At 31.6% G+C, this 288,358-nt stretch overlaps 27 protein-coding genes and 4 long non-coding RNA genes across 65 annotated transcripts in view; 17 read left to right on the forward strand and 14 right to left on the reverse strand.

The window, feature by feature from the left end:
• Positions 1-68,286: 68,286 nt before the first annotated feature.
• On the forward strand, positions 68,287-86,692 carry LOC122535165 (elongation of very long chain fatty acids protein 4-like). 3 transcript variants are annotated; one of them, XM_043666434.1, is made up of 7 exons: positions 68,287-68,623; positions 83,853-83,934; positions 84,057-84,244; positions 84,330-84,410; positions 84,491-84,662; positions 85,530-85,807; positions 85,933-86,692. In XM_043666434.1, exons 2-7 carry the CDS (start codon positions 83,856-83,858, stop codon positions 86,083-86,085), a joined length of 951 nt encoding a protein of 316 aa, XP_043522369.1. In that variant the 5' UTR covers positions 68,287-68,623; positions 83,853-83,855; the 3' UTR covers positions 86,086-86,692. The 3 variants fall into 3 exon arrangements, with proteins under 3 accessions (XP_043522369.1, XP_043522370.1, XP_043522368.1); XM_043666435.1 differs by lacking the exon at positions 68,287-68,623 and adding an exon at positions 80,618-81,079; XM_043666433.1 differs by lacking the exon at positions 68,287-68,623 and adding an exon at positions 83,018-83,315.
• A 1,764-nt stretch (positions 86,693-88,456) lies between these two features.
• On the reverse strand, positions 88,457-91,048 carry LOC122535188 (coiled-coil and C2 domain-containing protein 2A-like). Its single transcript, XM_043666489.1, has 3 exons — positions 89,318-91,048; positions 89,077-89,231; positions 88,457-88,996 (listed from the first exon to the last, which is right to left on the reverse strand). Exons 1-3 carry the CDS (start codon positions 90,957-90,959, stop codon positions 88,457-88,459), a joined length of 2,337 nt encoding a protein of 778 aa, XP_043522424.1. The 5' UTR covers positions 90,960-91,048.
• A 20-nt stretch (positions 91,049-91,068) lies between these two features.
• On the reverse strand, positions 91,069-92,975 carry LOC122535193. The gene is made up of 2 exons (XR_006308111.1): positions 92,653-92,975; positions 91,069-91,176 (listed from the first exon to the last, which is right to left on the reverse strand). It is a non-coding gene; the product is annotated as an uncharacterized LOC122535193 (long non-coding RNA).
• Positions 92,976-93,101: 126 nt separating this feature from the next.
• Positions 93,102-95,444, forward strand: LOC122535190 (tubulin alpha-1 chain-like). The gene is made up of 3 exons (XM_043666496.1): positions 93,102-93,263; positions 93,728-93,950; positions 94,032-95,444. The coding sequence occupies exons 1-3, from the start codon at positions 93,261-93,263 to the stop codon at positions 95,156-95,158; spliced, it is 1,353 nt and encodes a 450-aa protein (XP_043522431.1). The 5' UTR covers positions 93,102-93,260; the 3' UTR covers positions 95,159-95,444.
• Positions 95,445-95,602: 158 nt separating this feature from the next.
• LOC122535189 (E3 ubiquitin-protein ligase RNF14-like) lies at positions 95,603-98,325 on the reverse strand. 5 transcript variants are annotated; one of them, XM_043666495.1, is made up of 7 exons: positions 97,868-98,011; positions 96,967-97,546; positions 96,903-96,924; positions 96,605-96,863; positions 96,307-96,535; positions 96,029-96,201; positions 95,603-95,888 (listed from the first exon to the last, which is right to left on the reverse strand). In XM_043666495.1, the coding sequence occupies exons 2-7, from the start codon at positions 97,487-97,489 to the stop codon at positions 95,637-95,639; spliced, it is 1,458 nt and encodes a 485-aa protein (XP_043522430.1). In that variant the 5' UTR covers positions 97,490-97,546; positions 97,868-98,011; the 3' UTR covers positions 95,603-95,636. The 5 variants fall into 5 exon arrangements, with proteins under 5 accessions (XP_043522430.1, XP_043522429.1, XP_043522428.1 ...); XM_043666494.1 differs by having other exon boundaries at positions 96,605-96,924; positions 97,868-98,012; XM_043666493.1 differs by having other exon boundaries at positions 96,903-97,546; positions 97,868-98,012.
• A 57-nt stretch (positions 98,326-98,382) lies between these two features.
• On the forward strand, positions 98,383-103,237 carry LOC122535192 (UDP-N-acetylglucosamine--dolichyl-phosphate N-acetylglucosaminephosphotransferase). Its single transcript, XM_043666498.1, has 7 exons — positions 98,383-98,576; positions 98,683-98,797; positions 98,922-99,367; positions 102,082-102,270; positions 102,345-102,415; positions 102,478-102,641; positions 102,749-103,237. Exons 1-7 carry the CDS (start codon positions 98,398-98,400, stop codon positions 102,812-102,814), a joined length of 1,230 nt encoding a protein of 409 aa, XP_043522433.1. The 5' UTR covers positions 98,383-98,397; the 3' UTR covers positions 102,815-103,237.
• LOC122535191 (beta-1,4-mannosyl-glycoprotein 4-beta-N-acetylglucosaminyltransferase) lies at positions 99,450-101,684 on the reverse strand. The gene is made up of 3 exons (XM_043666497.1): positions 101,317-101,684; positions 100,802-101,086; positions 99,450-100,731 (listed from the first exon to the last, which is right to left on the reverse strand). Exons 2-3 carry the CDS (start codon positions 100,958-100,960, stop codon positions 99,604-99,606), a joined length of 1,287 nt encoding a protein of 428 aa, XP_043522432.1. The 5' UTR covers positions 100,961-101,086; positions 101,317-101,684; the 3' UTR covers positions 99,450-99,603.
• Positions 103,238-103,800: 563 nt separating the features above from the next.
• On the reverse strand, positions 103,801-107,061 carry LOC122535151 (mitochondrial import receptor subunit TOM70). Its single transcript, XM_043666407.1, has 8 exons — positions 106,629-107,061; positions 106,080-106,253; positions 105,782-105,989; positions 105,566-105,707; positions 105,118-105,469; positions 104,762-104,986; positions 104,460-104,680; positions 103,801-104,328 (listed from the first exon to the last, which is right to left on the reverse strand). Exons 1-8 carry the CDS (start codon positions 106,869-106,871, stop codon positions 104,157-104,159), a joined length of 1,737 nt encoding a protein of 578 aa, XP_043522342.1. The 5' UTR covers positions 106,872-107,061; the 3' UTR covers positions 103,801-104,156.
• A 639-nt stretch (positions 107,062-107,700) lies between these two features.
• Positions 107,701-111,683, forward strand: LOC122535150 (TBC1 domain family member 23). 2 transcript variants are annotated; one of them, XM_043666404.1, is made up of 9 exons: positions 107,708-108,011; positions 108,461-108,681; positions 108,750-108,954; positions 109,032-109,268; positions 109,339-109,714; positions 109,782-109,995; positions 110,068-110,379; positions 110,628-110,760; positions 110,845-111,683. In XM_043666404.1, exons 1-9 carry the CDS (start codon positions 107,983-107,985, stop codon positions 111,116-111,118), a joined length of 2,001 nt encoding a protein of 666 aa, XP_043522339.1. In that variant the 5' UTR covers positions 107,708-107,982; the 3' UTR covers positions 111,119-111,683. The 2 variants fall into 2 exon arrangements, with proteins under 2 accessions (XP_043522340.1, XP_043522339.1); XM_043666405.1 differs by lacking the exon at positions 110,068-110,379 and having other exon boundaries at positions 107,701-108,011.
• Positions 111,684-113,093: 1,410 nt separating this feature from the next.
• LOC122535169 (UDP-galactose transporter senju) lies at positions 113,094-115,457 on the forward strand. Of its 3 annotated transcripts, XM_043666446.1 has the most exons (7): positions 113,095-113,418; positions 113,773-113,887; positions 113,960-114,006; positions 114,355-114,494; positions 114,569-114,724; positions 114,805-115,290; positions 115,322-115,457. In XM_043666446.1, exons 1-6 carry the CDS (start codon positions 113,328-113,330, stop codon positions 115,276-115,278), a joined length of 1,023 nt encoding a protein of 340 aa, XP_043522381.1. In that variant the 5' UTR covers positions 113,095-113,327; the 3' UTR covers positions 115,279-115,290; positions 115,322-115,457. The 3 variants fall into 3 exon arrangements, with proteins under 3 accessions (XP_043522382.1, XP_043522381.1, XP_043522380.1); XM_043666447.1 differs by having other exon boundaries at positions 113,094-113,618; positions 114,805-115,457; XM_043666445.1 differs by having other exon boundaries at positions 113,096-113,418; positions 114,805-115,457.
• A 393-nt stretch (positions 115,458-115,850) lies between these two features.
• Positions 115,851-151,354, forward strand: LOC122535154. 3 transcript variants are annotated; one of them, XM_043666411.1, is made up of 27 exons: positions 115,851-116,387; positions 119,998-120,334; positions 120,747-121,034; positions 122,382-124,103; positions 133,228-133,392; positions 134,852-135,037; positions 135,369-135,545; positions 136,032-136,197; positions 136,367-136,475; positions 136,627-136,747; positions 137,650-137,716; positions 137,803-137,909; positions 138,000-138,187; positions 138,458-138,575; positions 138,661-138,845; positions 138,940-139,066; positions 139,160-139,380; positions 144,847-144,956; positions 146,457-146,644; positions 147,411-147,860; positions 148,123-148,359; positions 148,459-148,557; positions 148,663-148,817; positions 149,181-149,376; positions 149,497-149,645; positions 150,021-150,179; positions 150,249-151,354. In XM_043666411.1, the coding sequence occupies exons 2-27, from the start codon at positions 120,104-120,106 to the stop codon at positions 150,367-150,369; spliced, it is 6,042 nt and encodes a 2,013-aa protein (XP_043522346.1). In that variant the 5' UTR covers positions 115,851-116,387; positions 119,998-120,103; the 3' UTR covers positions 150,370-151,354. The 3 variants fall into 3 exon arrangements, with proteins under 3 accessions (XP_043522346.1, XP_043522349.1, XP_043522347.1); XM_043666414.1 differs by lacking the exon at positions 133,228-133,392 and having other exon boundaries at positions 115,852-116,387; XM_043666412.1 differs by lacking the exon at positions 115,851-116,387 and having other exon boundaries at positions 119,880-120,334.
• LOC122535155 (carbohydrate sulfotransferase 8-like) lies at positions 126,118-129,481 on the reverse strand. 2 transcript variants are annotated; one of them, XM_043666416.1, is made up of 6 exons: positions 128,846-129,481; positions 128,510-128,658; positions 127,856-128,027; positions 126,730-126,886; positions 126,435-126,634; positions 126,118-126,369 (listed from the first exon to the last, which is right to left on the reverse strand). In XM_043666416.1, exons 1-6 carry the CDS (start codon positions 128,987-128,989, stop codon positions 126,142-126,144), a joined length of 1,050 nt encoding a protein of 349 aa, XP_043522351.1. In that variant the 5' UTR covers positions 128,990-129,481; the 3' UTR covers positions 126,118-126,141. The 2 variants fall into 2 exon arrangements, with proteins under 2 accessions (XP_043522351.1, XP_043522350.1); XM_043666415.1 differs by having other exon boundaries at positions 126,727-126,886; positions 128,846-129,477.
• A 718-nt stretch (positions 151,355-152,072) lies between the features above and the next one.
• On the forward strand, positions 152,073-158,983 carry LOC122535171 (cilia- and flagella-associated protein 70-like). Its single transcript, XM_043666448.1, has 21 exons — positions 152,073-152,162; positions 152,297-152,489; positions 152,571-152,723; positions 152,882-153,129; positions 153,564-153,740; positions 154,050-154,150; positions 154,231-154,364; positions 154,441-154,574; positions 154,922-155,073; positions 155,174-155,297; positions 155,594-155,671; positions 155,734-155,877; positions 156,044-156,226; positions 156,336-156,469; positions 156,864-157,012; positions 157,107-157,267; positions 157,380-157,526; positions 157,654-157,784; positions 157,903-158,023; positions 158,168-158,317; positions 158,851-158,983. Exons 1-21 carry the CDS (start codon positions 152,091-152,093, stop codon positions 158,938-158,940), a joined length of 2,976 nt encoding a protein of 991 aa, XP_043522383.1. The 5' UTR covers positions 152,073-152,090; the 3' UTR covers positions 158,941-158,983.
• LOC122535173 (myb-like protein I) lies at positions 158,808-171,305 on the reverse strand. Of its 5 annotated transcripts, none has more exons than XM_043666454.1 (9): positions 164,248-164,467; positions 163,305-163,379; positions 163,031-163,231; positions 162,781-162,942; positions 162,559-162,708; positions 162,367-162,469; positions 162,046-162,297; positions 160,768-161,959; positions 158,808-160,731 (listed from the first exon to the last, which is right to left on the reverse strand). In XM_043666454.1, exons 2-9 carry the CDS (start codon positions 163,377-163,379, stop codon positions 160,593-160,595), a joined length of 2,274 nt encoding a protein of 757 aa, XP_043522389.1. In that variant the 5' UTR covers positions 164,248-164,467; the 3' UTR covers positions 158,808-160,592. The 5 variants fall into 5 exon arrangements, with proteins under 5 accessions (XP_043522389.1, XP_043522390.1, XP_043522387.1 ...); XM_043666455.1 differs by having other exon boundaries at positions 158,808-160,694; positions 160,737-161,959; positions 164,248-164,466; XM_043666452.1 differs by lacking the exon at positions 164,248-164,467 and adding an exon at positions 171,222-171,305 and having other exon boundaries at positions 158,808-161,959.
• On the forward strand, positions 165,256-170,765 carry LOC122535174 (transmembrane protein 62-like). 5 transcript variants are annotated; one of them, XM_043666457.1, is made up of 14 exons: positions 165,256-165,773; positions 165,842-165,953; positions 166,029-166,166; positions 166,290-166,616; positions 166,852-166,984; positions 167,072-167,227; positions 167,295-167,442; positions 167,610-167,732; positions 167,979-168,060; positions 168,241-168,267; positions 168,337-168,511; positions 168,638-168,862; positions 168,993-169,023; positions 170,202-170,765. In XM_043666457.1, the coding sequence occupies exons 1-14, from the start codon at positions 165,570-165,572 to the stop codon at positions 170,310-170,312; spliced, it is 1,992 nt and encodes a 663-aa protein (XP_043522392.1). In that variant the 5' UTR covers positions 165,256-165,569; the 3' UTR covers positions 170,313-170,765. The 5 variants fall into 5 exon arrangements, with proteins under 5 accessions (XP_043522392.1, XP_043522394.1, XP_043522391.1 ...); XM_043666456.1 differs by having other exon boundaries at positions 165,257-165,773; positions 168,139-168,267; positions 170,202-170,763; XM_043666459.1 differs by lacking the exon at positions 168,241-168,267.
• Positions 171,306-171,392: 87 nt separating the features above from the next.
• On the forward strand, positions 171,393-175,335 carry LOC122535177 (protein king tubby). Of its 3 annotated transcripts, none has more exons than XM_043666463.1 (8): positions 171,393-171,635; positions 172,141-172,276; positions 172,341-172,433; positions 172,506-172,678; positions 172,750-172,917; positions 172,986-173,331; positions 173,399-173,551; positions 173,659-175,335. In XM_043666463.1, the coding sequence occupies exons 1-8, from the start codon at positions 171,594-171,596 to the stop codon at positions 173,790-173,792; spliced, it is 1,245 nt and encodes a 414-aa protein (XP_043522398.1). In that variant the 5' UTR covers positions 171,393-171,593; the 3' UTR covers positions 173,793-175,335. The 3 variants fall into 3 exon arrangements, with proteins under 3 accessions (XP_043522398.1, XP_043522397.1, XP_043522400.1); XM_043666462.1 differs by having other exon boundaries at positions 172,503-172,678; positions 173,659-175,096; XM_043666465.1 differs by lacking the exon at positions 172,341-172,433 and having other exon boundaries at positions 172,503-172,678.
• Positions 175,336-178,668: 3,333 nt separating this feature from the next.
• Positions 178,669-182,594, reverse strand: LOC122535172. Its single transcript, XM_043666449.1, has 7 exons — positions 182,146-182,594; positions 181,712-181,800; positions 181,495-181,640; positions 179,615-181,406; positions 179,301-179,504; positions 179,134-179,195; positions 178,669-179,052 (listed from the first exon to the last, which is right to left on the reverse strand). Exons 1-7 carry the CDS (start codon positions 182,265-182,267, stop codon positions 178,861-178,863), a joined length of 2,607 nt encoding a protein of 868 aa, XP_043522384.1. The 5' UTR covers positions 182,268-182,594; the 3' UTR covers positions 178,669-178,860.
• Positions 182,595-182,814: 220 nt separating this feature from the next.
• On the forward strand, positions 182,815-184,817 carry LOC122535178 (protein Abitram). Of its 3 annotated transcripts, none has more exons than XM_043666467.1 (3): positions 182,815-183,033; positions 183,129-183,334; positions 183,424-184,817. In XM_043666467.1, the coding sequence occupies exon 3, from the start codon at positions 183,581-183,583 to the stop codon at positions 184,487-184,489; it is 909 nt and encodes a 302-aa protein (XP_043522402.1). In that variant the 5' UTR covers positions 182,815-183,033; positions 183,129-183,334; positions 183,424-183,580; the 3' UTR covers positions 184,490-184,817. The 3 variants fall into 3 exon arrangements, with proteins under 3 accessions (XP_043522402.1, XP_043522403.1, XP_043522401.1); XM_043666468.1 differs by lacking the exon at positions 182,815-183,033 and having other exon boundaries at positions 183,048-183,334; positions 183,424-183,754; positions 183,788-184,817; XM_043666466.1 differs by lacking the exon at positions 182,815-183,033 and having other exon boundaries at positions 183,050-183,334.
• A 28-nt stretch (positions 184,818-184,845) lies between these two features.
• Positions 184,846-186,834, reverse strand: LOC122535176 (4-hydroxybenzoate polyprenyltransferase, mitochondrial). The gene is made up of 6 exons (XM_043666461.1): positions 186,423-186,834; positions 186,163-186,329; positions 185,956-186,103; positions 185,484-185,677; positions 185,206-185,394; positions 184,846-185,114 (listed from the first exon to the last, which is right to left on the reverse strand). The coding sequence occupies exons 1-6, from the start codon at positions 186,772-186,774 to the stop codon at positions 184,905-184,907; spliced, it is 1,260 nt and encodes a 419-aa protein (XP_043522396.1). The 5' UTR covers positions 186,775-186,834; the 3' UTR covers positions 184,846-184,904.
• A 257-nt stretch (positions 186,835-187,091) lies between these two features.
• Positions 187,092-188,691, forward strand: LOC122535179 (UMP-CMP kinase). 2 transcript variants are annotated; one of them, XM_043666470.1, is made up of 3 exons: positions 187,092-187,262; positions 187,886-188,236; positions 188,336-188,691. In XM_043666470.1, the coding sequence occupies exons 2-3, from the start codon at positions 187,916-187,918 to the stop codon at positions 188,612-188,614; spliced, it is 600 nt and encodes a 199-aa protein (XP_043522405.1). In that variant the 5' UTR covers positions 187,092-187,262; positions 187,886-187,915; the 3' UTR covers positions 188,615-188,691. The 2 variants fall into 2 exon arrangements, with proteins under 2 accessions (XP_043522405.1, XP_043522404.1); XM_043666469.1 differs by lacking the exon at positions 187,092-187,262 and having other exon boundaries at positions 187,799-188,236.
• A 5,154-nt stretch (positions 188,692-193,845) lies between these two features.
• On the forward strand, positions 193,846-213,359 carry LOC122535152 (O-acyltransferase like protein-like). Of its 3 annotated transcripts, none has more exons than XM_043666410.1 (12): positions 194,183-194,244; positions 199,183-199,486; positions 204,273-204,484; positions 206,958-207,169; positions 207,854-207,945; positions 208,320-208,513; positions 208,671-209,009; positions 209,248-209,447; positions 209,994-210,126; positions 210,533-210,722; positions 210,968-211,110; positions 211,357-213,359. In XM_043666410.1, exons 2-12 carry the CDS (start codon positions 199,369-199,371, stop codon positions 211,879-211,881), a joined length of 2,358 nt encoding a protein of 785 aa, XP_043522345.1. In that variant the 5' UTR covers positions 194,183-194,244; positions 199,183-199,368; the 3' UTR covers positions 211,882-213,359. The 3 variants fall into 3 exon arrangements, with proteins under 3 accessions (XP_043522343.1, XP_043522345.1, XP_043522344.1); XM_043666409.1 differs by lacking the exon at positions 194,183-194,244 and adding an exon at positions 198,709-199,102; XM_043666408.1 differs by lacking the exon at positions 199,183-199,486 and having other exon boundaries at positions 193,846-194,244.
• Positions 196,151-197,584, reverse strand: LOC122535153. The gene is made up of 3 exons (XR_006308108.1): positions 196,834-197,584; positions 196,534-196,743; positions 196,151-196,426 (listed from the first exon to the last, which is right to left on the reverse strand). It is a non-coding gene; the product is annotated as an uncharacterized LOC122535153 (long non-coding RNA).
• A 19,209-nt stretch (positions 213,360-232,568) lies between the features above and the next one.
• Positions 232,569-238,427, forward strand: LOC122535158 (heart- and neural crest derivatives-expressed protein 1). Of its 2 annotated transcripts, XM_043666419.1 has the most exons (4): positions 232,569-232,994; positions 233,368-233,483; positions 234,444-235,087; positions 237,687-238,427. In XM_043666419.1, the coding sequence occupies exons 2-4, from the start codon at positions 233,399-233,401 to the stop codon at positions 237,819-237,821; spliced, it is 864 nt and encodes a 287-aa protein (XP_043522354.1). In that variant the 5' UTR covers positions 232,569-232,994; positions 233,368-233,398; the 3' UTR covers positions 237,822-238,427. The 2 variants fall into 2 exon arrangements, with proteins under 2 accessions (XP_043522354.1, XP_043522353.1); XM_043666418.1 differs by having other exon boundaries at positions 232,570-233,483.
• Positions 238,428-245,458: 7,031 nt separating this feature from the next.
• On the forward strand, positions 245,459-247,910 carry LOC122535159 (PBAN-type neuropeptides-like). The gene is made up of 3 exons (XM_043666420.1): positions 245,459-245,800; positions 246,722-246,958; positions 247,575-247,910. The coding sequence occupies exons 1-3, from the start codon at positions 245,695-245,697 to the stop codon at positions 247,817-247,819; spliced, it is 588 nt and encodes a 195-aa protein (XP_043522355.1). The 5' UTR covers positions 245,459-245,694; the 3' UTR covers positions 247,820-247,910.
• LOC122535160 lies at positions 246,765-247,623 on the reverse strand. Its single transcript, XR_006308110.1, has 3 exons — positions 247,542-247,623; positions 246,967-247,054; positions 246,765-246,882 (listed from the first exon to the last, which is right to left on the reverse strand). It is a non-coding gene; the product is annotated as an uncharacterized LOC122535160 (long non-coding RNA).
• Positions 247,911-250,917: 3,007 nt separating the features above from the next.
• LOC122535144 (la-related protein 1) lies at positions 250,918-277,331 on the reverse strand. Of its 5 annotated transcripts, XM_043666395.1 has the most exons (19): positions 275,475-277,331; positions 264,112-264,185; positions 263,889-263,942; positions 263,377-263,545; positions 263,184-263,288; positions 262,963-263,120; positions 262,626-262,750; positions 262,361-262,550; positions 261,485-262,015; positions 261,009-261,166; positions 260,461-260,686; positions 260,213-260,380; positions 259,861-260,120; positions 259,617-259,777; positions 259,116-259,370; positions 258,743-258,876; positions 258,374-258,666; positions 258,016-258,243; positions 250,918-255,603 (listed from the first exon to the last, which is right to left on the reverse strand). In XM_043666395.1, the coding sequence occupies exons 1-18, from the start codon at positions 276,298-276,300 to the stop codon at positions 258,240-258,242; spliced, it is 3,891 nt and encodes a 1,296-aa protein (XP_043522330.1). In that variant the 5' UTR covers positions 276,301-277,331; the 3' UTR covers positions 250,918-255,603; positions 258,016-258,239. The 5 variants fall into 5 exon arrangements, with proteins under 5 accessions (XP_043522330.1, XP_043522329.1, XP_043522327.1 ...); XM_043666394.1 differs by lacking the exons at positions 250,918-255,603; positions 258,016-258,243 and having other exon boundaries at positions 258,254-258,666; positions 263,377-263,542; XM_043666392.1 differs by lacking the exons at positions 250,918-255,603; positions 258,016-258,243 and having other exon boundaries at positions 258,254-258,666.
• LOC122535146 lies at positions 268,166-274,787 on the forward strand. Its single transcript, XR_006308107.1, has 3 exons — positions 268,166-268,279; positions 273,201-273,460; positions 274,263-274,787. It is a non-coding gene; the product is annotated as an uncharacterized LOC122535146 (long non-coding RNA).
• Positions 277,332-277,748: 417 nt separating the features above from the next.
• LOC122535184 (protein ABHD18) lies at positions 277,749-281,725 on the reverse strand. 3 transcript variants are annotated; one of them, XM_043666484.1, is made up of 9 exons: positions 281,167-281,724; positions 280,657-280,741; positions 280,385-280,567; positions 280,189-280,301; positions 279,955-280,093; positions 279,647-279,844; positions 279,302-279,578; positions 278,633-278,900; positions 277,749-278,078 (listed from the first exon to the last, which is right to left on the reverse strand). In XM_043666484.1, the coding sequence occupies exons 1-9, from the start codon at positions 281,256-281,258 to the stop codon at positions 278,018-278,020; spliced, it is 1,416 nt and encodes a 471-aa protein (XP_043522419.1). In that variant the 5' UTR covers positions 281,259-281,724; the 3' UTR covers positions 277,749-278,017. The 3 variants fall into 3 exon arrangements, with proteins under 3 accessions (XP_043522419.1, XP_043522417.1, XP_043522420.1); XM_043666482.1 differs by having other exon boundaries at positions 278,633-278,918; XM_043666485.1 differs by lacking the exon at positions 277,749-278,078 and having other exon boundaries at positions 278,680-278,918; positions 279,289-279,578; positions 281,167-281,725.
• Positions 281,726-282,491: 766 nt separating this feature from the next.
• Positions 282,492-284,010, forward strand: LOC122535185 (THO complex subunit 3). Its single transcript, XM_043666486.1, has 2 exons — positions 282,492-282,821; positions 283,023-284,010. Exons 1-2 carry the CDS (start codon positions 282,642-282,644, stop codon positions 283,803-283,805), a joined length of 963 nt encoding a protein of 320 aa, XP_043522421.1. The 5' UTR covers positions 282,492-282,641; the 3' UTR covers positions 283,806-284,010.
• An 81-nt stretch (positions 284,011-284,091) lies between these two features.
• LOC122535186 (cilia- and flagella-associated protein 97-like) lies at positions 284,092-285,182 on the forward strand. The gene is made up of 2 exons (XM_043666487.1): positions 284,092-284,960; positions 285,037-285,182. Exons 1-2 carry the CDS (start codon positions 284,268-284,270, stop codon positions 285,118-285,120), a joined length of 777 nt encoding a protein of 258 aa, XP_043522422.1. The 5' UTR covers positions 284,092-284,267; the 3' UTR covers positions 285,121-285,182.
• Positions 285,183-285,448: 266 nt separating this feature from the next.
• The window catches only part of LOC122535180 (transmembrane protein 131), a 9,488-nt gene continuing 6,578 nt past the window's right edge, over positions 285,449-288,358 (reverse strand). Inside the window, exons 18-23 of the mRNA XM_043666471.1 lie at positions 287,737-288,358; positions 287,327-287,651; positions 286,819-287,249; positions 286,538-286,745; positions 286,263-286,444; positions 285,449-286,191 (exon numbers count right to left, since the gene is read on the reverse strand). The exon at positions 287,737-288,358 is cut by the window's right edge and continues 622 nt beyond it. Coding sequence (XP_043522406.1) covers positions 286,102-286,191; positions 286,263-286,444; positions 286,538-286,745; positions 286,819-287,249; positions 287,327-287,651; positions 287,737-288,358 — 1,858 coding nt within the window. The 3' untranslated portion in view covers positions 285,449-286,101. The remainder of the gene's footprint in view (positions 286,192-286,262; positions 286,445-286,537; positions 286,746-286,818; positions 287,250-287,326; positions 287,652-287,736) is intronic.

Consider the following 288,358-nt stretch of genomic DNA (forward strand, 5'->3'; position numbering starts at 1 on the left):
GATGTCCATTATACAACGGAAATATTATTTCAAATTATACTTAATAAAGCATAAACTTCTTAAATTCATCAAACAATCAAGAAAATCTCCATATTTAGTAAATTTAACCAGTATTTATATCTAATAAATTTCTTACCCCTGTAGATAGTTTATATCTTACTGTGATATGAAAAGAAGTTAAAACCTCTCAAAGCAGCTTAGCCAGCGTAAGATCGACGAACGATCAATTTCCTTGTCGTCGTTCTTTTCGCTTCAACATCCTCCTCGTTTTAATCTTCCACCAAATCCTTCAGAACATGTGTATCCTCTCTAATACAATTCTCAACAAAACACTAACAAGTTCGTGCAACAGATATCTATCCCATAAATTCGGAACCGCAAAAAACATCGACGTGTTTAGAAACCAGTTTATCCAATTCCCCATAAACTTCCGAGCTTCTATACCGAAGTTGCCATTAGGGTGTCTTGAAGGAATTACGGACCACGCGAAATGGGAAATGAAACACTTGCGACTGAATTTAAGCAACTTAAAAATATAGTACAATTAGACACGAAGCTCATAATTTTTAATAGTTGAAATAAATTTAATATAAATAAATAAATAAATTTAATATATATTTAAATTTCATTTTTTTGAAATGGAAAAACAGCAGTATAGTAATGAAGATACTTTAGAACAGACGATTGTTGATTAATATAGTAGAAAATATTTGTTGTAGAAGTTATTAATACTCTAGATGGATAAAATATTCATAGAATTTCTAGAAAAAAAAAAAAAAATACATATATATTTATAAATACCAGGTAGAAATTTTAATTGTTGGTATGACAATTTAATTTAATTTCCTATTTTACACTTCAAATTTTCGATACAATATTTTTCAAAATGAGTTTATCTAATGCTCTTTCAATAATCACATTCACTCGTCAAATTTCCTTTTTTCTCTTTTTCTTTTTATATCTAATATCGTAATTTCTGTTATATCTAATTTCGTAACTTCATTTTCATTCTCTCATAGAATTTTTATACATTTTTATACACGGCTAGACACTTTTGAACGATTAATTCGATCGACGTCTAAAGATCACCCTGTATGTAGGAGTCCCGTAAAATGGAGTTCGCCTAACGATGAACCTCTATGGTCGAAAATAGGATAAAGAATCGTTAAATTGGCTATCGTGGTGGCTGGACGAAAGATCATTAGAGATTCAGCGGACGAAGAGGTTAGAGATGAGTCTGGTAGATACGACAAATCCGGGCCAACCTATACATCACCGTTGTGACCAATTAGAAGCGGCGTTTCTTCGTTTCGTGGACGACAAAGGTTTTAGAAGAAGAAAAAAAAAAAAAAAAAAAAAAGAAAAAAAACTAGCGAAAACGAGGAAGAAGTCTCGGGGGTAGAAGAAACCGAGATGAATTCTATTGTTGCAATAGAATAAAGGAAATCGAAGGATGCTGATCGAAGAAGGCGATCTCGTCTCGATCAAAGTCTCGGTTAGGGAGCTCCGATACCAACACTGATGGAAAAATATTTAGCTTCGAAGAAGTTTTAAAGTTTAATTTTTTTAATTTTAATTTGTTACTAATCAATAATTAGTAATTTGTTATTTTATAACTAATTTAGATTATATATTTCAACAGTAATTAATTTTTCACCTTAATGATTTTATTTCTGATGTCAATCTTATGATCAACCGGATATAACGAAGATACGTAAAATATTTTAATTCGTTCTAATAACATTCTAAAAGATTTTAACTCGAACGATTTAACGTCTCGATAAATTAAATTTTAACGGACGAAGTATCAATTTTACACCACAGACAGTTCTGCAATTAAAAAAAGTTGGAAAATTCGAGTGTAGACGAGTGATGGTAACCGCAAGTATCAGGTTGTTGGAAATAAATCTTATCACCGTTTGAGTCAATTACACAAATCAGGCTACTCGGATCGGATCGGATTTTACAAAGAACAATTAGGATCTAATATTCCGGTATACGATATCAAGGGGGAAACAATAATTGAATCCACCTACTCGATAACACGGAAGACAATAACACATTATAACGACGGTAAATCGACACCTGACACTTGTTACGTTGGTGGTAAGGAACAATGGAGTTAGTCCACCTTTGCGAAGGACAAGTATCAATGCCCACTCGCGTCTATCAATCTGTCTGTGATCAAAGATGGCGACAAGAGGGTGAAAACGAAATTAACGTGAAACTATCTATTGGGTTGGCCAAATAGTAATGTGTTTTTGCGCTTTTTTTTTCCTAATAGATATACGTCTTAAAATGTAACTTCATTTTGAACAAAGCAAATTCATTATGTAATCTAATACCCGACTGTTCAAATACCTGATCGTTCAAACTCGATCGAATTCTGATACTCGATTCGTTCAAACTTGAAGAAAACGCACGATGTCGTTTGTTTCGCGTCGATTTCAAAATAGAATTAATCACTTCTAACCCGAGAATTAAACTATCTCACAATTTATCAACATTTTTCATATGAAATTTCTTCACTTATTTTATATTAATCAACATTTTAATATAAAATATTTGATTTTTGCAACTCTCCTCAGTATATAAACTGAATAACTCTTGCAAGACACTTGTAGGTTGTCTCGAAACAAACCGTCTTGTTTATTCGAAGTCGGTTTCTCGATTCGCCCTCGCGCGGAATAGGAATTCTCGCGGCGGAGTGAAACGTCCAGCCGATTCCGTGACGTTTCACGTTCGACCACAAAAACGCGCGACCCAGAGCAGCATCTGTAAGAGCGAATTCACCTGCGGGGCCAGACCTGTTGGCAGCGCGAGTTTTCCCTGACGCGGCGACGACAACGCTTCGCGTCTAGCTAGCTAGCTCGTGCCCGTGACGAAGCGCGTGCACACACGGCGCGCGTAAAACGTCCGCGTCGCCAGTATGCGGTCTACGCGTGGCCTTGGCTCAATGTCGCATACTTTACTGGTAGAGATGGGATCGAGCACCTCACAAACACCTACGAAACCTTCAGACGTTCAATTCGAATTTTCGTACTTCCAAGCATATCATTGGAATGCCGAGCTACAGAGTTTGGAACACCTATAAATATTTCACGAGCATTCCCGAAAAAGTGAGAACACGATGCTTTCAATGTTGGTGGATTGGAAATGGGACGGAATACTTCCCTTTTCACACGTAGACTGCTGAAATTTCTGTGTTTTAGTGTAGGTAATGTAAATAATTAGAATATCTAGTTACTTTTTAGAAAATTATGTTACTATACAAACAGTGTATTTTTTTTTTATTTCATTTTATTCTTGTCGATATTTTATTTTTATTTATTTTATTTTATTTTTATTTTATTTTTATTTTATTTTATTTATATTTATATTTATATTTATATTTATTTTTATTTTTATTTTTATTTATTTATATTATTTTTATTTTTATTTATATTTATTTATATTATTTTTATTTTTATTTTTATTTTTACTTTTATTTTTATTTTATTTTATTTTAATTATTTGAAAATATGTTAAGACGGGATTTTCTAGAAGGATCAGCGTTGACGAGTATGACAAACAATTTTGGCTGAAGCTCCTGTTTCTCTATCTATTTTTAAATGATATGTTCATGTTAGGTGAACCGGATTCAAACGAATCATACATATATTATATAGATTACTATGGGAAGATAAAATAAATAATTATATAGATAGTGTATTACTTTGCTGCTGCTTTGGATTCTGTAATAGATCACTTTATAAAAATCGAGTACTATTGACGAAGTATCATTATTTTCGAATATCCTTGCGAATTTTCGAAATCAATTTCTACAAAATAAGCGTGTTTATTTCATTATATTCATATACTCATTTCTTGCACATACAAACGAATACATTCGTACAAAGTGGACATAGCAATTCAGACACTGAGGATCACATTGCGGAACTCTGATTTCCAAAGTTTCACGTATTATTTGTAAAAGTTTCCAATTTTACAAGCAAACAGACCTGTAAGTGCTCGTTCTAGGATTCGTAAGTAGATCACATTGCAATATTTCCACTTTCAAGTAGTATTCGAAACTTAGACATCGAACTTGGCTCAAACTCGTAAATACATATTGAACTTGATCCCATCCCTATTTACTACGGCTAGATCGCGACGCAGCGTGCCTGCGTTGCATTTTGTCACGTGCGTAACAGCCACGTGTTCAGATGCCATGCTGATACGCGAGGGTCACGAGATTGGTGAACATCGAGCAACAAAGTAGACTTCGGTGTAAGGTGGATTGTAAACATTAATCATACTTGTTGCGAAAGCGCGCCAGGAAGATTCCATTTTAATTAAGGTAGAATAGATCAAGTTTAGAATTAGATTTTTGGTGCATCTTTATACATTTTCCATTTCTGTATTAACACACTTATGTTTTCGCACATGCACATCTATATAGAACATGTCAAGAAATGCAAGTTCGTATGTTCAATTTTATTTTGACGCATTGATCGATTGGCACGTAAAAAGATTGTAGAAGTTTAATTGTTTTATTAGTCTTTGGATCTTTAATATGTTACAATACTTTCATTTGATATTTAATCTAATATATATATATATATATATATATTTATTTATTTATTTATTTAATATATAGAAGATATTAAAAGACACGTATTTTCACAAAATCATTTCAGATTATTATAGAAACAGTTTAATTTTACTCGTACATAAGCATAAATAAAGTTCAAGTTACGCTACGATTAATTTCCAACATTAATTTCTATTAAAATTAAAGAAGGAGAAAAAATATCGACTGAGTTTATAACTGATCGTCGACGACGTTCGATAATTTTGATTCATTACTTTACACCCTAGTATAAAGAGTCGTCTATTGTTGTTTCTAGCTGGAAAACTCGATCTTTCAGCCATGATATATGTCCCGTAGCTTTTGTTCTGTCACGCCTTTTACGGCGAGGAAATATTCGGCATTTTTCTGTCGCGCCGATCGATCCAGATATAAATCACCTCGAGATGATTGCGATCTCGCCCCGTATGTACACCAAATGATACACCTGGAAACCAGGCGTACGCGTGAAACGTTGACTTGCAATTGCAGGTGAATGGAAAAGAAGCCAGGCGGTAGGGATATTCTCGCACCTCGTGAATGCAGACCTGAGGATTTTTTTCCCCTTAGCGGTAGCAGACACGGTAGCATGTAAAGTATATTTCAAAAATAATTTCGTAGCCATTCAGTCGGTGTGATGCTGATTTCGAATCGATATAATGTCAAGATTCGTTGGATAATTATTTTTTATTATTCAATGATAAGTGTCTCATTAGTTAGAATATTTTTACATTTGTTCGAAGTTTACTATTTTAGGTGTAGTATTTCTTAGACGAAGGATTGTACTATGAAGTTGATGAAAGAATATGTACTCAAGAAAAAATATCGATCGATTAGTGAAGACAAGTTCGAGTTTCAAATAGAAATCTTTCTTTTCTGGGAAATTTGTTTTTTTTTTGTTAATTGGAGTCGTATTTACAAATCTTATTCGAAAATCTTAGATCGTTCCCGTATTTGTTAAAAGTTTGGCATTTTTTTTACGTGGATTGAAAAAATATATATACAAAACTCAGAAAAATATACTAGTGATTATTGTGATTCTAGCAGACAAGTTGACAGTTAATTTTTATCGAAAATCGATTCAAACTAGGTCCTTAGAGAAATAGAAATTTCCTTCATCTATCAATGTAAGAATTGATATTGCGATAAGACTTTTAGCTGCAAAAAATAGAACTTGTCAGCCCTTGAGAAAAGTTACTATTGGAAGATTATTTTTAAATAAATAGTAAGAGTTTCTTCTTCATTAAAAGATATATAGGAGCACACTGTTATTAACTCTATTGTAGTCTTCGAATTTCCATGTTATCTAAACAAAAGCTACTAATATTTAATTTATTATTTAATTAACTTTAATTAATTTTAATTTATTATTTATTAATATATTCTAATTTATTATTATTTAATTATTACTTGAATTTTCATTCAAACTTAAGAAATTTTTTAACCAAAAAACCCACACATTTCTATTGAAATTGACTCAAAAGAACTTAACAAGAGTTAATTGAGTGTTAACTTTCTTATCGTAAAAATCTCAGACATTAGAATGCATTTTACAATTTTATGAATAAAATTTTAGTTACGTTGCTACGCACGTGAGACGTGAATCATATTATTTGTTAAACGACACATCGCTCATCGTTTTTCATACTTGTATCATTCCTTCTCGTCGTCGACGCAGTGACGACTATCGATTTGCAAAAGGCAGAACAGAAAGCAGTTGACTATTTTCGATCGTGAAACACTCTCAGCATTATCCTCACTCGTGACAAGCTGCGAATGTGGCAATAATTCCGGCTAAACCTCAACTTCCCTCCTGACGAACGAACTGGTTCACTTGTCTTCGAGACGTTGGGTGTTGTAACCGCTTCTCACGATCGTGGATCCGAAGCTCGAGGAATTTTAGTCGGTTATGTTGGAAAGGAAAAGTGCCAGCGAAGAGAAGGGACATGGATTTAGCAACAATTTTGATGATATTGATTTCGAGATTGCTAAGTTTTAGTTCACTTAAATTTATATCTCACGATAATTTCGATTACCCATGTATAGTTCAAGTTTCGTCGAGATCTGGTTTTATTCATTATTTTTAAAAAGACAAAGACTTGAAAAGGGAGTATACGTAAAGAGACTTCAAGTGTTGATTGATTTCGATTATTTCGATTATATTGATTTCGAGATTGCTAGGTTTTAGTTCACTTAAATTTATATCTCACGATAATTTCGATTACCCATGTATAGTTCAAGCTTCGTCGAGATCTGATTTTATTCACTATTTTGAAAGACAAAGACTTGAAAAGGGAGTGTACGTAAAGAGACTTCAAGTGTTGATTGATTTCGATTATTTTGATTGTATTTGATTTCGAGGTTGCTGCTTGGTTTTAGTTTGCTAAATCGAGTATTCGTTCGAGAACGAGGGATAATCGTGGAAAAACGATCAGAATCCTGCGGAAGTTACGCAACCGAGCGCTGATTATCGAGAAGTTGAACGATGACGAGCGTGTACACTGCGTCGATCGGCGCCAGCCAAGTGAAAGTCGGTTGCCATCCTTCTCTCGATTCCTCAGCTACCCCGTTTCTTTTTCTGCGTGCGAAAGAACGGTGTCCCGACAATAGTTTACAGCGAGAGAGAGAGAGAGAGAGAGAGAGAGAGAGAGAGAGAGAGAGAAACGATCTTTCGATCGTACGGAAAACCTCTGGAAAGTGAAACAGGTAGAAACGTTGTAAGGAAGTCCGGTGACAAGTATCATGCTGTGCGAAAATTGGAGTATGGTTTCGTTCGATGATGTCGGCAGATACGTAGGTTATGTGGTAGGTAGAAGCACTGTTGGACGTATAATAGGAAAGTGTTTTAGGTTACAAGTTAGGCTCTGATAGTGAATGTTCTGCATTAGAAAGAAATGATCATGGTCAGATTAATTTTTTAAATTAGTTTTTTTACTGTATTTTTTGATGGCACGTGTTTTATATTTATCGTGAAAGGTAGACGCACGTGGTAAATGGTTCTGGTCTTTCTAATCATTTATATGCTAAATTTCGTGATAGTGGATATTTTACGAGCAAGAACTGGTTAGGTTGATTTTTTTTTCTTTTTTTTAGTTATTTACATATTATATTTTATGACAGTGTTTCATATCTGAGGAATTAAGTCACGTAATAAGTGGCAATGGGCAGGTTGAATTTTTTCAACTATTTTTATATTCTACTTACACATGTTATATTTTATGATAGTGTTTCATATTTGCGAGGAATTGAGTTATATAATAAATTGGACAGGTTGAATTTTTTAATTTTATGTTCTTTATAATTTTATGTTGCATCCTGTGGTAGTGAATTATTAATAAAAAAAAATTCATTAACAGCGGTGTGAAACGAAATACATGTATAGTACATTAAACTCCTGCATATTGTGGATGATGTATGCTATACTTAAAATCATATTAAGAAACAATTTACCTTTTCTCGATCCGAGTGATAGATTATATTCACCGAGGAAAAATGAAAAAGATAGAAGCTTTATTCTTGCTTTATGACTGCGGAATCAGCTGTTGTGAAAAAATAAATTTCATTAACCTGATATATCGTAATTATGTTTGGATTCTAAAAACATATGTGGAAATTACAAGATATTTAATACAAATATATGTCATGAAATTAGTATTTAAACAGTCGATCGTATTATATAAATCATACTGTATAATTTAATCGAATCATATTTAATACTTATTGTATGCTCCAGACTATTCACGTTTATACTAATTTTTGATTAAACAAGGCTCTTGCAACTTTTACACGCATACACATCCTCCAAATTGATTTCAAATTTTTACCAACATCATCTCTCACCACTTGGAAACGTTTTAAGTAACAGCACATATAACGAAAGTATCCAATCTATACAAAAATAGGACACGCTGACGTCCTAAAGTCTGAATTAAAAAGAAGCAATAAAACCCGTTGTTCTGACTGCTATTAACGATTCTTCAACGTTATCTCCGCTAATCCCTTCAATCAAAAATGTACGTTTCCACTTACATTGGAGCGAACCAAGTACCAGCGACAGGTCCCCGAGCGAAAAACCGATAAAGAATTACCTTCCTACGTCCATTAGCCTTCTCGTTATCTCGACAAATTTATTGCCGGCTACAGACCATCCGAGTTCGCTGATTAATTCATAGAACAGAGTCCAGAGGGGCGAATTTCAATTTTCCCAGCATCCAGTTGGAACGCTTCAGCTCCGGTCGATTTCGAGACTAAAATTCCCAGACTAAATCTAAACTCTCTGCCTCTTGCTGCCTCTCGTCTTAGTTCAAGCTTTTCCTCGCCTCGGATCGTCGCGAAGCAGCGGAACGAAGGAGGCAAAGACAAAGAAGAGGAAGAAGAAGATGCTACGAGAACACAAGCTGCACTGCCGTCTAATGAATAGCTGGGTCAGACTGCCGGCTCGGTAAACGCTGAGAATTAACCGCCTCCTTCTTGACATTTCGCTCGGAAGAGAATCTCCTCGAGAAGCTTTGGCTACGGCCACGTAGGGCCCACGGAGAACGAGAGGAGACGCGGGACTGTCTTCGTCTCTCGCTCCTCTGTCACCAGCCATTAGATGGTGGGCGATACCGGAGACAAAGTGTGCAGTCCTGGCAAGAAAATGGACGAAGGATTAGTTCTGGGACACGGCTAATTGCCCGAAACTCTCTTTCCGCTATAATGGATGAAATTCGTGGCTATATGGACACGCGATACGCGGACTGGTTCTCGACTTAAGGCCCGTTGCACACTGTCGGCCAGTCGCCAGAAATCCGGCTCCTCGAAATTTTGCACAATCATAGACGATTTTTTGCTTTTCGAGTTGGACTCAAATCTCAACCCAAATCCTTTTCTTTTTTTTTTTTTTTTTTTTTTTGGAGGATTTCTGCCAAGCAAATTGTGTTTGTCTGTAGTGTGAGGAGACTCGATGGCTCGACAAATTGGTAATTACTCTGATTCACGGTTATAGCACGGATTACAATTTTTTTTTTTACGACGACTCTTATCGGTCTTTTTAAGGGAAGCAAGCAATAGTTGTCGTTTGTAATTGTGCAAAATTTCGGCGAGCGACTGAAATATAAAATAATCAAAATTTGACTCTAATATTTTTTTTTAAAATCGATGAACAAAGTGTCGGTCATGCTTGTGTCTTGCAATGTATCAAAAAATTATCGAAAATATTCGAAGATATTCGAAATTTTTCAATTTTTTCTTTCGCTTTTTCGTTTCCTTGGTTTTTTAAAAGAATTGTTTCTTCTAAGCAAATGACAATTGTTGTCATATTAGGAGTTATTAAAAAAAAAAGTTATGGGAAGAATTGGTGACTATTATCATGCATCGTGTATGTTTCGTGAATGTCACAAGTCAGTTCTTTAAGATGAACTTGAAAGTTTCTGAAGTAGAGACCAAAAATTCGACGATCAAACCCGACGATTTGAAAGTTGGAAGAGGATAAAATTAAAGGTCCTAAATCTTGCAACAAAATTATGATAAAAATGTTCAATATACATATATACTGTGGAACAACTTTGTTACACAACAGAGTCACTTCAATAGTTACAGTAATGAATGAATTGTCCACATTTTCGTGGTTATTATTAATACTAGAATTACCAATACGGTCAAAATGACCAACTTATAATTCGTAGAAATTTTGTAGATTCATAAGAATGTATTTTCGCAGATTTGAATGATTTTTCATAAAATATATTAACAAAAGTTTATGCTCTGTATCGCGTTGAAAAATTTTCCCTATTCCTTGCACTTGAATTTCACTGATGCAAGTCTTATAGTTTTGTCATTGGTAATTCTAGCGTAAAGAATTTCTAATTACTTCATGATTAAAAAATGATTGCAAGTTAAGCTATTCATGCTTCGTTCCATGTTATTCACGATATTATTACCGATTTACTTTAACAGCTTGTTTAATTGATCAACGATTACAATGACTGTGATTATAAATCGATTACAGAGATGATTAAAAACGAAATCGACTATTGTTCGAACTCGGCCTCGCGACTGATCCCGACAGTGCGTATCGAGCCTAAAAAGGGATGTGTGCACTTTGGGCGATCGCGGCTGCGCCTCTAATTCGGGGAATTCTCGTTTGGAGAAAAGAGAGAACGTCGACCGGGTTAGCAGGCTGTTAGCTCTACACGGCGAGAAACATTATCTTCCCCTCTTTCGTTCGCTCTTTCGGCGATTTTCGTTTCACTGGCCTGGATGATCGTCGCGAGCTTAACTTAGCCAGCGCGGCGTGATTTAACGCCATATTGAGACTTTGAATTAGCATAGTCGGCCAAAGCGCAAGGAGAAGAAAAAGAAACGAGAGAGCAGAGGCCAAACGCGGTCGTGATCTAACGTGCCTGGCATTTCGCGATCATTTTTCGAGACGAAGAAAAGTCGCAGATGCGACGTAGTTGATTTTAAGCAATCTTTTTCTTTCTATTTTTTTCTCTTGTTTTTTCGAGCATTTGGTGGAAACGTAGGAGAACGAACGTTGGATTTATAGCAGTGTTGAGAGATCTTTCTTTCTTTCTTCCTTTTTTTTTTTTTTTGCTGATGAAGGCGCCTAATGGACAGAGTCGTAGAAAACGTTTAACTTGGCAATATTGATCGTTTAGGAGTTTGAGTTTCTTGGAATCTAAGACTTGGGAAATTAATTGCTAATGGATTTTGTTGAAATTGATGTAACTGTGGATCTTCGAGCTTGCTGATACATATTTGATGATCAAATAACGTTGATTGAATATGTAAGATCTCCGACTGTGAGTGAAAAATTTGGTTTCTTAAATACAAATGTATAGCCATATTTTAATCATCTTTAATAGGTTTGACCATGTCTAATATTTCTTAATTATATATGGCAATCTAATAACAATTATAAAATGTATCAATAACACATTTTTCTTACTTTTGTTTCAGGTATGTTGAACAAAGTGACGTGGAGGGGAGACAGGTATTCGATATATAGTTCAAAATAAATTATTAATATTCATTTGATGTAAAACTTCATAAAAATATAAGAAACTTGATAACGTATAATTCCAAATCTATGGGTCGCTATAAGAGAGAAAAGATTATTCCTTGATTCTTGTTATTTATACCATTTTAAATTCTCGGAACTAGTAATTATTCCAAGCAATTCGTTTGATATTTTTCTAATGATGTATCAATGAAATACAACACGAAAACGATATAGAAATCTCTCTCAAGAAATAAAACTTGCAAAAATTTACACAACATTGTAAAGAGTTAATTTGTCATTAAGAAATGCTTCTGCATGTTCTTCGATTTTCGAACGATAAGTTAACTAACATTATAAAAATTCAAATCCAGATATGATTACATTAAAGAAAATTACATTAAAACCCTTCGTAATCGACGCAGCAAATTTTGCGTGCGTATAATTCCTCGCATGCACAAAAATATTAATTTATTTATTATTATTATTATTATTAATTTATTGTTAAAAAATATTATTTATTATTAAAATAATACAAACTTATGAATGAGAAAAGGAGCTACATCTTTTCGACACAGTTTCTCGAGAGGTGAAACGATCGTTGGTACAAGAGCGAAAAAAAAGAGACATTCCCTAAAGCGTCATGCACACCGTTAAATACCTCTGTACCGTATAAATATCCGCAGTAACCATTCCGCGCACGTTAATTATCCGTGTCGTATGCAAAGTTGCCACACCGCGCGGAAGATAAGAGAATAGGCTGTGTGCGAGCCGCGTATCGGAAGCAATAACTCGGACAGCATAGCCAGTCATAATGTTTCGGCACGCAGCTGCGGCGAATTCCCCGGGCCGAGGAGAGATAGTGTCGTGAAAGCACGCGGATAATTCGTGCGTTGGACGATCGATAAAAACGTGAAAATGTCGATCGTGGCGGGTATTTCCAAGTGGGGAAAAGGCGGTCGTTACGATCGAATCCCTCGATCGATCGGTCGAACGAACAACAACAAGCTGAACGAAAAGGAACCACGTCCCACACATGCCGCGTACCATTAACCTTTCTTTCCTTTTTTTTTCTTTTCTTTTCTTTTTTTGTTTTTTTTCTCATTTAAAAAGAAACACTTTGTTACGTCGAGTCCTCGTTACACGTTTTGCAATCGCAGCCGATTCCTCGTGGTCCGGTCGATTCGGTGAAAGCGCTGGATAATTCGATCGGTGGATCGTTCATTACGGAGTTAACGATCAGACGAGTACACCAGAACTTCGTTTATTTTGAATCAGATTTTATTTGCTCGATTTACTTGAGGTAGACTTAAACTTTATTTGCTCGATTTACTTGAGATAGACTCGGAATTGAACTTTATATTTTATTATATTTTTATGATTTTATATACTGTTATATACTATTACTTTTATTATATTTTTATTATTTTATGTACTATTACTTTTATTATATTTTTATTATTTTATATACATATATGATGGAAAGAAAATACATTTCACTTGATGCGAAAATTTTTTATATAATTATTAGTCAGATATTACTCTTTGATGTAGTAAGATATTAGTTTGTGAGAAAAATAGTTTCACCATTTTTTACGTACTATGTACGATGCCATTATACAATTTTGAATAAATTTCATCAATTTCCCATGGTTTTAACATAACAGCAAGTATTCAGTTCAATTGACAACTAAATCTTGGATATATGTGCTACTTTTGTACTTTTATGAAGATAATCAAAAGAATGGAATCTAGGTAGAAATATATTTAGATACAAATATAATTATAATAAATACTCCATTTTTGATATTTTTGTTTCTTTCAGCGAATTTGTTGAAAATTTAAATTTACCAAATCTACTTATAGTATTATATAATGACATATGTACATATTTATATATTAATATTAATGATGTATTCTATATTAATGAGTTTAAGATACAAATATGAGATATTAATAACGTAGGATTAGATTTAATTCAGTTTTTTAGCATCAATGAACCAAATTTCGTAATATTATGAAATTTCTTCTTTTTTTAAATAGCAATCTTATTGAAGGTTCACAGCGATCTTATGAAAAATGTGACAAGCATAAATACTTTAATTTAATTATTATCGTTTATTTCGTCATTACTCGTTCAGAGATATCGCCTCGTAGAAATTGACAAAAGTTGCACAACTCTGCAACTCTGTGAAAAATCTTTCTTCCAATCTTCCTGCATACGTACAAGTTTTGCTTTCTTATTACTCAAGATTTAACCCTTCTCTGCCCTTTCGCTTATTAAAATATTCATTACGCCGAGTCCAATTATTAATTCATCTGATCGATATTTGCTCTGTATTTCATTATCGCGAAATTCCTTCTTTCTTTCTTCTTTCATTCACACTTGAACGAGAGGAAAGAAACGTATCAAGAAATATAAAGAACGAATACACGGCGTACGGCGACTCGCGTACACGAACGACATACCGAGCGACGTAGGAACGAGAGTGGCAAACGAGTCGCGAGTCGAAGCAGGATAAAGGGATGAAAGATAGCGTTGAAGGAGAAACTGAAGGAAGGCCCTCCGGTGGCGCGGCAACGCTAATTAAAACGTCTATGCAAATTTCTCTAATTGATGAGTCCACCGCTATAAATCCCCGCAGTCGGCTGCAATTAATGCCTTATAAAATTCCTGGCGATGCGACGCGACGATCCACCGTGGCTGGTCCAGCCGCGAAGTCGCGTGTGTGGACGTGCCATCTTCGTAACGAGATTAACTCTGCGTTAGTATCGCGGACTCTCCCTTGTCGTTTTCACTTTTGTCTCGTGTAGCCAATAATTTTTCCTTCTTGTGACTTTAATTCTAGATGCTAATTCATTACGTACTGTCGATAATGACTGGCCATTATTAGTTTTCCGTATTCTTTAAGAAAGCGTAGTTTTTAAACAAAAGTTTGTATACATGTATCTGAAATATTTAAAACTATTAAGTTTCAAAAATTTAAGAGCAATTAGTAGATAAGTTAGTAAGAGCAATTGTTAGATAGTTTAATTAGGAATTAAAATTTATATTTGAAAGTATATTTATTTTATATTATATTCGGAGTATATTTTATTGCTTATGATGTATAAAATATGCAATCTCCTTGGTGCTAGTTAGCTCACGAACAGCTTGGATTTAATTTCTTGAAAACGAAGAGACGAATTATTTTTGAAATCGTTCGAAATTTAGAATTGCAATTATTCTCACACATGCTGCAATCTCTGTGTTTTGTAGTGGATAATTATACAAGCAGGATACACAACGTGTCCAAGGATGGTAATTTCTTTCAATGAGTTCTTAATGTATATAATTTTTCGATCGACGCGTGTGTCGTCTATCTTCGATGTTAATCCTTCGAATTTTGTTAATTCTGTAATCGATCTCCTCATCTCCACTGCTGTAATTCTCCGTTAAAGTAGAACAAATCAACATCGTATAATAACAAATTATGCTTCCATGTCATTCGAATTGCTCGTATTTTTCTGGGAGAAACGATCGCGATGTATGCTCATAAATAAAATAAAAATCCACAATAATTCGATCGTCTTAAAGAAACTACGCTACGAGACGTTGTATTAAGAAATTATCCGAACGAACGGAGATTATTAATTAATCTCTCGTGTTTTAAATACAAAGAACGCAGGTGAAAAGGCATGACAATGGTACGAGTCACTTGGCTTTAAATTTCTCCTTGCAAGTGCAAAAAAAAAAAAAAAAAAAAGAAAAAATCCGCGATCTGATCGCAAAAACGTTTGAGAACAGACAGTTTGTTCGCGAGAGCGATAGGAGGATGGAAGAGAAGCGATCGAGAGTATTTCGCTATTAATGGCGCCAACGTATTCAGTGTGCCGCCGCGGATATAATACATTATCTTCGACGAGTCGTACGGCAATTATTATTTAACGATAAGCCGTAAACACGGCGAATGGAAACGCCCTGCTCGTCTTCGATCCACCGCGATAAAACATAGTTGCTCTCGTAATAAAAGGCGTGCGCAACACGCGGCCGAGGATCCGCGCCGCGTGTACCGCATAAAATCGCGCGCATGAAATATCTGTCGGCGTTCACGTACGTTCAGCGAATAATATACTGTACAAATAGGCCGCTATTAAATCTTTATTACTTGCATATCGAATCGAGGCTACGCGCCGCTGGATAATCTAGTCCGTTCGCAATCCGTCGGCAAAATGGCGGCCGGGCGAGGCGAAATGGACGGGCTTGCCCCTCGTTCAAATTATTCAAAGACGCCCCGGATCCGAAGCGGCTCGAATTCAATTTCACTTCAGTTTGAAATATCATTGCGAGCCACCGCGCCGATCTTTCTCATTTGTCAAGCCACTTTGCTCCGAGTTATTCCTACTCGAAGTTGCTCGACGCGCCAGCTTGTTACTAATATCTCTTATCGGGCCTCGAATGAAGTTGCTGTTGTTTTTCTCACTTTCTGTTGGGGCCGTTCCGAGAAGAAGTTGCTGCCTTTGGTCGCCATCGTAGCTTTACACGATCAGAGGCGTTGCAGGGGCAAAATGAAACGAAGTCGATGACTTTAAATTCTCAGTAGTCAGAGTCAACGATGATGTTCTTGTTTCTATCGTTGTCCTCGAAGTTTTAACAAAGTTGCCAGAAGGCAACTCTCGTCGTATTTGTTTTCGAACTTACGACGACAAAGTTGGGATTTCGTTATTGTCAGTGTCATTTCGCAGGGAATTTGCGACGTTGCACTTCGTTTTCTGACGAAAGAAGCTTTTCTTTCGAGAAAGAAAAAGTCGCGGGATAAATTCGAGCTCCACTGCGAAACAAATTTCAGAAAGAAGCTGGAGTTACGAAATGTTAGGAACGTTCGACGTCTTTCAAAGAATTTAGCGAACATTCGAAACAACGAAAATTGCAACAGAAACCTTGGTTAAAGCAACAGCATGAGCCGTACCGTTCGCAGTTTACAGAGAAACACGTTTATATGAATAAGAGACGGCGAAGAGTCATATTTACCGATGAAAAGAGGTTCAATTTAGAAGGACTTGATGGCCTCCACTGCTATTATCGTGATTTACGAAAGGAGCAACAACTTCCGAGTCGTCGACGCTACGAGAGGCGGCAGTGTAATGACTTGGAGAGGCATTGATTACTACGGTAAGATGGAAATAAAATTTACTACAAGAAAATTAAATAACGAAAAGTATATATATATATAATTATATTAAAACGATTGACGAACAAATTGAGTACATTTTTTCAATAATATAATAATATAACGCTGCCATGCACAAAAAAAGTGATAAAACAATACTTTACGAGCAAGAAAGTTTGTGTTTTAAAATGGCCAGCCATGTCTTCGGACTTGATTATAATAGAAAATTATTGGAGGAATTTGTTGAGGGTTATATACCAGAATGGAAGATAATTCGCAAAATATCAATGAATTAAAAACATGTATTGTTTAATGAATTTAAATTAAAAAATTATATAATAAATCTCTGCCTCAAAGAATCTCTGGCTGACAATTATCAAACTTCACGAAATGCGACATCATTTTGCTAAATAACCCGCCAAATATTATCATTTCATCAAGATCTCTATCTTCTTTTTAACAACACAAAATTTTAATTTTATTGAACCAAATCAAACCTTTCTGACCGAAACTAAAATCAAAACTAATTCTAAGTTGAACCTTTCAACCAAAGAGAGAGAGAGAGAGAGAGAGAGAGAGCGAAAGTTGAATTAAATAAGCAAGTCAGATGGGGACGAGGGTCCAAGAACAGAGGAAAGCGACAACGAATGGTGATAAAGAACGACGGAACGCAGGCGCTATCATCATCATCGGCCGGTGGTCGGGAATCGATGGTTAGCGGTGCGTTGGTCGTTGGCTCGAGTTGATTTAAGAGGGTTGGTCGTGGTGCTCGGTTTATTGCGATCGTTAATCGATGTTTCGTAGGTTAGCGCAATTAAGTTAGACGCGCGCACCAATCAGACCGGCAGCGGGTCGCATTAACGCACGCGATCCACCGGCCGCGCATAATCGTCATAATTATCGGTGATGACGGATCGTTCCGTCACACGCGCTAATTATTGCCGGCGAGGAGAAGACGGCCGTCGGCGTCCACCATCGCCGTAGGCGTAAATCGTTTGCTCGCGCCAGCTCTTTGCGCTTGTAATGAATTTTTGTCACGTCGGGGCCTCCACTTGTAACGTAGCATTTATGTACATACATATAAAGGGTGGGCCGGAATTCGCAGTGCAACCGAGCAGGTGGTGATTCTACGTCGAAGAATAAGAAACAAATTTGGTATAACATTTTTTTATCTGGGGCTCGGTCTTCGATAAGATCGAAGTTTCAAAGTTTGTTCATCTTTGTGAACGATTTAGTTGTCTATTCTTCTACCGCGGTTGTCTCCGTCTGAGATATTGTTTACAGACATTATTTATCGTGTGGTTAAAGCAGTACAAAGTGTTCCATTCTGATAATTAATTTTTTTATTCCTTATTGCCACTTTCTATTGCAATACTACACAGTACAGTACACTATTGCAAGGATTGTTGAAAATGTCCTCCTCGTTGCTGCATACATAAGTTTGCTCGACGAATTAACGATATCTGAACAGAGTGTAAGCTGATATATCGTTTTTTAATTTCTCGAATTCCTCCATAATCGTTTGCTTCAAAAATGTGTAACATTTGAAATGTTGTCTTTATAAACTTGTTCTTTGATATGCCACCATAAAGAAAAGTATCTGGAGGCGTGAGGTCCGAAGACCTTGGCCAACGTACCTTACCATCGTGGCCGATCCAACACGAATACGTTTGATTTAAAAAATTTTTAACCTCCCTCGTGTAATGCACCGTCATGTTGGAAAATTATACTCTTTATAATAGCTAAGAGTATATCTTCTAACAATAAAGGCAATTCATTGCGTAGAAACTCAAAGATGAACAAACTTTAAAGTCAATCTTCTCGAAGATCGAGCCCCAGATAAAAAAAATGTTATACCAGATTTTTTTTCTTATTTTTCGACGTAGAATCACCCTCTGCTCGGTTGTACTACGAATTCCAGGCCCACCCTGTATATCCCTGCAGCCGATTTCGCGTCGCGTCGTGTGGCTGTTGCTTGTTGCTTGTTCCGTTGCCTTCGTCGTACATTTTTCCCATTACGAATACGTTACCCGGGCACCGAACGGGTTAATTGGTCTGGGAAAGTTGAGCAACCGTTGAAGAATCGATCGGGACATCGCTTCGGGGTTATTGTTACGTAATTTCGTACACGTTACCACGAGATAATTGGTTTTACGTCCTGGTACAAGTGTTTATAAGTACAAGTAAGCGACAAGTGTTGTATAATTTCAAGAGAGTAGTTTCATTGCGAAGAAAGAAATTGACTAAATGGTTTCGCGGAAGTGAAAATCGTCTGAGAAAAATTGAAATTCCATTATTTTTTGATTTTCATCTAAATGAAATTTTTATTTTTCTTTTTTCTCTTTGGCATTGAACATGGTCATCGATTCATATATAATTCGCTTAATTCAATTCAATGAATTATCAATTCAAACCGAATTAATATTTAAAAAGACTAGACCCGGAATTTCCAACAAGTTATTCATTTCTTTTTTTTCACAAGTCCATTCAACGAATATTATAAATGCAAATATTATACAAAATTATTTCGCGATATAACAAATTGAATTCCATGGACAACTTTTGAACAACGATTGATTTGAAAATTATTCAGACCGAAGGACGTCTAGGAATAATAAAATTGTCGGCCCGATACTCGAATCGTAGTTGTATGTCATTATTTCGTTAGTTCAGCCGCGATTAGTGTGATTTATTCGGATATTTTCACTTTATAACATTGCTCGAGCGACGATGGAATAGCCGATGAAAGCGACGATTTGGCTCATCGATGCTGAGAAATTAAAAGATGACGGGGTTGTTTGTGCAAGGTGACACGTAATCATTGTAATCATGGTCCGATGATGGACCATTTCAAGCGACAAGGTGATCGTCAAGATTATTTCTGTAACATTGCTGCCAGATTGCTGCATTATAAGCGTGTGCAAGCACAATTGCTTGAAATTACTATCATATTTCAACATCCCTGCAATCTTATCATTTCGAGTCTGACTATTTTTAGGAAACTCTACTTACCCAATTTTTATCCAGGTTTTTAAAATATACCTCAATTCGTTACCGTCGGGTCATAAATATGTAACAGGCGATCTCGAGCATGTTTTTAAGAGAGATGATGAAAAATTTAGTCTTGAGATAGTATTGTAAAGTCTATTGTTGCATAAACTAAGAGTGTACGAGTACTTAGACACTCGAATAGAAAGACACTTTTGCTGCACTTTTCAAGTCACAATTCATAGAGATTAATAAAAGATTCCAACAATAATTTATTTAAGAGAAACAGTTTGATTTTAAATATTATTTGAGATTTACAATAACCGCATCTGCTTATAACAATTGAACGAAAATTCAGGGAAATCAATTGTTATTCAAGAAGAAGAAAAAGAAGAAGAATAAATCACATACAAATATTAATAAATATACATACAGTATAAATATAATCACGCAGTGGGATTGAAAAATCCTCGAAAACTGGATTTCTGACATCCTTTGCAATAATATAGAAACACTTGCGATATGTATGTACAGTATATCTTTTAACTAAACTGTTTTCTATCGAATGTGGGCGTGCGTGATTTTCACGAAACGAGGAAGGGGGAAGGGACTGAGTCGCCGAATCGCCCCCCTCCAGATTATATTTAGGTGCTTTGGAACCGATTTCGAGGTCTTTCACCTTCTGTAGAGATTGTCGCGTGACGTCATCGGGAAATATAAGAAGATGACGCGATCGGTCGTTCGTGTGGGTTAACCTGCTGTGTTAGCGCCGCATTTCGATCGGTCATTCTGTTATACTTACGTATGTACATACATGTCACTTCCTACCGGGCGTACCTAACACGTTACGTTCGTACAGGGAAAGAGCGTGTCTTAAGAGGCACGTATGAAAAAACAGAAAGCAAAGTCAGCAAAGCTTTGCGATAAATGTAAGAAATTATTACATCGGAGAGGCTGATTATTATATCCGAAGCTACCAGGCTTGTAACAAATTGTAACAAATAAAGAAATTGTTCTGCCCGAGAGAGGATATTAATTGATTATTGTATCCGAGTTGATGGATCAACGTGTTAAGTGTTGTGCTGATTTTTATTATTTTCTGCTTATGCAAGCTGACGTGACCAATAAAGCGGCGCCGCGGTTGTTTACAGGTACGCTGGCTATAAATAGTTTGCTATAAAATTAAAACAAACAGACCACTTTGTTGGATAAAAGTAATTAATCGGAAGCATTTGCTCGATCCGATAAAAAAGAGCGGATTAATATTGAACAAAGAATCAATTATCAATCGATAATCAATTGTTCAATTAACATTAAGAAACGTAAAGAAACGTATATTAATTTCTGGCAAATTGTTCATGATGTAGAAAATAACACTAAAGAATTATATTTTTTACAAATGCGACAGATTAGAAAATTGAAAATGCAATAATAAATGATTTTTGTCAATTATAGTTTCTTGATTATCGACACAGCAGTCATCGTGATAAATCATCTTCTCTCGTTACAATGGCTGACTAGATCAAACGTCGCTACGCTACATCAAACACTAGATCATTTATTATTGATCTACTAAAATCAAACGTGCACTTAACCTGACATTTACTGAAATGTAATATAATCTCTTTCCCCATTTTTCCAATCACGACTCTAAGCGACACTATACTACAAATCACTGCGCTACGTCGAAATACCAGATCAAACATCTGTCATTGATTTTATTAAAACCAATGCTCTGCAACTTAACCTACCAATTAACGAAGAAGGCAACATTGAAACAATGTATATCGTTTAATTCGGGGAATATCGCAAAGAATATGGACGATTTTTTTTTAGTGTGACAGAGCATGAGTCTGACGCTCATAGAAAATCCCACCTTAAAGCAACCTCCGATAGGACTAAGTAGGTATCGGCGAATGAAGGATGCGTGGGAAGCCGGTCTGGCGATGGTGGTGGTGGTGGGCGATCTGCCTACGTCCTGCTGGATAATAAATCTGGACTGGGGGCCTAGGTTAGACGATCTAAATACACACGCAGAGGACGTCAGTTTACACACGTATGCTCAGAGCCTCGCGTTAACTCTCCCGCTCAAAGAGCGGATCTCCCTCTTCCTGGTGCCTTAATTGGACACTTCTTCGCCACGGTTCTCTGTCTCTGCCCCTTCCACTTCTATCCTGCCCCTGTTTTTTCCTTCAGCGAACCTTTATGAATATTGATCGCGGGTTACGGCCCCGTTTCTTCCGTTTTCTTTTTTTCTGCCCGCGTTCCGGAAGATCGTGTCGCCAGTGGATTCTTCCTCTTGCCGCGGTCTTCGTCCTACATTCGAGCATGCGTGCACGCAACAATGGATAGTGCTCCGCCAGTCTTTTGAACTGACGTCGATACTTGAACGTTGACGTTCCAAGAGGCTTGAATTTTGGACAAGTCGACAAGTTGACGGACGAGTATATTTTCGATTGCCGAACATAGACTTTGGCTTCTCGATTTTAGGAGTGAAAGTAGTTTAGATAGGTACATCGATCAGTGTACGCAACGAGATACTTAAATCGTACGCGTAAAATTATAAATTATTTCTTACTACTTGACTTCCCAACTTTCTACTGATATGCATATGTTAGCTTTTTACTGTTTTTGTTTCGTCTACAATCGTTCACGAAAGTAATCGAATTCACATTGCGTTATATGAAACATTTCGAAATTTCATTAACTGTTAATGACAGACCAATTTAAAAATGTATGTTATAGGATATTACACAACGATCATATCTCAAACATTATAATAATCGATAAAAATGGTCTCATTTAATATTGTAGTTTTTAAATAATCTTTGTATGAAAAATCTTGTAGTTTCTGTGTATTTTATATTGTTATATACTCTTGTATTATATTTATAAAAATATTTACAACGTGCTAGCGTATTGTCAAAACTTTTCAATATGAAATCATGACAATCGTGTGTAAATTTCAAAATATTTATAACGACATATCTGATATAAATTCCTATAAGATCAGTTGCTCTTGCGAGCAAGATAGACATTCTAGAGAAAAAGAAACTAGCCTGTTCCCGTTTGACAGTCATCGAAATCCAAACGGAAATTCCAGATAAGATTACGCTAGATAAGATAGAATTTACACTTGCTTTTACGCGTTCTCTTCCTTGGAAAACGTTTAGGCCGTAAGAATGAGACTGATTCCTCTGTAACTATTATTTTCTTCTTCATATTTGTCTTTGAGCAGTTTACCGACGTAGATTTCCTGCGTGTGACGTTGATTCGCTACGAGCACACAGCCAATTACGCGCAATTACTACCTGGAATTCTGCGTATCAAAAATTTATTTATAGCAGCTCCGTGAGAAGACACCGCGTGGAAATTGTAGGAAGCGAACGTGATTGCTGAATAGCTAATTGCACTCAATTACGCACCAACGAGTTTTCTAATATCGTCGAGCTATGAGCGGACAAAAAAAGGTTCACTATTTTTTTTTTTTTTTTTTTGACAAATTCGAAAAAAACCCACGCGACGTTCGTTTTAATGCGATTCGTAAAATCGCATTATAACTCGTTCACGTTTTCTATACTCTTTTATAATATTTAAGGTTCTGGAAAAGTGATTCAGTAGTGAATATGTTAACGATTCGACGAAGTAAAGAATTTAAAATCGATTCAAGCTAGATCCCCATTAATAACTCTAACTATGTTGTTTGCCAGATATAATTTACAGCGCCTGCTAAATTGTACGTTCTGAGAATCGATCGGTAAATCAATGAGAATTCAACGTTCGTAGGTGACTTCGTTAGAATTTTTAACGATTATTATTATTGGATCGCCGAGCTTATGCAAATTCGTATTTTCGAGGATTTAACTGAAAGTAAAATGGAGTCTCGGTCAGAAGAATATTTTACGCGTCGAAAGTATTTTAGATATTTTAGGTATTTGAAAAACAAGTCTATCTTTGCGTTTTTACTTTCCAATTACATTGTCGAATTATTTTGTTTATATCTATAATTAATAATTACTATATATATATTAATAATTATATTCAATAATTATATTCAATATATATATTCATATTTTTATTCTTACAAGTCAGTAGAAAATGTTAGAAACAAATACTTTCAAGAAATTAACTGCAGCACGTTCATTCTCATTTGAATTTGTTTAATATAATCTTAATTTCATCGAAGTAGGTGATCATTTGTCTTCATAGTTACGTTAACGACGATCACGCGCATACATAAACGGCCCCGTACGTGAGAACAAGAGTTACGTGATGGAACAGGATATGCTCATTAACGTCGAGCTAGAAACATTTCCACCTGGCTATAATATTCGCGTATCCGTCACACGTATCGGTGTTTGGTCTTAATCACAGAGTCTTGCTCTCCCCCGGGTACCACCTCTCATTTCCTCCTCAATTTTCACTGCACGTGGTCCTGTATATTCATCCTCGAGTCTCCGCCATAAGACATAGTAATTAATTATACCAGATGAATTATATATCTCGATACATCGGTGCTTCTTTCCTTGCCAAAGCTGTTCCCTTTCCCCGAGTGTCGTAACAGTTCGAGATGTGGGAACGTTTCGAAATTGTCCACGTTGGTCTAGTGGTGATTTGTCTAATGGCTGAAAAGTCACTTTGCGTCAGGAGAAAATATCGATGTGACAACTTTCGATTAACACCAAAGATCGAGAAATTTTATCTTTGGTAGATCTTTCAAACTTTATCGAGAAATTTTATCTTTAGTAATTAAAGTAATTTTAGTAATTTTATCTTTAGTAATTGAAGAATTAAGCAAACACATTTCTCGAATCAAAAGTAATTCGTGTCTAACAGTGAGATATAGATTAGGTTAGGTCACCTCGCGTTAGGAGGAAAAGCCAATACTAAAATCGGAAAACGTAATTATATCTTTAGTAATTAATACGATTGTCAAAGCTGGAATCGGATTTCTCGATTTTAGAATTAAAAGTAATTCATCAGATGTCTAACAATGGAACATAGGTTAGGTTAGGTAATTTTGAGCAAAGAAAATTGTCTATTATATACACAAAGAAAATATGCCCTGTTTATTCTATTATTCTGTAAAAAAAAACTCTATTTATAGTGTTTCATTTTATAAAGTGGTTACAATTGTCAATGTCCCCGAGCAACCCAAAAATTTACCATTTCCTGTCATCCTCCTTTCTCCTGTCGTTACGAGCCGTTCCACGATGCGATATCGTTCGCCAGAGAATATTGTAATGGAATGTCCATTAATTCTAGATAAGTGGGTTAATTGCGCATAAGTTTCGAGCTTTAAAATCGTCTTTACGCTTGCTAGCTACTTAATGGAAAAGTTAATCGTTGTACAACTTGAACAGGCTAACAGTGAATTCTATATAACGAGGTTCAGAATAAGATAGGCGTTATCGTCTGAATGACACCTAATTAACAATCTATCGAAAGTGACCAGGGACTGGATTTTCGATATTCCGCAAGATCATCGAATTTTGTGGAGTTGCCTCTCGGTTCACACGATAGCTCGCTCGCGGATAAACGTTCGGGGCAATATTGATTGGCACGCGAGGCTTCATCGCAGATGATTTATGAACGCCGGTTCTCTTTGCCATGATTTTTCCACGTTGTGTTCTTGTTGTTTCGAAGTTGTTAAGTACGAGTAATCTCGTTGCGAGTTTGGAAGCAAGTTCAACGAGAGAGGAAAGTAACGACCGAATAAACTATCTATTTAAATATTTAGTTCTGTTTCACGCGAGATGTAAGGTTTTATACTCGAAAACATTCTTTATTTTTAAATTTTTGTGATATTAATATAATATATAAAATATACAAAATTTAAATAACACAAATAGATAATGAAAAATCCGCTTTCCATAGATTTTTACTGCAGTATGTAATATTTTCGAAAAATTAAATATTTCGTTCCGTAGAATAGGAAAAATTTAAATTTAAAGAATAGAAGAGAAAACTTATTACAAACACTTCTGTCGTTCACGAGCGTTCATTCATTTGGTAAATCTATCAAAAACTGCGAAATGATGCAAAATATCAGCGAAACGAGCTGAATGCCGTCTCATAATCCAGAAACGGAAGTGCGTTGCGTTTGTCAGACGTTTATCATACATCTTGCGAGTCTCGGACGTCGCGGGAACTTTCACGTGCCTCACCTGAAGAGGTACTCGCGAGGCGACGTTGAGTTTCCTGAGCGCAGTTCACCGCGCGAACTATGACATTACGCTTAATTGTCGGCGACTGCATAAACATCGATGAATGCCTGGACGTCAGGCTGTGACCAACCTGTGGAAGTGCTTTCCAAGAGATCCGTTCGACGACTTGGAGGACTTTCACGGCGACCAGCGAGCCCCTCCGCAGTGAAAACTGAAAGTCACATCGTGTCAACATTGTAAAGTAATGATTATTCGTGTTACGTCGCGCCACGACGAGTCTTTCGACGATCGAGGTACATACGTACCGACGTACATACGTACAAACGTGAACATTCTCGTTCGTGAACAAACATTTGTCCACAACGAGTTTCCTTATGGAATTAATCTCTGAATCAAAAGAAAGAAAAGAACGAGACGATCAGTTCCCTGTTCAAAACCCACTCGTTCTTTTCAAAATACTACATATCGCATAAAGAAGAAAAAGTTCGTCTCGGAGGAACGACGATTTGACCCCGTTTATTGGTCAAGGTAAGGGAGGAAAAGGATGAAGAAAGAAGAAAGAAAGCGAAAGACGAAGAGTGAAAGGAAGAGAAGTGGGACGAAAAATGAAAAAAAAAGGAGAATAGGATGGTTTAGGGTAAAAATGAAAGTGATGAAAAAAGAGAGAGAGAGAGAGAGAGAAAGGAATAGAAAGGAGAGAAGTATTTACAGTGGCTTATGAAAGCGTTTGAGTACTTGCCGAAGGAAATTTTTATCAATAAAGATACAATAAATACAATACAATAAATATAAAAATAAAAATAAAAAGCTTTGCTTTTTGTTTATTTCTAGTTTACTTTGGTACACTGTTCTGGGATCGATCTTTTTTTGGTTGATTCATGAATTATTTAACTTCTTGCGCACGTCGAGAACTTTCGTCCCAATTTCCATTTTCTCAGTTTTAAATATATTTAAATGTGTGAAAAAGTATATTTAAACTCAGGCAAAACAAATGATGAGTTTACTACTTCTGAATAATTTCTAAAATCCAGTGATATCATACCGACGAGTTCAAAAGGAAAAGAAAGCGACGAATTATTGTGTAGGGTTTGGTCACTCGTTATGGTCCGCAAATCAGTTGCCAGCGCGAAGGAGTGGTTAATGAAAATTTGCAGAAAAAATACAAAAATTAATTATATTTATGAAAACGTGAATTTGCAATCTAACAATAATTTTATGCATTATCTCACAGTGTAATATTACGTCCTTCTTCATGCTTTCGTAGAAAAAACAGGTATATTTGTTATTTGATGGGATGGTAATTTATTGGATATAGACAATTGTAAGAAATAATTTATATTTAGAGAATTTAATATCGTCCCTGTTTTCCGTTGAACATAAATTAATTTCTAGATAAAAAAAAAAAAAAAAAGAAAGAAAGAAAGGAAAACCGAGAAAATCAGTTCTCTGTTTAAAAACTCCACTCGTTCTTTTAAAAATATTATCACACAAGAAAGAAATAATCGAAAGAACATCGACATATGTATCTTTCGAACGAAAGTTAACCACGAAATGAATTTCCACACACAGACAGAGTCCTCAAAATAATACAAAGTCCAGTTTAATTGCAAACAATCTCTGTGCTCAGTGACTCGTTTCGTATCAAGGGAAAGCCACGCTCGATCGAATCGTTCGGCGTAATCAGATTTTTCCCCGGGGAACAATGATTTACCACGAGCAACGATAACGCAGGCAACGGGCAACAGAGGCTTGTAGCAGGAAGAAAAGTCAGCGCGGTGCCCGTTATGTTCCGAGATCGCGGCCAGGAAGAATGTAAATCACTGTCGTTGATTAAACGATTTATTCCGTCCACCTCTTAATTGGACCGGCGCGTTTATAACATAGTCCAATTAAAAGGGAAACGTTGCGCTAAAACGCGATCATACGTAACAAACGCCTGATAGCCGCGTCCTCTCGACCTGTCACGGACATTTAAAGAACGCTCGGTCGAAAGGATGCTTCGCGTATCCGCTCTGAGCTTCTCATCGTTTTGTTTCGCTGCCACGTGTTTCCGAGTGGACCGGTTTCCACCGGCCGTATCGACGATTGTCGAATCGATTCCCGGTATTAGGAAAGAGGAAGAAAAGAAAGAACGAGAAGAAATAAGACTGTATTTATTTATTTATTTATTTATTGATATTTGATAAAGTAAATTTCGTAATAAATTTTATTAACTGTCGTAGTACACGTATTGTGTCAGTGTAGAGTATACATGATATACATACATGATTTTTCTTTCACAAGGGCAATAACACGGGTTTTTAAAGATCAACGAAAAATCAAATTCTGGGCCTTTATTTTCAATGATCCAAATAAAGCGTACTCTCAGTTTTCTTTGGAATGAACCACAACCGGTGTTCAAACGATTGTAATTCTATCACTCGTGTACGTACCAGCAAGAAAATCTTGCGAATAATCTAGCTGCGATTCGAACGAAACTTAGCGAGTTTGAAGAGCAACCAAAAATAATAGATTTAGTAGGCGACGCGGATCGAAGAATAAAACGAACAAACGTTCAAAAACTTTTCATCGAAATGTCTAAAGAAATTAGCAACATGGATCTTTCCACGATTTTCACCCTACCATAATTATAAATCGCTGGCGGAATGATTCCAAGGTTGAAGACCAACCAACTATTGAAGATAACGGAAAAGACCAACCATTCGCCGAGACTAGAAAAGACCAGAATCTCGGGAAGAAGCGACAAGCGGTGTGGCAGGCTTGCTTATCTCGCCAGGCAGAGCTCGTTGCGTTCGCCCGAGACACTCGGGTCTGGGCCCTAGCGAGATATAACGTACGGCTTATGGCGTCTGGATGTAAGTTGGCGCTTGCCAAGCGGATACGGATAAGTGCATAGATTAAGAGAAAGAGAAGCAAGCAGAGCCCAACAAGAAGACCATTTCTTCCACTTCTTCCTCGCCGCCTTTTCCTTTCTTCCTCCCTCTCTTCCACCCCCATTCCCATTCTCATTCGTTCCTCCTATCTGTCTCGACTTCCTTGTCCCCCTAGCGTTCAGCTCTATCGAGGAAGCGGTCAAGAGGCACCGCCGCGGGAAATTAATGGGCATCTCCGTTGCGCGCGTGAATTGAGTGGAGACTCGTGTTAATTGGGATAAAGCCTCGTGTTTTTCATGAATGAATCAAAGCCCGTGTCGCGTCTAGGCGACGCTCGGTACCGGTGGAGCTGCACAGCGCCAGTGGTGGTTCCGCTTCGATCGTTCGCGTCCTCCAGCTAAATTCTGCCTCTTGAGGATCGCCATCGTTGATCGCGACTAGGTTTGTTGATTAACTTGTCTGATAAAAATTTCTTCAAGTACTATTTGGTGACTGAAAAGAAAAAAATTCATTCTATTATTTAATTTTTAATACCAAGTGATTTCAATAATAATTTGATCGACACGTGCCTTCTGAGTTTTAATTATAAATGATTGAAATTTATCCCTCTTTATCGACACGTTACAGCAGAAACTTTTTGTATTATTTATGATATTACTTATTACTGTTTTGATATTTAATAATATATATTATTTATATTATTTTGCGAGACAAATAGGTTAATAAGAGTTCACTGAGAGTCCTCTCTCCTAGTGAGGCTCCAACAAATGTCTACCTTGATAAAATCGGCCATTCATTGAAACTGAATCACTGTGTTGGATGCAAGAAAAGTCTCAAAAGTGACAAAAGATGAAAAATTTCTTATCTCTAGGAAAATCTCGATATCTCAAACATTTTACAGTTTCACAACCCGATGAGAATCTTTCGAGATTCGAATGACTTTTCACAAAATACTCGAACAGAAAGTTCTTCACTGTAAACTTTTCCTCCGACACGAGTTTCGTATATAATCAATGCTGAGCTACGTGTAAGATACATGAGTGTTCAATTTGATTTGAAAAAGAAACGGTGTCCACGCGAGTTCTTCACTGTACTTGCCTTCGGTTCTCTTCTCGGCTCTTTCGATTCGAACGAAGATCCCGCCAGGGTTGAGAGCTGCTGCTCGCCCACGCTCCGCTACATTCATTCACTTCTGCGTCGATCTCCCCTCGTCGCCCCACGTCGCGTCCACGAGGAGGAATCGCGCGATCCCTTCGAGGTTCGAGCGTGTTCACCGTTCCTCGCGTGCGCGGTTCACCACGTAGCACCATCGGCCACGTACCCGCCCGTGTACGTACTTACGCGTCCGCACTCGCCTCGACCTCGCGCCAGCTGACGTCATCTGATTCGTACACGTTTATCGGCGCGCGCGTCCTCTCGCCTCCCCCTGCCACCCCCCCCCCCCCCCCCCCTGTCACGCGAGCCGGCCATTAATAAACTTTATTACGCGGCCGAATCCGCGTGGCCAAAGGTCTTTCGACGCGGGAGACACGAGAGACGCGCGTGGCTACTCGCTCCACACCGACACACCGGCCAGCTTGCTTTCCATTCCGTATATACAAGGTGTCTCCGACTGGCTACCTAGCTGGATAATTGGTTACTTTACAAAACCACTGGCTGAGAAGGAAGAGCAAAGTTTTCATCGTGCAACGTCTTCTTCTTTTTCTTTTCTTTTATTTTTTTTTTTTTTTTTGAGAGAAGATTGAAATTGTAGGTTGTAGTTTAGTGGGCAATATCAATAGATTAATGTATAGTATATATACATTATTAATACAATGATAATATATACATAATAATAATATTAATAACAATATATACATAATAATAATAATAATAATATTAATAATAACATATACATTAATAACACAATAATATATTAATGTACAGTATATTAATGGAAGGATTGTCATTGGTAGCGACCTCCAGATTGTGAATTTTTGTAGAAAGTTTAAAATTGCGCAAGATGCACACAAAAATGGGGAAATGTGTAAAATATCTAGAACATGTTATTCTCACAATATCGGACTTTTATGACATAGTTACACGTGACATTGTGTCACGTCAAATGAAATGAAATTTGACATACTTAGACTCAGTCAAATACTACAATACTACAATACTACAATACTACAATAATACAATAATACAATTGCGTACAAATAATTTTTCTAATCATCATGCGAATAAGTTGAAATAAGTTTCCACGAGTTTGCACGTTTTCTAAGAATCCAGCTGTGTGCAACCTGTCTCAGGACACCCTGTATATTATCGATTCCATCGTTCCATCGTTCGAACCTTTTATTTTTTTCGCCTCTTTCGCCGTTTCTGTTCTGGTGTTTTTTGGTCGGCCACGGTATCCTTTTTCGGTTTCGGTGTTTCTGCACGTGTAAGGGAACTTTATTTGATGCCTGAGGTTGTGAGTTATCGGGATGGGCGTGGGTTCGGCGAGTAAAATAATTAGAATTTAATGATATCGAGTTGCATGCGTTTAGCAGGTAAAATATAGTACTGCGTAAACGTGTGTTGGACTATCTCTGTTATGGGTCTTATGGCGCCAACCAAACATATTTTCATGGGAACGCTTCCAGTTGCTGTTACATGCAGATGGCTCTTTAAATATTCGCGATTCTTTTTCGTTTTATTCGTTGGTTTGTGGTTACTTCTGATTCACAAATTTTTGGAAAATATTATCGTAAACAGAATCGTAAGTTAAACATCGTGGAAGATTTTAGAGTGGGGAAAGAATGTTTCAAAATTGTTTAGAAAGAAGTACCTTGGGTAAAAAGAAAAATGGCACTTTTTAGAAAACAACGGTGGAATTAATATTACCTTAATATTTGTTCCAGTGATAAGGAATACAAGAAATTGTTTGAATGAAAGAACTTTCAAAGAAGCTAATACTAATTATACGTAAAAATTACTAATCTCCAAGACAAATATTTTTCGAGAAATAACAATTAAATAATAGTAAAAGCAGAACCATAATATTTACGTATTTATTTAAAAAACTTTCGTTCAATAAACAATGTAATCATTTCACATGCTAGAGCTATAATTATAATTCGCCGATAATGTTGCCATTATATGACAAGATCTTGGCCATCATTTTAAAGTATCTTTTTAAAATCTTTCATCTTAACCGCGTACACTTGCAAATTAATTATTCGACTTTTTAACCACTTTTCCCACGCTTGCATATTTCTTTCGTGACATCGGTTGTTATGAATCATCGGCGAAGTTTACCTACTTTGACCAACGTCGCAGCGACCGAATACCTGTCGGGTGTTCAATTTGAATTGCAAAGTGAAATGACTGCGTTCAAAGAACAGCTAGTTTATGGGCTACTTTTTACTTGTTGTTTATTGAGTCACGTGGACATAATGATTGGTACTGATTGGTTATGTAAAAAGAGTATGGCCGACATCTCTACGACGTCTCGATTGGAATCTCGCGTACAAATTATTTTAATAAATAACTGGAACAAACGAAATCATCACCGACTCGATCGCTATACATTTCTTTATCTTTATCTTTGATAGCTGTATTTCTGTGAAATCTCGTTCTCTTGTGAGAAGAGAAGAAATTAGAAACAATTGGAGAATGAAGGATGATTAATTCTCCACGATCAAAATTTTGTGTGCTTGTGGTTAAAAGATTGTAATTTATTGCAGTCGTTTGTATTTGTAATTTCGAATCTGAATTAATTAACAAATGGAACAAAACAGTCGCGATTTAATTATCTTATTATTAGTTAATTTAGTTAAATTTAATTATTTTTAATAGTTCGAAAACTGAATAAATTATTTTTAACAATTTAGAAACCTTATAGAACATAAAAACACGTTTCTTGTGCCATGAATTTACGTACAATTAGTTTACCAATGCAATCGCATTAATGAAATTTTACATGTAACACGTAACAGCGAATTTCCACGCGCAAACCGCGAGAATTAGACGAACGAGAAAGCACGATTCGTGTGAAATCGATGCGTGCACATCCGTTGGATGTCACGTTTTCCGGGATTAATCGCGAGATCGTGCTATCGCGATTAGGAAACTGACGCCCTCGACACTTTCCACGATTCAGCGGGAGAGTTCAATGAACGCACAAGCCAGACGATTTTCCGTAAGCAGCGGATCGTACGCGCGCGTACTTATAGAAAGTTTCGCGCATTAAGACGTCTCGCGGACTGTGTGAGATGTTAATTGTACAAAGATCCTGTTCCCACGCGTTTTCAGAGCAACGTTCAAACGAATGTGTCTTAATTTAACGAGCCGCTGTAGAAACAAGACGAAAGATATAAATTACACAACCCGCGACTGATATCGTTGAACATTGGCACTCGTAATAATCTTGGGCCTTTGCGTTCAATTTCAGCATTTTCTTAATTTATTTAATTTTATTGTTTAAAAAGAATCCAGCATTTTTAGTTTATTTAATTTCGTTGCTAAAAGAAATTTTTTATCACGTGAATTATAAAATTAAGTGTAAAAAAAATACACGTAATTACAAAATTAAGTATAAAGTATAGAAAATAAAGTTAAGTATACAAGTTACTACAACGATGTAATATAAGTTTAATAAAATTATAGGGATAATAATTATTGTGGTATAATATAGTTAATATGCATATAGTTAGTAGGTAATATAGTTAATAGCATGTATGTCATTTATAATTGTCGATTAAAAATTATGATTTAACGGTTAAAGAATTTACTATTGCTCTGATGAAAAAAAAAAAAAAAAAAAAAATGAAATAGTACTAGATCGCCGTACATGAAATGGACAATGAAACGTGTGATATCATTTGGAATTTGTTCACTGAACAATATCCATTATAGCTAAATTCGAATGTTACGAACGAATCTCTTGAGCTGGGTTTCATATTATATAAAACACTAACAATATTTACAACAAACATACAAAATTTTATTACTTTAATTTGTCAAGCTCGTAATCACGTCAGATTACGGGAAAATAATAAAAATATACGGAAGAAATAAGGGAGAATTAATCTACAAAAAGACAAGTGAAGAGAACAAACGAAGAGAGCGGGAGAGAGAGAGAGAGAAAGAGAGAGAGAGAAGAGACGATGCTGGCCAATAACCTTCTTCTTCAGGGCTTGGCAACGTTGCACGCACGTAGGTAGCCGGTTGGTTAATGATGCCCGCGCGAATCGATGATTCGTCAATGTCCGGTGCGGAATTGGAATTATCCGACAGAAAGAAAAAAAAAAAAAAAAAAAAAGAAGGAAAGAAGGAAAAAGGAGCAGGGCGTACGCGGGTCCTTGGTCGTGCATCGCATCCCTCTTCGGTTCAAGAGAAATCGCGAGTGTATTAAGCAATCGAGCACGTTGCCTTGGGGAGAGGACCCAACGACGTTCTCCGGAAGTGCGCGTGACAAAAGGATTAATAGCATTCCTGTGCTCGCCGCGTTTCCTGGTCATTTAACCGGGTTTGAACGGATGCGTTTTGAAGAAAGCGGAGAATCGAACGCGCGCAAGAAGCACGAATGGCCTAACTGTCGAACGGCGGAGGAATTGCGAAACAGGACGTTTGTCTAACTTTCGTTTAGCGGGAACATTGATACAGAAAAGTTTGCGTAACGCTAAGTAATTACACGGGAACGGTCTTGATTTTTAATGGACATTCGAGCAGGTACTTCTGTTTAATTGATATTTGAGAGAAATTAGGTAATTGAGTAGAGAAGTTGGGTAATTGCTCTCTTTGCGTCAGAGTGGATAGTATGAAAGTAATGCGAGTCCTCGTCTGAAGAGAATTTAAATTAATTCAGTCATCGATCAGCATTTGAGACAAACTTTCACATCGAACATTTTCTGTGATTAACTGTGAAGCTACGTCCTCTAACTATGAAACCTACCTATTTAATTCTTATAGGTGTCTATGTAGTGGTAGAAGCTGGCAACGAAGCTTCGATAAGATTTTGGATGAGAATTAGAAGAACGTCAGGATGATTTTGTGTGATTTAAATGACAAGTAATATATAAAGAAAATAAAACGATGTCAAAATTTCCTTCATTTAATACAGTCCATTTGAATCGTATAATTTGGCCATTATGTATCACCATACGTGACGAAATATGTATAAATATGTACCAAGAGGTTTCTATAACACCATCAATTAACATTTGCATTTTCTGTGATTAAAAAAGTGCTCTCGCTACTGTAACAAATTTTATTCGCCATCGCCAAGAAAACGAGTGTCCACGATTTCAACTTGCAAAAAATGGTTTATATATTAGAACAAATTCTGCAGAAAACATGCAGAAAGCAAGATGAGAAGACGTTCTTTAGAATTCAATGTTCAAATCAAGGTAAAGTAAAGTTAACAATAATTGTAACAATAATTCATCAGACAAATTACATATTGTAATTGAAACAATTCTCTATCTAATGATGTTAGAATCCAATATTCGAGAGTAGAATCGAATCGCGAGCATAGTGGATCGGCGAACCAAGAAGGCCCCTTCGCGATCTTGATCACGATATGCGAACATTATTCCCCCGGAGGAGGAAGCGCGAGCGACGCGGAAACCGCGGAGGGCCGTTCCGTTGCACACACGTGGCTGAATGCCGCGCAAGCCCGGAATCGTGACTTTTTCGCGAACACCTGTCTATCTTCCGCCGAATCGTGCACGTATCGGTCGCACGACCTGTCCCGGCACGTAGGAGGAGATCATCTCCATGATCAATGGTCCGCCATGGGGGCATGTGTCCCCGGGGCCATAACTGTATTCGCGGATAGCACGTAAGATTATGGATGAACCGTTGCACAGTTGCGGAACAATGGCAACTTAATGGCAATGCGCGCGGCATCCCTGGGCTGCTGCCACGGTTCCACGACGAGCGTTCGCGGTTCTCTGCCCTGAGCATAGAGCGCCAAAGCCACGTTCACGTTGCCGCGACGATTTTCCATTCGCTGCCCCGCGAATTCGTAGACACTATTTTTTAAATTTATTGTCGGCGTTTGGACACGCATTGGTCCTACCAACGTGAATTTTCTCCAAGTTGCTCGCCATTGTTTTCATCATTCTTCTCTTAAACAATCTGCTGTCTTTTTATCGCCTTCGAGTGTAGTTTACAGTAAATGGATACGTGAAACTGTGTTATTGATTTAAAAGAAATGGACACGGTAATGCTAAACTGGTTCAGTAAGAAAAGACTGAGTAATCTCTTCGGTGAAAAATGGTACCGCAATTTTCAATATGTTTCATTAATTTCATCGTTTTTCGAAAGTACATACATTCAGTATAGAGTTTTTAACAAATGAACAGCCAATTCACTGGAAAGAAGATTAAAGGATTTAGAAGAAAGGAAAAAATTAAAAAATTTCTTCCAATTACGTAGCTTCGAATCGTGTAATCTGCTATGAATATATAAATTATATAAAACATGTTCCGCAAATATTAATATATATTAAAAATATATGTAATTATATATATTTTATATAGATTAAAATATATATTAAACATTTTATATATTTTTTGTATATATATAAAATATATATAATTTTATATATATATATATTATAAATTATATAAAACATGTTATTTCGCAAATATTTCAGTGAAGTTTTATACTGTTTCGAAGCTAAGATCTTCCTCTCTGTAATACTTACAAAATTTTGATTGAAAATCACCGGGAAGTGTAAGAAAATTCTTTCCAATTGCACGCGTTCCAGCGGCGCGACTTTTGGTCAGCCGGAACGTCCCATTATACTTTGCGTAGACGTGCGTGCACGCATCCCATTGTCGTAATAATGCACGTTCCTATTCTTCACGCCCGGTTGCCGGAGGCGTGTCGCGTTCCTAGGAATGTTGCCCATCGATTTCGCTACGATCGGCAATTTTCTAGCGGTTTGCGTCGCCTGCTCGTGAGAGGAGATCGCTACGCCGAAACTGATTGTTCGTCGATACAGTTAACAGAGACGCGGTCGTCTGTATATCGATTAATTCTATTCGAATTTTTTTTTTTTTTGGACACGCTTGTTTACTCTACACGCTTGAGTACTCTACAGGTAAAAAATTATAATTTATTTATTACTGTACACATAAATGTATGATGTTTAATTCTTTCAGTGTTTGTTAAAATTAGAGATCTAAAAATGTAATATGAAATAAATAAGAAATGCATTCATTTTCTTGTAATAATATTTTCTTTCAAACTCTAGTAAGTATAAGCAAACTAATAATTTTTATTAGGGAAAAGGATTAATCATCCTTGTCCTCTCAATCGTTTTTCAACTTCTAAATTTTGTACTTTTCTTTCTTTTTTTTTTTGGAATATTTTTATTTTCTTTTTACGCTTCGTACCATTTCACATTGAAAATGCTTTCAAATATTATTCGAAGATGTATCATCTTTTGTCATTGCCTCCTTGAAGATGTCTTTTTCTAGATCAAAGTAAATAATTACAATTAATTTAATTAATTAAATAATATAAACCATAGTTTTTTCCTTACAAGAAAACAAATTCAACGATGAAAGAGTTAACGATCAGACTTTGAATACTTATGCTAGATTTGACAACAAAGTGACACGATATATTAGACACTCTTTCGCTCAGAATGATTCTATGTCAACAAACGTAACTTCTGTAAGTAAGAAAGCAATAGAAAACGATACCTTTGACAACTTACCTTTTACCAGCGTCGCCATCGAATCTTCTACAATCTCACAAATCCCGTTCATCATAAATTAAAAAGCACATCTTCGTTTCATTCTTCGTTTATTGCCTCTATAAAGTAATAACGTAGGAATCTTCCGCAAAAAAGCCACAGAAGGGTGAATAAGTTCGTGACGATTTATCGCGAGACGTTGTGGATTATCGTAGACGTTAGATAATTGCGGTAATTATGCTCGACGTAAACAAAGTAAATGCGTTTGTACGTTTGCCGAGAGGGGCGATATTGTCGCATGAATCATCCGTATAACCAGTTGTAGCATATCCAGGCCGATCTGGAATAAACTCATTTGAGAATGCCTGATCGAGATGTACCGCGGACCATTTATTTCACTATGGAAAACTTCTTTCTTTTCATACGTCTAGCCAACATAGGTAAATGCGGCCAATTATCTTCGTCCGTCTCGCACACGAGATACGTGCCAGCTAGAAATTCAATTCATTATGATCCGAATGGAATTAGTTACGTCGATGTTGGGGAATTAATACTTGCGCGTGTGAATCAAACGAGAAAGGACACGATTTTTGAACTTGATCAAACATGTTCGAGGATAAAACGAAACTTTGCTCGATCAATATCCTTGATAGAATAGCTACGTTCAATTTTATTTGAATTATTTTTCACCTCCGATTCGTTCCAATACTCTTCAAAGAATACTCGGTCTGAATTTTTATTCGACCCACTCGATTCGATAACAAGGTAGGATCGGCTGACGCACAACTAGTCAGCCGATCGATTATCGACCACGATCGAACCGAATTTATTCCAGCCCCGATGTTAGCAGTCGCGTCACGTACGATCAGAGCAGGCAGAAAAATAAAATACTGCGATTGAATTGTAATGGAGTCCGTGTTCGTGCACGCTGCCAGATATTATCGTGATTCGATCGGGGATAAAATTAATAAAGCAATTTGTCCGGTGAGTTAATACCGCAATCGGTCTAATTCACTGTGACTTCTGTCCTATGACATAGCACTATTCTACAAAGGTACTGTTCATGCTTTTCAACTCGGTATCGTTCTTGATGGCCTGGTTACATCAAAAATCTTTCGATGTTGTAAAACCAGGCGAGTATAACAGTGTTTCGACCTTTTGGATCTTGATGTGGTATACTTGAAAGTATAGTGCTTTACCTAGGAATCGAAGTATCAAAAATATACGTGTTTCTTTTCTACAAAAGAATGTTATACAAAAATGACACATTTAAGTTTTATTTATGTAAATAAAATTTGACACTTGTATTTTATTTACGTGTACAAATTTCTAGGGAGAAATGTGATGTCGAAACAATATCGAAAGTATTGACCTGAGAAAATAGTGAGATCGTGAACAACGTTTGGATTTAGAACAAATCAATAGAAAATTTACTTATTTACTTCTTTCATCTCCTGTTTTACATTTTACTCAAAGACACGTGTACGTGCTATTTTTATCCTAATTTAATAACAGCTTTCTAAGATGTGATAAATAAGTTTCTTGGAGTATCGAAGAGTTTTCCAAGATAGTGGAATTCAAAATTCATTTTCATTCGAATGTTTCTATCTCATATAGTGGGTTATTCTAAACAAATATTTCGACGATGTGCACACCTTTGCACATCTTTGCTTCAAGTTTGCTTAAAAATCATAAGTAAAACACTTGGTTGAAGTTTTCCAAATGTAATTGTATAAAAATATTTCTCAGAATTCCACTTTTCCTTAAATCAATCTCTGCCTATGAATCGTACTCGTATTTCGACGTATTTTCCCATTTATTCATAATACATACAAGGCTCTTATATACTAGACTTTTCGACAAATAAATAAACAAGTTCCTCCTTTCGTTTTCTGCAAAAGATCACGTGGCTCAAAGTCACAGACGTGAAAGTTGCACTGATTTCAGGAAGCATATCCGAGTTTCGCGATTTTAGCGAAATACGGACGGCATGCGAATCACGTTATTTCGGAAACAGTGTTATCGATCAGCGTTCCTGGAAAATTTCGGCTGGCCAGCGGCGCGGGCGAGGCGTACGAAAGTTTGCAGAAAACGTATTCTTAGTATCCAGGATAGGCTTGGCTAATCGCTCGTAAATACGCAGCCGATGCTTCGCGTCTGCCTCGAGTATTCGTAACCCATAAAATTCGCTTGACTAGAATTTCAACCAGCCAAGTCGTCCTAACATCGTGATATTATCAAACCACGGACACGGCTGTATCGAGGGCTGTACACCTCTCTACGTGCTCGCACTTCTCGATTTTCACGCGGCGAGATGGGCATGAAATTTTTATGCTAGCTAATAGTTGGATTAATTGTAATTAATTACACTGACACGAGAACAGGGAAACACCTGTCTGAATTTTATTTTTTGATTTATGATAATTACGAAAAAAATTTAGATCGAGCGAATAGAATTTTCAGATGGTTTTTCATTACTAAATTTCATTACAAATTTAATGTTGTATGATGCATAATGTATAATGATAAAAAAAATAATACTATTTTCTATATGACTGTCATGACGAAATATTGGTTTTCTTGAAACTGATGTTTTCAGGTGGTACAAATGATTCGACGAGAGAGATTAGTTTTTCATTACTAAATTTCATTACTAAATTTCATTGCAATGATTCATGCCTTGGTATACTTTGATACAGAGTGATGTTGGAAAATAATATTAATATAAATTTCTATATGATTGCCAGTTGAAATGCCCTTGAAACTGATCTTCCTCTTGCATCCAACGGCAAATTAATTCATATTATATATTCTATTATTTATATTAGAGTTATTAATTTATTAGAGAATTATTTTTATTAGAGTTATTAATTTTAGAATTATTAAATTATTATTTATTAGAATTAATAAAATTCTTCATCGCGTTTCTTTCGGAACCTTACATCCATTCCTGTCAAAGTAATAACTCGCTTCTTACATTCTCTCAGACTTACGTCAGTCACGATTTCAATTCCTTAATTTTTGCTTTTTCGAGTATCGTTTCGAGCCACCTAAAAATTGAATCAAACAATTCCGTACTCACACCTCTCGCTGAATGAATCGTCCCGTTACAATTCACCATGTCTTATCTCAATTCCATAGTTCGCGTACCGTTCGCGAAACTATATATGATAATTATATAATAATTTATGATAATTATATAATAATTTAAATGTTATACATAAATATTCGTTCGCGAAACTATATATGATAATTATATAATAATATATGATAATTATATAATAATTTAAATGTTATATATAAATATAAATATCATATAAATATCATATAATAATTTAAATTATTGAACTCTTCTTTTTTATGTTGATTTTTCTTTTCTCTTAAAATATTATGGGCACACATTTTTTGCACCTCCATGATAGTGATGTCACTCTTCACACTCGAACTAAACTACACCACAGTGAGTAGAACCAGAGACGATGAACTCTCAAATGGACACGGTTTTGAGATATTAAGCTCTCGGATACTATTCTATCGGATACTAAGAAGGTTTGAGAGATTTCGAGGTTTCTTTCTCAAATGGACACAACTCTCGCGAGAAACTTTCAAATGGACACGTATGTACGTAGCTTAACACAGAGGCAACCGATCACGTAGCTCTCTCATGAGTTTGGTTCCCTTTGGAAAGTGTTCTCTTCCTAGTGCGTTCAGTAGAATCAAAAGGATGAGAGGTAGGTGTTGGACAGACGATAGAGAAGAAGAAAGAAAGAAAGAGAGAGAGAGAGAGAGAGAGAGAGAGAGAGAGAGAGAGAGAAAGAGAAAGCTTGGGTACGTGGGCCGTGATCCAGGGCCTCCGCCAGTACCGGTCTTACTGGGAAACGCTGTTATCCTGCCCTCGAGGCCCAAGGTGTACCGCAAGGACACGAAAGTGGCAGTTTTTGTCGCCGTCCGTTCTATCGTTCGGGCCTGCCGCACAAGCTAAAAGCTTCTTTCGAGTTTAGCGGAGGCCCCGAACTCGCCCGCTTTCGTACATACGTATATATATATACATATATATATATATATATTATCGATAAACACTCCCACGTCTTTGTCTCGACTGCAGGGGATCGCGAGTGCAGCCGCCGTTTTGCAGCCTTCGTCGTCGTCCGATCGAAATTAAGGTGGAAACGAAGGAAAGAAGGAAGGCGAACGAGAGGGACCGCTCCTCTTGAAGGCCTTTCCTCTCATTGCTTCGACGTTCCACGTCGAACGGACGTCGCGGAATGAGTTCGACGGGCTTTTCTTTTCTTTTCTTTTTTTTAACATTATGCGCTGGAATGACGTGATGCACTAGAACTACCGACGATTAAGGTATAAAAATGATATCAACAGAAATTAAAGTACGAGGCACAGAAAGAAATTTATAATACAATAAACGACACAAAGCTTTATTCGTATAGTTTACGAGAGTCGTTAAAATCTTTGAAAATGCGACATCACGATTCTGCGAAGCTACTCTGAAAATGTTATAAACTCGTCATTTTGACCATTTTGGTAGTCCTAGTGTTAAGTATAATTAAGTATAATCCGGGCAAAACAACTAATAAATTTATTACCTCTCAATAATTTCTATCCAGCGATATCATATCGACGAGTTTCAAAAAGAAAGAGATAAATTATTGTGTACGATTTGGTCACTCGTTATGGTCCGCAATCAGTTGCCAACGCAAGTGGTTAATAAGGAGCCTCCTCGTCGCCCTTGGAGCCATCGGAACTGCGCACCTTCACTTTCGGGACGTCTTTCGCGATTCGAGTTCGGTTATTACTCGTACTCCGCGAAAAGAAAGGTTCGTACGTCATACCTCGTGATTAAAAAACGCGTGTCAACTGTTTGAGGGAAATTACAAGACTGATGTCATGCGTGAAAGGTATTTTTTTAAAGTTTGAACGTGGTTGCGAGAGGAATGAAAGATAGGACGAACGCTCACTTCAATTTGTACTTTGTAAGGTAGGAAGGTGAAAACGTTTCGCTTCGCTTCAAGTTTTGGAAGAGAACGTTCCAGTCTATTACTCAGAGTTTACCTTTTATTGAATCGATTCGTGCATTAAAAATTTTAGACGGTTGGAGTTGGACTAGTTGGACATTGAATTGTGTTTCATCAAGTTACCAAGTTTACAGTTTTGTGTTCATTAAAAAAAAAAAAAAAAATTGAACTATAATTCTTAAGCATCAAGCTCGTATCACGTTTCAAAATTACTAAATTAGTTAACCCTTAGGGGCACGCAGTTTTAAACAAAAAACAACTCTTCCTGCACAGAATTTTTTTAAATATAAAAACGTCCGTTTCAATTATTAAAACATAAAATACTACTTAAAGTGAAAAAAAATTAATATTGAAATAAATTCTTTATTACAGAGTGGGGCATAAGTAATCCCACCATGCAACTAGCGTTTCAAACGAAATTCATTGAAACACATCTTTAGGTGGGTCAAAAAATATTCCACCATGCACTAGCTGTCAAAACAAAAAAAAAAAAAAAAATGTGGGACAATTTTAAACCCGCCTAAGAGTTAATTCCCTGCACGCGTCACGTCTCATCCTCCCCCGACGAATAGAGTCGGCGAGGAATCTAGACAAATCCGAACGCGTGCAGTCTCGTGTGTTTCCGAGCGGCTTGTACATATATTCGCCTTATATCCGGCGGTGTCCTGGCCGTGATCTGATCGCTGGTATATCGCACGCTCCGCTCGTAGCAGTACACGCGCGGGCACGCACGCGACGCGTAGAAGTGGTGCAGCGCGAGTGATGCATGGACGCGAGCCAGTGTCTCCAGTATTCTTAAACAGCGCTATTTATACCCCTGACTGCGCACAGGCTAAAAGAACGGGCAGCCGAGCGGGTTCCTCAATAAGGCAGCAGGTAGGCCGTACAGTGATTCAGAGGCAATTTTTCCAGCTGCCCCAGACGGTGGCTCGACTCTCCGTCTGACCGTATGCGAGCTTCCATCTCTCTCTCTCTCTCTCTCTCTTTCTCTTTTTCTCGTTTATCTTCTCTATCGTTCTTCCAGTCCAATCGGCCTCGGTCCCTCCACCTTTTGTTTCTTTTTCGCGCATCCTTCACGCAGCTAATCCCGAATCGTGGATCTTGTTGTCGCCTTGATCTCGAGCGATCGTCCGGCTCTGCCCGGTCAACTTGCGGGCCTCGAAGCTTGACAGGGGAGAGCAATTGCTGGAAGTTTGGATGGAATTGAGCGCACGGCTGACTAAAGCGCGGAAGGTCTACTTGGAAGTTTGACGATAGAAGTCAAGTACCGTCGAGGTTTAGAGAGAGTGACCGTTCTGGTTTCTCGTTCGATTGTAAAAGAAAAGAATCGAACGTCAGTTGATTTGTAATTGTGTGTTTGAAAATACGAGAATTATTAATATCGGGACCGCGAAGTTTCATGAAAGGATGTCTTATTGTAAATTGCATCAAATTACGCATAATTCGCAGCTAATTACGAGGAATTAATTTTATTCGTTGACCTGAAACTTGAAATTTCAAGAGTAATAGATTCGATATTTGACCAATATTGTAATGGTAAACGTTTCGAAGTTAGGCCTGTAAAATTACATCTCTTGACGTAAATATTCTCTTTTTATTCATACAATAGCGTGGGATGGGCAATTTTGGCAAAGGGCCCAGAACTTTCTCCAGTGCCCAACAATTGTAGCCAAATGTCTCAAGTGGCGTGCCATGTGCTTGTAACGAAAGTTAGGCTTGGGACCTGGGATTGTTCATTCTAGCCTTCCAAGTTTAGTACTTGAATTTAAGGGTATGGTTGCGTTTGTGTGCACGTGTGTGTATGAACGATGAATGTTTCGTGCAGATGAGAAAGAGAGTTTCGAGAATTCAGTGAGTTGCGAGTCGCGAGAGCGAAAAGACAAAGAGTTGCGAGTCTTGAACGAGCGAAGATTGAGTAAGCGAGAACAGCGAGTTCACCATTGAACGAAATTCTTATTTTTAACTTTAAATAAACAACCTTTTTACACCAAAAATTCCTCTACAATAGCTCCGATACAAGAAACACTGCGCACGCAAATTCAACGTCGAACTGTCACAAACATCCACATCCAAAGGATCAAGGTCTAACCGAAAAGCAGAGAAAAGGAAGGAAGACAGAACGACTTCCCGATTTAGTTTACACGTGCACGGGGCAGCGTTAGCGAGCGCAGCGAGAATCGGGCCGGTGTGTGCGTCTATTACCGTACGTCTGCCGTGTTCTGGGCCGGATAACGAGCGGCAGAAACGTTCTCGCGTAAAATGCGATCGAGGCGCATAGTTTCGAGCCGGCAGCGTTTCTCGGAGGTTTCGCATTCCCGGGAGTGAACGCAAGAAGAGAGAGAGAGAGGAGCGAGCAAGCGTTATCAAGCGCGAGGATTTTCGCTGACGCGGTGGTTACCGTTATCTCATTAGGCGAATTACTCGAAGAGGCACGAATGTTTATCGGCGGCCGGATCGAGGTAATGACGGCCCGATACCGAAGACCGAACGCTCGGTATAAACCTGGCGAAACCGCACGGAGCCAGGCGTAGGTGTTCGGCCACCTCAATTAACATTGGAATGGCATTGCCGTCGATTTCACGTGGGCGTTCGGTATCCAAGACACGTATCCTTTCCGTACGTTTCACTGTCGTCGCCGGCGCTGCAAGTGGCTGTCTGATTTGTCCTCGTCCGTTGCTTTCGTTCCGAGTGCTGCTCTATTCGATTTCTGGCGCGGCGTGGGTTTGCTCACTTCACACTTTCCTGCGTGGCGCCGTTCCTCCGTCGCTTCTTCCGTTTTTCTTTTCCCTTCGGGGGACTTTCAGTCGGGGTTTTCGCCGTTCACACTGTCTTCTCCCAGTCGCTTGTTTTCCTTCTTTTATCGCGAGATCGGTCGATTTACGCCGCAGGTGAATACACCGTTTCGCGATTCTCGTTATTCACGTTGCTTCTTCTCTCTTTTTTTTTTTTTTTTTTGTTCTTATTACATTTTGTGGAGCGATATAAAAAGTCTCTTCTTCTTTCTTTCTTTTTTAATTTTTGATTATTTATCAATTAGTTTTTGTGTGGATTATTAGCGATTTTGGAGCTAAATCTTACAATTTATTTATGAAAGCTAGACTTTAGGACCGATTTTTTGATCCTGCAGATAATCGTTCGCAAGGGCTTACGTTCAATTGACGTCTGTCCACGGTGTATTTTCTGTCTGAACGAATAACATGTTCCACTGTCAGTTGAACTTTGTACAAATCGTAAATTGGGGGATCTTTGTTGAGGAGATTACTGGTCTTCTTTTTTGTTTTGCTCCTGAAAATATTTATTCAGTTTTATTCTTGTCTGAAATTCTAAATGATTGGAATATTCGATTATAATGATCAAAAAATTGCGCCATATAATTACAACGTTTCGTCCGATTCTTCTCTGTAATATAAAAATATAAATTATTAACTGATAAACTTCAATATGTACGCACGAATTACACAAATTTAACGCCTTGCGGTGGCAAACTGGTTCGCGGACCATAACGAGTGACCGAACCATATAGAATAATTCGTCGCTTTCTTCTTCCTTTGAACACGTCTTCCTCTTATGACACTCACTGGATACAAATTATCAAAAAGTAATAAACTCGTCATTGTTGTTTTACCTGGGTTACATTTAAATATACTTAAATGTTGCAATTTGGGGCAAAAAATTCTCGATGTGCGTGGTACGTCATTCCAGCGCAAGATGTTAATGTCACACGAATTATATATGTATATTATATACAACTGCTTGTGCAAGTATCGTGCATACTTCCACCTCATCAACCGAACAGAGAAATAACAGTCCACTGTTGTTTACTGTGTAAACGCAATATTCAATCTCTGCTTGCGTTTCGTTTTATCCGTCCCCTCGTATCCCGGGCTACGTAACGAATAAAGTAAAAGTATTTAATAAGTAGGTAGATCGCTCTCTGTTGTCAACTTCAAGCAAGTGTTGATACCGGTTACGGGGCGAATAATTGTGGGTTTTCACGGCCGGTTGATGGAAGAAAGGAGCCGTTGCCTTTCGCTTATTTCACCGTAGGTACTTCTTCATTAACAGCGTTGGAAAATTAGCGTTCAGCCGCATTCCGCGCGATCTGGCCGCAAGCTTTCTTTTATTATTTACCGTGGATCGTGATTTCGAGTATGTCAGTGACGCGAAATTGCTTCGCGTTGTCTTCGATCGCGACCTCTTCAAGTCCTCATAAATAGTATCATTTTTCTTTTATGGAATATAGTAATTGCAGATTGCAATAATTCACCTCCGTAGAAGTAAAGATCATACAATGATCTCAATCAAACAATTTTCTTATTAATTTTGTTTGCAAGTATCGTGTTTACGACACTGTGCATAGAAATGATCTCTATTAAGCTTACGCAAATGTCGATATGAAAAATAAATATTACGTTTTGGTCATGTCAAATTTAATTAAAGTCAGAGTGAATTTAACGGTACGTACCGTTGGCCTTAACATTTAATCAACAAAAAGAATAGTTTTTGATAGCGTAGCCATATACAAGAAGAGTTTACGATCGAATCAGTACTCAAGTTACTTTCCATCAAAATTGACTTACGCCTTTTTTACTGACAGTCTTCCAAACAATCGTTATCAATGACTATAGTGGTGACTGACACTCAGTAAATACTACTCTGGCGCTGTATACTATCGGCGATTTTTCTCACCGAATAACAAACAAAATGAAAATAAAATTAATTAAAATTAAATAAAAGTAAAAATTTTGCATTTATTCTCAACATTCGTAAGAAATAAGCGCAGGTTAATAACCGAGGTTATTAGGATTGCTCGTGTGCAGGACCACCAAAAGTGGCCTAGCTTCCACTGGCCAGCAACGAAGAAACGGAGAACCAAATGGCTGCAACGAAATTTACTCTCGGTTTACTCCTTAGCCAAGCGATCGATTCAATCATCCGAACGGAGGGCAGCTTCAGCTTGAGGACTGGCGTCTACTGATTGGTGGCAGAGGGAGTCCCAGGAGCGGAGGCATGGCCGCGGCGATTAGCCAGGCGCGGCGCGTTCAGAAAAATCGATCGGCTGCGGGAGGGACTCGGGGAGGGATATCCGATGGTTCGCGGGATCGTTTGCAGACCGCTTACACCGACAGATGGGATTATCTGATCTCGAATCTAGCCGGGACGGCTCTCGGCCGCGTATAATTGCCATCGCCGAGCGAACGAGCGCGTAGCTCGCTCGAACGCGCCAGCTAGAGAGAAGATGCCCTTCTTTTTCTACCTCTAGCCGCTGCTTCTTTTCCTTCCTCTCGCCCCTTCCCGTTCGAGGAGAACGTGGGCCCATTGCGTTGCTCGGTTTCTCGTGCTCTCGCGTCACGGAGAAGGTAGGAGAGGAGTCCACGTCGCTGGACTCGCCGTGGCCCAACGTTCTTTCGTTTCTCAGCTTGGTTCGGCGTCGTGGCCGCTGCTGCCTTCTGGGCTCAGTCGCCGTTGCTTCTGCCCGGTCGGCTCCTTCCACGCCACCAAGAGTCAAGGCTGCGAACTGGGAATGTGCGTGCAACTATGCTACCTAGACCTTTTATTCCTCCTGGTATCCGCCGTCTTCCCTTACCGTAGTGAGAGCTTATACGCGTCGGCAACGGCCATCTAGTAGTGCGTCCGCATGAATCTACGCCTGTTTCCCTTCCTACCACCAACTCCTGTCTTTCTTCTTCCTCGTACTTTCCTCTTTTCCATCTTTCGTTTCCCTTCTTCTTCCTCCTCCTCCTCCTCCTCCTCTTCTTCTTCTTCTTCTTCTTCTTCTTCTCTTTCTCCTCCTCCTCCTCCTCCTCTTCTTCTTCTTCTTCTTCTTCGTGTCAAGACCGGAGCCAGGTCTCGGTCGTCTTCCTCCTCGTGCCTCGTAGGTTCCTTCCCCTCCACCGCCCTCTCATCTCCCTTGATAACGATCTTCCACTGACCATGCCGCGCGCGCACTTTTACAAACCCCCTGGCACCTGTCCACCCAAGTAGATAATAACGCTGCCGCGAATCCCGCACCGCAGCCTGATTGCCTGACTGTTACCTTACCCACCCTGGCCGCTTCTGCCCTCTCCCCTTCTACACTCAACCGCGGCGATTTCACCTCTATCGCGCGCCGCAGAGCCGGTCGCGCGGCTGTCTCTCCTCCTGTCGCGTCGTCCTCGTAGTCGTTCCCTCCCCCGTTCAGCGGACAATCTACGCTATCAGTCCTTGCTCTTCTCCCTCCTCCTTCTTTTTGACGAAAGAAGGAAGGAAGAAAATGAAAGAGGAGGTTAGGAGCAACCGCTTCGAGGAATCATCGTTTCACTCTTTTGCGCGATCGAGCTTCCATCGACGAGCGATCGTCGCGTTGGCCGTCCCCGAAGAGCATTCCACGTAACACAGGGTGTCCCAGAAATTTTCCGCCAAACTGAGCTTAGGCTACAGCTTAAACTACCATGCAAGAGATGGCACAATACAGGTTCCACCTCCAGCGGCTCTCCTGATACAGCGATATTACGTGAAAAATACAAGCGGGGATATCTCGAGAACCAGAAACATTTTCTCGTTGAAATTTCGAGTTTTGCATCAGGAGCATCTGACAATAGAGAAAGAAGCACGAAAAAGCCCCGCACACAGCAGCTCTCCTCATACAAAAGAATTTCAAAAGAAATTCAAGCGAGAATATATAGAAAACCAGAAGATCTTTCTCGTTGAAATTTCCGGCTTTGTATCAGGAGCATATGACAATGGAAGAAGTGGCACGACAAGGCCCCACCTCCTGCCGTTTTCCAGATACTGACTTATTTCGTGAAAAATTTAACGGAAATATCTCGAGAATCAGACGCTCGTTTTCGCTGAAATTTCGAATTTTGTATCAGGAGAATCTGACAATCGAGGAGTTCGCACGATAAGGCCCCGCTCCCTACCCTTTCGTGAAAAATTCAAGCGTGAACATCTCGAGAACTAGAAGCTCTTTCTCGCTGAAATTTCGAATTTTGTATCAGGAGCATATAGAAATCGAGGAGCTGGCACGACGAGGCCCCGCTCCTTGCCGTTCCCCTGAAACTGAGATATTTCGTGAAAAATGCAAGCGAGAATATCTCGAGAACCAGACGCTCTTTCTCGCTGAAATTTCGAATTTTGTATCAGGAGCATATACCCTATCGAGGGGGTGGCACGATATGGCCTCGCTTCCTGCCGTTCTCCTGATACTGAGATATTTCGTGAAAAATGCAAGCGAGAATATCTCGAGAACCAGACGCTCTTTCTCGCTGAAATTTCGAATTTTCTATCAGGAGCGCATAGCAATCGAGGAGGTAGCACGATAAGACCCCGCTTCCTGCCGTTCTCCTGAAACTGAGATATTTCGTCAAAAATTCAAGCGGGAATATGTCGAGAACTAGAAGATCTTTCTCGCTGAAATTTCGAATTTTGTAGCAGAAGCATATGGCCATCGAGGAGGTGGCACGACGAGGCCACGCCTCCTGCCGTTCTCTTGATACTGAGATATTTCGTGAAAAATGCAAGCGAGAATATCTCGAGAACCAGACGCTCTTTCTCGCTGAAATTTCGAATTTTGTATCAGGAGCATATAACGATCGAGCAGGAGGCACGATGAGGCCACGCCTCCTGCCGTTCCCCTGATACTGAGATATTTCGTGAAAAATGCAAGCGGGAATATCTCGAGAACCAGACTCTCTTTCTCGCTGAAATTTCAAATTTTGTATCAGGAGCATATAGCAATCGAGAAGGTGGCACGATAAGACACCGCTTCCTGCCGTTCTCCTGATACTGAGATATTGCGAGGAAAATTCAAGCGGGAATATGTCGAGAACTAGAAGATCTTTCTCGCTGAAATTTCGAATTTTGTATCAGCAGCATATGGCCATCGAGGAGGTAGCACGACGAGGCCACGCCTACTGCCGTTGTCCTGATACTGAGATATTTAGTGAAAAATTCAAGCGGGAATATCTCGAGAACCAGAAGCTCTTTCTCGCTGAAATTTCGAATTTTGTATCAGGAGCATATAGCAATCGAGGAGGTGGCACGAAACGGCCCCGCTTCCGGCCGTTCTACTGATGCTGAGGTATTTCGTTAGAAAAGCAAGCGGGAATATCTCGAGAACCAGGCCCACTTTCTCGCCGAAATTTCGAATTTTGTATCAGGAGCATATGACGATCGAGCAGGTGGCAAGAAGAGGCCACGCATCCTGTCGATTTCCTGATACTGAGATATTTCGTGAAAAATTCTAGCGGGAATATGTCGAGAACTAGAAGATCTTTCTCGCTGAAATTTCGAATTTTGTATCAGGAGCATATAGCAATCGAGGAGGTGGCACGAAACGGCCCCGCTTCCTGCCGTTCTACTGATGCTGAGGTATTTCGTGAAAAATGCAAGCGGGAATATCTCGAGAACCAGACGCTTTTTCTCGCTGAAATTTCGAATTTTGTAGCAGGAGCATATAGCAATCGAGGAGGTGGCACGATACGGTCCCGCTTCCACCCGTTCTCCTGATACTGAGATATTTCGTCAAAAATTCAAGCGGGAATATGCCGAGAACCAGGCGCTCTTTCTCGCTGAAATTTCAAATTTTGTATCAGGAGCNGAAAAATGCAAGCGAGAATATCTCGAGAACCAGACGCTCTTTCTCGCTGACATTTTGAATTTTGTATCAGGAACATATAACGATTGAGCAGGTGGCACGATATGGCCCCGCTTCCTGCCGTTCTCCTGATGCTGAGGTATTACGTTAAAAATGCAAGCGGCAATATCTCGAGAACCAGGCGCTCTTTCTCGCTGAAGTTTCGAATTTTGTATCAGGAGAATATAACGATCGAGTAAGTGGCACGACGAGGCCACGCCTACTGCCGTTGTCCTGATACTGAGATATTTCGTGAAAAATTCAAGCGGGAATATCTCGAGAACCAGAAGCTCTTTCTCGCTGAAATTTCGAATTTTATATCAGGAGCATATAACGATCGAGGAGGTGGCACGACGAGGCCACGCCTCCTGCCGTTCTCCTGATACTGAGATATTTCGTGAAAAATGCAAGCGGGAATATCTCGAGAACCAGAAGCTCTTTCTCGCTGAAATTTCGAATTTTGTATCAGGAGCATATAACGATCGAGGAGGTGGCACGGCGAGGCCACGCCTCCTGCCGTTCTCCTGATACTGAGATATTTCGTGAAAAATGCAAGCGGGAATATCTCGAGAAGCAGAAGCTCTTTCTCGCTGAAATTTCGAATTTTGTAGCAGGGGCGTATAGCAATCGAGGAGGTCGCACGATAAGACCCCGCTTCCTGCCGTTCTCCTGATACTGAGATATTTCGTGAAAAATGCAAGCGGGAATATCTCGAGACCCAGAAGCTCTTCCTCGCTGAAATCTCGAATTTTGTATCAGCAGCGTATAGCAATCGAGGAGGTGGCACGATAAGACCCCGCTCCCTGCCGTTCTACTGATACAGAGTTATTTCGTCAAAATTCAAGCGGGAATATGTCGAGAACCAGACGCTCTTTCTAGCTGAAATTTTGAATTTTGTATCAGGAATATATAACGACCGAGCAGGTGGCACGATATGTCACCGCTTCCTGCCTTTCTCCTGATACTGAGATATTTCGTGAAAAATGCAAGCAGGAATATCTCGAGAACCAGACGCTCTTTCTCGCTGAAATTTCGAATTTTGTATCAGGAGCATATAGCAATCGAGGAGGTGGCACGATACGGTCTCGCTTCCTCCCGTTCTCCTGATACTGAGGTATTTCGTGAAAAATGCAAGCGAGAATATCTCGAGGACGAGACGCTCTATTTCGCTGAAATTTCGAATTTTGTATCAGGAGCGTATAGCAATCGAGGAGGTGGCACGATAAGACCCCGCTTCCTGCCGTTCTCCTGATACTGAGACATTTCGTCAAAAATTCAAGCGGGAATATGCCGAGAACCAGACGCTCTTTCTTGCTGAAATTTCAAATTTTGTATCAGGAGCATAGAGCAATCGAGGAGGTGGCACGATATGGCCCCGCTTCCTGCCGTTCTCGTGATACTGAGATTTTNTGATACTGAGATATTTCGTGAAAAATGCAAGCGAGAATATCTCGAGAACCAGACGCTCTTTCTCGCTGAAATTTCGAATTTTGTATCAGGAGCATATAACGATCGAGCAGGTGGCACGAAGAGGCCACGCCTCCTGCCGTTCCCCTGATACTGAGATATTTCGTGAAAAATGCAAGCGAGAATATCTCGAGACCCAGACGCTCTTTCTCGCTGATATTTTGAATTTTGTATCAGGAACATATAACGATGGAGCAGGTGGCACGATATGGCCCCGCTTTCTGCCTTTCTCCTGATACTGAGACATTTCGTGAAAAATGCAAGCGGGAATATCTCGAGAACCAGACGCACTTTCTCGCTGAAATTTCGAATTTTGTATCAAGAGCATATAGCAATCGAGGAGGTGGCACGAAGCGGCCCCGCTTCCTGCCGTTCTCCTGATGCTGAGGTATTTCGTTAGAAAAGCAAGCGGGAATATCTCGAGAAACAGGTCCACTTTCTCGCCGAAATTTCGAATTTTGTATCAGGAGCATATGACGATCGAGCAGGTGGCACGACGAGGCCACGTCTCCTGCCGTTCTCCTGATACTGAGATATTTCTTGAAAAATGCAAGCGAGAATATCTCGAGACCCAGACTCTCTTTCTCGCTGACATTTTGAATTTTGTATCAGGAACATATAACGATGGAGCAGGTGGCACGATATGGCCCCGCTTTCTGCCGTTCTCCTGATACTGAGATATTTCGTGAAAAATTCTAGCGGGAATATCTCGAGAACGAGACGCACTTTCTCGCTGAAATTTCGAGTTTTGTATCAGGAGCATATAACGATCGAGGAGGTGGCACGACGCGTCCACGCCTCCTGCCGTTCTCCTGATAGTAAGATATTTCGTGAAAAATGCAAGCGGGAATATCTCGACAACCAGACGCACTTTCTCGCTGAAATTTCGAATTTTGTATCAGGAGCATAGAGCAATCGAGGAGGTGGCACGATACGGCCCCGCTTCCTGCCGTTCTCCTGATACTGAGGAATTTCGTGAAAAATGCAAGCGGGAATATCTCGAGAACCAGGCGTTCTTTCTCGCTGAAATTTCGAATTTCGTATCAGACGCATATACCTATCGAGGGGGTGGCAGGATATGGCGCCGCTTCCTGCCGTTCTCCTGATACTGAGATATTTCGTGAAAAATGCAAGCGGGATTATCTCGGGAACCAGACGCTCTTTCTTGCTGAAATTTCGAATTTTGTATCAGGAGCATATGGCCATCGAGGAGGTGGCACGACGAGGCCACGCTTGCTGCCTTTGTCCTGATACTGAGATATTTCGTGAAAAATTCATGCGGGAATATCTCGAGATCCAGACTCTGTTTCTCGCTGAAATTTCGAATTTTGTATCAGGAACATATAACGATCGAGCAGGTTGCACGACGAGGCCACGCCTCCTGCCGTTCTCCTGATACTGAGGTATTGCGTGGAAAATTCAAGCGGTAATATCTCGAGAACTAGGCGTTCTTTCTCGCTGAAATTTCGAATTTCGTATCAGGAGCATATACCTATCGAGGGGGTGTCACGATATGGCCCCGCTTCCTGCCGTTCTCCTGATGCTGAGATATTTCGTGAAAAATGCAAGCGGGATTATCTCGGGAACCAGACGCTCTTTCTTGCTGAAATTTCGAATTTTGTATCAGGAGCATATGGCCATCGAGGAGATGGCACGATGAGGCCACGCCTCCTGCCGTTCTCCTGATACTGAGATATTTCGTGGAAAATGCAGGCGGGAATATCTCGACAACCAGACGCACTTTCTCGCTGAAATTTCGAATTTTGTATTAGGAGCATAGAGCAATCGAGGAGGTGGCACGATACCGTCCCGCTTCCTGCCGTTCTCCTGATACTGAGGTATTTCGTGAAAATTGCCAGCGGGAATATCTCGAGAACCAGACGCTCATTCTCGCTGAAATTTCGAATTTCGTATCAGGAGCATATACCTATCCAGGGGGTGGCACGATATGGCCCCGCTTCCTGCCGTTCTCCTGATACTGAGATATTTCGTGAAAAATGCAAGCGGGATTATGTCGGGAACCAGACGCTCTTTCTTGCTGAAATTTCGAATTTTGTGTCAGGAGCATATGGCCATCGAGGAGGTGGCACGATAAGACCCCGCTTCCTGCCGTTCTCCTGAGACAGATATTTCGTCAAAAATTCAAGCGGGAATATGCCGCGAACTAGAAGATCTTTCTCGATGAAATTTCGAATTTTGTATCAGGAGCATATAACGATCGAGCAGGTGGCACGATACGGCCCCGCTTCCTGCCGTTCTCCTGATACTGAGGTATTTCGTGAAAAATGCAAGCGGGAATATCTCGAGAACCAGGCGTTCCTTCTCGCTGAAATTTCGAATTTCGTATCAGGAACATATACCTATCGAGGGGGTGGCACGATATGGCCCCGCTTCCTGCCGTTCTCCTGATACTGAGATATTTCGTGAAAAATGCAAGCGGGATTATCTCGGGAACCAGACGCTTTTCCTTGCTGAAATTTCGAATTCTGTATCAGGAGCATATGGCCATCGAGGCGGTGGCACGACGCAGCCACGCCTACTGCCGTTGTCCTGATACTGAGATGTTTCGTGAAAAATTCATGCGGGAATATCTCGAGAACTAGACTCTGTTTCTCGCTGAAATTTCGAATTTTGTATCAGGAACATATAACGATCGAGCAGGTTGCACGACGAGGCCACGCCTCCTGCCGTTCTCCTGATACTGTGATATTGCGTGGAAAATTCAAGCGGGAATATGTCGAGAACTAGAAGCTCTTTCTCGCTGAAATTTCGAATTTTGTATCAGGATCATATAACTATCGAGGAGGTGGCACGATACGGCCCCGCTTCCTGCCGTTCTCCTGATACTGACCTATTTCGTGAAAAATGCAAGCGGGAATATCTCGAGAACCAGGCGTTCTTTCTCGCTGAAATTTCGAATTTCGTATCAGGAGCATATAACTATCGAGGGGGTGGCACGATTTGGCCCCGCTTCCTGCCTTTCTCCTGATACTGAGATAGTTCGTGAAGAATGCAGGCGGGAATGTATCGGGAACCAGACGCTCTTTCACGCTGAAATTTCGAATTTTGTATCGGGAGCATATGGCCATCGAGGAGGTGGCACAACGAGGCCACGCCTCCTGCCGTTCTCCTGATACTGAGATATTTCGTGGAAAATTCAAGCGGGAATATCTCGAGAAGCAGACGCTCTTTCTCGCTGAAATTTCGAATTTTGTATCAGGAGCATATAGCAATCGAGGAGGTGGCACGATAAGACCCCGCTTCCTGCTGTTCTCCTGATACTGAGATATTGCGTGGAAAATTCAAGCGGGAATATGTCGAGAACTAGGAGCTCTTTCTCGCTGAAATTTCGAATTTTGTATCAGGAGCATATGACGATCGAAGAGTTGGCACGGCTAGGCCACGCCTCCTACCCTTTCGTGAAAAATTCAAGCCAGATATCTCATGATCTAGAACGTGTATGTCGCTGAAATCTCGAATTTTGTATCAGGAGCATATAGCGATCGAGCAGGTGGCACGACGAGGCCACGCCTCCTGCCGTTCTCCTTATACTGAGGTATTTCGTGGAGAATGCAAGCGGGAATATCTCGACAACCAGACGCACTTTCTCTCTGAAATTTCGAATTTTGTAGCAGGAGCATAGAGCAATCGAGGAGGTGGCACGATACGGCCCCGCTTCCTGCCGTTCTCCTGATACTGAGGTATTTCGTGAAAAATGCAAGCGGGAATATCTCGAGATGCAGGCGTTCTTTCTCGCTGAAATTTCGAATTTCGTATCAGGACCATATAGCTATCGAGGGGGTGGCACGATATGGCCCCGCTTCCTGCCCTTCTCCTGATACTGAGATATTTCGTGTAAAATGCTGGCGGGAATATCTCGGGAACCAGACGCTCTTTCACGCTGAAATTTCGAATTTTGTATCAGGAGCATATAGCAATCGAGGAGGTGGCACGATGAGACTCCGTTTCCTGCCGTTCTCCTGATACTGAGATATTGCGTGGAAAATTCAAGCGGGAATATGTCGAGAACTAGGAGCTCTTTCTCGCTGAAATTTCGAATTTTGTATCAGGAGCATATGGCGATCGAAGAGTTGGCACGGCTAGGCCACGCCCCCTACCCTTTCGTGAAAAATTCAAGCCAGATATCTCGTGATCTAGAACGTGTATGTCGCTGAAATCTCGAATTTTGTATCAGGAGCTTATGACGATCGAGGAGTTGGCACGACGAAGCCACGGCTCCTACCCTTTCGTGAAAAATTTGAGCGGAAATATCTCGAGAACCAGACTTTCGTTTTCGCTGAAATTTCGAATTTTGTATCAGAAGCATATGTCGTTCGAGGAGTTGGCACGACGAGGCCATGCCTCCTACCCTTTCGTGAAAAATTGAAGCGAGGTATCTTGTATCTGGCCCCGCCTACTACTGTTCTCCTGGTACAGAGATTAATTGAAAAAAAAGTCCAAGCCCGAATACATTGAGAGCGAGACAAAATTTCTCGCTGAAATTTCGGGTTTTGTATTAGGAGCACATGATCATCGAAGAGGTAGCACGACGAGACCCCCCGATGTGTGGTTCTCCTTGTGCCGATCTTTCTGGAAATAATTTTAAACGGGAATATTTCGGGAACTATAAGGAATTTCTGGCTGAACATGGGACTGTAATAATGTTTTTGATAGTTTACTTATCGACTAATTGTTCCTACAGTTCAGTTTATACCGTGAAATGAAGAGAGGAATGAAATTTGCAGGGGCCAAACTGAACTGTAGGTTGCGTAGTTCTTAGCTTGATATTATTTTGCAAACATTACAGTTTTACAAACTCTAATGTTTTTAAAATTATATCAATTACCAGGTCTCACCACGAGGAGGTGACTACGCACGAGACCCGCCCGGGCCCTAATCCCATCCACCCTCCATTACATTCAATCATCTCGGTATTCAACTTAATGAGTACCGAGTGTTTTATTCTACTTGGCCCGGGTTTACGTAAATAGGAGACAGACGTTCCATAGTTCAATCTCAAACTTACGTCTAAATCTTAACTCTAAAGCGCATGTATGAAATTGAACTATGGAACTCTGTCTTCCGAACAACGATCGCACAATTATACAATAACGCATTACATACAATCATACAATACATACGAATACAATTTATCGCAGTCACTCGCAGCCTTTCACACTAACCACACACTTGTCTAACATGAAAGTTACACAATAATTGTACAATAATTCGCAGCCCTAACAGTGCATTCTATATCAAAGACACGTTTATCGAACTTTGAACGAAATAAGGAATACGAAACTATCGACACGCTTCAATATCGCGCTTCGCAAGGGATATAACGCGAAATGAAGTCAGTGCACTAGATTAGAGATACCAACTTTCGTTGCTGGTATGCCAAATCGAGGTTCGAGCACTTAGAGGCAAGTAGTCTAGCGCAACCCCCGACGACACAGTGGGGTTCCGAAGAACCGCTGAGTCGTATTACAAAGGAACTAGACCACAAGAACCTCACCTCGTCCATACGGACGAGGCTGCAGTTCCCCAATTTGACACTAACAGCGAAAGTTGGTATCTCCACTCTAGTGCAATGACAGTAACTATAATAACAACGAACGAAAGAAGAGAGGAGAGGAGGGATTCCTAATTTCATCTCGAGTTAGATGAACGCGTCTTTGTACAGAATGCGCTCACAGTGAATTTACAAATGTTAACTATCTTATAATTAACTAAAACTAAACGCACGCAACTTAAAGCTAAGACGCACGCATCCCACGATGTCTTTCGAGATCCCCCGTCGTCTATCGGTGGCTTAATAGTTATACTTATCAACTAATTGTCCAACAATCATTCAATCATACAATACATACAATCATACAATACATACGATACATAGAATCATACAATCATACGATACATACAATATATATAGTACATACAATCACACAATCACACAATCATACAATCATACAATCATACAATACATACATTCATACAATACATAACTAAAATTAAGACGCACGCAACTTAAAATTAAGACGCACGCATCCCACGATGTCTTTGCGAAATCCCTCGTCGTCCATCGGTGGCCCGCTGGGGGCCCAATAGTTTACTTATCAACTAATTGTACCTACAGTTAAGTTTAAACCGTGGAATAACGAAAGGAAAGAAATTTGCACGGTCTAAATTGAACTGTAGGTTGCGTAGTTCTTAGCTTAATATCGTTTTACAAACAGTAGTTTCACAAACTTTAATGTTTGTAAAACGATATCAATTACCAAGACCCACCACGTGGAGGTGACTACGCACGGGTCTCATTGTAATGTATTGTAAATTAGTACTGTTTTATATATTTATGACACGAGTTTCTTGTATTGAATTTAAGTAATTTGTTGGAAAAAGAAAAGGTATTCATAAAATGAGGCATAGTTGTTTGATTAATTTAATGACTAATTTAAGATATTGAATAAATATTCATGTTTGACAAATTAATACTAAAGACTAAATTATTTTCTTCATTATAGATTCAAAAAGAAATAGTGAAAGTATCAAATAATATTTAAATAGCAATAGTATTGTTATAATAAAATATCTATGTACATGCAGAAATATAACGTTATATTATGTTAATTATTAAAGCATAGTTACTATCAAAATATATCTTGACTACGATACAAGTCATGGCAATTGATCTCGTACTAAAGTTCAAATAATCATGATGATAATGAAAATAATTAAATAATTATAAAAGTAATTAAAATAATTCGTTAATGATGCGAAACAATTAATTAAAATTTCTTAGATATGTTTTAATGGTTCGATAACTACAAATGATTAATTAAAAATTTTAAATAGTACTTAGAAATGTTATAGAAATTAATTTATTGTTTTATTGTTGCAAGTAAATTATTAGAAATATTACACAACGTTTAAACAAACAGAATATTCAGAAATATTATTTGGAAATTTACTCCTAAAATTTTCGTCGGTGCGATAATAACGCGACGAAACGTCGATTTATACTGAGCTCTTATTTCCGTATCGACCGAAATATACCTGCGTTAATCGTTCGACGAAAAACAGTTTATTAAAATTTCGTAGAAACGTATTAGTGACTCGATCGCTACAAATGATCAATTGAACATTTTAAATAGTTGTTGGAAATGTTATAAAAGAGAATTCATTGTTTAACTATCACAAATAAATTATTAGAAATATTAGATAATGTTTAAACAATTATAAAAGAAAATTTATTTTTCAATTGTTGCAAGTAAATTATTAAAAATATTAGATAATGTTTAAACTGTTATAAAAAAGAATATATTCTTTAATTGTTGCAAATAAATTATTAGAAATATTAGATAATGTTTAATTAAATAAGATATTCCGAAATATTATTTGAAAATTTACTTCTAAAATTTTCGTCGATGCGTACGCGACGGAACGTTGATTTATACTGAGCTCTTATTTCCGTATCGACCGAAATATACCTGCGTTAATCGATCGACGAGAAACAGTTTATTAAAATTTCGCAGAAACATATAAGTGACTCGATCGCTACAAATGATTAATTGAAAATTTTAAATAGTTGTTGGAAATATTATAAAAGGGAATTTATTATATAACTATTACAAATAAATTATTAAAAATATTAGATAATGTTTAAACAATTATAAAGCAGAATTTATTGTTTAATTGTTGCAAGTAAATTGTTAGAAGTATTAGATAATGTTTAAACTGTTATAAAAGAGAATATTCTTTAATTGTTGCAAGTAAATTATTAGAAATATTAGATAATGTTTAATCAAATAAGATATTCAGAAATATTATTTGAAAATTTACTTCTAAAACTTTCGTCGGTGCGTACGCGACGAAACGTCGATTTATACTGAGCTCTTATTTCCGTATCGACCGAAATATACCTGCGTTAATCGATCGACGAGAAACAGTTTATTAAAATTTCGCAGAAACATATTAGTGACTCGATCGCTACAAATGATTAATCGAAAATTTTAAATAGTTGTTGGAAATATTATAAAAGGGAATTTATTATTTAACTATTACAAATAAATTATTAAAAATATTAGATAATGTTTAAACAATTATAAAGCAGAATTTATTGTTTAATTGTTGCAAGTAAATTGTTAGAAATATTAGATAATGTTTAAACTGTTATAAAAGAGAATATATTCTTTAATTGTTGCAAGTAAATTATTAGAAATATTAGATAACGTTTAATCAAATAAGATATTCAGAAATATTATTTGAAAATTTACTTCTAAAATTTTCGTCGGTGCGTACGCGACGAAACGTCGATTTATACTGAGCTCTTATTTCCGTATCGACCGAAATATACCTGCGTTAATCGATCGACGAGAAACAGTTTATTAAAATTTCGTAGAAACGTATTAGTGACTCGATCGCTACAAATGACGAACTGAAAATTTTATATAACTGTTAGAAATGTTATAAGAGAGAATTTATTGTTTAATTGTTACAAATAAATTATTACAATTATTAGATAATGTTTAAACAATTATAAAAGAGAATTTATTGTTGCAAGTAAATTATTAGATAATGTTTAAACAATTATAAAAGAGAATTTATTGTTGCAAGTAAATTATTAGAAATATTAGATAATGTTTAAACAAATAGAATATTCAGAAATATTATTTATATATAAAATTCACTCCTAAAATTTGGTCGATGTGCACACGACGGAAGTTCAACTGGTAATGTTTCTGTCGATAGTGGACAGTTGATAATTTTTTTTAGCATTTCAAAAAACAATTTTTCTATTATACTAATCAATAATTTAAGTACATTTTTATCGTAAAATTACACGTTCATCATTATATTACGATGTTATAATAATTTATTAATTTTTTATTGGCTAAAACTAAATTTACATTTTCATGATATTTATTTTTAAGTTACAACTGCATTGATGTATATTAAATAGAAATTTATGTAGAGAGAAGTTATGTAATCAAAAATCGAGTTAAGCAGTGTTCGTCGCTTCAGAATGACATATAAAATGCAAACATATAAAAATTTTCGCTCGTTTCAGACAGCAAGAGATATATGTATTATGTAACTATTTTTTCTGTTATTGTAAATAAAATAATTCAAATATTATAAATGAATTATTCAAACTATGGAATAATGCTTGGGAATTCAATCGCTGATTCAATTGTTACAAGTAAATAACAGTTAAAATTGTTAATATACAAAAATATCGTCGAAATGCATTATTTTACAGTTTGAATAATCCATTTGAAACAATTAAATTATTTCTATAATATTTCTAGACATTATTTAATAATTGTCACAATTTTTATATTACAATTATTTATTTATCTCAATTTATATTACGATTATTTATTTATCTCAATTTTTATCAATCTCTGTTTTAAATCGTTATATGTTCCACCACGTTTAATTCAATGAATAATACTCGAAATAAATCTGACAACACTATCCATATTTTCTGATATTCGTGGTATTCTTGTTTGAATCGGTACGACAGGATGTGACACGAAAATGGTAACTAGGCCCATGCACCCTCCAATTGTGGGCCGAACAAGTACATTGTATGCTAGATCTATTCATATACCTCGTCTGTGTTTAAGCGTAGAGTGCGCTGAAAAACCAATGATTCTTTTCCTGGTCGGTATTTCAGATTCTGATACACGAAGCCTTATTTCAAGTTCGGTCTTCTATCTTCTATTCTATCTTTAGTCAATGCTACAAGCGGGGAATACAGAAGAGGAACAGGAAAAAAAAAAGAGAGAGTAAACCGTGCTGGCGAGCATCTAAGAAGAGTTTAAAATTCTTCTACCTTCTCTTTGGAATTCCCACTTCTCCAAAACTTCTATAAAATTTCTATAATTATCATTGTTGAATGTTAGGTGATATTAAAGACATTAATGAAACTAAAATTATTTCGAAAACTTCACGTAGATCTCAATCGATAACTCATTCAGGTTCGAAAATTCAAAATTTCAAAAATTTAAAAATTCGAGTACCTGAAGGCTAAGAAGCTTGAAGGTTGAAAATCTCGAAAATATGGGAAATGAAAAAAGACAAATGAAAAAATTCAGATAATCAGAGGAGAGTCCGGGATTCCGATGTTACTGCGTCTTCGTGGAATTTTCCCTTCTCCAGGACCTGACACTTATGAGAAGACAACGGTACCAGTATCCACATGCATCGCGATTAGACAGTGGTCTAAAACTTGACCTCGATCGATGACCTCAATGAGTGTTCCTCTCGTCGTCCACTTTTCCTTGATTTCTTTGCGTGGTTCGATGATCTGCGTCTGGATCTACGTAATCTATGCAATGTATCGCAAGTGAATCAATTACACGACATCTATAATTGTAATTAATGTCAACAGACTTGTAGAACCAAGGTCACGGTGAAGATAGCAATTGCATAAAGTAATTATAATAATTATAAACACAAATAAATAATATTAATATTAATATATTAATAATATTAATATTAATATATTAATAATATTAATATTAATATATTAATAATATTAATATTAATATTAATATATTAATAATATTAATATTAACATATTCTAATTATAGAAATAATATTATAGACATAATTTAAGAGTTATTTAAATTAAGTATTTCGTTAATCAAGTCTATTAAATTTCATATTAAGAACATATGAATTTCGTATTACTATCATATTAAAAATATATGAATTTAAAACAGAAAGTAACTATTCTAAAATTCTCGACAAAGACTTTCAAGAACTTACGATCGTGAAAAATAAGAGAGTGAAAAGTATCACCTGTAAAAGTATGTAGAAAATAACATATAAAAGCAAGGGAATCAACAGGCTACATAAAAGAAATACAATTTTCTAGAAACTACTTGAAAGTCGTGGTTCGTGTCACGGACAGCCATCGTTGATAAACGAAAATCATCGATCATTTCTGCTGTATCTAAAGAACATTATTATATTGATTGATGTTGAAAGTTTTCTTTCCGCGGAACCTTCATAGGTAACATAATATTAAGTCATTCGCCCCACAATTATAATCCTTCTCGCCGACTCTAATTAGTTAAGAAATTGTTTTTTTTCAATTTCATGATTTTTTTCAATTCGTTACTTCGTTTTATTATTTCTTTGGTATTTTACACGTAAAGAGAATGATTCCTTTTTTCTTATTGATTACTACTAATTATTGATTTCTTATTAACAATAAGATGATATTACATTGATACGATATCAATTCGAATTGAAGATATGAGAATGCAGTGAATTATTACATATTTGTCAAACTGTTAAAAATTGACTGCATTGAGAATAAATTTAAATGAATAAATTTCCAGTAAATTTGTAAACAATTTCGCTATCCAATACGTTGGAATTTATTATTAAAAAAATGAGTTACTAACATTATTCTGCAAAATTTATAAGGATCATCCATCAGAACTGCTTTCTTATATCTCTCACATAGAAAATATGTGTTAAGTATATATGTAAGTACGTAGAGAGTTTATTATCTTTAGTGACTTCAACTGAGAAAATTTAATCAAATTGACTGTGAGTTTGTAGAACGAAATAATCATAACGTTAATCATCTTGAAGCAATTTAGAAATTTAGAAATTTAAATATTTATACATTAATTTGAAAGAATAATTGTTTATTTTACAGATTTCTTCAAATTTAGAAAGACACCGCTGGCATTTCTGCCATAAATTTGCAGAACTTAAAATATCTTCAAGTCCAGTTTAGAACGTGCGTGTCTAAAATTCAATAACTGCGAACCCAAACGATCCATATAAATCTATAGATATCTAAAAACTTCAAAAGTATCACCATTTATACCAATCAAATTAAATGACACTTGTTAAATAGCAGCTGTGCCAAAATCACACATACAAACCTCTTCAAACATCATACTTGATCTAAATCAAACCCGTGCTAGAATGACAATGAATTTCCACGTAGAAACATATTTTAAGCAATAGCGTAGGCGGAAGAACGGCGACTAACATAAGTTGCCCGACAAAAAGGCTCAACGATGGTTAGAAAGTTATGGTCCATGATTGTGTGGCCGTTAAGCTTGTCCCATTTATGCGTCTCGCTTTAAACGTACATGCCACACGTTTGAACACCTTCGTGGAAGTATCAACGCCGTCAGCTGGCGTTCAAATTTTTATACATACCTAGTGCTCACAGAAACCGGAAACCCATTAGTTTGTCGGTAAAACACGACCGTGGTGAAATCTCGTTGACTCGCAAAAAGATAGCTACTATATAGTTTCTTCTGTTTTGCAGATAATAATTTACAGAATGTTTTCGCGTGGTGTCTGCTGTCGCTATTAATTAAAGGGAGCGCTCCATTTCTTTTATATTTGAACGCTTCGGCGTTCAGATTTTGTAATATTTTGTAAGACGTCGATGTAATAGGATGTTTATTGTTTTATTCAAACGAAAAAACCGTTTACTTTACGCGATTATTGCCACTGCTATATTTTGTTGGGCAGGTGTATACTTTCTTTTCCCCAGTATTACTTTGAAAGTACAGAGTTAAAATATTCGAAAATTGGATAGTTCGATCAATTCGATAATTTTAAATATCTTTTCTTCAGTTACACATTACGAAAAAAAAATTGACTCATATAACTCATATAAATTGTAATGAAAGAAGAATAGAAATAATAATTTATACTCTCTCCTAATTATATATATATATAAATTGCGATAATTCCTCCTCCATAAATTTTCTGTATTTTCAACTTTAATCATAGCATATGTATACTTTAATCGTAGTATACTTTATTTTAGTGGCAGATCAGTTTTCAAGACAACAATTTGATTGGGTTACTTTTTTTTTGTACCTGTACATCGTTAATTACAAGCTGTGAAGAATGATGAATTATGATCTTTCCTCGGTTTGTGAACAAGAAAGGATCAGTGAAACTCGGCTCGTTTTGAGAAACAGTTTCGAATCGAATTCTTCTCATAATACGTAATTTTTACTGAAATCGGTAATACCATTTACCTGTGCATGCGTTGCATCTATTAAATTTCATTTTCATGCTCAATATACAGAGTACACCGTTCAAAGCAGTTAGCTAGAATAATTCGATTATTCTTGAATTAGCAAATTTGCGAGTTTTCGACTGTGTACATTTTCCTTTGTTAGGAAACAGAATACAATTCAATCGAAACGGAATACAATTCAATGGAAGACGAATAAAATCTTATTAGAAGCATCTAATGCAACTGCATACAATAGTTATCCATATACAACAACCTTCTGCATACGTACATTACGTTCAAGAAAGCGTAACGTAATCTTTAATTTTTTTTTTTTTTTCGTACAAAACGTTAGCTTCTCCTATTACATATAAATCCGTGCTCGAGTCAATGACTTTTATCGATCTGGATCGCTTTTCAACGTTCCAACGTTCTCAGTATTCGAATTGTTTTATTTCGTGAAAATGTGAATATGTTTTACATTGAGGTATCAGCATTTTTATCATCTTTGGAGAAATTTAAGTGTTCTTCTTTTAACAGTGAGAATTTCATTCGTTTGATTCGTGCAGTAAGTTTCTCCAAAACATAAACATTTTAATTTAACATTTGTACTTTAAGAGTAAAGTCAATTATATTTTTGAATAATGTTGGATTTTCCTTCTTACTTCCTGGTTTTATCATGATTGCCATCGTGTTTTTTCTGTGTCATTGAATTCCTTTACATTCACAAGTTTCCCGCAGGATAAGTATGGTTCTTTTCAATGAACTACATAATTATTATATATTCGTGTCGAATAATCAGAACTGAAATAGGAAAAAAAAAGTTTAAAATGATGACGAGTCAGGAAGCGGATATGTATAATTTTTGCGAGCGAATATTTACGAACAATTATTTGTCGAACACAAGCTTACTTTCGCTTTTAAACCTCGCACTCCCATATCTACTAAAACTTACGTGGATATTCTTCACAGGAAATGGATCTCCTTACATTTTTATGCGAGCTTAGTAAGAACGATTTAGTAAGTAAATATGTAATTTTAAATTTTGTAAAATTTTCATCTTATAATTCATGAACAAATTGCACGTGTATGCATGAAATCAATTTTCGTGGAAGAATTTGTACATTTGAAGATGACTGTTAATGAAATTTAACATAATAATGATTTAGAATCATTTAACTTATTTTTCAATTGTAAAAATTCTTTTTGGACAAAGTTTTGAACAATATGAATGACAATATGTAACATTATGTGGTATATATAATATTATTAAAAAATATAAGAGATAGATAAATTGCTATGTTTGAAGTATCATTGTTATAAAAAATCAAATTGTTATAAAAAATGATATGAACATTTTATCATCAAATCGTTCCTGTACCAAACAAACGAATGCTTTATTCACCTTCCCTAGTTCGACAAATAGGCACTCATTTATTACACCAACACCATTTTAACGAACACAACGATATGAATACAAGCACGAAATCGGCAAACGAGCATTCGTGCGTTTGGTGTAAACGCACCATTAAATTAGTTGGTCTACCGTAATAGCTACTTATTGTGAGAACAGATCCAGAAGCAATCGCTACCGTATAATTTTTTGTAATTCAAATAATTTGAAAACAATTACAAACACGTTCTCTGTTATACCACTTTCACGCAAATTTCTATTCAAGGAACATGTACTTATCGCTAACTGCTATTATGACAATATTACATAACTCAAAACAAAAATATTATCGGTATATATATATATAGATGGCACGAAACGTATTAAATTATCGATTTAAAAAATTTAGGTAATTATACAACAAATAAATGAAGTACTTACCTTAAAAAGCACTTTAGTATATAATATAAATGTAATAAAGTTCAAGGATCATCATCAATTAGAACAGTATTAATAAATCCAGAATCCAATTCAAAATATATACAAAAAGAAATTTGTAAATCTATTCGAGAATCTATTCTAAACTATTATGTTTTAATCTTAATGAAGATGAAACTTTGTAATATATATTGTGACTACATATATATTAGCAATAAAACTGCTAAATAGATATGTGTGTATATCGTGCTATATATATATATATGTAAGTATCAAATTTTATTTTTCTCGAAAATGCTCAAGAAGAAAAGAATAAAGCTTTTACTCTTTCAAGAGAAAGAAGTAATGGAAAAATCGGCAGAACATCTCTCGAAACTGTTAGTTCTCTGTTTTTCCGCGTATATTCTTACAAAAGACGCATTTGTTGGTTGTCATTATTACCATCAACTGTTTTAACGATTAAAAACGACGCAATTATTACAAAAAAGTCTACGATAGAATTTCAATTATCTACGTTAGAATCTCGATCGTTTGCACGAAACTCTCATTCGTTAAGTTTTAACATATAGACAGTATACTCTACATGATAACGTTTACGAGTAAACAAATGAAGAGCGTACGCAATAAGAAATCAGAAATAAGAAGCGTACGACAGCCTTGTTTATTGTACGAATTTCTATACTTACGCGGACTTTCAAGCCCGTCAATTTTGTGCGTTTTCTGCTTTGTACGTTCAATAACTATATATACCTATCGGGACGTGATTTTAATTTTAAAATGTGAAACGTGTTAATTTCAACCGTGTCCGTTGTAATCCATAGGCTAACCTACATTCACCCTAAATTCCCATACGACGTGAGCTCCCCTTAGCGGTTGTATTGATTTCTATGATGGCGGCCGGCCGGCGCCTGCACCGTCCATGCTCGAGGAACTTGAAACATCTATCATCGTGTTTCCCTCGAGATGTATCGATGAAATTGTGCACAGTGTTTTTCTATCGATGTTGCATACTAAAGCTTGATCAATAGATGCGCACGGTGTACGTATTGCGTGAGTTCCTTTGTTAAATTTCGGGACTTATTTATGAAGAGCGAAACGACGAGACAGTGAAGATTTGAAGACAACAACGATGTTCGTGCGTCTGCGAGGTCCTTAACACGAAACCATCACCGGTGTCCCAGTTCCTGACATGAGTCCTATGGTAATTTAAAGAAAGGACGGTGAGTAATTTTCTCTGATGGTTAAATAGAAAGGAGAATGTTTCTGACGATGTGTGTACATGATGTACTGAAAGAAAGGTCGGTCAGCGCAGGGTGGAAGGAAGGTACTGATCGAAATGATTGTAAGTTAGGCATGTATGGTTGCATACAACGAACCGTGTAATTGGTACATGATTATTCTTATCGTTAGTATAATATGTAAATATCTTAGATGGCAACCTGTTAAACCAGATCAATTCATCGATCAAAAGCTATCTACGCTTTTAAAATTAAAGAAAAGGTTAACAAGGGCAAGTAAATTTGAAATATATTCACTTCGATTCTCTCCAATTTGAAATTTGACTTCCGACGCATTGAAATACGTGAAATCCAAACGAAGGGATCATTGTGTAAGACTAAGAGAATGGGAATGAACCTAATTAATTATTTTGTGTAATATATACGCTTTTCTTGAAAGGTAACGATAGCTAAATATAATTATTTTATTTCTTAGAAGCAAGTTAGCTGCATTTAGCTATGCTTAGTTATTCACAATTTATTTTTGATCGAAAAAAAATGTAATAAAGTCTGGATTCAATCGTGGTATAATGAAAGCTGAGTCACTCGAGACCTACTTAAAATACGACCGCGCAATTCTGTTTACTTCAGCGATATATAATATCAGGCATATGTTTCATTTCGAACAAACCTTGGTATTTAATGTTACAAGGAAACCTGACATGTTTGATTGATGGGAAAAATTATTTTGACAAAATGAATTTTTATCGAAATAAAATAAAAAAAAGGATCCATCCCCGATTCCGATGATTTCTTAATTCTCAATATATTATTCTTTTTAATAACTAATAAGTCTGCAAGCATAACATATAATAGCCTCATGATGAGATGACAAGATGTTATAGATAAGAACATACGGTATATGATAGTTTAAAATACGTAGTATATTCATGCGATAAGCATTATTCATTGACTGCTGGATATCGAATGTATGGATTCAAATTCTACACTTGAAACATGGAACAAGAATTAAACATTTATATAACTGCAATTCGTTCCGTTTCATTTTTCTGGTAACCTTGGGAAAAAAATGTCACTGCGCGTAAACTGACATTATAAATATTATTTTTTTCTCTAGTAAAACCTAAAAGTTATACAAATACATTTGATTCTTATAAACACTGTTTGATTACGCATTATTTTTAATTAGTTGTCGCTTAACAATATTTTATAATTTCAATTTCATCTTTTCTCCTGAATCAAATAGCGTGTACATAAATTAGTCGCTGTTAATTGTATATACATAAGTTAGTTGCAAACAACACTCGCATCGAACAACTGCTTTTTTTTTTTCTTCTTTTTTTCTAAGTAACTTTCGTTGTCCAGTCGCTCGGCTGGAAAACATAATCTGCAAAGTTACACAAATCGCGTTTCGAATTAGATGCGTGAGGTATCTCTCCGTGCTTATTGCGCCGGGGAGATTTCACTTTCGCTGCTTCTTCAGTCTTAATAGATAAATTCACAGCTAGAAATGCAAATCAGCCTACGGTGAAATCGACAGATAGAAAAAGATGCTTCGATCGGAAAGAAAAGCATAATAGCTGACTGATTACATGTTCACTGGCAAGTAACCGGTAGCAATCTATTGTTTTTGTTACTTTCTATCGGTAATCTTGATTAAGGAAATGTGTGCGGAAAGAATTTTATTCCGAAGGTATATCTATTCAAGAATAAAGAATTTTTTAAAAAATGTAAGATTAAAACTCTGCGATTAGGAAAATGAAAGTACGTTAAGTGATGATAATTGAAAAATACCGAAATCAAAAAATAATACATCGTTTTACGTACTATACTTTAATATATTGTTTACTGCAATGTACATTTTTTTATTATTTTACCCGCGAAAGAAAGAGAAGCTTTAAACTGAAATTTCAGAATGATATAATTTCCAATGTTTAAATGTTATAGCTTTTCCGCTGATTAGAGTAACCTTCACTGAAAGACATCCAAAATAATATAGAAAGATACAAAGCGAGATATAAAATGATACATGATTGTTTCGTACGATTAGAACATAAGAGAAAATCAAAACAACAAAGGGGGAAACAGCCTATTAATTTCAAGGAAATATTCAAAATTAAGATTTTTGCTTAAATCATTCAGATCTGAGAAAATAAAATTTGCTTTTCTGTGTAACATAAATTTCTATTGTATTATGAAGTCAATGAATTTGAAATGAAGAACTATGCTTAAATTATTAATTAAACTAGTAAAATTATCGTTGCTTCTCCGCAGTTGTTGAATATAAATAGCGTAAAAATAAATATTAACATGAAAATCCTCGTTATTATTAATCGTCGTATATTCTCTCAAGTCTAGACATTGACCTCGAAAGTGAGGTGATCGCAAGTTCAAGCAACCGGTACAGAAGAAAGTGCGAATCAACCTCCTCGATCAAGTTACGCGTCAGGAACATGTTGGTCAAATTGTCCATATCGACATGTACACTGACATTTGGTATTGGTTGCGATAAAAATGTGACTCGTTGCCAGCTTCCTGTCTAGACCAGTTTATAAACTAAACTAACTTCAGTTGTAAACTTGAATTTCCCACGAAATGTTTGCTTCTCCTCTTGATTATTTTCAGGAATGAGATAAAAACGCTAGAGTTTTCTATATTTTCTATATAATATAAATATATAATTATATTTTCTATATGATATATTTTCTATAATTTGAATATAATATAAATATATAATTATACTTTCTATATGATATATTTCCTATATTTTCTATATAATATAAATATATAAATATATTTTCTATATTTTCTATATTTTCCTGAACGTTCCCAATGGAATGAATCTTGACTCGACTGGAAAAATAAATTAATTTAATGAGAATAATTCCCATAATCTTAAGGTTTACATTAGTTTACAAGAAAATTTCCAGGATATATAAATTTCAAAGAACACTTGGGAAGAAAAGAAACATTTAGGAAAGGAATAGTGCGTCGTAACAATTATAAATGAAAGTTAGTGAAGAACGGGATATTGAAAAGCAAGAATTGCTTTCAAAGTGAGACTTGTTAAATCCACGTAGTACAAGATCAATCACCTCTCACCTTTTAAGGTGATGAACAAGTTGAATATCACAGGAGATTGTTTTCCAATTTGATTTGTTCATCCAGATCCCTTGTAGAATGTCGTATCATTTTTAAGATAGAAAATGCACTTGACACTGTAAAGTGTCTAGTCGATGTAAGGGAACTGTGTTAGTAGAGAAATCCGTATCAGGCCAGACAGTGTTTTCACAGAGTGAAACCTTTTTGTACATTGTGGCAAAATGATAAAAAGACTTTTCAATTCTTTAACGTTATATTTAAAAGAAATTACAAGTCAATCGCGACATTAACACATCACTAATTGGTCATAATGAACAAAAAATTAGTGTTCCAACAACCCATAATTTAGAAATCAAGTTGATTTCAACGTGTATTATCTTATTATTTCTTTCTACTTTTGCCTTTTTTTTTTTTTTTCATTTTCCTCTTTTAATTGTTTACTAATTTCTCGTATTTGTTGATCAGTTCTCGATCGAAGTACGAAGAGTCTTTCATTATCAGTGATATCAGTTTCCTGACTCTGATGATGAACGATAACGAAAACGGTTTCACGGCTGCAACGATTCAGGGAATGGCGATGATTTCGACTGATATATAAATAGCCGTCTAGTCTCAGGAGAAAGGAAATGGTGGGACCACTCTCTATCTAACAACTTTTCCCTTCGTTTTGACCAACAGTTTGCCAGCAATTGACTATAGCAAGAGTCTGGAAAGCAATTTCACTGATTCAATTATTTAGATCAAATCAAAAATTATCCTCCAATTAATGACGATTTATTAAAAAAATTTTGTTTCTCCATTACAGACAAATTGTAACAGAAATGTTACACTTGAGATGAATTTATGAACAATATAACGAAATTTAATTGTTTATAAATATCTTCTCTTAATATCTCTAATTTTAAGGGAAATAAAAGATAAGATTCTTTTTCTGCTGAAAAAAGAACGAGTTTCGTTCATAATTTCTTTGTTTACGGTTAGGTTGCGTATGTATAGTCTTGTTTTGCGTTAGGAAAGTAGCTGTATGTGCGTATGCTTGCAAAGAATGCGTGAGAAAGTGTGTATTTAAGAAAAGTGCGCACTTTTTAACCAGCCACAAATGAGTTGTGAAAGGGAGTATTTAAAAAAAATCAATAAATATATAATCTCTCTTTCTCCTTCGTATTTCGATTTGGATGTAATCATTGCAGGAAGCGTTTTATACTTCCGTCATTACGTTAAAAGTATGTATATTGACCACAGCTATATCTTTCGTATATTCTTGTTGGAACATAACTTTGAAGACCATCTGGATTTTAGAAAATATACTATTCTATACTATTCTAATTCTATATTACTATTACTATTACTATATTATTCTAATTCTATATTACTATTACTATTACTATACTATTCTATAATACTATTACTATTACTATATATACTACACTGTTATAGTATTACTATACTATATATACTATACTATACTATATTATTCTATACTATTCTATAATACTATTATTATTAATATTACTATATATACTACACTGTTATACTATTACTATACCATACTATACTATATTATTCTATTCTTTGTTGAATTACACTTACAATTAGTTACTATAGGCAAGTAAACTCGAGTTTTTTGAAATCAGAATATCATATTTTGTACCAACAGGAATAATTTAGAAATATACACCAGACTGTGATCTGAAGATGTAGGAGTATTTTTAAAAATCTATTTCACATTTCTATAAGTAGTATACACCAAGATTATCTGTCACCGCCGCGATACTTACAACGCATGTACATAGTTTTTTACTACTAGCAGTGAAATTAGTCTACAGTACACGTAATAGATTCATACAGTAGGCTCTACGTGTTTTATACACGTCATCGGATATAAAATTAGATTTGTAAAAATTCTTTTACTGTATACATGTGTCCACATATCTCTAGAATAGTCCTGGTATTTATACAATACAAAATGAAACTGCATTTTTTTTTTATATATATATTTCAATTAATTATGAAACGGAGTTGATACCTTTGAGAAACGAAATACGCGACTAAATTTTGAAAATTTTTTACACCATTATGAATTTTATAATGTAAAATATTGCGTGAAGCAAAATTTTTCAGTCTTCCAACAAATGTAAGCTTTAATACTTATAATTTAATATTTAATACCTAGAATTTTTTTAGATTTCTCTTCTTGTCTCAAGAAACTTTATTAATAGATCATAAAATTGGTAAACTATGCATAAACATTGGTTTCTTTTCTTGTCTCAAAAAACTGTTTATTAATAGATCATAAAATTAGTAAACTATGCGTAAACATTGTATTTTGTAATACCGATAACGACAAGGCGATGACGATTTTTAAACAATGAAATATTTACGATTCTCAGAACAGACGACAAATGTTTAACGAATACAGTTAAATATTAACTCGTTGGAACTTCACACATTCCGCAATATTCGTTTCCGTGATATGGGCATCCAAAGTGTGCCAATAGGTGTTTAGCATTAGGTCTCATTCTCACGGTGTATCATAACTTTCAGACATTAGACATTATTTATGTGTGACGTGACATACTATGGGAATAATCAATTTATATAATTCTGCTATTGACGTCTAACATAATCGATTGATCATCGAATTTATTTAATAATTATCAAAAGGAGAATAATGAAATTGTTAAATTAACCAAATTTTAAAAATTATATGCTTAAATCATATAAGGCATAAGAAAGATACAGAATAAAATATAATTTAGCTATGGTTCAGCCTTTACTAAAAGGGCACTGAATGGTATTGTAATTCATTATTCTAATAAGTAAAAATCTGACTTATGATAGTAAATTAGCAACTTAACTCATAATAGGAAAATTATAATAATGTGCACATGACTTCATTACATTTAAAATATACTTTAGCTATGATTCAGCCTTTACTAAAAGGGCACTGAATGGTATTGTAATTCATTATTCTAATAAGTAAAAATCTGACTTATGATAGTAAATTAGCAACTTAACTCATAATAGGAAAATTATAATAATGTGCACATGACTTCATTACATTTAACTAATTTAGGTTTCTAAGTAGATTTATAATTTATAACAAAGAATATGTATTTAAGTTAATTATTCATATAAAAGACTTTTTCCCAAAATATTATACATATATGTATATTTTAAAATGTAAAATATATATAATGTATGCCTTTAAATCACAATTTTACGCAATTAAACAATAAATATTATATCTTATATTACAAGGTGATAAATTTTAATAATGGACAATATTAAATTAAAGGGGGCGAATAATGATTAACATTAACACTATATAACATAAAATGACCATATAACATTTTTATGTGCAGTTCTGACCCTGAGTTAAGTACACGTGTTATTCTAGCATAGAAAACAGAATTATTATTTCTCGTTCATATGATAAACAGTATCTACATACTTATCTCTGATATATTATCTCGTTATACATCTTCCAGCGATTAACTAGCTGTCTGCGCAAACTTAACTCTCTACTTAACTTTATGAATCATGTGAACTGAGAATGGCGAAAATAATACAAATTTTGCATGTATCAAATAATTTTTAACGAGCTAAAATATGTTTTTAAAGAAAAAAAAATATTTTTAGAAGATATGCATCGATTGTTCATCTAATTAAGATACAAATTTTTAAACAAAGAAGCACACAGAATATTTCATTAATCTCTTTATGTATGTCCTTCTAAAAAAATGTTAAGAATTGATGTCAAAATCTCCTAATTGAAAATTTAGAACGAAAAAAATTTATCAACCACGCTACATAACAAAAGTAATTTAAATAACTAAAAATAACGAAGAACAAAAAGTATAAATTGAACTGTTATTAGTATAAGAAACTGTTATTACTTGAACTCAAAATGTGTCAGAGGATTCTACCAGTTGACACAGAATATATGTAGAATATGCTGTGGAATCTATGTCCAACTTTCTCGTTTATTATTTAATAAGAAATATAAGAATCCGGAAGAATCTTTATGTGGTCTTATAATAAAAAACGTATATATACATTTCAGAATATTATGGTCGATTCGGACTTGATTCCGCTGTGCAAAACAAGTTTGATACTATGTAAATGCTCTTTCCGAAGTATGAATCTTCGTGCATATGTATATTAAGCAGTTGATTGCTATCTTTTACTAAAAATTGTTGATCTTGCATTCTAACTTTTCAATTTCTAAATTAAAATTATGAATAATGAACAAAATTATTAATTACAAATGTTGATTATGAATGAAGCTTAATTTTTTCTTAAACAAAATTAAACATAAAAGAGATAAACATATTCAAAAAATGTTTTCTACACTTGCCATTTGTTTTTGCACAAAGGTCAGAATTATTGCACAAAGATAAATATGTAAAATATGTAAATTTTTCATCGAGTATTGCAAGTTTAATAGCAAGTTGCTAAGCTTGCAAATTTTATGGGCCATAAAAAATGCAAACGCGTGCACATCGCGTAACATTGCATTATCATTTCAATTTCACAAACAAGAACTATAGTATTTTAATTATGAGATTTTTACTCGTCATTCCTGCATACGTTTAAAACAACAAAAAAGGTTATCATAATCAATTTATAATTGCATCCTTATAATTTACAAAAAAACGATTAATAAGACTGATTAAAAATGTACATTTTAGAGATTATTTTTATCTAACAGATTAGAATATGAAAAGAAAATTGACAAATTTGAAAAAATTTTCATTCAAAAAGATCTGTTTTTTTTTTCTTAAAGTAAAAAATTAACAGACGTATTTTTTTCACAGGAAGTACGATGTATAATTAGGCAAAGCTTAATTACATTTTCACGGCTATAAAATGTGTTTAGAGTGAGGTCTCGTGATAGCTTGTTAATTGCAACTTTCTCTAATGCAATATCAGATTTACAATGTAGCCACAACATATAGAGCCAAAAAACAAAGAAAATGGTCAAAGTTTTTATATTAATTACTCCATCCTGTGTTAGTATCATGTTACAAAATACTAATCTTTTTGTTCTAAATGTCCTTATGGCAGTTTATTTTCTATTCCAAATACTTTTCTTTACTTCGTTACTTTCACAATTGCTGATAATGAAGATAATTGTTTCAAAAGAGTATATTACGACTTATGGAACATTTCTATCAAGACTGCAATTTTTTTTTTTTATTACTGACATATTTTGCACAAAGCATTATTAAAGTAAGCATTGAGTTTATTTTTTGTGAGACACCTTTTAATTTAGAAAGTCAACACGATTAAATAGCGTCATTGTCGAAAATAAGAGTTAAGTTTAGCACGTATACGATAATTATTACATTGTGGTAATGAGAATAGTTACTATTATACATTGTCAATAGTAGCGACACCTGTTTCACTGTTTCGTTATGCGTATGGAAGGGAGAAAGATGTAAATCCGGATGAAAGTTTGCTCCGGGCGGACTTAAGTTCTATTGATCTCATTTTGCTTATACATATTTTTTGTAGCTTTTGTAAATTCTCATTAACCACGAATGGTTGTAAGACATAACATACATACATCATTATTTTAAATACAAATTGTTACAAGAGACTTTGAGAAAATAAAATTCACCAAATATGCTGTATTTTATTCATCGTCTCCACGAAAATATTGATAGAAATCTTTTGCATGGTACAAGTATAAAAAGTTTCGTTTTCGATATGATGTATTGATAGTTATTCAAGTTGAGTTTTCTACGAAAGCGTACGATTAATGATCGTAAAAATAGAAATCCCTTCTTTCGAATAAATTATTCCCCTTGAAAATATATAAAGTAAGAAGCGCGAGGTTTCTTCAATCTCTAAAATTATTTATTTCAGAGCCACAAGAAGGAAAACAATTCTCTTTTAATCGTATACTAAAATTCGCAAAGTCAGTTAAAATTGTATCGAGTATATATATTTCCTTGACCGAGATATGTTTAAGCGAAGCAAAATGACGAAGCGCGAAGAAAAAAGCACAGACAGGACTATGAGCACGCGTGTAGCATCGACGAAAGTAACTGGCCGCGCTTTCTCCTTCTACAGTCAGATTCCTTTGACTCTTTTTCTTTTTTGTTCACTCTTTTTCGTTCTACGCCTCCAATTTTTGTCAAGGCAACGGTGTCAGCATGTTCTACAATTAAAAATAAGAAGAAAATGTTAGATGTTCGTCTCGTAAATCTCCCATTAAAAAATTATAAGAAAGACATCAAAACGGCATATAAATTTATTCAATTAACCAATATCTAACAATAACGAGCGTAGTTACAATGCTAATAATTTATAATAATTATATACTGCGGATATTTATGAAAATTTCTATGAAAACAAACAAACAGTACTCGGTTTTGAGTACAACTTTGCATATTATATATGTTCTGTATATTCTCGAACATTTAATTAGATAAACATTTGCAAAGAGGAAAGTAAATATGTGCAAAAAGAAAAGCAATATATTTAGTGTCCTCTATGTGAAATATGAAAAATATGAATTTGCATAAATATTCGCGATCCACTCATAATTATCACATGTATCTACGCTGCCAAAATGAAAAATTGATTATTAATCGACTAAAAAGTTGATACGAACATTAGGCACTTAATATTACTGTATATTGCACCCAAAAGTGTCCAATAATGGTGTACACCCAACAGAAGTATTCAGATCAGTCAATTTAATCAGTCAATACATTTCAACGAGATGACCTGAACCTGGTTCTTCCTTTCTTTCATATACTAATTTATCGAAAGAAGCACATGCTTTACGTCAGTCAATATATTAATTCATTTCCGATACAATTGGTTTAATTGTTCGTTATAGGAAATTGTATGATCAATCACTTTTATGCTAAGGATGATTCAACAGTTGTGAATCTAACGAATTATCTTAAAACATAATTAACATAGAATATTCGAAATTTGAACATCTGCAGGAATTAGCGAAAATAAAAATTTTTGCCTAACGTGTTTATTGAAATTTAACATTTGTGTTATGTAAAATGTTACATCGAAATTTATATTAAATTGTTTATCGCAGATGAAAAGACAAATTAATTTCGTATTTAAATATGTAATACATTGATCAAACAATTGTGTCATGTGTAAAATTTACAAAATCTGGTTAAGAAGTTCGCGATTTTGTTTGAATCGAGGGTAAATAAATTTACACTCGATTTCAAGCAGGTTCTAAGAACATTTTTAACACGACTAAAAACCATTGAATCCGAATATTTGAAAAGTGGTCTTTTCTGGTTAAAGGACCACTGACCTGTTTTAATCCATCGCCCCGAAGACAAGTTTTATGTTTTGTATCGCTTTCTCTTGGATCCATATTTACATCCTCGCATCTGTCTGCGCGACATCTCTTAAAATGCCGTAAAATAACTCCGTGCATTCTTCTGTAGACACTTCCGCCTCATAAAAATTCATTTATAATCGAATATTAATTTCAGCCTAACTTTGAATCAACAAATTGATTCAATTTCCAATCTTTTTCAAAAAAAAGGTGATTTTTTATCCAAACTTTACTCCATTCAATACCTAATCAATGTTTAATTCTATTAAGTTTTGCTCAATATAATTCTTTAATTGTTTCTCTGATCTTTCAATCTGACCTTCCTCTATCACCACAATCTTCAATTAGTATCTCTTCAGTTAGTTTCTAGATACCTACTATAGCACGAATTGATTAGTTTATTTAATCTAGAAAAATTTAATATTTATCGCAAAAATACTATTTGATATTCTTAATCACAGCGAAGTATAAATTAAAATTTTTAAAACATGTCAAACGCAAATAATAATTGTGAGTCATCTGTTAATTGAAATTCGTCGTTTTTAACAATTTTAACATCATTTCATTTTTAATTCCTGAAAACAAAAAACCATAAGTGTTTACTTAAAATTATTCCACGATATTCCTTAAAGTTTACATTTCCACATCACATATTTGCCCTACCTTTCTACATCATTCCTTTCCCTTTCTCTTGATTTGCGAACATTTCTACCTGATGACAAATCATTCAACTAAAAACGACAAAAAGAAAAATGGTGGCCAAACATTCTAACCTTCAACTTGAAATCGAGGTCACGGACCGAACAGTCGTGTAACCAGTGCTCTCGAATCCATCCGGTCCTGATTCGATCTGTCGACCATAGCGAGCATCGGCAATGTTCCATGGAAAGCAATATTTCGTGGCCAAAGTCCGACTTTTTTTAAAAATGTTGTGTAAATTTTGATCGATGAAGTCATTTCTTTTTATGCATTCATTCTTCTACTCATATAAGCTTTCTCGATTATTTTCAATCCACTTAGATATTTCTAACATTACAAAATACCTCAAATCTGAGCAAAATGTGAAACAATTGTTATTAGTATGGTTTCTCGGCTAAAAGTTTCATGTTAAACGTCTCTTCAAAACATTGTAGATCCTTTTCTGTTTGCCAAATCGACTGTAAGATTGAAAAATATAGAAATTTGACGACCGTAGCAGGATTCGCGCCTTAAAACTAGAGCTTTCGTACGATCATAAATTCATTCCGAAACGAAGATTCGGGTCTTGATTTGTGTTGAAAGAAAAAAAAAAGATAGACAAAAATGTCTTCAATTTTGGTAATGAAATTCCACTTCTCGTAGCATCGTGGATTCGAGGAACGCTAGCACTCCCTTCGACGATATCTCCCTCATCCGCTACCAATGGTAGAGAGGGGAAAGCAATCACGCGGGGTGGGATACGCGCCTTCATCGTTTTGACCGATTCTACTCGATCTATCCCCACGGATCCGATGTAACCTGTGAAGCAGCGGAGGGGTTCTGGCCTCGTTTAACGTTTCACGTACCGATGAAATCGTACCACCTCCGGGAACGTTAAGCTTGCCACCAGCAGAAACATCGGCACCAAACGGACGACACCAAAGTTATAAAGTGGACCGGCGAAGAGGCTACGAGGCGCTGCCACTTTGCCGATCGACTTCGTCGTACAACGATCCTCTGCTCGTGCGAACGAGCAGAAGCACTGATTTCCTTAGCGGCACCTTCCGCTGGTGTCAGCTGGTGTCCGACCAATAAATTTATCAAAACGTGTCATGTTACTTTGACAAAGCCGCGACTGCGCGTAGGAGAGTAGATCGTCAGAGTAATTAGACTATTGACTAGTGACTTATTTCGCCTCTCGGTATATTCGACGCTGGTCCATCCTTTGATCGTATTTAATCGTATCCGACGTATTTGGTGTGTGTCCGGGAAGACAAGGATCACGAGAGTATCGTCGTTAGCTTCTTGACAATCAGTGATTATACGAGGTAAGACAGTTTCTCTGAATCTTGCTGTGCATGGAATCTATTCAACCGCACTTTGAAAACTGAGCTTTACGTGCAAGTGTGAATGAACTGTAACCGGAGGTGAAATTCATGTGAAGAATATGTGATCTAAATGATTTTTTTTTTCTTTTTTTCTTTTTTTTTTCTTTTTTTTTTTTTAGAACGTTCGCGAGAGTTCTAGATTCTTTTTCTGAAGTTTTATATGAAACTTTTTTCTTTTTTTTTTTGAAGTACTTTCATATTTCGAGTACGTTCATAGATCTTTTCACAAAAGTGGAATCTCGGTGCAGGTATTCATGATCAAAATTCTATTTTGAGTATATTTCAAATAGGGGTGTATATTCATTTGTGAGAAATCTGTATAAATCAAAAACTGGAAGAACATTATTGTCGATTTGATAATATTGCTTGAAACGGTAAAAAAAATTCGAAGTCGGTATTAAAAATTTAAAAGAAATTACTAATAAAAATATAGCAATAGAAATATAATTTTAATGAATTGAAAGAAATAATTAAATAAAACAGCAAGTTAGTGACAAAAAGAAGTTCCAAAATTTGTACTAAAAGTAAAACGCCAAGTTAGAAATCTTTGAATAGTTACTCAGAAAACGATATATTATTATATTATTATTATTAATATTTATTATAATTATATCATAACAAGAAGAATTAAAATTTAATATAATTGCAAAATTTAGAGAAAATTACAATGTGCAAAAATATATTTAGAAAAGAGAAAAAGAAAATAGTGATAAACAAGACGCCCGTGTGAATTACATTTAGAAATTAGAATATTGTTCGACAACGAGTAACTTGTATGTATCACGCATCGATTGTGAGATATCCACGGCATGTTTCGTTGCTACAGCAAGGAAACTGGTTTGTACGTGATTTCACTCAGCTTCCAAAGATTACGAATTGATTTATCAAGGGAGACTTTCACCCGAGAGATCACTTGTCTATTTAGCCAGACGTTAAAAACTCAGTGGTATAGTGGCTGCATCGTGTTAGACTGACAATTGATATAAAAATCATGATTTATTTCCAGCAGAATCATGTAAAAACGCCGATTTGTTCCAGTAGTTTAATCATAAGAAAAAAAAACCTATTATGGCTGAAGAAATATTAACTTCCTTTTTCGATTAATTTAACGCCTGTTGGTTATTGGCTATATTATACTGAGAATAAGTAGAGCTCGAGAACAGTAGATGCTTTTGGCAAGAGAAGGTATAAATTTCGTGAAGTGATATTGAAATTTGATGATCGTAGTTCCAAGTGGCGGCGTCTTGCCGCAAATAATACAGCCGACAATAAAATGATTATGTGTGAAAAACTAACTCGGAAATGTGATATGAATTCTTTTTATATAAAACTTAGTTTTCGAAGAATTTGAATTCGAATGCTTCTCGGATACGCGAGCATTTAGATAAATTTCATTTGCACTATTTCTGATCGAAAGAGAGTGAAATAATTAAAATAAGTAAAGATGAATTGATTGAATTTAATTTTACGGATGTGAGTACACTTAAATAAATTTCTACTAACGTTACTTACAATTAATTAATTACGCGTCAATCAAAAAATATCGAACTACTTTTATTTTATTTTTATTATTATTTCAGTTTTATATTTGTCGTTTTCACAAATATGAAAGAAAATGATAAAATCTCACGTCATGGAAAAAAAAATTCAACATCAATATTCCTATAACAATAGTTCTGCCATACTTTACAATTAAGAAATAGTCGAGTAGTCAAATAAATGGATTAATTAAGAAACGTAGAAACAGATTTCACAGATTCAGATCAACGCTCCATCAAGGTGACTTAATTAAGACAACATGAAAGTTAAATTTGCCATACGAGGGGGAGCACGCGCGCACTTGCACTTGCTACAAGTTCACGGTGAAGTTAGACCGCAAATGAAAGTAGACATTCCTAGATCGCTGTCGAAACATCGAACCAGCTTGAAAGATCCAACGAAACGTGTTTTCGCGCAGACGATTGAAGTGATAGTTCAGTTTGTCCGTTTATAACGTGAAAGTTACATACGACGTTTAAGTGAATGACCGGTTAACGCGCGTGGAAGCTAATCATTGAGCGTAGGATAATGGCGCACGCTTTGAACGAAAAGGATTTTCTTCACTTCTCTTCGTTGGAATTATAATTATATTGTAATAGCAAGCGGACATTTCCTTCAATCAAAGACAATGCAATATGTGAGCGTTCGTTGATATGACGTGAGGGACATAAGGGACATTCTAGAGTCTAGATTAATTTATATACATATATATATATAATTATACTGTCACATACTGTTGTTGTTCATGTATACTGTATTCTGTATATTAAATAATTAAAGTCATTTATGAATTAGAAAATTGTTGTGTACAACGTCGTGAATGAGGAAAAAGGCACGTTATTAAAATCAGATATCATATATTTGTAATATTAAATTATTATTTAAATTATTATTAAAATCAATCTAAGTGTAATCCAATATTAGTAAAATTCTTAATATTATTGTCGCAACAGGATATATTTATAAGTTAAAATAAACATTAATTGTTTGCAAAAATATATCATGAATTTGAACGAAATGGAGAGGAGTGGGTAAACGAGCATTTGAAACACCTAAGCTTCTAATCGCTACATTATAGTATTATATATTCGTTTTACCTTTTATATAAAACTTCGAATCAAGAATTTTCTGCTCACACGCGCAATACAATTTTTATCTTAATTCTTCATTTCAGGCAATGGCAAACTTAATTAATTCCACGACAACTTTAATAAATGACGCCTACGATTATTACCTCTGGACGCTGTCCCTTGCCGGTAAATCGCCATGCTAAGATAATAAAATACAATCCTCTACTGATTTAAAGTAAATAATTTCTCAGTTTTATTGTAACTGAAACTGTAATGTAACGTGTGCTCGTTTCTACGCGTCTGGACAGATGAACGAACGAGAGGATGGCTCCTGGTCGATTCGCCGAAACCTACTTTGATGTATACAATGTTGTACTTATTTATTGTATGGGCCGGACCAAAGATTATGAGAAAACGAAAAGCCTTTAAGTTAACGTGGGCACTTGTTCCGTATAATCTCGCGATGGCCTGTCTTAACGCGTATATCGCGATACAGGTAAATTATTTTCACTATTAAAAAAAAAAATCAACTCATAGTCCCAATTCGGTGTGTTTTAATTTGTGATATTTCTCGTTTGTAGTTATTCGTAGCTTCCACTAGGTTACGTTATAGTTACGTGTGTCAGCCAATTAGGCACGTAACTCGTCCAGATGAATTGCAGGTACATACATTTTTTTAAATTAATTAAAAAAGTAAGATAAATGTTTGTTTAATGTTCGTTCTTCCTTTTTCTTTCGTTAGATCGCTCATGCAGTCTGGTGGTACTACTTTAGCAAACTTTTGGAATTCTGTGATACGTTTTTCTTTATCTTGCGGAAGAAAGATAATCAATTAAGCTTCCTTCATGTTTACCATCATTCCACTATGTTTTCGTTATGGTGGATTGGCATTAAATGGGTTCCAAGCGGATCCAGTAAGTATCTGCGTCAAACTCTCTCTAATGAATTACAAAAATATATTTGTTTCAGATCGATCTATTCTATAGAGACGATTTTATCTCATTGTAATAATCGAACAGAAAATTATTTTTAACTGAAAATAACATCGAAATTAAATATGAAATTGAAAAACTAAATTTAATTTCAAATTGGAGTATTTGATGTATCACGATAGATTACTTTATTGAATAAGCCACTCCAGTCGATAATTTCTTTTCATTTAAAATTAACATTTAAAATACAAGATTATTTATATTTCTCATTAATTCAACTATTCGTTCAAAATATTTTTTTTCTTCTTACTTTTAAATCGTTCAGTTGTTTAATATAATGTAAATATAATCGGTAAAATACGACAAAAATGTAAAATCTGCTGATACATCTAACACCTGCAATGTAGCATATTCCATGTTAATTACACACAAAGATATTGATTTTCTTGGTGATAGTTGCAATGTTATCATATTGTGTTTTTATATTATGACTGGTAAATAATTCATCGCATTGCAGTGAAACTCAAGTTTGAACTATATTATAGCAAGAAATAGATGAGTTTTTTCGAAGTTAAAGTTAATTCTGATCGCATTAATTGATGAATCAGAAATTTCATAGAAAGTTCATGCAATTATATGAAATTACATCTCTTGAATTATGTACAAAATATATCATAATATCTTCAGACATTTATAAATTATGAAATTGTCAGAGAAATTATTAAGAACTCGTTTTCACTAATATAAAAAATACTTATTGACATCATATGCGTATTAAATGTTGCAATTTAATATTCTTTTTGTCATTTCAACTCGATTCATTTTTAATTGAAAGTTCTTATCTTTCAGCTTTCCTACCAGCAATGGTGAACAGTTTTATCCACGTCCTTATGTATTCATACTACGGTTTATCCGCATTGGGACCCTCTGTAACTAAATATCTCTGGTGGAAGAAATATTTAACGATCCTTCAATTAATTCAATTTACCACTGCCTTGATCCTTGGTATCAATGGCATTCGATCGGGATGCGATTTCCCACTCTGGATGCAGTATGCTCTTGTCATTTACATGATCTCATTTATCGTTTTATTCGGAAATTTCTATATCAAAGCCTACATTGCCAAGGTAACTTTTTTTCAAAAGTATTCCTATACTGACTCTAACTTTAATATTAACTTTTTCTAAATATTACCTTGATGTGATTTTTCTTTAATGTTTTTCATTAACGTTAATAATATCAATTTTTTCAGGGTAAACAAGCATACGCGGAGAAACAATTGCAAAAAATGAAAGCGAGCAAGCAATTGAAGAAAGAAGTTACAGGCGGAGCTATATGTAATGGAAATCTTACGAACGGACATGCCAATGGATATTCGAATGGTGTATCTAAAAAGATTCAGTGAAAAATGCACTTCTAACTTAAGATATTAAACGTCATTCAAACTACAAGTATATTTAGTTACAAAATGGAAGTGAATGGAAACTTTCTTCGAGAAATGATTCGATCGATAATAATAATCTGACCAGAATTTTAAATCCTTGTAACTGCCTCGTTCATAAATGAGCGACACTTAATACATTGTACTTATACGTACATATATACATATATATGTGTATATATAAATATATATATATATATATATATATATATATATATATATATATATATATATATATCGTTGCAGAAATTGCGGATTTAATGAAAAAATCCGATGTTTCTCTAACGAATTAACGTAAATGCGACTATAAACTTACCGGCCTGCGATTTTTTTATTCTTGGATGAGCAGCACAAAGTTCAACAAACCGCTGATCTAAGATATTGTAAATACAAATTAGTCGAGTATATTAGCATTTTAGTCGTCAAGTAGGCGAATTATATGAGATCCAGCGTGATCGATTACGATAACGTTGTGTAAGCTTAAACTAAACGATCTTTTTGTGGCTGACGGTTCAAATCTGCCTTGTAAAAAAATAAAAGAAAATACAAGATAAGATCGTCGTGTCGAAAACTGCCTTTAGTTTTTTTTTTTACAATATTAGATTTAAGATTAGAATTCAAATATGACGGTCACATTAAAGTTTAACAACACTTGCACATTTGACGTCTAGGTAATACTGTATCGTGATATTTGAATATGTTCTTCAGTCTCTTTTTAAATAAATGGAAAATAAGATTCTAATATGATTATGAATTATCAACAAAGCTGTAAGAAATCTGAATTTAAATTACACATCCAACGTTATCTTTGTACATGATTTTTATTATTTAATGAAGTTTTTAATGAATATGATTTTTATGGTATAATAAAAAATATTTTTTTATTAATTATACTCTATTTGTTTATAACAAACTAGCAGTAATGTTTACCATTTCGTTTGCATTTAATATGAAACAAAAACTGATTCACTATGTCAATTGGTAAGATACTGATAAGTTAGATAAATATTTGTAAGAAACATTTTTCTACAATTAATATTTTACATACAGATATTAACACATGATTAATTACGTGCAAAGTTTTTATACGTTCCAAACCAAAATATCAAAACAACAAGACTTTTTATATACAAAGACTTTTTGGATAGTTGGATATTCCATTGCATAAATTAATAACTCAACTCGTCCGTCAAACTAAAGCATACATTATCGCAAAAATTATACGAACATTAAAAAACATTTTACATAATCATGACCATTTGTATTATGTATATCTATTTATTTAAACTACTTATAAAAATTATTAGCCAATAAAATACTGTTAGTACGTTTTATTACTGGTGCAATATGTAAAAAATATTGCAACTATTATAAAAACAGCATTGCTGCGCAATGCAAAATACCGACAAATATATTACGTTTATTTTCAGTAATATTTATTCACCATATCTTTCCAATCAACAAAAAAAAAAAAAAACACGAATCAACAAGTAACAAAATTAAATATAAAAAAATTATAAAAATGTATTATGTTGTATATTGTTACTATAATACTGGGATGTATGTATCAAAAATCAGGTTAAATACTTTATTATAAGAATATTTGTTTGTTGTATTAAATTTCACTGGATAATATAATACTGTAGTTCCGAAATAAATAGTACTGCTTCTTGTTTGATTAAAAATTCTAAAAATTGATCCCATTATTTGTATTAAATAGTAATGAATAACAGATCTTTGTATGATTATATGGTAACAAAATAAAAAAATTAATTATAGGTATTCACTCATTTTCTCTTAATTACTCAAAATCTCATAGAAAATTGCAGGAATTACTGTATTATATAAACAAACTTTATAAAAAAATGTATATTAATTTGCAAAAAATATAATTATAAAAATTTGCCTTTTTACAAAAAGATAATATAATTAAAAAGACAATATTGTTATAATTTTTAATTTCTTTATAAAATTATTGTATTATAAACTTTTAATCTTATATTAAAATTATTATATATTATTAAATTAAATAATTCGATAATAAAAAAAAATAGTACGTTATTTTACGAATGTTGGTATTGGTTAATTTGTTTATATCAAAACCTTATGCAAAATTTTGATATCACAAAATGAATAATTATTCTACTTCACGAACACTGTAATGTTAATTTTAATGCAGTATATAAATATATGATAAATAAATATAATTCAGTAAATACTAAATTGTAATATATACTTAATATAGTACTTAATAATATATACTTAATATAGTAAATACTAAATTGTGACTAGTATATCACTGAATATAAAAATTAATGTTGACTCGAAGAAACAACTAATCGCGACTTTTAAGAATTATAACAGCCAACCATATTGATGAAATTTTACCGATGTAAGGCTGTATCTGACATACCAGAGCAAATTCAACTGGATCATTAATATCATAAATCTTTGTTGCGCGTAGATGTTCACTCAAATCATCGATGCTGCATTCACGTTTATTTAAAATAAAACCATGGACGTGGTAAGACCTATATAGTTGTTTCAAATCTCTCTTATCTAATTGTACTTCTGAAGAAGGCTCTAACTTAGAAATAAAGTTTCGTAAAATAGTTATTGCATGACGATTAAAGATTGTCGTTAAACCAATTGTGCTACGCCAATGAGCTATTTTATCTTTTAAGATCTGCTCTAAATCAGTAGCAGTTTTTTTAATTTGTCTTAGTTCTTCCTCTGTAATATTTAAATCTAATACCTGAACAGTATGATCATTTTTGGTTGAAGTAGTAACATCAATAGATCGCCATTCCTTACTTAATTTTACGTTATACTTGAGATTAAGGGGCAAAACAGATTTCTGCAAATTTTCCCATATCTAAAAAATATGCAATTTATAATTAATGATAAAACAATATTATTTTAAATAAATGATATAATAATAATTATTATACTAACACCAGAATGATTAATTAGTCGGGATACTTTCATTAAAGGACAATGGCTATCATCTAATTTATAGTAATTTCCAACTTCTGTATCCCATAATGTATAGATTCCATTTTCGCTGATACTTAAAACAAATGATGTCCATTTACTTATCTGAGAAGAACCTATTATAGTAATATAAAAAGCATTAATAAACTTAATTTCATAAATGTTTATACAATAAAAAGCAGATGATTTATTTATTACATACCCAATAAAACATATGTTTCTAAATTGAAACCTTGTAATAATACAGCAAGTAGAGCTGCTCTTCCATAGTGATCCACTTTGCGTATATTCAATGCTTGACGTGGCGTGATTGGCCCATAATGATTAGGTAATGATTGTAAAAGCATCACTAATCTTGCAGCATCTTTTGGATTTTCTACACTGTTAATTTTATACGATGTAACAAGACATCGTTGAATTCCTTTTAATAATGTATTTGTAGCAGTACTTTCAACCAACTTAGGAGTACTTGGATGATCTATTTTAATCAGAACATAAATACGAGTACATGGCTGACCAGGACTAGCTTGTATGTATCCAAATAACAAACTTGGACTAAATAATGGAGATAATGTAATCCATCGTTCGAGTTCTTGATAATTTCTGTGATGTTCAAGAGGAATTCTAGCTTCACCTATCCACTGTTGACCCCACACAGGATGTTGATCAAACAAACGAAGCTTTATACAATGTTCTTCATTTTGTCTGGGTAATTCAAAGTACATTGTTTGTTGCCATATAGGTGCTGAACCTTCCGCTATAGATGTTGCATGTATTGTATTACCCCATTCAACTTCTACAAACGGTTGAATTAATGCAGACTCTTCTCTGATTGGTATTTCTATTCCTCGTAAAATAGTTGCAGACAAAATTGTCTTTCCTATTGTGTGGTGTCTGCGGATACCAGACGATGATTCTGATGGATATTTAACTTGGAATAAGTTCCTGAATGATATATTAAATAAAGAAAATGCAGGTTGCTCCATTATGGCTATATCTGGATATTTAGTTTCTTCTCTTTCACTTTTCTTAGCAGTGATAGCTTCTGAATCTTTGCCAAAAGTTAATGCTGCATCTTCCAATAAAAAGTATTTTACTTGTTTTTTATGAATATTTTTTGGCGGCCTAAGTAAAGACAAATTGTTTTGAGGATCATTTGGATCATTACTTAATTTATAAAGATGAGATGTATATGATTCCTCTTCATTTTCACCATATGTACTTAGAGTAACTGCACAAGTGACTGTTCCAGCATGTATTCTACCAAAACTGTCAGCTATTGCAAAATCTATTTCTATTTTATAATTTTCAATGTTCCTCTTTGGTAATGGCAATGGTAAGATACTAGACTGACCACTTTTGGTATGTACTTGTATAGAAAGATTATTGCATTCAAAATTCTTAATTAAAAGTTTATGTAATTTTCTATTGAAAGGACTACTTGTTTTACATATAACTTTCTTTTTAAATAACAAATGAACAGATGTGATTTCAATAGAATCTGATTGGCTCGTGTTAATTTTTACTTCACGAATTACAATTTCTAGCAATTTACCAGAGAATTTTCGTTTTGATTCATACTCTAAGACTTTCAAATTATTAAATTCAGGAAGCTTAATGTCGCTGTAAACAAATGGAAGATTAGAAGCATACAATCCATCTTCAACTAAAGTAGTTTCTTGACATTGTTTTCGCAGATTTTTGGTTTCTTTTACAAAAACATTAATTTCAGGAACTTTGTTTAGGATAGGATATGCATAACAAAGAGTTAAATCTTGCTGTTTTTCATCTTCCACATCATGCTTCACATATCTCTTGATAAAATCAATATCCTCACTGAACATATTAATGTTGCATTACGTATCTTAAAACATGATTTCTTAATAAATTATTAACTTATTATAATAAGTAATTATAAATTATAACTTATTAAACTAATCATAAGAGTATCAATATAATTAATGTATTTTTATTATTTAATTTATTTACATTCACTTAAACATAATTTAATGTTTATTTTGAAAACGTTGCCTAGCAACACGTAAACGATGAGAGCGGCATCTAGAAACACAAAAATATATTAGTACATCCAAGGAATAATTGGTTAACTTGGAATTGTCAATATCCAGTTTTTAACAGAAAATTAATTAACTTATAAATAGATATAGGTTATTAAGGGAAATTCATAATTTCATTCTTAATAATTTAATCATTAATATATACAGAATGTTGTACATGACCAACAATTAGTAGACTAAAATTAGTAGTAAGATTTTGGCTAATAATTTATTTTATTTATTTCAGCTGAGAATTGAGAATGTACCCTATATAAAAGATCATTAATGATAAACATGATTCTTCAATTGCAAAAAATAATTTTATTATTTTATTAGAATTAAAAAGACAGAGAGAAAGATAAAATAAAAGAAGTAAATTTTGAATAAATCATTTCATTGTTATTTGTGTTCCTTGCATGAAATATTTCACAACATCAAAGGAGAAACAAGACCGTAATGAGGACAGAACTAAGAGTAAGGTGAGATCGCAGAATCAAAAGTAGAGAACGGATACGGTCTGTACTCGTGGGCAGGAAGTATGTAAATCAACTACAATTCATCATATAATCAATCTACCGAAGTTTATGAGTCGCATTCCTTGCTCCAGTTTTGTACTATTTCTCTTATAATAAATTAATACACATTTCCTGCACTTAATGAGTTAAATATTTTAGTAATTTTATATCTCAAAAAATCACGATTGTCTTTACATATAATGTCGAATCAAATGTTTGAATATTCTTAAATTATTTTGTTTCCTTTGTGAAAGGGAATCGTTTTTTATTGTTCTTAATATTTCAGTATATTAATTTTGTTGTTATTTGTTATTTTCTGATAATAACAAACAAAACTGTTTTAATGTATTTTTGTTTGTTACTGTTTTAATGTATTTTTAAGAAGTTTCAATTGTGGTCATATTTATAGAACACCCGGTATACGACAGAGACAAGATCAATACCTAATACGGGTGTACATAATTCAAATATTATAAAATTCCATATATGAGTGAAAAAGATCTTGCCAAATGATAAAGTTTTATATTCTTTTTAATGCATGTAAAAAGTTCATGTAAACTTCAATATTATATTATACTGAAATACATGGGAATTAAAATATTGAAGTTTTAATTTTAATACTGAATACGTATATATAAATATTTTTTGTATTTACTAACTATGCAATTATAAATTTTGTACGAAAATAACAAAAAGATATAAATAAACGTACAGTTTAACAAAGATGGTTTATTTATTGTTAATTTATAATTTTATATCAATTATATATCAATATGTAAAATGAGTTACTTTCATAAGCAAATATAAAGTATAAAGAAATATTGTAAAATGATTAAAAAATTATCAAATGTACAAATTATTTATAAGAAATTATATTATTTAATATATCATTGATATATATGTACTGGAAATAATAACGATCTACACGATAATTAAAAGAAAAATAATTTTCTTTAAGCAAATACCTTTGACGTAATATCTTTAGATTTGCGATATTTCACATACAAAAATACATTTTGTTACAAGGGAGGTAAGTATTCCAGCGAATTACGTGAGTCACCAATCAGAATGCATAATCCAAATATGGAAGAAACCATCGCGCATCGCAACTAGAGTTTTGTACAAAAAAAAATCGTCCTCATTTTTCCGAACTTTGACCAGATGCTTCACCTGAAAATCAATTTTACCTATTGTTAATTTAATATAGCATAATAAGTAAAATATATTGTTATTAATATTGAAGAGAAAGATAATTATGTCGTTAATACAAGGGACTATATTTTCCGTATAAGGATTGTCTGTTCAGTACTTGTGGGTACTGCGGTCGAAAAAAGACCAATCATGAAAGGGAATGAGGCCATCGTCGACCAATCAGCGCTCAGGACGAAGTCGTCGACCGAGGGTATAAATGACCGTTCTACTGACCGGTGATGCATTCGTTTGACGATTATTGGGCGGAGTTGCCGTAGTTGTTAGCGAAAGCTCCATTACTTGCTTGAGCCAACTATTAACGTCATACGTCCGTTTCTACTTCCTTTTTTTAAAAGAGTTTTGGAAGACTTTACACTGCAAAATGGTAAGTTTTGATCTATTTTCAGTGGTTTAGGATATACGAAAGGAAAATAATGTTGCGTTGCTGGAGTGGGAACAGCCATTTTGTAACGGTTAAATGCCGGCCGGTTTCCGACTTCATTTTGAATTGATATATTTTTGGAATTTTTCCTTTTTGCATTTGAATTATTTTTGTTTATCGAAATGTTCTTATCATATATTTCTCTGTATTTTATATAACGAATAAGCAATGATTTGATTTTTTAAATATCTGAACAACCGAGTTCATTGAACTTTGTCCATTGGTTGTTAATTTTAATTTAACTTTAACTATAGATACGTCAACTTTTCATTTCTAAGAAGATAGCTATCATTAAGAATTTAATATAGAAATTATTAACTATAGAATATTTAGTTATTTTTATAACTAAATATTTGCAAGTTCTTTAATTAATATATGTATGATATATTTTACATTTTATTTCACAGCGTGAATGTATCTCAGTCCATGTTGGACAAGCTGGTGTCCAGATTGGAAATGCCTGCTGGGAATTGTATTGTCTGGAACATGGCATCCAGCCTGATGGTCAAATGCCATCTGATAAAACTATTGGTGGGGGCGATGACAGTTTCAACACCTTCTTTAGCGAAACTGGTGCAGGGAAACACGTACCTAGAGCAGTCTTCATTGACCTGGAACCCACAGTAGTTGGTTAATATCTTGTTACTCTGTTAAATTGCAATATGTAATTGTTTATGGAAAATTATAACCAAATTAATTTTTACATTGCAGATGAAGTACGCACTGGTACCTATCGACAGCTGTTTCATCCAGAACAACTAATCACTGGCAAGGAAGATGCTGCCAACAACTATGCCCGTGGTCACTATACAATTGGAAAAGAAATTGTAGACCTTGTATTGGACAGGATTCGTAAATTAGCTGACCAATGCACAGGTCTTCAAGGATTTCTTATTTTCCACTCCTTTGGAGGTGGCACTGGTTCTGGATTCACTTCTCTTTTGATGGAACGTCTTTCTGTGGACTATGGCAAAAAGTCAAAATTAGAATTTGCTATCTATCCTGCTCCACAAGTTTCCACTGCAGTTGTCGAGCCATATAATTCAATTCTAACCACGCACACCACTCTTGAACATTCCGATTGCGCATTTATGGTCGACAATGAAGCCATTTACGATATTTGTCGCCGGAACTTGGACATCGAAAGACCTACTTATACTAATTTAAATCGACTGATTGGTCAAATTGTGTCCTCCATTACAGCTTCTCTACGATTTGACGGTGCATTGAACGTTGACTTGACTGAATTCCAAACGAATTTAGTACCTTATCCAAGAATTCACTTCCCCTTGGTAACATACGCACCCGTCATTTCCGCAGAGAAGGCATATCACGAGCAGCTCTCTGTATCAGAGATTACAAACGCTTGTTTCGAGCCAGCTAATCAGATGGTAAAATGCGATCCTCGCCACGGAAAATACATGGCCTGCTGTATGTTATACAGAGGCGATGTGGTACCTAAAGATGTAAATGCTGCAATTGCTACCATCAAAACAAAACGTACTATTCAGTTTGTCGATTGGTGTCCAACTGGTTTCAAAGTTGGTATCAACTACCAGCCGCCGACTGTGGTACCTGGTGGTGATCTTGCCAAAGTACAGCGTGCTGTTTGCATGTTGTCGAATACTACTGCTATTGCAGAAGCCTGGGCCCGTCTTGATCATAAATTTGATCTTATGTACGCCAAACGTGCATTTGTTCATTGGTACGTCGGCGAAGGTATGGAAGAAGGTGAATTTTCTGAAGCACGTGAGGATCTTGCGGCTCTTGAGAAGGACTATGAAGAAGTTGGTATGGATTCCGCTGAAGGTGAAGGAGAAGGCGCTGAAGAATACTAAAAAGCTTTAATTAGCTCGTATATTACGACTGTTTTGATATCTTTTTTTTTTTTGCTAATAAAAAAACAGATTGTCATCAGCAATGATGTGTCTTTAATATTCAGAAATCCTAAACATTTTTTATGTTGAATAATCGTCTTATTTTATTGTTTTATTTATTTATATATTCGTAAATATTGTTTACAATGAGTATAACTTTATCTAATGCGATTAGATGTTTTATACAAAAACTTTTATAAAATTGTAAGAAAATCCTCTGTTTAAATATTTATATAATAATAAAGTGGTAAAAATATATATGTTTATTGTACATTTCTTCGGGAGGCACAAAATTACATATAAAAAGTGAAAAAAACTAAAAATTCGAGTATTGTGTGAAGAAAATTTTTATATCTTGTCTCTTAGACGTTTATACAAATTAATAATTTATAAAGCAATAATGGCTACCTTTTAAACATGTTCATATTTTATTTTAATTTTATATTACAATTTCTTCAAAATAATCTTCATCTGAATCATAATTAGGATAAAACCGGTAATCAATATACATATCATCATCTTCATCGTCGTCATCTTCAATCGGCATTCCATGATATAACATGTTATAACATTTAGAATCCATATCTTGAAAATGTTCGTAAGGCTTATCACGATTAAGAATGGTACTGCATAACCAGCAAAAATATGTATTGCATCGCCAACACACCATTTTGTTGCAACCATCGGATTTCTATAAAATAATTATATCATGTAAATAATTCCATACAAAGTGATCCCATTACATTAACTCAAAAGTAATGCCATCTTTATAATAACAAGACTGTCTTGTATTATGTATATTTTAAATTATTTGTTATTAAATTTAAATACCTCAATCGCAGTTTGACATTTAGGACATTTCTGACTGTTACTTTTAATCCAATTCTCAGACATAGCATTTTCTACCAGAGTTTGGAGTTGCTTCTTACCATAACGTTGCTCCATTTGCCGTTTGTTATCATCAGGAGCTTCTTGATACTCAGCTACCACTTTATGTATTTCAGCTATATAGTACAATTTCAAATATTAATTTTAATATTTTTAATATTAAACATCAGTGAATTTAATGAGTTTAAATAGTAATGTTTAAATAATCTATGGAAATATACCTGAATAAACTTTGCATGGTTCTATGCCGTGATACACCATTTTGCAATAAACGCAAAATGCATATTGACAGATTGGGCAATTTGCCATTTGTTCATTCGGTTCCCGACTAACTGGATATTGACAACTACGTCTTGGACAATATACTATATCTCCCATAGTGTCTAATGTGGCACTCAATAGTATAGAATCATATTTCACAAACAATTCTGAGCTTACTAAGTCCTTTATCTGAAAATATTAATAATGATTTTTGACACATTAAAAGGTAATAGATTTTGAAATGAACAAGAAAATCACCTGTGCAGGTGTTACTTCAGAGGTACATTTTTCTTCTGGACAATAAATATTTTGTACATTTCCATCTTTGATTCTTACTTCTAAGTAACTAGCCATGCAATCTTTACAAAATACATGACCACATGGTAAAAATTGTGTACAATGCTCTCCTAATTTGTCCACAAAACAAATTTTACAAGTATAAAAGTTCTTCTTAAATTCAGATTGATTACGTTTCTCACTGTAATCAATCAATGTTTGTATGGGGTTTTCCCCAATAGGACAATCTAATACGGCACGTTTATCACGACATTTCCTCACTAATTTTTCCTTATTTAAATATTTGACATTAGTCCCTTTTTTCATAGCGTTCCTTGTATCTTCTATGGTACATTCTTTGTCTATATTATCTATTTTACTTTTATGAATATTATGTACTATTTCCAAGGCTTCTTTATAGCGTGTGTAAGCACGACTCATATTAAGATGATCTTGTATATTTAAAAATTCCAGAGTTTCATCATGTAGGAAAGCCACCCATGTAAACAATATTTCTTGTCCTTTACTTTCTTTCCACAGCTTGTCTAATTTTTTACATAATTTAGTTAACATGGGAAGATCCAACCAAGATGAGTATAAAGTAAATTTCGGTGGCAACTCAGAAGGATAATTTTTTGGTAGAAATACATGAAGTTTTAATGGTGGTAAATGAGATATTTTAATCTTTTGCTCAGGCTCATCCACTTGCCTATAATTCTTATATGTTATATGGTAATTGATAGGAAGATTTATGAATATCATAAAAGTACATTGGTATTGATCATTCTCCTTGTGATATGAAAATTCTTCTGAATTGTAAATACTTTCCAATGCAACAATCTCATCCTTTTGCTTTTCACTATCCATCTGTATAAATTGGATGATCAGTAGTAGAAAAAATACAAGATTAAGTTTGTCTTAGCACTGAAAAAACACAAAATTTAACAAAAAATTTATATATATATATATACATAGTGTACATGCAAATTTTATCAACAGTTAATGATATGAATTTTTTTATATATAACATACTACTTTCATATTATTTTTTGTTGTATTTGACAGTTATAGGTTAAGTAATATTAAAAGCTATTTAAAACAGAAAAAAGATGTCATTTTTGATTTATTTTATTAAAATTAAAGAATATAATTAACAATTTATATCAAAATCGAAAAAGAAAAAGACAATGTAAACTAACTAGTTATATTCATAATAGTCACTTTCATATTGCAACATCGTATTACCTCAATCATTAATACGAAAAATACACTCTGATAATGATTATATATTCACTCAAACGAAATTTTCATCAAAAAACAAACAGCAAGATTAAAATGTAACTTTCGAACTAAGTTTTAACTTATTTTATGTCATTATCAAAGTTTGATGTAATACGTAAGAATTTTGGATCATGTGTAAAAGACAAAGGGACTATTTTTACTATAGAATATAGAAAAAATATTATGCAACAGAATAATAAAGGAAAGAGATATAAATATCTTTTAAATTTGTTTTCGTTGAAAGTTTCCTAAATCGAAGTTAAATTTTGTAACTGATTTCTTTTCCTACCGTAATGATGTTAAGCGTATGTGTGTTCACATTTGAAAACTATAAATGTGTACATCAAGATATCAATTATTAGTGCATTATTACAGAGGTGAACAAGATGTTATTCTATTTACACGAAGGAACAACACATAACTGATAATAATTGGTTACGTCAATTGTTCATTGAAACATATGATTCGCCGAACGACTTCGCACAATTTTCAAAATGTTGAATGTAATATACAATGACGACAATTGGAAATTTATTTTTCCAATTTTATTCAATTTCGTGATGTCAGTTACCGTGTATTTTTTAACTGTACGTTTGATACCGAGAATAAAAAATATGTTTGTCAAAGCTAACCTATATGGCATTGATATGAATAAGAAAAGTGGTGAAAAAGTGTAAGTGGGCCTGTTCAAGCCATATAATTTTTAGTTATCTCATCATTTCCTCTAATGGGCATTAATTTCGCTGCAGGTAATTTGCACGTATCAATTTTTTTTACAGGCCCGAAGCTTTAGGTGTTGTCACTGGATGTCTTTTTCTTATAACATTATTCTTGTTTATTCCTGTACCATTTACAAATTACATATTCAATGATACAAACTTTCCTCACAGTGAGGTAATAAATACTTTTCATAAATTATCATTTGCAACATTTATATTTTAAATGAAAAATGATATTAATTGAATGAATCACAATTTCTAATATACAAGAGGTATAATACATTAAATTTCAATTACAGTTTATGGAATTTTTGGCAGCTTTGCTCTCAATTTGTTGTATGTTACTTTTGGGATTTGCTGATGATGTTTTGGACCTTCGTTGGAGGCACAAATTATTATTGCCAACTATTGCTTCTTTACCACTTTTAATGGTGTATTATATTAATTTTAACTCTACACTAATTATTGTGCCAAAACCCTTAAGATCGTGGTTTGGTTTTTCGGTGGATCTTTGGATATTTTATTATTTATATATGGGAATGCTGGCAGTATTTTGCACAAATGCTATAAACATATTAGCTGGTATAAATGGTTTAGAAGTTGGACAAAGTTTAGTAATTTCGATAAGCATCCTGTTATTTAATATAATAGAGCTATCAGGAGATCTGTGGAAAGCACATCAATTCTCATTATATTTTATGCTTCCATATATAGCTACATCATTGGGCTTATTAAAATTTAATTGGTAAGTTGTATATGAAATAGAAAATAATAATGGATAAATTTGATTCTTTGGTACGAAAGGATATAGACAAATGAGAAAAAAATAATTATAACTGTTTTCTTTATATGTATATAAATCATTTAACATTCACAATTCATTCAACATATTATTTTGGTATATAAATTCAGTACAATATTATATAGTTTACATTGAGTATTGAGTATGAGTTAATATCACAGTCAGGTGTGACGAATATGTCAATAATAGTCTAATTTAGCATAGAAATTCTCTACTAGCCAGTCGTATTTCCATGTATTATTAAGTATTGTTTCAGGCGCAAAATAGAGGTCCCGAGATTTAGAGACTCTTAAGAGATTAGTTTTTCCATCTAACCACAATCCACTTCCTATTAGGTCCTCGATAAACGGTACGTCGATAGTTTTTTCTATTTGAATTTCTTTGGATTTAACTTTATCATGTAAACTAGTTATAATATTCGCGGGTGCTTGACATAGGTAACAATACCACCCTCCATAATGATTTAAATCTCCTATTACTAGGCCTAGGCTATCTCTTTCACTTAAATCTCCTTCCAGTTGTTCTAACATGATAGAATTTGATTGATAAGCTTCGCGCATTAATCCAACTGTACATGCACCAACTGTTATCGTTGTCTTAAGTGGATGTTGCCAGAAGAACCCATAAACAGACCATCTTAATCTAAACCCAATAGGTTGTGGCCATCCATTATATACTTTGAGGAACATTAATGCCCTGGAGTTTAATATTTGTTCTGGTTCAGTCGTTATATAAATGTCGTCGTCCCTTAAATTTCGTACTACAGTCTTCAGCTTATCCCAGATGTATTTAGATACTATTCTTGATGGTTTGTGCATTTTTGTCGCTATATTAATATATAAAATTTTCTTCTGTTTCTGTTGTAATAAACCTTTAAGTAGTTTATGATGAAAATTATCTTCTGCATTACTGAAATCACAGATTACAAAAAAATCTACTACATTGTATAGTTCTTCTACTATCACCTCTGCAATTGCCGAGTTATGTTCGTGTAGAAAAAATGTATGAATAATACGTCTAGCTATTTTACGATACTTCAGATTAATGTTTTGCTTCGATGCCATGATTGCTCTCCAAACAACTTCTGGTTGACCACAGTCTGAGCCATGCCACCCATGAATACAAATACATTTTTGAAGGTCTTCGCTACTTTTCATTTTTTGATCGTCCACTCCACGTTTCCAACAAACAGTATGATTGTATACTTCGAACAGAGTGAAAGTCTTAATCTCATTCAGTACTACCTCCTCATTGATTGTCTGGTAGATGGGAAACTTTTTACGAATTGTTTGTCGAATTTTTGGTTCCTAAAATTTAAAACATGCTTAGAATTTTTGTTAAAATTTGAAATAACAAATAAAATGGTTTGTATCTTACCTTCGGTTTTTCAAATTTTACAAATGTAACAGAGGTATGAGTTGTAGATACAGTTAATTCAGAAGGTGGAGTTGTAGCCACATAAATCATAACAATCAATACTTGAAGAACTAATAGTGTATATAATAAGGCCAGTTTCCCATCTAGGCGTGGCTGCATGGCACTGTTCTTTGCTTTATTTTTTTTTTTTTTTTAATTTCTCATTTCATACTTTTAAGAATTTTACTTTAATCATAACATTTTTATTGCTAAAGAGGCCCATCCATAATCAATGTATGTGTAAGTCTACGGAATGAAGTTTGAACTTGCTGATTACATTTTTTTTTTTTCATATTATAGCAAGCAATAATTATTACTCAAAAATCATGCCTAAGATATAAAATGAATAAAAAAATCTATATACTAGATTAAGAAATCCCTTTTACATGTGATATGTAGTTGTATTCGCAAATTTTGATTATCAATTGTAATATTATTGATATGTTCTGTACGTAATTCGTATATATGAAACTCACAATATAGCCTAACGTAAATGATGATGTGAATGCCTTCGCGTCGTGACGTTTAAATCGTGATATCACCGCTCTTCGACGTGCCATTTAATTTTAAATGGCCTCGATCGCTCGTTAACAACTTCTTCAATGAATGGAACAATGTTTCCTATCCAACCTTTCGTATTCTACTAATCGTACGATCGTTCGCAGCATAATGCCACATATTTTCACCTCTCCTTGGCGGATCAAATTTGTTATTGAAAGTTATGTCGTCGTTCCATTGAGGAGTCCTTCTGAACCTCCTGTCAAGAGAAGTGTAACTAGTTGAAAAACCACGCCCGAATGCTTCCTTCTACGCAACCTCTTTTACGTTACTTTCCTGGCAGGCGCGATTGCAACCCTATTCAAGGCGCACGCGTCTCCATGTATCAATTAGAAAAATTTATTGTTCGCGGAAATAATTAATTTTGTGTAGACAGAAATTTTAATTTAGTCTACGAGATACATAAGTTATTTAATTTCTTCGAGTTTTTTTGAAAATAAATATTTTGCTAAAATAATTTTGAAAATTTATAATTTTAGAATTTACATCATCTATAGACATATTATAGAATTTGTTTCATATTTAATTTTTCAGTTCTTTTTTTTTTAAAGAAAAATATGAATAATTATTTAAAATATCATGTATTTCTTCTAATTTAAATGTGTTCTAAATCAGCATTAAATAGTAAATTTTAAGTAAATAAAATTAGTAAAATTTTTTAAAGATATTACTGTTTTTTCAAGGTATCCAGCAGAGGTATTTGTGGGCGATACTTTTTGTTATTTATCTGGAATGACGTTTGCCGTTGTTGGTATCATCGGACATTTCAGTAAAACAATCTTATTATTTTTCATTCCACAAATAATTAATTTTCTTTATAGTGTACCGCAATTATTTCATTTTATACCATGTCCTAGACATAGACTGCCAAAGTAAGTCTGAAAATCGTCATTACTTTTTCGTATTATTTTGTATGAACAATTATACACACGCAATTTATTTACAGATACAATAAAAAAACTGATAAGTTACAGATTAGTACTACAGTATTTAATAAGAAAGATATTGGCTCTCTAGGTACGAAAAAATATATATGTATATGTTAATTTAATTTGAAATTAAATGAATTTTTTTGATAGGTAAATTCATAGCATGGATATTTAGAAAATTAAATATAATAGAATGGCAAGAAGATGACCACGGTATTGTTACTTGCAATAATTTTACACTAATTAATTTCGTGCTTATCAAGACTGGACCAATGAAAGAACCTACACTTACATTAATTTTGTTACTAATTCAGGTAACATATTAATATTTCACGTTCATTTTCATTAAATATTAAAAATGTTCTAATATGTTCTTCGATATTTACATATTCTAATGTGTTAAAAATTTTTAATGTTTCAGATTGCTAGCAGTTCATTGGCATTTCTCATAAGATATCCTCTTGCTTCAATCTTCTACGAAGTTTGAAAAAAAAATATGTTCAAAAACTGCAAAGTTTCATACTTTATATATTATTTTATAATGAAATGATTTGGAAAGTATTTCACCTGAAATTTATATCATGATTTACTAATATTATTATTAAAAATATTATTAGTAAAAAATATTTATAAAGTTGACCTTCATACGCATTTACCTACAGAAAACTAATAGTAAAATTTCTTTTTTCGAAGTGATTCAATTTTTATCTAAACATTTTTCGCTGCGGATGATAATGATAATGATGTAAATCAATTTGAAATGAGAAATTCTGGATAATTTCGCATAATAATCTTTTAATATAAATGTACTTTTATGCTTGCATTTATTTATATGGCGGTTATCTCGCAATTATGAAAATATTATTTTATTGTACTATTATCACGAAATAAAACATGTTCCTTTACTATTTGTAAAATTTAATAATCTTCGATTATAAATATCACAATCTATTGGGAGTTTTGGATTAAATGAAATGAAGTTCATAATATTTGGAAAATAATATAACACATAATAACATTGACAGTTTTATATATAAATTATACACAATTGATTAAAAATGTTTTATAAGCTTTATACACAAAATAATACAAAATACAATTTTTGACGATTAGTTGATAAACTATTATAAATTATTATTAAATTATGCATATTTTCGATTATTTTTTATCAGCAACATTCATATGTATATATATATACATTCTTTGCTATATTTGCAAAATTTTTTATATATATATAAAATTTTAAAATTGTATATATATATATATATATATATATATATATATATATATATATAATTTTTATGTTATATATATATAAAATATATTTTTCCAAATACAGCAAAGAATTTTTAGGATACTTAAGTAATTTAAACGTAGCTAATTGCGACAAATTTGTATAACGATGCAAATAGAGTACAACTTTTTTAATAAAAATTTTAGATCAACAATTATAGTGATAATAGGCGTTCTGTCTTTTATAAGATCTTAAATCTAATAAAAACAAACTAAATATTTCATAAATGCAACTTTTAAAAGTCTTGATTATAGAAACTATTGGCAAAAATATTACATACTTGAGATTTTGTTCATAAAAGTATGTTTGAACTTGTAAAAGTATTGTTTGAAAAAATATTGAATAAGGAACGAGTACACGTATGTGTAGTTGCAAAAGCAATCAATAATTCTATTATTGCGGAACTTCTATTAAAACTCTGTACAAAATTATGTTCATGTCGTACATATATATGAAACTTTATTCTTTAATTCTGGTAACCACGTGTATTTTTAATTTGAAATTTCGATTTTAATCAGTATAGTTCCATAAAAAATTATGAAAGTATATTATGAAAATTCGTTATTACATCCAAACCTAATCTTTCTTTTACTGTAAGTCGTATTTTTGCGGCATCTCTCAAACTGAATAGATGTGAAAGTTCCATAGACGTGCGACCTAATGCTAAAGCTTTATCAAATAGTTTTATCGCTTCTTCTACATTTCCTCTGTTAAGAAAATAATTATTGTTAGTATGGTATATAAAAAGTGTCTAGTCTTTACGTTTATTTTCTTAAGAGAATAGGTGTGTGTGTGTGTATATATATATATATATATATATATTCAAAAATCAATTTACCTTTGAACTTCAATCGTTCCTAAAGTTTCATACCCATATTCACATTTATCATCCATCTCCAATGCTTTATTAATATATTCAATAGCTTTTTCAACATTACCATGCCATTGCAGTTGCAATAAACCTCTATGTACATAAACTGTAGCGTTATTTGGATCTTTTTCAATTGCTTTAGCAAAGTAGATGTCTGCTCTCTGATATTCTTGTATTTCCGTTAACATCTATACCATAAAACACATGATACAATAAATTTATATGTTACTTAATGTTGATTTTGAAATATTCAAAATATTTGTTTATACCTGTGCATACAAAGTATAACATTCTGGACAATCTGGGAATTTTTCAAAAGCAGCTTCAAAATCTTTCATGGCTTTCTCCATTATTTCTTTACTTCTTATCATTGTACCATATCGATAATCTGCATAACATTTTTGTACATATGCTACTCCGAAGTTAGGATTGAATTCTACAGCTTTTGTGAAATCTTCTCTGGCTTTATCTATCTTATCCATAAGCAAATTTACCTATAATCGTATAATGTACTTTTATCAATATATTGCAATATAATCATATTTATAATTTTATATTTTGTTTAATTAATTATATTTAAAAGATTTTTTTGAAATATTTAATGGAAAATTATAAAAATTTGTACATGTCCTCTATGATGATAAACATCGCCACATTCAGGATCAAGCTCAGCAGCAGTTTCAAAATCAGAGAAACTCTTGTCTGGATTTTCTAATTGCATAAATAAGGTAGCTCTCTTTATTAAGGCATTCACTTTTATAGCTTTTGGAACACTGTCATTGTCTATAATAGTTCCAAAGTCTTGGATTGAAGCATCATGTTGTCCTAATAACAGATAAAATGTAGCCCGTAAGAGTAATACTTTCATTTTATGTGGCAGTGTATCTGGATCAGAACTATTGATTTCTTCAGTACAAATTGGTATTACATCATCGTACTTCTGTTCTTTTACACATTGTAAAGCTTTTGCAAAGCCCCTAAAATATAACATATAAACAAAATATATAACACATTAATTATATAAAATAATAATAATTTAAGGAAATAAAATTAAAAGTAGTTCATATACTTACGGTGATATATCACTATAATCAGTATCTTGAAGCATTGAAAAGACTGGATCTTTATGGAAAGTAATGATATATGTTTTGATGAAATATTTACTAGGCATAACTAATTTTTTATTTGCCAAATATTGTGTTGCATGTTGTCTACCTAAAAAAAAGTATCAAATTTATATTTATTAATATTTTAATTAAATTATTTTATATATTACATGCACAATTTACCTAATTGTTTTAGAACCCTATCTGCCATTAACATTGCATTTTGATTTGAAAAATTTTCCAAAATACAAGCAGCAGTGATATTTTCTAAAGCTGATTCTAATTCATTACAGTATTCCATCGCTCTTGCTCGACGTATTAGTGCTTTTACATACTTCGGATTTAATTCTAGGGCTTGTGTACAATCTGCTTTCACACTACTATATTTTTTCTATAATATATCATTATGATATATAATTTAAACTAATAATTTACCCTGTCAAATGTCATTACTGTAAAACATCTGTGAATAATTTATTACCAGTTGTTCATAGGCAGCTGCTCTGTTTTGATAAAAAGTAGCAAGAGCTGCTGTGTTCTCTTCTGGGCATGCTTCAATCGCACTATTGTAATGACTTATTGCTTCATCGTATTTTCCTATTTTAAATTGCTCATTCCCTTCATTTTTTAATCTCAGAGCTTTCTCCAATGGAGTCTATAATGACATATCCTTATTTGGTATACCGAAAATATGAAATGCAAATAATACTGATGTTCAGTTTTTACAAGTCTTCATTAGTGATTTCATGATAAAAAAAATTAACTGATAAAAAGTCAATATGAAAACAGTACATTACAAGCAAACTGTTACTAATAAACAGTCTGTTCATACAAATTTTCATTCTGCATAAACACTATATTTTCACACGTTGATAAAGAAGTTGGACTCAAGTAATAATCTATCTTCTAATTATTAAATATCAAGCATATTGAGCTTATGTTTTTACACATTTAAATGTATAAACACTCGAAATTTATTGAACAAAAAAAAAAAAAAAAATGAAAATGTAACGTTCAAAATGTTTCTAACCTCTGGCTCGCCAGTACTTTTCGGTGGACTATCGATATCGATTGATATTTGTTTATCGGCAGATGGGGCGCCATTTTTCTTTAAGTTATTCTTCGATTTGCCGCGGCTAGGCTTTGATGACGGTTTGGAATTCTTAAAATACATGTAACCAAGCCCCAAAGCAACCGGCGCTGCAACAGCCAAAGCGAGTTGCCATTTTGGTAATGGACTACCGGCCACGCTCGCGCCACTTGCTCCTGTCATTTCGTCGTCAATTTTTCGCTGTTCCTAAATGTCAACGGCTTCTTACGGCTTCACACTCCTCTTCTAATCTCACTGATGTGGAAACGAACAGCGAAAACTAACAGAAAATGTCGAGCGACCATGCGGGAAGCTCGCTATAGGCACTTGCAGACGAATCCTTGAAGAAACGAATCGTTTAGTACACATTTTCGCCGCTGTCTGAATTAGCGCTTAATCTTATCAACGGTTACAAGACTATAATACGATACTGTGATATATTAAGGTTGATATACAATGCTAAATTGTCGAAGTTCGATGGGTGACTTTTCCGAGGATAGATTTAAATATGAAATTATTTAAAAGAAAATAACCTTTGAAAAAAAAAAAAAAAAAAAAAGAGGATGGCGCAGTAGATTTAAAGCAATTAGTGACGACTAAAGATAGAATAAGGAGAAACTCAGTAAAATGAAAGATCGGTTGGAGGTATTCGAAAAGTTTACAATTCAATTCTCTAGATTAATTTTTTTCACAAATGAAAACATCTGTTTTAAAGGGGACTACAAACAGTAGTGCCACATTGTAGAAAAATGGTAAAACTAGACACTTCATATTCATATCACAGCGAGGTCACAAACGTGATACATATATGAATAGACCACAGACAAGGTATATGACCTCATCTATGTACGAAATCTCATTTGATGCATATTCCGTGTTTAGTCAATGATCATATGTATCGTGTTTCAAAAAAATATTTAAGATTTTGCTTTGTGTTGTAAATAAATTTATGTAATAAAAAATGCATTATATTGTTTAATTTACTACTATATAAATTTTGTTCTAGTATACACGAAATAGCATGATTTGATATTCGCGCGTTTAGTTGCGTATATATAAAAATTTTTATCTAAAAGATGGCAACGATTTGTCAACAGGAATTAAGTTTCGTCTACGTTATCTATAGACTGTCGAATTTTAAAGGAAACGTGAACCACGAGAAATGTAATGAAAGTTACGAAGTTCCACGAAAGATGGTAACTAATAGAAGAGTTTCATTGTCTTTCAAGAAATTATAACTTGTATCGAATTCACGATTTCGCACACTTCGATACAAGTGTGACGTTTACTAAAAATGGCACTACAAGAAGATGAAAACACCTGGTGAGTTAATTTTCAAATTTCAGTACATTTTCCAAAGAAAGAGTACTCTTTATTTCGGCAAACATGAATTTTAATCGTTCGTCTTATCGACGAGATATTCCAAAATATATTTTTACAATTTAATATCGATTGTTGTTTTATGATGTTATTTTTCTCTTTTTCGAATATTACAAAACAATATTAATAAATTAACAAATAAATCATACAAATTTTACGTTATCCGTTGTAAATTTTTTCGTAATCCTTCTGGGAAAAGTGCAATGAATATTTAAGCATTATGTTCTTTTTCAAGCTTGTTCATATATTTACAGATGTTTATTAATTACATTATGAAAGTATTCATATAAACAATTGTTATACATAATAATTGCAACATGTATTGATATGAAGCTTATACGAACAAATTATATTTATCATAATAAATGTATTAATGAACAATGATGATTTAGGATTTTAGAGCTGGAAGCAGCTCTTCTTGATACACAAACTCCATCGGCATCTGATATATATGCAATTTGTAAAGGACAAGCTGTACCTACAAATTTAAGACCTGATGTGTGGCAAGCTTGTTTAGATGTTATCGATCGGGGTAATCAGTTAAGTCAGTTCAATGAAGTTTTTGATTTACCAGAACAAAATATTATACGCGATGATTGCCAACAATTGGTTGGTAAGTTGAATATACATTGGATGATTTATATATAACTTTTTTTATTATGGAATATGTTTCTTTTGCAGAAAAACTAGGAAATGATGATGAAGATAAAGTTTCTGTTGTTTCCGATTTAGAATCTATTTTAACATTTTATTGTAAGAGTAAAGGGAAGCAATATAAAAGAGGAAATGGTTGGATAGAATTGTTAGGTCCTTTAATAGCTTTAAAACTCCCACGAAGTGCAACATATAATTTATTTGAAGAAATAATTGACTTTTATATTCCTAGGTATTTATTAGTATTTTATGATTAATTCTTTATACTTATTTATATTAATATTTTCCTTATCTTTTATATTTTCCCAGAGGTGAAACATATAGTTCTGTATTAAGACTATTACTACTCTATCACGAACCGGAACTATGTTCTTTCTTGGATACGAAACGAGTGTCTCCTGATCAATATACAAAAGGATGGGTAACTACTTTGTTTGCTGGTGTATGTTCGCTGCCAGCTGTTTGTACAATGTGGGATCTGTATTTCATGCAAGCTGATCCATTTTTTATGTTATTTCTTTCACTTATTATGGTGATAAATGCCAGGTGACAGAATTGCAAAAAATATTATTACTAAGTAAAGTTATTATGAAATTTATTGTATTACATCTTACAGGGAACAAATCTTAAGTATGAAAGATAATGATAAACAAAGTATAATAGACGCAATTGCTGCTATGCCATGTGCATTGGAAGCAGAAGATGTGACAGACTTTTGTTCATTGGCACAGTATTATGCAATGAAAACGCCATCATCCTTCAAACAAGATTTATATCCTATTATGTTTGGCGATGGTTTTGATGAAAAATGTATATCACATGTACTTTGTTTGCCTGTATCGGCCCAAGAATTAGTTGAAAATTCCATCGAGAGTCCGTCCATGGCTAATATCTCGGTTGAATCTGTTAAATTTTTTTTGGTAGACTGCAGACCTGCTGAACAGTATAATGCAGGACATTTACCAACTGCATTTCATTTAGATTGTGATTTGGTATGTTGTTTTTATCGTTTTCTTATTTATCAAAGTTTTTTTTTATAATTTATAAATGCCATTTTAGATGTTACAAGAACCTGCTGCTTTCGCAACAGCAGTACAAGGATTGTTGCAAGCACAGCGACAAGCATTAGCTGTTGGATCGCAAGCTGGTGGTGAACACCTCTGCTTTTTAGGGAGCGGTAGACAAGAGGAAGATCGTTATACGCATATGGTAATTGCATCTTTTCTACAGAAACATACCCAATATGTTAGTATGGTTACATCAGGATATCAAGGTAATTATTATATTTTATTCATTTAAAAAATTTGATGCAATATAATTATATTACGAGGGTGTTTCATTGCAGCTATACATGAATATTTTGGTGATGAAGTCGTTTCTAGTCTTGTTGATCATAATTCACAGCATTGTTTAGTATGCAGCGCTAATATTTCAGAGACAAATTCAAACGAAGCAAGTCCTGCCAAGGTTAAAAATAATAATTCCGATTTCTTCGGAAAAATAAAAAAAGTAAAGGTAAAATTATTCGATTATATCGTTAATCCGTCAGCAAGTATGCATAATAATATAGAAAACAGAAACGGCAAGGACTTGGATTTTGTTAAACGACAGAAAAAGACGGCCCCAGTATTTAGTATAGATGATGATCAAGAATTGGGTACGTTCTTATTTGAATTGAGATATTCCTCGAATTCATGATTTAAACGAATGTTTATATTAGAAAGTATTAATTGTATAAGTTCGCGGATGTATAGCGTGAAATTCGGAGTAGATTCTCTTTAATTGGGCTTCGTTTTAACCGGCTAATGTTTGTTATAAAAATAAATTGTGATTTTTCTATAATAATAATGGATTTTAACATAAAGTCATATACCTATTATTATATTTATTTATTATATGTCACAGATATGACAATGACAAATAATGAAAGTGAAGAACCTATTGAAGTTGTATCTATTCAACAATGGATGAAAGATCCGAAATTGTTACATTCCTTTAAATGTCAAGAAGTGAAAGTCAACGGAGATCTCTGTGATAGGTGAATAATTTAATCAAAATGTTAACATTATTTTATTTAACATTGTTAATTGTTCGTTATTGTTTTATATGAATTTTTTTTCAGTATACTTTTGGTCACTGATAGTCACCTAATAGTTCTTCGGGAAATACAAGAAAGAAAAGGTGCAGCACATGTAATTGTAAAACGTCCGTTAACGAGTATTGTTAAAATAACATCTAGAAAAAGACATTCAGATTTGATTACATTTAAATACGGCACAACGCAATATAATGATACGGTTATTTCAGATATGGATAAATTTCTTATTCCTAACGCGAGTGAGGCTACTAAATTAATCACGCAACAGATTTTAAAACAATTGAAAACATCAAATTGATGTTAGATATGCGATGATACGCATGTAATGAAATTTTATTCGTTTTTTGAACACAGGTTTTATTCGAATATCTGAATTGAAATTTTTTATTTGTTCGATTGGTTAGAGTTTCTTTTTCTAACCAAATGGTACTACAAATACAATATGTAATTAATATAATTAAAGAAAATAGTCTGTGAAAGATTTTAAGAATAATCTGAGTGTTTCATACATGAAACTAATATGATGTATCATCAACAAGATGGTCAACACAATTTATACTTGGATTCTAAGATTTTAGTGGTTTTTACTAAGTCATTACTTTTATTAATTATATATATTTACGCTTATTGTTTATCTTCACGCATTTTCTTAATATTTTCAGAAACATTTCACTTTCATAGAATAGCATTTTTCCTATTAGTGTTTTCGTAATAACATCATATCAATATTGATAATATCTGATTTAGTATTTACTTTGCATATGGCTAAACAGTGGCCTTACTATAAAAATGAATAAGAGAGATAATGGACTCTGCAAATCATTGATGTGATTGTCTATGATGGAGTGTAATGTGCCATGAACTAAGATGTCATTAATTCCTTTACATAAATATAATTCGTGACATGATATTAGTATTTATGAAAGCATTAAATAATTTATTTCTTTTTTTGACTAAAAACTTTGAATCACAAGTTAATATAGCATTTCATGCATATATTACTATATATAGTATCTGTATGTTATAATGAACTGATAATTGGTCCTAATGTAATACAATTTCAGAAACATTAACAGAATGGTTATAATATTTGCATTTTATAGTATATAGTAGTCCTGCACTAAATGTCTTTACAAAATATTTACAGAAGATACAAAACATATTGAAAATTAAAGTTATATCATTTTTACAGGCATACTTATTACACTGCCTGATTATATTTCGAAGAATTTTTGAAATTTACGATCTTTCGAAAATATATCTGTAATTCATACAAAAATCTTTCATAGCAAAATGTTTCTGTCTTTCTGGAACTTGTATTTATAATATTATTACTAAAATGCAATTTTTTCTTAATTTATTATTAAGATTATACTGGTAATAATATATAAAGAGGATTATTCTCACAATAATTTTTTGTGCATACTGTTGTGCTGCCTTTTTGTAATTCGGGACAATACTACTCGCAATATACATTAATTTTTTTTATATAAACTCTGAACACATGTTTCAGTATGATTCTAATTTCACCATTATAGAGTAAAAAAATTATTTGTGATGTATATTTTATTAGCGTTTATTTTATGTTCAAAAATTATAAAAACTTAATTTAATATATACTTAATATATCTATCAGATCTTGTAGATACTGTATCAGCATTATTAATATTTATATCAATAATATCTGTAACATATTTCATGGTACATAATAATGAATTCTATGTATGATAGAAACTTTTTGTATTTATGTGCTTCCACGACGAATGAACAATGTTAATAACGAAGTAGTTATTACATAAAGAATCATAGAACTTTAATAAAACTAAAAATAAAATATAATTTTAATTTTCATTCTATGTAAATAAATTTTGTGTAATGCATCAAGAATGAGTTAAAATGTTGTGTATTTTCAAAAGATTGTAAAAATAAAATATGTAGTTATACAAATATTATATAACAAATAATGTTTCTATTATATACCAAATATTCTTAATTTGTTTCGTTATCACTATTAAATTTTTTTTTAATTTATGAAACTTTAGAAAAGAATAAATAATATAATCCTCTCTTAAAATGTAAGGACAATGTTCATTTTAATTTTAATTTTTTTATATAATAAAATATATCAATTTTCTAAATTTTATTATAAAGATACGAAATTAATTAAGAAATTTAAATTTTTATAACTATCATTGGTTTCCACAATAATTTTTTTTAATATTAATATTCAATTAACAAATAAGGCAAAAATTTGAAAAAAATTAAATAATACTAAAGCATACTTTAGGAACGGAAATTTTTAATCAGAGAAGATACATTATCTTTTAACTTTAGGTAAATTATTTTTCAATGTGATATACATATGTGTGTACATTTGATATGACAAAATCGTATTGTACACGATTTATATTATTAGTTGATATCAGACACGCTGACAGAGAAGCAATTAACAGTATACATATACTTCACGAATGTTCTTAACGTAATAATATTTTATACTAAACTTTATGATGGGAACCATCAATTGGGGAGAATTATTCCCAGGAAGATGGAGTCTTGTCATTTTTATTTCATATATGGCCCTGTTTGTGAACCAAGGTACATGAGTGTGGTTATGTTTCTTTGTTTATTTTATTCTTTTCATATGATTTTCTTTGTTGCTGAATGTTTGTCAAACAGAAACAATACATAGTGATAAATGACTGATGATAATAATGCAAAAAATGTATATGTATAATTATTTATTAATGAAATGTGTAGTATTTTGTCAATTTCAAATATGATTTAAATATCCTATGGTATGTAACAATGATTATTGAACTTTTATAAGAATTTCTATTTGACATTTTATGAATCTTTATCATTGTTTTTTTGAAAATTTCTTTATTATTTTTTAAAGTTATATAATTTATTTTTATATTGTATAAACTAATTGCAAAATTATCATCTTAGGTATTATTGTAACTTGGTCTCAAAGAGATGGTCACTATGAATATAATATTGTTATGGTAGTATTGATGACAGAAGTATTAAAGTTATTTACGTCTGTAATATTGTATTGCAAAGAGTAAGTAAACAAATTAAATTCTGTTCTTTAAAATTTTTATATACTTATAATTTTTTGTTATTTCACTTTTAGTAATAACTTTTCAAGTTTGTATCAAGAAGTAACAGGAAATAAGAGAGGTAAATATATATTATTTCAGGAAATTTAATATATATATTGAAGTAATTAAGTTAATTATAGATAAAAATTTATATTTACCTCTTAACGAGTATTAAATATCTAACATGATTTGAGTTGCTACTCATTAATCAAAATTATCATGTTGAAGCATTATCTGAACAGAATATAAGATAAGGTATAAATTACTGATTTAAGTTTTATGATATGATTGTTAATTTAATTTCGTATTAAAATGTAATAATGAACAATTTAGTTATTTTATGAAGTAGATTAAAATTTAAGTACTTTTAAATTAATAAAATTAATATAATAATAAAATGGAATAAACTTTAGTTATTTTATTCTAGTGCTACTGCTGTATATGATACCATCATTTTTGTATTGTTTATACAATAATCTGGCATTTATCAACTTGGCTGTATTTGATCCAACAACCTACTATGTGTTGTTGCAATTTCGTGTTGTCATGACTGGAATTATTTTCCAAGTACATATCAGAAACTTTTTTTTGTTATGACTAAAGTGGAGAAAAGCTTTTTTTTAAAACATAGTTTCTTTTAGGTTGTTTTTAATAAAAAATTGTCATTGAAACAATGGTTTTCACTAGTATTATTGACAATTGGATGTATGATAAAACATATAGACTTGGACTTTAGTGTCAATGTGTTTAATGCCAAAATTAATTTGAATAGTAATATAATTTTAGTGTTTGTACAGGTATGTATAGTACTATTAAAAAATTATTTTAACCTAGAGAATTTTAAAATGATAAGTTATAATCCCTAAATTTTTTTCAGACAATTTGCTCTTGCTTAGCTGGAGTTTACAATGAATATTTACTTAAAGAGCAAGGGGCAAACATTAATATTTTTGTACAAAATGTATTTATGTATATTGATAGTATCTTTTGTAATCTTATAGTTTTTATACTGTTTTTTATGTCGGATAATAACGCTTCTAACATGTTGAACAATGTCGATCTTATAATACTTATGCAACCAAAAGTTATACTAATAATGCTGAACAATACAGCAATTGGAATTATTACAAGTTTTTTCTTGAAAAACTTGAATTCGATTTTAAAAACTTTCGCTAGTGCATTAGAACTGATATTTACGGCAGTTCTATGTTGGTTAATATTTAGTATTTCAATTCATTTAAATACTGTACTTTCGATCACTATGGTGAGCTATGCAGTTATATTGTACTCGCAAAATCCAGTACAAAATACCCGAACCAAAGAGCGAGCAAAGGCTGATACTATAGTTTAATAGAAGTCAATTAAAAACTTTCGTCAACTACATTCTGTACATGAATTTTACCTGATGTAAATCTGTCACTTATATGTTCGTTACGTTATGCTTTATTATATAGTTATATAGTTTTATATGTATAAACTTAGAAAGCTTTTATATAATAGACATTAAAGTATAACAATTTTGTTACAGAATTCCGAATTACATGTATTTCCTTGTTTTGTTTTTAAATATTTATATCTTATATATTTATATATTTATAGATTGCTATTTTCAAATTTATGAAATATTGCAATATTTAACGTTTTGTATGTAATTATGTGATTCAAATAAGAAGTCAAATCTTAATTACAGAATTTAAAATAAATACGTAATATTATAAATGCGTATGTATAATATTATTAGCTATTTACAGCCTGTTTATAGAAAAGGCTAATTGATTAAATTATTTTTGAAATTTTATACTCTTTAAAAAAAAACAAACCAATAATTTCTTTTTTACATTACATATTTTATGCGTATATATATTAACAATAATAAAATAATTTATTTAGAGTCGTTTATAATTTGCAAGAAAAGCATTTGAGTAATAAAATTTATTAAATAATATCTTTACTTGTGTTTTGTATAATTTTGAGTCTAAGAAATTCTTCGATTTATCGAAATTCTATTTGGCGGGAAATTTATATTCATCGAACATAATGTTTCTATACTGTGGTTTTCAAATTATACATTATGTTTAAGACGATCGAAAGAACGCAATAGGATTAATATCGACTAATGTAAATTACTTTTCTTGAAATTAGCTATTTTAGCAATTCCAGTCATGATTACGATATACATATCTAGACCATTTTTCGAGAAGTGGGGAGAGGTTGGTCGATATTACCTGCAAACCACCTTACTTTCGGAATAGAGTAACGGTAGTCACATGTCAGCTGCCGTCACGTGAACCCTGTATTGGATTGTTTCAGTTATCGTGTTATTTATCATGAAATGTGTATTCAAAACAAAACGAGAAATATATGATGTACTAAATTATATTGTTATAGTTAAAAAAAGCGTGAAAAATGTTACTGCAGTTTAAAAAATGCTTGTCTTACATACGAAGAGAGAGATAAAAGGTAAATTGTTCAGTGCATATTCAAATATATATTTTTTACAATATCGTCACTTGTGACATAATAATGATAAGTATTGTTTATATGTATGAAATATAGATTTTGCATAAAAAAAGTACTTAGTATAATTTAAAGAATTGTATAATTATATCTAATTACGGTAGTTTACATACACAGGTACGTAGATTAAATTGAAAAAGTTTTTTGATATTATTTATAGATTGAAGATAAATGTTAAATAATATTTTAAAATTATTTGTTATAATAAAATGTCAAGTAAATTAAAATTATATTTTTATATGTGATGCTGTTTGTATCTTATATAAATCACAGCTTCGCTCCTTTGCGTACTAACGTATTATGATTTTGGTCACGTGATAATTTAATGACACGTGATTGGTGCAATTGAAAAATCGCGCCAAATCAATAATTAAGGATTGTGTCTTCTTTTCACAAGTATTTCAACGACATAAATTATTTTATATTAATCAATTAATAAGAAGTACATACTTGATATACAAAATTGATCTGGTATTAAAAATCAGTGATATTAAACAAATGTAAATTAAATGGAATATAACAAGGTATTTATTTTGATATATAAGATCTATTTAATCAACAAATATGTAGGTTAAGTAATAGTTTGTAAATAGATTAAGTAATTCATTCAAACTATGATTCCAACATTTTTTACCTTTTTGTATTTCTGTATTCTTTAAATTATTGACTGGTTATTTTTAAAAAATTAGTTGAATTAGTTGAATTGATGCTTCAATGTCAATAGTACTAATCTAAAATCTAAACACGAATGAAACTGTAATAATTTTTGCATCAAATGTATGTACAAATTGTAGAATTGTCCTATGGTATTTTTTTATCTCAGAATATATTATACTTAACATGTATACTCAAGATGATTTAACAGATGAATTAAATCATTATTGAAAAAATGGAAAATCTTTGAAGTTCTCGGTGACGAGCTAACTTATCTTGCAATAACCATTTTACAATGACGAGTTGATTTATCGTGCTTGGTTAAGAGATTAATAATGCTTCTGTTAAAATTTTCAAATCGAAAATACGCTAATAATTATAATCTGATAGTCAACAAAATGCATACGAGAGGAAGTAGTATAATAAATTTATAATTATAAATATAATATATTATAATATTTATAATTTATAAATTTATAGAGAAAAAAAATGATTAAATGTGCTGGAAAAGATTACCTACGTACTCTTTATTACAGCGAGTGGAGAGCCCTTTGCTTCTTTCGCGACTCCCTGAGACGCACGCATATTTTCTTTGGATTATGCAATCGCTTTCGTGTGTACTACTTTTATGCGGCGTTCGTGTCGTGAGATCCAATGATAAACTTCGCGACTTCGTCTCTCTATTCTTCCTTAAAAAATATTTACTACGAGGGGAACTGGAATAACGTGTCTCATTCGTATAATGAAACAAAAATGATATGGTTAATTTTTAACTGCCAATTAGAAACATCATGTTTCCGTAGTTTATAAAAATCGTGGAATTATTTGAAATACAAGGGATGATATTTATGAGCTCGTATATCTCCATGATCTTTGTATCTTTATATCTCGTTTTTTCCGTTTTGTAAACGAAATTATTATGTTAAATTACAAGAATATTAACATATTACAAGAATGTTATTATTAATAATAAAGTTTCGATATTTTTATCAAATCTTCTTAACAATGAATATATTATATAATTATGAATGTATTGTTTATAGTCAATTTTTTATTTCTTAATTAATATGGTAATTGATAATTGATTTGAAAGACTTGATTATAATGACATTCCAGATTAATTCAATTTCATTTCACTATGTATTATAGATATTTCTCAAAGTCTTGGAAAGGAAAATTTAATATATTTCGTAATGAATTGTTGATTGATGTTGTTTTCTTATTAGAGAGGGAACAAGTGTTTTAATGCACGTAAAGGAACCTCAATTAATAATGAAATAGATTTCGTGACTACAGTGATTGGAACTGAAAATGGAATGTGTTAGCGGTTAGCCAGTTGAAGCTTTAATAATGTCAATCATACATTCATATAGAAGTACATACAGCTGCCGGAAGTGGAGGAAATATCGTTTGGTAGCTATATTATTTATTCTAAGCTGCCTTTACAATTAAAATATTAATTCGTATTAAGCGGATATTCGTAGTAGCGGTAAATCTAGAAAAATAATTGAAAATGATAGATAAACAAATATCGTAGTACAATTTAGTTTTTCAAAATTCTTATAAATTTGAAAGTAAAAAAAATATAGTAGCCTATATTAAACGCGAACTATTTCTGCTTAATCTTATACAGAATACGATTGAATCACACATACAAACAATACTGAGATGTTCCCTTACGAAAAAAATAAGAAAAAATTTGTAGAACAAAATTTCTTAAGATCTATTTTAAATTTCTTGAAAATCTATTAGATGCATATTAATGGATATATTAGTCGTAACTATATGATTTGCTGTACTATAAGAAAAAATTCAAGAAAGACATATTTAAAGAAAGAGTAGTAGATAGATTATTTTATTCCTTGTTCGTCTAACTCATCGTTTTACAATTGTTGAGTATTGTTCATAAATAGGTTAGGCGAACTACTCACAGCAAATTGTACTTTATAATCATATGCATGCAATGAATTTTAAAACTCGATATTCTCGTAAACTAACAATAAATCTTAAATTTTGTTTTATATTTTTTTCTTATTTTTTTCATGAAGAATTACCTCATATCTTTACTGCTACATATTATTCTGTCGAATTCTGTATACGTTAGTATACAATTTCGTACTACGTACTTTTAAATAATTTAGAGTTCTTGCAGGCCATAAGTACATACATACTAAAAAGATTTCTGTTAGTTATTGTCAATGATGTAAGTGCATATACCTCGGGAAAGGAAGGTATAGTTTTCAGCAGTAAGCTTGCTACAGTTGTGTAGTTGACATGTAGAATTTCACTGCTTCTATTGTCATAATACAAATTATATAACTTTCGTTTATAACACAATTTTATTGAATAATAACAATTTTCCTTGTTTATCAATTTCTAGTCAAATAAATTTCATTTCTGTAATCATGTAATATCATTAATTTATAATGTAATTATGTTGAATGTTAAAATGATCTTTATCTATGATTTTTATTCAGTATAATTCCAGTTTTATAATTATTATAATATAATATCATTTAATTATAGTAACGAATTAATAAATCATTATATGTATAAAAATAGAATTAGAATTATGTTAAACAAAAATGATAAGCAAGGAAAGTTATAATATTCAATGAAATTACATTACAACCCCCCGAATTATATATTTTACATTAGAATTAATCATTAACAAACTAATAATATTACTATGTACATATACATATATTATTCCATTTATTATTATCATTTCTATTTAATTTAAGAATATAATTTGAAAATTCCTTAAGAATTAGCTCGATGAATTTTATATATCGTAATATTTCACCTATAAATCACTGGTTATATCGAACGTCACAGCTATACCAGTGTTAGAGCGTTGCTTGGCTCGCAGTAAATATGTAACGAATCTGTCAATCAGGCCTGTCGCTCGCGTGACTCGATGAACGATCCGGAATCAGAAAAACGATCCTCGTGGAAAACGATGAAGGACCCATGGTTTCCATTAGACGAGACGTAACGGTGGTATGTCCAAGTGCCTGGATTTTACCCTATCTATGACTGGATCGACGAATTCGGGGCCTCTGCAGCCCCAGAAGGATTCCTTACCACTTCCGGCACGATCCTCTCCTTTCGATTTTTATTCGACATCCGAGAGTTCAGCTCGTCGAGGTCACCGTCAGCGGCTCTCTCGAAAGATGACATTGACCTCACCAAACGGTCAACCAATACAACTTACTCCTCTCTGGGAACACGTGGTTAGTATAATTGTACTGTCTGATTAATGGCCCCTATATTTTGTGGGTCGCTGATGAACCACAAGGACTGAACAAGGTGAAATAGAATTAACAAGTGGATAAAGATATTTTTTACAGAAAGAAAAGACTCACGTCTTTGGACTTAAAAAGATAAAAAAGGATTAATATTTGACATCATTTTTCCTTCATATATCCTTCACATAGAAATGTATCGTTTTCACACGTCTGGAATATTTTACGTATTTGCAATAATTAAACTACTAATAAATTGATGATCAGATTTGTAAGTTATAGAATTCTCTTTTGTAATTAGAAACATCTAGATTATCTTAGAAGAAATTATATTAACAATTGTATGACAAGAATTACGTGATGATTAATATATTTCATATATTCTTATATTTTCGTACAGGTACGTACTCGAAAATTTCCAAGCGAGGTGGATACTCATTCGACATTCCTGGAGATATCCGAAAGACTACGTGATCCAGAATGGGAGGTGCGTCAACACGCTCTTCGTGTGCTTATAGACGTGTTACCAACTTTGAATGCTGACATCGTGGACAAGGTCATGCAACCAGTGGTACCAGAGCTGGTCAATAATTTGGGCCACCCTGCGCCTGCCGTTCGCAAGGGTGCCTTGGATGCCTTCCGAGTTTTTCTCATTCATAGTCACGATAGAGACAACACTATTAAAAACGTACGAGCCTGTCCTTTACTTTGCAATTTTGATATTTATTTCTATTTACCCTGAAATTTTCCACTGTTCTTTTACATTGTTTTAATGTCAAATAATTCATGTGCAATGATACGCTACATCCATTCATTGGTATTCGAAAATAATTCGCAAACAAATTATAAATTGTCTTTATTAGGGGTGTGCGAAAACCCAAAAATATCGGGAACTCGGCTACCGTTTCTCGAACTACGTACTCTACAATACTGTATAGCAGTCTACAAAATATGTAAATACACAGTTCAATTTCCTCCGCCAGTGAAGTTATTGGAAACACGGATTCTAAAAATCGTGCGACCTGATGTATACAAACGTGTGACTCCGTGCTTAGTACTTGAGCATTATGTACGCTGTTGATCAGTATCGCTGGGAAATTCGGGCAGTTCAGACGTATATATCAAAATCTGTGTGAATTTAATAAAGATTAAAAATTTAAAAAAAAATATCGAGTGATAGTGAGAGTAAAGTTGTGGTAATAGGAAGTAGTGCAGAAGATATCGTATAAAGGAAGAAGATAAGGAGAAGCTCTGTTTGGGAACATTTTCAAGAAAAAGATGATACAAAGGCGGAATGCGCACATTGTCAGCATGAATTTAAAACGAAGTATGCAAATACTAGTGGTTTATTACGCCATTTGAAGCATATGCATATGTACTAGAAAAGAAACTGAAATCGATATAAAATTTGTCGCATGTACAAAAGTGATACGCGAAAGATTGTTAAACCAAAAGATATAACAGAAGGAATTGTTCGAATGATGGTTCTAGATCTGCGACTTTTCGATATGGTTGAAGGCTTTAACGAATTATTTAAGCTTGTTCCTTTCCCAAATCCCGATAAATTCAAGAATCTCGAAATTTTCGGGTACCCGTCCTGGTCTCGAAAAAATTTCGTGTTCCCGATATTTCGGGTTCTCGCACACCTCTAGTCTTTATTGACTTATGGATTATCTTTTAATAAGTAATGAGCAACAAACAGCTAGATAGTTATTCCTAATAGAGTTGTTCATATTCTACTCATTTCTTTTTGCTCATGAACCAACATAAACTCATAATAAATAATAAAGTAAAAAATAAATTAATTCTACTTGTGTGTCTTTGAATGAACTCCAACATGAACTCTGTATATCACTAATAAATTCAATCCTATGCTCTCTTCTCTTCTTTTAGCAATCACCTTCTTCAACCTTAGCTTTCAAAATTTGCAACAAACAAGCTAGTCAAGTCCATAATGCGCAAGCAATCTCCCCACTATCTTTATATTATCATGGATCGATGTCTAAACGCAGTTGCATCGACCATTCTCTTACAGATTCTTCAGGATGGTTTGAACCGTTCGGAGGTACGGGACTCCTTCCAGACCAACGTGACGACCGGTGTGATCTTGAGCGTGCCTTCATTGCTGTTTCCATCGTTCAACAGCCCATTGCCTGATCCTCAACTGATCAAGGATACGACGATAGCTCTGGCTTCACGTTTAGCTCAGGTACCACATCAGGAAGCTGTATTAAAATCGTTGATGAAGATCCGAGACGCAGTTGGCGTAGCAGAGTTTGAAAGTTATTTGGAAGACTACGATAACAAGCTGAAAAGAAATATCGAGATTCTGTCTAAGATCTACAATATAAAATCCGCCAAGAAGAGCCCGAGAAAGAGTGCAGATGTTAAGAACGTGGAGAAAGTGGAGAACAAAGACCTGGAAGGTAAATGGGAGAGTGATAGCGACACTTCAGGCATCGCAGAAGAGGAGGACGAAGTTAATAATACTACCATGCCAGCTGCCAGAGTCGTATTAGAAACGGAGATCAAGTTCAACGAAGAAACAGCCATCACTATGACTATTCTTGAGGAGAAAGATGACAGCGAGCAAGAGGAGAATGGAGAAGGAAATGGAACTGATGTGAAGAACAGAGAAGCTGAAGGAAAGGAAGATGCTGATAAAAGAAAGACACCTAGAAGAGTTCATTTTGGAGGTGAGATAGTTAAACTAAGAACACCAGATAGCGATGACACAGAGTCTGTGGAAGCTACTCCTAAGACTAGGATTCCACTTCCGGTCTCTCCTGCTACCAAAATGCCCACTCGACCTAGACCTTCTTCTCAGCCCTGTAGTCCTCGTAGAGAATTTGGAAAGCCTAAGAGAACATCGAGGTCTGTTTCTAGTAGCCCCAAGAGGGAAATATACACGCATAACGCGGAACTGAGCCCAAAGAAAAGTATTCTTACTAGGACTAACAGTCCATTGCCTAGCGGTAAAGATCTTGAGCAACTGAAAAAGAAGAAAAGCGTGACTAGACAGGAGGACAAAGATGGTAAACATAATATGGAGAGTGGAGATGTCAAGAACGTGAAAGTTATCGAAATAAGCGGAAAACTAGAAAAAGTTAAGAAAGAAGAAGTGAAATTGGTCCAGAATGGTCAAAGTATCGATTCTGAAAATTCCGAAAGTAAAAGTTCATTCAAAAATGAGAAACAACAGGACGTTTCCTTAACAATTTCTAAAGAGCCTGCAACTTCTAAAAGTGTTTCAACAATGGAATCGGACAATTTTGGAACTCAAAATAAGAAAGCTGGAGTAGATGTTAATAGAAAAAGTAATTCGGAAAATAAAATAACGGAAAGTGTTCAAACGAAGAACACAGAAGAGAAGAGTGAACCTTTGGGAAATAGCCACGAAGCTGATTCTTTCTTTGGTTCTTTAGTGGAAGTTAATGAAACGGAACAAAATCATGTGAGAGTAAATCAAGATGGAATTAAAGTGAACGAGAATGAAACTGTGCAGAAAGATTCTGCAAAGTTAAGGGGTAATGTAACGAGTAATTTGCAGAACAATAATAGTGATTGTGAGTCGTTGAAAAATGTCGGCTGTGAACGAACGTCGAGGAGTGATCGCGATAAAGGAGGCGCGAGTGTGATTGAGAAAAGTGGTAATACTATTTATAGGGCTGACGAGATAGAATCTACAGCAGGGGAGCCGAGCTGGGAGGAACTTGGACTGGTTGACCAGGAAGTGTTAGAAGATCTGCATAACAAAGTAAGTTTTTCAATACAGAATTTTATTACCTTAAATTATATTTATTAACTTAATTTTATAATACAACGACAAAAAGTTATCGTGTAATTTTGTTAATAGGTATATAATTGATAGATTGTATAATTTAAACAGTTCTATAATTATATGTCGTAATTAGAGGATTTAGTAGGAATTCATACTTACTAAAGCGATGATTACACTTTTATTGCCAAATACTTGCTAGTACATACAAATCTAATAATTTTAATTATTTCCATCACGAATTCTCGTGCCCAGATACTTGACTATAAGCAAACTAATTATTTTCATCACGAATCAAGTGTATATGTACTAGACATATACATACACAAAATTTTAAATTCTTTTGGTTGACCTTGACATTCTTTGTTAATTCTCTATCTTCTTTTTTCCAATTCTCCTCTTATGCAATGCATGCAAACATGTGCAGATTTCTAGTTTCGAATTGTTAGTGAAAGAATACTTATACTTATGAATTTATATTATGTAATCTTGATATTATTTGAAGATCACACGCGAAAGATATGAATTCATTTTCGTTGATTTTCTAGTTTTTCAATATTATAAAATAGGGACCAAGCTCAACCAATAATGAATTTTAAAGCATGGTTCCCATTTTTTAATGACCAAAATTTAATATAGATAATATTATCCATTATATCTTTTGACGAATTTGACAGTTTTAATGGTTAACTATAATTATATAATATAACTATGCAATAAAATAATAAAATTTCTATAATCTATCATATAAGAGAGATAATTTTTATCCATCAATGATATTATAATCTTTCCTGATTATGATGTTTAATAATACTATTATGTGTAATGATAACGATGTGTAATGATACTGTGATCTTTGCTAATTATCAGTATCTTTCAAGAGCTTAGAAGAATCGATGCTCAAGAGAAAAGATACTCGTGACATAAGTATCGCACTTACTTCGATAGAATTGAAGTTAATTAGTGTTCCTTGTTAATCGAGTATGTTCTGAATATTTTATCGATCGATGCACAGTTGCACGCGAAAGTCACTCGATAATTGAGAAAAAAGGAAGGGCGATGAAGAAATGGTACGAAGAAACGAAGAGTCGATACACGCATAGGCGATTTTAATTGATGGCGTTTAAATCACGTTACACCACGCGACGAACTTTTGCCATGGAAATCGATTGACCTACTTCGTTGTAATGTATCAGAACGATCTGTCCCTAAAGTCGATGGTTCCCCATTTCGACGAATTAATGAACAAGGAACGAGAAACTCGCTGTTGTAGCGAAAATTCTATGAAATGATGCTTATCTTATCGTGTGCCCTATTAATTAAGAATCACATGTTTATTAGCCGGAAGCAGCTCTAAATCAAGATTATTTCAGAATTGATCAGAATCACAAACTATAATAATTTTAAAATTAATAAATTTTTCTTTATTTTAAAATTTATTTTAGAACTGCATACAGTACTAATTATTTTAATTACTTTTGAATTTGAGAAATATAAAGGGACAGTTCTGTAAATTTTTTAATATTAATTGTTTTTAGATTATTTTTTGTTTCACCTAGAAATTTTTCTTTGAATCAGAGTTAGTCACGAAAAATGTTGGTCAGGTGTTTACTAAAGTGTTTGTTGGTATTGGAGGTAGAAGAAACTTTCGAAGAAAAATGTTACATCGTCTAACACGGCAAATACAGGGTAGGATAAATAAATTTTTCGATTGATATTATTTGCAAGTTTGAAGATCAATGAATATTCGATTGAATGTAGTTTTAAAATCATATCGTATGGCTTATTTCCAGACAAATTTTGCATAGTGTGACCTTAAAATGTTCTTAACAAATTTGTACTTGATCAACATAAAGAAAACATTAATATAATATATAGATTTTTTTTTTTATCAATAAGTAGATTTTTTATTACTGCAGTTTATAAAATATTTTTAATTAATAGCAAATATGATGAATTAAAAATGGAAATCATTGCTGAAAGATATCATTTTTACGAAAAAATTTATCAGGACACTTTAAGAAGCTGTTGCATATTGATAATAGTCATCTGGTGAATAATCGAAAAGCTCGAAGTCCAGCTGGAATTTTTCGTACAATTTTTGTATCAGATCTTTGTTCAATTGGCCAAAGTATATCTTTGATGCATTCTCGTAACCACTATTATGACGCCATCTCGGTTTAATCGTATCTTGAAGATGTAGTTTATGTATCGTATAAATCTGATCCAGCCGTAATGTTTCTATCTATAATATAAAATACGTTCAAATATTTTCATTCAACTCTTGCACGTAATAAACGTTAATTTTACCTTTGCAATGATGTCATAATCAACGAGGCATGGTGTGCAGTACAAGTAGTAGGGTATCCAATGATCGTCCCCGTAATTGGCCAAATCAGTATGAATTAAATATTGGACGAATTCACGGAAAGTTGGCTCGATTCCCGCTGGTAGTGGTACATCCTTTCGTCTGATCACCAAATACTCCTCAGGAGGTGTGAAATTCGTCTCTTGAAAAACGAGAGTGAAAAGCCACTCGCTATTAACCCAATGCTCGAGCAACGAATACGTACATCGCGGTCGATAACTTGCCGTGACTCACCACGGTACTTTTCAACAATCTTGCTGCCGTATTTCCGATAAAAGTGAAGTGTCCCGTGTTCCCTTCCAGCCACGGAGTTTTCCAGTTTATCGCGATACGCGCTCAGCAATCTTTCAAATGGATGCCTTACCACCAACAGTTTCTTCGTCGTTCGTAATGCCTGCATAAGTTTCGCGGGTTTAGTCTCGTCTACAAGGGGAGTGCTGATCATGGGTTAAGCCACAAGGATTTTTAGTCGATGCAAAGACAAAGATAAAGTTTCTGGAATTAACCCTGTTGTGGCCTTCTGTGATTTTTCGATCATCAGTGGACGTAAATTTTCATTTTTTTCCTGCATTAAGAAAAATGCTGAAAGTTTGAGCAAAGTGTGAAAAAAATTACCAATCGTTATTGATATTGATTCCCGAGTAGAACTTTTTGTTAAAAATTCTTTCTTCGCTAAAATGAGAATAAGATTGTCTTTCAACCTTTTGACGAAAACAATATTTGGCGATTAACCTTTTCGAATATAATCTTTTAAGATGAAATTGAAATGAGATTATATAAATTTCAATATATGTATGTATTAATATCAGTAGCGAATTTTTTCGATAGCTTCTTCAAGTTTCTGAAATTTTTTCACGATGGATAAAATCAAAATGTAACGAGGTAGTCGAACCGAAAAGTGGGCAGTAAAAAGATTTTTATCAAAAAAAAAGGAAGCTTGTATAAAATGTATACGATGGTAACCACCTAATATTTTCATTTACATATTCATGATATTACCACATTCGTTCTATCATGCTGGACAACCATATTTTTCATAAAATAGTTCTTTCTCTTCCGCTTATTCGAATTTTAGAAATCTTCTAATGTGTGATTAAGACTTGTATTAATTATATGTATTCTAACAATAAATACATTAATTGCTACGTTATAACTGACCAGTTAACGAAGGCTTCAACGAAGAGGAAATGCTATTTCTTTTTTTCTTTGGTTCACTTTTGCATACAGAATTTTTCCAATTATACTATAAAAATTGTAACGTTATTTTATATAATTAGGAATTTAACGAAATTTATTGACACATATTAAGTACGTTATTATTAAAATTGCTTTAATAAGGTTTGATGACAAATGATTGGTATACCTCGGCCGCCTCTGGAAACTCGAGTTCCGGTATTGCTCTTCTGGCGATGGTCGATATCTGCTCTTTTCCACTGTTTAACTCTTCCTCCCGCACATTCATTAAGAGACATAAATTGTAAATCCACGTTGTACTGCCGGCTTTGTAAATTGGACAGTATGATAGATCGCGTGATCTGCGTGGCAAATAATGTAGATAACACCGCTAATTGAATCAGTTATTGTTAGAATAATCACAACAATCGATTCCATTTAAATCCTATTCTCCTCTATGCATAAAACATTCTTCTCTTCATTATTCATATAAATTGATTGAGTGGTTATATTTTTAAATTATATGGAACATATTGCATATGTGCTGCTTATAATACTTAATAATGCTCGATAATATTCTAAAATTAAGCATTATTAAGTATAATATTATAAATAAGTAAAAGAAATGGCCAATCTATAAATATTGTTAAATATAATATCGTAGGTGAATAAAAAGTAATTAAAAAATATTTTTGAGCATTTAATAATATTAATACACAACGAAGATAATATCATTTATATACACAAGCAAAGAAACATCAGTTCGTACTATATTTTTTTATGATTAAAATGAATAAATGCTGTAAATGCTATAATTGATTGCCTGCTACAACGTACATATTACCTGACAATGTAAAAAACACTATACTGAGGTGTCGGCGGATGTTTAAATGCAGAAGGTTTGCTAGGATCTTTGTATACACCTAAATTATATTTTTGACACGTGTTTCTTACAGTCAATAATCGCTTCGAATTTTCCATTTCTGTTTTAATCTAAAATTTAAAAATTCTGAAACGAACACGTTTTACAGAAGTAGAAATATAGTATATCTTTTTATTTCTTTGTCAAATTCTTCAAGAGTTCTCCCTGTTAATTTATTTTTCAACGAACATTTATTGAATTTTTTTATTGAATTTTTTTTCAGATAAAATTTAATAATTGTTAAATTGATTTACGTACCATTAAATTCTCCAGATCGTTGAACTTTGGTATTTTGTTGTTTTCATTTTCCACGAGTAACGATTTCACAATACAAAAAATCGAACCACAAGCAATGACATACTTCAAAATTTGAACAATGATTCTTTTGTAGTTTCTAAGCATGATGTGAACTAAACTTGTTTAAAAAATTATTATTGTTCTTGAATGATGAATTCATACATGACAAAGAAATGATTAAATATTAAATTTTCGAAGAATTCTTATTCTTATTGTTCTGATACATTTTTAGATTGAATAAATAATTATAACCATATATCTTTACGAAGATTATCCAATATATCCATAGCTCTTTTACGAAGATTATAAAAAATTATTTTTAAAAATTACTTTAAAAATTTTGTTGCGAAAATTATATAAAAAGTGCGTGCGAATTCATATGTGAAAAGAATATTTAAGAGAAGATTGGAATAAATATACGTTCTTCTTTCTTGCAAGAGACTGACTGACCGGTTTCGTGTTGCGTTCTGACAGTGATGGATCAAAGACATTCTAAACCCGCGCCAAGAATTTTTATACTAAAATTTTTAATTTCGATTTATATCGCTTAAGCTAATTAAACGTGTCTTTTTATTTAACATTTTATTCAAGTATATAATATGATATTGTTTTAATAATAACATGATTTTAATGGAGTATTAAAGTTGCAAATAAATTTATAAATAAATTGCAGATTAGATATACATCTGTAAGTGAAGAAAAATTTATGATAGCATTGATAAGTTATTTGTTTGTTTTGTAATTATCTGTTGTTATCGGCAGTAAGTAAATCCGTTCCTGATGTTAAGTCGAAAGCATCTCAGCACGAAACGGACACGACTGTTGCATACTAATTTGATTTAGGCATTCTGACGGTCAGTTTATAAGTAGGTAAAAATTTTATTCTTGTAACGGATATTGATAGTATTAAAAATATGTAAAATTGTCACAACTAGAGGTTAATTCGTTAAAGCCCACGCCTTCAACCATATCGGAAGATCGCAGATCTAGAACCATCATTCGAACAATTCCTTCTGTTATATTTTTTGGTTTAACAATCTTTCGCGTATCACTTTGTACACGCGACAAAATTTTATATCGATTCAGTTTCTTTTCTAGCACATATACTTATGTTTGGATGCATATGCTTCAAATGGCGTAATAAACCAGTAGTATTTGCATACTTCGTTTTAAATTCATGGTGACAATGCGTGCATTCCGCCTTTGTATCATCTTTTTTCTTGAAAATGTTCCCAAACAGAGCTCCTCTTTATCTTCTTCCTTTACACGATATCTTCTGCACTACTTCCTGCTACCACAACTTCACTCTCACTATCACTCGACATTTTTTTTAAAGATTTTTAATCTTTATTAAATTCACACAAATTTTGAAATATACGTCTGAACTGCCCGAATTTCTCAGCGATACTGCTCAACAGCGTACATAATGCTCAAGTACAAAGGCACGCAGTCACACGTTTGTATACATCAGGTCGCACGATTCTTAGAATCCGTGTTTCCAATAACTTCACTGGCAGAGGAAATTGAACTGTGTATTTACATATTTTGTAAGACTGCTATACAGTATTGTAGAGTACGTAGTTCGAGACAAACCGTAGCTGGGTTCCCGATATTTTCGTGTTCTCGCACACCCCTAGTCACAACATTTTATTAGAATGGATTTAATTATAAAAAGTGAATTAAAAGAAACTAAAAGTGAGGAATCTTTTCTTTTATACTCTCCATTTTACTATTTAAAAATTAATATTTAATATATTATTGTATATTATTATATAATATTTTATATTATTGTATATTATTATATATTATTATATTATATAATATTTAATATATTATTTAAAATTTTTAAGACTCTATTAAAGATTCCCACTAGTATATAAAAAATTTGTATTAATCTCTTCAATTGTGGATTAGTGTTTCTTAAATTTTATTCAAAAATTTCTACTTAACAGATTTTATAAGAGAATTTAGAAATTTTAATTTTTCACAAAACGAGATACACTTTGGTACATTAACAATTTTTATTACGTGTTTTTGTTTTAATTACGTTTAAAGATTTGGCTTGAAAAGTTATGTATAAATCGTGTAAACTGGGGAAGCATAAATTTTATAATTCTATTCACAATACACTGTTATAAGTTGTAACACGTCTTAATAATTTTGCAATTGTTAGTGATATAAGACCAAGAATGAGAAACCAGCGTTAGTCTACGTTATTATCGACATCGTGGAAAAATGTTACGCTCCTCACGACCATGAAAGTATCTCTCCTTCATTCAACTAATTGTAAGTTCAAGGTCTCTCTATGCCTTTCCACCAATGTCGCCGTATCTACATACCGTATAATAAGAAATATAAAAGCAAATGGAATCATATAATATCGATTTCATATACCATGTAATTCTCAGTGTGAAAGAGACCATGTTCCTTTTCGCACACGAATTAATTATTTATCTAACATTTAACATTTTTCGTTCGGCTGGAGACCAAGCGAGTCATTATATGATTCTTTTTAACGAAGTTACAACAGTCTAAGATATCGATAATTCTTCGTTTCACGTTATTAATTCAATTATGCTCTTCGCAAAGCAAGTTTCATAGATACAATATACACACGCATTGTTTTAATGGTTCTTTATTGCCTTTCCTTCGTAGAATTTCTTGACCACCCCTTGTATCCATAAATAATGGCATATTACATGATTAGCTGGATTAATCGCACTTCCATCAGGCACATATTTCCTTCTGGACAACGTTCCCTCCTTCGTGGCAGTGAAACAGTATGGATGAATTATGCATGCTGTTTCGTTTTCCACTGGTTGGACGCCATTGAAATAGTCCTCAGGCGTCTGGAGGACGCTGATATGAATATTCTACAGATGAAAAACGGCAGAGATTTCCTCGGGCGCAATATTACACGCCGCCATGGGAAACAAAACTCCCAAGTAACAAGAAAATAATTAGGAACGTCGTCGCGTGCGATAGCTTCGTTTCTGTGTATATGCAAATTTATTCGTCATTTTGAAGTTCTTCAACGGTTTGGATTTTTCGTGATGAAATCCTTAAATTTATTGCACTTTAAATACGATATTGGTGTTATGTTTCTGTAAATTTGAGAACGACGGTTTAAAGAAACTCTCTATGTTTAAAGAACAATGGCGATTGTAGCACCAATAAATTTCAAATGTTAAATTCAAAAAATTCATTTATTAATTATAAAATTTATTTTAACTTTAAATTTAATATAAGTATTTGCATCATTTATTTGAGAACCTAACGAAGATTAAGATATTAAAAATCAAATGTATTGTGATGATGTTCTAATTATAATATTTTAACATTAACTCCATTTTTCTTTATATTTAAGAAATGAATTTACACATTTATCATCGATTTGTATATCGTCTTTTCAAAGAGTTCTTCAAATTCTATCAATTTAGTTTTATTATAGGAAGGTCTCGTGTCTGATCTTCTAAGTCTTTCAAAATTTCAAAGTTTGAACGACCATGTGATATGTAGTTTTATATCGTTCGTGGGTTCAATGAAATTGTGAAAAATTGATAATATTGATTATTTTCGTGTAAATAGAACTGAATCGTAGATTAAATGCAGATGTTACCAATGCATTGCATTCAGGCTTGCTGCAACGATCGATAATGTTCACTCGACGACTGCTGATTCTTGACCAGGAACATTACGTATAAATGATATTTTCCATACGAACGTTCTGTCAACACAAAAATTCGTTTGTCATCGATGATATCGTAGAGAAAAAAAAAAAAAAAATGATTCTCGAACGAAAGAGTAAGTCAATTATGTCATAAATAACAGGCCACTTTGCATATTTATCACATTTTTCATATTATACTCAAATTAAATCTTTTATCTCGTTACAAGATCGAGTGTAATGTATAATGCAAAGCTCCTTTCAGTATTGTAAATTAAGAAAGATAAAAAATTAATTTCCAATTAGCACATAGACAAACAAACAGTATTTAAAACATAGAAATAATCTATTTATATTTAATTTTATATATAAAAGTTTTCAATTTTTAATTAAAACACAGTGTTACATTTGTCTAATTTTGCTTAAAATTAATAAATTTTTATTCTATATAGATATATTCTACATATATAAATTTTTGCTTATTTATAAGATAAGATATTTATATTAAAATTTTATTCTTTCATTGTTCTTGTATTCTCCACTCGTCGTTGAAGTGAAGTTTTTCAATATATTGAAAAAAATCGAAGATTTAATTAAATATAAGGAAATATTTAAGAAATATGAACGATAATTAAATGAAGTTATATAAAATGAAAAAAAAAAAAAACGATTACAGGAGGATTGGCGCGCTCGTGTCAGAGGTTTGGAAAGAGTAGCGTCCGCTTTGCGAACGTCCTCTGCTCTGATCGCGATAGAGCCGCGATTAGGATCTCTTTTGCATGCAGTACTGGGCTGTGAAAGGAGCTGTCGTGTAGCTGCTGCGGGTTTGGCCGTGGCAAAGGTAACTCGCAAATATGCTTGCTTGAATCAGTTTTAACTGATTTACTCATTCCAATATATACATATTGTTTTTCTATTTAACGTATATTGTAAATAATGTATTTAATCCCACTTCTTCTTCGAGTATAATATTCTTTTTCTTGTATTACGTACTATCTTATTGTTATAGTATATTGTTACAAACTAATTGCTAATTAAAATCACCATTTCATTAATTATTGCATCAACATTTTATTAATTTTATTCGGGACATTAATTTAGCACTTTCTGGCGGGATATTTCGGGCAAAAATTTTAGCAAGCATGTCTGTATAAAAAACATTAGTTATATAGAAACTATTAATTCTATAGTACAATAATAGCGATGCCTTTATTACTTTAATAGACATTTTTTGTTTATTATCATTTGGTTTATACGATTATAGCATGCATCCTTGCACGTGGAATATCATTTTATAAATGTGATATATATTTTTTTAAAGAAAAACAGAGGCTGCGTGCCTGAATAGTTTAACTACAGTAAGGGAGTCCATAAGTGGACTGACATACGTCTGACTTAGTATGTCGACTACTACTTACGAGTTCTAATGGGAAACGATTCATAAATATCAGTTCTTCATTCGTTTTTTATTAAAATATTTAGAATCTTCTTTTTTCTTTTTTTTTTTTGTAATTTACAGACTATTATTCTAATTACTATTATTGTTATTTTTTATTTATAGAATATCTTAAAAATTCTACTGTCAAGATTATGAAAGTAACGTTCTAAAAAAGTAAATAACAACAAAATTACGGTATTTAAAAACCTTGATCATGTATTTGAATGCAACTCGTGATTAGGTATTTTTTAAAGTCTAAAGGTCTTTAAATATCACTTCGGTCACGAGAAAGTATTCCATAGATTGCTTGCTACCTGCTGGTCACGTGAATATTGAATAACATATTAAAATTTGATTAAATAAGAAATATCATCATTGCTCTTGTCTTTTAAAAATAGAAATTAACACTGATGGAAAGTAAAAGCAAGAAATTGAATTCTTGGGTAACATTTATATTAAAATTTACAAAGATCTAATATTGGAGAAGCGTAGAACAAAATTTAAATTAACTGCAAAGTTCACATTTATTATTGTTAAAGTATTAAGATAATGAACTAAAAGAGATCAGTTCTCTTTAATCAATTTGAAATTACTATTCAGAACAATCGGTACAAAATTTTTCTTAAATTAAATGATAAACTTCTACTCGAATAACTCGATTTCCAAGCGTTTTTCATCATATGGTGTAACAAAATTCCACGTCAGGGTTTAAACACTTCAATAATGCGCCAGTAAATTTCCATACGTTATGGACACATGTCACGAAATAGAAGCATTATATCGAGATTTACTTTTTTTCGATTTATCATGCTTCTTCTCCAATTTTTTATAGCAAGAAGGTTTTTTTAATCATTTGTATCAGGTAGTCGTAGCTGGAGTAAGTGAAGAGGCTCTGAAAAAACGTTTGCCGCAATTGGCATGGGGTTTAGCGAGACACGGTGGTCCAAGCGCAGCTCAATTAGCCAGGATCACGATGCTTAGACTCAGGCCTTCTCTTCTTCTAGAACAACTTCTACAGCCGCAGTGTTTGAATGCGAGGAACGCAAAGGTGAGATTCCTTTGTGAGAACATTTTGTGATGTCTTAATTTTTATTTAATTAAAATTTTTCGTTGAGTGTTTATTAAATTTCTACCTTTACTCAACGCATGTTTATCGAATTCTTATAATTTTTATTAAGCTTTTAAATATTGAGCTTAAATTTCTTTTTAATTTACGTTTTAATTCTTCTTTCTGCGGGAAAAGGAATTTTGTTGTTGGTTTCTTTCTTTTTTTATTAAATTTAACTAACTAAGTAATGATACAACATCTCTATACAAATTTAGTTAATGTCAATCAAATTTAATTGAATGTTCAACATCTTTTTCTTTATTCACTACAGACTAGGGAAAATACCTTACAGTTGTTAATTTTCTCGCTGGTGACATTTCCAAGTACGGAATTCAAAGTGGACGCAGTGGCTAACAAGGTAGCTAAGATGGTTAGAGATCGTCGACGCAGGGTACGACAGGCAGCGCTTGATACATTGGCTGTGTTGGCTCAGATCTATGAATCCGAGGTATTTTATTCTCTTTGTAAAGGTATCTTTATATTTATAGATTAATTTACAATTTTATAGGCTATATATCAAATTTAATTTTAAAATTGAATGCTTGCCAACTTCCTCATCAAATAATTTATCTCTACTAGAATTATTAAAAATTTGAAGGAATGATTGCAATAAGGAGGTGACTTCGCTTTAAGTAAAGTAAGTTTAGTAAACCAACCAAAGAACAATTAAAAACGAAGTCCTGTTTCAAACATATTATAAATTTATAGTGATTTTGATTGATGGTGATGCAAATCATCATCATACTTATTTGAAGTGGAAGATTATATTTTTTTAAATGAAATAGAATATGTAGCAAAAAATGTATAAAAAGCGAAGCTGTCTCTTTTTTGATGCAAATCCTTCAATTATTGTTATTTAATAGTTTCTCCTATATATTTATTAAAAAATAATATTGATATTAATATACTAAAGGAATGTTAATCATACATTCAGGAAGTATTAGCAGCAGGAAAACGAGCATCAGAAGGTCATCATGATGGGGAGGCAATGATGTCCGCTATTAGAGCTCGTCTGGCACGGAAATCTCTGCCTTTAGTTTCTGCGGATGGTCTTGTCATGTATGGTTTGCAGATTTCACCCACCGTACAAATAGCTGCAGGTAAAATTTATTAAAAAAATATTACATTTTTACGACTGTTATTACTATTTAAAAAATGTTATCGCAAAAATGAAATTTAGATATTCTTTTCAAGTATTGAAAATGGGATTGAATTTCTTTTAATGTTAATAAAATGAATCATGTGCACAAATTGATTACATTCGTGTAGGTCCTGATGTCGACTGGATTGTGGCCGGAAGTGGTTCAATCTCACCATCCATCGGACGTACTAAAAGCCAAGTTATAGCAACGAGGTCGGAAAAGGAAAAACTTGTAAGGTAATTTCCTAAATGGTACGAGTACAAAGCCAATATTCATTATTCTCTATTTATCTTTTTTATCATTGACATATGACAATTAATTTTTAATAATAATTTCAAAATTTATTTTGTGCCTGATAAATAGTTATAATTGTATTATTTTTTTTAGAAACGAAAATTATCGTGAAAACCTATGGAGCGACAGACAAAATTTCGTTGCACTTGGAGTCGGTATGCGTTCCAAATTGGAACAACCTGTTGTGTGGCAAATAGTTCCAACGCAAAATCAGGTAAAACTTCAATATAAGTTCCAACATCGGCGACGATAAAATACCATAAATAATTATTAGAATTTTATAATTATCTCAATTCGTGTTAATTCATAAAAATAAAATAAAATAAAATATGTAGATCCCCCTCAGCGAAAAGGAATGAAAGGTTTATTCCCAATTCTCTGTATCTTGTCTTGTTCTTTCATATCTAAATGCAATCTAAATATACGTACATGACAAAACTGTGATTGTTGACAATTTCAACAAAGTTATTAATGAAACATAAACCAGAGACTTGAAAAAGTGACTTTAAGCTCGTTGTTGGTATTCGTTTGCGTGCCATGAAGTCAACTCCGCTTGTGAAATGTAATCATGTTAAATCAGGGCATGATTTTGCCCTGGAATTGCATTTGTAGAAATTTAAATCATGGTGTCATAATCAACTGAACTATTTCATCATATTATACTTTTCATCCATATATTAAATATTCTATTAATAAACAAATATGCGTGTAGATCATGACTTGTAATATCTATGTTAACGACTAATCATTTCATGCTGTCTGTAAACAAATTCAAGAGATTATGTTGAGAATACACATTCGTCGCGTTTTTTTATTCATTTATCGAGTAAGTAGGTATGAGAAAATTCATTCGCAGTATTAGACTATTATTTTTAATTTCGCGTGGAAGTCGCGTTTACAGATCGATGAGAAATAGTTCTAGTAATAATTAATTGATATTATTATGTCCTATTTGAATTTTACTCATTTATTAGAAATATTTCAGGTTAGTATTTAAAGTTACCGTTAATTAGAAGTATTTTGAGTTTTATAATAACAATTATAATGTGTATTTATAATAATTTATTAAACATCATAATTTTTTATAATTGTACATAAATATGTATTTCTTTTTAGGATATGCAATGTGAAAATGAACTGAATTTGCAAGCAAATCGAAACATAAATACAAGTATCCGTAATTGTACGAATTATAATACCAATTTTTTTCATATTAATTATTACATATGTATTAGTATGTGCTAAATTAATACTTTTAATATTTTTTAGGTGATACTTTTAATGTAGACGTAAAATCTCGAAATCAATCAAAAATTTCTACTACTAGAGAACCTGGGAATTATCGTAATATCATTGAAAATAATTTTGAGAGAAAGGTAAGAGAAACTTTATAAAATAGATTGATACATGATGGTAATAATAATTATACTGACTACTTGCATTAATTGAACATGTATACGTTTCAGGAAAACAATAATAAAACAACAGAATCTAGAATTCCTGTACTTTATACTCGAGAATATATACCAAAGTCTAGCGGCCTCCTAATGGATAAATCGTCTAATTTAGAATTAATAAATATTAATTTAAAGAGAAGATTAAGGGACACAACAGAAAATTCTAACGACCGAAGTTCTCAAGAAGAAAACGTTAGGTACTGTACTTTAACTATTGTGATCTATTAATTTATTAAAAAAAAAAAAAATAGAAAATGTATGAAAATTTGAATTAACACTGATTTAATTAAAAAAACATAAAGATATTTCATGATTAAATAGATAAATCTATAGTTACAACAGCTATAACATCTATAAAATAATTAGTAGATAATTGTAGATAATTGAAATTTCAAAATAATCAATGACACTGTTTAAGTGGATTAAATTTTAAACAAAGAAACAGAATTAATTACAAATGTTAATAGGAGCTGTGGGACTATGTATCATCAAAGAAGAAGAAACCAACAAGAAAATAGTACAAGTATGCATTATGACAGTTATCGGCCAATGAAAAACATAAATAATGCAAATGTAGATAGTAACGTAAGTACTTTTGCTAAAGGCTAGTATTAATAATAAAAATTTAGAATTACATATACAATAATTAAGAATGTGATGAATATTACAGAATTCAAATGAACGTACAAGTCAAAAATTTTCGGATGGTAATTCCAGAGTTTATCAAAAGTTTATGGAAAGAGGTCGATATTCAAGGAAATCTGATGTCAAGTCTAAATATCCTCGTTCAAGTTCCATTGAAAGTCATCAATCATCATCAAGAAATATTCATCAAACATTTGTTATGCATAATATGTAAATATAATTAATTTTATAAAATAAATAAAAAATATATGTAATTTATATCAAGTAAAAATTTAAATGTTCTTTCTTTTTTTCAAATTTTCAGGTATAATACCTCACATCGAGAAGGGCGAGTTGTGGATGAAAATTCTTTTCGACCATTACAAGCAGCTCCCACATTAACATATGGATATAATAAAGTTGGAGAAAATAATGATAAAAATATATCACGGGTACTATATTATCTTTAATGTACTAAATATCTAATATACAAAACAATAGTGAACTACAAGTATTATTAAATGTTATGCTTTATTGCATTACAGATGAGAATTCATCGCAAAACGAAAGACGTGGCTGCTCAAAAAATTGCCGATGTCGAAGTAATGTCATCGGATGCTCAAACTAGTGAATATCTTCCTGCGATACGCACTGACACTCCTTATAGAAGAAGATTACGTTCTCTATCTCCATCCCAATTATATCGTCGTCAACAATTTGTTAGAACAGCCTCCAACGAAGTCCATGCATTGTCCATGTTCGATATGTAAGTAATATTTTCATTATTCTTTTCTTTTATAAATTTTTTTATATCTTGCGTTTTATATCTCAAATTAATATTTATTGTAAAATACAAGTAATGGTGTAAAGAATTTCTGAAAGTTCCAATGCTGAGATTTTGAGGTTTAGCAAATAGCAATGACTTGTTGCGAATAGGTCCAATTAATCGCTAGTGGATAAATTATAGTTACGAGTAATTGCAGGTAATTATGGAAAACTATAGATATTCACAGATCACTAGATAACCGCACGTAATCGTAATTAACTATAAATAACTGCAATTGATCATAATTAACTGTAATCCAGTTATAGATAAACAATCATAAATAACTACAGATAACTGCAAATAATTATATGTACGTATGTACATAAATAATTGGAAGAAATGAATATGTTTAGACAACCTCAATTATCAGATTTTTTTATAAATAATAACAATTCATTTTGCATTTTAAATCTAAATTATCTGAACATTCATCTATTTTGAGAAATATTTCTTTTTAATAGAAACTTCTATGTTCCAAAATGAATGTACAATAAAACTATTAGAATTATAGATAAAACTATTAGAATTACAAGATCTAACATTCTTTTAATTACTTTTATATTTCTGTATTATGTTTTTGATAACATGCTTCAATGTATTATTAAAAATATTGAAACTGCACTTATTTTAACATTTATCATCTACTCTATGATAATTATGACTGAAACACTGCAGCTCGTACTGCAGTATTTCCAGCTTGCAATTAATAACGCAATAATTTTTATGGTGGTGTTATCAGTAGTCCCGTATTGCTGTCGTTTTTTCTATTTTTCTTCGCTATTGTCCCGACAGGAAATTACTGTTTCCTTGTACACATGCACGACAAATTATTCACTATAATAGTGCTAGGCGTATCGTGTGCAAAGTTTTATAACTTTTCAGCTATACTTCTGGGAAGGCGACAAATGTAAAGCTTCCGTAGTTTTACTAACATAATTTCATTGTATGTGAACTATACATGTAGTAGCAGCGAGGAAATTTCTTGATAATGTTTCTAAAAACGCGACAAGTGATTTTTTAAGAGCAATCATTATACAGTTGAATTGGTGGTATCGGTACAATTTCACTTTGTCTACTTGATCGATTTTGTGACACAGTGTTGAATTGAATGAACGTGACTCACAACTTTATCCTTTGAATCGTTCTTAAATTGCTTTTATTCCTATGACGTTGATTCAGGCTTTTTAGGTCAATTAAATGATTATAGCATTTCAGAGTATAATAAGTTCGGAGTATTTATTGTCTGACTGCAGATATTATATTTATTTCATATATCATACATATATAAAATTAGGAGAAAAGTTTATTACAGAGAGTACTATTATTTATGTTTGGAATATTTTTGCATCTTCCACAGTGCGTAGTATGATAAAATAAAATTAATGTATTAAAAAATAGTATTTTATAATTTATTTTATTTCATAAAATAGTAAAACCTGTTTCAGTTATTTTAACAGTAATTTAAAAAAAAATAGATTTACTTAAATTGATTTTAAAAAAAGAATAATCATGTAGTAGAAAACATGAGTAATGATGCGACCGTGGACACGTTCTTGATCTCGTTTTCGTTTACTCGATTTACCAACATCGCGTGAGAGGAAAATTGAGATTATATTTCTGTTTGAATAATCACGCCATCAAGTGCTCTCTGAATAACAATTTGAACTCGTTAAAAAAAATTCCCTGTGAACATTGTGTTGCAATTCAAGACTTGAATGACCAAGAAGTTGAAAATATGTGTACACGTAAGGACAACTACACATATTGTCAGATGAAATAAATTAATATATATCGTGTATAAATAACATAGAATTCAAGAACATTCGTCATTTTAAATTACAAAAAAAATGTCGCATTTTGACATTATGCAAATATTATCACAGATAATCTCAGTATTGTTATTAATTTGTAATTTAGTAACGAGAACATAATTATCGATACGAACTGTAATTTAAACTGATATAATTTCGTAAAAAAGGATTATATAATAATCCATTTGATTAAAGCGTAAATCCTCTATTTTGATAGTTGTGAGTTTTAAAGAACGATTTTGCATCATGTATCGAAAATTGAATATACAAATTCAGACGGGTGTAAAAATATTAAAAAAATTTTTTCATGACTAAATTCACCATGATCTTGAAAATTTAAAAATTTTCTCTTTGTAACCACCTCTTAATACTCGCTGTACGATTTTTTTTACAATTTTATTGAATTTGCAACATTAGGATTTCTTCCTAATATTCAACGTTCAATAAAATAGTGAAAAAAAAAAAAATCGCACAGCAAGTTTTAAGAAGTCGTTGTATAGAGGAGACTTGAATCTTCGGAATGATGGGTGGATCTACTAAAGGAATTCACGTGTTTGAATTTCTACAATTTTTCAAAAAAAAGTATCCTCACTTTTCTACTCGCTTGTACGATGTAACGTTACCTCTGAGAAAACTGAACTCTCCGACTATCAAAGTGGAAGCTTTAAAACAAGACCATGCGGATCATTCCGTGACTTTTTTTTACGAAATTACATCAGTCTAAATTATCGACGATTTTTCGTCGTCTTTGATACAGTTACGCTCTTCGCTGTATAACGCGACACCTGTTCATTTTTACCTTTGACGCCTATATCCTCGTACAGGTTTCCACCCTAATGTCCAGAAGGGGACTTTTACGGTCAGTGTATAACCATTCGATATGGTATCGCGGGGTTACAAGTGAAACGGGGAGATCGGGGCGGAGGGAAGTGGCAGCGGTCAGTGCTGAGACAGCCGACGTTTACGTGAGCACAGTCGTGCGTGTGGCGTTATTTGTCGCATCGTCGGTACTTGCTTTTAGCCCCCTTCTCTCGTTTTCTTTCATTTCTAAAAAAAAAAAAAAAAAGAAAAAGAGAAAAATTAATCAATCGTTTCGGTTCGATTTAACTTTGGTGAAATTTGTTGAAGTGACTTCAAGCATGATTCGAAGATTGCCTACGAGCGTGCTTGAGTGTAGTGCGATTTTAGTTTAAACGTCCATTAATTGCTGCGAAACTGCGATGATCGACCGGTGCGTGCGCCGATTATGGCGGCCATAGATCGTCTATTTAGTTTTCTTTGAAATTCTGTTTTTTTTTTTTTTTTAATTTTATAGGGAATTTGCAGTATTGAATGATAGGGATAACGTAATGTAAATAAAAGAACAAAGGTTTTGAAATAAGATGCACAATAGATATAAAATATTATCAGCCTGAGTTATTTAGGAGTCACACAGATTAGTTTCAAAATTGAAATCGAATGAAATAATGTTTCGTAGCATTATTTTTAAAATTAATCATGAATTTATTGCTATCTATATTAAGAGTTTCTTTTTCTGAAAAATGAATTCATGAGAGTGAGACATCTGACTTTTAAAAATGTTAATCATGTATCTAGACAATGGTTCATAAAAAAGAAATTGTGAAATTATGAAATTATGAAATATATATATATTTTAACTTATAAGTAACGTGTAAATATATACAATTAGTAGAAAAGTAAAATTTATTAATATTAAATTTATTCTTCTATAATCATCTATATTTATTTGATTTAGTATTATATTTATTTTAAAATCATGGTTAATATTGTCTAATTTTTTTCACTTTCATATATTTCTTTTAAATTATTAACAAGTTCAAAATTTTTTACTGTACAATTATATTTGTATATCTTGTCAGATACAGAACATTTCATAACAGGTTGTTAATCGATCATTCGTTAACCTTAGAATGATAAACACGAAATGTAGCAGAAGCTCTAGAATAATAGCTTGAAATTTGAATTGCATATTGTCTAGACACATGAAATTTACTGCTTCAAATTTTCTTCTAACGTCCTTAATTGGAAAATAGAAATAACTACAAATAGAATTTACATAATTTTTATTTAAGAGTAATACACTGTACTGCCACAATTTTCGAAAGACAGTTGATAATTATTTCTAAATTTTTTCTTTCAAATGTACAGCCAAACGAGAATTATTCATACATTGTATTATATAGATTCGATGTGACTCATAATTTATTTACAATACTATTTTCATGATAGATCAATAATATAATAGTCAATATTTCTGAATTACGTTCAAAACGATTTCTTCAAAACGATAATATCTTTCCAAGGTTACGTGTTGTATTTTTTTTTTTTAATCGATAGAAAAAACAAATAAATAAAATACCATAATTACTACGTTACATGCCATTGCAGCAATATCTTGTATCAAATAGCGAGAATCAAACGTGATACTAAACTTCGTGTTCCAAAAATTAAACGTGGCATCTGATTTTCCAAAATTAGGGAAAACATAAAAGACAATTTAACTTTAGTTACTGGACATCAGTAAACCAAAGACATTAAATAATCCCACGTTCGATTAATTGCGCCTAACTTGAAAAAAGTACGAGCGAATCGTGAAGAAGCGAAGAATGAAACGAGTCGATAGTGCAAAAATAACTTTGACAAACCGCATAAACATCGCCAGTGGCATGACAAGGACTTTTGATCGTGATCGATGAACCATTATCGATCGAAATGATCTTCAAGTACTGTGCTTGGACAGAAGAGGCCAACAACACGATTACGGTGTTGAAAGGCACCGAGGCGAATTCGATCGAGAAGGATGAAAATTTCAACGAGGAATCTACTAATTCAAGAAGAAAGGAGTATAAGATCGCAAACACTATTCTTCGTTATTGCCCGTGCGCGTTTAGATGCAGACAACCGGTGGATATCGGAAGAGAGGAGGAGGATTCTATTTCGACAATTGTCACCACTGTTAACACCACTCCTGTAATCCCTTTGAGGTTGAATTCGAGTAATGACACGATGTATGTTTTCAAACGAAATTCATACGCTGAATGATAGAATGATAGTGCAAGTAATTTTCTCAGATAGAGCAAGTTTCTCGTCAAATAGCAAAATTGACGTAACGATGTTGATATTATATTTTTGAAAATAAATAAATATACAATTAGTATAGTAATAGAATGATTATATCAGCCATTACGTCAGTTAATATTTGCATAATGTAAAAATTAATGCATTGAAATGAAGAAACATATTTTTCATATTAATTGAAATTTGAAACAAGACTGGAAGTTTTAAATTTGTATTGATCAATGAGGCTTATCTTGTGCAGTTATTTTGAAAAATACAACTCTGTCCTAACTTTGTATTAATCATGCACTAATCATAGAGTGTGCCTCTTCGATATACATCAAAATGATGTTTTATGGGCGAAAGATTATCACACTGAATATCTACAGAAAGATCTATAATGTACAGCGTGTAAATTGCAATGGCATGCCGTTCGATAAATACTAATTTCCGTGTGTGTCTTCTTGAGAACGCGAAAGAAAATTATTCACTTCCTTTGTCAACATTTTTGTTTCAGAGACAAAGCGGTGAACGAAGAAGGATATAATGAAAAAAATAAGCATCATTTTCTACCAGACGATCACTTCGGAGTAAAGACAGTAGATCCAGACGAAGCACAATTTGAAGGTTTGTAGAACATAATAATTTATAAAATTTATAAAACATAGTAATCTTCTCTAAATAATTCAGAATACTTCTTAATTAAATCTCTAAATAATTCAGAATACTTCTTAATTAAATCTCTAAATAATTCAGAATACTTCTTAATTAAATAATTAAATAATTTCCTTGCTGATTCTTTAATATATTCATATAATATAGTTTAATATAAATAATGAATGAACATAAAAATGTTATAATAATTATAAAAATAATGTTGTAATAATAATGCACGACGCAGTCCAATAATAATATTCTTTTTATATATATTTTTCAACGATAAAAACGTTTGGATTGTTATACGAATCAATTCTGAAAGTGAAATGAATTCTTAAGTTAAAATCATAAAATTATTAGTTAGAAAATAGAGGATTCATTACTAAATATAATGAACAGGCTATTCGCCAAGAAATTAAGGCTATCACTTGTTTAAATCATCTATGGGCACCAGACACATAAATTAGAGCTTAAATAATAGATTACAAAGATCTCTGAAACGTTCGTGCGAACTTCTAATCGCTAAAAGCGATACGAAATAACCTGTGGGACCTGCTGGAACGATCGAAAGTCCGCGAACTGGAGCGTGAGGTTCTTAACCTCGGGCGAATGTGTAAAGCTTAAACCAGGATGTAATCAATATTTTGCTCGTAACGTTTATACTGGCGAAACGAATAATCTTTTACTAAAAAAAAAAAAAAAAAAGAAAAAGAAAAGAAAAAGAATAGAGAACATCTCCTTAAGTGAATACGAAAAGAGAAATCAATGTTTCCCTCGCATAAAATTGAAGAGAAAGAAACATATAAAGGAAGAAGAGTAAAACTAAGCTCGTCTATCGTTTCAAACTTTTCAGTGCCATTGAGAAACATCGTTATCATGAAATGATATTTCCTTTCCTTTTATTTTACTTTATAACATTTTATTTTATAATATTTTCTTTCTTTCTTTCTTTCTTGTATTTTATATATATATTTTTTTATTATATTTAAGATATTAATATAAATATGTGTACAGAATGGTTTGAACGAAACATTTGTAATTTAAATCGAAATTCACTTACAATATATCGTCATTGTGTATGGAAATATCCAGCAAATGTCGCATGATTAATAAATTTCAGTCTTTTTTGCTCTATTCTGACGCACAAAATCTTCTTATATTGTTTCTTTTTTCTTTTAATTTATATATATATTATGGTTTCCGTCGTATAGATATAAATATTAGTCATATCGATTTTAATAATAGATTTGATAAATGAGCCTGATTTAAGAATTTGTGAGTTAGTTCTCAAGTATAATTCTATGTTACATACAAGTATATTTAAAAATTTCTTTATTTTATTTCATTGTTTATGATATTATAAATTTATAGTATCCGTCAGCTCGAATATAAATATTGAATTATGCTAACATTTGTATTTTGAGATATATTATTGTTATCGATTATTGAACAATTTGATCTGTTTTTTAGTGGACGAATTTTCATCGTCAGACGCTTTAGAAAATAACTATCACCAAGATGTCGAACAGGACGTACAAGATTCTCAAGATGATAGTGATTCCAGATCATCTACTCCTGATAGACAAAATGCAGACACTGCATTTGATATCATCACCGGACAATCAGGTTCTCCTGGTCGAGACACCGTCGATTTCATTGTAAATACTCGTTCTAGCAATATTTCATAATGAACGTTGTCTTTTTTGAACGTTACGAAGTTGAAAAATATTTATTTATTAATTAATACATTATATACATATATATTATTATTAATAATAATTTAAGTAATGTACATATTAATTTAGGATGAAACACGTAGATTTTAATATCTCTAATAGTTTTTGAAGATAAATTTTGTTTTTAAAATAATATAAAATAATTTATTACAGAAGAGACCTGTATATCACAATAATTTTTGCAGGTTGAGGGGTTCAAGATCGTTTCAAAATCACTTCCACTTTTTTAAGTGAAACAATATATCTTAAACTATTAATTTTTCGACATAAATAGGTCAATACTTTTTTATAAACGACAAAAGTCTGTATCGATTGGTATATAAAAGAATATAGGATTTTATTTAAGAAAGTGTGGGTCTTAAAATCTTCGAAATTCTTTCAGTTACAAAAAAATTATTACTACTATATTATAACTCTCTCTAGACTTAATAGTTTTTATCTTCAGAAACAAAGAGATATTTACGTAGTTCACTCTGTATACTAAATAATTTATATATTTTTAATTAATAATTGAATTTAATTTATATATAATTAATAATTTCATTGATATCATTCTTAACATTGAGGAAATATGTATCTATACATATCTTCTATCTCAATAATTTCAGAAAACTTGAACAATAACAGTAAAATAAAAGTCAAAAAGTCAAGAAAAAGAAGTTATGTAGTATATACTATAACATTTCAGATTTCATTGGACCAAAAAGTTGAGACTGGAACAGAAGCGACAATGACATCGATCGACGACGATGGATCCAAGGACTGGAGCAGCGAAGAAGAATTAAAATTAAGAAATCAAAGTCGTGCGATATCCAGGAACTCGGAACACGCTGAATACCTGGAAGAAAATCAAAACGAGAGCGAATTTAGCACTTCAGATGAAAATGGAAGGACGGATGAAATGTTAAACACGCAGGAAAGATCTATCGTATCAATTTTAACAACTGAACGAGCGTTGACGAGCGAAAGCTTGCAGCAAAAAGCCGATGATATTCTACATACGGATTATCAAGATGAAGAACTTCCGAGAATGTGCACGAGTCCGAAAATGTTTAGTCGATCGCCGAGTAGAAATTCTGTCGATTTTGAGGCATCGAAATCTCCAAGACATAATTCTCGAGGCAGTCCACATAAATTGGTTGGTTAATAAATATAAAATGATTATTTCATACTATGGATATACATTACTCATATTTATGCAATTGTAGGGAATTTAAATATAAAATACACAAAATAATATTATGTCGGTTGTTAATATTGTAATATGTTATAACTATTAATACCATTAACTATTAATATATCATAATAATTATATTACATAATAATTATAAATTATATTACGAAAATATATATAGAGTACTCAGTGCAAAAGTTAAAATATTCCTTATATTCTGTAACAGAGTTTTGAATTGGAAGACAAAGATTTGGCAGATTCAAGCGAAGACAAAGCTGATTCCTTCACAGTGCAGTGTGACTCTATCCAGTCAGGAGAACCAACTCAATCACGCAGAGGCTCGAAATCAGAAGAATCACCAGCCATCATCATTGCCTCCAGACCGCATTCATCCAGTTCTAATTATGTGGAAAATCATCTCGACAATGCCATTCAAATGGAAGAAAATGATAATATTCTCAGGGTAAGCTATTATAGTACAAATAAATATTCAGATAAAATTTCTTATATTTTATTTAAGGTTTTCTACATTTTTATTGTTAACTAAAATACTTTTTTTCAGTTTGTTAGCGAGACCAACGGGAATAATAATTTTGAAGATGGACAAAGTAAAGATAGTTCCAGCGAAACGAATACTGAACCAGCAATTATAAAAATCGAGGTGATAGAATATTTTAAAAATATTTTTTTACTTATTTTTTTCTTCTTTCTTTAAATTCTGGAAATATTTATTACAAAGCATTTCTCTAAATATGTCTGTATTCAGAGTCAACCTGTGGAGCCAGTCGCTACAACCAAACGAAAAACCTCCAGGGTTCCTCGTATTGCAACAAGAGCTCGAAGCAAAGGAAATCCGGAGAAAGCGGAAAAGATAAAACCAATAGTACAACAGTGTTTTGCTCACCTTGAGAATAAAGATTGGTAAGTATCATTAACATAACTAAATCATTTTTTGTAGTATTTAAAATTATCGATATAATTGATATTATTATTGTGATAATGAATGGATTGCAAATTCATGTTGCATAAAGACATTGTAATTAAAAAAAAAACTTCAATGGAAAATAGTTTTATATCCAATTACATATTATAAAAAATATTATACCTTAAATATTCATGCGCATTCTGTGCAATTTTATATAAATCCACAAAAATCCGCAGTCTAAAAATGACTATCGTTAATATTCCTTTGCAATATTCAGTCTTTAATCTTATAATAGAACGATTAGGAAAATTTAAATAGATACAATCTACTGCTAGAAATACTTTTTATTCTACTTTCAGGGAAATTACTATGAAAGGGTTAAAAACGTTATCCCAGATCGCAAAGCAACAACCGGAGTATCTGGATGTATGCGCTGCTGCGACGATAAACCGGCTTTTAGGTCGTCAAATAAAAAGTCTTCGGTCACAAGTGGCACGAACGGCATGCTTGACCGCCGGTGATATTTTTAGTTCACAGATTCGTGGCATAGATCAGGTAAATTTTCATAACATCATGCATATTATCAGTTATTGCAGTTTAGTTGTAGATAATATTAATTTTTTTTACATTCATCAATACTTTCACTTTTCCAACGAGAATCTTTGTTTTTAATAGGATTTCGATGACATAGTCGGATCATTACTTCACAGAACAGCAGATACTAATCGATTTCTTCGAGCAGACAGTAATGCAGCCTTGGATAAAATGATAGAACATCTTCCGCCTCATAAAACGATCACTGTCATCGTACTGCGTGGTGCGAGGTGAATTATTCATCAATTTATAGTTTATTTTCATTTACATCGTTGATCGTTAGATTGTGAAGGTTTATACTTTTATAAATATTAATAAAGAAAAGATTCTTTTAAACAAAATAAAGAGAGATATCTCTTTAGGTATTAATAAAGAAAAATGAAAAACATGGAAATTTAAATACAGTCGAACTTCGTTTATGTGGAACTTCAGATATACGAATTTATATTGATTAACTTCTGTCTATTATCTTTTACTATCCGAACAAATAATAGAATGTGGAAAAACTAGTGAGCCTTTACCATTCAAACTCTTCGATTATCCAACTTGTATTTATCATAAGTACATAAATAATGGTGTTTATTTAATCATCGTCGTTTATTCAGTCACCAGAACGCCATAGTAAGAGCAGCTACAGCAAGATTATTGGCTTCTATAGTCGATCGAATAGGACCACAACATACTTTAATTTTACCAAAAGATGTGAAGGACAAGCTACTTTCTACAGGCGCGAGATTATTAATCGATGGAAATCTGGATACCAGGTAATTTCTCATAATTCTCGTAGCTATTTATCTGTAATATAACATTGTTTTTACAAATTACTCTTACAGAAACCATGCAAAGAAAATGTTCCGACATCTTGCACGCTGCGAAGGATTTCGAAAGGCTTTAACGGACGCTGTGCCTGAAACAACCTTAAGACACATCGACAAGACTTTGAAAACTCTCTAGTTAATCGATTGATCGTGTGATCTTGCACGTCGCTTCGCCATCTGGATCTAATCCATCCAACGAAACTGCTTCTTGCAAAAAGTGAAGAAACTGAAGCTATTAGCTAATAAGAGTTTCAGTGGTGTATTCAATACGAACTTTGTGCACGGGGGAAAAATTATAGGATCTCACGTAGATTGTGAGAGAAACGATTTCGCTATGCTGATATATATTTTCCTCCATGCACGAACGCGTATTTTCTTCCCTGACATTTAATCGCACGAGTTCAGCTATGAAAGAGAAGTGGAAGCATGATTGCTCTAGTCGACTGATTTCAACGTTTCAAAACATTTTGATACTCTAACGATGTACGTCCATACATTTCTTTTTTATACCATTGTATAAGCAACGTATTTAGAAACCAGAGAGAGAAACTTATTTGCATAATGTGGATTTTTAGGGTTTTATTTTTCTGAATCGTTGTCATTTTATCCTATCGTGTATGATCTTTTTTTTATGAAATTTAGAAGAATCTCCAAGACTTCGGTTTTTAACAAAATATTTTATTGTATCGGAAGAACTGTTAAGTGAATCGTCAACTGGATAAATTTCAAATATGTAAGATTCACATTATGTAAATAATCTATGCTCAATTATAAAATATTATTCCGAAAAGAAAGGGGTCATACTAACTTTAGGATGTGTAAAATAATTTTTACTTTTTAACGTAAACAATGAAGAAATTTAACGTTACATAATATATTATTTATCAAGTGATATTTCTCTTTGTAATCAGTAATTTGTTCTAATCAGCTGAGGATTATTTTCTTGTACTTAAAACCCTTGTACTTGAAACGTTGTGCCTTAAGAAACTAAAATCTTTTGTTATAACTGCAGAAGATTTATACAAAGTTATGTTAATGAAATTTAGACTCAAATTAATGTAATATAATAATGATTTACTAAAATCGTAACGCTCAATCTATTTAATTATATACAAATTATAATTTATAATAATCATTATTGTAAAAGTATTTATCGAAAGTTTCAAAGATTAAAATTTCTAATTATTATAATGACTATTATAAATTTTAATAATATGAAACTAATTAGATGAATTATACAAAATGGAAGAAAGAATTTATTTGAAATATTCAAATATTCACACATGGTTCTTTATTCGACTTTGTCTTTATATTTAATCGTTAATAAAATAAAATGTGATATGCGTGAAGTAACATCGTACATTAAGTTTTACGAAACACTAACAATAAGTTATAAATGACAAAATTAATAGATGGAAAAGGTAATAATTTATAGAAGGTTAGCAGTTTCTTTACTTCACCAACTCTTCTACAAGAAGTTGGAGGAAGAAAATTATGACTACATTCACTGAAGAAAGGAATACATTGTTGATGGCAATGATTCCATTTCAAAAAGACCAAATATTATTTATATCAAATAATTGGAATATATTAATTTACATTACAATATAAGATATTATATTACATTAAAGATTATAATAAAATATCATTTTGAAATATCAATAAAAATTTATACTACTCGTTTTGAAAATGTTAACACTACAATTCTTTTTAATTTATAATCTTTTATGTATATATCTTCTTTCTTTGTTTTTTTTCTTTTTTTTTGCGAAACAACTGAAGCATTGAATGAAAGTAATATTTTCACTTGATAATTTCACTTGATATTCAAAACTTATAAAAATATTTTTTACTAGAATGGAAGACTGGATGGAGTGGCAAAATTCAGTGAAAAATATCAAAATAATTGTACATTCCATCGAAAATATCGTGAGTTTCATGGCAGAAGAAACAAATTATTTTTAAATAACCAAAAATCTCTGTTATTAATCAATTAAATATTTTATTAAAAATTTATAAATATTAACAATCTGTTATAAATAATTTAATATTTGGAAATTCAGGTGAGAAAGGACGACATATACATGTCGATCACGGCAGAACATAATGGTGTTGTTTTGGGAGACAGTGATTCAATATTAATCAAAGCAAATTATGAAGAAGACATAGTTCATGTTATCGATATTACTGTTAATTTGCCAATTAATGTAAAAGATAAACAGATACTTAATTCAGTCGTATCAGTGCCTGTATTAAGTGAGTAAAAAATTAATTTATATCGCTCATTTCATTATTTATTGCATAATAAACACTAATAATAATTATGTATTTACATAGTAAAAGCTTTCCAAATCATAGAAAACGAACAGGAAGGACAGACTCTATCGGATGAAGCTAAGAAAAAATCGATATTTAGTACAAAATCTGCAGTGCTTCCCACATCGAAGTTGTTAGGGATATGTAATCTCGATTTAATACCAGTTATATTAGGTGAGTAACGTATAATCTCAAAATCTATGGTAGTCAAAATTTCCCCCAACGTTTTCAAATTGAAATATCCAAATATTTCGTCCGATTCAACGAGTTGAAAATGATTTTCCCTGCAAAAATAAAGTTAAATTAAAGCTAGAAAATTGAAAAATTTTTAGGGGAAAGTACTTTCACCGAGAAGCTGATTTTGGAAACACCTATCTTCTCCTTCGACGGTGAGTTGATCCCGTGGCAGAATCTTCCACGTCTCACGGTAACAGTTATGCAAGATCAGACATCGATCTTCCAACCAAATGAGATAATGAACTTCCTTCACATTACCATCGAGAGCATATACAATATTCCAGAAATTTTCGCGGAGAATTTTTATTACAAAGCTGGCACAATAGCGTATATTGATAATGAGGTATTTACGTACATGACGAAATTGTATTGACATTACATTCGTTTATTTTACAAACGAAGTACTTAGTTAAATGATGATTTCAAATAAAGATCTATATTACATTTGATCGAAATTGAATTAACAGTATAGTGTGACTCTATAGCCTCTGGAGATTATTCTTGTACACGTGCTTGTAAATATTTGGTCAGAAGTCGATGTAAAATAAAAAAAGAAGAATATTCCTGAAACTTGTCGAAGAACCACGTTAATTAGGAATATAATAACTGTAATATAAACCTTATTTGAGGTCATTATTTCAATTGGCAAAAAATTATAAGCATTAAAAGTTACAAATATTTTAAAAAATTATATTATGATGTGTATATTGTTAAAAAATTACTAAAAAAGGAATTATAAATAAATATATGTACAGTCACCTCTATATTTTGTTCCAGGAACCTGAGAAAATAATTTTCGACCGAGGTATTTGGGTAAAATATCGCGACGTTGAGAGAACAAAACGGTGGAACAGTTTACGCCATATAGAAAATCGAGCACAGTTGTCTAAATACAAATTGGACTGCGATTTTATGGGAGTGAGAAACGAATTTAGCAAGCAGTTTGATTTAGCGGTATCAGAAAATAAAATTATGTACTTTATGATGAAATTTTATTAATATAAGTATACATATGCAGTGACACTATTTATACTAATATTTATATTTTTGTTTATAATAACTTTACTTATATTATTTGAATAATAATAAGAATCGTTGCACATGTGCTACTTACATACTTTATGCATATGTTACAGTAAATGATCAATGAGTATGCATATATTATAAAATATTTAGTTAAAAAATGAATTACATCCTCGCATAGTTTATTTACTAAAACTCACTTCTGAAAAATATTAACTATTGTTATTATTCGCTTTTTAGAAAAAAGTGTGCGAAGATGTACCACGAATCGAATGGAATTCTTTGAATCGATGTATCATATGGGAGAGAGGAATCGAAGCGATGAAGAATTATATTAGAAAGTAATAAATATTGCTGTATATTGACGTATTGTTATATTATCACTGAAAGAATATTAATCAAGAACGTGTTTACTTTAAAGACACAAATTTTGGCCTTTTCAATTTGAAGTAACGACAACAGGAAGTCCGCCAACAAAATCGAAAAACATTTCATCATCTGCAACACAATTGTATCAATGTTATGTCGATGTTTCCGAACTTCTTTTCCCAGGAAGTAAATTCTTGCATTCTGCAATATACAAACACGTTACTGAACAATTATTGATATATTAACGATTATGTTTGCGCAGGAAGAAGCTGTCGAGTCGTGGGACAGTTGTATAAGTTTAATTCAATGGAAAATATTCAAACGCAAAATATATTCAGCTCAGAAACACAACGCAAAGAAATGACAGAGAAAGACAAGAAAAATAAATCATCCAACGTAAAGTATTTGAATATTTAAATATTTTAATGCAGCAGAGCCTTCCTTGTCCGAAGAATTTTTGTGACATAATACAAGTTACTATAGTCGTCTGTGATCCTACGACTATTTAGAGATTAATTTCTTAATAAATTAATTTATTGTTTATGAGTGATAAATTAGTCGTAGGTATAATTTTCTTACAAAATAAAATAGTAAACCAAGATAATGAGAATGTCGAAGAAAGAGACTTTAAAAAATTTGAAGCATGAAAAGAATATAGTATTCTGTTAAATATTCTTGCATAATATCAACTTTTTATTTCGTTTTCTTTTTTTCTGAATTAATTTGGTACATCTTGATTTTAGAAAACGCAGTCGATTCGATCGGAAGCTGAAACAACACAACAAATAAGTGAACCAATTACTACAGAAAATGGAGAACCAACAATCGTAGTAATTGAAATAGAACTTTATAAACCTTTGATCGCTTGCAGAATCGAAACGGATTTCACAAACTTGTAAGTCTTCAAATTTGACCAATCTTCGATTTTTTTTATTCTATCAGAAGTTTCTTCGTTTCACAAAGAAAGATTAACATGTTATTCTTAATTGTTTTAGAATAAATGAAATGATACCCAAAGTAAAAAGTAAACATTCTTATGTATATTCTGGTGATGTAGCAGAAACACAGTACATGCATTGTATTCAAAAATTAGCCGAAATCCTCACGGAAAGTTATCGAGTATGAAAATAATTAATATATTTACGAATTTTATATATTAAAATACAGATATGTATTCTATATATAATTGTTTTAATTATTTAATGTTATCTTTTTAATATTATCTATAATTATTTAATTATTATCTTTTTCATTTTCAACGACATGAATTTTTTCTACGCGGTTTTGTTTTACGTGGAACGTATCTATAAAACGAAACCTAGGTGTATAGAATATATATTCTGTAATTTATGAATTTTTAATACATACACTCTAATATATATAATTATTGAATTTTTTATGTTCTTTTAAGCTAGGATTTTTGTGAAGAAACTAAAAGAACAGATACCAAGGAAGGAAAGCCGCGAGAAAAATATTGCTTTGGTCCAGAATCGGTAATTGTGAAAATATTTTGAAAATAATAATTTGATATTAAATAAGACGTTATTGTATTTAGGGCGAATTAACGTGCTTCACACAATATCTTTATAAAACTGGAGTATACTTAATTGTACGTAATACGTTAAGAATGAAAATTCCCCTCCTCTTAGATCAAAAATTCAAAATGCCTAAAAATTTTGTCGATTCAAGAAACTCTCACGTACGTACATTTTTTAATATTTTTCTCTGAAAATATTTTTCTTTTAGAAAAAGATATTAACGTTATATTAAATTTTATTTTAGTAACTTTCATATTTTTCTCTGACTATAAAAAAAATTATAACTGAAGTTTTTTTAAATAATCGCATTAACTGAAAATTCCACAGAATTTCATTGCCTCCATATATACGTATTTAGTGGAACAAATGCATCTTGCCATAAACCAAATGGTCGAATGTCGATTTACGCAAGATACAGAAAAAAATCTGGACCTAACATTAATATACTTCTATGCTGAAGAAGCATACGAGCTTGAAGATATGGAAACAGCTAGGGAATATTACACAAAAGTAGGCTGCATTTCTTACTTGTAATATAAGAAGCTATACAATTTCAATAAAACGAACAAATCTGCCCAAATGTTTTTAATATCTAAAATGGTAATTATCGTGTTCTCAGGCAATAGCATCGAATAAAACTGATCCGCATCCTTGGACGCGGTATGCAATATTTCTAAAGAAAATAGGTGATATCGAACGTGCAAAAGAATGTTGTTTAGAAGCGATCAGTTTAAAACATCAATATGCAATTGCGTATGTAAAACTCCATTATCCATTACAATTCATTCATATTGATACGAACATAATTTGATCGCATATGGGTTTCAGTTTGCTTAAACCTGCGTTTGCTACGTTCTTTCGATTTACGACTCGCTTATGCGTATTTCCCTGAAATTAAAAAAATCGAATTTAAACAAAATATTATGGAAACGTTCGTATTATGAAAACGTTAGTGTGATTATTCGGTTAAATCTTCTTAAAACATTATAAATTCTTTTTGTTTGCTGAAAAATTGAAATGCAAAATTTTTAAGGATCGTTAATCGGAGTAATATTAAGCAAACTTAATATTTAATTTTATATGATCGTTTTAAAATTACGAGTTTCCTTTAATAATTACAAATTTTACTTAATTATAACGATTTCAGATTGTTAGTGTACGGGATGATCCTTTTCGAGAACAAAGAATACAAAGAAGCCGAGATCTTTCTGAGAGCCGTTACTTATTTACAGCCACGATTCTTCGAGGCCTGGGCTATTTTACATCTGTTTTTCATACGAATAGAATACTATCCAGGTGACGAAAAGGCTTTATTTTTCTTATTAACAAAATTGAAGTAACGAAAATCAAAAATATATAAATAACTAAAAGTGTATGTAATATTGTTTAGGGGTAGATCTTGCGCTTCGTATAGCAAAGAAATGCATACAAGATAAATCTCGTATAATAACATTAGATCAAGAACCGCTTTCTTGGACCATGTGTCACTGTCCTCAAAATAATGTGCACATAATGGTTGCAACATTTCTATTAAAATTGCACTTTTGTGAGGTAAACAGTTTTGTAATGTAAAAATCATGATCTTGTTATTATAATGAAACATAATGAAATTAAGTAAATAAAAAGTAATAATTTTCATACTATATATATTAAATGGTTTCAGTTTGCAGGGCTCGCGTTAGCAGAGGAGATGTCAAATTCCAATCGGTCAATCCACGTTCTGTATTATATGGCAGTGGAACATTATCTGTCTGGCAGATATGAGAATGCGTTATCTCACCTAGAAGAAATTCGATGCGATTATGGAATGGTTAACACCTTTAAATTATCAAATAAAAAAGTCAAATTACAATGATATGAGTTTACAAGCGAAGTAAAACTCTAATAATAACAAATTTATAGCAGATTTGTTAATACATCTCAATCTATCTACTTAGAATTATTCGGTCAGTAGTCTAATGGGCCATTGTTACTTCAAAATAAAAGAAACCGAAAAAGCAGTAGAATGCTACGAATTTGCACGTATGCTTTTTGACAGACCTGATAATCTGCATTTAGTGGAAATTAGGTAATGTAATATGTTTTAAGTAATACATATTGAATATTTTTATTTTACAATAAAAATTAAATATTTTTAATGTAATACGTTTTAAGTAACACATATTATCTTTTTCAAATATTACCAGATTGGGATATCATTATTACGATATTGGTAATTACGATCGCGCGAGAAGGATTTTTCTGAGCGCATGTAAATCTTCACCAACTTGCTTGACCTGGCTAGGAGTTGGTATCAGTTGTTACGAGGTAAAAAGCAACTGCTTTGATATTATAGGAGACAATATAATTGCCTGGAATTACTTCACTTATGAATAATGTTGATATACCTTAATAATTTTACATTCAACTGTTTTGCTTATTTTAATTTATTTTTTTGTTCAATCGTTCCAGACAAACCAGTTTCACGAGGCAGAAATATCTTTATCCGAAGCAAATAGAATTAACAATCACAATTCGGATGTATGGGGCTATCTGTGCCTTTTAAATATGACGCTTGGAAGATATGATGAGTTTGCGCAGTGTTATGCGGAAATGCTCAAAGTGAATTTGCATTTTGTGTTTTAATATAAATTTTTTTTTTAATTTAGCAAGGTAGGTCTCGTCCTGTATATGGTATAAAATTCTTAACTATTTATAAATATTTATAATGATAATTCCATGGAACTTCCAAAATACACAGCCAATATTGAATCTTTTAGCGCCATAGGAAAAATTATATTTCGATGCTCCCTATATCTTTCGTAATAAACACTATATAAGAATCCCCTACATAAATGAATGAACAATTAAGAACATCTCTCAAAACTTAGCATCCTGATTTTCAAAAATTTTGACCATTCAATATTTTAAAAAATTCAAATAAGTAGAGACACTAAAAACTAAATTGATTCTTACTAATATTTGCAACTATTTTTTTAAGGAATTTCATTATAATTCAAATTCAAACTATAAACACATTTTCATTTTGACAAATTTGTTAATTAGTAAGTAATTCTTTATACACATGACTGAGGGAAAGAAGACACCAATATTTTACTAACAATTTTTATTTTATTTTATTTTTTTTTTTTAAATATCAGAATAATCTTAAAGATAGAAAACTGTGGTTGAGAATAACGAACCTGATGAAGGCTTTGGATTACGCACCACCAAATTTAACATAAACCGACAATCTTGTCGAGGATTGTAGCGCAGAGGGTTCTGAGGAACAATTTGAAAACTAATGGCACCTAAACGAAATAAAAAAAAATGCAAGAACTCGTTGAAGAAGGAATTATAATGGCACTTATTTTTAAACAATGAAAATAATATAATTAAAGAAACGAATACAATTGACAAAAAGTAACATACTAAAAATATTTTAAATACAACTTTGATCGTTACAATTTAAAAAATTTGAATTTCATTAATCTTTTATCAATTGAAATATTCAATATTTTAATTTATTTGAAACTTGTTAATTATAAATAAACATATATCTATATTTCCTACCTGATTAACAATATAATAAACAAACAAATTCACATATCTCATAAGTCATTTCCCTCTTTGAGTTATTAAACATTTAATTCTATTGTTTTTCTTTCATTCTATTTAATATTTAAATCTCAAATTATTCAGCCAATTCATGTCATAAATGAAAAATAAAACATAAAGCAAGCATGTAACAAAATTATATAATAATAAAAAAAAGAAACGTGCAATAAATAATTTTTTAGTAAAAATATGCAAATAAATTATATAAACTATAAAGTAACATAACATTGCTTGACTAATGAGAAATAAATATACATAGCCTATCTTTTAATATTATAATATTTAGAATATTATAAACGATTGTTTTCTTTTTTTCTTTTTCTGTTCTTTCTAAATCAAGCTCCCGAAATATTGAAGTATATGACTTTTTTTTCTCTCTGTGTACATATATATCAATCTCCAATATACAACTAATTGCTATAGCCAATTATAAAAATATTATTCGAGCGCAACATCTGAACAGATATCAGTATTCTATTGTCGTAGAATTTGATATGAAATATTAAGAAATACGAATTATGGGCTTGTTAATTTCTATGTATTATAAAAGCACTGTGTGAACTTTTAGTGCACTAATCCTTTGCGATCTTCCATTATTTTTATTTTAATAAAATGAAAATAAAAATTGGACAGTTAACTAAAATAATTTTGATCTTATTTGTGATATTATGATAATTAAGAAGTAAAAAAAAAAAGGAAAGATATAAATTAAGAAGAAAAGAATATATTTTTTGTCCAGATAATAGAACAACAAATAGAACAACAAATGAATATCTAACAAATCTTACTAAAAGTTAATATATTATCCACAAAATATTTGAAACTCTCTTCTCTTAATAATCTAACATTAACGCAAAAAGTAAACAAATGTAAAGCCGCAAAGGATTGATTTAAATAACATTATCAGTTGTGCGCAAATAGTATCATTTAATTATAATAATGATTCGAAAATACGTTACTTCAAAAAATGTCTTTCAGACATTTTATCAGAAAGATTTACAAACTTCAAAACATTAACGCTTTCTAACGTGTACAAACAAATCAGTTAAATAACTTACTTTTATCATGAAACATTTTAAAATCATAAACTGAAAATTAATAGTCTAATTTCTAACAAATAAAAGAAAACCCTTGCAATAGTTAGCATTTTCATAAAATTTGTTCCTAATTATACGTTAACACAATATTTTTAGTCGTAATGAGCATTAAAAATGTTTCTAATATCAAAATGTACCGGTATAACTACCGTTACATGTGTTATGAAGAATTGGTACTGTATTTATTGCAATGTTTTATTCTCCTCAGTCATTTCTTTTTCATCCGTTTTCTCAATTTTCTCCATAGTTTCTCCTACTGAATTTTCATCCACGTTTACTGAATTAAGAATATTCTCAGATTTTATCTCGCAAGAATTTATAATATTCTCAGATTTTATCTCGCAAGAATTCATAATATTCTCAGAATTTTTATCAGATGATTCACTCTGAGTTTCTAGAACAAGATCTGTTTCTTTTTCTAAATTTAACGTTTCTTTCTGTACTAATTCTTCCTCCTGTACTAATTCCTCTTGTACCAATTGATTATTAGTTTCTATCACAGAATGTGTTTTATCTTCCAACAAAGAAACAGAATTATTTACTTCCTCTATACTTCGTTGTACCGTAATTTCACCTTCGATATTATCACAGTCGTCATTTATAAACTGTTCTGTAATTTGTTTCGATGATTGTTGATCATCTTTATGCAAAAGGATTGTATTTTCCTCAACAACATTATTTAATACTTCGTTACTTTCATTTGGCGTAAGTTCCTCATTAGACCGAATATTATTTGGAACTGATACCTCGGAAGACATGTTACTATTTTCTTGCAAATCTTCTGTTATATTATTCACAAAAGAATCTGAACACTCGTTCTTATTCTCCATACTATTTTTATTCAAATCACGTTTTGCGATATAGTCAGAATTATCTGTACTTGATACTGAAGTCAAGGAAATTTCTTCAATTTCTGCTTCTTTCGTTAACAATACTTCGCTTGTAATCTCATTCTCAACATTTGATTGCACATTTTCCATATTAGATGTTTCATTCGCTTCAGATGTAATTTCCTGTAGTGTATTACTATTCTCTGCTACATCATGTTCAATATTTTGTTCTAAATTTTGTTTTGTATTATGTTCAATATTCGGTTCACTATTTTGTTCAAGTTTTATTTCATCAGAATGCTCACGTTTCTGTGAAACATTCATACTTGAAGAATCAGGTTTTGTTATTTTCATATTTCCTCTTGAAGATTTTGATGATTTAATATAAGATTTTTGTTGATCCTTTTGCGTGTAAGATTTAAATTCATTATCATAATGTTTATATGAATTTCCATCGCAATCTTCCTTTTTTACATCTTTTTTCTGGTGGTAATGATATTTTGTCTCGTTTTCCTTCTTCTTTTGTGAATGAGATCTCTTCAAATTAGAAAATTTTTGATTATTAAAATAAGTTCCCTTTGACTTATCCTCAAACGACTTTTGCCGGAAGAAAGATTCACTTTCGGACAAAGGAGCGTCAATATCTGAATGACTGTATGTTACACGAGTTCTTTGTCGTGGTCCGACTCTTCCAGTTCCAGCTATGCTTGGTGAATTCACTAAAATTATATTTATATTTAAGTTTAGATTGTTATTTCATATTAAATTTACATTTATCGTACAAAAATCAAATTTACATATGTACCTTTAACACTCATCACTGGTCCTTTTGTCACATTGTTTTGATTAACTGTAACTTTGATACTCTTATCAGTTGCAATAACAGTTCTTTCTTCAGAAGTTGGAGAAACAGGAGTTTTCACTGATACTGCTGTATTATTTCTGTGTTGATCATAGGTATTATGTGATCGATTTTCGTAGTTGCTATAAAAATTTTTTGTAGAACCACGATGAGGACGATGACTTCCAGCGCGAGTGTAATTGACATATTCATTATCTAGAAATAATAAGTTCTATCGATATCTTTGTTCAATATGAAACGCTGGCAATAACAGATAAAACGTACTATTAACATGATATTTCCGATCGGAATCTTTATGATCCTTTTTCGTAAACTCTCCCAATGTAGGCCTCGATGATTTCTTTACTATATCATCTATGATATGGACCTATAATTTTTTATTAATAACGCCTTATCAATCTGATACATTTCTATCTTTAAAGTATATATTATCAAGCTAAAAAAAGTATTTATTACTTTATCATTATCCCATTCTCGACGCCAATTCCCTTCTGCAGTTCTTTGTCTGCTAATACGATCCTCATCAATGCGATTTCTTTCTGCTCTCCAAGCATCATATCCTGGTTGAGATTCATCTCTATAATTTCCTTTGTTTGGTTTATTATCCTATATGTAAAAATAAAGAATTTTATATTTGATATAATTAATTAAAGTTACAAATATAACATTATTACATACCTTGTGGTTACTCTCTTTACCACCAACTTTTTTTCTGAAACTACCTCTTGTCGCTTTATGAGATCTATTCCCATTATTCTCTCTTATATAATCTGCATTAGGTTCTTCTCTTTCAGAATCTGCCAGAAAGTTATATTTAGGATCTGGTGGTGGTCCTTCTCCCTAAATAATATTTCATTCTTATAATTTATAAACAAATACGCGCATACACACGTATTGCACTTAACTGAAAATAAATTCTATTACATACTTGAGCAAAAGAATGAATTTTCTTCCCTTCCCCGACATGAGATTGCAATGTATATTCATGTTTTTCTTTGGTTGGTTTCGATTTGGTTTTAGGGGGATTCGAAAACTCTGGTGGTTCTTTTCTCTCTGGCCAATCTGTTGATGGTACCATTTGTACCAAAGCATTTAATTTTGCTGCATTTTTTTTATCTTCTTCAACTTCCTAACAGAATAAGAATGATTCGTAAAGCGTACAAGTATATATAAATAAAGTTATCATACAATAATATATGTACCTCATATCGTCTTCTAATCTCTTCATTTTGTTGCCGAATTTTATTGATCTTTTCTTCAAGTGCACTAGATGCCATCTAAAATGTTGTTTAAAGAAAAATCTCAATATTTAAAAATTTTTCATTCGTTAATCTCATTTCACAACTGATAGAATTATCTACATCTGTAAATTCCAAATTCCAAATTCCAAATATCTATACCATTTCTCACTGTCTCTTTTCTCCAAATGAAAATAGCATTCTTTAATATTTTCAATTAAAATTAATTTGTATATATTTATATAAATTTACATAGAATTGATTATCATAAGTTTGTACAAAATAAAAATTACACAAATCAACTGTAATAAGTTGAGCATTTTAAATATTACAATTGATACTCGTGTCACGTTTCGTTGCTCTACTTCAAAAGAAATTTCGCTTTTAAATTTCTTCTTCACCGAATAAATATCACGATCGATCAAACACAATTTATCATAAGATTTGTATTTTACATTTACCACACTTTTCCGCTCCGTAAACATGTAAAATCAATTTATAAAAAAATGCAAACTTTATCATCAAAAAAAAAAAAAAAAGATTAATCATACATTAATTAATAGCTACAATTTATCGTATAGAACAAAAACTTCTAACTTCGATGCTTAAAGTTTAAAATCGATTTAAAATCTTCTCCATTAAGATATTCTTTCGACTTTTTTAAAAGTGAATCTATCATATATAAGAACATTTAAATGTTATCCTCATTGACTTATACAAATTAAAGAGATCTACGAGACCGAGATTTCTCCGTAAGGTCGGCATATTAATAAAGCTGTAATTTACACAAAAATATAGGTTATACGAATGAACAATCGCTATCTCTCTGATATGCAAAACTAAAACGAGCTCAATATATAACAGCGTAATAACAATATATGCTTAAAAGAACGAAAATAGGACGTACGGTTGCAAGTAGCTGCAATCAGTATCGGGAGAACAAAAATTAGAACATCACGAAGAAAAGTATTACGTTGTTTCAATTAAAAATCAGCCACATATGTCACTGTTGAGTGTTGAGCACTACCCTTATTTTTCGCACGGGAAATACATTGATACCGCGCAACACTCACGGATATCCACTAACTCGCATAATAAAATTATTAGTGGCTACGGTTGCAGTGGTTTTCATCGCTACCTTCATTTTTTATGAAATGCCTCGTGAATATATTAAATCTCTAAAAAACAACAAAGTTATATGCCTGTTAATTAATCATTAAACAAGCAACTTTTTAGTAAATAATTAAATAGGTATTTGAATAATTTTATAATAATTCTAACAGAAAATGTACAATACGAAATGGAGATCATTTCATTTATTTATATATTATTCAATTCTTGAACCTTAAATAATTCAGAGTAGAATTTATCACTTCATTCTAGCAAATTGATGAAAGTTTTGTTACTGTTTGATAAATATTACTTAATAATCGGTAAAAATAGAAAAATATGTAAAATATCTAAAATACTTTTAAAGTACTTCTTGTGATATTTGCTATGTAAAATATGTTTTCTACCGACATTGAACTTTCTTGATTATATTCTCAAAAACATAAATTCGCAGTTTATTGATAACATATTATATTTTAGAATTGTCCTGTTGTTCATCTATTTTTTTTCAATTAATACTGATATTAATTATGTGCACATGTATACATATGTATTGATTATATTTTGGAATTTTAAATCTTACAGTAGAATAATCTGAATAATATTACATTTTTCACATTTTTTTACATTATAATATTATTATATTCTTATAATATAAATAAATATGTTGTATTAGAATCACACATTATAAGATTTGAAATTCGCGCCAAAAGCATTAAGATAGATTCACAACCATATTTATGACGTACAAAGTACGTAAATACTCAGCAACAGCAATTGGTCTGGATAAATATTGAATGAGCACCATTGTTACAGCGTGTCATGCGCAGAACAAGTCAATTCTTCTCTGGTATTCTACACTATCATGATCAGGCATTGAATCGTGATTGCATTCTGACGTATAACTGTCGATCGATCACAGCAAATTATAAAATTATGAAAAATCCAAATTTCAAATTGCTTTCCGGTCTCGATAAACCGTGTCATTCCAGATGTCATATTCGTTGCGAAATATAACCTAATATATAAAATTTGTAAACATTGAGAGTATACAGAACGTGATCTCGACACTCTGATAGTAAAATTGCCGTATAAAGCATTTAGGAAGTTTCTCTAGAAATGAAAATAACGAAATCCACTGTAATCCTTCTAGTTTTTGTATTGATGTTATCGATATTTGTAGCGAATGTCGCAGATCTGATCAATGTTGATAATCATGTATTAGATGATACCTTGCATAACAAGGATACAAAAAAAGAATGGTCAGAGCCAAAATTTTATGACATTGGAGAATCATTTGACCACTTAATGTGGTTTTTACAAGTTCGTATTTTCCATAGAAATATACATTTATTTATTTATAGAAATTATATAAATCATGTTCTCTTCAGATATCAGATATACATATAAGCATATTTCAAGATTCATTTAGGATAACAGAATTAAAGGAATTTTGTAACATTACAATAAACAGCATTAAACCTTCTGTTGTGCTTGCTTCAGGTAACTTTCATTTAATAATGATATTCTTTTGTACTATATTTTACATTAGTAATAACAAGTACAGTAACTCAACAGGTGATCTCACAGATGCCAAAGCCAAAGATAAAATGGGATCAAAACAAATATTGGAAGAATGGCAATATTATAAACGTGTTTTGGATGAGACTGAAGTTACCAAGAAAACTCTATGGTTAGATGTGAGAGGCAATCATGGTAGGAACAATAATATTTAATAACCAGTTTTCATTTAAAAATAATACCAATGTTAACCAAAATATGTAATGGTATTATTTATAAGTATAAAACTTATGTATATGTTATTTAAATTTGTTTTAGATAATTTCAATGTACTAAGTCTTGAATCAAAGAACAATTATTATTCAAACTACTCTATTCAAGGACAAAAGCACCCAAGATCTTATATGTACACTATAAATGCTGGGTCTGAATTATATACATTTATTGCAATAGATGCTTGCTTAAAACCTGGTCCAAGAAGACCATTCAATTTTGTTGGCATATTAGATGAGCATGAAATTAAAAGTATATACAATTTAATAAATAAATCCAAGGATAATAATGCAGATTTTATAATATGGTTTGGCCATTATCCCACATCTTGCATTCTGTCACAAACTAATACTAGTATTAGAAATATCATAGGTAATAATTAATAAAATACATTGTGTACACACATAAATGTGTGGAATCATTAACTTTGATTATCCTTTACAATCATTTTTACTTTGCTTTATTTGTGCAAAATAATGTATGATCCCAAAATTTTCAGTGATAATACATATTATTTTAAAACTTTTATAACTTTTAAAATAGATTTTTTTTATAACTTTAGATTACTTCTTTTATAACTTTTAAAGAGAATCTAATATATTTTCAGGCCGATATAAAGAAAGTATGGTATATCTTTGTGGACATTATCATACACTTGGAGGAGCAGTGCCTAATATGTATACTTTACAGCAAGCAGGATTTCTTGAACTAGAATTAGCAGATTGGAAAGATAACAGAATGTACAGTATTAATACTTCATTCATTACAATAGAAAGATCATTCAGTTTTAGATGTTATGAATAATATTTATTTATGCTTATTCTCAGGTATCGTTTAGGGGCAATAGACCATGGTCAATTTTCGTTCATTGATGTAAAACATAAAGAATGGCCTATAGTACTAATAACTAATCCTAAACATGTTTTGTACACAATGCCCAAGAAAGAGAATATAATGTCTATTATTAAATCTACACATATTAGGTAAGCATTTTTGTATAATGAGATGTATTTTTATCATTACCACATAACATGTCTTCTGTTCTTGTAGAATTTTGGCATTTTCGATAGCATTGATAAAATCTGTCGAGATTCAGTTAGATGCTGAACCTTGGTCTGAGTGTGAACATATTAAAGGACCACTATATGTTTTAAGATGGAACACAACAAACTACAAAGAGGGAGTTCATACTATTCGAGTTTAGTAAAATATGTTTTTTTAAACATATTTTATTACTTTTATATTATATTATTTTTTATTACTTTTATTATTTATTTTTTATTACCTTTTGGTTTATTTTGGTCAATATTTGATAATATTGTATAATAGTTTATGTACAAAAAGTAATAAAAAAAATAATTACAGGTAAAGGTTATAGATATTGATGGAAGAGAAACAACAGTAGTTCAACCATTTGCACTTGACAGATCACGTTTATCATTTCGTATTTTACCTAGAATTATACTTATGTCTAACGTCAGTAATATCGTAAGTAACTTAATGTCTGTTGCAACTTTGCAAAGAAAGTGACACAACTCGGAAAAATCTATTTTTTAAAAAAAACAAGAAAATAGTTTCAGGCAGAATTAAATATTATTTTAAAGAAACAACGCAATTCAAAGTAATAATCATGGTTTTTGATTCACTTTTTTTTACAAAGGTGTTATATGTATTTTGGAACAATTTTATGTTTAGATAAATCCGAGTACTGATATAATTTTTTTTTTTATCTAGTTCCAATTCCTGTTTGGAACGGTGCTGGTTTTATTAGTAATTCCATTGTGTATACTTCGTTTCCTTCATATATTGTGCGAGAGTGAGTAAACTTCTTTTAAGTATTATTAAAAAGTTCTTAATGTTAAATGGAACATTGACATTGGAACGTTTTAATTAGGGAAACAAATGAACCGACCAAGATTCAGAATAAAATTTTTTCATTCTTGGATTAGAAAATTATGGATATTATCTACTGTTGATCGTCTGTTTTTTCCTTTAGTATTTTATGCATTATATTTAACAATTGGTAAGCGCTTAATAATTTTAATCTTATTGATTTGTCATATTTATTTTTAAAAAAATGTTTATTTTTAAGGTCCATGGGCTATTGGTGAAGTCATAGAAAATCAAACAGGTGTCATTTTTGCTTGGGGAACATTTGTTGGGAAATCTTTTTTACCTGGTGCTTTTACTTATGCTTACGGATTTTTCCAATTATTTTCCTTTCATCTGCCACTGATGCTAATTTTAGCTAATAGAGTGGATAAACGGTAAGATAAAAAAATGTATGACGTTTTGTCGATTTTGTGTAGATTGCATTTTATACTTATACTTATCATTAAACAAATAATCCTACAAATGTAATGAATAAAAAATTAATTTTTATAATTTTACAGATTGCAAAATACTAAACCAAGTAGCAAACCATTGTCTAAGATTTGTTTTGTCTTACAATATTTACCAATAATATTATTAATCATGATGCAAACATGTATGGCTTATTTCTTCTGGCTAGCATATGGAACATTGGCAACCATATTGTGTCCTTTACGCACTTGGAGTATTTTTTTAGCAATCGTGTTGTGGTATCAAGTAGATACAATGCCATATTCGTGTTTAAGGTATGTACTATATCAGAATTGAAATATGCTGAAAAATATAAATTACTTACCTAGGAATTATTAGATATAATGTATCACTTTCTTTTATTATTTTTTCTATTGTTACTAATTATGATTTTTTCTTATAAAGGTCTGCTGCAAAAATATGGTCTCCTCTTGGTTAGTTTATATAAAATATAACTTACTATGAAAGTATAGCAAATTACCAGTATTAATTTTGTGTAACAAAAATATTTTCATGCTCGTACACCTATATTAGTAATTTATAAGAATATGTATGTACATATATGCATATTAAGGAGGTGCCTTCAGAAAATGCGTAGAATCGCGCAAAATAGTCATTGAAGGAGATCCTCCTCCATTTTTCTTGATTCCTACGTACATATGTATATATGTTTATTTTTTAAATAGCAAATCTGAATAGGTCATTACAGACTTATTTCTTGTTTAGTAAATGTAAATTTAAATTCATTGTACATTGGAATTAACTGTAGTACATTTGACAAATCTAGATTGATATAAAAAAAAATAAAAGTTTTGTTGCTTATGTTATCGAAACAAAAGTGAAGTAACTACTAAAATTATTATTTATATTTGCACATTACAATCTTTTGGAGAATGCCAAAGTATTTTCCAATTGATGAAGTTCTAGCAAAGACTGTTAATATTTATTAAATGTTCAACAATTTGCATATGCTCGGATGTTAAAGTTTCCATTTAAGAATGTGTTCTTAATGGCTAATTTAAAAACTCTATAACTACCTCTTTTTTTAAGTCTTTTAATTTATTTTAAAATAATTTTCCGTTTGTAACAAAAACTCATATGCTTCCATATTGTTTTACAGAAATATATATATAAAACGTTGTATAAGGGACTTAATCCAAAATGAAAAGAAAATTTAATTATTTGTTTTACACCATGTATTATATTTCAACTAAGCAAAGTAAAAATTTATCTATAAAAATAATAGAAAGGAAATGCAATAACATATGATATTGAAATTATATTTTACATATAATATAGTAGAAGAAAATATTCCATTTTATTTTAAAGATAAATTTCTCAATTCAGATGTAATGTTTTTATTCTAAACTTTATTTTACCATATACTTCTATGTATTAATATCATCTACCTAAGTTTTATTCATGTCACAAAAAGTAAAATTAATTGAAAACTGGAAATAATATAAGTAAAAGTAAAATTGATAATTTCCTATTTGTAAGAAATTCCCTATTTCTAATAGATATTATTTTTCCTAAAGGAGACTTAATTCTTTAATTGTAAATTCTTTTTTAATATCTTTATATTTTACTTATATTATATGATATTTTGTTTTGGGTCAGATAAGAATAAAACTATTCAGGAAAGTTGACATCTTTTCCAAAATACGGATCAGTATTTCTTTGAAAACAGATTTTATTGTTATCCTATATTTTTGTATAAACTAATTGTTACTGTCTCTGAATATGATCTCAGAACTATGAAAATGTGATCTCAGTAGGCCAGTGATTCCCAATCTTTAATAATCACGAATTTCTTCCATAGATATACCAAGTTATTTTCAAAAAAAATTTTTTAAATATGACTACAAGTTTATTTCTAACTACAAGTACATAATTGTATCGTTTGCTTTCATATGTTTTTTAGTCTTGTACAATATGATTTTCAAAAGTTTATGAAATTATTGGGAATCATAATAAATACTTCACTTTATAAAATGCGAACAATGTATTTTGTAAACTGCTACAAGGAAAGTGAGAAATAATATTATTTTCAAATATTTTGTGCATAGTATAAAGTATGTACTTAATCACTTGACCGAACATTAATATAAAAAATATGTAATATATACCGACAGTGACGCATGTAAGTGTTAATAAATGTTACATATAGCTTGACTAATTCGTGAATTAAATGTTTATTAATAAACTAAAGAAATAAAACTAAAGTTTAATATATTTAACGGGATGCAATTCGGTTGTAATAACCGAAAGTTATTACAAGCAAGCATAAAGCGATTTCTCAGAAAAAAGTAAGAAAATAGTATAGAATGAAGTTCTTTTATTCGAAGCTTAATTTTCAGCAAAAATTGAGTTTGAAAATGTATTATTTATCGTTATAAACAACAAGGAAAAACAGGAGATTTTAATGTGAAAAAATAAATTAAATGTTAAATACAATTTTTTTAGAAAATTAAATTTAAATATTTGTTAGCATATGCAAGATCTGGTCTTAATTGAATATCTTATTCAAAACTCTACTTTTTTAGAAACGAAACCTTAGATATTAAAATTTTATTTTATATTTTCAATGATTATCCACTCGTGTCATAGTTTGAAGAATTAATTCTTATTCGCTTGTACATAACTTTCAGATATACTTTACATATTTATGCATTTTTAATCCTTTTACTGTCGATATATAAAAGATTAAATCTTTTAAGTTATTTTTAAAGGAAAATATGTATTTTTTAAAAGGAAATATTGTTGAAGTGAATTTACATGCGATAGTTAAACTTGGAAAAGCCACTAAATTCTACAATTGCCAACAGATCTGTATAATGTAATCTCTTTCTAGAAATATGTTTAGGGTTTTTTATCGTACGGTTACCTAGGTAGCCACGGACGACGAGATATGTTTAGCGTAAACAAATTGGTTCTCGTGAGAAACTGAATTATTTTGTCGAAATCAATCGCGTATGACAGTTCTAGTTCGTGCGTATCAGCAACATGACATCTCTCGATTTAAGACAACAGAAACTCGAACAACAGGTATACAAATAGCAGATTTGAATACTTCTGCAAACAATAATTTTGAAATATTAAATTCTCGTTTAAATCGCAGACATCTATCTCGTATTTATAATATTTCAAAAATCAAAGAAACTACATGTCATGCTATATGAATGTAAAAATAATTTTATTTTTTTTCTAGTTAGAATTTTGAATTATATTATACTATTTATATATATATATATATATACATACATACACACACACACGCACATATATATATATATTCAGAGAAAGTAGGTCATTTAAATATTTATCAATTTGTATATATCGAGCAATTATAAAATAATCTTTTCATTAAAATTGGATTTGAAAGTTCTACCTTATGTCCAATTTGTCTACCTTACGTCCAAAGAAATATTGTATTTAATAGTGTATATTTTTTTATGTTTTTAATATAAATTCTTTACTAATAAATTAATTAAAAGTTTGGTATTTTATTTTTCCAAAACATTTATTATTATAATGATTTTACCAATTATAGAGACAATTAATTGCACAAAAAATGAAACAAAAACGACAAAGTGGGGCTGGTGGAATGGTTCAAGCATCTAATATATCAAGCACTCAACTTACAAGTCATTCTACAAAGTGGATGAATCCAAACAAAGAGCTTCTTGGTAAGTTTAACAAATTAACAAAAAGTTTCATATATATTGAAACTATTGTATACATTTATTTCAGGATATGATGGGCCATTGCAGTTTAATACATCACAAACAAATTCAGATTTAATTACATTTACAGAAAATAAGGAAATGGAATCAAGAATTAATGGTATACTAATATGTTAATTGAATTTAATTACACTTAAAAATTATATAAAAATTTGTATTTTTGTTATAGAAGTAAGCACAGAGGGAGGTTTTTATCGAACTTTGGAAGCTACTGATTGTGCAGACGAAGAATCGTCACCTATAGATATACATTCACCTTCGGAATCTTTACCATGTCCTTCATCTCTTAGAGTAGCTCCATCAGATGGTGCTAGCACACTTATCAATAGAGAAAATAATTCCTCAGTAAGTTTTCTTTGACTAAAAAGATACGTCTCACATATTTATCCAAGACACATCATTAATTTATTATTCAGAGTCCAGAATTAGAGGGAAATGTAGAAGGGAATATAGAGCATTTTGTATTACAACCAGCAAATAAAAAAATGCATTATAAGTGTAGGATAACGCGCGATAGAAAGGGTATGGATCGTGGCCTCTACCCAACTTATTTTTTACACTTAGAACGTGATTATGGGAAAAAGGTATGCAACTTTTTGAATAATTTGCGCAGAAATTAAAAGGGGAATAATATTAGATTTGTTATTTATAGATTTTCTTATTGGCTGGACGTAAAAGGAAAAAAAGCACAACAAGCAACTATTTAATTTCTACCGATCCTACAGATCTTTCAAGAGCAGGCGAATCTTATATTGGAAAATTAAGATCAAATCTTCTAGGAACACAATTTACTGTATACGATAACGGATATTCTTTAATGAAAGACGATAAACGAGATGATCGTTTTAATCCAAGACAAGAATTAGCTGCAGTAATATACGATACTAACGTTTTAGGATTTAAAGGGCCACGTAAGATGACTGTCATTATCCCAGGAATGACATCAGATCAAAAAAGAGTTGAAATTTGTCCACGAGACGAATCTGAAACTCTTCTTGGTATGTTTAAACTTCCGATATAAATACTACTGAAACAGTTTCTATTTTTTATTTTTGATTTCTTTAGAACGGTGGAAAACGAAAAATATGGATAATTTAATAGAACTACATAATAAGACCCCTGTGTGGAATGATGATACACAGTCATATGTACTTAATTTCCATGGACGTGTGACGCAAGCTTCAGTAAAAAATTTTCAAGTAGTTCATGATAGTGATGGTCAGTATTTTGTACTTTTTGCACATCTAAAAAGATATTTTAGATTAGAGCATACAAAATTTTAAAATAATCACACTTCTATAAATTGAAAAATCATTTTATTTTAGTTGATTACGTTGTTATGCAATTTGGCCGTGTGGCAGAAGATGTTTTCACGATGGATTATAGGTTTCCATTGTGCACACTTCAAGCATTTGCCATCGCTTTAAGCAGTTTTGATAGCAAGTTAGCTTGTGAATAATATAATTGAACATAAACATGATCATACATTCATGGGCGATAAACTATATTGGTTAGAAGAATTTGCAATGGACAATCAATAGATTGCAATGATGCTTTTGTACAAACATATCTGTAACAGTAACTATTCTATTCAAATTTCTTGACGTAAGGATAATCATTATAAATCGTGTGTTCACTTTTCTTACATATGGGTACTGTTTTAAACAGTAAACATATTTCGCATTTGATGCTTGCACCGGGTGTTAAGATGACAACTATAATTGTATCGTTGTTGATCCTAATACATCGTTCTATAATGTGCATTTCGATTTGTATTGCACATGCAATATGTTGTTATTTCTAATAATAATATTGCCTATTGTGATGAATAATATACATAGTAAAGAATTATAATTCGAAACAAATTGTATAACTTCTAATTTATATTTTATTAATTATTTGTTCTCTTATTCAGTATCTGAAATATTTTAAACTACGTTTGTGCAATCAAATGTCTGGTGTTTACAAAGTTGACATTTTGGTACTATTATGAAGAAGTTTTTACACAAATGGTATTTTATATGCTCAAAAGCAACACATTAAACGCAGCAATGACGTTGATACACTGCACAACTTACTGCCTGAACAGATGATAATGAATCTTCATATCAAAAGTGTATAGAGTTGCTATTTTATGCTATACATTTTTGCTTGAAAAGATCAAGCACATTCTACTATTCATGATAATTCAATAATAATGCAATATTATATAATAATATAATAATGCAATAAATTATATGAGAAATAAGATAAAAAATAATATTTTTTAGAACTGACAGAGATAAATAATCACTTTCTTGCAAATGGAATTCTACATAATTTATTACTTTTTTGTAGAAATGGCAATAATATCACAAATGACAAATAGTTTTTATTATATAATACTGCATCTCATTCTATGAAAAATTTTTCAATATTTAAATTATTAATACTAATAATAAATTAAGATTGTTATAGCGGTATAAGTACGATTTCTGTGTATAATGATCTATTAAAATAGATCATTGCCTAAATACGTTATTTGAAATACGTATCAAACATTTTTATTTGATACATAATTATTAATTGAGACATTTTATTATTGACATAAAATTCTTTATATTTATAAAAGTACCAAAGATGTGTTGATACTCATACATGATGACACTTCAATATTGGGTCTTTGTATAATATTAATTATGTAATATTTGAATATTGGGCCTTTATGTAATATTAATTTACACATTTGGAAATTGCAAAGAAAAACCTGAAAATATTTATTTCATTGTATAAATTATCTATTAAATTCGATATTTATGCGCATGTAAATGATTATGCATAATTTTTGTCAAATTTACAAAAAACGAAGTTTATTATGATTTAAAGATTTATAAGGTTTACTTATTAGTATGTTTTATACATATTGAATGTTAGATATTAGATAGATATGGTATTGAATGATTATATATAAAATAAAGACAAGATAAAACAACAAAAAATGAAATTAAACAAATGTAAAATTGCAACAAGTGTTATAGAAATATTGGAAAAGATTTGTAACTTTATAAATTTTTTATACATCTTAAATTTTGTTTGTGATAAAATACTGCTATTTATAAAAAAATAAATGTATATTTTATCAAAGAAAGGTGCTATTTAAGACAAAATAATTTATCAAGGAAAGCAAAACTAATTTAGATACTACTATGTATAATTAAACAGTATTAATATTATTTAGAATACCAATTGGACATTTTATAAGTGTAATATTTCATACTGGATTTATTTTTTACTTCGGTAATGTAAATACCGAATAGCACTTAAGATGTATTGATATCTTAATCGTGTGTATTGTGTGTATTTGTATGCGTATGCATTAGAAAGTAAAATCTGTAATTAACTTATCACATTTAATGTTATAAGTGAAAGTGTTCAATGAGTATTATATTTTCACACATCTGAAAATAAATACAAATTGCAACTTTTCATTATTTATTTTCGAACCTATAACTTAATATTTATAAAAAAACAATATATAATTAATAGATTTATAAAATCAAAATCATTCTTGACATAAAAGGAATGAGAAATAATTGAAAGATGAAATACTTATTACCATAACATTTATTGTAGATTTTAATAAAAAAAAGATCATATGAAATTTGTATACAAATACTAAACAATAAGATTAATGAGCAGATATTTAATTCTTTTAGTTGAAAAAATTCTCTTGTACTAAAATATAATAAAGGCACTTGACATTTAAAGATACAAGATAAAGAATGTAACATGACTATCACTTTTACGTTTATTATTTACAATATGAATACAAGTTTTCAAATTCTTTTTACATGAATATTTGTTTAAAAAGAAATGATACAGAAATATGTTTTTCATTCTCGTATTAAATATAGTACTATTTTCACTATTATTTTAGTCTTATTAGTACTTTTCTTTTTTGCTATTTAAAAATATATTTAAACTTGTCATGTAAAAGTAGACCTTTCAATTTCATTTTTTACATCTTGATTTATTCCATAGAATTATTAGCCTTCGAAGAATTAACATCTTAAATATACTCAAGTCAAATATACTCTGTGTTATATACGTTATGAAATAACCATAAATCCATGCCTGTATTATTACATATTCAAACATAACTCAACAAGCGCAACGATATACCATAAAATATGTAGCACTAAAATTCAATGTCAAATGGACAAATTGTAACTATATGTATAAAATTGGCAATAATCCTAAAAGCCACATTAATGAATGAGCACTTTCTTATTCCTCTTACTGTTATTGCTTTAAGCAAAGACTTACAGAAGAGAAATGCTGAGTAGAATATCAAATATATGAATGCTAAGATAAATCGTTTGCAATTACAAAATATAATTTCACACAAATATTCTTGAATATAGAACATCTTTGAAGCATCAATTATATTGTTTTCTTTAAAATTAAATCTTTTGAAAATCCTAGAGACTGTTTTGTTAAGTTCATTTTGAAAGCTTAAAAATTTGTAATAATTCCATTATTAAAAGATTCTTCATAGATATTCTAATTATAATTATTACTTATTTAGTAATTTATTTTTATAAAATTATAACATTGTTTCATATATATATATATATATACATATATAATAAAGTATTATTATTATAATGTATATATTTATATTAAAATTGATAATGCATCTTAAGCATCTGTACGCTGCGATATGTTACAATCTTTAATTTTTTGGTTTGATATGATAAATGATATTTTAGGACGGAAATGAAATGCATGAAGTATACAATAAATGATAATTTATTGTATACATTGTTTAGTAAGCTCCACAGTATAAGAAAGAAATAATTAAAATTATATACAAAAACAATAATCAATTTGTTCAGGGAGAAGTTTACTCTATCCTCAATACAAATGCGACATTTCATAGATTTGACGATCCGGAAATGTAATTAAAAAAGATGAAAAACCGATTCCTAAATTAATTATGTTTTTTTATTATTTAATAGAAGGCTATTGTAGAATGTACTACAAGGCACTTCTATAGTTTAAAATATTTTATGTACAATTTTAATACAAATAATTAAAATTTTTAGTCAGCGTACAAAGCATATTTTTTGGTTTCACTGTAATATACAAATAGGTTTGTTTTTTAAATTTGCAGTTTTTAGTAATTAAATTGATATTGACCCTTTTTACGATACGCAAACAATTTTTTAATTAACTTTTGGTAACTATAACATAAAATAATAAAAGCATTTTACTAATTTTCATCTATTTAAAAGCATTCATATCTAGAATATAGAAATTATAAAAACCAGAGTAAAAAATATAATTATTGCAGATCAACAAAAATTATGCTTGACGATATTAAACATATAAAAATCCCGCGTAGAATCGATAATATACCATAAATTGCTGTGTATCTAATTTAATTATTTAATTTAGTATGTAGGCCATTTATATTAGAAATAGTACTACAGAAATTTCTTTTTAATAATTGTAAATATTTTATATGTTGTTATAAAAATTTATATAATAATGGTTACATCCTAAACATTAGTGTTCTTATATTAAAAACAAATTGTACTGAAAAGTTTCAATTTGATACTTTTTTCTGTTTATTTTGAGTAATAATATAGTAAAAATTATTATTTTTATCATTTAAATAACTTTTCTTTATGTGATATGATTTTTTTTTATGACAGTATAAAATTAACTTATTTTAAAATATTTCTTTTTGTATTAGTACTCTTTGTATATACTTTGTATTAGTTTATTTTCATTATCTGATATGTTTTTTTGATAGTTTATAAAAATGTCAGTTCCAAAAATTTATCTTATAACTAGATGCAGCATATTATTGGTATATTATTAATCCTGCAAATGGAATACACGCATCATGCACTCTCTTGTTGATATACAATTCCATTTTATATTTAATAACATTTTTATAAAAAATTATTTTTATATATCTACAGCATGTAACAAGGATTACTTTATGCTGCAAAGATAGCAATTCACATTCATTTCATTATTGTATTTTCGCAACATATTAAAATTCATAAACAGTTCAAATTAAGAAATATAGGCATTCTATAAATAATTATTAAAGGAACAAAAAATTTGGTGGGGTAATTTCTGGTTGGAAGATGTCAAAATATTAAACAAAACAATTTACATAAAGTCAAACTAATCAATAATTAAAAATTTTATAATCTAAATAGTCTTTCAATAGATATTTTGATTTTAAAAATTTGTATACCAAATTATTACAAAAGATATTTCATTTTTAAATTTGTTGTTTTCTTTATAAACAGTGACAAAATAGTTCAAAATTGGTATAAATTCAACCTTTTTTTGTTTTTTATTAGCCTTGAAAATTTAATATTAATACTGAATTTTATCATGTTTGAAAGGATTCTCCCTCCAGGATCATAACTTAAAACATCTCTTATATAAGTTACGATATGAATACAGATTAAATTACGAATATTATTTAAAAACACATACTTTGATTATAAATACTTATAATTTTACGTATATCCTCGTTTTATATCACCTTGGATATTTTTTATAGTTGGCCTAACAAATCTAGGTGCTGGTATGCGTGATGGTGGTCTAGGAATAGCGCTCATGGGATTTGCAGATCTACTTCCCATGTTCCAATTTGTTGGCTGTCGCAGTCTCGTTTTGTTTTCAACTTTCGTAATTGGTTTATTAAACACCTAGGTAAGAGTATAACATTTAATAATTTTAAAAACTGTTGTATTTGAACAAAATTGCAAGATAACAAACCATAAACTCACTTCAACTTTTTTCACCACATCTACTTCATTCTGTTGTTTCAATACAGTTTCTGTAGATTGACCTTAAAAGATACATTATAAATATCTTTTATAGTCAAATTGAAATTATTCGAACATCGTCAAATTATTAGCCAAATTATCATCAAATTTATATTTTTAGAACTTACCATCAGTATTTGACTGACTAGATCCCATAGGACTTTCTATTGGAGAGCTTGTTGTAACATTAAACTCTGTGCTCAATGATGAATCACTATCACAATTATCAACTCCATTCTTTAGTATAGGAGAAGGTAAATCTTTTTTTACATCAACCCAAGTATTTTCTAAAACTCGCTTATTCAATCGATACGTTACATCTTGTTTTAAACCTAAAGTATAATAAAAACATAATATATTTTACAGAACATATTTCCAATATTATATTATATTAATTGTCAGACGTTGCATTATTTCGTATTTTTCTAAAAAAATAACTTACTTTCTTCCTGCATCCGTACTATCTGATGCAATTGTTCAATATTCATTGGCTGCGTTGTATATGAATTGTGACTACTATCTGAACATGTACTGAGCCTATCATCCAAATCAGGAGCACTATGAGCACTTTGTGTACTTTCAATACTCTCCGTAGATCCCCCAACTCCTAACATTTGAAGTTCTCCAACGCCTGCGTTCAGTTCTAAAAGACGTTGTTCAGAACCACTTTTCATTTTTCCAAGAGAATATGATTTGTTCGCTAGACTTTTTTCAACATCTTTCACAATATTTGGTTGAGAACCTTTCATGTATCCATAATTGGACGCGGTCGTACTTTGTATGTTAACAGTTTTCAATGAATTGGACACAAGATTCGGATTAGATTTTTGAAGAAACTGTGGCAATTTTGAGAGCATCCGTGGTATGTGTTGTTTCCGCTTCTGTGGTTTTGGAAATGGTTTTGTGAATGTAGCATCCACATTGTCAAACGATTCTGCATTTTCCATATCAGTTTTGCCACCGTGATTGTTACCTTTTTTCGTAAATGTATAATATTTTTTATTTGGCAAATTTTTAATACAAGCTCCTGCCTCATCTGTTGTTTTGGCATGGGACTTAATTTTATTAATTGACGATTCTTTTCTATATGTATTATATTTATTTTCTGCAGGAATATCATCTTTGACATTTTGACTCAAGGTTTCATCAATTTCCTTCTTAGGTTTTCCACTTTGGTGTTCTTTAGGTCCATGATTAAAAGTACAATCCAGTCTATGATCTCCAGTTTTATATATTTCTGATAATAATTCTTTCCTTAATAATGTGGATGCTTTAAAATTCAAATTTAAAGACGTATTGTATAATCGAGATGATTCTAAAGACTTGGTAATCGTTCTACTCTCTGTATCTGTATTTTTAGGAGTTGATTGAAAAACAGGTAGTTTAAACATGGAAGGTTCAGCATTTTTTGGTACATCACAAATTGTAGATTTTTGGAAGTTATATACTTGATCTTTATCATGTTGCATATCACTTGTTCCAGTTAAAGTTGTATTACTGATTGCATTTTCAATATCTGCTTTACAATATGTAGTACTTAAAATAGATGAATTTTCTGCTTTTTCAAAAGCTGAAGGATATGTAGTATTTAAATTGCATGATTTCTTTCTTTTATCATTTTCCGACTGTAATATTTGTGTATCATCATTTTTATTTACATACGTGGAAGACAACTTTGTTGTACTAAATCTATCTTTATCTGAACTTGATAACACAACCATTTTAGGAGTTACATCAGTATTATAGGTCTCATTTAAATCCTTTTCAATATCAGATTTATTTGTAAATGTCTTATTCGTCGTGCTCAGGCAGTAGCTAGTAACATTATTGTCTGATTCATTAACTTTTAGGAAAGTTTCATTGATGTTTGAATCTTTAGCACCTTCACACTTATCAATTTCTTGACTGCACCGAGTCACATTTGAAGATCCCACATGTTTACTAGATTCTGTACTATGCAATGAATCATCTTTAGGTAATGAGATGATAGATGAATAAAAAATAGAAGGTTGTGAAATGTTCATCAGCGGATCATTAAGTCCAGGTTCTACTAAATTAATAAACGAATCAATTCCTTTTGAGTGAGACATATTTAAAAATACTTCCATACTTTCTTGACCAGATGTTACAGATTCCTCGGGAAGAAAATTACTATTTGCATTGAGTGCCATTTTTAGCATAGCAGGCACAGCTTCTTTTTTATTGGCAGTAGTTATGTCTGAATATTTACTGAACTGCATTTGAAATAGAAACATATTTAAATTTACATTTTGAATATATATATGTAATATACATGTATTGCATAAATGCAAATAAACTTACATTCTCATCTATATTTGAAAAATTTGAAGTTCTCCACGTATTTGACACAGGTGAAGATAAAGATTCCAAAATAGATTCGAAACTAGTTCTACTAGACCGTTTTTTGGATCTTGTAAATGTTCTTGTGTCAATAGATTTTCTACTAGCTAAATGAAAAGTATATGAATTATACATTCAAAATGTATTATTATAAAATAATAACTAACATGTTCAATACCTGAAAAACTTAATTCCGGTTCAGTTCTCAGCCAGGTATACAAATCATGAACAGTGGATTCCATTTTATATTCCGATGGTATGTACAACCTAATGAAAAACATGATTATAAACTACTGTCTGGGTTATTATTATATGTATACACAAATATAGAACCTGACAAATGAATCATTTAACTAAAATACACACATTACGTTCAATGAATCATATGTACTTTTTCTTCGAGATTATTAAATTTTTAGTAACAATAATAATAAAAAATAATAAAATCCTAGGATCGTTGACGATCTTTCAACTTGATTTTCAGGAAATTAAATTTAAACAATTAAGTTTACAAGAAAATAAAAATTTCTCACAGACCTAAAACAATGCTCAAAGCAGTTCGATTACTGTAAACACTTAAGATAATTATGGGTTATGTCAAAAGCTACTTACCAGCCATCGCTATCATCAAAGTCAAAGACAGACACATCAATAATTTCAGCTTCATCAATCAGACTAGCATCGTTTGTATACTGCTTCTGCACAATTTCTGTATCCACTTTCTTCTCTGACATGTTTCGCCCGGGATTATGATATTAAAATTTCCGATGAACACATATTTTACCGTTAAAGCCTCTTTTTCCGTTCGGTTTGGTGACGTGGTAGATATATAAAAGTAGTGTCGCGTTTTGCCAAGTCATTTACAAAATTCCTGAGGTCTCGGCACCATTTACAATTCAAAAATACGTATTATTAAAACAAATTGAACCCTTGACAAACATAATCACAGATAGGATAATAGGAACTTTTTTTTGGGATATTCAACTTGTTTTCAAGAATTAAAGCAGACCACGATACAAAATAACATTCGTAGATGGTTCCTTTTATTGCGTTTTCTTTAACGTCTTCTGTCTTTCCTTTTATAATAGCGTTCACTATGGTTTTATATCTGTTTTACAATCTGTTTTTTCGATGCTTCATCCGACCAATAAAATTTCAGTAAATCTAGGGAATTATGAGTAGTAGCCTTTCCATTTCACTTTAAGGCATATCCTCAAAAAACAAATTGCAAATTTAATTAAGCGCAAAAGAATAATTAATTTTCCTTATATTTAATTATGTTAGTGAAATAGTTAGTGAAACTAGAATTAGATTTAACGTCAATTAATAATTTTACAGAAAAATTAAAATATCTTTTAACGTTTAATCTCATTTTTGGAACCAATGTTTAACCAATTCATTACGTAGAATAGAGCATTGCATATTTTTTTTTTTTGATCAAACTTTTATCATGATGTTTTGTAAATTATAGGATATAAACAAGAAAAATACCTCATATAGGTAAAAAAATTATCTATAAAACATAAATATTCATATATATTTTCAAATTACTATTGAATAGTTTCATAATATTGTACGTAATTGTTACATTACAGAGTACCAGAAGTTTATTTAACAATTGCTGCTTTACATTGAATAGTTTCGAATAAAACTGTTAATGTGAGATACGATTGATATGTATTATATGTGCATTAGATAGGTTAGCAGCACTTAATAATTTTTTCATGCGTCTATGTTAAATACAACATATTAAAATCAATTATATTAAAACACAACTGTTTTCGTGCAAGATAAAAAAAATGTAAGTTTTAAATGTAACTTTAAATGATACAAATTTTTGAAGTGTTGTTTATTTAATATAACATAATCTAATATACATTTTGTTTCTAGCGGAAAAATTGAGAAAAAATTCAGCATCATTGTTGGAAAGCAACAGATTAGAATAATTTAAAATGTACATTTAAAAAACAATATACATATATTTTAGCTTTTTTTTAGCTCAAATTTAAATAAATTTTTACACTGTTAAAAATTTATTGTTTAAATAATGAATATTGACTTGGACAATAATGAGCCAATTGAAAAAAGAATTAAATTTAATGAAATAGAAAATGATTCATTCAATATTTTAGATGATAAAAGTAACAGAAATAAAAATCCTGAATGTCAAGAAAAGACAGATTTTACAGATAACGAAGATGAAAATATGCCATTAAGTAAAGATGATGATGACGATGACGATGATGATGATGATGATGATGATGATAGCTTATTTCCATTTCCTCCAGATAGTGATGTTACAGACATGTTGGAAGGAGTAAAATATCATGGATTGTTTCCTACAATTACAGATCGTTATTTTACTGCCTATTACAAATTAGATGTACAAAGTTATACAGATGATATCTGTATTTTAATGCATAGTAATCGAATTTGTATGCTTACTCTTGCCCCAAGTCATGCAATTCTTCAAGATGATAAACAAATAACAAAAGTAGATTTTAAAGTTAGCAATAAATTAGATAGAGTTCAGAATAAAGTTTCTGGTAAGAGCAAACACGGTGCTCAACCTTTACAAATGAATTCCAATATTTGTAAAATTACTTGTTCAGATGAAAAACCATATATTATAAAATGTTGTTTAATTGGCAAATTGGTAGAAGTAAATGAAACATTAATACAAAATCCTAAACTCTTGTTAGAACCTCCACATAAAGGAGGCTATTTAGCTATAATATTGCCAAATATAAAACTTTTAGACAAAATGAAAGAATCTTTATTGACTCAAGAACAATATAACTTGAAAATGTTAGAGCGACAAAGTACTGCAAATCACTTGGAAAAGTCAAAAATATGTACATCGGATACTTCATTAAAAGATGATATAAAAATAATGAATAAAAAAAGTCATTTAAACTCTGATAAAAATCAAATTATATTGTCTAATATAAGCTGATTTTATTTGATCAAATAGCATTATACATATTTGATTTAAATTTCTAATAAGTAATAAAAAAATTTATTTATATTTTATTACAATTAACATTTCAGAATGACAATTTTAATTATTACTGTTTACATTTTATAATGCTGTAATCTTTGGTATAATCTTCAATTCATAAATTTAGAATATTAAAAAATGGTTTTATTTAAGTTATGTATTTCAGTGGATTATATTATCAACAATACTAAAAATTATTATGTGATAAAGATTGTAATTGAAATTCAATATTGTCTTATGGCACCAAACATATAATTAAAATTAATTATTTAGTTTACTGGAACCAGCCAGTTATTTATTTATTTTTTACCTATTATATATTATCTATCCCTATAATATTAAGTGTACTTGTACCAGTACAGTTCATAATTTAACAATTATTTCTTAAATTACGATGTTTTCCTTCAGTAGAAGTACTTTCCTTTTCTGACTCTTGTATAGCATTATCACCTTTTTTAGATTTAGAGTTTTTCATGAGATTTCCTAAAATAATTCCTGTAAAGAGAATCATTCCTATCCTGTGATTGGAGATAAATTTTTTTGCACAGTCTGCAGGATTGTTAATATTTAAACTGTAAATCTGAAAAAATATTTATATTGAATATTTTTTTGTAGATTATAATTTTGTTTAATTAGATTATATTTTTGTTTTAAAATTATATAATGTATACCTGATTACCAAGATGAGTACCAACTAATCCTAATGCTATGTAATATGGCCAAGTCTGTGTAGTTAATATACCTGATGTAAATAACCCTGTTATCATGACTATACTGAATCCAGATAAATAAAGTTTAGTTTTGTCTTCAAATTTTAAAGCTGTTGACTTTATGCCTACTATAACATCATCTATTTTATCCTATAATTAACAAATAAAGAACAAATTAAAGCACATTAAAGTAATCATATAAAATATTTAATTAAATATACTAAAAAATAGAAATTTACCTGATGTGCATATATAGTATCATATAAAAGTGTCCAACAAATTCCAGCAATATAAAGTGGTAAGCATACAGACCAGTTGCATGATCCGTGCACAGCAGACCAACCCAAAAGTGCACCCCAATTAAAAGTCATTCCAAGGATCAACTGTGGCCAGTATGTCACTCTTTTCATAACTGGATATATTATTACTAAGACTGTAACAAAAAGTTTAATGATTTAAAAATATTTACTTTAACAGCATTTCTAAATTTTAATTATAATAATAATTTTCTTAAAAATAAGCAGATTTTAATCATAAAATATATGAATTTTTGTAACTATATATTAATATAATTTTTCTAGTTGTTCTTTTGTTTTTTTTGTAGTAACTTATAATAAAGATAATACTTTGAAAATTGAAAATGACTTAGCACATCAGTTAATTAATAAAATTAAGAAATACTGTTTTATATAAATTGTTTAAAAGTAATACCTAGTGAGCTTGCACCCAATATAATACTATAAAGATTTAGTTGTAACAATACAAGTAATCCCAAAGTTAATTGGCTTCCAAGGAAAATCAATGATTGTAGGGGTGAAATTTCTCTAGTAACCAATGGTCTATCTTTTGTTCTGGCTACCTAACATTGAAATACTCTTATAATATCTTATTTTAGAATATTTATCAATTTAATATTACCATCCCATCAATATCTTGATCCCACATATCATTTATAATACATCCTGCTCCACGCATAATGAATGCACCTGTTCCAAAAAGGGTTAAAAGTTTAAGATCTGGCAGAGCACCTGGTGCTGCAGCCATGGCTATACTCCAACCACAAGGCCAAAATAACAACCAAGATCCTACGTTAAAAAATTATTAATTAAATGATTAATTAAAAAGTTATGTTTATTTCATGTTATAACAACAATAATTTTTAAATGACTTTATCTTACCTATTGGTCTATCCAACCTTATAAGTTTCAAATATGGTTTTATTTTAGGTGGAGAGTTATTTACCAACTTGGCAGCAAATGTAACCTTTTTGTTTGACTGAACATTTGTTGTTTTAACAAATCCCGTTGTTTCATCGCACGTATTCGATAAGGGCTTAATTGATTTTAATTTCTCTTGTGATGGTACTTTATCATTTTCATAATTACATTTATCATATACACAGGACACAGTATGAACTGTATTGCAAGAATATAAGTACTTCATAGTATATTCTTTTTTACTAAATTGCAGATAAAATCTTAAACATTTTCCATGTCTAAATAATTGTTGATATAACTGCATTATTATCATTATTTCGTTCTTTTTTTTTTTTTTTTTTTTGGTCGATTATAAACAATACTCAAAAATTATTTAAAATAACCTCAATTTTCTTCAATTCAAGTCATGTTATGAGTAAATATAAATTATTGAAAATAGTAATCGTACATATCGATTAATAATACTATTATGTATATTCTAAGTCATCTTAACAACAAACCTTCTGTCATTTTTTTGCATTACATAAGGATTACTTAAGGATTGCAAAACGTGCTGCAAAATTTAATCGTCATTCGTTATACTTCTCGACAGAGTTGCATGGGTGCAATTGTTGCATAATATGTTGTATGCGCACGCGCTCAGTATACCGACACGCTATACTTAAGATAATGTTGTACTGCGAGTATGACAAGTGAATAATAAACGATAAAGACAATTCCAATTTGAATTTGTCGTCGCATTTAGCCACATCTAAGAAAATTCTGTTCAAACGGATATACATAATATTGTTTCTAATCTAAGTAAGTATAAACTATAATACTTTAAATATTAACAATTATCCATCATATGTCCATGTATAAATCTATTAGATATGTATTTGATAATATATATTTACTATATATAAGGATAATCTATATATAAGAAAATATATATTTACTATATATATGTAATTCGGAAAGTATGTTTTCCAAGTGAAGTTTCAAACAGAATTACACATTATTTCGTTAATCAAAGAAATGATTTGTTTAAATTATGATACAATTTCAAATAATACGCTTTTCATCTTAAATCTACTTGTTCGTAATGACAATTAAGATAAAATTCATAAGACGCATTTATAAAGTACTGCATAAATCAGGATGAAAGACATAAATCCTCTTTATTGATCGAATTATGGATATAAATGAACACGATTCTCGTAATTAGTCGAGGAGGAATTACGTCATTTTTAGCTTGTGCAATGTGATGCATACTTATATATATTATTACACATATTATCAATTATAAATATTGTATAAAATATAATAACGTATTTCTGTTCGATCGGAATGCTTGTTCTTGAAAAACCCGCCATAATGTTTGTATCTAATGTTCAAGGAACCAGTACGTGTAATTGGTTATCGGTGATTATTTTATGTTCAAGGTATTTTTAAGTAAACTGCGGCTTTTTACAATGTCTGCAGAACAGAAGTTCGAGGTTTTATTTATTTTGGGTGGTCCCGGTGCGGGAAAGGGAACATTGTGTAGATACATTACTGAAAAGTATGGTTATGTACACCTATCAGCTGGTGATCTGTTAAGAGAGGAACGTATGAAACCAAACTCAAAATATGGAGAACTTATCGAAAAGTTTATCAAAGATGGAAAGATTGTACCAGTTGCAATTACTTGCAGCCTTCTGGATAATGGTATGCAGGCGAGCTACAGTCCACACAAAAGGTTCCTAATTGATGGTTTTCCAAGGAATCAGGATAATGTTGATGGTTGGAACGAGGTACAAAGATAAAAATATATTTTGATTGAAAATTATGTCTAAGAATTAAAATCATGTTGTGTTTATTTTCTTTCTATCATGTTTTTCATCTATTTATAGGCAATGTCAGAGAAATGTATAGTGAAAGGAGTACTGTTTTGCGAATGTAGTAAAGAAGTATGTACTCAACGATGTTTAAAACGTGGTGCAGCAGGAAGTGGAAGATCTGATGATAATGAGGAAGTTTTAGTCAAAAGGCATGAGACTTATATCACAAATACACTACCTATAATCGAACATTTTGAAAAACAAGGCTTGACATACAAAGTAAATAGTATGCAATCACCAGAAAAAGTATTCGAAGATGCTAAAGAGATTCTATCTAAAATAGGATGGTGATGGATTAATAGAGAATATTAATTTATCTCAATGAGATCAAATCATACCCCATTTGCATTTAATGTTGTTTTATTGAAGAAAAAAATATATATATATATTTTGTAAGAAAATTTTATTCATATGTAAGGTATTAATTGCAATTACATTTAATTGCACATAAGAGATAATAGATTTTTTAGATTTCTTCAATATATATAATGTTAGTACTTTTTATTTTCTTTTAGATAGTGTAATTTTTATTATGCACACTCTTTTGCTATTTTTATCAATATCTATAAAAGAAAGGAATCTATTTGGAATTTTTTGGAAATTCATCATTCTTTGATACAATGTTATACATATATTGGTTATACATACGTAGGTATGCTTATATAGCAAAACTTGTATTTGAAATTTCCTTAAAATGCTTTAATATTTCCTTAAAATGTACTATACGTAAAATATATTTTTGGTGCAATAATAAATTGCTCTTTTATTCAATGTTTACTTATAAATCGAATACTTCAATTATATTTTTCATACTTAATATAATTGAAGATACCAATCTTAAAAAAAAGTATTATCAAAAATTTAATTGATTGATATTATTTCTTGAAATTGTTTATTTTTCCAAGTCACTTATTTTTCATTTTTCTTACTATCTTATAATCTCTTAAAAGAGGGCAACATCCTTTTATCATTATCATCGTAGTCATTAAGATTAATGGTCAACCTTTTTATCAGTACACTCTTTATTTTCAAAATAAGATTGATACGTAATTGAGTGTGTAAAATGATTATTTTAAATTTTTACACGATATATTGAGCCCCTTTGAGAAGGTAACCAAATGTAGCTGTACGAATACAATTTTGCCGTACTATAGGCGATAATGGCCCTTTATTCTTATTGTTTAAATAAAAAATTAGCATTTACTTAATCAAACATAAATATTTAAATAGAAATATCAATTATCTCGAATGTTTAGGTCTTCCCTGATTATTAAAATTTACTGAAAAGAATGCAATTCATTGACAAAAAATAAGAAAAAATTGTACATATTAGAATAAAATCGTTTTTATACTATTAGTATAATTCTAACAAAAATTTTCTAAAAGAAAAATTTAATTGTGCATTGTGCATTTGTCATTATTCGTTTTTAAAATATTAAAAAGTGACTAGAGTTTAGATATTTTAAATAATTATGATAATTGACAGAATGACGCGCATTACTATTGAAAATGTAAACAATATTAATTCATAATGACATATCCGTTCCGAGGTCACATATTAGCCCATGAATCATTGAACTCTCAAGATATTGAATGTTGTGTAGCACACAGAACGTCTCGTAATTCACGTTCCTACTAAAAAGAGGACGATTTCTCATCCTAAAATAAATCGAAAATAAAATATCGAGCATCGTTGGAAGATTTTTCTTAAAAATAAGGTTTTCATAAACAAATTTCTATTAAATACATTTGCCGTTTTAATTATAGTAGAATAAAAATGTTTTAAAATTTAATATTAAAATTTTTATCAAAATTATATGATATAATGATATAAGATGATTTTTCATGATTTTTTTTTGTTTACGACAGATGTTCGTTATGTTAATTTTCGATCAAGAATTCTGAATTTAAAGAAAGAAAAGCAGATGAAACCTAAAATGTGATGCATTAAGAAGCAACCCGAATCGACTGCACGTGTGTCTGATTTCGAAATGCTTTTCACACAAAAGAATTTCATTCGACGACTTCACGTTTTTTTTTTTTTTTTTTTTTTTTTTTTTTTTGGATGAAGAATAACTTGCTATCTCGTGGAGCTATAAATTTCTATCATATTATCTTGCGTAAGCTTCTAACTTGAAGAGTTAATGAAGTTTCAGGTATACTATTAAGATTTTTGATGATCCAGAGGAACGTACATTTTTAATTTTTGATCCTTCAAAAATAATATGATGACATTATTTATATAACGTAAACGTAAGAAATGTTTAAGGTTTATTCGATTCACAACAATCGAGTCGAACAAAACATAAAGTGGAAGTTGAAATTCTGCATTGAAAGAGCGTTGACTTCTTTCGTTGTTCGATTATAAACTGATCCCCGCTCTTGAATTGATGTGCCTTCACCGACAGAAGATCGACCCGTTTTCAACTTTCTCATCGAGGTAGTAATGTATATCGCTGATGAGTTACCACGACCATCACAAGGTACTCTGATATGTAAAAATAATTCTCAATCATGGCTACCAATGCCTATACAATAATTTCATGAAATTTTCCGCAATTCCTATCTTTATTTGGTATCAATCAGTTAAGTATTAGAGTTTTGCGTCTAATCACTGCGACTCGATTTCCTTGTATCGATTATCTTCGAGTAAACTACATTTCTCTTTCACGGTAATCTTTATCGGTCGTGTTCTTTATGATTTCTGTATCTTCCTTCATGAATCTTTTTTTTCATTATGTACTCAACAATTTTATAGAAAAAGAATATTGTGGAAAATAAATGAAATTAAAGAATTAATTTTTCTTTAACGATTGTATAATATTTATAATGAAAAATTCGGTGCCTATGTATACTATTTGTTAGCACAATGACGAATAGAATTTGAATTCTGGTTGTCAATATTGTTCGTCAACATTTATCACTAACATTTGTTTTCTATTCTTATTTGTAAATTACAGAATTCTGACAATTTTTCTTTTTTTTTTTTTTTTTTTTTTTTTTTTGAACGATAAGCAGAAATTTCTTCATCCAACTTTCTTAAACTCTCCGAATTAATCAACTTTCTATCAAGAAACGGTTTCCATACGTAAGAAATTTCAGTCATTCTAAATTCTGTATCAGATCTACTAAAGATTTTGTAATAGATTCTTATTCGAACAAAGATTTATTCGTCATTTGTATTCGTCAGGTGTACCAAAGATTTTGTAGTAAATTCTTGTTCGAACGAAGACTTATTCGTATAAGTCATTGACATCAAGGAATTATGTCGTTCATACTACATTCTCATCCAACTATTAGTCATGTAAAGTTTCAGGACATTGTCTCTTGTATATGAAAAGAAGGGGATTCACTGCATACTTATTTTAGTTCCTTAGATATGCAGGTGTCGATTGCACCGAATTTTCGCTTATCATTTGTCCCCACTATTCTTCAGTTTTAAAGAAACATTTGTTAATTTCTAACTTAAAAATAGCATGTTAATTTTTTTTTTTTTTTTGCAAAAGCATTTCCTGATTTCGGTCAATGAACTTACAGCGAACTTTTCCGATATTTTTTTCTAATGCATAAGGAAACTACTTGTTAGAAACGTTTCCACAGGTTTACGTAATAAATAATGCCACAATTTTCCTTCCTTGAACCGTCTTCGAACGTTGACTTTTCCTCTAGTGTGGGAAAAGCTTGCATCATAATATTCATTTTTTTGACTTTAAGGTCGATGTACTATGTTGTCAATTATCTATTGATTCTTTTTTTTCTGTTGTTTATTGTTTTTCTATTATTATGATAAGTGAACTAATATTATTAGTCCTTTACAAGTTGCTAGTATTAAAATAAATCTTTTCCTACGACAACTAAATTTTACAGTCACTTTATTATTCAATGTGAGGTAAAATTGTAAAGTTTATAAGAAGTTTATAACTTACAATTTGTAACCTCTTGATTAATTAATAAATTATTATACAAAAAGTTCCAGAATGTTTAATCTTTATGAGTAGGCTACGGATATTTATATAAATTCACATTTTTACAATAATAAAAAAAATAGAACTTAGGCAGAGTCACTTTGTTTCATTTGCTAAATATTATAATGAGTACTGTGTACTTTGCATTTTTTAAAAATGAAAATGCATAAAAATTCGCATTCTAGTTATGAAATACCTGTGGTATAATTATCGAAAATAATTTAAGAAAATCGATACAGCTTAGGTACCGATGGTCAGAAAGCAGCGATAAAAGCATTACCATCAAATTCCATACGTTTTTATATGTAAAATATATAATTAAGGGGATATTCTTTCATTACTCCGAGCTCACATTAAGGAAGCATTCGATATTAAAAAGAAATGATAAAAAAGGTTCATAAATGTACGACCTACTTGCCCTTGTCATTGGGTTATAGCCACTTTGTGGTTCCGTTGATGCTTCTTGAATAACTGAGTCAGTACAACTGAGCTTGCTGAACCATGTTTGATCAATTCTTAAATCTTTCTTCTCATTAAACGTTTACAACTAAAGATTCAACAAATAGAGTGACTAAAATATAATTTTAGAATATATTCTTGAAAATACAGTGTCCCTTACGTATGTAGTTACTTTCCACGCGATTATAATCCCATCTGACAAATTACAAATGTATTACAAATTCAAGAAAATTCATATGATCTGTCAACCATAGTCTAATTATTACTAATCAATCTAAATTTTTTTTACAATTATAAATTAATCGAGATTAAGATGCTGCCCTTACGATATCGAGTTATCTTATTGTGCTATTTATCATGCTATCTCACAAGTTTATCATTTTTCGTTTTTTTTTTCTGGAAAGAATAAATTTACCTCATAAATCTTCAAGTTAAATTTGACTCTTTTTTTTTAGAAATTGGGAAAAAGACAACTGCGAGGAAAAATTTTAATTATATCAGTATTAAACTGCATTTTATTGATAGCATAAAGAAGAAGAATTATTGGCAAACGTAACGAAATCTCTGAATAATTTTTTTCCTTCTTAAGAATAATTTGTCTTTTCTGGATCATTCGCAAACATTCACAAACATGTACGTGGATTTATACAAGCTAAATTGATGTTACGCCAATACGATTGTAGACAGATCAATTCAAATGAAATAGAGCAATCGCTCTATTTCATTTGAATTAACGAAGTTGTACAGTAAACTTACTATATTTATTCGCGTCATAACCGAGTGAATACAAATTAAAAAAAAAGGGAGAAGAAAAAAATTTCTTGTCTTAAGTCTCCCGAATAAGAAGTCTTCTTTCAATTCTCCGTTCGATCTTTCTGATCGACTCGTCGAATTCCTACCACCAGTGTCGACGCGCTCCTACTTTTCTTTCACTCTCTCTCTCTTTCGCTTTGGATGGTACACACTCCTTGGAAGAGAGACAGATTACTCGCGTGCGTAATCCTCCGGTCGCATCGATAAGAGGTGCCCATCGTCAAGTCGTTTGCTCTTACCCCCATCATCGTGCCAGCGTCTCGAGCAATATATAAATGCACCAGCGATTGACAGAACGTACAGTTCACGTTTTAACGTCTCTTACGTTCCTTTTACGCGTGTACACCTAGGCCAGTAGTAGACACGTGATCGCGCACGCCACATGCTTCGGCCGAAAAGACACGTGTGCTTAATCATTCGTCATCATGCGGCTCATCGGTGATTTTCTATTTCATAAAATCGATAAGCTCAATTCCTCTACCTCGTTCGTTGGTTTCTGGTTTCTGTTATTGTTGTCGATCGGATTCGGTGAGTTGACGGTAGCTATTGATAAACCGGAAACAATACTGCTGGATTTCCTCTCGAAACCCTTCGCACCTTATGATGAAGCATCAGAAGAGTGCCTCAGGGATAGCGCTATTTACTTGAAGGGGCTCGACCAGTATGCGCCGTGGGCTCTGCAGAGTAAGTTCAGTTTTTTTTAGAGTGATTCTTTTTTTTTCTATTTTGACTCGTTTTATTCGCATTATTCATATTAGAAAATTATAAATTTATAAAGATTTTCTAATATCGAGAAGTTTTTGATATCCTATATTTGCCACTTTTTATGCGCCATACTCACTGCAATTTTACATAGTTTATAATATATAAATGTAGATTATAATATTAAATGTAAAATATCTCGTCATAATACATGAATTGAAATTGGAGAAGCGTTCTGATATTAAGTATAACAACTTTTAGATCAGCTTTTTTATCTAAAAGAAAATTTATTCTGTGATCTTAGCTTATGAGATAAAAATATATGAATATTTTCGGGGAAAATAGAAACAATATATAATCAGTTATTGTAGATCTCAGTCTTTCTGACCAAATACTTTCATAAATTTTTTTGTTATAAAAAGGAACTGCTCTCATCAATATCTCAGTTTACCAAGATAATGATTATCTAAAATAATGCTGGAACAGTCAATTCATATATCAATAGTAATAGTTCGACATCTATCAATAGTAGATTAATAAGACCGGTAATAAATACATACATAGATTAATAAGATCGGTAATAAGTACATACATAGTTAAAATACTTACTCTAAATGTACACACATATTGTTACATTTTTTTATACATTTTATATTATACATATTATTACATTATATTATATGGTTTTCATTTGTCAATGATGACGAATTTAATTATTCTTAGAGCGTCAAAATCGCTACGAAGGAATCTACTTAGAGCGTCAAAATCGCTACGAAAGAGATTAAAGTAGGTATTCTGTAAGGGTAAAACGCAGGCGCAGGATATTCTCCTATGCGCGCATGCATTCGATGCTTTCCGTTAGTTCAGCGTTAGTCCGCATAAATACCTTATTATAGTCATTGCGATTTTATAACATTATAAAATTTGAAACTTTTATATTTTAAATATATTTCGAACACTTACATTGCATTCAGGATTAATATCTTATTAGATATCTTATTAAGGCTATCGTCTTTAGCTTTTGGTAAAAACTCTTTGGCCTTACTATTATTTATTTCTGATCTATTATTTATTTTCACGAATTTCCAATTTTCTCTATATCCTTTTTAAATCTTTAATTACAGTAAAAATTTTGTTCAATTAAATTAGAAGCAATTGTGACTTAATCGTTTCTTTGCATCGCTATCGGGGTACACATACGCTGCAGCAATATTGGGAATGTTTTTAGGACGCATGTATAATTTTCGGTTATAAGTCAATTTGATAAATTGCTTTGGTTTTGTACAGTTGAATGACCCTTTCTCCAAAGGTCTTTGAAATAGAAAGCAACTGATAAAAATTGCTATAGAACATTTGTCGTATTCATCCATCTTTATTTTGGGAAGGAAATGACAATTATTCATCATTCATTCATAAACTACCATAAGTAAACTTACTGATGAATAAACTAAGTAAATAATATAAAGCTAAACAATACTAAGTAATTTTGCTGTTTTTCAACTAGTATTGTCATTTGTTTACTCGATGAAAATGAAAGAAAATCCTTCTATTCTTTAGTACCATGATTTTATTTAGTACTGTAATTTAGCAATTGATAACACTGTTTGATAAAAAGATCATATATAGTAATTATAATTACATGGTTTTATAAAGGTATAAACAGCAACTTTTAGTATATATTAGTATATATTATATACTTACACACCTGCAAGTATCATGGCTAATTTTTGATCTCCTTTAAATATCGAATGATTCGAAGGGAGATCGAGAAACTGGATCAAGATGGCTCTCCTTCTCTTTTTGTTTTTTCTTTTTCTTTTTCTTTAAAATTCATTCGTGAAATTATTTCATGTTGTAATCAAAATGCAATAAATTGTTCATCCACGACGTATATTATTCAGTAGAAAAATTTGACAGTCAAATATATCCAAGTACTTCTTTTACCAACCCACACATGATGAATATCTTATTGATATTTTAAGAAAGAAACCAAGTGAAAGGAATCCAAGCTAATGAGTGACACCGTTTCGACATTTCGAATTTGGGAACTCCCTCAATCTAAAAATATCATTTAAAATACAGCCATCAATGTGTCCATTCAAATTAGGTGTATCGCCAATATGTCACCAATTGTATTTTCAAATTTGGCGCACAATCGTTATTCCTATTTGAAATAAAATTTGAACGAGGTATTTTTATACGATTGAATTAAAATAAAATTAATATTTGATGTTAATTGTAAAATTCGTGAAAAAGAAATCTATGACTTACAACTTTGTAATTTGTCCAGTCACTAATATATATTATTAGTTAGTAAATTAGTTAGTAATTGTTCAAGAGCGTTCAGGTATATGTTATGAACTATGGAAAATTATTAAACTTCGTAGAATAATCTAACGATAGTTCTCATGATAATGTCTGTGAAACATTTGAACTTGACCTTCAGCTGAGACGAGTAGACATAGGGTAGGCATATAATCTCTGCAACGTTACAATAAATGGCACCATATAAGTGGCACTATATAAAGTCATTGTTGAATTATATAATTCATATAAAGAAAGAAACTCAACTTTTCGACAGCAATTTTAATCATTTCTTCGTGTTCCTCAGGGCCAATGTTGATGGTTATCATATTTCTTCCATTGTTCATACCTTTCGTAGAAGTGCCAAATTTTTTTTCTTGTAAATGGTCTGTACACGAAGTATATCGATCATTATTAATTCAGCTAGTAACATAAATGTAAAATAAACGTAATAGTGTTTTAATCGTAATTGTCGCAATTAATACGATATAAGAGAAGTACGTCGGGGAACTAAAACAAAGCATTGTATAATGAAAAAATTATATTGATTCATCTTCTTTTCATGCACTGGAAGCAGCAGTTAATTACGTTGCAGTCCGCTGACCCGTAAAACCATTAATACAAAGATAAACTAGAAATTTGCTTAGATGATAATGTATACGAAAGAACGCAATAATTGCATAATGTATTGCACTGATATTTGTTATATATTTCCTCGTTTGTACAAAAGTACTTCCATGTAATTACTTTTTTCGATAAATTTCTTTTTTGATCAGATTCCTCTTTTTGGTCATCATTCAGTTAGGTTTCTCCTTTTGATTTCATTTCTGCAACATTCAATCCTTACAATTACAATTACATAAAGAACTTTCAAATAAATTTGATTTAGCACATAAGAACTTGATTAATAGATTTCAGTTTTAGCTTTCTTATTTCGAATTTTTGCATATGCACTCCTTGCACAATTACATACTTATTAATTAATGATATTAGTGAATTGACAAGTTGTAAATTAGTAATTTCTTTTGTAAAACTTTATCTTTGAATAAAGATAAGATGATCAAATAACTTGCAGATAACTTATTATTACTAAATCCATTGTTTTGTAACAACTTGTTTATTTATTAATAATAACTTCTAACTTCCGAGTTATTTCACTAATGATATTAACCATCACTTCCAGGAAATTAAAGTTTAACGAAGTAAATAAATAATTTATCGCGTTGCTGCGACATCTTGGTGATTAATAAATCTTGGTCCTTGAATAATGCGCATGTTAGTGATGGATGTCTGGCATTTGAGAGTTCGATGATGCAATATTGATATTGATGCGAAGCGGGAGCAAAAAAGAAAAAAAGATGGTAAATCCGTTGCGATTATGATTACGTCATAACGTTGCGCGTTCATTTGTAAATCTTCGCAAGTATCTTTATTTTTGCGTTCAAGTGACTGCTTCTCGAAGTCGACCGGAAGAACTGCAAGATAACCTTGTATGTCCATGACATATGTTTTAATGGGATATTTCTTGGAAATGTAAAAATTATATATTGATAAATTCACCTGAGAGGATTCTTTGATAAAACTTGTAGAGCTCCAATTAATAACTGCACGAAGAGATTATTTTTTTCAACAAGAAATGACTTCTTTGATTCTTTAGTATATAATGAAATCTTTCGTTTCTTCTAATAAATACTTCACATAATTTTTTAATATACAGACTGAAATTTTGGATTAATTACATATATTTAATATTAGAATTTTAGATTATCAAAATAAATGTGTCATTTGGATTTTCTATAATATTTTTTATCATATTTTTTAGTGATAGTTACTCATTATCTGGATTTTCTAATGCAAAATTATCTATGATCTTGATTTTTAATAATATGAATATATGCTTAGAAAGTTTTTAAGAACATAATCATTTACTTTTAATAGCTTAGTTATCTTTCATCTAGGTTGCTTTAAAATCTTTTAAAGTCTTTTATACCTATCTAGGTTTCTAAGGTTTAGGTTTTCATATTATAATTTTCCAGTATTGAATAGCTAATTTATTATATTATATACTTAATTTTCGTAGAATTTCATAATTAATCTCGAAATAAAAAAAATTTTCAACTTCATTATGTTAAATGACACAATGCAACCAGCAACAAACCTAACAAAGATCGCACAATGTTGTCAATAATATGTAGTTATTATTAGTTCACGTAACAGATGACAACATACTCTTGTTTTTCCAACAAGAACCTCGATCTGAACGAAGAAAATGCACGCGGTATTTAGGATTAAACTACGTCACACGGTATCTCTGTGTTTTTGCATTTGGCGACCTTGTATTTATCTTTGCAACAAACTATGTATTTTGAATACTCTTCAGAACTTTCGAAAAATTCTTTTTCCTAGAATTCTTTTTCTTTATCATCAATGGCCGTTACACATAGTATTGGATTGATAGTAATAACAAACAATATTAACTTCTCTTCGAATCCTTACCAAGTAAAAATAAATTAGTGGTGAATCTGTAATAGTAAATGTGAGTATCTGTGAGTAATAAATTATCAGTGAATCTGTTAAGACATTCAGTGGCATTAACTTCTGCTTAAATTTACGCAGAAATCATAGCTGCTATTGACGTCATCTAGCAAAATGCTAGTGAACTATCAAGGACTCGTAGAAGGAAATGTAAGGGGTGAAAAAAAGGGAATTGAATGAGGAAAAAGAAAAAAGAACGTCGATGAATCGGGATGTGCGTCATGAAACCAACATAAACTGGGTCACTGAGGAATAACGTCTGTGCCGATGACCGTCCTTGTGTATCAGAGCCGGTCTTTTTGTTCGCTGACCAATGATCGATCGATCTTTCCTCCTTCCGATGCGTTCTTAGACTTCTCTCACACGATATTCATGATATCCATACGTGAGTGAGAGTATTGAGTTTTATTTATTACATATTTCATTTTTATCGATTTTAATCTTAACGAAGTGGCTTCTGCGTAACGTTTTAACGTCTCGTATGAAATGGTTTGCCAATTTTGAGATTATCGTTTGCGATGTCACAATCAAAAAAACATCTTGCAGCGTCATTTAACGATTTTTATATTGCTATCCGTAGTGATACTATAATAAAAAAATTTTTGTTTTAATACGTTTTTTATTAATTATGATATTAGGTCAAATAGATTATGGATTTTTATGCATTTCTGAATTTTTATAAATATATAGTTGCAAAAAAAGAACGTAAGAGACATTTAATTTATTTAGTATATATTATAACAAATACTCTACTTTAGATATTTGGTATATTTTTGCATGTTTCAATTTATCACAAATGCATAAAAATCCGCAATAATTTTTAAAACGATATATTTAAAATACAACATGTGTGTTTTCAGTATAAATTCTATTTAATTGTGCTGTTGATCGCTTCTAAGGAAGATCTTATTGTAACAGTTTTGTGATTTTAATTTTATACGTACCATCTGTTCATAGTGTCGTAAACAAAAAGACATCGTTTAGGCGTGCATTTCATTGAGTCTAACGTTATCTGTTTAGAATATGACAGCCAAATAACCATCGTCTTGACGCAAGTTTCGCTGATTACTGTTATCCAGTTGCAGAGTCTGTGAAATTTTAATAAATCTTCCGCGTAATTCTTATCCATTAGTGGCACTACTACTAAACGACTATCGGTTCGACGTACTATTTCAATAATTCTGATACGACTATCGCCACGTTCTAATGTTATTACAGCGCAGTGCTATGACTTTATTCCATTGTACTCTTTTTTTTTAAGGAAAAGAACTTACCTAGTATTCAAAGAAAAATTTTTTTCAATAATTTTATTTATATTGATTGATTATAAATAATTCTAAATTATAATCTGGAGATTGATGGCATCGGTATTCATCCATTTGTTATTTCGGTATATTATCATTTGTTGATGCTCAAAATTTTGAAAGAAAAAGTATATAAATTATATTTGATCAGGCTTGAAATATATGATTGATGATGCGTGAAACTTGGTCTTCAACTTTTTTGCGAGCTCTTTCGCAAAAACATTATTGGCTGTAATATTCGATTCGTAGAATCGATGATTAAGTCAATTCTAACTTTTGCAAATATATATAGATAGGATATATTTAATTTTTAACAGAAATAAAAATGCACGTTAAAAATCAGGATTTCATAAATAAAGAAATTGAAAGTTCTAGCGACAAATTAACTTATCTTTCTCAGATAACATATATCAAAGATATAAAAGCGTGAGAGCTAAATTCTTTCAAATTTTTAAACCAAACTCCTTTAGTTGTTCTTACGTATTTTTTAAGATCATAATTTCTTCGAGTTTCTATCGGAGAGGTTTATTTTCCAACGAAGGAGAGAGAATTATGCATTATATGTCAATACAGTAAATTTGGTATTTATAAAACTAATTGGCATATTTGTATATATACTTGCAGTGGTATGTCGAAGAAAAAATTAAAAGGATCCGTCAGATGCTAGTTTTGTGATTATGATTATCTAGGATATTTTTCTTGGGAATCGCTTTAAAAAAAAAAGAATACTTCTTGCAGCGATACTGCGAATATGACTCAGCCGTCATCCATGAAGATATCGATGGGGAAGCAAATGAACTTATGACCTTAGAATGCTCATTCATTGCAAATGCGCGTTTAAATAACAAGCCAATTGCCGAGATTAATCCTTGCTACTTCTAAAAAAAATTTAAAAGCTAAAGCTACAAATGAGAATGTGTTTCTTTTTATTGTCACTTGTTCAATGAAAAAAATTTCTAAAAGGACCAAAAAATGTTTGAAAAATTGAACATTTGTTACAGTTATTATTAGTACTTATTTTACTCGTGTAAAAATTCTTTCATATATAGACATAAACATAAATACATTTTATTAGTTTTATATAATTAATCGTTTAAAATATCTTATACTAGTATATCTTATATCAAATATTTTATACCAAGTTGCAAACTTCAAATTTCTCACTTCAATACGTTAGAATTTTTTTGTTTCAAATCAAAATTTCTTATTTCTGTAGTATCTTTAATAAGATAAGATAAGACTTCACCTAATCTTTTTGTCAATCCCTATGCTCTTACAAGATAAATTTTTTGCCAAAAATATTCTTCCTAAAAAAGAAGAAAAAAAAACTTGCAAACAATAAAATTGCAATGATCCCCCAAGGCTTTCGGTGTTGAAAGTTACCGATAGAATTCGTTGAATGAATGATTTCAAGGTTCTGCGAAAGGTAGAAGATATCCGACTGTGATAAATCTACGAAAGTATTTTCTGGTTGCCTAGCATCGTCATGAAAAATCGTCAATTAAATCGTCTTTTAAATAATTACAAAAATGTAATTGTTATGATATGTATAGTTACATGAAAATATTATATAGCTAAATAAATGTACGTGAATAATAAGTGAAATTTTTAAGAAGAGATTATTCTATAGGTCTATTTAAAAGTTATTCTAAATCAAATTCAGTCAATTGAAATGGAGTTATCATTTTTTAGAAAAACGAAAAGACACTTCGCTGAATAAATTTCCTATTCTACGAAATAAAATCTTCATCATTTTGCACAATTCTTCTATCATAACTATGTTATAGAGGAACTGTATAATTAAATTATGAAGTTGTAGAACTTTGATAAAGTTCTACAAGGGTCTTCACAGAACCATTTAATTTTCAATCGACAATAAATCGGAACGTATAATAGATATCATTATCTCGTTCACTTCTGATTACTGCTTATCTGTAAAAAGTAAAAAAAAAAAAAAGAAGTTAATGCAAAAAGCCCCGTTTTTGAATGAGCTCTTCAATAGCAATTAAAATCAGAGTTGAATGACTCGTGTAACAACAAACCTCTAACATTTTTTGTATCGATGCGTTGCAACGATAAACTAGTTTAGAGATGAACCATTCCTCTCTGAATGGTTCGATTTTCTCATGAAAAAAAAAAAAAAGACAAAAGGTTTCGCGATTAGAATTTTGCGCAATGCCTCTGTGCTCGTTAGTTTATGTAACACAGTGTGTTTACACGTTACGATCGCTTGTTGTGTACATCGATGCACTTTGTTTAGATAGATGATATTGTAGAATCATTTAACTCGTTTCCCACCCGTTTGCAAGGCGGTTGTTTGCGAGTGATCGGCGTGTCCTCGCTATCAAGCGTTAATGAAAAATCCGTTATATCGCATCATCACTTTTTCCTGCTTTTATCCCTTATCGGTCGACCTGTTTCGCAATTTACGCGTTACCCGTACTGATCCGTGTCTCTCTCAGCTATCGCATTTCCGTGTAGGAGAGGTATCAATATTAAGTTTATTATTATAATCATTCCTAAACCGCCTCATGCATTAGAAAAGAAAAGTTAGCTAGATAGTCTGAAAATAAAAGGATAGAATGTTTTAAAAAATAGTATAATATAGTAATAAATAATATAGTGTAGAAATTACCTTTCGTTTTTCTTTAATCTTTTTAATAAATGATATTATTTTGAGGATTAAATCTATTATTGTAATTATAAAAGAAATTACAAATATTCATGTAAAAGTGTGCTTTTATAATAAAATTGATTTCTAGCTGATCAGTTATTGATTTCAAAGCACGTACATAAAAAAAAAAAATGTGTAACAAGGAGTTGTACCTGACAATAATACAAAAAAATAAATAAATAAACGTCTTTGTTACGAGCAGTTATGCGTAAAAAGGAAAATCGTACTTACACGAAATGTCACTCATCGTAGACAAGAAGAAGCATATCTTCATACAGGTGTATCGCAGTACATAACACGATGTATTCTTTCAGTTATAATTAAGGTTATTCACTCTATGTATTATGATGCATAGTTTACAACGCATTATGTATGCCTCTTCAGTTTGAATTCATATGATGTAACTGTTTGATACAACTTCATATCGTATGACAATTAAAATATATCGTTCGATAACACTAATCGAGAAATCGATTCATGATTTATACATTGTGTATAATTATCAACGGAATTTAAATAAAATTAAAGTAATAAGATTTAACAAAGGAATTTCAAATGGATTGAAATGTTTAATATTAAATATATTGTGTATACCTTTATGACAAATATAAATCCTTGTTCTATTTACCAACTTCAAAATAAATATCAAAAATTAACATTATTCAAACTAAATTAAGTTCTAATTAAGTTTGAATAATGTATCAACATGTACAAACTCTTGAAAATTATATCGTGAAAGAGCAGAAACATAAAAGAAATTATCCAAAGGATTCAATGAAAGGTGATAAATCTTTTTATGATGTTTTACAAAATAATTTTGCACTTTCTTTATTTGAAATTTATATTGAATATTAATCAATTAAATTTATATATCATTGCTTTTCATTAATTTGTTATTTCAAATGTTTAGGTAAAGACGTAAGTTTGAAAGAGATCAATGCTACCAAAAATCATAAAATATTTTGTTGAAACACCATTCCCTGATTGTTCTTTCAAAGGAATAGACAATGAATATTTATGTGTTTATGAAAGACGCATTTATGAAAAATTTGCAGTTTTTCTGCTTAAGTTTGATTCTATAAGTTTGCATAAATATTCTATCAATGACACATGAAGAACACAAGTAGAGAAAGAAAAATTGAAACGAGAAAAGGTTACAGAGAAAAGTGCAAAGACCTCTCTTTGAATTCTAGTGTACGACGCGTCCGTGAAAATTCCATCGGGTGTAATCACGGGCAATTACCAACAATTAGGCAATTATGACGAGTGTCTGCAAGTGAAAAGCGGACACGGATTCACCGGGAAGGCCTGTAGTGCCACGGTGAATTTCGAAATCGCGAAGGACAACGGTAAACCACGCCAACCTGATATAGGTGATCTGCTTTTGAATGTAGCCATCGCTTCGGTGAGTAAACTCCAATCAAGCCAATAGCTTTCGATTAATTTTCATTTAAAAATATAATTAACGTTTTCTTTTTTAAGTTAAGTTGAACTACATGAAAAAAATTTCATATATTAGGTACATGAAAAAATTCGTGTGACTTTTCTTTTCATTAATAATAAGCTAGCATTTCTAGAATTTCAGTTAGTAATTTGTAATTGTAATTCATAATAAACTTGGTATCAACAGAAAATCTATGCAGTCGGGCTATATATTGTACAGTTTTCAATAATTAATACTAATACTTAATACATAATTAACAATGTTAAATGAAGTTAAGAAGTTAAAAATTTGTAAAATTTTATATTTGAGGAAATATAGCAGAAAATGTAATAATCGTATCTGTGATAGATACAAAAATGATTGAAACGAAACAATTAAAATGAAGACAATAAATCACTAACAAAAGTTGAATTAAATGTGAAGAACTAAGTGAATTTTGAATAAATAATGAAATTTTTATTTAACAGAAAAAAAAGAATCGAAGACTACATTAGCCTTTTGCGGTATCTAATATAATTAACAAAAAATGAAGCCACTGACCTTTTCATAATAATTAAAGGAATATTCTTAAACCGAAATTATAGGAGTAGTAATTTTTTTTCTGTCAAAGATTAACTGAAACAGTCGAAATTTATTGTACACTTGCTTAACCAGCTGACCAAGGTTTCGCAATTACGTCACATTTCTTAAATAACATCGAAAAATGTTATGCAATATTCCCAGTAACATGAAACATATTGAGATTTCTTTTAATGAACTTTGCCTCTAAAGGAAGAATATTGAATATATTTATTTATTGGTAAAAAATATTTTATATATAAAATAAGGTATTTATATAAATATATTACATAAATATTTGTCGAGAAAAAAATATGTATTTAAAATAGAATGTTTTTGTAATCAATTTTTTTCAAAATATACCAAATTTATGTCATTCATATTAATTATTTCAATAAGTTAAAAATATATTTAAAAAGAAAAGTATACCTTTGGTTATTAATATATGATTAATTAATATAATGATTAATTTCTATTGAAATACTTATATTAATAATTAATAAGCTAATAATTTATTAACATATAATTAATAATTAATATTGTAATGTTACGGTGCTAATTAATATACTACACATTAATATATGAAAAATTAATTTAATTTTTATTTATTAGAGTAAAATTAAATTGAAGATTTAACATTTTTTTTAAAGCTTTACATCATAGGTATATCACGTGTTCTGAAATACCGACCTCGAAAAAAAAAGTGTTTCTTACGCCCTCTACAATTTATTACAATAAATATAGGAATCAATCTTTGAGAACGATAAAGTCAATAACTACAGAAAAATTTTAGTTTCTTAAATTAACCAGAAAAGAAAGATTTGTTGTTCTATTTTCAAGCCATTAAAAATTGTGAATAAATTTTTCATATAAAAGTTGTTTGATTTGATTAGTAGAAAAAGTTATTATGCCTAGAGATTCTAAATAGATCCCATAGATCCCAATCCCTTCTATTATAGAGATCAGTAGCATCTCGTTGCTTGAAACCATGGAGATGCTGTAACTTTGGAAATATACATATACATTGCCAATACAGTGGATTTTTATTAATTTTTATACAAAATAAAAGAATTCTATGGCATCGTTGATGATAAAATTAGATGTTGCAAGCAAATATAAATAAATTAATAAATATATTTACATAAGAAGAAAAATTAAGGTTGTTGCACGAGCTGCCATTAATAGAGATATTATATTATAAAAGATAAGATATTATATTATAATATTATAAAAGTCTTTTTATTCAGGCAATTGAAATATTGACTTCTGTGCCTATTTATTTGACACTTAAGCTTCTAGAAAGAATAATACATGTAGTGGTCATCTAGTTAATTAAAGGTTTCAAATGAATTTCACAAATTCTAAACTAAGTAAGCTTTAAAAAATAATGCTAAATAGATTGTATTTTTTACCACGATAACACACTTAAACTTACATATATTTAGTAGCTTATCGGTCATTGCTCAAACGCATTATCATTATTCGATCTTATTAATCGTTATCAAACCATTTACCATCTATCGCATCGATCATATCGATTTTCAAGTTGAAAGTATTGATATCAATGTTTGTCAAACTGATCCAAATTTTCGTTTAATCACGAACTACAGGCTTTTGTATTTCATATCATTTATTAACTTAACTAATATACTTTTAATTTTGACGATTACGATTTCAAAATTGAAAATCTTTTAGAAAGAATCAGATCACTGTCACTTCTTATACAGCTTTATACAATTTTCTAAACTTCTCTTCTTGCCCCACGTTATACAATGTAGAAATAACTTAAATTATATACAAAAGTAACTAAACGTTTCTTTATCCAAATAATCGAATTAACCAGAATTAACTTGAATGATATATTCGTTTGATGTAGGGATACACGAAATGGAAATCAGGACGGTCAGTAAACTACGAGTGGATGTGGTGCGTTCCATCAAGTTGTAATATTACAGATATTCAGGAGGCGATCGAGCTTGGCCTCGACCCTCTGAAGGTGGAGGATCGCGTGGACATGGTGATAAACGTATCGTGTCGCACCGCAGAAACAGATCAGTCGGTTTTCGACGTAACTGATTGGATTTACATGTGAGTAGTTAGATCTGCGCATATTATTGTGTTCCAATACGCGGTGGTTTCTGCAGTAATGCAAGACCATGGTGGTGTCGTTGTTTGCTCATTGCTTCGAGGCTGAACACGTGCATTGCATGGCAAACTTCTCAATTAAAATTTAATCTCTGTTACGTTAAAGTGTCGTAACATTTAGATTGAGCTGGGATAATCAAGAGAATTCAATAATCTTTGCTGAAATATAAATCTGAATTAAAGTTTGACTTCTTAAAACTATAGAAATTCACAATTCCTTTTTTCTTTTTTGCATAGTTTCTCAAATACGAATTTCATTTCTTTTATTGTGATTCAAAGTTACATTTCTTTTTCATTTACCGAGGCATTTCGATTTTATTTTTATCATGATGAGGTTCTTTACCTTCGTCTCTATTTTTAGAGCGTTGTTATTTTACGTATTATTATTGTTGTTACAGTTGTTATACTATAACATATAGTAATGTTTTAATATAATAAAAATACAAAAATTATATGAAAGTTGTATTATTACTATACAATTACTAACTATTTGCCACAATTATTTGCATATTATTTTTATTGTAATTAGCATAATTGTAGCTAAAAATTGTACAAATAATTTTTAATCTATGTACATATATCCGTTCCGCGACTTACATGTTAATGGCATGTCATATCAAATTCCAGATCGACCCTGGCGATATTCGTGGTAATCATAATTGCCAGCACGAGTTACGATATCGCTAAACAAGGCCATCTGAGTACGTTGAACCGAAAAGGTGAGGTCTGTTCATTCTGTTACGTAAATGAAAATTCATTATGACTCCATCGTTCGATCGCTTTATCTCGTTCTCATTGCAAAGAAGAAGTAAGGAAAAGATCAGATTGTGAGATATTACATCTTGTATGACCGATAAATATTCTTGGTCGCACGATAAGCATCAGTGTTAAGGACACTTTGTTTGCCTTGCATAAGAGCTTTATCAGTATACTCTTATTGATTAATAACTGCCGATACGATTTCCGATATTCCTTAATCTTGTATTTTTTTTTTTTTTTTTTTATACAAAAATGGAAAATTTAATAAAATCAAATTTTATGTTATGTTATGTTATATTTATTATATACAAATAACGTTGTCATATCTGTTCAGATAAGAAATATATTCTTCTGACTTCGTTCTCCATCTACACGAATGGAAAAAATTTATTGAAAACGGACAGACACCGCGATACAATCAAGTGCCTTGATGGACTGCGCTATATTAGTATTTGTTGGATTATCTACGGTCATACTAATTACACCGAGGTGGTTGGCGTTAAAATGAATTTGAACGAAATTTCACAGGTAAAGATTGATACCTGAATTAAAAGACAGAACTCAGTTTATCCGTATTGTCAAGTTATCATAATACACAAATATGTGAACGTTAGTTATATAAACGTAATTCACAAAATAATTATACAGTCTTTTATAAATTAATCAAACTTTCTTATCTTTTAAGATGCATATAAATTGGGCCAACATGTTCGTACTCAATGGAAATATCATCACCGATACATTTTTCCTCATAAGCGGAGTTCTAATGGCATATACAATCTTAATAAAAAGTGAAAAGAATTCGCAAGATCAGTTTGATGTGATCAGCAAGCTTTATGTCCACCGTTATTTAAGATTAACTCCAGCATATGCTATGATGATCGGATTTTACGCTACCTTATTTTATAAAGTTAGCTCGGGCCCACATTGGGACCAATGGGTCGGTGCCAATAGAGATTATTGTCGAGAAAACTGGTGGCTCAACTTGCTCTACTTGAATAATTATATCCATTTACCTAGAATTGTAAGTAAAGTTTAATAACTGATGTAATTATTTTACGTGCATTGTTTAATGGACCAATTAAATAGTTACAAGAGGTTGTTCATGAAATATATACAGTACACATTGTATTTGACCAATTTACATTATAACTCAATAAATATTCGTATTTCGAATTATTTACAATAAAAGAAAACGTTATACACAAGGAATAAAATGTAACTTGCTCAATAATTATTTATTTTTTATTTCTACTTTTCAGTGCATGTCTCAGTCTTGGTATCTGGCGACTGATATGCAACTTGTCTGGCTGTCACCGATTTTCTTGTACCCTATGCTCAAGTTTACAAGAGAAATTTTCTTCTGGCTGGTTTTCGCGTTAGGATTAGTCATCTCCATTTTAATTCCATTTTTAATAACATTTTGTCTCGGGCTCAATGGGACTATGCTCTATTACAAAGAGTAAGTGTAGAAATTTATTTCTTTTTCCCTATGACCTTCTTTTTTCTTTTTTGAATATTCAGAAAAAAAATTCCAGTATAAATAATACTTGTTAAAATAATGACAAATAGTCATTAAATATCTGTATAGAAATCATTCAGTTTTTGTTTATTTTAACGAGTATTACGTGCTTTTAAGTTTTGGCGTGATCTTTACCCTATCTTTTCTTTTCATGATGCTATTATGAGTCGCGACGCGTCATACAGTACCGTCTGATTTATTTCATACGTAACTACTTTTTACTTTGAAATAGATATTCCACTTTGCTCTTTTTTTTACAATTTCGTATTTTGAATGTTTAATATTCATTACTATTTTAGTATTATAATCATTTCTTAACATAATGTGATTTAATGTATCGATTGATAATCTATGATTGATATCGATGAGGCGGTTAAAAAATATCGGAAACGTGTATAAAGCATGAGAGCTAAAGTAATTTTATTGAAATTAAAACTAAAGTTAAATAAATACATATAATTTAATTTATGATTTTTTATTTATTAGTAACACGGACCTGGCTAATGTTTACATAGAAATTTACACAAAGGTTTATAGCAGATACGGTTCTTATATTATTGGCCTGGCTCTTGGTTATCTTTTATATAAGAATCGATCAAGAGTTCTGAAAATTCGTTTAGTAAGTATAAGTACCTACATATAATATGTTATTTATTCAATATCGCTAAATATTATTCAAAATGAATGTTACAACATTCATTTAATTTGAAATCTATAAAATAATCTATTAAATAAGATATTATATATATATATTATTATTTAAATGACTATTTCCTCTATTATTCTTTAATTAATTTCTTAAATATTATTCTCGTTTATGATACTTTGTTAAAATTTTTTATAAATTCACGTAGTCCATTTTCTTCATTTAGAAATGAGAAAGAAGAATATTATGCTGAAATGAAGAGAAAGTGATCACTACATACGAAATAATAGTTCTTCAAGGATAAGAGGAAAATATATTTCGTTGTCTTTTCTTCCAAATCTTATCTTCCTTGACTAATTAAATCAATCATCTTTTTCAGATGTACGTAACGTTCGGTTGGTTGGTAGCTGCAGTTTCCGGTTTTTTCATATTCATATACCCTCGCTGGATGTATTTTGATGATCATCGTTACAACAAGCTAGAAGCAAGTTTTTACGCAGGATTCCACAGACAAATTTTTGCTTTTTCTATATCCTGGCTTATCTTTTGTTGCGTTCATGGCTATGGTGGTAAGCTTTATTTTTTTTTGTATTAATTTTAATCTATTTAAGAAGTTTATATTGTATAAATTTTTAGTAAATTTATTTTTAGTATCAAAATAAATTATATGATGGTCAAGATTTATACGGTGCTCAGAAATATGCACAAATTTCATTTGTTCCTATTTATTATCAAACATTGACTATTCTGATATAGAGTAACAAATATAACTGGATAACTGTACAATCTCAATTGTGCTTTTCCTTTATTTAAGGTTTCGTGAATCAGTTCCTGTCTTGGAAAGGCTGGGTTCCTTTCAGTAAGTTAACTTATAGCGCTTACCTGTGCCATTATGTATTTTTGTTACTAGAAGCTGGATCAGTTCGGACTGCTGGCACAATTTCAACTATGTCAATTGTAAGTTATCATAATTTTAAATGTATTAAAATAGATATGTTCCTAATTTTTTATTCATCAGATATTTATTAAATAACTTTAATGGAATTTAATTGAACATCAATTGATTTCAAATTCAATTTTCAAATACTGTAGAAGATATTTCGAAAACCGAAGAAATTAATCTCAAGTTCAAATAGAATCACATCAATTATTTTCTGTAATCTCATTTTCACGTAACCAGTGAATTATTGATTAAATTTACAGCTTCGTAGCTTCTTCAGCAACTTGTGTCTCACAATACTTCTCTCTGTACTCTGGACACTCTGCTTCGAGATGCCTTTTATGACACTAGATGGAATATTCTTTTCTCACCGCCGGAGTCAATCAAAATTGATTTCAAAACCAAACCAAGGAAAGATATTCGGTTCTATTGATTCTAGCAAAGAGATATATCGTTCTACAGAAGAATCTTCGGCTACGATTGCGCAAGACAGCGAGAATGCTTTTAATAAAAAATCCAACAAAGACAGCATGTATGATCAAGATTTAAAATCCGATGACAGGGATGACAAATGCCCATTTATCTTCGTAATTGAAGCAGAACGCGACAATTCTTGGGCACAGTTGAAAAATGTCCATCAAAACAATGGTTTTGATGAAGATTCGGATGAGACGTTCAATCGAACCGAAACAGAGAAAGGAATAGATTGTAATTACGGATCAACCGTAAACGAGAACTTAATAAGGAAAGCAGAGTCCAAGGAACTGAATCAGGCTAACGATAGTTGATCAACGATTCAGTACAATATCAAATCGGCTTGCTGGTCAAGCATTTATATGCGGACAGAAGTGAGATTAAGAAATAACAATAAGAGTTTGTTGTAGAAATATCTCTTTATTGATTCAGGGATTCCTATAAATAGTGAGTGATAGTTATACCATGTTTCTTTTTTCTTAATATGCGTTTGCTGTATTTTTTTTATTTTGTTGTCGATTCTGAGGGATATGGTCGAGGATATGTGATATAACAAACAGCGATTCTTTGCACGATGGCGAATTAAAAGCGTCTTGTGTCTACTAATACGTTTTTATTAGATCTTTTCATTATTTTTCATTATTTATGCAATATTTTAACATCACATTTTATCATTATATTGTAGTGTTACAAGGCATTAGGAAAGCAATTTATATTTGATTTAGTATATCAATTTGATCTTAACAGTTGAATAAAGTTTGTTCCTTTTTATATATGTGCTAAATTTTGTTAAATTATTAGTAGATTTGCAAAAAATAATTTGTTATTGTACGAAGAATCACAATTATATAATTATTTGACTACACTTTGTAGATACTTATAGATTCGCGTTTCACGATCCGATGTTGATCCATTGACGTGAAAGTAATTCAATCGAACGTTTAGAGCAATGATGAACAACCTGTCTAATCTTCCAACTACTTATTAGTGTTTCATCAAATAACTAAAGTATTCTATTAAAGACAATATTTTTTTCTATAATGTCTCTATGTCCCTCTATGTTAGAAATGCCAAATTCCACTCTGTATAAGATAAAATTTTTGTTATTAATATGTGTTTAAGTATTTAATAATGCGCAATATTCTATACGCATAAAATAAAACTCGCATAGAATATTAGATTTTTAATTTTGACCTGTTATAAAGCAAAGGTTGCTCATTACTGATCTAGAAGTTAGGAAATAAAGGTACAAATCAGCTGTGAGAAATCATCGACTATTATTAAGTGTAATTAAGAGATGTTTTCTCGATGATCAGTTTATAGAAACGAAAAAAAATGGAAAAATAAATTTACGAAAGTAAAAATTGCACAAGAAAAATATCGACGACGATCGATTAATAATTTTTTGGGATTTGGAATTTTTATTTTGAAATATTTTAATATTCCAAATTTAAGTTACATTCTAAATCCAATGTATTACATTTGCAATTTGAAAGTCTAACAAAATGCGTTAACTAATATTTACTAATACTATTGCAGTAAAATTAGTCAGTACGATACAAAATACAGTATTATAATTAATGTTAAATATTCTAATTATAAGGATTATGTTGCGGCCATGAATTGAGGTAAAAAACAAATTTGTTAAAATTTGTTTTCTTTCGCTATATTTAATTTTTTTATACATCAATACAATAATTCGAAATTTTTAATGCCAATATATTTAATTAATACTCTTCTTATATTGATACATTGTTTGTAACGTGCAAAATGAATTATCTAATGCATAATACAATACAATTATTCTTTATTTCTCCTTTGCAATATCCTCACGTTCTTTGCATGCCAATCCTGTATGAAATATATGTATGTGTACATGTAAAAATAATTTTTTTTGGCGTTAAAAGACATAAATTATGAAAATAATAATAAATAATACCAACTACGATCTGTAATGCTAACATGCTAAAATAAGAGGAAAATAGATCATATTAGCCTCAGCTTGTGTCACTGTTTACTTAAGATCTAATTCTTAGACTGGTGTCTTTACCTCGACCGATCTTTTCTATACGAATACATTCTTTTTTTTTTTCAAACGCAATCCACAAGAAGTAACAGGTAAGGCGAGAAGAGAATGGATTACTTGTTTTGTCCGTGGAAGAAATCGATACTTTACGCGGAGAAAACCCATCCTTTCGAACCATTGATTTTCTTCAAATTTTTCATTGTACTTAAAAAATTCTTATTCCAGTATAAATTAAATAATTAACATTGCAATAAAATTTTGCAATACTATACATATTCTATAGTATAGAATATTCTACTTAAAAGCGAAAGGAGCGAGTTTCTTTATCGAGTAATAGGATGAAAATTGAATCAAAGATAGATTACGTGAGTTACTATTATGAAACATTAGCAAAACGACAGTGAATATGTGGGAATTCGATGACATCATTAACAGAGAGAAGAGATTTCAAGGGTTGCAAGTGCAGTTGCAACACGTGCTTAAAACGCCCTTGGGACGTTCGCCCTTCCGTGGGAAAATCGACCCTATATTTTCGGTCAAGTATTTAAAAAGGGATCCGCGTGCTTTCCAAACGATTAACAACTTGGCCAGGCAATTGAAGATGTCTCATATAGAATAGAAGTCTCTTACAGAGAAGAAAAGAAGGCTCTTGACTTTAGAAAAGCTTCTCTTCCCTCTCAAGCTATGGTATTAGGTTACATTTAAATTGTTTAGATTACTAATAACTCGGTTTAAATTAAATATATATTAGGTAATATATATATTTAAATATATATATTACCTAAATATATTATTAACTAAATATATATTAGCTAAATATATATTAACTAAATATAAATTAAATATATATTAGGTAATATATATATTTAAATATATATATTACCTAAATATATTATTATAACTAAATATATATTAGGTTTAGATTACTAAATATATATTAATATTAATTGAATTATGCTAGCGGATCCATTGATCTATAGAAAATATAGCTGTGTTAGAATTCCCCATAAATAATCTAATAAACGATGAGAACTATATTCATCGACAATGTCATATCCAACTGTCAGCAGTCTCTATTTAGGGAGGAATGCATTTAGTTATTGCGGAGGAGTGAATGGCAGATTGCAATTGCGTGAATTGGGGTTACGTTATCGTAACCACTAGGAAATGATCGACACCCCATGGCGAGGAACACGGGGAACGAGTTTCAGTACTGAATCGTCGATGGACGTGTGTGTGGCCGATATCTGGGAAAGCCCACTGTTTTTCGGCAATGAGCAACGGAGCAGCATTTGTCCCCTTTTATTCTTTTCGCAAACGTTATTTATGTTCTAGCCAATAGAATTATTTCCATCCTCAGTATCCGGCCACTTTTAGTTACGCTTCATTAGCATGCACAATGAACTGGTAGAACGAAGAACAGAAAGAACTTGGAAATATACAGTTATGTTTATTGAGAATTTCTGGAAAGTGAAGAGTGGTGATTCGATGATTGAAAAATTTGGAAGAACTCTTTGTTACATATATATATATATACTTTGTTACATTACATATATATATATATATATATATTATTAATATATAAATAATATTATAGTATATTATCAATATAGATGTATATTAATAGATGTTAATTAATATAGATGTATATTAATAATAATGTATATTATTAATATAGTAATATATTATTAATATAAATAATATTATAGTATATTATTAATATATAAATAATAATATACATATATATTTGTTATATGTATCTTGGAATTGTTATGCATGTACATTAATTGTTTCAATAATTGTTACATACGTTCAGTCTTATTCCCTGTAATATTAATTCATTCTCAATTTCCAAATTAATAAAATTTTATAAGAAAATTATGTTCTTTATTGCACGATAAAGAATTCTACGTTTACCTTTCATGATATAAAAATAAAATGACAAATTATACCTTATGAATGATATAGAATAGAATTGTATCTTATGAAATGTTATTAATCGTGGTTTGTACTCTTATGAAATAGAATTAGATTGAAGAAAAACGAATGAAGAAAAGGAAAAGGAATATCTTCAAAGTTCAAACTTTTTCTAAGTTATACGTACAAACGAAGAAGAGATACAAATCTTTTTTCAGTTAAAACAATTGCATTGCACCACAGAGTTATATGTATATCCAGCTTCCGTTCGGTGTTTCTAGTTTCAAAGGCGCAAGGTCAGATGACATTTTTCACATTGTGCATTCTTCAATTTCCTGGACACCGACCCTGTATGTTTAAAGAAACTGTGTTTCTTTCTACGATATCGACAGGATACTGTGATGAGACTGGCGCCGACCTCCCTTGACGAACTAGAAAGAGACGAAAGCAAGAAAAAAAAAAAAAAAGAAATGAAAGAGAAGTGTCTTCTTCAAGGGACAACTTAACTTGTGTCACGCGCCACTAAGGAAAGACAACCGGCGCAATAAAATGTAACCCAACGCCCGGGGACGTACAATACTGACTGAACCCATCAGGCTGCATCTGCGAGCATACAAGTTAAAAGTTGGAACATAATAGACCTATCCTCTGCAATTGATCGTCGAACATCTTACATACATAAACAGGAGACCTGGATTCACGTTCTGGCACGCACGTGAATTCTTTTCTTAAGAAACTTCCAGAGAAATCTGGAAACAATGAATGGATGCACAGTACAGATACGAAGAAATTTAAAAAAAAAAGGACAAGATACGTGATTAAGCAAAAAAACAATTCATCGGTATATTCCTGAAAATCTATAAATGAATTAATCGATAGTTGAAGTAGAATGAAAGATTTAATAAAAAGAAAAAAAGTTAATGCTTGCAAAGAAGTGGAAAAAAATAATGTCTTTGAAAGTTAGGCTAATTAGGATAATTAGATAAACTCTTTCTACCAAGACTACTAAAACTACACGACTATTTAAAATTTTAAATAAAGGAATATTGCTTTTTTATATCTTAATTGACGTTGAAGAATGACTTGTTTATAGTCATTCTGTTACAAATTTTAATCTTTGCTCGATTCAAAAAACAATCATCTCTGTTACAGTTTTCATTTATCGCAAGTTACAATTTTTCTTGAAAATTTTATTTATGTAGGTACAATCCATATTTTGGTAATCGTTCCATAATCGTTATTAGTTTACGTATAACGATACAATAATTATTACTATATTCTATTAATTATTTTAAAAAAAAAGGAGCAATTTTGAAGAACAACAAAGATATGTTTCACAAATGTTCAAGGCATTACATCGCATCGTGTCGAAAGATTCGGTAAAAACAAAGAGAGCAAAAAAGGAAGGCTAATCCGAGGTTCGAATGTGAAATACAAAGAACCACATGTAAAAAAGTTCAAGTGGTTGTACAGTGAGAGACGAGACGGGACTTTTACCTACGTCAGGGATTATTCTTTCTTCCTTCTCTGCGGCAATGTATGAAACTTAAGAAAAACTCGTAAATTTTCTAGGACAAGATCCGCAATAAGAGGTTGGCGCCAGAGAAATTCTAAAGCTATGTCTTCTCCAAAATATTTGAGGACCATGTGAAAAACTTCTTCAATGACTTCCCAAACGTTTCTATTCCTTTTTATTCCCATGGTTAATGATTAACAGAAGCCAAGATCCGAATTTTCTCGCACAATAAAAAATTGACCAAGTTATAATATTAATTTGATAATTAAATTGATAAATCAATCAAGCTATAGGTTATAGGTTTCTCTTATCAGTTGGCAGATACATAGTATGCATATAAAAAATATTTGGTTCAAAATGTAATAAATATAAGGCTGATCAGGGCACAAGTTAAGAATTTCTCTTTTATAATCTTATAACTTTTCATCAAATAGAACAGTGAAATAATTCATAACTTGTAAAATTACTAAACTTGTTAATGTTATATTGATACTGATTTCACTAGAAATGATTAGTTGATTAGTTTCTGTACAAATTGTTAGAGTCATAGTATTGAATATTCTGTAATTTAAAAAAAGATTGCTGAGGCTAACATGATCTCTCTATTATGATGTTTCAAATTCGAGGACTTGATAATAGAAAAATGAGTTTTTGTACAAATTGTTAGAGTCATAGTATTGAATATTCTGTAATTTAAAAAAAGATTGCTGAGGCTAACATGATCTTTCTATTATGATGTTTCAAATTCGAGGACTTGATAATAGAAAAATGAGGGAATGGTAACAGATTTTGGATAAAAACAATTTTTCTAAAGCCAAGCATTAGAAAAAAAAAAAAAAAAACGATCCGTATTAAGTTTCGTGTAAGCGATCCTACCGATCGACGCCCACTGTCGCTGCCGATTTCATCGTAAAGTAATTTGAAACGAGGGCGTGACCAGTGACTTCTTTCCCTTCGTAACAAGCTTTTTCTTCATCTTCTTCAGCGAATCTCTTCGACTCCTTTTTTCACCCATTAGTACCAAATTGGCATGCTCAAATAATCGGGTTTCTTTATTATTTCGTACGAGATAATATAAATAAAATATCTGTTGTTTAAAATAGTTATTTATTAATCGGTATTTCTGGTTTATAGATAACGAATAAAGAAATATCGAAATACGATAAATAATTTAAAAGAATGAGTTTTTGTCAATGAAGCCATCTGGTTTAATAGAAAATGAAAATTAATTTTTTAACGCTGCATCTCTCGCTTCTATAGTTTTATAAAATTTTTAAACGCTGCGTTTTTAATTTTCAAATATTTCAATTTTCCAATAATTTTAGACAAATTTTCTAAATATCTATAATAATATCTAAAATAATATCTATAATAATAAATATAATATATATATATATATCTTAATAAATATAATATGTTAATAATAACGATATCATTATATAACAGTATATTATTAATATATAAATAATAATTTTATTTTTAGAAGTTCAGAAATATGCACCTTGTCACTCATTTTTCACAAAAGAACACAATACAATCCGGAAGTAGACGTACGAAACGTAAATTTTTCATCTTTAATAGCTATGATTTCCGGCAGAACAGAAGTTTCGGTGTTCCGACTGCATAGATCAGGATGTTAGAATACCGCCAAAGGCATATACCCTAAATAGTGGCTATCCCTAGAGATAACCTGTCGCATAAATAAGTATCATTAGGTGAGTTGGCACCTGTTCTTCAGTTCTAGAATCACAGTGTTTCTTTATCATGTTAATTAAAGCAGTCATTATCTAATTAAAACAAAATTGATATCAAATGGCGAAAACGAAACAATTTAATAAGGATTACGTATTGAGTACGTAAAAAAGCATGTAATAAGAAAAAAGAAGTAAATGGAGATATCATCACATTAAAATTAATGATATTTTCATAAACAATCTGCAATATAACTATAATTCAACAATTATGCGATTGTTTTTTCCTTAAGAAGTCTCCTCCAGGGAGGAGTATTTAAATAGAATATTATATAAGTATATAAGTATCAAAAGTAAGTGGCTACATAAGTTAAAAGCTTCATTATCGATGAATGTTAATCGACTGAATCACACTTATAAACCTATACGTAACGAAGTTCGGTAAAGTGGAAGAGAAAAATTGTAATAAATTATTAGCGATAACGAGAGGCATCTGGTTTTACATTCGATTGTCGCTAGACATAGTATCTATGTATGTTTAGTCAGGATTATCGACATCATGTATAATTGATTTCTTATGGATCTATAGTGTTATGAGTACTATCATTGGCCAAAGATAGAAAAAAACCAAACATGAAATGGGACTTCGTGTTTTATAATTAGACTTTGAAATACAGACCAGGAAAAAATCATTAATTTATTAGAGCACTGTACGCTTTAGCAACAGTGAATTGGAGATAGATAGTAAAACGTTTCAACAAGAGACAAGTACTATAGAAGAAATTAAACTTGTATAATTATTACAAACAGTTAAATAAATGTAAAACAATCTTTAGAAATGTAGAAAATAATTTAAGTCATAAATAAATACCGCACGTAACTTGATACTAAAGCAAATACATCTCATGGTTCATCATACAGACCATCAATATAATAGTGGAGGGACCTAATAGTTTACTTATTAACTAAATCTTCCAACAGTCCAGTACAGAACGTGAAACAATAAAAGGAAAAAAATTCGCAAGACTTAGATTGTAGTCATTAGCAACAAGCGGGCTTGAAAATAGTAATATTTAGAAAAATTCAAATTTGCTTCGGTTTACAAATAATAGGATAAAACAATAGGATATTAACATCTTGGAAAAACGATCCACAACACAGTAAACACAGCACAGGTATCATTATACAGTATTCTACAGATTTATATACTTATCACTAAAGATACGATTACAAAATGTAAGTACATGGCTAAAAAAAAGAAAACAAAGATATCCAAGAATGATGTAATCAATAATTTATGACATTGAAATAAACATTGCTGCCAAAAAATTAGTAGCAAACGAAAAAACCTAATTTTGAAACAACAAACAAAAGTAATGAATGAAGAGCTGGATCCACGATCACGGCGTGCCAACACATCGGGCCTCATGTTCTCCCGATACAAAATCTGAAATTTCAGCTCGAAGAACCATCCGGTTTTCGAGATATTCACGAATGAAAATTTTTCAAAATGTGAAATAGCAGGAGCACAGCTAGCTGCACGGTATCGGCGTGCCACTTCCTCGGCCATCATGTTCTCCTGATATAAAATCTGAAATCTCAGCCCGAAGAACCTTCCGATTTTCCAGATATTCACGTTTGAATATTCTCTCGAGAATGTGAAACAGCAGGAGCACAGCTGGCTGCACGTTATCGGCGTGTCACCTCCTCGGGCGTCATGTTCTCCTGATACAAAATCTGAAATTTCAGCCCGAAGAACCTTCCGATTTTCCAGATATTCGCGTTTGAAAATTTTTAGGGAATGTGAAATAGCAGGAGAACAGCTGGGTGCACGGTCTCGGCGTGCCACTTCCTCGGGCGTCATGTGCTCCTGATACAAAATCTGAAATCTCAGCCCGAAGCACCTTCCGATTTTCCAGATATTCACGTTTGAATATTCTCACGAGAATGTGAAATAGCAGGAGCACAGCTAGCTGCACAGTCTCGGCGTGCCACTTCCTCGGGCGTCATGTTCGCCAGAAACAAAATCTGCAATCTCAGCTCGAAGAACCTTCCGATTTTGCAGATATACACGTTTGAAAATTCTCTCGAGAATGTGAAATAGCAGGAGAACAGCTGGGTGCACGGTATCGGCGTGCCACCTCCTCGGGCGTCATGTTCTCCTGATACAAAATCTCAAATCTCAGCCCGATGAACCTTCCGATTTTCCAGATATTCGCGTTTGAAAATTTTTAGAGAATGTGAAATAGCAGGAGCACAGCTTGCTGCACGGTCTCGACGTGCCACTTCCTCGGGCGTCATGTTGTCCTGATACAAAATCTGAAATCTCAGCCCCGAGAACCTTCCGATTTTCCAGATATTCACGTTTGAATATTCTCTCTAAAATGTGAAATAGCAGGAGCACAGCTGGCTGCACGGTATCGTTGTGCAACCTTCTCGTGCGTCATGTTCTCCTGATACAAAATCTGCAATCTCAGCCAGAAGAACCATCCGATTTTCCAGATATTAACGTTGAAAATTCTCTCGAGAATGTGAAATAGCAGGCGCACAGCTGGCTGCACGGTCTCGGCGTGCCACTTCCTCGGGCGCCATGTTCTCCAGATACAAAATCTGAAATCTCAGCCCGAAGAACCTTCCGATTTTCCTGATAGTCACGATTTAATATTCCCACGAGAATGTGAAATAGCAAGAGAACAGCTGGCTGCACGGTCTCGGCGTGCCACTTCCTCGGGCGTCATGTTCTCCTGATACAAAATCTGAAATCTCAGCCCGAAGAAACTTCCGATTTTCCAGATAGTCACGATTTAATATTCCCACGAGAATGTGAAATAGCAGGAGCACAGGTAGCTGCACAGTCTCGGCGTGCCACTTCCTCTGGCGTCATGTTCTCCTGATACAAAATCTCAAATCTCAGCACGATGAACCTTCCGATTTTCCAGATAGTCACGATTTAATATTCCCACGAGAATGTGAAATAGCAGGAGAACAGCTGGCTGCACGGTCTCGGCGTGCCACTTCCTCGGGCGTCATGTTCTCCTGATACAAAATCTGAAATCTCAGCCNTGAAATCTCAGCCCGGAGAACCTTCCGATTTTCCAGATAGTCACGATTCAATATTCCCACGAGAATGTGAAATAGCAGGAGCACAGCTGGCTGCACGGTAACGGCGTGCAACCTCCTCGGGCGTCATGTTCTCCTGATACAAAATCTGAAATTTCAGCGCGAAGAACCTTCCGATTGTCCATATATTCACGTATGAATATTCTCTCGAGAATGTGAAATAGCAGGAGCACAGCTAGCTGCACAGTCTCGGCGTGTCACTTCCTCGGGCGTCATGTTCTCCTGATACAAAATCTGAAATCTCAGCCCGAAGAACCTTCCGATTTTCCAGATATTCACGTTTGAATATTCTCTCAAAAATGTGAAATAGCAGGAGCACAGCTGGCTGCACAGTCTCGGCGTGCCACTTCCTCGGGCGTCATGTTCTCCTGATACAAAATCTGAAATCTCAGCGCGAAGAACCTTCCGATTTTCCAGATATTCGCGTTTGAAAATTTTTAGAGAATGTGAAATAGCAGGAGCACAGCTGGCTGCACGGTCTCGGCGTGCCACTTCCTCGGGCGTCATGTTCTCCAGATACTAAATCTGAAATCTCAGCTCGAAGAACCTTCCGATTTTGCAGATATACACGTTTGAATATTCTCTCGAGAATGTGAAATAGCAGGAGCACAGCTGGCTGCACGGTCTCGGCGTGCCACTTCCTCGGGCGTCATGTTCTCCTGATACAAAATCTCAAATCTCAGCACGATGAACATTCCGATTTTCCAGATATTCGGGTTTGAAAATTTTTAGAGTATGTGAAATAGCAGGAGAACAGCTGGCTGCACGGTCTCGGCGTGCCACTTCCTCGGGCGTCATGTTCTCCTGATACAAAATCTGAAATTTCAGCCCGATGAACCTTCCGATTTTCCAGATATTCACGTTTGAAAATTTTTCGAGAATGTGAAATAGCTGGAGCTCAGCTGGCTGCGCGGTCTCGGCGTGCCACTTCCTCGGGCGTCATGTTCTCCTGATACAAAATCTCTGCCCGAAGAAACTTCCGATTTTCCAGATATTCACGTTTGAAAATTTTTAGAAAATGTGAAATAGCAGGAGCACAGCTGGCTGCACGGTCTCGGCGTGCCACTTCCTCGGGCGTCATGTTTTCCTGATACAAAATCTGAAATCTCAGCCCGAAGAACGTTCCGATTTTCCAGATATTCACGTTTGAATATTCTCCCGAGAATGTGAAATAGCAGTAGCACAGCTGGCTGCACAGTCTCGGCGTGCCACTTCCTTGGGCGTCATGTTCTCCTGATACAAAATCTGAAATTTCAGCCCGAAGAACCTTCCGGTTTTTCAGAAATTCACATTTGAAAATTTTTACAAAATGTGAAATAACAGGAGTTCAGCTGTCTCCATGTTTTTGGTGTTCCATCTCCTGGATTTTCATGTTTTCCTGATACATTTGTTTTTCAAAAAATCTATTGGGGGAATTTTTCGTTTGCATGAATTTTTCTGTATTGAATATGGGGATTTGTTTAGGAATTGTTTACTTATTATTAGAGAACTGGTTGTTCTTATAATCGAGTTTCTTTATTATATGAATAATATTTGCAATGTTGACTGCCATGTAGGTTACGTAGTTCTTCGCTTGATATCGTTTTACAAATAGTAATATTCAGAGGAATCAAAATTTGATTCACTTGAGAAATAGCAATACCCCGAGGTATTAGTATTTGGAAAACCAATTACCATGTCCCACCACGTGGAGGTGACTACGCACGGGTTTCATTATGTTGTGTCTTATATCTTGCTGTTTTTTATATATGTATGTGCGAGTCACGATTTACACTTGTCTTGAACTAAGCAATATGTTAGGAAAGGGAAAGCGATATTCGAAAACGACATAGTGATTCATTTAAAGTATTGAAATAAACAATTCTTGTTAAAAAATTTGTGGTAAAAGAATATTATTTTCCTAATTGTAGATTCATAGATATTAATATCTTTGCAATAGTATTATTAAACTAATATTAACTATGTACATGCAGAAATATAAGGCATATTACGGTAGTTGTTAAAGAATGGTTACTATCAAAGTATATATCTTGTATGACTACGATATGACTCTTGGCAATTGACTCGTATTCAGGTTCAAACAATCACGAACAAGTATTATCCCAACACCAAAAAAACCAGATCATGTGGCTTTCTGTTCGGTAAACTCAGAATTGCAAAACAGCAGGATTGCAGAATAAAATTTAGTTGCATTGCACTTGATTGTATCCAATTTTTCTGAATTTCTTGAACATTTGCTGATGCTTCTGCTTCTCAAACTCTTCTCAGCAATCTTACGCTTTCTTTCAATTTCTAATCTTCCTTATTTTTTAAAGTTTCAAATTTTCAAATACTGAAATCAAAATATATCTATTCGCAGTTCTGTTCTTTTCCGGAATTCATCCACAGCACTCTGCTCTTTTTGTTTTTTCCTTATATGTTGTTTTATTTTTGGCTTTTCTTCTGGTAGATAGTGGAGAAAGTGATTGGTCGAGTGGCTGGTTACCAGTCTGCTCGTAGATACTTCTTGACAGACCTCAAGACATTGTCAAAAGAACATGCCGCTCGATCGACCAACCACTTCTGAACGCGACTAATTCCTTCTCTTTGATGCCAGGCGGCTGATTACCACGCTTTCCTTGAGAACCACAACTTTTTGGAACAATTTCTCGGATCTTTTTACATTCTACATACAAATAATGAGACAACATTAATTTAATCAATCAGTTTTTTGTTACAGTCTGTAGCAGATGATCATATATCAAACTGATATAAGTGTATTCAAAATTGACATGCTCATACGTACAAAAATATATGTACATACTGTATTGTACTATACTGTAGATATATGCACACTGAAATAAGTAAGAGAGTAAATTAAATCTTTATTTAAGTTTTACTTCTTTCACGAAAATAAAAATTTATATAAACATTAATAGTCAGTCAGTGTTAATCATTTTTGTATTAATGTATGTATATTTATGTATTTGTCGCAGATGAAAGAATATATTACAATATTCTGTTCCATAATCTTCAAATCTTCATTCCTTTAAGACCATGAAATCAAAAATCAACAAAGAAATGAAGTAGAAAAGGAATATATTAGAAATTATCAGAAGGGAAAAATCATGTAAGTACGTTCACGAATTATAAGGTGGCGCTTATGTATGTGTGTATGTGGTGCGGTTTCCTCCCACAAATATGGGTAGAAGCGATTAGAGAGTGATTAGAAGGTGTTCTGGATTGCGTTCCAACAGCATGAAACCCGGCGGCATTTCAGTGCGGTATGTGTCCCCCTTGCCACTTTTACACCCCTGTGTTGAATAGCAGGCACCGAATTGGACGACCACGCACCCAACGAAGATGATACAAGACCCTTCCACTTTGTGGTTTGAATCTGCTTTCCCCTGCTTATTCTTCTCGGCCATGCGACACACGCTCTCTCAATTTTTTTCTCTCTTATCCCACACAAGTGAAGCTGTCATGATTATTACTTAAATAGATATATCGAGGCCTAAGTGATTTCCGGCGATAACGAGAATGAAGAGGTAAAACGTTGATTAGAAGCATCATTTAGGATAACGGTGCAAAAGCATGGCTTAGAATAACGGTGGCTGGTTTTGGAATTGAAAGTCAAGTATGTATAAAAAAGTAACATGTGTTTCCATGGCTCGTTACCATTTAATCTACCAGATATTAATATTTTAGAAAAATTTGTTTTGAAGTATTAAATATATGTAGATGAATATAATATATTCATGCATATGTTAATTTGTTAAATTTAGGTTTCTTCAATACATTCACACGAGTATTTCAAGTCATACCAAAACCAGTAACAATTGCTAATTGCAATAATAAGGAAACAACATGTAACTTGGTTGTCGCATGTTTACTAATGCGTAATATGTGGAAAAAACAAAGAAAAAATTATTAGAAAGAATAACATTGTATGTTCCAATTTCATTTTTTCATCATTCTAATACTGACATGATCAAGTGACCCATTTAGGGGACAATTTATTCCGCACGATACGCGTGCCAGTCTCGTGGCATTGGGTTTCTGGAACGGCGAGGTCCACTAATTATTATTTCCGTCGTTAAGTAGGCTATTTTTTCGGAACACCAGCAGGCGTAAACAAAGAGTTGAACCACGGTGTTCTGCGCTCTGTCGGTAACACAGCAACCGGAATTTATTTATTTTCCTCGCGATGACATGTGGTTTCCCTTCCCATCTTTCTTCATTTTCAATTTTTACCAACTTTTTGTTTTATCTCGGTTCATTTTCACTATAATTTTGAATTTTACGATTCAAATATTGATCTTTCTATCTAATATAATTCTTTTGAAGTATTAAAATGATTATGTAAAATATAAAATATTAAGTACTATATATATATATATATATGTATACTGTATGTATATGTTTTTTGATGCCATTTAACACATAGACATTGTGTATTAGAATGATAAACAAAGTTATGAAAATTTTTAATTTTAAATTAAGAAATATATCATTAATTCACTTATATTTAGTATCTATTACTGTGTTTTGATCAAAAATTTTGAATCCAATTTTGATGTTAAATTTTCTTCATGCAAACTTTTTTCTATTTAAGTTAGAGTCAGAATTATCAGAAAATAGTATCTATATTTTATAATAAAAGCATTATATGTATAAAAATATTTTAAAAAATAGGTACACCAATATTTCTTTGATTAGTAAAACATTAGTGTACTTTGTCTATACAAATATTGTGAATGAATAAATCTAGCATGAGATTTCAGATTTTTAATAAAAAAAAAATTGACAAAATTCATTAGTAACATGACTAGTATTTATTTAAAAAGAGATATACTCTAATTTTACTAGAAAACAAACGAACTTTTTCATTAATTTAATATTTGTATTTGAAAAATATGGCATATCTAATATTCAATGATACATTGTCACAAATTTTTTAACAGTTTTTAATCTGATCCAATCCATCGACAAGTGCAATTGGGGCAAATTCCAATTGGTGAACAGTCGCAGAAAAAAGGCGGTGAGAAATTTCAGATAGATTTATAAAGAGATCGATAGTCGTTAAAAGTTAATCTCTCAGAGAGCAACAGAACTTATACAGCTATATAAATGGTGAGGTTCTACCAGCAGAAAGAGAGGAAGAGACAGGAAGATGGAAGCTCGAATAGAAAGAGGTAGAGCGAGAGAGAAATTAGAAAAAAGGAGCGAGAAAGAGTAAGACAGACGGTTGTAGAAAGGAAGAAAGAAATTCAGAGGGGCCATGTGGCGTTTCAGGAGATATCAAATCATACTACGTGTACGCCATGCCGCCCCCTAAATATAGTTTATTGCGTTACCGAGTATTAATGGAGCTCCTACAGAAAGGACGAAGACAGACGAACTATCAAATGTTGCGAATCAGTCACGGAAAACCGAAAATGAAAGCATCGATCTTATTATTGGTAATGTCTTTTGATTGATTAAGTAATTGAGTAATTATGTAATTATGCGGGTACTTGTGAAATGTTTGCGTTCTGATGAATATTACAGATAATTAAAGTGTTGACTGATGTAATGTCTTATTTTAATTTTATCATTTTGATTTTAAGCCATAATTAAAAAAAAATAGAATCTTAATAAAAGGCTAAATATTATGGAAATATTATGCATTCTGCACTCTAATTGTAATTCTTAATTTCTGAAATTTAATGGTAGATATATTATCAAATTATATTTAGTATAGACATTTGAATTTAGCATAAAATTAAAAGTTGCACGTAATATTTATTGTAATAATTTCTTATGAAATCTTGATAATTTGACGACTAAAAGATGATTTGTTACATTGAATAGAATACAAAGCAATCAAAGAATCAAAAATCTGATGTGGAGATATTAAGACAAAAGAATTAGATGTGCAAAAGGAATTTGCAATAGAAGTTTAAAATGATTACAATTATTGATGTATAAGGTATGTATTTCCATTCAGATCCAAAAATTAGAAGAATCTTCCAAAAGATAGAATTATTTTTAAAAAAAACACAGGAATTTTATTGTTCTGTGAATATTGTATAGGAGAAAATACCCAGTAAATTCTTCTCAATTAATTCTTGTTAAACTAAACCGTGTTTATTGATTCAGTCTGATTTATGCAGACTTTTTAATGTATCTGCTGTATCTCTTATTGTGTATTATCGGATGTTTTCGATTCATCTACACGTCTTAAATTGGCGTACTAAGAAAAGACTTGCGAAATATTCGATGAATAACAAGAATAAAGAAAGATGCTGAAAATAGTCAATTTAATCATTATTCCGACTTTCTCTGTAGTCTGAACTTTAGTTAACTGAATGGCTGTTGTTTTCAAATGCATTTAAATGTGCAGTTTTTAAATTTTCATATTTTTAAACTTTAAAATTTTCATACCCTTGAATTTACACTTTCGAATTCTCGCTTTCAAACTTTTTCAAATTCCTGAATTTTATAATTTCTTAATTTTCGAACGTCTATTTTGAAATTGAGCCTTGATTTAAGCTTCCAAAATCTCGCGTTCAAATTTTTAAATGCTTCCAGATGTTTATATTTCCAAATTTTTCCTTTGAATTTGCATGCTCTGAATCTTATAAATGTATAAATTTTATTAATTCAAAAATTTTTCAAGCTTTCAAATTATTAAATTACCCCTGTTACATTTTCTAACTTATATCTTCCTACGAAATTTCACGAAATGGCTAACATAGACTATACAAAACTGTCTTTATACAATTAAACCACAACCAAGGTATATTTTCAACGCAGCTTTGCCAATTTTACACAAAGAAATTCCAAGAAAAACAAGAATCGTACAACTAAAGCATGAATAATCAAGGAAAGGTACAAATTACCTACGATCGTCAGGATGACTTGTTTAAGGAGGTCCATGATCATGCCAGATTTCGGATCCGTTCCGGTGTCACAAATTGAGAACATAAACACTGAGATCGCGTACACGTGTCCTCTGTATATCATAAACTGGTAGACGGTCGTGAAGACCTTTTCCTCTTACTACGTCCGCCCGTTGAGTTCATTCATGAAAATCCGGTAGCCCTTTAAACTGTGAACGAATTTCCAATAAGGATACTAAAGAATGTCCCTTCTTTTTCCTTCAAGATCTTTTTCTTTTTAAGAGAAGTACCGTATGTTACAAGCAGTCTAGCTTACATACATAGTTCATTCATATTTATTGTTTGCTCGGTACTATGTATATGAAAAAAAAATAATAAGGATACAGAAAAAATATAAAGATGCACTATATACAGTAATGAACAAAGTAAATTTGTAAAATTAAAAAAAAAAGATTAATACAGAAATAAACAGAAATATTTAAAATTAAATATTTTAAATGTTATTAGAGTAATAGACCTTAGAACAGATGTTGAAGAGATGTTAGACGATTCCACAGAAAGCGTAGGAAGCAAAAATTTTGACTTAGTTCTAAGCCATTTATAACTACAGAAATGTATGTATGTACAATGTATTTTGTTTCTGGTATAGCACAAATGTTTGAACCAATATGAAAAAGAAATAATAATTTTTTTAGAAATATGTCCAAGTTATTTATTGAAGTGATTAATGATTGTAACGGATAAAAGAAATTATAAGATTTAGTAATTTTTGTATTTTTTCATCAACATTATATCTATCTATACATCTTCATTGCTCTTATTAAATGTAATTCAATTTTATAAAATTATCGTGTTATTTGATTTTTAAATTTTCTTTTGTCTGTATGTATCCTATGCAAGACAACAGGGACCTTGATTGATGATGAACGAGTGGCAACCGAAGAAAAGGTTACTCTTCACTGTTGAAATAATAAACAAACCCTTTTTGTTCATTCCAGGCCGATATTCACAGTAGCTCGTTGTCAAGGGGATGTGGTCCCTGATCTGGGTTAATAAAAATTCGAACGGTGTCGCATTTCAAGAAACACCGACGGAAGATTCTCCTTTTGACCTGGGAGCAAAGGGTGACCGAAAAAGACTGCGTTCTTGGAAAATTGCCTTTAAATCATCTTTATCGTAGTAAACTTGACTTTGAACTGGTCATCCGTCAGACGTGTGAAATCTATCGCCAGAATGTACATATAATATGGCTGTTGTAGAAGCTGAAGAGAAAATAAAAAAGATAACAACGCAAGAATGTAGAAGAACAATTCATCAAATTTAATATTAGGATGTACAACTTCATGAAAAAGGAATTTCTTTTTAGTTTCCGTGTGAATGTTGTTTGACTCAAGTATGAAGAAGTATATATCATATCTAATAATTATGACTAGATGTAGATGTTTATAAAGTTCTACAAATTTACAAAATATAATATATAAAATATCCAAAGTTGAGCATTTATTATACTATTATGTTAGTAAAGCACTTACTACAATGTATTACAATAGATGAAACAAATTTCCATTTAGAATTAATTTCTTCTGTTTACGTTTATAAAACTATAAAATTACATGAACATCCGCAGTCTAGTTATAATTAAATATTTGACTGGAAAATTTATTAAGTTATTTTATATAGAATTTGAATATTTAAATAGAGAACAATAAACATACACACAAGATCAATTCTAATATCGTTTATTTTTCAGTTAAAATGCAGTGCTAAAAAGATTATATATGCATGTACCACCTATTTACGTGTAATGCTATTTATACTCGATGATCTCGATATTCGAATTATCTGGTTTCCATTCCTCGATTTATTTCACGTAGGAAAAAGTTTCGATCTAAATTAGAGAATTTTTCCTTATATATTGAAGATTAACATTTGAGCTCACTGTACAAAAATAAGTATCAAAGATGATATTGCAAATAATAAAATAAATTACAGACGCAAATAAGACAAGAAATTTAAACTTAATCAAGATTCTCTTCCTGAAATTAAATCTACTTTTAATCCCACAGATAACATTAGGCGCAGCTTCAAACCACAGATAAGAATGTTAATTTATTCGACATTGAGTCGCGTGAGCAAGAATTGGTAAAAAAAGTGGAGCGACGATGCGTTGACGGTAATGCACGCTGACAGAGAGGGCTTTTTGCCATCCGGAGAAGCATCGGCCCTGGGAAAAAGACAGGCAAAGCCACTTAAAGTAGCTCCAACACACGTAGGAGAATCGTACGCTGACCGCTACTATTTTCAGTCCTTTTTTATCGTTAATTACAGTGACCTTTATCGAAAGCCACTCAAGCGTCTCTCACTCGCAGGTTTTGCTTCAACATTGCGGAAAGTGTTAGTTTAAAAGTGCAACGCCGAATTTTAAAATAGGACGCACTTGAATGAGATTCGTGGAAGTGTATTCGTTGAAGACGGATGCATCCAATTTTCTTTGACATTTAATTATAGATTTAAGCCATGTTCACGAACAGGCTCATCGTTCCCCCTTTATTTCGGGTAAACGATGTAACACAGGAGCAGTCGTAGTTTGCTTACAACTGCAATCATATATAATGAAAGTTAAGTTATCACTGGACATTTTTATACAGATGCATAATTTGAGAACGTAATTAAAAATATAGAAGGAGAATAGAAAATCGTTTTATATATTAAATGTTAATATACTAATATATTAAATTGGATATATTCATATTGTTTCATATTATGTACATTCTGTTGTTTTGCACTTCAAAATTTCCTGTAAATGCATAAAAATTAGTTATCACATAAATAATACATTTAATTAAATATTACAATATCTATATAATACTTATAATATATATATATAAATATTATAATAACATTATTATAATTATTACAGATACAATGCATATGCAATGCTTTGTGAATAGATGAGATTATTGGATGGGAATAAGAAAAATGACAGAAAATAACTGAAGGAGATAAAAAAGTGGGGATAAGTGAAAATAATGAAATAAGAAAAGAAGAATAAATAATAAAAAGGATAAAAGAACAGAGAAGATAAAAAGGATATAAAAAAAAGAATGGAACTTTGTAATTACAGAATAAAATTGACACTCTCAAAAAGGATGAATTTTAATTAAATAATTAATTTAATATAGTCATAAATTATTTATGATTTAATTATCATGTATCACACATAATATCTATATAAATATATTATAAGAAAAACTTCATTAAAGAAAAATGTAAAATAATCATTTTCTAACATATTATACATCTTTATATTCCAGAATAATATTCCACGGCAAGCGAAAATTCTTTCCTGTCTTGAAGAATTGATTGCAATAATCTCAGACAAGTAGAACTGCACTATTCATCAGATTTATTTGAGAAAATATCTCCTAACGAGTTCAAACAAAAACTCATCGCTTCAAAAGCGATCTCCTATCACCCATCAAGAAAACAAGGAAAACAGAGAAGAGAAAATTATCATAGTGTCATCAATACCTATGTCGTCGGTCCATGGTGTACATCATAAGTATCCCCTAATAAGTTCAAACAAATCCCATCACCATCTCAAGAACAACGTTACCACCAACACCATCATCCACCGAAGGGAAAACGAAGGGAAATGAAGATGAGGAAAATTACGATAGCGTAACCAATATATCCCCGATTTATGGTATACGTCGCATCCTCTCAATTCCCTATTTATATAAATCATGCACTCCAGTGTTGGCTGATTCCCCGTTCAATTTCCTAATTGAATCGAACGATATGCGTCGCATGGGCGTAGACCAGCTTGAGCTCCGCCCTTTGGTTCCACTCCACCAGCTTCGAGCTCTCTTCTTCTGGAGTCTGCGCGTTACACCCACCAGCGGCGTGTTCAAGTGCCAAACAGAATAACCCAGTCGCTCGAGGCGACCTTCGAAATTGGTGTTCTTTTCTTAGTGGCACTTGGACCGCATCCGGAAACGTATTGACCCGGGGAGTAGTGAAATGCTGCATCACCCTCGCGTCCATCCTCGGATAACAGATATTCGAATCAAATATTTTGTCGATTGTTTAAAAAAAGGAAAAATTGTCGAAGATAATCTCTCTCGATTTTTGGATATTTCATCTGACACACTGATATATAATTGGGACTGAAAGTTTTGTGTAATTCAGATTCTTCGTGAACGGATATTTCGACGGTTTCAAGAAATTTCGAAAGAACGGTCTGCGAAAGAATTGCGATTGACGGAAGATCTTTCTGAAGAATCTGGCAGTGGTAACTTTTTTTTTTTTGATAGTTCTGCGATTGATTGATCATTTATGTGAACAGAATTTTTAATTACGATAACGGATCAGTGGGAAATTTACGCAATCATCTATCATTGTTTCGTCGTCCGATCGCGAATGACTAATTTTGAGAAATAATTCGATTGGTACGCCCGGCAAGTTATCTTCGATTGCAATCTACGCGAATATTCTCAAGTCAAAAATCTCTTTCGTTACGATTTGAAGTGAGAATTAATTGACATTTTCCAATTCCGCAAGTGTTAAATCAAAATTTAGAAGATTTAAGAAAATTGAATTCGATTCTGCACGCGAATCGACTGATTAGAAGTGAAGTTTTTATTGGTGTGGTTTTCTGTGGACAGCGTAAGAGAGAAAAGTAAAACAACAGTTATAATGATGTTGGGTGGTTACGAGGCGCAATCGGATTACTATCCGCAATGGCATCAGCCCTACAATTATGTCACACAATTACCGTATGGTAAGCTTCATTGTATAATAATTCTGCTGCGTTCTTTTCATCAATCTCAACTCGTTCATATTTCTCTAAAATTAAGAAATATCTCAAGTTTAAACAAAATATGGAAAAGTTATTATTGGTATGTTTTATGTTGAATATCTTCTTAAAATACTATAAATCCTTCTTGTTAACTAAACTGAATGTGAGACTGAAACTGGAGGATCGTTGCAGAATTAATCTTTCTTTTTTATTTACTTTATTAATACGTAAATACCTAATTTGTCAAGTTATTTATAAAGTTATTATCTTGAATGATGAAAAAAATTTTATTTAAATTTTATAACGTCGTTATATGACTCTTACACAAGTGAAGCAAACAATAACTTCAAAACTGGAAGCTAAATTAAGTTAAATGAAATAGTTTTGAAAAACACGTAGGTTTAAAGTTCTCAAATTTTCATGATTTTTTAAACAAAGAAAATTCTGTTTATAGAATATCGAATGCCTAAAATTATGAAAGAATCGTTCAATGAATACTGTAACTGAAAAGTATACCGAATTTATTGCAACACGTGTAGAACTTATTTTCTGATGTACATACATTTAATAATTATGTCATTGTTCATATCTATATTATGTTATTTAATGAAGCTTCTAGAAAATAGATTAAGAAATAACATACATAAATATTGCAAAAAGTGATTGATAAAACAGTAAAGACGACAAATAAATTAATTAATTAAAAGAAAGAAAAGAAGATTGGTCAATTGTTTACTGTATACATTAAACAAAGATAACAACGATAAAGTTTTAAAGGAGATACAAGAATTAAAATGAAGCTAAGGTAAGAGAAAGATAAAAAATAAGTGAAACAACAAATTAAACTAAGCTAAAGGCAAAATAATTCCCCAGCAGAAAAGAAGCGATTCGCCACGATTCGCCATTCTAGCGAATGTAAAATTCTCCATTTTTCCTTTGCAGGTCCGCTGAATGTACCCGACGCGGATAGCCAATCGACGTACTGGGGCGCGGATTCCGGGATTTCCGGGGGTAGTTCTGGCGCTGGGAGTCCCACCGCTTCAACGCCTCCCCTAATCGAAGAGATCGGCGTCCAAGAACCTAGCTATTCACCCCTACAGCAATACCCACACCCCTCCATCAGCCAACATTATTCCAATTTACCTTACTCGCCTCAACAAGACGTTCCACATCATCTGCATCATCATCACCATCACCATCATCATCATCAACAAAGTCACAGAAGGGAGGGCGACTATTCGACGATTTCTTCAATAAATCAAGTTGACGGATCGCTTCAGCAACACCTCGGCCAAGAAGTAAGAGACGGTGGCGCAGTCGTCAGGCCTAAAAGAAGAAACACAGCGAATAAGAAGGAAAGAAGGCGAACGCAGAGCATAAACAACGCGTTTGCCGATCTACGCGACTGTATACCCAACGTGCCGGCAGATACGAAATTATCGAAGATCAAGACACTGAGATTGGCGGCTTCGTACATTGGATATCTGATGGCGGTGCTGGAAAGCGACGAAGGAGAGGAGCCGCAGACCTTTCGCGCTGAAATTTTGTCCAATGGCAGAAGGAACAAAACGGCTCAAGCAAGTCAGGTCAGTCTAGAATTAAAAATTTAGGGCTGTTGCAATGAGAAAGCAGTTTCGCTCTCTAGTAATTTGTTCAAGCTGACGAAAATTAGCTAAAAAGAAATTCATTGTCGATTATTATAAAATATTGTACTTTTAACTTTCTTTCCTCAATAGTACAATTCTTTCTTTTTCAATAGTACAATATATAATATGTAATATCGCAACTGCCTTCCTGTAATACCTGTTCGACGATGTTCAATTCGAACTTTGATAAAATGCAGTGTTAATAAAATAACGTCGAAATACTTTTCTCTCTAAGAAGTGTTGCTCACTTCGCTTGGGGGCTTGAAAATCATGAAAATTTGAATTGGTTTTGCTTCATTTGTGAAATTTCTAAGTTTCAATCCACAATTATGATATTTCTGTGGGCACTTAAAATGTTCTAGATTTTGCTTTGTTACAATATAGGAAGCACAAGCCTTTAATACAAATACGTAACATTGTATGTATTGAATTGTATGACGGATTTTAAGAAGTATGTAATTGTATATTTATACAAGTCTGTATGAAACAATCTCTTGCTAGTGACAAGAACAGTGGCAGCAACTATGCGCTCTCGTTTCCAATTTATATCTGGCCTAATATAGGGTTGATATTGGCATGACAAAGAAATCACAAAGAAATCTCGATAGTGTTATCGAGATGCGGGAGCATTCCCTTTGAATCAACTAGAGAATACCATTACATATCAAGTAACATTGAATTTAGTATCCTAAATGGAGAAGTCAAAACAAATTGAAACAAGTCTCGACATGTCTTGAGTTGTATCTTATATCTTATTTAAGATACAGTGATGTGAGAAAAGATTGGTTTATTATGTCATCATTTTTTTTTTATCTCTAAATTTATATAGACAATAGCATCATATTTGTTTATAAAATAGTGTTTATCTGATTACCAAATCTTGCTGCGATAATTAAAGTTTAACCAAATCTTCGATAAATAGAAGTTGGATAGAAATAGATCGTTGAAAGTTTTGCTCTGTAGAAGCTCATAGACATTTTTATTAATACTCATTCATGCGTATGGAAATATAAAAACTTTTTGATATTATAATAGTTACTTGGTAATGTGCGGAACGCTATGTTATTGGTGAAACGACCGATAATGCGATGATTCTTCGTAAAAAAAAAAATTGACGATCTCATCAACATGTGTGCAAATAGAAATTTAACAAGAAAACTAGAAAGTTTTAAAAAATGTAATGTGTAATGGTATTTAATACTTCGTTTTCATTTTCCTACTTCTGTACATTGTACACGAAGTAAAAATCACATTCCACAACTTAAATACTTTAGATTTTAAAAAGCAGTAACTCAATTTAAATCTTTTCTGAAAACTTGACTTAAATCGAGAAAAAAAAATAACAATACTTCGATCCGTAAACTTGAAAATAGCCTAATGGGTATTTTCATAATGAAAACGAATCGTATTTCAACAATGGATTTATGGTCATCTATTTCTTTCTTTAAATCGTTTGAAACAATTTCGTAAGCATTGCCTTCAAATAAACACTCTGTTCTCTTTAATTGGCTCTCATTCGCTGATGCCTGAGAACTCGGCCTCAAACTTATCGTACCGAAGCTTCATCTCGTTTAGATGAAAAAAGACGTAGAAGAAAAATTTCATCGTGATTCACGTGCCACGAGAACGAACGTTCTCAATTAAGCGTACTTCTTCCCCGTGTTGTGACAGAGTAAATTTAACGATACTAAACAAGAAATAAATTTATGAAAATGAAATATTAAGTATAACATTAATAAATAACTGAAACTTAGTGCTCTTTTGATTGTTTAATTTTCCATTACTATCAGAGATGTCAAATAATATAGAATAAAAAGACGTGGGAATTAAAATTTATGGAATTACGAGAAACTTTTAATAATTTCATAAAAATTTTACATTTGAAAAAGAGGCCGCTTTTTGTCTCTATATGTATATACTTATTTATGTCAAATATCGTTTTAACGTTGATCCTTTTAATTGATTAAATTACAAATGGAGAATTATATCACACGTTTATTTATCAGGATAAATAAATAATTGATAGATTTAAATTTAATGAATAAGAGGAAAACAATTTTGTGAAATGGTGAGGAAAATAGATTATAGCTAGGTTTTCTACATATTATATTTTAGATAATTTCGTGGAAAAGAAAATATTTAACTATTATAGTTTGGACTGTTTTCATAACTTAAATTTCAGACATATAGCTTGTCATTGGACCACCCTGTAGTATTGTGCCCTTTTTTCTATTTCCTGTGATTTTTCGATCCACCCAAAGACCTTCTTTACTATCAAGATCATCGACCTTTGATCCATCCATCATCACTGCAAAGAAAAAGAGAAGAATTACACAAGGAAAAATTACAAACGTTCAAATACAATTTACATACATGGAACGCAGTGTAAAAATGTATATATAATTATATTATATTATATAATTATATTATATTATAATATAATATATACACTGTGTGATAAAAAAATACAAATACAATTTAAACATCATATGTATTTTATGATAGACGTTGTTTGTATACGTTCGATTTTTCATTGCAGAACGAGTCGTATTTGCAGCATACGTCAGGTCTCGGGTCCGAGGAATCGTCGAAAAGCAAAGGACGAACTGGTTGGCCGCAACATATGTGGGCCCTCGAGCTGAAGCAGGAATCGCCCACCAACCAGATGCAATAAAATCACCGATTCCCTATCTATTTCTGACACGTTGTGGCTTCTGTTCTCCTATCATTATCGAGAAACCAATCCAAATTGGAGGGTTGGATCGAGGTTGGTGGCTAGCCAGAAAGATTTGAAGTAACCTTCGATTATTTTCATCTTTTCCGAGCCAACAATCTGGTATTTCGAGAAGCGTAAATAGTCGGGAGGAACATATTTGTTATTACTCTTTTATCTTCCATCATCGAAGCATTACGTAGCGAAATAAGATTAATTTATTCACGTAGCTGCGAGATAAGGTCAATGTAAAAATGTATTTTAGGTAATATCCGTATGTATGTGTGTGCACGAGAGGGTGAAGAGATTTTTAATCCCTTTGCTTTAACTGATTTTACTTCCACCGTGTTTACACTTTCGATAATTTCAAGATCTTTTGAATTTGATAAATCCAACAATTGTAAAATGTGCCAAGCGATCGTTTGTAAATACGCGTCGGTGAGTTATAGTTTGTGCCTGTAAATAGAAGTGTCTTGTTTCTTAGTCGATAATAATTTACATACGACCGTTAATCTCTCTTATGTTTGTCTCCATCGAACGAACGATCAACTTGCGATCATTGACACACACACACACACACACAAAAAAAAGATAACGAACAGAAAATCAAATTTGGACGTCATTTCATTTCAATCTTTTCAGTCGGTTAAAGAGAATTTGAATAGTATCATTCTCTCGTTAGTTCTAAGCAAGCTGATTGTTTTAATGATGCTCGTAAACTTTTGTATAAACTATCTATAGCGATGTATAAAAAGTCACTAGCAATAAATAGGATATCTAGTAAACAAGGTCTTAAGAGTATTATCCCTCGTTTTCTATTTTATATTATTAAAACCTAAATAGTAGACAGCTTCAAGTTCAGATGAAGAGTTTACAACAAAAAAATACCTACATTTATACGACTTTGGATAACTTTGTGTTGAGTAATCCAAAGCAAGAATAACAATATATGGTCTCATTCGTATCTAATTATCCTTTGAGGATGGAAGAATTTCCTCGAAGACTTCTACGTTTTTATTTACTAACTTTTAGAGTACAAAGTATAAAAGATAAAGAAAAATGTTTCAAATAAAACTTAAATAATACAGTAAGTGCTGTGAGTACACGTTGATAAAATTTTCAAGAAAAGAATTTTTATTTTCTTTACCAGACTTCAACGTAGGCTTTCTTATTGAGATCTTGACTTGCCTGGAAAATGTGTTTCTCTCAGTTATGCTGAGAAAGCATTTTCCCATGGTGATGGTTTCGAGTTTCTCGAATTTCCTGGTACTTGATCTACGTTTTAGTCTTTGAGAAAGTGTTGGCTAATACGTTCACTTGTCAGAGAATTCTCTTCTTCACCCGCGCGACATTTGTCCCTTATTTTGTGAGAAATATTATGCAAATACAGTGAAAGATTTGAAATTTGTGAACAAACTAAATTGTACTTTAAAAAGATCAATTAATTAATTTTCATTTACTTGTATATACGTATGATCTTCAATTTATCTTTGACATGTTAGTCATTTCAATACCTTTTCTTAGAGGATCATTTTGCTGAGTATTAAATAAACAAATAGTCGCGCGACGATTAATTGAGACTAAATATTTGCGGCACTTTTATCTGACAATGATCCCATCGTTCAGCTGCATTGATAACTATACACTGGTCACATTGTATGTTGTAGATGTTTTGTATGTTGTAGATCTCTTGTCCCCAATTCGTGAAGGAATTGCATACATGATATCTACAAAATATATCCCATATATTTAGTAAATGAAATAATGCTTAAAAAAAAAAAATTAATATTACATATTTTTAAAAATCCAAACCTACTTTTCTAAACTATTTTGGGTTTTGGACTTATTTTTTTTTTTTTTTTTGATAACTTGTTATTCTCATTCTAAGCTCATTAATCTAAAATATAAACTTTATTTATGAAACAATATAAAAATTCTACTAAAGTTGTACTGATTTTTAGTAATGCGTGTCTATGTAAATATAATGTAGTATCACTTGATGTTCATTTCAATAAACAATCAATTGGCTTGCTAGCTTATGATGACTGAGCTTCAAGCTTATGATCGTTTTGGCAATCATCTATCAGATCATCTTGTAAGTAATGAATTAAAAGCACTTTACTTAGATAAACATAAAATAATTAAACGATAATTGTAAATAAATTGCAATATTCCCTCTTTTGAAAAATAATTATTGTGATTCTTTATTTAAAAATCTGAGAGCTAAATGAGCGTTACAAACAAATCATTTAGTGCGTTTATAGTGAATATTAATTCATCGTAGTAGCGAAGCAATTAAACGGAGAGAATAAAGTCTTTAAATACATGAATTTGTAACTTTCATGTTACACGACATTGAATTCCATTTTACTAAGATAAACAATAATTTCATTTTGTTCATCCGAAAAAATACTGCATACATATGTGTATATATATGTATATATATGTATATCTGAAATATATACGTGAAGAAGCAAAAAGTACTCTTTTTGGAGAACAAAGTGGCACGTGCTTCTTTAGTACAAGGTGTTAAACACAGGAGAAGGTAGATCGGTACCGCTTCGTAAACTCTTCGGTTGATGAAGCGCAGAACACCTCCGTGGCCTGAATCGACGATATAAACACTCCGCGGTACCTAAGGAACTCGGTTATTCTCGGTAGCAGCAAAGAGATCGTTGCTTTCTTGTCAAAACTTTGCCATGAAGCTGCTGCTGTGTTACTGAGACCGTACGCGATTCCTACAATACAAAAAGAATTTCACGCATTGCTATTGGATTGTTCGTGCAAATTCATAATTTTATGAACACAACAGGAAGTTCGTTCTGTTTAAATATAACAAGTACGATGATTTGGATATTTTGTATATTTCTATGCAGTTTCGTATTTTTAAATTCCTTGCACTACTGCTTTATCTTTAAATTGCACGTGCATTTTATAACGCAATTATCGATATATTAACACGTTACAAACTCTTTTCTATTGCATTATTTTCGATTATTTCGGTTTTTCAACAAATACAATAAAGAAACGAATGATTTAAGGGTTTAGGGAAGAACAGGAGAAATAGAGAAGGGAAGGGAGGTCTCCAGAGTTCATGCATCAATCAGAATTGGAAGATTAAGATCAACCATCTGGATGTTGTATTGTTCTTACAAAACTACTTCCACTATTCTATCAGATAACGACTTATGCACCTCATAATGCATTTCATTGTCGAATGTAAGTGCATTAAATGCGATTAGATCGTCAATCTACTTCATCAATTTATTTAAATAAAATTTCTTCTACAAAGACTTTTATCTGTAAACGAGTTAATAAGTCAGTTACTGAAAAGATGTTACTGAATAGAAACTTATTATACAATTGTACAACAAAACGAACAATTATCTCTAAATATTGCAATTCAATAAATGAAACCTGTACATCTTCAATATCGATTTCTTTTAAACCAACTCCACTAATCCTCGAATAGTATAAGCTCATCTTCTCTCTCTCTCTGTCCCCTCCTCCGGTTTGTTTATGTATACTCTGTTTGATGACTTGACAAATGAAGAAAAGACGTGGGAATATTTTCGAAATAATATAACAAGAGAACAATCACGCACGAGGATGTATTTGTATGAATGTATCATACGTCAACGCGATGGTGCACGCTAAATGTATATATACGAGATCTAAGAAAAAAAAGTACAAAGCGAACGTTTGTTTGCTTTGACAAGTATCGAAGGTCCACGTACCCGCGAGAAGTCTAAGTACGGGTTGGCCACTTAGACTTCTTGAAAAACTGCCCCTTGCATGTGTCGCGCAAACCCTCTCCACTTAATTGCTTCTTTCGATACTCTTCTTTATCACTGAGCAAAAGAATGAGAGAGAAAGTCGATGTTTTGAAGATTTTTCATACATTACTTATATATATATACATATACATAAGTAATGTCTACGTATGTTAGACAACCTGATTAGTGAGAACGAATAAGACAAGTATGTAGATCAAAAATCGTAGATTAACATTTTTTTTATTTTTGACCAACAATAATTCAAAATAAAATGCTAATTTTATCAAATCAGAAATATTTTTATAATTTAAGAAATAGGACCAAGTAAAGGATATTACCACTAGCACTATGCTTTGGATATTTTATGTCGTTTGGGTGTTATATGTTTTCACTTAGAATAAAAAAAAAAAATATATATAAATTCATATAAACATCTGCAGTCTACTTATAACATTATAGTTGTTTTATTCAAAAACTTTTGTAACTTAAACTTAAACTTAAACTTAATGCTGTTATAACTTACTGTTATGTGTGTCGACAAAGCGGGGAACGAAATGATTGAAGGAATCTAAGATGTTAGTAGATTTATTGAGTGTTGGAATTTGTCAGACAGACAGGCATTGGAGCTATTATTGCAAAAAGGAGCAAATGAGCATGCTTCTACGACTACAAATCTTGTTTCAAATTGTTTACCCTTTGAAACTGTGCGTCATACGTAAACAATGCTGTTCTCCTTTAAGATAGATTATATCTTCTGTCCGAGTGTTCGAATTTAGTATCTCGTAAATACCCAACGACGGTGATTGCTGTGATATATAGAAACTCAATGTTTCCTATATTACTCTACAAATTAATTTAATGGATTATATAAAGTTAAAATGCTTTTCTTTAATTTCCTTTTTCTTTTGTTATACCTTTCAGAATTACTGATCTGTTACTACACTGCAGATCTCTGTGCAATTTATAAGAAATTTTAAAAAATAAAATTGCACATAATATGAAAAAATAAGTATATAAAATATCCAAGGTATAGTGTTTTCTGTAATATATAAAACTTTTTAACTAATTTCGTTTTATTATTTATAATTACTAATCAATCTACTGGTTATATTGAAGTATCAAATTATTTAAGATATATATATATATATATATATATATGTATAATTTGATTAATATTAAACTATCAAAATTCTAAGAATCCTAAAATTTCAAAATTCCACAATTCTAAAATACCAAATCTGCCAAAACTTCGAAGTTTCAGTACTGGACACGATCTCCTAAAATTTAAGAATTCTGAAATATTAAAACACTGACTTTCTTCTTAGTCTTCAATAAACATTAGTTTTCACTACATGTTACATCGTCAGAATGTAAAACATTCAAAGTGCATTGTAAACATAATTATTTGAATTTTCAACTTCAATTCTTCAAACTGAAGATAAATTATACAATTACATATATATGTAATAAACTTAAAATTTAATTAAAAATTTAATTAAACTTTCGTTCTTACTTTAATTTCTTTTTTTTTTACTTTATATTACACATGTATTGTGTAATTATACAATTAATCTTCAGTTCAAAGAATTAAAGTTGAAAATTCAAATTCAATTCGTATTCCGTAGGACTAGAATTTCGCTCTTTCTTCCAAATTGAAACCATAATTTCTACCACTTTCGGTTGTAACTCGATATTAAAACCCAAATACCAATATGCGAGTATTGTTCCGCGTGATTATGAATCCAGAAAAGATTCTCTCAGAATTGATCCTCCATTCGCGTTTCATAAGCTACGCTTTACCGTAAATTTAAATACCACGTCTCCGAGACAGTCGACTGATAAATGTGCCGATAGGCGAACGCACAGTCGAGCTTTTATACGATCCGTATCTCCGGATCTCCCCGCACTCCTCGGTCTCGTTCATCCTGAAATTGAATTGGTTAATTGACATGCTTAATCGAGAACAGATTGTTCGGCTGATCGCCTGGGGCGCCAGGTTCGATTCGTTACAAGCGACAGAGCAAACATCAGGGTGGCACCGCTGACGTTTTCCGATTAGTCAGGCGACGCTTTGTCTTCCTCTTTCATCATTTTCGATAAATATCAGAGGTCCCCACGTCGTATACGATCGACGTATACGTCTCTTCTCGAAATTTTGCTAAATCATCGACTGTACAGCGTGAGATTCCATTCTGTGAATGGATTTAATTAATTGGAAACTGGGATTTAAAATTCACCGACTTTTTTTTGCAAATGCATTAATATATGGTACGTTATACGATAATTGTGAAAGTAGTCCGAGTCAAGAATTAAAAAAGGAATGTGTTTATCAGTTATTTCGTCTAACAATAAGCTTCAGAAATCATATTTCCTTATAGGCTACGCACAAAATTTCACAGTCATATTAAATTCTTATCTTACAAGATCAAATATTTCCTGAAATATTTTATCTCATAGTATAAAAATATTATTTATACATAATACAAAAATATTTTTTAATTTGTTCAAACGCAAACCTTGAAGTATCTCGAAACGAGAAATATATGAGTTAGGCCACTTTCATAATCACCGGTGGATTATTTTATGTATTATAGCTCATCGATACCAATATAGAGACTCTTTTACACAAAAATTAAATATTCTTTTACACGTAATATTCTTTGAAATTGTTCTTAACAAAATTGTAATCATTCGTTGTTACTTATCAGAGATTAAAAACTATTAGATAATTGATACAGAGTATTAATACATCTTTTAATATCATCATTTAAATGTAATGAATCATTTAATAAGTAATAAGATCTACAAATAGGAAACCTTTCACCTTTCTTTTAATAATTTCATATCAAATGGAATAATTAATTGGTTGAAGTTATTTAGTTGCGTAGAAACTAGATCCTAGATCTTAGTTTGTGATATAGACTCTACAATAGATCCTAGGTCTTAAGTTGTAATGTGGAATTAGATCCTAGAATTGTTTTTGTAAGTTGTTAACAATTTGTTTGCTCGTTCTACATTATAGTTATCTAGTTTAAAAAGTGTAGAAAAATAATCAAAGTTTAACAAGGAGATTTTATAATTTATTAACTAGTTAAAATTTATTTGATACTGTAAAAAAGAAACATGCATTACAATTGTTAACAAAAATAAAAGTGTTAATTTATTAGAATTACTAGTTAATAAATCATTCTCTAAAAGACTCGAAATATTCAGTATGTTCTTTATATCAATTATTTAATAATCATTTATAATCTCTGACAGATAATAATGATTGTAGTTTCATTAAGGATAATTTATAGTAATAAGTATTTCAAAAGCAAGGTTACCTCTTCAGATCTTCATCAGACAGATCGATAAATTATCGATAAATTAAAATTCGTAATAATTTAATTCGAAATAAAATCATTATCCCGGTAAAATTCTTTCCATTCTTTCCATGTTTGTTCACAATTCATCAATTAAAACTACATCTTCCCTTCCCGAGAGAAAAACAAGAGGAATAAATAACAGACAGAAAGAGAGAGATAGAGCGGGACATAGCTGCCGAGAATGAGCTGAAACTGTTGCAAATCCCGCTGGAGTCAATGAATCTATCCGTATAAATGTGCGGTGTCGGCGAACAATGAAACCGTGGCTGGAAAAAGAGACGAGGCCAAGCAACAATGGAAAAAGCGGAAAGGTACCGATACGGAGGTGGTTACGAAGGAATCTCCCAGGACGCGTCCACGATCCCCTCATTAGGTATGGAGGAGTGTAGATCTCGATTGAAATTGAGACGAATCGTTTCGTAGGGCGTCAAGATTGGCCCCCAGCCAGGGGTGGATGTTTTCTCACTGGAACGCGCAGCGTTCATTTCGAATGAAATCGACGGTGTCGAGGAAACGAAGAAGAAAAATAACGTTCTCACTATGGCGGAGGCAGCTGGATAGAAGAGGAGAGAAAAGGGGGAGAAATGGGATAGCGTAGGGTAGCTTGCACCCCTATAAAACCAGCCACCGAGTTCCGTATCGACATCACAAACCGCCGACAACGTTCCGTGATAACACCCAAACGAAACGATGATCGGTTCCGCCACGTTTCCGCCTTTCAACCGTCTTATGACCACCGCAGCCTGCGTACTGCTCTGCGTTGTCTACCTGGCGTCCTGCGTTTCCGGAGAATACGGTATGTTCCACTGATCGTGAATTGTGTAACATGTTCATCAACTTCTTGGCAATCTGTCGTGACTAGGACTTGTGAGAATAGCTCAAAAAGTAGAATCTAGAGTTTAGATTTTGGACATTTCAAATAAATATATGTATACAATGGTGATCACGAAAGTATTCGAACTTTTTTTTCATAAGAAATTTTATATACTTGCATATATATTATGTGTTACATTGTATTTATATGAAACATTTTGAAACTTCATTAACACTGTAACGAGAGATGAGTAGATTGATATAAATTATAAGATAATTATTGTAAACATATATTTAACAGAAAATTAGTATAGTCTAAGCATGTACAAATGTTAAAGATAATCTCACTGAGTATCGAAGCTTATTAATAGAATTGGTTGTTTAAGTATTCTTGTGAGGTCTGATGCGAAATATATATGCGTATTAAGTATCTTATAATTTTTACAATATATTTTCAGGTTTGTCTCAAACATGACCAATCACAATGATCAAACCTCGTTATAATGTTAATTTTCAAAATGTTTTATATAACATACATAGTACACCTATTCGTAAAAAGAATTTTTAAAAGCGTACTATGAATGATTTCCAAAAATCTGTAAATCTACAAGTGATTCCCAAAAGATTGCAGACAGAGAATACATACATATGTATACGTCGAACAGCCAATTACGTTGACGTGCATATGTATAAATTTAAAATAGTAAAACAGTATTTTTTATTTAACGTCTTCTACTTTTAATTACATATTATATGCAAATGAGTCTCAAAAAGTTATTGTTTTCGAAAGTATGTCATCATCCACTCATAAAATCCATAAAAGTTCGGGAATCACTGTTCTATTTGATTTTGACAAACATACACATACATACATATATATTTTAAAATATGTTTCTACCAACAGAGGGTAGAGATTCCTCGAGCAGCATGAGCAATGACAGAACACCTAGCAACGAATTCGGCTCGTGCACCGACGGCAAATGCATCAAACGTACTTCACAGGATATCACCAGCGGTATGTGGTTCGGTCCGCGATTGGGACGGCGACGCAGGGCAGATAGGAAACTAGAAATGAATTCTGACATTGAAACTCTTGCCAATGCACTCGATGGATCACGTTGGACCGTCATCACGATTCCAGGTATTTACCTGTTCTCCTTAGATTGCGGATTTTTGAAACGCAAAATATCCAAAGCTTGTATTAAACAGTCAACGTTCTGCTTCTTTTAATTATATGCTGAAAAATATGAAAAATATGAATGGAAAAATCTGTAATCTACTTATTATTACTCGAAATCTGTTTCTCAAAAAAGCTAAGAATAAAAAATTGTAGCTGTTTACTTTATTCGCTGAAATATTATAATATATTCTTGACTGATTTGACAATAGAATAGATATATCGTATATTGTAATCCATAAAAATGAAACAAATTGAAGATATGCGATAAATCTTTTTCCCCCGAATAAAATATCTTTGACTGCCCAATTCCTTCCAAGATATAATTTATTTCAAAACGAACTTTTTTTTTTAATTCGGTTTGTAATTTTGAAATGTTAAATCTCGACAAGTCTCGTTGTTTGGTAATCTTTCGAAAAGTTATATTAGAACATTATATGATAATGTGTCAAAAGAGTTAAATACAAAACAAAACAATAATCACTTGATTAATTGTGTGATTCGAAGGAATTAGGAATTCTTTTCTTAGACATAACAAAGAACTTACATTTCGTTATTACAATAACTTTGAAATTTTCAGGATCAGATAAACGTCAGGTAACGCAGTTCACACCCCGTTTAGGAAGAGAATCGGGCGAGGATTACTTTTCATATGGGTTTCCAAGAGATCAGGAGGAGTTGTACGCAGAGGAACAAATCTTTCCACCTTTGTTTGCACCACGTTTAGGACGTAAAGTACCCTGGACACCATCTCCAAGGCTTGGACGACAATTGCATAATATCGTTGATAAAGCTAGGCAGAATTTTGATGACACACGCTTTTAAGACTGGTTCGACTTACTGGATGATTAATAGCTAATGACATAGTGTAATTAAGACCATATTTAAGAAAATAAAAGACTTGTATTTATTTGTATTATAGTTGAAAAATGCTTGATAATCTTCCTGTTTTATTATTTTTGCACTTTTGTTCTTTCCTTTTTTCTTCGTGAAATGGTATTAATAATTTAGTAGAATCTAGATTAAATAAAGCTAAACTAAATTTAAGTTTAGGCTTAAAAGGGAATATTTAACATCGTTTTTCTTTCATTTAGTAAATGGCAGTGTTAAAAGTTGAAAAATAAAAGTATTTATATTATTTTTAAATCTAATCCTAATCGTCGGTACAAAAATAAATCCGCTGAAGCTTTTTTTTAGAATAAACAACTTCGATAGCATTATAATATAAAATATTTTTAAAAGTAAAAGAAACTTTACAGATACATAGCTGTAATTCCAAATCATAATATCTAAGTCTATATTTTATAATTTGCAAATATAAAAGTTTCTAAATCGTGACGGACAAGAAACGGAGGGGAAAAGACAAGTAAAATATTTTCGAGTTTCAGAATATGATGTAATTAAAAAATATAGTCACTAAAACCGTAGGTGTTATTCTTGTCCGGTTCCATAGTAAATGGTATACTGAAGTAAGGAGAGGCAGAAGGTTAACTTGTATCTGCTGGCTGTGTTTCTAAGCTTTATGGTTACGACCGCAGTCTACGCTGCCACATGGCCCACGGTAGTTCCGGTCGAGGAATTACACGCGTAGTTACGCTTCTCCCTTTGCCTCTTTCCTCCTTTCACCGTTGCGGCATGGAATTTAACCCTATCTCCTTGCACTCATGATTTCTTTCTATGAAAAGAAAAAAAAAAACGAAACAATCCTATTTTGGTTTTCATTTCTCCTCTTTTTCTCATTTAATTTAATACTTAAATGGAAAAAAGATCTCGGTTATTTTAACCCCTTGCGCTGGCAACTGGTTCGCGGACCATAACGAGTGACCGAACCGTATACAATAATTCGTCGCTTTCTTTTTCTCTCGAACTTGTCAGTGTGATGTCACTGGATAGAAATTATTAGGGAGCAATAAACTTAATTATTTGTTTGGCTTACATTTAAATATACTTAAAACTGAGAAAATATTGCAATTTGGGATAAAAAATTCTCGACGTGGCACGTCGTTCCAGCGCAAGAAGGTTAATGACTTCGACGCGAGGAAACAAATGAAGACCATCGATCGAAAGTTGAATAATCAATTCCAACACGTTACTAAAATTATCCTTTTTTTTTCTGATTTTGATGCTAAGTAATACAAAATTGACCGAACGTTCCTTTAAAAGCAATCCTTTAAATTGATGAAAATGAATTCGTCATACTCGTCAGAAGATTCAATGTTGTAACAACCGAACTATTTCCAGCCCCGTTTCCAGCCGACATTTCGAGACTTCCAGCTCGACGATTCTCAAGCATATCGTAAAGTTCTTTTCCCTTTTTTCTTTTCTTTCTTTTTTTTTTTTTTACGAAAAACGCGAGTTTTCGCGAAACTCTCGCGACCACCTCGCGTCGTGTGGCTTTCGCCATTTCTCTCGCTTTATTATCGTTCTGCGCGAGGAACCAATTCGGTCAGAAGTGAACGTGCCTGGCCGGAAATCCGTCCGATGGCGTTGTAATATTTCCTTGCGGAAGAGCGCGGAACAGCGGCCGTTTATCGTCCCCGAAAAGATAGAGCCGTGACAAAAAAAAAAAAAAAAAAAAAAAAAAAACAGACACGTAAATTTCCGGAGTAGTCGGGTAGGAGGGAGGGGGTGGTTTATTTACTGACCTAAAGGAAGATATCGCTTTGAAATTCAACGTTGACGTTAACGTTTCGTTGTACGCGGCACGAACGATGCGTATCGTGACGCGTAAACATGTACACATGCACACACACACACACACGCAAACAGATGCACACACGTGCATATATATATATATATATATATATATATATATATATATATATATATATATATATATATATATATATATATATATATANACCCCTTGCGCTGGCAACTGGTTCGCGGACCATAACGAGTGACCGAACCGTATACAATAATTCGTCGCTTTCTTTTTCTTTTGGACTCGTCGGTGTGATATCACTGGATAGAAATTATTAAAAAATAATAAACTTATCGTTTGTTTTGCCTGGGTTACATTTAAATATACTTAAAACTAAGAAAATGTTGCAATTTGCAGCGCAAGAGGTTAACCTTACTGAAATGATGTCGAGATAGCTTGCACTTGCGATTTTGTAAAGAAATATTAAACAAATGTGTCCAGTCCATTCTTTGAAACTTCTTAGCCTCGCTGAAGATTCAGATTTGTCAGTATTCTAAAAAAGGTCAATACAAGAAATGAGTTGAGGTAATAAATTTATTACTTATTATTTGTAAAATTCATCTCGCTTCACGACAACGCAGGGCAAAGGGAAAGACACAATATTCCATTTCGCAACTCGCTTTTTTGTCTTTTTTTGTTGTTATTATTATTATTTGATGCATTCACAAACATTACAACCTTTCTACGCATACAAGATTCGTATATCGTTCACACAACAGGTCGTTTTACCACATTTTACACCCTTATTCAAATATCCCTAGGCAATGTATTACAACTATAATATGTAAATTTTATATTTTATATATATATATATTTTTTTTCATTTTATTTTCTCTATCTTTGTTTCATTCGCACGCATACATGCAATCGCCTATCATACACATATATACGAACATGTGCACATGTCTCTTTCCGCCCATTTTTATAATAATAACAATAATATCGTATTTACACGATCGATACTTTTCGCTTCGACAGGGTCTGAAATTTCTCATTGTTGTTACGCAATATCATCGTCATAGATCGGATTATACGAAGGTGTAATCTACGCCGTCTAAATGAGCCAGAACGACAGCTAAATCTGAAAAAATACATCAGTTATTTCTATCAAACAAATAGTCCGATCATTCTCTAATTGCTTCCTGCCACCTTGTGAAACTCTATTTTATAAGTTTCTTCTTCACACGTTTCTCAAGTTATCTTGTCGCCACGGATAAATATCATTCACTTTTCTTCTTTCAATTGAAGTATAATAATATAATAGATTATCGTAATTATAGTCTTTGAGGTTACTTATCAGTTCGTCTTTCCGAACTATTGTTATAAAATTCGGAAAAATGAAACTCACAATAATAACGTGTTCCTTTAATTTATGAAACTATCTCCCTCTTTCGGTTAATTCTAATTATTAGTTCATCTATATTCCGTGTCATCTAGTCTTATATAGTCTCGTGTAAAAATTTTCAAGAGATAATCGTTGATTTAGAAAAGCTATAGTATAATGATAATCGATTGATAATTGAAGTTAATAATCGAGAATTAAAGTGTCGATAATAGACTCTTTTTCTCCAATTCATTGCATTTGTTTATTTACTTTTTTTTTTTCTTTCCTAACTTATTAATACGTACGATTATTAAGTAACTTAACTTCACGCCTATATTTGAATTAATTTCCTAGGAATCGATCCACTGGTTATTAGTTAACAACGTTGTGGCGAATAATTCACGTTTTGTTGAATAACTAATTCGGCAATGATTCATCGATTATCGCACAATCAATGATTCTTCAATCATCAATATTCTTTCTTTCATTTCTTTTTTTCACATCGTTACAAAGAAAAAACATCATAAGAATAATTATAGAAATTGAGCGAAAATCATTGAATTACAGTAAAGGGAATTCCTTTTGTAAAAAATGTCAAATATCTGCTTGGAAGAATGAAGCAACAAGGACTGAACTAAATTCTTTCATGAAACTTCGTTCAATCACCCCTAAAATCAATTACGATATCTGAATACATCAACAAATAACTCTCGTGATCGATTCTTAAAAAAGAAGAAAAGAAAGAATTTTTAATCATGATCGCCCAACCCTAAACTTACTAGTACTAGGTATAATATATTAACAATGATCTTTTTCTCACGATTACAAATAAAACGAACACGCCTGAAAAAAAAGAAAAAAAAGGGGATGAGAAATAAATGGAGTTCTCAAGATATATATGTAAATATGCTACATGTATATTACATAAATACAGGGGCCTAATTAAGAGATCAAGACACAAAAAGAAAAGGGAAAAAGAAGTGAAACTAGCGGAGGATTAACCTCTCTGCGTAAAGAAAAGATACGTTTCACAAAACAGTTTTCCTCTTTGCAATCTTCATTTTCTTCCTAACCATCCTAGCCTGTATATTCTGTGTATAATGTAATTGGTATAAATGTATAATTTTAGCCTTAATCATAAAATTAATGTTTATTAGCAATATACATGTATGTGTATATATAAGTACATATATATATACATATATACGAGCATATACATATACATATACATATATATATATATATATATATACACGTCTATAAGTAACAATATAAGAATTTGCCACATAATATAATTTTTTTTTCTTTTTTTAACCATTTACGACAGACTCCAGAATCTGGCGACATGATTCTAAAAATTATTACAACTATAAATTATTCACAACTTCCGAAATTATTATAACGATAATAATAATTATAATTATTATAACTATAAATTATTCATAGTATTCATATAAGATCGTCGTTCATTCGGAAAAGTCCTATTTTTTAATAAATAAAGTTTCTATGACATTCATTCTTTGATAATGATTTTAGGTGAAATTTTTTACTTATGATACAGAGTGGTCAATGTGATGGCTCGCTGACGGACTTAATATAATGAATTATTTTTTTTTAGAAACAAATAAAACTCGATTTATGAATGCACTGAAAAAACTAGCAGTAAGTGAAATTATTATCATCCAAATAGGTGTAGATAATAAAAAATTAAGCAAGTGTTAGTAAAAAAAATATTATCCATTTGTCACACATACTGAAATATAATCGAAATAAGAATTTACTTCGAAAACGAGAATTTACAAGATTCCCAAGTTTTGTAAGAATGCCGCAATAAATTACACTCAATCATCGTGCATACATATACTATCTGTCTTCTTCACTTCACTTAAATCGTATTTAAACATTAAATCAACAAAATGACAATAACAAAAGAGCTGCTTACGATGTACATACATATCATTTAATATAAAAATAATATGTAAACGTTTGACGCAAGAATGATGAAAAGTACAATCATGATAGACAGATCACGACCGAAGAAAATAAAATTGAAGAACGACGATCGAGTTCTAGCGCGAGAACCATTGTTACTCGTACCCTAAATTTGATTAAATCTACAATTCTATTTTCTTTTTTTGTTATAGCGATACGCTCTTTTTTTTAGTTTAGAGTAAATCACTCGTTTAAAAGATAGCTTCAACTTAATCCTACGCCGTTGTATACGAAATGGCAAAATAGACTACGAACGTATTCTATGTACATGAGAAATTCACTATTTAATTGTGGCTTCTTTCATTTATCCACAGCGTTAGTTCTTTTTCTGGCACCATTATTTTATTTTTTTTTTGTTTTTTTCTTTTTTTTTTTTTTTTTTTTTTTTTTTGTTTAGTATCCGCTTATGTTTATTTTCACGCTTACTCTCTTTCTCTCTGTTGCTTTCTGCTAATCGATCTTCGTCCGTTCGAGACTACTGTAACATCTATTTTATTTTTGTTTTTCATCGTACTCGTTTCCGGTGTTTTTATAGCAATGTGATTTATTATTTATTTTATTTTCTGTATTCATCATGATAAATTTAATCGAATTAATAGATTGCTAAAAAAAATGTTCGTTTTTATTAATACAAATATTCTTAATTTTGTAATTTTAAATAGAGACACAGAATGTCAAAAGAAGTAACAGATTAACGCTCTAAATATAAAAATGGTATATCTGAGGGAATCAAATGAAAATTTTGATGAAGCGGCTGCGAGTAAAGATAGGAATTTAATTCTAAATTTTTAATTTTCTTTGATTTCAAATAATCTTCAATTTCTGTCTTCTTTTATATACATCTTACGAATTATAAAAGGTCAGAATATCGATTGACGAAATATTTTGAAAAAGAAACTGGGAGACAAAAATATTCACAGAAGTATCAAAATTGAATTTCCATTTTCTATCACAATATCGAAGTTGCTTTGCGCATTTACGTCAATGTAAAAAATAACTTACTCTTTGAAATGTATTCATTGTAATAATGAATGATACATGATTTACAAGAAATAACATTTTGTAATCACGTAGAATTATAAAAAGATTGAATTATTTTTGTAGCAATATATACATATATATATATTACAGGAAATTCTAAATCGTGATGCACAGTTCAATATGGTGGCTAGGTTTTAATTCTAAGAATTTAATTAATGAATTTCAAGAATTTTTCTCGAGTACATGATTAAAAATAATTCTAACAAAAACATAGAGAAATGTCAGATTATGTAAAAATAATATTATCCTTTAAATACAATACAAAAAAATATTTATACGAAGCTATTTATGAAGCTATTTAAGGATGTCCCTATATTGTCTCTATTTTTAAAATAAATACAATAAAATCATACAACTATCTTTAACACGTTTCCTCAAAAAATGTTTAAAAAGTGTTCAAATTTTTGTTAAACCACGCATCCCTTTTTTGCTAAGAATAACATAATTTTTCTCAGACTTGAAAGCATTTTAAATTGCTCATTGTAAGCATAAAATTAATTTCAACGAACATAGGAACCGCTATTTAGAAATAATTAATTTTTATAATTAAAATCAAGAATTGACATGCAACTAATCACAATTTCTATATTCTCCTAATTTGTATATTTCTAACTATATAATTTAGTTAAGGAGCCGATAAATTCGTAAAATATATCACCAACTAATTATAAGTTACTGCACAGAAATTCACCGACTTGATTTAATTCTGATTCAGTGATAATTAAAGATTCGTTAGGAAGACAATGAAAGGAAGAAATAGAAAGATATAAACAACACGGGAAGCATATTTCATATTTTATACATTGGTTCAATAATATTATTTAAGAGGTCGTATCAACAGTTTTGATAAAAGTAACTTGTTCTGTTTAAGTGTCTCTTGTAGCGTAGAAAAGAAAATCATAGATATATAATTTAGAATTTCAGAGTATCGATATAATTTATGTTTCAAAATAATTTGAAAGCAAATTTGTAAATGAGAGGCTCTTGAATTTACAAGAAACATGTAACGTGTACTGTCAGTCTTTTTATATTTACTTAAATGAGCATTCTCAATGATCACAATTTTCTGTCTCCAGCACAAAATTTTTAATCAATGCTATCGACTTTTATTATTTATTGCATAAGGCAGATAAATTTTGATACACCTCAAAAACAATACTATCACGGAACTGTGAATTTATGAACACATATAAATTCACTGATTTTCTGAGATAGTAACAAAATCGATTGTCTCTCTAAAAACAAACGTGGAGAATTTCAACATGCATGATGTTTTGTTTCAGAAAGCATTCGAGTAATCAATTGATTCGTTCTATTATAAAACATTTTATACTTTGCTTTTTGTGCAAATGATTTACTTCCTACTCTCTCTTAAGCCTTCGGTAATTCGAGATATCACAATAGATAAAAAAAATTGCATTGTTTTGTCTCAGTTCATGCATTCAGACCCAACGGATTTTTCTCAGTGGCTCCTAGCTAAAGAGAACTCGGACGAAGTTCGATGTAATAATGTAACTTCAGGCACAATCAGATTTTTTTTTAAGGCCACTGAAAAACAAAAATGAAAGAAATTTCGCAGGGCATTGACATCTCAATATTGTATCTTCAATTAAATTGTTGCGAACTATTTGAATACTGTCGAATTCTTTTATTTGCTCATTGGATTGGTTATTAGTAACCGTCGCCTACCTCACGAACAACTTATACAGTAGTGTTTTGTTAACTTTATCTAATCAGATACGGAGGAAGATATATTTCTCGGAAAATTTAAGTATCTTTCTTTTCCAGTAGCTGTTAATATAAATAGCATCTATAATATTTAGCTAGAATTGATACGTGAACGATGGGAATTTGATCTCGATATATATATATATATATATACATAATTTACTCGTTTCCTTTGTGATGTGATGCTATATGATACATATGACAATTTGTAGATATGATAGCAAACTTCTGAGCAATAATGAAGATACTTTACGATTTTGTGAAATTGCGCTTACATTTAAAGAAACGACGCGAATCAATTTCTATTCCTAGAAATATAGAGAGACGTATTCACATATCGACTAGTTAGTTCAATTTCAAGCAACATTTTGTATTCTATCCAAAGAAGTGACGACCACTTCTCTTAGAGGTAATAAAATAACTGAAGTCGACATGTGAATACGTCTCTCTATATTTCTAGGGATAGAAATTGATTCGCGTCGTTTCTCTAAATGCAACTTAGTTGCTTAGGTGTAGTATGCCCTAGGTCAATGTTTCTTATCCTCATTCTATCCTCACATTAATTCAGGAAACATTGCACAAAAGTAAAACTGTTCTGAGTCTCTGTTTGAAAAAAAAAGAAAAAAAAACAAAGAACAAAGAAAACAAAAGAAACATACACGAGGTGTAAAAAAAAAAAAAAAAAAAAAAAAAAAAAAAAAAAAAAAAAACAATTCACAACTGCCTTGCTACTTCGCTGTGGAATTTTCATGAACATTAATGAGAAGGAACTTTGGTATCATTCTTTAAGAGTAAAAAAAAATACTCGAATTCAAAAATTAAAATGTTAATTCATAGTCGTACTCGAACCAACTATTGGAGTGTACGCTCTCCATAAATGAAGATAACTCGATTTCATGTGCGAGACGCAGAAGAACAGAGAGGAATGTTTAACAATAAATTCACTTTTGTTGTAAAAAAAAAAATTCAAACAATCATTCTGTGATGCAGTTTTTTTTTCAGTTATCACAATTTTACAAATGCGAAATTGTGCGATACAAGAGTATGACATTTGAAATAAAAAAAAAAGATCTCCTTTCGTAACTTCGATCATTATCTTTGCGAACAAAATGTTCACGATACATTGACTGATAATAGCGTGACTAGTATATTAAAAGACAAGAACGGATCTGCAGTGTCTCTAGGCACTTGTATGCAAGTTTAATGTCGACTTTTTTAACTCTTTCGTTAATAAGCCACAATGCGCGAAGATCGTCTACAGAGGAAACGAAATGCTCTGATTTTTGTATCTTCCAGTCGTTGGTAACAGAAATATAATATGTGTCATGTTTTTTGAAACGATAACTTTCATTCAATGACAAAAATTGTTATACGTTAAAAATAGCAGTTTTTCATACCAATAAAGCACGAAGAAACATGTCCAAATTTGAGAATATAATATTTACATTTATAATATGATACAATAAAATACTTATACTGTACGACCATTTACTAAATTGGACTTTCGACTGGAATTTCTTTCGTATCGTACAGTATTTGACATTTCCCTTTCTTCCATGAATGAGAAAGCAACGATCGTTCGAAGGAAAACTTTTGTGATAAATCTATACACTATAGAGAGATCCGTAACTTAATCTCTTTTCTCCGAAATAGGAAAATTCGCCCGAATAAATGTCTTAAGCGATCACCTGAATTTTTTGACAATACGAAATATACAACTATCATAGATTTTCTCCATGTGTTCGTTCATTCTCGTAGGCGGCTTTTTTTTTAGCGAAAATATCTTAATGGATGAACTAAGCCGAGTTTAATTCGATATTAACAAAAATAGCTGAATATTACATATATTTGTAAATACAACTTTAATGAACTACTTTAAAGTAGTGAATTTTTCTCAGGGATGAAGGTACCTTATATTTAAATATACGTAATATTACCATCTCTGTCTATATGTTTCGTTATTCTTCCGTAACGAACAACAAAGATCTGACTGATTCATCGTTTTATGTACAGAGAGTTTTGTGCTCTTTCTTTCATATAATTCTACATTTACATTCCTGAGATAGGAATACTTATTCTAAAAAAAAGAAACTCTATTTCCATATACATGGTGTATTTCTCTATTACTTTTTCAAACATGATGTTTCCTTTTCTTCGAACAAGTATTATTCCTAATTCAGGAACAACGTACATATCCATTTTAGCAAATCAAGTAAGTGCTTTTGCACTTACCCGTTTTCAAGTTGACCTCACTTTTGAGAAATCGATGTGCTATCCGTCTTGATTGTGATTGATTTCGTCTGCTTGGACTTCGAGGTCGTCTGTAAACGATCTCTGCTAGTGTTTTGAGGCTTGCCACTCACTTTCCGAGTCTTCGTACACAAACCGGAACTTTGTTTCGTGATTGTTGCTGCTGCTCTTTACTTAAATCTCGTTGATTGTTTAAAGAAAAAGAACTAGAAAATAAATCTGTTACATTGTAATAGCGTCTAAAGTTCAAACAACCGTAACTCTATTCGTATAGTATTGTTAGGGGTCTCGAGCTTCAGCCGCTATACGTTAATGAAGTATAGGTCAGAAGTGACTCCGGCAGGGTTCTCTCTGTACTCGGAGGGTTAATCGCCCAGATCCAAACGAATTGACTCTGCTACGAGGTTGTGAAAGATTTACTGAATCTACACGAGACTTTTGCGCGGCAGGATTGTTTTCAGAACTTGACGTTGGCAGTGTTACAGCACTGGAACCACCCGATAGTCGACGAACTCTGTTGGAGGGTGAAGCATCACCATCACCTGCACTTTCGGACACACTTCTGTTTCGCCTTTTTGCGGCTTGAGATCGTGAATTTGCAGCAAATGTTTGCAACATTTCATTTATTTGAGGCTGCAACATTATTGAGAACATTGGCATAATGTTACTTCATAAAACGTGATAATCTTTCGTATTTAAATAGATTTACCTCGACCACTCTAAAGTCTTCGATACTTTTAAACTTGGATAAATATTCTTGTAATTTGGGGTCTACTTGAAGTTGGTCAGAATGTTTGTAATATTTCAGAAATGCCCAGAATTTTTCTAATCCATATAATTGACCTAAAACGAGAAATAAAATATGAGTACATTGTATTCAAAATGAACAATGATTTTCTATTTAATTAATAAATGCTTGTTGCCATGTTAAATACCACACACGAGACGAAACAGTCTCATGGTATCAACTGAACATTTCATTTACTTTAGCACAGCTTAACCGTTTAGCTATCAATGATTATTATAGCTAAACAACCTAACGTGTGCATTAAATTAAATACTTTAAAAAGAAAATCACTAACCACTTTCATAATCCTGTATCGTTTCGACTTGGAAATCTTTGTACAAGTGTTGTCTAAATCTCTTCTCTAAACCATAACTATAGAATCTGAAAAGACATTCTAAACCATATCGATAACCTTCGGAAGCGTCTTCTTTGGCTACAGTCCTGAATTCTTCGTACATAGTACGATTGAAATTTTCCCGTAAAAAGAATGACCAAAAACGGAAAAGTGTATTCATCTCTTGAGATTGTCCGATTCCAAGTCTCTTGCGTTCTGAAATATCATGAAAACGATTAAAATTCGTGTATATGAACGAATTATATTTTATGTACACTAAGGTGTTCTCAGATCCGTTTTTCTCTTCATAATATGCCTCAGTCGGGAAAAGAAGACAAAAATAAAATATATCATCATTATATATACTTACATAAAGAAATATAGATCGTTTAATATAAAAATAATTTAAATATTACGAATACTAATACTAATATAAAATAATTTAATAAAAATTTATTTTACCTTTTAAGCAACGTGAATGATATTTATGGTAAACCTGCTGTGTAAAACCGTTTTCTTTTAAAAGAGCGTGACTCGGATGATGGAAAGTAGGCAATGATTGCGGTGCACTTCCGTAACTACTCGCAAGGTAACCTTCATTTGGACTTGTTCCTGTGCTACTTCTGTGGAATATAAAAAAGATAGAATTATTAAATTGTTTCATTTTTTAAAATTGGTATTCAATTCCATAGCAACATGAACTTACCCTGTAGAATAAGTACGCGGTCGATGCTCCCGAACGTCCATAATCCAACCAACATGATGTTCAACAGGAGGATTATTGCTGTGTCGTGTTTTTCGTTTACGCGGTGTTCTAGGATCTACCGAAGGTTCATCCTTTACTACCGCAAAGAAACGTGGAACTCCTCTTCTACCACTCCTACTGTCTCTTCTCGATTTATCATTCCACCGACTTCTGTCTATACGACGATCTCTTTTTTCTTGATTATCTGTAGTTGCTGATATCTGTTAATATAACGATTATATTAAATATGATTGCATTATAAACTATGAAGTAAAAGATCAATGAAATAAATGAGATTGAAATGAAAATGTACCTGTGTTGGAAGAGAATGAGACATTTCTATATCATCTATTGCAGCTGGTGGTGGAGGAGGAACTTCTGGATTAGTCTTTTTAGGCGCTTTAGGAGCCATCTTTTCAAAATCTTCTTGACTAATTACATTGACAGTTTTATAGCTTCCAATTGAAGAAGAAGATCCGTACTATAAGGAACACGATAATTTTTTTTTTTAACTTCTATATATATATACAAGAAAAATATTTTTAAAAATGGTTAACTTACTCTTTGACCGTCTTTAATCCATAAGTCTTCTTCATAGTAGTATAAACCATCATTAATAGCTTGCTCAAGATCTTGGGTCATTTTTACTCTAGTTGTCCAATCTCCAGTCCTATCATGACCCTCATGTTTTGGAATGCGTGTTGACATAGGTACTGTCGTTTGTGTAAAGATTAAAAGTTTATTGACATCTCTATCGGATAATTCATAATCTTCATCATCTTCAGACCTATAATATATCACACGTTAACTTTCATAGATACAGAATAACCTGGAAAAATGGCAATTTAAAGGTAAATAGTAAAGTAAAAAAACAATGTTGTACTAGCAATTCGTAATTTCTTTCTAAGAAGACACTAAGTTTACATCAGAATAGGAAATATTCATCTATATTTTAACTTAATCCTCCATACTAATTTGGAGATCGCTATTTTATTTTTTACTTTTTTATACCATACTTCTATTTTTTTTATAAATACTCTTAAGTTATAAACACATGTGTAGAATGAATAATACTCATAAAAACAAGATATAAACAAATAATAACATACCATTCAGAAAACGCATTGTGCCGGCCAGTTGGAGGTGGAGTATCGAGTTCCTCGTCAAATTGAAAGTCTAATTCTTCTCTCTCTTCACTTTTAACGTTATCAACTTTTTCTTTTTCTTCGCTTTTCTCCTTATGTGATGGTTTCACTCTTCGCCTTACCTAACATTTTGAACTCAGTTATCACTTATTACTAATAGTAATAACTTGTTTGAAATAGATCCACAGTTTGTGTTGCAATTTTTATACATTGACATTTCGGACAAATATTCTAATTTATTTAATCAGTAATACGATATCCTATTACATCATTTGTTATAAATTCAGTGCATTTTTTATAGTTCTAGGTAAAAAAAGTATAGTTCAATTTAAGATCTTGGATAAGTTGTTAAAGTGGAAGTGTGTTTTTTTCTGTGGATTAAAAAAACGCGAATATTTAATTTTAATGTTGGTACTGATAAGACACGAAAAAAAAATTACCTCTTTCCAAACGTCATTGACCGATTGTGATTCCCCATTGACTTGCATTTCTGGTACAGGATTTGGACTAGAACACTTTGTTGTTGCAGATGTTTTATTCTCTTGTTCTAAAGATTCATTTTTCAAGAACAGCGATGAATCGTCACTTGATGACAGTGGAAAGCTTTTTATTTTTTCCGATTGTTTTTCTATCTTGGATGGTTCGCTTTTACTATCAGACATAACAGGTTCGTTTGGTATGAATTCTGGTACATCAGGATTTAAACTATCGCCAATCGACGAGGATATGCTTTCGGATTCACTAAGCCTTCCTATTGTCGGGACAATGTTATTGGATTGAAAAACACGCGGAACTGGGGGAATAGGAATCGTTGATAAAGGTCGGGCAGCAGGACAAAAATCGGATTCAGACGTGGAGGAGAGTATTACTTCGTTTTGGGATGTATTAGAAGTATCAAACAGTTCCGACAATACAGGATTTCCAGTCGCGTCCAAAATAGGCCACTTCAAAGGATCTATTTTCGTTCTGACCTAATGAATAAAATGATAACGTTAGTCACTTGTTCTTGGAAATTATTTTAGAGATTTTGCAATAATCTCTTGAGATTGATATTTTATAAAACTAGTAAAAATAATTAATAATTGGTAACTCATATATCAATCAACTAATCGTATCAGTAAGCTTTCTAGGATGAATTTGTAAGGAGGCCTACTTTCAAACTCCATTCATTGAACTTAAATTAAGCTCGAATGGTGTCAGCGAATCCTCTTCCATTTGATCTAGCACAAGTCTTTCACCAAATACACAAAATAATGTAGGTGGATTCGAACTGTGATTTGTGCATCATTAGAATTGTGAATATATATTTGTTTTACCTTATATCCATCCACTAATTCTAATTTATCAGATTCCATAATCGCTTCAATAACAAGTCCAACATCTGTTGTTAAAGTCTGCACACGATGGAAAGAAGCAATTAAAGTAATAGGTAAAAACCCTTGTGTGTCCATCTTACGACGCAGAAAAAAGTCCCTTAAAAGATTCTCCTCACTGAAGTAATATTCTCTATAAAAATATAAATTTTATATTTAAAAAAAGGAATCGTATATTGTTTCTTTTCTGGTAATTCATCAAACTTACATTTGATTCCTTAGAAACTCCTTAAGTGTCGTTGTATTTATATTAATAAAATTTGGGTTATTGAAATAAAATGTCCCCATATAAGCCATCATATAATTAGGATCCAAAAGTCCAAATTTATGCATCTAAAAAGATATATCAATTGAAAATAATTTGTTTGAAGATTTAAAACATCTCATCTTTGTAGCAACATTTAATATCAGGTCTACTTTCGTTACTCGTCAAAGAATATTCTGAGAGATTCCCTTTCAATTTATCATCATTTTCAATGTTATTTATGTCGTTGATTATTTCTACTTTTAGTAAGAAGAATGAACGTAAAAGAACATAAAATTACCTGCATATAGACTTGGTCATGCCTTTGCCTAAAACTACCTCGATAAGCACCTCGTCCACCACGCCCTCCTCTTCCTCTATAATTTCGTCCACCTCGACCGCCTCTTGCGATGTACGCTGGTCTATCATGTTCCCTATTTCTATACAAATCTATTTCTGCTAAAAGAAAGAATTGTTAATTTAATCTGTGATGCTTAAGATCATGAAATATTTATTAAATACCTTCTCCATTCTTTTCCCTTTGATGGTGATACTTCGGAGAACGGTCTCTTTTACTTCGATTCTTCGTAATATCAATTTCCAACGGCACCCATTTTTGCTTGTTCGCTACAAAAAAAATTGTTGATGATTCAACTTAACATGATCTCTTACTGATCTTACGCTACAACAAAGAAAATAAATCAATGCTTATTACCTTTCTTTTTCTTGTCATTAATATCTACGTGTTCTTCATTATCATCTTGACAATGATTCTGCTCTTTGTTTTCCTTTCCTCTGCTGTCGACAACATTACTGCTACTTTCTTTGCCATTGCTTGGTTCAACCAAATTATTTTGCTTTTGTGTTGTCACAACTGTCTTTTTCTAAAGAAATATTTTTTTTATTTAATGATATGCAGAGAGAAAATTATATTAAGAAAGCAAATGACTGTGCAAATGCAACAAAACTTCGCGGATAACAAATATCCGCAATGAAGCCGCATTCAATTTTACTATAGCAAAATATCTACACTCACAGGTATATAGTATTATACCATACGAGTTCTAACTTTTGCATAGTTTATCTCCTCATATTGAAAGACCCAAATATAATTTTTAAGAAAATAAATTAAGTCACAGATTATAAGGAGAATGTAAGTATTATAAATCACAGATTATAAAGAGAATGTAAGTATTCAAAAAATACTTTAAAAGAACTTTAACCAACCTCTCCTGAAGCTTCTAAAGTTGGCCAATCGCCGATATCCGAGAAATCGCTCGCCTATTAAATTCAAAAAATAGATTTTAGTTATGTTTCATAAAAAGTTAATTATATTTTGAAAATAATATTTTTAATTCAAAAAAGATCTTTTTATTAAAAGAGACTGCTATATCATTACCATTAACAAATTACTACTATTTTGTCGCACGATTCGAATCGTTATACATACCTTTTGATTAAATTTTCTCCTATCCTTTGACACCGTCACAATAGTGGGATAATTTCCACCGTTGATGCCGTTTTCTGTAAAATAATTAAAAAGTACTTCATTAGAATAAAATATTAATAATAAAATTAATATCAAATTCTTCAACTGAAAATCAATTCAATATTATCACTTATAATCGGTTCGTAACTTCATAAATTATTTCTATTTCATGTTTCATCATATATCATTATTCCTATTTATAATTCTACCAAAGAAAGTACATAAAGAATTTAAGTTAAAAAAAAGTGATACTTTTATTTATTTGAGTATTTTCGTGTAAGATAAAAGAAGGCACTATATATCTTTGAGCCAACGTGTAACTCCAGTCTGTTATAATGTCTAAGCAACATATCAACTAAACAATGAGTGCATTAAAATATCTATATTTAGAATTATTACACCATTGAAAATGTTCGTGCACATTTCCAGGAGAAAAATAACACTTATATCATACATGTGAATAATAAATAGATTCTGTATCTTCGTTAAATATCAAAAAAGTTTTACAATAATTCTAATAATAATAATATAATTGCAAATAATTTTTTTATGAATAATACAACATTCTATCTGTAAATCTTCATTAGTGCTGAAATTACATTTACAATTAAAAAAAGCAATGTATATTTGTTATTTTCTTATTCGGATTTACTTATTAAAATGATACTTTTCTCTCAAATAAATTATTCTTTCTATTTTATATTTTTATAGATAATCTTCTTTTCAAATACGAATTTACTATTAATTTACTATTTACTATATTCATACTATATATGAAGAGTTTTTCAGCTTCTAAACGGACGTTGTTAACTTTATATTTTTTTAAATATAAAAAATATAAGCAAAATTTGAAACTTTATTAGATAGTTATAAGAAAAGTTTAAAGTACAAAAAGAATTGTACCACTAGATATTTATTTCAAAATGTTCATTGTCAATTTAAAGAAAAAAAAAAAAATTAAATTCGTTATTCTATATACACTAGATTCACCACCATTTATTAATATTTACTTAATATATCTTTTCTTCCATAATTGTTAATACACAAAAATCTAGCAACACAAAATTAGGTGATATTGGAGATTTGGTATTGTTCCTCTCATATTTTCCATTCATAACTTTCTAATAAAATTTTAAATTAGTTATATTTATTATATTCGTAGAATATCCTGACAAAATTGGCTAGAAGAAACTCGAATACTGTGTGTGTACATAAGTTACATGTTTGTATAAACGTAATATAATTTGAAAGACGTTTGACATCTTCGATTTCCTTATTTTCTATAAATAAGCGATACAACGTGTGCGTTAGAAATGTGCGAGCGACTTCTCGAAACACACTACACACGTTACGCAAGTGATACCCGCTGTAAATTCGTTTGTTGACCTGTTTCTGGTCGAGTCGATTTTTCGTTTGTTTCGAAAATAGGAATCAACGTGAAAGAGAAACGTGTGTCATTGTACCCCACGATTCCTGTCGCAGTTTCGATAAGGAGTAATCTGTAATAAGATACAAATAAGAACAATCTTAAATCTTGCACAACAATGCGTTAAAATAACTATTTTAGGCATTTGATACTGAAAGATTGGTTTGAGCAGAAAAACATAATGTTCGATGTTAGTTACTAGCAATGATGCTCTCTGAACATTGGATTTGAAAATCCTGATAAATCCTGAATTTCGAGTTTCTAGTGTACAAAACATTCAACGCATGTTGATTTAAATATTTTGAAATCTGAATTTCTCAAGGTCCATCGGATTTTTGAAGATTCGAGACCTATTGACATTTCGGATTTCAAATTTATTTGAGTTTTTTTTTTTTTTTTTTTTTTTTTTTTTTTTTTTTTTCATTTTTAAGTATTTCATCACAGAGAAAGTAGAAACATAAAACCGTTAAAGTAACTCGATATCTTAAAAACGTAGCCTAAACATTTCAAGCTCAGGTTGGGTCAAGATTAAGTCCTTGTAAGGACACGGAGGAAAGATTATACACGTACAAAAACCATCCTGGCCGTATTTTTCAACAAAACCTAGCCTAAAACTTCAAGCTTAGGTTGGGTCAAAGTTAAGTCATTGTAAGAACACAGAGCAAAAATTGCACAGGTACGAAAAAACATCCTGGCCGTGTTTTTCAACTCCGATTCGCAGGCGAACTGTTTACTAATTGAAATCTTGAAAACTAGTATCATTTCAGCCGGTTGGTCTCCAAATTTACTATAATACATTCAAGTTACTTTTGAATTTCTTTTTCTAATATTACTTATGGAGCGGGAATTGTGATTGATGGATCAAGTTTGGTAACTTCATTCGGATATTGCTTCGAAAAACACCTGTTTTTCTCGATCCGCAGGAGGTTTTGAGGAAGTGGAAGGATCTCCCAAATATAAAATGTTAGCTTCGAATTTTTTATTAGTACTTTCGGTACTATACATTGAATTCTGCCTATACTGACATGACAACGCTGTAATAGTCATCGTCGGTGAACATCGGAGAATTGTTTACATAATAGTGGTATGTCGGCCTCAGTACCTATAGAATGAGCCATGTAAACTCGGTAATTTGCAACATCACAAAGAAAAATTACCGGTCGTTTTCCGACATCCGAGATAATACAAACCCGACCTCGAACTTTTTTTAGCGAGCAGTGCGAAAAAAAAATAATGCCCAGAAACGAAATTATACCGATTGCAGACGAAACACCTTATAGATATTGAGGCCAATATCGCCATTGCGTCATCGGTTATTCGACACCCAGCAACTACTACAGCAAAAAACACTTGATACAGTAACATACGTATAGACAGAATTCAATGTATTGCATAAAGTTTCTCTTATTAATATATATTCGGAAACGAATAAATACCCGAAACTAAAAATTTTATATTTGAGACTCTCCTCAAAATTGTATGTCGATCGGGAACTAACGAATCGTCGTGAACATTGCAACAGTCCTTTCAGATTTAAAGCCACTCAGATAAATCTATTACGGGTTTTTCTGACGAAACTGAAGATTTTCCTTGAAGAAGGTAAGAGAAAGTTATTTATGAAAGGAGGAAAAGAGATAGGAATGGTTTGAAGTATTGATTTATAAATTGTTGTACGTTAAACTAACTACCTTGAGGTACACGGAAACACCCAGCTAAATTTATGATGGCCAGTAGTGAATAATTTGTCACGACCATTTGAATTTTCTCTTTCAAGTATCGAAAAGGTTCCAAAAATAACTGTTTGAAATGTCTCGTACAATGCAACGATCCTCCCGGGGCTCCAAAGGAAAAGCTGTCGTTCGAATACGAAAGGAAAATTGTTTCGAAGGAGAACATAAGACGATCTATGGCCTTCTACGAGACTAGAAAATTAAAACCGGATCATAATCGAAATACAGAATGGAGAGATAACAGTTACGGAACTGATACATCGATTCTGAAGGAACGAAACCGTAGCCAATATAAACTCAGAAATTGTAAATATTTTAAGCCCCTGATTCTCTTCATAATTAACAATACTTAATATCTTAGTTACTGAACGTCACTCACAGTTGGCTCATTTGTTTCTCATTGTCAGTCGAAGAGAACTGTATATACCATTGCCATATTGCCACGTATTATCAAATTTTTTTACATGGAAAAGTCTTTGATCTATCCATTCATTCAATTTCAAAACTTTAATTTATTACATAGTGTGAAGCACCGCCGGATATAAATTTTATTATTTACACTTCTTTGCACAGTTTGCATCTTGCCTTAGAGCAAGCGAAAATCTTGCCATAGCTAAGAGATTAATAGCAAATAATCGTATATGAAGAGTATATAAGAATGTCATGGTTTCGATTCCAAGAATCAATGAAAACTCACGTTGAATAGTATCGCTTCTATTTCTATTTATCTCCATCGTTCCTGTAAGGAGTCTGTTCATACGCGAAACGACTACGTCGGGAACTTGATTCTGCTCACTGAGCAGTTTCCTGTTCTTCGTCTCGTTCAAACTTTTACACAGTGTATATAAATGAAGTTTCACCTGCAACTTTTTGAGAGAAAAAGAAAAACCGTGTAGTAACTAAATTCGAAGTATAATATGATCCGCGCACTTAACACTGAGATAGTCACCTCACCTTTGAAACCGTGCAACAGGTATGCTCATACACCTTCACTCTTTGTTGGTTTTATTGTCTTTGAAGATGAAAGAGAATATATGGAAATAAAAATAATATAAATATAAATGAAAAAATAATAAAAATAGATGTCTGATCGTGTTGGAGATTTTCTTCACGAATATAGAATTAACTCGAATAGCACACTCGGAAATTTTTAAATCCCCACGCTTACACCGTGTAAAAATTTTTGGAAAAATTTATCAATATACGTATGCTTTCAAACATCTTGCTTTATAGTTATAATATTAAATGTAATTTTTTCCAGTTTTATAGTTTCTTATTTTCAAATAAATTATTTATAGAAAAAAATCTAACATCGTTTAAAAAAGTACGACGTTTCTGCCATATGCTATGAAATTATGCTATGAACCGATAACATACATAAATACAATTTACCGACGATGTTACATTTAAAAGTGACGATAAAATTTATTACTTTGAAACCGATGAAAAAAAAAAGCATTGTCGATGAACGAGTCAACTAGTATTTCTTTAACATGTAATACACGAAACGTTATTATTTTAAAATACATATTTACATATATTTTGCACTGCAATGAATAAACAATGTTTCTTCTGTTTGAGAGTTTTCTTTTAAATATATTTTACGAATAACGATGTTAGAAAATTTTTTTTACTAAAGCTGTAGCTACCCATAGCTGTAGAGCTTGAGAGTCAACGGTGCACTGAGCTACTAAGTAAAAAGAGAGAATTGAAGAGCGCTTGCAGCGATCGGCCAGGCAAGATAAAATACTGACAGCTGTTTCGTTGATCTTTTTAACATGCAAACAGCGCTAAATACAATTTTCATCAACTGACTCCTTCTGTCATTGATTAAGAAATAGACAGAACAATAATTTTACAGTCAGGACGACACAGTTTTGAAATGTGAATTTTTCTATCAATGACCCAAATTGCGTATTTTTATGCACTTGTAGGAAATCGGAAGATCCAGACAACATATAAAGATATATGAAATATCGAAAGAGGAATGCTTACTTGTTATAATATATAGCAACAAAAAGAAATTCCTGCCTATATTCCATTTCTTTTATCATGTTCATAAAAATATAAAATTACACAAAGACCCCATAAGTCTGATTATGATTAATCATTTAACGTCTGCTGTTTAAATTATTTAATATTTGACTTTACCTACGAGTGAACAGGTATCAAATTACACCGATATTCTACCCGTCTATCCGTATTTGAAAATCGAAACATGAAACATAAATTCACCACATCAATAGCTCATAATACAATCATGCTCATAGACAAACTTATCTTAAATCCACGTCAAAATAAAAATGTCAAAAGGTTTTACATATTAAGAACATATTTAAAAAAATCATCGAAATCAATGAGATCTTGTATCGGTATAATTATCAAATTGTTTTACTTGTTAAATATTGCAATGAATATTACATTTAAAATGTATGTTCTCACATCTACATCTACACAATCTGTATTTTTTTGCATCTTTCACAAATTCGTAAAGAAAATTTATTTCAATGTATTATACATATTCTATACTATTTAATTTTCAGATGATTTCAAATGACACTGGGGAAAGACTCGACAAATATATAGCGTGACTCGGTTCTATTTGATATCGTTATTGTAAAATACTGAAATTGCAAATAGTAAACTTTTTTTTTATATAGCGAGATACGCGAGAGATTGATACTTATTATAAAACACAGTAACTAGGCGGAAAAGTTTGGTGGCAACCGATTTGTTCTATTTTGTTACATCGATACCTAGGCTAACACAATAACACGCGTAAGCGCGTTCAACAGTTTCCGGTCAATTCAATACAAATCGTGAGTGTCGTACAAGGAGACTGACTAGCAACAGAGAACAGGGGGGAATGAAGGAAAACTTACTGTTAAATCTTACAGCACATCGCCCAAACTGATGTCAAAAATATATGCGAAGCTCAACGTAAAAATAAATTATTTTCCCTCTCTTTCTTAAATATCAATGCAATATATTTCATAATCACAATGAATATATTCAATGGAAGTTCTAAGTGTAGGAATCTTTAAGAAATAGGTTCATTAACATACTAACGATGTCGAATGCCACATGCAATATGTATTACATTCTTTGATGACTATAATATATTCAATTAAAACAGATCAATTATCAATGACTTTAAAAAAGGTAACTTGATATATTTATCAAAATTTTTATAATAATGAAAACCACTACTTCTAACGTTAAAATTACTGCAATTGTATTAGCTTTGATATTAATCACGTATGTTATATTATGCAATCACATTTAAAAGCAAAAGAAAATGATCTTGACATTACAACTATATTTATATTCTATTTATACAACTATTTATATTCTAATGTGGCATAACATGCATAAGGTTGAAAAGTATTTATTGGGCTCTATGATTCTTCTTTTATTGAAAATAGAAGGTCTACAACACTTAAAACAGGTTTTCCTCTCTCTACTCTCACTTTCTACGACACATTTCAATTTATGTATATCGAACAATGAAATAATGACAGAAATACAGAACTTTTTGCAATTACATCAACAGTGTAATAAGATATGACTATTATGATTGTATTGATAAAATCTGAAACTAATCTGAAGATATATATATATAAAAATTTTATTACAAAAAATTTACTGTGCATTTAATAAAAAAAATTAATACCTGCTTTTGTGATCTACGAAATAAATGTACATATTTTAAAATTTGTTTCAAGCTTCGCTAATTTAATACTAATTAGTTTACTATCTGTTCGGCCTTACCGAATATACAATGGGGATGAAATTCGTACCGTGAAGGACAAACTCATCGAGCCAGGGAAAGCAATTTTCTAATTTCTAATTTTCTCGACGATAGGGATCTCCCGTGACCATATTTCATGTCCTTCGTTACTTTGTATCTTCTATTGTAGTCATACCGGACTACCAATTCCAAGGCTCGGTAAGTTTCTTCATTGCAATGGTCCCCATCATAAAAGAACTCGAAAAAGAAATGTGAAAAATCAATTCGTCGAGCTAAGAATAAAACTTTCAGATTCACTATTTTCTCCATGGCAGAGATCTCCCTTGACCGTACTTCATGTTTTTTCCTTACTTTTACTTGTGTAGTCATGTCCGACTCTCAATTCTAAGGCTCGATAAATGTCTTTATCGCAACTTTTCTACGACATCCATAAATCCAAGAAATATTGCGAGGGACACATCCTGGGACCATTAAAAAGTGCAAATACTACTTTCTGGGACCGACCTCGCTCACATCTGGAAGCAATTAGCATACCTCCCTAATCCCGTAACCATAGGATCCACAGCTATACAAGACCAATGCACAAGGAAAATAGACAATTAATGTTTTTTGGCAATCGCGCAGTGCACACAAAAATTCCGGAGCAACCTATCAACGTACGACAATTCACGGTTCAAACTCACGACAATTCACTATCAAACTCACTCAAATCTTATCATTTTACGAATTCAAGCTTTCTCTTACGACAATCTACATTCAATTATACCAATCCAACCCTAAAACAACCAGCTGACTCCCTTGAACTAGGGATTAACGTTGAAAAACAGCAAGCCACCGATCTGCTCAACGCTCCTTATACGTCGAGGTCAGATCGGCACACTATCGTTATAATGCTACTGAGTTTACAAAATATTTCATATAATTTATATAATACATTCAAAAAAGACTTGTAGATGTAACAAAATATTATGTTAACTCTCTTTTCTCTTAGTCATGATCGCTATTTATCAAATAGATCTTAGAAAAATTCAGGAGTGAATGTCTGGATTACTGAGAAAAGCACAATACAGTTGTAATTGCATTACGTATTGTGCTCTACTATCATCCGTTTAAAAAGGAGTATCAATGTCATTGCCCTTGGCATCTTTATTGTTTGCGTGTAACTCAAATAATTCAACTGATAAATGACGATTAAATCACTGAACTTGCTAGATTTTTCACAATATGAAGTGATGATCAATTGGATTCAGCTACAATGTTATTAATTTTTTTTTTTAAGATATTTACACTGAAAATCTATAGATTTAAAAAACATTATCTAGATGACCTAGGTCAGCCTCGATTATTGAAAGTTTTAAACTGCAAGATATATTTTTGTTTAGAAATATATCTTTCCTTATTCGTTAGTTTCTTTTTCTTTGTTTGACAAGTGTAATTTTAAAAAGTTACCACATGTTGAAATAAACACAATATTCATAATAGTATTAAATAACAAATATATGTTATCAGTGCATATATCTTTCAATGCATCAATATAAATTAACAAGTTTCAACAACTTGTTAAAAAGCTTGTTGTTTTCAATAATATGTACACTTGTACTAACCAGTTAATTCACACACCAGTTCGCCATATTGTACATTTACTTTCAAACTACATTGTATCTTTATTACTAATCATTCGATCGGTATTTTGTTATTCTATTTCCAAGACTGTAATAAACTTGCTAATTAATCTTATTAACAAATACAGCTCCAACAGCTACGTATGCATCTTTATTCTAACTATTTGTTTTTATAAACAGCTTCGTTTTATTTTAATCATACTATTAATAATTCAATTCCTTTCTATTTTATACTTAGCTCTCTTTCGTAATATAAACTGTAAATAACTTCCCGTTGATTAATATTATTACAATGACACATAGCATTGTTTTGTAATATATTGTACGCAATGTTTATAATTTTCTTAAAATTTTATCTAGCTCAATATTAGTAAATTCTTTTCTTATCCTTTGCTTCTATTTTTATTTACTTTCCTGTCTCTTGTTCTAATATTTTCAATTTAAATAACATATTTTTTAAATAAATGAGCTTATCTATTTTCTAAATAAATTAACTAACTAATGTGTCATATTATTTCAAGTATTATCTGTACTGTACAATGTTGGACCAAGTGATCGAAAGTTCTACGAAGCAGAGAAAGGATCGTATGGAAAGGGGATCAAAAATTTGTTATGCAAATGAAGAAAGACTATAGATGACATTTGTGATTCGATTGCCAACATCATTCTCTTGCCACGTATGCTCAAGACTTGTCAATATAATAGTGTGGAGATAACAATCGAATCGACCATTTAAAATTCCCTATTATCGTTTTAATGATCGCACACCTGAATTACCGACGTATGTAAGGTTTACTTATTGTTCTTACATGAAGCGGTAGTATTTTTCCCTAAATAATGTAACAATTGACTAAACATTATAAAAAGCTGTTGCATTATATACTGAAATTTGTTCACTTCTGCTAACAAAAGGTATTATTTAAGAATATCGCGTCAGACACGGTAAATTTGCAACTTTTACAAAAGCCATGTACAGATTATTATTTGCTTTTTTAATATATTACTTCTATGATTAATCTGTCTCATTAAATTATACTTTATTCCTAGTCAGGTACTTCCTCAATAATTTCATTCTTTTAAAAACTGTAAAGCTACTCAATATCTACAAAAACAAAAATGTATTACACAAGAATTGTAAGATTAATCGCGCATAATGCTTGTAATTAAATATCTGTAACTATTTTTAAATTTGACGTATTATATGTACGTATGAATTTTCATTTTCTACATCAAAATAAGAAAATCAAATAATTTTCTTTCAATTTCTCCTTGAATTTTTAAGTAACAATATATATCAGTTTTTTTCGATACTTTTCATAAATTGAATCCGCAAAGCACATTCTATAAATAAGATTTTTTAAATTATATGTAGACGTTCGTACATTCGTCGATAAAGTTTTGTTTGCAAGTTAGTTCTTTTGGACGAATCATTAAATTTAACTTTTGAAAAATACATTTTACACCGAGTTACATTATATCAAGTGTTACATACGATGCCAAAATTTTTTTTTTTAAGATAAATGTTAATCTATTTCTTAAAATATAATGTGTACTTCTTGTGCAAAGATCTATTCTATTTTCAGTCGCAATTTCATCGAAAATGACCCGAAGCATGACGATATAACGGGGTTAATTACAAGAGATCAAAATGGTGTTTATTGACTTTCGTGGAGTTTCTTGATTAAAAGCATAAAAATGTCCACTTTATTACTACTCTTTTGCTTTATTACAATGACTTATCAATAACCGCATGGTTTGTCCACATGTCGATTGTATCAAGATTATTGTGCACTATTATTGTGCGATAAATATGATTGTTAAGAAAAATATGTAACTAACTTAGATCCACAATGTTATTACAAATATTTCGCGAATTATTAAATTGAGCATATAATCGATCACATTATCAAGAATTCGCTGCTTTTTAAAATTTTAACAAAAAAATAATCATTTTAAAAATCCTGATGACCTTGATATCTTATCAACAAGCAAGTTACTAGGTAAGGAAATACATTTCGGCATCATTTATCACTTCTGACACGATGTTATCTTTTTGAAAAATGTTTTTCTTTATCTTTTTTAAAAATGTGTTTGTGGAATAAGCTATTTAGAAATTTTGAGCGAACAAGTTCTAAAAATTTATATAGCAGCATTTAATAAATAGTAAATATTTCTCAAAAATATTTATTTGCTAATTTAAAAAATTGTTTTAATGAGGTATTAAAAAATTCTTGTATCATAAGTACTATTACATAATAGTAATTGTGGAAATTATGAGTCTTCCCCAAATATTTCGTTTCTTTTATCAGTACCTTTGAAAAGATGCATGCTTCTATATATGTACTCTAACTAGATAAGAATTTCTTTCATCATATGTATAAAGTACACGATCATCGTAAGATAAAAAGAAATTTATAAAAATTGAATAATCTTTATATTTCCACAATCAATATCGTTAAAAAATTTCAGCAATTATTTATACAGTAATCTTATCCACAATATTTAATCACAACAAATTTGACTTAATTATAACTTAATATTCTCAGAATTTAAAAAAAAGATAAACAAGATGAAGATACTTTTGTAGTTCTTTCAAAGCCATACAATATGTTTAAAATATAACAATGTTGAAATTCATTAAAAAAGTCATTCTATTTTATCACATCAATTATGAGATAATATATTACATATACTTTGTATTTTTAATTTTGTGCAGACTTTGAGAATGTAATAAGTATATGTATATATATGTAATATAAATATTTTCAAATATAAATGTATATATAGACACTCACCAACAATTCCTTGCTGCTGTTGAGGTTGAAGTACTCTCTTTTCCTTCTCAATTTGCTTCTCTACGGACACTACAGTTGCTGACGGTATAGCAGCAAAATTTGTAGATGTAACTGGTGGTGCAATTTTACTTTTGGTCCAAGGATTGATTGCAGGTAAAGGAGCTTCCACGTATTTGACAGAAGTTGAAGACTGAATTTGTGACTCTGCCTCTGGTTCTTCCTTGTCCTTCGAAACATCCTTACTTGTCACAACGTGGTCCATACTTCCTTTGTCTCCACGATCTCGCTCTTTATATCCTCTTTCATTACTTCTAGTGTGGCCACGAAGAGGATGTCTGTGATCACGATATCTCTGTCTTTCCCTAAATTCTCGCTGCTGTTCTCGTAACTTCTCTTTCCTCCTAGCACTTTTTGGCGCTACTGTTTGGAATTCTCCATCACTCCCAATGTCGCCATTCAGTTGTTCAACGACAGTTTCCGACTGTTGCTCAACTAAATTCTCCTTCCAAGTAACCAACTGATTCTGTTCAACAGTAGGCAATTCATTTTCATAATGTTTCTCAATTTTACTCTGCGGATTGACTCTTCTTCCAGTTCTTTGAGAAGACTTCCCCTTGGCAGTTAAACTCTGAGAACCGATGCGATCCCTGATGGGCATAGCTTGCTGCTGAACCATTTGACCGCTTATATTTTCCTTGTTGTTACCCTTATTAGCAACCCGGGTGTCATTGCCGCTTTTTGGATTCAAGATACTTGCATAAGAGACTCCGGGGCCCTGTTCTCTCTGGGTACTTCCCTGAGTACCACTGGCCACCTTGGCCGCCATTTTGAATAGTACGCGCCGAAAGACAAAACACGAGGCCCGAACACGAGGAACTTGGTTAGAAAAGATTTCACGATGTTCAGCTCCTTCTCAGGCGGTTGACGGGTCCTGAGGAACGTTAAACACCCTCGAACACATCAATCTAATCGAGCAATCTCGTAGTCCGATCGGAGATTCAAGATGTTTCGTGTTGATTGGGCTTTTAAAACATCAGTCCAAGGGTGCCCTTCATATTACGAACTGGACACATGTTTTCTTCTTCTTCAAATTCGCGCCTGACGAGACACGTACATGTTAAATTTAACAGACATTCGTGTTAAATTTAACTCGAGCGAAGAACGTCAGTCGTTGCTGGTTTCTCTGTTAATGAGTAGAACACCTACTCGTCACGAGGGATCGCTCTTTCCAGAAGGCGCGGCAGGTACACGCGGTCGTTACCGAATACCTGACACAATGTCTCTTCTTTACCTTCTACCTGCTATTTTAATTCAATCGCCCTTTAAAAATTCGGCCGACGAAAATTTTTCGAGAAAATGTATCTTTATCGCGATCTTATCTAGCGTGCGATGAATCTTCGACACATGTACACGAGGTGGTAGGCTGCGTGGTTAAGAACACGCTGACTCGGCGATTTCACTGGACGAACGAAAATCAGCCGGTACAAATATTTCTCTGACTGACGATGAATAATTAAACGATTTAGTCTACCTTCTTTACAGATGATACGCAGGTGCAAACAATACGTGCCGAGCGGAAAGGAAGAAGTTCGAGCAGATAACCAGCGTACACCTTGTTAGTACAAGTAATTTTTCTTCTTTGCGTTCTTCTTTTATATCTTGCGGTTATTTCCTAGCTTGTTTGACGAACAGGCTAATAATTTTGTCACAACAGCAAGCGAGTTCAGGAGCACCGTTCCAACGTCACGTTACCACGGATTACGTAAACACAGCATTTTCGGCGATCTTTTTTCTACAGAAAAGCGGTCTGCAAAACACATGTGGCCAACGCTTGCTCTGGCCTTTGTACGAGTGACTACACAGTTTCCGGTTTAATCGATTCTACTAGTCAGCCCTGTAGATAGCACCACTGTATTTCCTATTTCATTAATGCCCGCGCAATTTAAATTAACTCTTGTGGGATTACGAAATAAAAACATTAGAGAAAAAGTATACTGTATTATTCGAATTTTTTGTCCTATTACCTCCGAGTCTTCTATCCATATTTAAAAGTACTTTTATTAAATTAATATTCAATATAATTTATTTCCTATATGCTTATTTACAGCAATAATATGCGGAGTAAACAATAATATTTCATATTATTTTGTTCTTTGTAAACTTTTATACAGATAACATAATACAGACAAACAATAAAACAGATAGTTTATTCTTTTGTAGATTATATTACAATTCATTTGCATTTATAAAATATATCTTTAGTCTTCTCTTTACATATTAGTCTTTTTGTTTTATCAACATTTTGTACATTGCATCATATAAAAAATAGTGTCTATTCACATGCATGATTATCTCTCCTTGGTCTTTTAATTCATAAAACGGAAATGAAGTAAAAATTGTAAAATATTTAAAAAATAGTTTAAATATATCCTTAATAGTATCACAAATAAATAAAATTCCACTTCAAAAATAACTGCTTGTTTTAAAAATATCTTTAGATTTATCTAAATTTTAAACATTTGCTAAAATTACGTATGTATATATTAGCTGGTTTGTACAGGATATTTCTTCATTGATCGTTCAAATGCTTCTACTATAGTAGATCTGAAAATAATAAACAAATTAACTATAAATCAAAACTATAAATAATAGTTAAGAGACAGTATTTAGAGTATTTAATATACAGAGTGTTACATTTAACGCGAAAAATAATGGTTGCAAATGTTTTACGAGTAATATCTTATAACGAATATCATATTATATTATACATATCATACTATGCAGTAAAGACATTCCATTAATTTATGGCTTTATTTCAATGTAACAGGTCGAATTTGTCTCTATAATATAATATATAATATAATATATGAAACAATAATAGTATAATACAGTATCTAACAGTCGCTATAATATTATGAATAAAAAAAAAATTTAGAGTTTTATTTGAAAAAATTAATTTGATCTTGAAATCTTACTCGTTTCCATTGCTCCACCAACAAAAAAATATTTATACCCCTTTATATAAAAATAACTTTTGTAGGAATTTTTTTTTTATAATTTCAATCCCTTACTGAATGTTTCACTATTTGCATTTACATGCAACACTCTGAATGTATGTTTGTATATAATATAATACATGATAAGATATATTTGCATACCTAAATACTTTTTGATGAAGAAGATACGCGGACACATGTCCAGCGTCTATATATCGAATTTCAGCTCCTGGCCAGATTTTTTCCAAACTCATACAATCATCGCGCGGTACATACGCATCATTCCTTGCGCAAACAGCAATAATCAACTCGGTATCAACCGGCACTTCGAAATTCTTTAAATGCGTACATTCATCCATTATTCCACACATAAATTGCAATGCTTCTCGTTCGCGCCATTTGCAATCCGAAAATAATGGATGTCTTGGAACTGGTAACATACAAACACCTATTGCCAAAACAATATATGCGATAATCATACTTCTACCAAACCGTGCATTTTTGAAGTTAGTATTTAAAACTAACAAATAAAAATACTTATTGTCAATATAAGTATTTATTAACAAATTGCAATTATTAGTAATATAAGTATCTATTAATAAGTTAAATATTGGTAAAAATCGCTTGAATGTGAGAAAAGAATAAAATTAGCATTCAGAATTATTGAATTTTGGGACAACAAATGCATACATTAATCCTGTTTTAATTTTATGTTGGATTAGTATACCACTTTTCAATACATCTGAATATAAACTATAGAAGTTTTTTGTAAAAAGAGCAATACATCATTTTAGATAATATGTTACAAATATACATACGAACGTTGTCTACCTTTCATTGTATTTGCATCTTTTAACTTTAATTTATTAGATAAAATATTTAAAGGAAATATCCTTGCTGCTTTTTCCTCAGCAATTTGATTCTTCAGAGTATTGTCTTGGTTTTGTAACTCGCTATTACTATATTCTTTATTATTAATCACAGTTTCAGTGGCAGTTGTAGTACATACTTCTTTAGTAGTATCATCAGACATTTCTTTTAATTCATTGATTCTTTTCATGCTGGAAGGATAATGCTGTGCAAAATGTTGACCAGCTAAAAACGCATCCTAGAAAATGAAATTTTTTTTTTGTGGTTGTATTTAAAAGTCTGATTGATTAATGATTACTCACTTACTTCTTTACCTATAATTTTCACCATTTTGGCGAGATCATTTTGATATAGTTCATTTGCAAAATATTGATTTTCTAAAAGCGTCCAATTAATCGAAGCGCTCATTACTCCTTGGGTAAATACTGGTGATGCTGTTGACCATGAAAGACAAGGGATTAGTGGAATTGGTTTTGGCCAGTTGGTTGCTGCTAATGAAGCCATCTAAATAAATCAATAAATCAATATGCATTGTTGATGTTTACTATGAAATAATTTAATTTACTGATATTATTGACCGCCCTAAAATTAAAATAAAATGAAAAAATACGAACATGACCACCCATTGATAAACCTGTCAGTCCTAAAGGTGCAAAACCTTGTTGCTCACACCAATTTAGTAAAACAATTGATTCCATTATTAAGCATCCTCCCATTACAAAGATGTCACAGACATTATGTAAACAAGATCGTCTATAAACCAGATATATATTAATATATAAATATGTATTTGTTTTACAATACAATATATTTTTAGTGCTACAAACCTTCTGAATACAAATTCTTACATTTGATTCTGTGGTTTCCTTGAACCATAAAATGGGTTTTCTACTAACAAAGATGCAATTCCTGATTCCTTTAGAAGAGGTTTGGCAATTAGATTTCTCCTTCTCCAAAAGAACTGAAATTATATCATCGATTGATTCGAGCTTTATATTTTTAGAAAAGAATATTATAATTCTGATTAAAAAATAGTCTACGTACATGATCTCCTGTCCCAGCAAGGTGTAAACAAATAGGCTTTATTTTATGAGAATACCATTTACGTGGTAAAACCAATTGAAAATGTGAAGTTATTGTCTCATAAGGCATTATATTAGGGAGATGTTTGTTAAATGGACTTTCAAAATTTCCCTCAATAATATGACAATCTGACCATTCTTCATCCTATTTAAATATGTACAAGCATTGCAAATATTATATGTATTATATCTCTTATAAAATAATTATAATTTTAAAATATTTATATCACATACTTTAGTTATATTGATTGGATAATCACGAGGTATAAGTTCATAACATGTTTTTCTATTGGCAAGGGCTTTTCTAAATTCGAAAATCCTAAAATATAAATTTTGCAATTAATAACTTCATAACTTATGAATTTTATAATTTTATAAGTTATAAGTATACATTCACATTATTTTAATTCAAGTTTTAAAGTGCATCATTCTTGTTCATTTGTTTTCTAAATATTAAATATTATTATTTTCATTCATTAAAATATTATTATTATTATATACATAATATTATTATTTTCAGTCATTAAAATATTATTATTATTATTATATACATAATATTATTATTTTCATTCAGACAAAACAATTATCAGATTTATTTAAAAAAAAAAGAAAAATATCGACATTATAATAATGTTTTCCATTTTTCCATATGTACAGTCCGGGCATTGAACATTCTCGAACACAGTGCGTACGTTCAAAACTTGACTTTGAAATAGAATTTTCAAGGTTACAATTTACTCTTACCTCTTAAGATTTTCGGGACTACCCCAACCTTTTGTGAAAAATTTAGTCAATAGAATACTCCTGTAAACGGCGTCCAGACGGCTTCGCGGCATTACGAATACTTAATTTCCAAATTTTTCTAATTTTTACTACCGATAAAAAAATTTATTGGCAAAGAATAAATTCCACCAGGATACTTGTTATCCAATTTGTAACCTGATAATTTAGATACTTAGAAAGGTAGCACGAATACTACCATGTCGTAATTCTTAAAACGTTATTAACAATGTGGACATTGTTCTTGAACTGGTTGCGAACTTGCCGCGGTTGATTATATCTTAGATATAGCAATCAGGCGATGGAAATGATCGGATTAGGTGACGTGCTGCGAATATATCGCGTATGAACATCCGCTTCTCGCATCTTCACCTTTAGTACGGATACAATTACAATTTCGACAAATAAGTTCCTTAAATAACAACCATTCATGAGAGGACGTAATCGTCCGTTTCGTTACGTATTTACGTATGTTAATTCTCAATCCCAATTAAGATGCGCTGGTAACAAAAATTCAATAAAGTCTTCGCGATTTCCAATTTAAGTTTGCCAACAAACAGGCGCCATCTGTTGATAACCTATTTTTTTTCAATGGACAATAGTTGATAATGAATAAACGAAACAGGTATAAGATTATACAATCTTTTGTCTAAATACAATCTCTTTTCATAAAAAAAAATAAGTAAATTATCGTACAGTGTTAACAGAAGTATTAAAAAGAGAATTCAAAAGAATTACAAATTTCAGAATGCTAATAACTTATATACTTATTACATTGATAAACAATGTCTTCATTGTTGATAAATCGTAAAGAATTTAGATTTATAATAAAAATTTAATTTCTATTCTGTACGAGTAATTTTTGTAAATATGATTAGCATAAATGTATGATTACGACATTGATATATCTGACTTTGATTACAAAAAAGCAAAGTTGCATAAAGGATTTGAACTTTTGGGCAATATTGGTTTAAACGTCAGGTTCATGACCTGTCCTGACTTGTTTGTTCAAACGACGAGGTATATGACGAGATGTCTGTGGTTGAAATCTTGTCCTTGGATACATTTAAACATGCCTTTACGTTCAAATAATTTTATTTTATTGAAAACTTTATTTGAACGTCAATTATTTCTATAAATATATATTGCAATTCTATTATGTACTGTAATATTACAAATAATATGAGATGTTAAAAGTTTAAAAATTGTCAAATCTTGCACGATTCATAATGCATCGAATATTAAGTTCATAACTCGTAATTCATGGTTAAAGTTAGGCTGAGGTAAAACATATAACATGTAAATAATTACTGTATATTCAATTTATGTATATATTTGCATGTTATTTGTTCATCCACTTAAGTGACAATTTATTGAGAAAGAAATAGTCAATTATAAATAAAAAAGCTCGTATTATTTTAAACTAGTAATTAATAAAAATGTCCACTTCTCGTGTTGACGAGCTAATCAATTATTTCAAATCACACAACAAAATTCGAGAACAACAAAGCCACTCTGCCAAAGTACATAGTGTAGGATGGAGTTGTGACGGGAAGCTGTTGGCTTCAGGATCTTTTGATAAATCTGTTTGCATTTTCTCTCTCTGTCCGGATCGTTTAGTAAGTAAATCTAACCAAAACGTCAATCTTCTCTATTGCGATTTTTGTGTATTGTTTCTTTATTTAATATTGAATTTTGATAAATGTTTACTTTAATAATGATTAATGTGAAATGTGAAATGGGCAGTTATCTTGTTTTGATAATTTTATTGTCTATAACTATTTCAAATTGCACTCAAAACATCTTTCTATGTTTATTAGAAACAAGAAACAACTTTCAGAGGACACGGTGGTAGTGTGGATCAATTATGCTGGCACGCCTTTTATCCAGAATTATTGTCCACTGCAAGTGGAGACAAGACAGTACGTATATGGGATACAAGAACTCAGAAATGCACAGCAAACATCAGTACAAGAGGTGAAAATATCAATATATCATGGTCACCAGATGGTAATACAATAGCAGTGGGAAACAAGGAAGATTTAGTGACTTTCATTGATGCACGAGTGATGAAGATCCGTGCCGAGGAACAGTTTAACTTTGAAGTGAATGAAATTTCATGGAACAAGGATTCTGATACATTTTACCTAACTAATGGTCAAGGTTGTGTTCACATACTTAGTTATCCAGATTTAGAATTGTTACATGTAATTAAGGCGCATCCAGGGACATGTATTTGTATAGAGTTTGATCCCACTGGAAGATATTTTGCAACTGGCTCAGCAGATGCATTGGTTTCTTTATGGGATGCGGATGAGTTGTGTTGTTTAAGAACATTTTCACGATTAGAGTGGCCAGTGAGAACTATATCATTTTCTTATGATGGACAATTATTGGCTGCAGCATCCGAGGATCTTGTGATAGATATAGGCGAAGTTGAAACTGGAGAAAAAATTGCAGATATACCAGTAGAGGCAGCAACCTTTACAGTAGCGTGGCATCCAAAACAATATTTGTTAGCATACGCATGTGATGACAAAGATACTTATGACAGAAAACGTGATGCTGGCAGTTTAAAAGTATTTGGATTTGCCAATGATTAAAATAATATTTTTAGACTTTTATATAAAAATATATTACTGTGCAAAAAAGAAAATGATTCAAATTTGATCTTTGTACCTGCCCTAACAATTTTTTACATGTCTTAAATTATTATTATAATTATATATTGTATATTGAAAGTTGTATATTGTATATTAGAAAATTCAAATAATCTTTTTTATAAATATATATTACATTTAGACATAATTATTAAACTAGTGCATTAATTAAGTACAATTTGTTTGACATAATATATATATATATATATATGTGTGTGTGTGTGTATGTATATATAATCTTTGATAACATTCAACTAAAGATTCTGAACATTTTGTTTTCTTATTTCGTTGCTATGGTAACTTAAACTTATATGTCATAATTGTTTCTTAACCTGAAAATACCATCGAATCAATTTTATACTATTATTAGTCTAATCTTTTATTATAGAAATTTTTATATTTTCTATGTCATGCCTAGAAGAAACCCAGTCTGATTGTAAATGTCAGTACACATTAATGTTGACAAATGAAATAGTTCATGAGCAATTTTCTGAAATGAAAGACAGTTTCAATCATGTGCCCAGCATTCATGAGGTGGATGAAGAAGAAACTGATGAAGAAGAAACCTCTGATCAAGAGTCAAAAACTCCCATCCTGCAAGATATTGAACAACCTGCAGATTTAATAAAGAGCACTATAGATGAGGATTCCATTTATAGCAATGATTCATTTTGTTCTGACGAGTCTGAGAATGAATCTGATGGAACTAATACAACATCAAAATCTCTTAATGAGTCTCATCTTTCTTCTAGAATTGCTATCTATGCATGTAACCAAAAGGATAGTAAAAGTGAAGAAGAAAGATTTGAAAATATAGTACAAAAAAATGAAATTACAGACTCAGTTTGCTATAGAAGTTCAATATCTGAAGATTGTTCTGTAAAAATCAGACAAATAAAGAACAGAAGAAAGAATATGAGTTTTACAGATGAAGAAATACGAAAGATTGAATGGGAAAATCAGATTCTCTTGAGAAAGATAATGGCACAACAAAAATCAAAAGAAAAGATACTTCATGAGAGTATTCCACCAACACAAATAAGCAGCTCTGCAATAAATAGAAAAAGATTACAAAAAAAAATAGAAAATGAAAATATAGTATGTAATAAATAAATATATTTAAAAGTAATTAATTATGGAATAAATTAATGAAATATAATATTTAAATTTACAGCTACTTTTGCAAAGGATACAACAAACTAAATCACGTGTTATGAACAATATACTAAAACCTGGTTGCAGACAGACGATTTTATAATCTGTAACAATAATTTTTATACATCTTAGATTAATAAAATATTTATGATTGATGTTCTACTATATATTAAGTATCTATAATACAAACCTTATAATTATAATTTTTTTTTTATCATAAAATAAAGTTTCGACTATTAAAATTTTAAAATTACAAAAGAGAGATGTAAAATTTCCTAAATATATTTTATCAATTTTGTAATAAAACACGTTTAATTTTATCTTAGACAAGTTTTACCTTTTTTTTATAAATAATTAAATATTTTAATAAGTTACTTTCTTTAAAACATATTATTTATAAAAATAAGATTCAAATGATTAAAACACAGCAATTACCAGTCTTGAAGAGTAGGTACACATTTTTATTTTGTTTTGTATACATCACAACTTTGTAAAATATCTTGAAAACTTACCAATGAAATTTCTACAAGTCAAGACTATAAAAATCACAGTTCTTACTCGTTCCAAATAATTTAATTATGACCTTCTTTTTTTGCGACACATCAAGACCAATATGTGTAGAAAATTAAAAAAAAAAAAAATCAATAAACTAGAAACTCTTATTTTTATGTATCCACTTCTTTGATTGATTTATGTTTCGATTAGCAAAATTTTAATTCAGACTTTGGTTCGACATTTTAACTCAATATTATTAAAAAAAATGTATGATTTTGAATTAATAATGAAAATTTCAATGTCATGCTAAAACACCAATATATAATATAAATCGATAAATGACAACGTAAAAATTTAACGAATATGAAACAATTTTGCCCTAATTATTATTATGCGAGGTACTATTTAACAACATATCACAAATACGTGAAACATGAATAATAACAAAAACCAGCCTGTAGCTTAAGCGTTATCAATCATGAAAGGTGTTGCTAATAAATACATTATTACTTTCCATATTAGAAAAAAAATTGCTTTAACCAGGTCTAGATATCACAAGATACAATATCGAAAATTTTTGGAAACGAGATTAGTCTTCGTGCTTTTTCTTCCAAGACTCTGAGGATGATGGTGTCCATATTGTACTGAGTGAACGAAATGGATCGAAACCTGACCTCTCCTAAAATAATATTTCAAAAAGTTCAATATAAAATCCAGATAAACATGTAAATAAAAAAATGATTTTCTTACTTGTGTATCTGATTCTGTTTGTAATGAAGATAATTGTGAAACAACAGGTGGTGCAGCTGCACCCCATGGACCTGCAGCCCATACACCACCTGTATTTATTCCCCAGACACCACTTCTTTCTTCTCCTACTGCTGCTCTAGTATACAAAGGTTCCCAATTTGTTTCAACAGTTACCCAATTATCTGTAAATTCAAGTTTATGACATTTTATGTAATTCTAATTATTATATATTACGTAATAATAAAAAAAATTTATCATTTATATAAAATTTTTACCCTTTAATGTATCCGTTAACATTGGAGGTTTCTCTGAGGACTTTGGTGATTCTAACTGAAATCCACTTGTACTATTGGACAGTAATTTAAGCATAGGATTATTATCTTCCCATAACTGACACCGTGTGTCTTCTTCGGGACTTTCTAATTCCATTAACGGTTCATCGGTTTCTGGAAGATCGTCATATGGAACTAATTCACGTTCGAACTGAAAAGAAGTTTCAATTGAATTGTAATCGAAGAAATATTAATAAAACAAGTTAAATTATTTTTTAACGTACCGGTGGTTCCGCAAAGGCATTTATGAAATAACTATTTGAATGTTGCGAATTATTCTGCATCTTCAAAGAATCCTGACCAAGTGGCTTTTCTTTTTCTATAGACTGAACACAGAGAGACGGAGATTTTGATACCATTCTGTATTCCTTCGTACTCTGCATTAATTCTTGACTCGATTGTTGTTTAATATAATCTATATCTTTGGTGTCGTTATTGAAGACCATTGACATATTATGCGTAGGCGTTTGAGTTTTGTGTAATTTATTTAAATTTGAGAACGGTGAGATATTCTCTTGATTTCGTGCTACGACATCACTAAACCTAGCTCGATTTTCACCCCAACACGACGGTGGTGGTGGCAACGGAGCGGAAACAATACCCAGTGTACGCGTTGAATCTTCCCTTTGGCTAGTATTCCCATTCAATGTTGTTGCTGAAATAAAAATAATTAAAAAGTTAATGATCAACAATTAATAAAATCAAATAAAAAAATTTAAAGATTCTGTTTACTTTTTATGTGTCCCTTATCAATGCCTCGACGTTTCTGAGATCCTTTATCCTTCCTAGGAGGATTTTTATTCTGCCGAGGTAGCTTGAAGGATGATTCAACAGTACGGGTTGTATGAATATGATGTTTCATGGTAGACCTTGTATTTGTTTTCCATCTGTTTGGATTATTATGTCTTTCTTTATCATATTCATCGTCATCACAGTCACCTTCATAATTATCTCTATAATCTACGCATGGCACAGAAGCAATTGATTGAGGCTTAGTTTTTTTGGTTGCAGGTTTTCTTTGTAGTTTATCAGATTTTCCACAAGATTGATCGAAATTCTGTAATAAATAAATATTTATTATAAAATTGATTTCGTAATTTATAAAATGGATTTCGAATTCATTGTTCGATTAAAATTCTCACCTTACATAACGGTGGATCATCTTGAACAGAACTTTCGGTTGTTGTAGATGACGTTTCTTCTTCTGAAAGATGCACGTTCCTCTGATTACTATTCGGTTCAAATTTTTTGAAGGATACGTGATTGTTATTGCTATTTCCAATTGCAGTTTGTTTTCTTTTACTATCTATCTTATTATTTCGAGTACTATTAAGAAGTCCCGTATCAACTTGAACTTCATGATCGACCAACTTTGTCTCCGTCTTAACGTTTGTTGTTTGATTCGACTTTCCTTTCCTATTTGTTACAGGACTTATCTTTGTAAGCGTATTTACAGTGTACTTTTTTTCTTGAGTTCCCTGAATATCTGAATATGCGTTTTCTGCAACGCAATTGTCCGTTTGAATCTCTTGTACATTATTCTGTTTTTTATTACTTTTTTTCTTGGCACCAAACGTAATATTGCTTATAACGTTACTGTTATCTAAACTCGATTCTTCGCATCTCTTGAAAGATAACATGTCTTTCGCCTCGGTATCTAACTTAAATCTGCGTTCTTCATCTGCGGACCAGTCAGGGATTTTTAGTCCTTTCTGGACGTTATCTTTATCTTTATACTTTTTCACATTCATCAATGCCCAATCC

This window comes from Frieseomelitta varia, unplaced genomic scaffold (assembly GCF_011392965.1).
Source record: "Frieseomelitta varia isolate USP_RPSP 00005682 unplaced genomic scaffold, Fvar_1.2 scaffold_68, whole genome shotgun sequence".
Taxonomy (NCBI): domain Eukaryota; kingdom Metazoa; phylum Arthropoda; class Insecta; order Hymenoptera; family Apidae; genus Frieseomelitta; species Frieseomelitta varia.

What these genes read in the sequence shown, in the direction of transcription:
- LOC122535165 (XM_043666433.1), top strand. An exon ending in ACGCGTATATCGCGATACAG is followed by an intron (nt 84,245 to 84,329) that starts GTAAATTATTTT and finishes TCTCGTTTGTAG; the next exon opens with TTATTCGTAGCTTCCACTAG. An exon ending in CTCGTCCAGATGAATTGCAG is followed by an intron (nt 84,411 to 84,490) that starts GTACATACATTT and finishes TTCTTTCGTTAG; the next exon opens with ATCGCTCATGCAGTCTGGTG.
- LOC122535188 (XM_043666489.1), bottom strand. Translation starts at nt 90,959, where the DNA reads ATGTTCAGTGAGGATATTGATTTTATCAAGAGATATGTGAAGCATGAT. An exon ending in AGAAACATATGTTTTATTGG is followed by an intron (nt 89,232 to 89,317) that starts GTATGTAATAAA and finishes TTACTATAATAG; the next exon opens with GTTCTTCTCAGATAAGTAAA. An exon ending in GACTAATTAATCATTCTGGT is followed by an intron (nt 88,997 to 89,076) that starts GTTAGTATAATA and finishes CATATTTTTTAG; the next exon opens with ATATGGGAAAATTTGCAGAA.
- LOC122535190 (XM_043666496.1), top strand. An exon ending in CCTGGAACCCACAGTAGTTG is followed by an intron (nt 93,951 to 94,031) that starts GTTAATATCTTG and finishes TTTACATTGCAG; the next exon opens with ATGAAGTACGCACTGGTACC.
- LOC122535189 (XM_043666492.1), bottom strand. Translation starts at nt 97,489, where the DNA reads ATGGATAGTGAAAAGCAAAAGGATGAGATTGTTGCATTGGAAAGTATT. An exon ending in CTGAAGTAACACCTGCACAG is followed by an intron (nt 96,536 to 96,604) that starts GTGATTTTCTTG and finishes TAATATTTTCAG; the next exon opens with ATAAAGGACTTAGTAAGCTC. An exon ending in AATGTCAAACTGCGATTGAG is followed by an intron (nt 95,889 to 96,028) that starts GTATTTAAATTT and finishes ATTATTTTATAG; the next exon opens with AAATCCGATGGTTGCAACAA.
- LOC122535192 (XM_043666498.1), top strand. Translation starts at nt 98,398, where the DNA reads ATGTTGAATGTAATATACAATGACGACAATTGGAAATTTATTTTTCCA. An exon ending in GGCTTATTAAAATTTAATTG is followed by an intron (nt 99,368 to 102,081) that starts GTAAGTTGTATA and finishes TGTTTTTTCAAG; the next exon opens with GTATCCAGCAGAGGTATTTG. An exon ending in CCTAGACATAGACTGCCAAA is followed by an intron (nt 102,271 to 102,344) that starts GTAAGTCTGAAA and finishes ATTTATTTACAG; the next exon opens with ATACAATAAAAAAACTGATA.
- LOC122535191 (XM_043666497.1), bottom strand. Translation starts at nt 100,960, where the DNA reads ATGCAGCCACGCCTAGATGGGAAACTGGCCTTATTATATACACTATTA. An exon ending in TAAAATTTGAAAAACCGAAG is followed by an intron (nt 100,732 to 100,801) that starts GTAAGATACAAA and finishes TTTAAATTTTAG; the next exon opens with GAACCAAAAATTCGACAAAC.
- LOC122535151 (XM_043666407.1), bottom strand. Translation starts at nt 106,871, where the DNA reads ATGACAGGAGCAAGTGGCGCGAGCGTGGCCGGTAGTCCATTACCAAAA. An exon ending in AAAGTACTGGCGAGCCAGAG is followed by an intron (nt 106,254 to 106,628) that starts GTTAGAAACATT and finishes ATGTCATTATAG; the next exon opens with ACTCCATTGGAGAAAGCTCT. An exon ending in TTTATCATCATAGAGGACAT is followed by an intron (nt 104,987 to 105,117) that starts GTACAAATTTTT and finishes ATACGATTATAG; the next exon opens with GTAAATTTGCTTATGGATAA.
- LOC122535150 (XM_043666404.1), top strand. Translation starts at nt 107,983, where the DNA reads ATGGCACTACAAGAAGATGAAAACACCTG. An exon ending in CAAGAAGATGAAAACACCTG is followed by an intron (nt 108,012 to 108,460) that starts GTGAGTTAATTT and finishes ATGATGATTTAG; the next exon opens with GATTTTAGAGCTGGAAGCAG. An exon ending in GGTTACATCAGGATATCAAG is followed by an intron (nt 109,996 to 110,067) that starts GTAATTATTATA and finishes GTTTCATTGCAG; the next exon opens with CTATACATGAATATTTTGGT.
- LOC122535169 (XM_043666446.1), top strand. Translation starts at nt 113,328, where the DNA reads ATGATGGGAACCATCAATTGGGGAGAATTATTCCCAGGAAGATGGAGT. An exon ending in AGTAACAGGAAATAAGAGAG is followed by an intron (nt 114,007 to 114,354) that starts GTAAATATATAT and finishes ATTTTATTCTAG; the next exon opens with TGCTACTGCTGTATATGATA. An exon ending in TGACTGGAATTATTTTCCAA is followed by an intron (nt 114,495 to 114,568) that starts GTACATATCAGA and finishes AGTTTCTTTTAG; the next exon opens with GTTGTTTTTAATAAAAAATT.
- LOC122535154 (XM_043666411.1), top strand. Translation starts at nt 120,104, where the DNA reads ATGTCCAAGTGCCTGGATTTTACCCTATCTATGACTGGATCGACGAAT. An exon ending in TAGAAGATCTGCATAACAAA is followed by an intron (nt 124,104 to 133,227) that starts GTAAGTTTTTCA and finishes AAACGATTACAG; the next exon opens with GAGGATTGGCGCGCTCGTGT. An exon ending in ACATTTGTTATGCATAATAT is followed by an intron (nt 138,846 to 138,939) that starts GTAAATATAATT and finishes TCAAATTTTCAG; the next exon opens with GTATAATACCTCACATCGAG.
- LOC122535155 (XM_043666415.1), bottom strand. Translation starts at nt 128,989, where the DNA reads ATGCTTAGAAACTACAAAAGAATCATTGTTCAAATTTTGAAGTATGTC. An exon ending in AGTGTTTTTTACATTGTCAG is followed by an intron (nt 128,028 to 128,509) that starts GTAATATGTACG and finishes TTTGCCACGCAG; the next exon opens with ATCACGCGATCTATCATACT. An exon ending in GATTGTTGAAAAGTACCGTG is followed by an intron (nt 126,635 to 126,726) that starts GTGAGTCACGGC and finishes TCGTTTTTCAAG; the next exon opens with AGACGAATTTCACACCTCCT.
- LOC122535171 (XM_043666448.1), top strand. Translation starts at nt 152,091, where the DNA reads ATGGAAGACTGGATGGAGTGGCAAAATTCAGTGAAAAATATCAAAATA. An exon ending in AGAAAAATAAATCATCCAAC is followed by an intron (nt 154,575 to 154,921) that starts GTAAAGTATTTG and finishes TCTTGATTTTAG; the next exon opens with AAAACGCAGTCGATTCGATC. An exon ending in ACGAATAGAATACTATCCAG is followed by an intron (nt 157,013 to 157,106) that starts GTGACGAAAAGG and finishes AATATTGTTTAG; the next exon opens with GGGTAGATCTTGCGCTTCGT.
- LOC122535173 (XM_043666452.1), bottom strand. Translation starts at nt 163,379, where the DNA reads ATGGCATCTAGTGCACTTGAAGAAAAGATCAATAAAATTCGGCAACAA. An exon ending in GTAAAGAGAGTAACCACAAG is followed by an intron (nt 162,709 to 162,780) that starts GTATGTAATAAT and finishes TTTTACATATAG; the next exon opens with GATAATAAACCAAACAAAGG. An exon ending in ACCAGTGATGAGTGTTAAAG is followed by an intron (nt 161,960 to 162,045) that starts GTACATATGTAA and finishes ATATAATTTTAG; the next exon opens with TGAATTCACCAAGCATAGCT.
- LOC122535174 (XM_043666456.1), top strand. Translation starts at nt 165,570, where the DNA reads ATGAAAATAACGAAATCCACTGTAATCCTTCTAGTTTTTGTATTGATG. An exon ending in AGATGTGAGAGGCAATCATG is followed by an intron (nt 166,167 to 166,289) that starts GTAGGAACAATA and finishes AATTTGTTTTAG; the next exon opens with ATAATTTCAATGTACTAAGT. An exon ending in AAATATGGTCTCCTCTTGGT is followed by an intron (nt 169,024 to 170,201) that starts TAGTTTATATAA and finishes TATTTTGTTTTG; the next exon opens with GGTCAGATAAGAATAAAACT.
- LOC122535177 (XM_043666462.1), top strand. Translation starts at nt 171,594, where the DNA reads ATGACATCTCTCGATTTAAGACAACAGAAACTCGAACAACAG. An exon ending in AACGTGATTATGGGAAAAAG is followed by an intron (nt 172,918 to 172,985) that starts GTATGCAACTTT and finishes TGTTATTTATAG; the next exon opens with ATTTTCTTATTGGCTGGACG. An exon ending in AGTAGTTCATGATAGTGATG is followed by an intron (nt 173,552 to 173,658) that starts GTCAGTATTTTG and finishes ATTTTATTTTAG; the next exon opens with TTGATTACGTTGTTATGCAA.
- LOC122535172 (XM_043666449.1), bottom strand. Translation starts at nt 182,267, where the DNA reads ATGTCAGAGAAGAAAGTGGATACAGAAATTGTGCAGAAGCAGTATACA. An exon ending in AGTACGGATGCAGGAAGAAA is followed by an intron (nt 179,505 to 179,614) that starts GTAAGTTATTTT and finishes ATTATACTTTAG; the next exon opens with GTTTAAAACAAGATGTAACG. An exon ending in ATGTGGTGAAAAAAGTTGAA is followed by an intron (nt 179,053 to 179,133) that starts GTGAGTTTATGG and finishes ACTCTTACCTAG; the next exon opens with GTGTTTAATAAACCAATTAC.
- LOC122535178 (XM_043666467.1), top strand. Translation starts at nt 183,581, where the DNA reads ATGAATATTGACTTGGACAATAATGAGCCAATTGAAAAAAGAATTAAA.
- LOC122535176 (XM_043666461.1), bottom strand. Translation starts at nt 186,774, where the DNA reads ATGATAATAATGCAGTTATATCAACAATTATTTAGACATGGAAAATGT. An exon ending in ATCAAGATATTGATGGGATG is followed by an intron (nt 186,104 to 186,162) that starts GTAATATTAAAT and finishes TTTCAATGTTAG; the next exon opens with GTAGCCAGAACAAAAGATAG. An exon ending in GTACTCATCTTGGTAATCAG is followed by an intron (nt 185,115 to 185,205) that starts GTATACATTATA and finishes ATATTTTTTCAG; the next exon opens with ATTTACAGTTTAAATATTAA.
- LOC122535179 (XM_043666469.1), top strand. Translation starts at nt 187,877, where the DNA reads ATGTTCAAGGTATTTTTAAGTAAACTGCGGCTTTTTACAATGTCTGCA. An exon ending in ATGTTGATGGTTGGAACGAG is followed by an intron (nt 188,237 to 188,335) that starts GTACAAAGATAA and finishes ATCTATTTATAG; the next exon opens with GCAATGTCAGAGAAATGTAT.
- LOC122535152 (XM_043666408.1), top strand. Translation starts at nt 193,986, where the DNA reads ATGCGGCTCATCGGTGATTTTCTATTTCATAAAATCGATAAGCTCAAT. An exon ending in TGCGCCGTGGGCTCTGCAGA is followed by an intron (nt 194,245 to 204,272) that starts GTAAGTTCAGTT and finishes TTTGAATTCTAG; the next exon opens with TGTACGACGCGTCCGTGAAA. An exon ending in TTGCGTTCATGGCTATGGTG is followed by an intron (nt 210,723 to 210,967) that starts GTAAGCTTTATT and finishes CCTTTATTTAAG; the next exon opens with GTTTCGTGAATCAGTTCCTG.
- LOC122535158 (XM_043666419.1), top strand. Translation starts at nt 233,399, where the DNA reads ATGATGTTGGGTGGTTACGAGGCGCAATCGGATTACTATCCGCAATGG. An exon ending in TGTCACACAATTACCGTATG is followed by an intron (nt 233,484 to 234,443) that starts GTAAGCTTCATT and finishes TTTCCTTTGCAG; the next exon opens with GTCCGCTGAATGTACCCGAC. An exon ending in AAACGGCTCAAGCAAGTCAG is followed by an intron (nt 235,088 to 237,686) that starts GTCAGTCTAGAA and finishes TTTTCATTGCAG; the next exon opens with AACGAGTCGTATTTGCAGCA.
- LOC122535159 (XM_043666420.1), top strand. Translation starts at nt 245,695, where the DNA reads ATGATCGGTTCCGCCACGTTTCCGCCTTTCAACCGTCTTATGACCACC. An exon ending in CTGCGTTTCCGGAGAATACG is followed by an intron (nt 245,801 to 246,721) that starts GTATGTTCCACT and finishes TTCTACCAACAG; the next exon opens with AGGGTAGAGATTCCTCGAGC. An exon ending in GACCGTCATCACGATTCCAG is followed by an intron (nt 246,959 to 247,574) that starts GTATTTACCTGT and finishes TGAAATTTTCAG; the next exon opens with GATCAGATAAACGTCAGGTA.
- LOC122535144 (XM_043666392.1), bottom strand. Translation starts at nt 276,300, where the DNA reads ATGGCGGCCAAGGTGGCCAGTGGTACTCAGGGAAGTACCCAGAGAGAA. An exon ending in ATGACCAAGTCTATATGCAG is followed by an intron (nt 262,751 to 262,962) that starts GTAATTTTATGT and finishes ATATCTTTTTAG; the next exon opens with ATGCATAAATTTGGACTTTT. An exon ending in GGATTAAAGACGGTCAAAGA is followed by an intron (nt 260,381 to 260,460) that starts GTAAGTTAACCA and finishes TGTTCCTTATAG; the next exon opens with TACGGATCTTCTTCTTCAAT.
- LOC122535184 (XM_043666482.1), bottom strand. Translation starts at nt 281,258, where the DNA reads ATGCCGCGAAGCCGTCTGGACGCCGTTTACAGGAGTATTCTATTGACT. An exon ending in TGAAAATTATAGGTAAAGAA is followed by an intron (nt 279,579 to 279,646) that starts GTAAGTGAGTAA and finishes TTCATTTTCTAG; the next exon opens with GATGCGTTTTTAGCTGGTCA. An exon ending in CTTCATCAAAAAGTATTTAG is followed by an intron (nt 278,079 to 278,632) that starts GTATGCAAATAT and finishes TATTATTTTCAG; the next exon opens with ATCTACTATAGTAGAAGCAT.
- LOC122535185 (XM_043666486.1), top strand. Translation starts at nt 282,642, where the DNA reads ATGTCCACTTCTCGTGTTGACGAGCTAATCAATTATTTCAAATCACAC. An exon ending in CTCTCTGTCCGGATCGTTTA is followed by an intron (nt 282,822 to 283,022) that starts GTAAGTAAATCT and finishes TATGTTTATTAG; the next exon opens with AAACAAGAAACAACTTTCAG.
- LOC122535186 (XM_043666487.1), top strand. Translation starts at nt 284,268, where the DNA reads ATGTCATGCCTAGAAGAAACCCAGTCTGATTGTAAATGTCAGTACACA. An exon ending in AAATAGAAAATGAAAATATA is followed by an intron (nt 284,961 to 285,036) that starts GTATGTAATAAA and finishes TTAAATTTACAG; the next exon opens with CTACTTTTGCAAAGGATACA.